Source organism: Geotrypetes seraphini, chromosome 6 (genome assembly GCF_902459505.1).
Source record: "Geotrypetes seraphini chromosome 6, aGeoSer1.1, whole genome shotgun sequence".
In the NCBI taxonomy this organism is placed as follows: Eukaryota; Metazoa; Chordata; class Amphibia; order Gymnophiona; family Dermophiidae; genus Geotrypetes; species Geotrypetes seraphini.
Genome location: NC_047089.1, coordinates 201493044 through 201781401, shown reverse-complemented (window position 1 = coordinate 201781401; position 288358 = coordinate 201493044). Strand labels below are relative to the sequence as shown.

General features: G+C 43.9%; 1 protein-coding gene across 1 annotated transcript; it reads left to right on the top strand.

Moving 5' to 3' along the window:
* The first annotated feature begins 184715 nt into the window (after positions 1–184715).
* ADRA1A (adrenoceptor alpha 1A) lies at positions 184716–287887 on the top strand. Its single transcript, XM_033950519.1, has 5 exons — positions 184716–184971; positions 185072–185233; positions 186418–186509; positions 187252–189034; positions 286206–287887. The coding sequence occupies exons 4-5, from the start codon at positions 188137–188139 to the stop codon at positions 286724–286726; spliced, it is 1419 nt and encodes a 472-aa protein (XP_033806410.1). The 5' UTR covers positions 184716–184971; positions 185072–185233; positions 186418–186509; positions 187252–188136; the 3' UTR covers positions 286727–287887.
* The last annotated feature ends 471 nt before the right edge of the window (positions 287888–288358 follow it).

Here is a 288358-nt window from a genome sequence, read left to right as displayed (position 1 = left end):
ATATAAAGAGGCTATGTGATTCTGAACAGTGTTGACACTGCACAGAGCAACAGAGATGTGCCTTTCTTTGAAATGTTCGGTTTCAGTGGAATGTTCGGTTTTATTTCGGAAATGAAATAAAAGAAAAACAAAAATTTGGTATCATAGGGAAACTGTAGGGTCTAGCTCTAGACATGGTGACAATAGCTAGTGGCGTATCTAGCATATGTGACACCCGGGGCCCATCATTTTTTTGGCAACCCCCATCTGTACGAAAAACATGATTTTTAGTAACAAGCCACACGTCACACGTGAGTACCTAGGAAAGAACAAGCTCCGATCCCGTATAGGGAGGAGCGAGGCCAAATCGGCCGAAGCCGGAGCGGAAAAAGGGGGGGGGAATGGGGGGGAGGGAGGAGGAGAGGGAACCAATCAGCGAGGGAAAGCCGGGGTGGGGGGTGGGGGGGGTTTAGGAGAAGAAGGGGAAGCGGAAAGGAAGTCGCCCCTTTTCAAACGGAGACACAGGGAGACAGCGCTATCACGGGTAGTGGCAGGTAAGCACAGCATATGGGGAGAAGGCTGACATCTTTACAGTGGTTAAGACATGGGGCACGTCGCCTTGCTTGGACAGCAGGGGGCCAGGCCATGATCTTCGTAACAAGGTACCGCTGATGAGGGGACACCTCCTTGAACGGGAAGGGTCCGGCGAGCTGGGGAAGCTTGTGACGGCGCCCCCCATTGTGCGGAATAGAGAGCCAGATGCTGTGCGCCTGACCAGCAGTTACTGATATGTTGCCTGGTGATGTACATTGTGTGTTATGCCATGTTCTGAAGTACGGTTACAGTGTACAGTTCATCACCGTTCATGCTTGACTATAATGTTACGTTGATAAGTTTGATAACAGTTTATGTAATAGTGCTGTATGGCTGCGGCCAAATAAATTCCACTTGAGTTGACAAAAGCCTGAGTGTCATCATTGTACCACGATAGACCATGAAAGGTAAGCGCAACAGTGCTGAGTGCACGATTTGAGAACAAGCTCCGATCCCGTATAGGGAGGAGCGAGGCCAAATCGGCCGAAGCCGGAGCGGAAAAAGGGGGGGGGAATGGGGGGGGGGAGGGAGGAGGAGAGGGAACCAATCAGCGAGGGAAAGCCGGGGGGGTGGGGGGGGTTTAGGAGAAGAAGGGGAAGCGGAAAGGAAGTCGCCCCTTTTCAAACGGAGACACAGGGAGACAGACGCGACTTCCCTCCCGCCTTCACTACAGTCGCAGCCAGTCAGGCAGGCAGGGCAGGTAAGCACAGCATATGGGGAGAAGGCTGACATCTTTACAGTGGTTAAGACATGGGGCACGTCGCCTTGCTTGGACGGCAGGGGGCCAGGCCATGATCTTCGCAACAAGGTACCGCTGATGAGGGGACACCTCCTTGAACGGGAAGGGTCCGGCGAGCTGGGGAAGCTTGTGACGGCGCCCCCCATTGTGCGGAATAGAGAGCCAGATGCTGTGCGCCTGACCAGCAGTTACTGATATGTTGCCTGGTGATGTACATTGTGTGTTATGCCATGTTCTGAAGTGCGGTTACAGTGTACAGTTCATCACCGTTCATGCTTGACTATAATGTTACGTTGATAAGTTTGATAACAGTTTATGTAATAGTGCTGTATGGCTGCGGCCAAATAAATTCCACTTGAGTTGACAAAAGCCTGAGTGTCATCATTGTACCACGATAGACCATGAAAGGTAAGCGCAACAGTGCTGAGTGCACGATTTGAAGGCAGCATCTTACATACTGCAGTGAGCAGTACAAAAGCAATACACCCATTGTAAAACTAAACAAGCCAGACTAGTACAGATCAATCCTACACTGTCAATCCTAACAGAAAACCATGTCTTTTGAACACACAAAACACCTTCGCCTAGTATGGAATATGCCATCACAAACTAACCCCTCCCCCTTTTACAAAACTGTAGTGTGGATTTTAGCCACGGTGGTAACAGCTCGGACGCTCATAGAATTCTGAGCATCAGAGCTGCTACCACCATGGCTGGCACTAAAAAACGTTCCACAGTTTTGTAAAAGGGGGGATAAAATAGAAATACATAGATAAAGGTTAAATTGAACCAACACCACAGAAACAGTGACACATGTCTCCTAAAGCAATAAATAAATAGAAAATTTTTGTTCTAACTTTGTCTTCTCTGGTTTCTGCTTTCCTCATCTTCTTGTTACTGTCTTCCTTCCATCCACTGTCTGCCATCTCTCTGCCCCTCCCTATATGGCATCTTCTCTCCTTCTATGCCTCTTCCAGAAACTGTATGACTCCCCCTTCCATCTCTCCTTTCACCCCCATTGGTCTGGCATCTCTCTCCTCTCCTTCCCTCTCCCACACCTCTCTTCTGCAATCCATTTCTTCCCTCATTTTCCTTTTCAATTTATTTTCTGTATCCATCTAGATTACGTTCTTACTACCCTCTCATCAATTTCCTTTTTTACTGTCTACCTACAGCTCGCCACCTCTTTCTCTCACCCCCTCCAATATTTCCCTAACTCAATCCTTTTCCCCCATCATCTGCCCTCTTCTCTCTCCCCACTTCCATCATCTGCCCCTTCTCCCTACTTCCATTATCTGCCCTCTTCTCTCTCCCCTTTCTCCCCACTTCCATCATCTGCCCCCTTCTCTCAATCTCTCCATCCACCACAGGCCCATTTTTCTCCCTTCCTCACCTTTCCGATTTTGGCAACAAGATCTGCAACCCCCCCAACCCCCGCGATGACACTTAAGATCGGCAACGGGCCTCCTTCTACCCCTGGCATCAACAGAACTTCAAATTGGCAATGCAGTGCTCAGTCAAAAGCGGAAACAGGAAGTTGAGTCAGAGGGAAGCTTTTGATGTGAGCACTAGAAAATGACATGGGGAAAAAATCTGTCCCCGTCACTGCACCGTCCCCTTCACTGCCCCGTCACCGCCATCCCATTCACCACCCCATCACCGTCCCCCACAGCATCCATACAAGCCTCAATACTGCAATATTTAGCTTATTCCTTCCTTTAAATCAAAGTTTTGGCTGATGAACTGGAGAAAGAGATGTTCAGCTGGCAAGGCTTTGTTTATAAATTTTTATCAACACAACTAATATACTATATACCACCCATCCCTGGCCTGATCTCTGATTAATAGGCCTTGGACCAATTAAAAGGCTAAAAAGTAATTAGCTAATCTCTATTAGCTAGTAATTAGCTCTTAAGAAATAGTCTAAGAAATCCTGGGAGGGTGACCTACCAATTACATTACAAAATAATACTAAAAATTAAACATTACCATAGCCTAACACACAACTAGCACTCTTAGGGGACCTTAGTATACATTTTCTAAATCCTGTAGCAACTTAACAAAGAAATGGAATGGAATAAGCTTCCTGAGTATATTCAATAGCAGCAGAATATATAGAACTTTTTTAAAAAACTGTTGAACTGGCACCTTTTCTACTAGACGAAGGATAAGGTTTGAGACTGTGTTATTAATGAAGAGGAGAAGAAGATAATAAGGTGCTGGTTGCCTACTTAGGTGCCTAACTTTTGGGCGCTTCTTATAGAATTTGCACTTATAAAATTTGCACTTTTTGTTCTGTATTGTTGATGGTGTATGTAATGTTTGATGTAATGTTATAGTTTTGTATGTAGGTTTGTAACCCGCCCTGGGTAAGGGCGAGATATAAATGAATAAACAAACAAATCACAAATATTAAGATGCAGGTAGCGGTCCAGCAGCATGATAAGAGCTATCTATGTTTGATAATCTCCCTGTTGCTGAGACAGGTCTTATGTGTGTGCTCAATGTAAAGTATCATGTTTATAGATGCCTAACTCCTCGTATTCTGTAACTTGCATGCCTAATTCCCTGGCATGACCCTGATCCTCCCACATCCATGGTCCCCTAGGAGCTGTGTATGATGGAATCAGCATGTATAACTTCTAGCACAGTGACTAAGGGCAGTTGGTTTAGAAATGCTAATCGGTGCCAATTAAGCCCATACTTGGCTGTTAACTCCAATTAATAGCCAATTATTAAATTAATTTGTGTGCACCACTGCCTTTATTCTATAAACTAAGTGCACAAATTTATTACTAATGCTACTACTACTTATAATTTCTACAAAACTGTTAAAAGTACGCAGCTCTGTATATTAAACATGTTACTTTTGTTACCTGGTTTCTGCTTTCCTCATGTTCTCATTCAATTCCTTCCATCCACTGTCTCTCTTCTCTCTGCGTCTTCCATTTGCTCTGTTACTGTGCCTCTCCCTTTCTCCCCCCTTCCAAATTGGTCTGGCACCCATCTTCTTCCCTCTGCTCCCCCCATAGTCTGGCATCTCTGTCTTCTTCCCTGCCAGCGTCTTCTTCCCACTCTCTCTTCCCCATTTCCCTTCAGCGTCTTCTCCCCACTCTCTCTTCCCCATTTCCCTTCAGTGTCTTCTCCCCACTCTCTCTTCCCCATTTCCCTTCAGCGTCTTCTCCCCACTCTCTCTTCCCCATTTCCCTTCAGCGTCTTCTCCCCACTCTCTCTTCCCCATTTCCCTTCAGCGTCTTCTCCCCACTCTCTCTTCCCAATTTCCTTTCAGCGTCCTTATCCCCCCGTCTTCCCCATGTCCTGTCAGCGTCCTTCCCCCCATCTTCCCCATGTGCTTTCAGCGTCCTTCTCCCCCCCACCCCGTCTTCCCCATGTGCTTTCAGCGTCCTTTTCCCCCTCTGTCTTCCCTATGTCCTGTTAGCGTCCTTCTCCCCCCGTCTTCCCATGTCCTGTCAGTGTCCTTCTCCCCCTTCTGTCTTTCCCTTGTGTTTTCAGCATCCTTCTCCCCCCTCTGTTTTGCCCATTTACCTTAAGCGTCTTTTCCTCTCCACTCCACCTTTCCTCCCTTTCTCCCTCCCTGCCCCTTACTTTCATGGCGCTTCCCCCCCACCCCCCGCTCGACCGACCGACAACAGGCCCGGTCCGACAAACCTCCCTGCCCTGTGGCCACGAGTCTAAATTACCTTCTTACAGCAACCGAGCGTTGTAGTTGCATATGGCTGCCATAAAGGTCATCTCTGATGCAACTTCCGGTTGCGTCAGAGATGACCTTTACGGCAGCCACACGCAGCTTCAATACTCCAGCTGCTGTAAGAAGGTAATTTAGACTCGGGCACTTAGACGTCCTAATCGCCAGGAAGTCCAAGTGTCGATAATCAAAACTGTCTTTCTGTATATCTAGCGAGGTGTTCCAGCCTCTGTATATTCAGAGCATGAGATAGGCATGGTGGAGGTGTGCTATGGGCGGGCTTTGGGCAGTCAAAAGGGTGGGTTAGACATGGTCATCTTGCAGTGATAATCAAACATTTTGCAAGACATCCAATACGAAACTTATATGTTTGAAACTAGATCTGTTTTAGAAGGGTCTAAGTGCCACAAAGGTACCCAAACTGACCAGATGATCACTGCATGCATCCAGATGACACCCCCACACTCCCCCCCAGTTTTCACTATCCCCTCACACCCACAAACATCAGAATACGAACGTACATACCTGTCTCCAGAACATCAGTACCTGGTATAGGAAATCCTAGTAGAATTACACACTGGTATTATAAGTAGCCTGGTGGATAGACTATTGAACCATAAAGAGGAGTAGCAAGTCCCATAAGCCACTTTAACCACTATATTTTTATTTTTTGACAAACCCTTAGCCAGAGCAGGAAAGGTATGAGCCTAAGAATATCCAGCAGAGAGTGCCATATCATAATAATTATACCAGAAAGTTTGATAGGACTTCTACTGAGAAGTGGAGTCCTAGACCTGCAAGGTATGCACATTATCAGCCCAGGAGAAACCTGAGTTATTTCCCTAGGGATTTCCTGCCCAACCCCCTTGCTCCTAGGAGAGAGGGTCGGGGCTATGACACACTTAAAAGCAGAGCCCTGAATCACAAACGGGAGAGCGGAAACGGAGGGGAAGCTGAGGAACCAAGGCAAAGGCACGACCAGCAGCAGTGCAAACAGGCAGATGAGGAGAGAAGACACCCTCCTCAACCCCACAGTAGTAAGGACGTGGAGATGGCAGAGGACTTCCCAAGCTTGAGCTCAGCTGCTCTAAAAAGAGGAGGCAATGGACACTGCTGAAGTGTGTCCAGAAGCTGTCTATAACCCAGAGGGAATGGAAGTTAGTCCATAAGCTGAAGGGAAGCCAAGTATCTGTCTCACTAAGCTGCGTTTAAGTGCTGGCTCTCTGCAACCAGAGCCCAGGTGTCACTGATTAGGGAGAGAAGGAAAACCTCTCCGTTTCTCTCTGGGACTGCCCGGAGGTTGTGGTTTGCTAAAGGGACTGTATCTATGATAGTGTGAAGCCTCTATTTTAAAGCCTTTGTAACCTAACAGCTTATCTGATGCCCTGCTATGCTCCGTGGGCTGAAAACCTCTTTTGAAAGCACGCTAAGGACTGTGGTTGTTGAGCCCTGGTCGGTAGCCAGACATAAAACCCGGCACCGGCAAGCTCACAGGATGGAGGATGGAGAATCTCTCTAGGTAAGAAGAGAGTTGGGTGGCGACTATGGCCTCTAGCAGTTTAGTTAGGAGAGGGATATTTGCTATGGGGCAGTAGTTAGATGGTAAGGAAGGGTCGAGATCGGCTTTTTTCAGAAAAGGGGACAAGGCAGAATTTATAAGCCTGGTAAGGGAGGAGATGGCCTGCGCGGGAATGTTTTCGTAAAGGTAGGAAGGGAAAGTTTCCAGGATGCAATTGCAGGATTTCAGTTTGAGACAGAGTTTAGAGATCTGGGATTTGGATACAAGTTCAAAGGCAGTCCAGGATCTATCAGCAGTTTAGTTAGGAGAGAGATATTTGCTATGGGGCGGTAGTTAGATGGTAAGGAAGGGTCGAGATCGGCTTTTTTCAGAAAAGGGGACAAGGCAGAATTTATAAGCCTGGTAAGGGAGGAGATGGCCTGCGCGGGAATGTTTTCGTAAAGGTAGGAAGGGAAAGGATCCAGGATGCAATTACAGGATTTCAGTTTGAGACAGAGTTTAGAGATCTGGGATTCGGATACAAGTTCAAAGGCAGTCCAGGATCTATCAGCAGGGATAGGGTTGGAGTCATTGGGAGGCAGAGAATTGTAAGAGACTGCTGGGGGAAAAAACTACGTAAGGTAGTAATCTTTTCATTGAAAAATTTAGCTAGGTTGTTTGCGGATGGGGGGGAAAGGGGAAAGGTGGAGTCGTTTTTTGAGGTTAGGTTGCGCCAGATGTTGAACAGTGTACTATTTTGGTTTTTTGATCTGGTGATTTTATCTCCATAGAAATTCTTCCTTGCTTTTTTTAGTACTGTGTTATAGAACTTGATGTTGTCTCTCCAGGATTGTCTGTCTGAAGGGAGCCTTGCGGGAGTGGGAGATAGGTTTAGTAGACAAAGGGGCAAGAGCACGGTAGGAAGTCCCGGAAAGGGTTACCCAATTATGCCAGTTATTAGTCCTTCACAAATGACCTCTTGACAACTCAATGTGCTGGTATATTTAATTAATAATCAATAACAGCTTACAGAAACAAGTCTTTCAGCCTGAGTTAACAGAGCATATACTTCAAGCCGGCATGAGCATACCAGGTGTCTGTTCTGACTAGGCCCCTAGCAAGCTGGCTTTTATACATTCTTAACAACTTGAAACCATGTTAGTACATATTATGTTCCTAATTTCTATTGGCTATTCATAATTGTCATTTCTCTTATCAGTTCATTGACTGGTTAATATTTATACTTTTCTGAATCATATTGAGTATGATGTCCTGTTTACCAAAAAGGCTTGCCTAATTTCCCAACATATGTCCTTTTAATATCAAGAATAATCAATTTCCGAGCAAGGGCTTATATTATTATTCTTCATTTCTCTGCATAGTTTGTCAATTTCATATCTTTGTGATTGATCTTATTTCTGGTAAATCAACTTAACCTAGGTTACAGAGATGTGTTAATTTCCTTCTGATGTCGGTTATTCTCCTTTTCTCACAAACTTCTTGTTTCCTATGGTCAACATGTCTGTTATGAAAGATGAGTTTCGCCTTGCTTATGTTAGCAGAGAGATATAACAGCTTGTTCAGGCCTGTAATGGTATTGTCATATTTCTGTTAATCTGGGGATCTCAGGGGTCTCTATCTTCACCTGTACACAACTGCACAGGCCTTTTCCTTCTCCTTCCTCAGGTCTGACAATTAAGTTTGCAAACTCATCCTTGAAAAACGCTACATACCTCATTGCTGAAAATCACTATGGTCACCTTCAAAGTACTCCTCTTGGGAAGCTATACACCGATGCCAGTACCTAGTCCACCCTTCAAAGCAATTTTGGAACTCTTTTTCTGGAATGCCCATCAGAGCTGTTGTCATATTATCCTTGATGTCCAAAATATCTTCCTTTCAATATTTCCTTTATCTTCAGGTAAAGAAAAAAATCATTGGGGGCCAGATCAGGTGAGAAGGGAGGATGTTTCAATACAGTTTTTTGTTTTCTGGCTAAAACCTCTCTCACAGACAGTGCTGTGTGAGCTGGTATATTGTCGTGATGCAAGAGCCATGAGTTGTTGACGAAAAGTTCAGGTCATTTTCATCGAACTTTTTCAAGCAGCCTTTTCAGCACTTCCAAATAGTAAACTTGGTTAACTGTTTGTCCCGTTGGTACAAATTCATAACGAACAATCCCTATGATATAAAAAAAAAAGTTTAGCAACATCATTTTGATTCTTGATTTGGACTGGTCGTGGAGAATTGGCTGACTTCCATTGTGCATTTTGACACTTTGTTTCAGGTTCATATTGGTACACCCATGTTTAATCACCAGTGATAACACTGCCCAAAACATCACCTTGCTTCAACAAAAGGTCATGGCAAACTTCAACTCTCCTTTGCTTTTGTTCATCAGTGAGATCCTTTGGGACCATTTTTGCACACCCCTTTCTCATGCCAAGATTTTCAGTTAAGATTTTCCTAACTGTTTCTCTATCAATGTTTACTTGGTCTGCTATGCTTCTCACAGTCAGCTGATGATTTTGATGCACAATTCAACAAATTTTTGCAATGTTTTTGCTAGTTCTGCTCCCCTGACCTTTCTTCATCAGTGACGCTTTCTCTCCCCTCGGAAAATGTTTAATCCATTTGTACACTGCTGTTTTCTTCATGACATGATCCCTTTAAATGTGGACTAACATGTCCCTAATTTCACATCTACTCTTTCCAAGTTTAACAAGTATGTTGCTCTAATTCAAGCTCTGACATTCTTTTGACAGCACACAAAAAACATGCAACAACAATAATGAATGCCACTCAGCAAGACACTACCACACATTGACACAAACACAGCTGTGAGACACTGATATACCAAAGTTATGAAACCTTACTGAGTTGTTTGTACAGTGCTGCCAACGTAAGCGCTACAAGGCAAATTTGCAAACGTAATTGTCAGACCTCGTATGATGGGCATTTGTCACTCAATGTTTGCTTCATACATTCATGGATTTCTTTTGGAATTTGCTTCTGCAGGAATAGGAACTTCATGACGGCTCGGAGTTCCACATTTGAAAACTCCACACTTTTCATTGACATGGTTCTATCAATGATCTGCAACAATGTTAATACATAGCATTATAATTCTCCAGACTGGCACTTTGCAAAATAAACTAACACTCTTTTCAGCTACAGTGGTAAAATAATGCTCAGAATTCAGGAAGTTGGTTGGGCTGAGAACTTTTCACCTCTACTATGTCTATTCCAGTTGTCTGACATTGTCTCTGTGAAAAAAGTATTACCTCACATTCCTTGAAAGCATAATAGATTTGTTGTCTCTTTATCCTGTAATCATTAGGCCCTCAGTGAGGCATTCTATTTCAAGTAAGTCCCAGTAGTGATAGCAGTTTTATTGTGATGACTTAACTAAATTGGTTGATTAACACATACTACTTTCCTTGACCCTTTTATGGCTTCCAGTATAAGTGTGCTATGCATCAACCTGTTGCAACAGCAGGTAAAATTAGACTGAATCTGCACATAAATAAGACCTGCATTCTGCATTCTGCATTCTATAGTGTGTTCTTGGGTTATAGTGGTAATACATCAAACAGTATTTAGGATACTACAACTATTTATTGCTACTATTTGTTATTTCTATAGCGCTAAAAGGCGTATGCCAGCATTTTGCTAGCCTACATTGTACGTGTCTCTTGCTGGCCTAGGGAGATGCGTACAGCCGCCTAGGTCCACCTTAGGCTACTTCCAGGCCAAACCACACCCGCGCCTAGCCTTAGGCAAGCTTAGGCGTGCTTGCGCACGTCCCTAGACTCCCGGAGGTGCTTCCAAAGTAGGTGACCTGCCTCAGGAGCGTGTCCCGATTGGTTGGTTCGACAGCGGTAGGACGCCTACCACTGCCTACAATCGGGACACCGTTTATAGAATCCTGGCCTCAGTGTATAGGGAAAGGAACCATTGCTGAGGTATTATTCCTCCTCTTTAATGTACTGTAGATGAGTGTCTATTCAGTTTGTATATTTCCGTCATTTTAAGTTGGTGGTTTTCCAAATATATGTTTATGAGGATATAATCCATCTGGGTAGTTTTGTAGTTAAGCAATTACTAGCATACCCTCCCCTCCTTTTTTTATTTTATTTTACAAAGTGATGCTAGTGGCTACCACATGGCAACAGCAACGAAGCCCATTAATTTCCAATGGGGTCTGGTGCGATTACCGTGGGCCCCTATGGTAATCGGCTTAGTAAAAGAAGGCCATAGTAACTTAATAGGAAGCATAAAAACAGAATAGGCAGAAAAAACAGCACTTGAAACTATGACAGCAAATGTTGCACAGTACAAGAACCCAATGGATGGATGCCCTGGTTGTATGTTCCCTTTGCAATTGTTAATAAAGACAATTAAAAAAAAACAACAAAAAAAAAAAACCCCTTAATAGATGGCAGATAAAGACCTGCATGGTCCATCCAGTCTGCCCAATAAAAAAAAAAAACTTATACTGTAGCATGTGTTGCAATATAATTCTTCATCTTTTTCTATCCTTGCCATATTTAGGACACAGACCATAGAAGTCTGTCTAGCAGTGAACACATTACTAGAATTGCTGTGGAAGCCCCACTCTAGGGTTACCAGATTTCATGAAGTAAAAACCCGGACACATGGCCTCTCCCCCCAGCAACACCCCATTCTGCCCCAGAGCCCCCCCCCCCCCCCACACACACACACACAAACCTCCTCTTAAACTCGCGGCTGTGTCTGGGGAGGGCCTCTGAGCCTGCACAGATGCGACACAATGATGTCAAATGCATGCACGTGACATCCTCGCATCACATCCGCGCACGCTCAGAGGCCCTCCCAGACACAGTCCCGAGCCGAAAACCCAGACAAACGGCTTACAGGTTAGAAAGACCTCTGGACACCTGGACAGTCCTCTAAAAAGAGGACATGTCTGAGTAAATCCATACGTCTGGTAACCCTACCCCACTCCAGCCCATCTAAATGTGTCTAGCCATAACCGGGAGACAGATATGGTCTTATTTCCCAATTACTGACGTTATCATCTAAGCATTAGTTCATTTTGTGTTGCTTCCATTCTTTTTCCATATATGAATCCTTTGTGCTTATCCAACACAATTTTGAATTTTGTGACTGTTTTTGTCTCTACAACCTCCCACAGAAGGGCATTCCAAATATCCACCACCCTTTTGTGATAATGTACTTCCTGACATTATGGTTACATTGACCCATCTGCAACCCCAAATCATGTCTTCTGGTTCTAGTTCTACTATGACCTATATACTCCTGGTTTACTACTTAACTGCATAGTATGCAGTCTGTAGAATTTCTGTGTTATAAGCTAAGGCTTAGGCTGGAAGCACTCTTCCCTAATTTATATAATCAGAGGTCTGAGAAGACAAAAAGGGGTAAAGGGTCATGGATTTGATATACTACCTTTCTGTGGATACAATGAAAGTGGTTTACACAGACATAAATGTAGTTGTCAACATGGGCTACCATTAAGAAGTGTCATTTTACCACTAACTCATGCTATATTATCCAATGAGAGCTGCTAATAATCAGGATCAATGCCAAAATGTTAATGGTTCAAATCAATGCACTATTTTTAGAAGTTTATCAAGGTGCCAGTATACTCAAATCAATCTTATAGCCAGAATATACACTTTCTTAAGGCTATGAAAACACCTTGTTCAAGTTTTCTCGACCCTCAGTGGCACCACTCAGGACTCAAACTTCTCATCGTCCTAAGCTTTATGTGTCGGTTCGTCATCGGGTCTATTACTTTTTAATAGAGCTTAATCTATATTAAATATAGATTATGCAAACAGAGAATATGCAAACAGAGAATTACTTTTAAGAGAAAAAAGTGACACTGAAGAAATGGATAAACTCATTTGTGTGCTCCCGTACTCTGAAGCAGCTAAGGCTCTGATTAACCAGATAAAACGTTACTGGCATGTATTACAATTACATAATATTTTTACGGAAATTCCAATGTTTGCTTTCAGGAAAGGAAAAACAATAGGTCAAACTTTAATTCAACAAAAATTAGGCTTTAGGTATAACAACGTAATAGGTAGCCATAGTAAGTGTGGGAGCTGTCAATGGTGCAGTAGCACCATTGAAGGCAATACATGGACAGATCCTCAAACTAAAAGAATTATTACAGCATCTACAATTACAAATTGTCGGTCAGAAAGAGTGATCTATATTTTGATTTGCCCATGCAATCTTGTATATGTAGGGCGGACATCCCGGTCTATCCATGTGCGATTAAATGAGCACAAGTCTAGGATAAAAACTAAAATACTGCAAGCTCCGATAGTGGAACATTGTTTAGATCAAAAACATGACTCAAGCCAGTTAAAATGGAGGGTTATAGATCAGTTAAATGAAGGGGGGGAGGGAATGGTGAATATAGAAGAAAAACTCAACTATAAAGAACAACGGTGGATTTACACATTAAATACAGTTATTCCACATGGGCTGAATACAGAGCTCGAATGGCTGTCTTTAGTTTGACACAGAGCTCGAATGGCTGTCTTTAGTTTGACCCAGTACGATAGATGAAATATGGGAGGAGTTTAAAGTTGAAAGAAAAAAGTACAGTAATGGGAGCTCCAGGACGTCGGATGATACGTCATTACGCTTCTTCCGGCTGATTGGACCTCACAAGATATTTAAACAAAAGAATGCTGTCGCTCCCGCTGTAAAGTATTGACTGTTACACCGGAGATAGATGGCTAAGGGTGAGTAACGTTTCAGTAACATGCTGGATAAGAAAGAGCTTGTTTTGAGTTCAATCTATGGTTATAAAAGCATTGGTTTAGTTATAAATGACTTGAAACAGGTTTTAATTTATGGTTATGTTGGTTATTTCTTTAGGGATTGAGCCTTGAAAAAGCAAGCTAGGCGAAACATGTCGGCTTTGATATCCCTTAATAGTGCTGACATCTCTAACCAAGAAGACTAAGCTAAGTATTCACCTTTATAAAAACTTATCAAATAACATAAATAAAATTAAGCTCTATTAAAAAGTAATAGACCCGATGACGAACCGACACATAAAGCTTAGGACGATGAGAAGTTTGAGTCCTGAGTGGTGCCACTGAGGGTCGAGAAAACTTGAACAAGGTGTTTTCCTAGCCTTAAGAAAGTGTATATTCTGGCTATAAGATTGAAAATGTTAATGGTAGCACTCATTGATAACAATCCCCCCCCCCCAAGGCAGTTATGCATCAGGCTTTTATAGTCAGAGGAGTTTCCTTCAAAGCTCAGATCCCTCCAGCTGATTATAATATTTCCTTCCTAGCTTCTCCCCTTTTCTGGAAGAGACCAGAATGTCCAATGGTCAGATATTGCTCTGCCTGTCTGCCTACTTGTAAGGTCAGAGAAAAGGTAGAAATCCAATCAGTTAAAATTATGACTCTAATCTAAGCAGGCACCCATTCTGCTAGATTACCATCTGTTTTACACAATAACTTAAAAAAAATTACTTATGTTATAGAAGCATAGAAACATGATGGCAGATAAAGGCCAAATAGCTAATTCATTATGCCCATCCATAGCATCTACTATTTCCTCCTCTCCCTAAGATATCCTACGTGCCTATCCCATGCTTTCTTGAATTCAGACACAGTCTTTGTCTCCACTACCCTTATTGGGAGACTGTTCCACGTATCTACCACCCTTTCTGTAAAAAAAGTATCTCCTTAGAATACTCCTGAGCCTGTCACCTCTTAACTTATGTAGCATAAATGTGCATGAGGTGAGTCTCTTTCATTTGAAAGGAAGCTCTGGAATGAGAGGGCATAGGATGCCAGGGGTTTAGAAGATAAGAATAGTCATACCGGGTCAGACTAATGGTCCATCTAGCTCAGTATCCTATTTCCACAGTGGCTAATCCAGGTCACAAGTACCTGGCAGAATCCATGTGTATCTTAATAACAGACTATGGACTTTTCCTTCAGGAACTTGTCCAAACCTTTTTTTTAAACCATTTATGTTAACCACCATTACCACATTAATAGTAGAATGTGTATTTTACCGGATGGGTACTGCCTTTCAGTGTAAAAAAAGAGCAGTGATAAATGGATGTTGAGCATCAAGTATAAGGAGGCTGCTTTCCCAAAGGTGGAGAGGGAAAGAGAGAGACTGTAGACTGTTTGCTTTCTGAGCCCATGATAGAAAATTTTGTTCTGCAAGGAGGAGAGCAAGGAATACCCAAAATGCTAGGGGTTGAAGAAATGACCAAAAGGATCAAAGGGGCTGAAGTCTGAACCTGGTAGTTCTCCTAGTGATTGGAGGAAAAGGACTGCTAGCAAAGTTTAGCCTATGAGAACAGAATTACAAGCTCTAGCAGGAAATCCCTGATAGCTTTGTTTACATTCCGCAAAAAAAAGTCCAAGAGCTAGTCTCACCAGGGGACTATAACAATGGTCTGGATGATCCAAGTTGGTCGCCCAGGCCGAGACGGCTTGCAGGTGCTTGGGGGAGGTAGTTGGGTTAAGAGAGGGGATGACAGAGGTAGATAAAGAGGGACTTTGCTCCCGCCAAGTGGCTGGGAATAGATTGGCTGCAAGAGGGGAAGCAGGGCATGATGAGTGGGGGTTATAGGTTTTATGACTCCGAGAAACAGTGCACTTCCCTGTTCCTCAGAGGCAACTTTCCCTCCCACCCTCCCCTTGGATATAGGGTTCGCTCGGGTGATATGGGGATTTAGGGTTGTCACAGCAACGGTAACCCGAGCTACAAGGTTTTGACTCATCAGAAGATGAGCGGATATTTGGGCAGTCGGCTCAGTTGAGTGGAGATGCTGTGGTCAGGTGACCCTGAAAGGGGGGCATGAAGATCCATTCCTACCCCTCCCCCAAGGCTCATCAGGGGATGAGCAGTTAAGGAGAAGCGAGCTCAAGGGAGCGAATATGCCTTGAAGCACGTGGCTTGGAATAGGGGCATGGAGGTCCATGCCACCCCCTAGGCTCTTGCTGATATGGCAGGATCAGGGGAATACAATTTTGAGTTTTTGTCAAATTGCATAACAGCGGAATCTGGATAGGCCCGCTACCTATGTATATATCACACCCTTACCCCCTCCCCTACATTATCCCACAAAATACTCAACACTAATTATGGTAAAAATTAGCCGCAGCCCAGTTTATTGGTCATAACAGGTTATTAAATAACATAACAATGTATAAACAGTATAAACATCATAAAACAATTATTTCGAGCTACTGTAATAAAACAGGTTATGCCCCCCGACCCCGCCATGAAGCAAGAATCTGGGGGGGTGGCATGTCCCCCACATGCCCCAGTAACCCGGGTCACCTGACCCACCAGGCACGGCTCCCAGCCGGCCCACCGCTCATCACCTGATGAGCCCAGCCAGTAGCTCGAGATACCGCCCAAACTATCCCAACGCACCCCTCTCTACCCAAAACCCAAGGGTGGGCGGGCGGGAAAGCCGCCTCGGAGGACCAGAAACGCCCTTAGTCCTCCGAGGCTCAACTTATAAACCCTCCCCCCTCCCGACGCCCTCCGCGGCCGCGGCTACCAATGGCAGGTCTTCCCAGCGGCGGGCAGACCTGCCGACCAATCCCCTGCCTCCTATTCCCCCCTTACGGTCCCGCGTCTCCGACGGGCTACCACGCGGGCCTCCCAGCTCCGCATTAGGTACGCCCGTCGAGACGAGCTCTCGGGCTGCCTATTGTTTATAGCTCGGCTGGTGAAGCAATTGTTCATTGCTTATTGGTTGTACCAATAAATAAAGCTGTGGCCTGATTATTACCATCAATAAAGAGTCTGTGGTTTATTTATCATTGACATTATTGCAGAGGATATATGTGCTGGATAAGCAAGTGCTGCGAGGGGCTTTATAATTATGGGGGTTGAGGAAGGGGTTAGATGGGGTGAGATGGAACGACAACTTGACCATTCCAGATTCATATGTTACAACAAATTTTTAAAAAATGTAAACATGCACATTCAACTGTGGTGGAAGAACATATAGAATTATTCTACAATACAGTATTCACATCCAAAATAGGACAGGAAAGAAATAGATGTTTTTTAACACAATATTTGGACCATTTCTGTAAGATTTATTATAATAGACTTAAGCAAAATACATAAACAGAAACATACCAATATTAACCCCAAGATTTATCTAATATGATCAAGAAGGAAAACATTCATTTTATAAAGATAAGTATTAGAGTATGCTCTACAGCTAAATAAGTAGATTCAATACTTTATCGCAGCAGAAAAGAAAAAAATTCAGCTTGTGAATGCAGACCTTGTCTTTCAAGATTTTTGAAGGAGTCTTAATTACTGGTTTTGTCTTAAGTCTCACATTTTCCTTGGACAACCATCACGAGAAATTAGCACACATGACAGCAAAAAAGCAGTGCAAGTGCAAATTAAAACTTTTACCTGTCACCTGAAATTCTATTCAGAAGTTGCTCCGATTCATGACGGTGCTTCTTGTTTTGGGAAGGAGGGGTAATTTCAACAATCATGAAATGCACAAAGGGAAAAGAAATTTGAATTTCTGTTCATGTTATGCCACTGCAGGAAACACATTCTAAAGTGATGTTATGTAAAAAGCCGTAACAATTGAGAAGTATACATATTAAAACGTTGCGACTCAGCCTGATGTGCAGGTTGAATGCCAGCGCTATAACACTTTCAAATTCTTCCTCAACAGAGTTTGCTTTGAGAATTCCATGAACTTCTCATGACATATTAAAAATATGTAACTTTATAGAAGCTCTTTATAAACCTGACTTGGATTCAACCTGGACCTTGAGGAGTATCAGGATTTTAATACTGGACATGCATGAGATCTATTTGCTTACACTGACACCAATGTATGAACTACCCTGTTTCCCCCAAAATAAGCCCTAGCATGATTTTTAAAGATGCTCCTAATATAAGCCCTACCCCCAAAATAATCCCTAGTTAAGATCGACCCCCGAATGTCCCTGACACTCCCCGACTCCATCCCTGACACTAGTGCTGCCCAATTTGCCCCCCCCCCCCACCCTGGTGAGACATGACATACCTCCGCTCCGAGGCCTCCTAAAGCAGCGCTGGTGGCAGCGGCAGCGCTCTGAATGGACTTCTTCATGGTCTTCCCCTCTTGGGCTTTCCCTCTGCCGAGTCACAGTGGGAGGGTCAGTGGGATTCTGCTGCACAGGGGGATGGGAGGGAGGGATAGAAAGATGCTGCAGAGGGAAGGCCCAGCCCTGGCGGGGAAGATCACAAAGCAGTCCGTTCAGAGCGCTGCCGCTACCACTGTTTTTGGAGGCCTCAGAGCGGAGGTATGTCAGTCTCAGGTGGGAGGGTTGGTTGGGTCTGCTGCACAGGGGGATGGGAGGGAGGGATAGAAAGATGCTGCACAAGGGGATGGATGAGAGGGGAGGAAAGATGCTGCACATGGAGGGGGGAGAAAGGAAAGAGGAAGAATTGGGGTGGAGAAGAGGAAGGGAGAGATGATTGTTGTACTTTAAAAAAAAAATAAGACATCCCCCGAAAATAAGCTCTAATGCATTTTTTGACCCAAAATTAATATGACTATCTTATTTTCGGGGAAACACGGTAGATTCCTGTGAATTCATGGTGGCAACCATGAATTCACCATTTTGGGAACTGCTCCTGCCTGAAGACTACTGAACTACCATGAACTGTGCCGGAAGGCCCAAGAAGATAGTGGAGGCCATTTGGGGAGTGAGAGAATATCATTGAGGGGAAAAGGGGGGGGGGAAATGGCATTAGCCCTTCAGTCTCCAGTCCAGCTTTGAGGCCCAATGCTCTCAGCATTGACTGGAGTTATTAAGATTGGACAGTTTGAATGTATAGCACTGAATGAAGGTATAGACAGGCATCTCAGAAACAGTGAAAGGAGGAGAACCAATGAGACACTGTGATACCAGGGTATAAATTATATCAAAATGATCCAGTGGACCAAAAATTAGTAGAATGTATTGAATATCCCTATTTTTAATCTACTGTCTCCTGAGATGTTGTTATGCAGATACTTGAAGGATGTATTGCTTTGGGATAAAGTTGACTAATTAATTGTTTCTGATTGTAGGTATGTTTCTGTGCCAAAAACTGAGGCTGTTGAAGGTATTGCAGAGGAGGGAGCAACAGATTCTATTAATCTCACAGATTTTCTTGAATCCTCATAAGAGGAAATTGTTACTAGAGCAACCCTTCTTGCAACTTTTTCAACAGAACAGGAAAAAAAAATGTTTTGAAAAAATATTTCCGACATAAAAATTCTCAATTTTGTGGCCAGCCCGTCTGGATTTTTCCGAATGTGGCTAGGTCCACACAACTACGTTGCAAGGAATTTTTGAAATTGAAGGATAGAGTTCTGTCCTTGGGAGGTAATTTTTTTTCTTTAATATCCTTGCAAATCCAATAGATTTAATCCAATAGATCCAATAGATTTAATTTCCTTGCAATCCAATAGATATATGTACTTTGATACCTCTCAGCTTGAGAGATTGTTGATTGAAAAAGTAGTTTCTTAGAGGGCTTATTAAATTTAGAAGGAAATTTTGGTGTGAAAGGATGAAAGGGTCCATATTCCTTGGTTGTTAGTAAATAATAGTTCAAATAATTGCTTGTTGCCTCCTCCCATTGATGTGAACTATATATTTCATTTATTGTATTTCATTTGAAATATGTAATAAATAATGATTAATAAAATAAAATAAAATTAGCGGAATGGTAGCTCTATATATGAAAAATAGCAGAGAGTCAAATAGGATAAATGTCCTGCAGGAAACAAAATGCAAAGTGAATTCTTTATAGATGAAAATTCCATGTGTTATGGAGAAGAGTATATCACTGGGGGTATACTATCATCCATTTAGAAAGAAAAAATAAACAGTGATTCGCTAGCAGCAAGAACATTACCCCTACCCCTTTATATATTGGCTCCCCTCTTTACAAAATTACCTCCAATATCCTAAAATATTGCCAAAATTATATAGAGGTAAAGGTTGTTTATGAATTTATAAACTTCTGTCATATCCCCTTTCAGTTGTCCTGTTTTCAAGCAGAAAAATCACTAACCTGTTTAAACTTTCTTCTTAATGGAGGCCTCTAGTTCCCCTATCACTTGTGATGCACTATTCTGAGCCTTTTTGAGAAAGGGCAGTCAAAACTGCACACAATACTCAAGGAGCAATTGTACCGTAGACCTTTAAAGGCATAATGATATTCTACACTTAGTCACTTCTCTGAGCAATGCTGCAATTTCTGTTTTATTTCCAGATGAATCCAAGACTGAGGGACCCCTACCTGGGCTGTCATTCTTAATCTCTTTAAAAGATCAATTAGACTAGCGCTCCACTGTGCCTTAGTCACTGAAAGCTATAAAAATGAATTAATCCCTTGGAATTTATGTATTCAAAAGGAACCCTTTTATTGACAATGAGGTGGGGGGGTTTAAATGGAATTGTATATTGAATAAATGCTCATTGGTTCCAATGTTGATCTATAAATTAGTTCATTTACAATGTTCATCAGTAGTAAGTCCCCAAATACTAAAATATCCGAATAAAATATTCCCCACCACTCCACCGCCAATCATAAGTTTATAGTGGGAAGCATTTTATGGACCATCATCATTGCCCAATAAATAGTCTTTTTATTATATAAATATTTTTTTCCTAATTTTCTCTTAATTTAAATCTTATATGAAATACTAATAATTTAAACTTTCACTTTAAAGCTACTTATCTTCATAGCTGAAATGACTTGGGAGAGGATGGCCCTACATGTTTCGCACGCCTGTGCTTTTTCAAGGGTCTTCCGCGGCTGCTTTTGTCATCAGAGGCCGTGAAATAAATTAATATTTTATTCAGATAGTTTAGTAATTGAGGAGTTGATATATATATTCCAGATATAAAGATAGAGTTTTATAAATCTTTATTGATTTTCCATTACTAACAAAAAAGTGCAACACAATATTCATATCAGTCACTTAAATTCAATCAGTATCAATGCAACAATATAAGCCCCCCCCACTCCACAATTACAGCAAGGAATCACACTAAAGATATAACCCTCCCCTTCTTCCCCCCCTGGATGTGCCTGAATTATACCAACAAAAAGAAGGATAAAAGAACTATAACATTTGTACAAAAGACATTAATGGACCCCAAATTAAGTTAAATATCTTAGAATGCCCTAGTATGTCGGCATTCATTTTCTCATACCTATAATTTAAACATAAGCTTGCCCACCAAAAATAAAAATTAAGATGATCACAGTTTTTCCAATTTTGAGTTATCATCTGTATGGCTACCCCAGTCATAATCTGAAAAAGCCGGCATTTATAATGATCCATGGGGGGGGCCTTAATATACAGTAGCGTTCCACATATAACTACCTCATATGACAGTGGATTTGTAGATTCCAGTATGAGATTAATCTGTACCCATATTAAAGATAGAGTTAAAGAGTTCTACATCATTATTTTGGAGCATCAGCAGTATGTGGCATCTTTACTGAATATCAACCGGTAAGGAATTTGCGAACAGTGGGTTAACTGTGTTTGGAAGTACCCTCTTTGAAACAGGTGAAATCTGGAGTTTGTCGACGAACAATGTCAGCAGTTCAGGGTGTAGTATTATGGAACAATCTAACCAGTTTCTGATCCATCTATGTACATCTCCTTCCACCCCATGGTTCTTCAGTTTTCGAAGTAGGCGTTCGTGGGGTACTTTGTCAAAGGCTTTTTGGAAGTCTAGATATATGATGTCTATGGGGTCACCTCTGTCCATCTGTTTGTTAATTCCTTCGAAGAAGTGCAATAAGTTAGTTAGGCATGATCTCCCCTTGCTGAAACCATGTTGACTGGTTGTCAGAAGTTTGTTTCTTTCAAAATGTTCATCAATGTTGTCTTTTATAAGTGCTTCCACCATTTTACCTGGAACTGAGGTCAGACTCACCGGTCTGTAGTTGCCCGGGTCACCTCTTGATCCCTTTTTAAAGATGGGCGTAACATTGGCTATCTTCCAGTCCTCTGGGATCACGCCTGTTTTCAGGGATAGATTGCAAATTTGCTGCAGTAGTTCCGCTATCTCCTCCTTTAGTTCCTTCAGAACCCTTGGATGGATTCCGTCCGGACCCGGGGATTTGTCAGTTTTTAGTTTTTCTAGCTGCCTGCGTACGTCTTCCAGGCTCACTTCCATGGATGTTAATTTTTCTGCTTGATCTCCCTTGAAGATTTGCTCAGGTTCCGGTATGTTGGATGTGTCTTCATTTGTAAACACAGACGAAAAGAACATGTTAAGTCTTTCTACTACTTCTTTCTCTTCCTTCACCACTCCCTTCCTGTCTCCATCGTCCAGCGGTCCCACCTCTTCCCTGGCTGGCTGCTTCCCTCTAACATATCTAAAGAAAGGTTTGAAATTTCGAGCTTCCCTGGCTAGCTTCTCTTCATACTCTCTTTTGGCTTTTCGAACCACACGGTGACATTCTTTTTGATACTTCCTGTGCTCTTTCCAGTTGTCCAGGAATAATAGAAGAACAAGAGGGCACTCGGAAAAGTTGAAAGGGGACAGATTCAGAACGAATGCTAGGAAGTTCTTCTTTACCCAACGTGTGGTGGACACCTGGAATGCGCTTCCAGAGGACGTAATAGGGCAGAGTACGGTACTGGGGTTCAAGAAAGGATTGGACAATTTCCTGTTGGAAAAGGGGATAGAGGGGTATAGATAGAGGATTACAGTTCAGGTCCTGGACCTGATGGGCCACCGCAGGTGCGGACTGCTGGGCATGATGGACCTCTGGTCTGACCCAGCGGAGGCACTGCTTATGTTCTTATGTTCTTATGTTTTGCATTAAAGAAAGCAGCAACTTTATTCAATTTTAGGAAGTTACTGAAGATGGAGTTATTCAGATGCAGCTTTTCTTCCTGATTTTTTTGGACCGTAAGGTTGTTGATGAGCAAGCATTTGTTTTATAGGGCTGTTGTACAATATGTGTGATATTTTGTTGTTTGTGTTTTAACTATGAACGTTATTCTGTAACTCGCGCAGAAGTAGAGGATGGCGTGAGCAGTACATTTTTTAAATAAATAATGTTATTATTAATTGAGACTTTGGGTGAAGTTCATCAATTAAAAATTTAACTGGATGTGAAAACTAATTCATCAAAAACAGATCTATGTGATGGGATATTAACACCAAATTGCATCAATATAATACATACAGGATGGAGACAGTCTAGAGCAGTGTTTTTTAACCTTTTTACACCTATGGACCGGCAGAAATAAAATAATTATTCTGTGGACACACTGGGCTAAGTAATGACCCTCCCATCTCTACCCAATCTCCAACCCCAGACCCTGCCCCCATAATAATACTGATTGTAACACCATTATTTCCATTCATTTTTCTAAGATACACAATTTAATCTTATTAACAACACATAATGGTTAACCACAACATTAAACTACACAAAGCACACTGACAGCAGATGTAAATTCTCAAAATTGACATAATTCAATCACTAAATTCAAAAATAAAATCATTCCCCCCCCCCTACCTTTGTTGTCTCTCTCCCTCCATGCTATGCCTTACCTTCTGGCCTGCTCCCACTTGGCCATTTTATGCCACCCCCGATGTTATCTTCATGCCAGCTCCCTCTTCCTTACTGATGCAGTGTACAAAGCTGTGGGCAGCGGCTCCTTGCACGTCCCGTGCCTCATCTGGAAGACTTCCCTCTGACATTGCAACGTCAGAGAGAAGGCTTCCTGTTTAGGCGTAGGACACGCGTAGGAGCCACTGCCCATGGCTTTGTGCACTGAATCAGTGAGGAAGAGGGAGCTGGCTCGAAGATAACGCCGCATTGATCGCACCGTGGACTGACGGTTGAAGAACACTGTTTTGGGCCTGATGCAAATGCTGGTCTTGTGAAATTTCTGTGGACCGGCATCGGTCCATGGACCGGTGGCTGAAGAACACTGGTCTAGAGGGCAGTTACTAAAATGGTCAGTGGTCTTTGTCATAAAGCAAATAAGTTGCTGCCTGAAAGAGTGACATCAGTTATCTGTTGCAATTTGAAAACACAACTTTTTGATGGGATGGTAAGACAATGTCAGGAGGCAGAGTAAAGAGATTCACAAGGGGTGTAAGGCAGGATTAGAGAAAATAGTTAGGGGGAGAACCTGAATCTTATAGCATAATATTAGAACTTTGTGTTGAATCCTTTAAGTTAAGGATAGCCAATATTGTTGAACTATGAGAGAGCATCCCTTTCATAGTGATGAATATGTGTAAGAAGTCTGATGGGGGAATTTTGAATAGAATGTAACCTTTTAGGAAGATAAGATAGGAGACCAGTATAAATTATATTACAATAGTCAAGACCCGATGTAACCAGAGCATATATACCACTTGCACACCTGACTGCTTCACCTTCTCTCCCAGAGCCATGAAGTCACTTTTCATACATTCACATACATACATTCACATACATACATACACATACATACATTCACATACATACATTCATAATGGTACCTGGCAGTATCATTAGTGCCAACATGGATGAGCAGCATCAGATAACAGTTATCAGGCTTGATGAGTCTTGGCAATCTCTCTGTAACATCTTGGATTTTGGCACCAGGCAGACAGCATACCTCCTGGGACATCATGTTTGGTCAGCAGATAGAGACTTCTGTACCCCTCAGAATGGAATCATCAACTACAACTACCTTATGACTCCTAGTGGTCATAGATCTGGCAATTTTGGGGATTTCAAGATTTGGTCCTTTCTCTCCCTGGCATGCTTTCATCTCCTTCACTTCTAAGGCAGCATACCGGTTCTTCAGTTCAAAGGCAGGTGGAGTCACAGTACCAATCTTGCAGGGTTCCATAATCTGAGTCCAGCTATCTTCCTTCAGCACAGCCTCTTCTTCCCCACTGCTGGAAATCTTTGCATTATGAACCATTTTATCAATGCACTAGTGTGCCGCCTAAGATTCCAGGTGGGCCGTGAGACGCCGAAGAGATGCCGGTGCCAGCTGAGTGTCTACAGGATGTGCCTCTCGTGCCTCTCCTTTCCATGCTTCTTCCCTTCCAGCATCCCCCCATTGGTGGCTCAGGGCCCCATCTGGAGGGCCTTCTTGCATGTATGGACATCAATATGATGGCATCATGCATGCACATGATGTCATCACGTTGACATCCTTGCACTTCCAGATGCCCTGAAACAGTGACCACCACATTTAGTATGCAGTGGCTTCGCAAAGTTTGCGAGACACTAAGATAGGTAATGCAGTTACCCTTTGCAAAAGCCTCCTATGGTAACATTTCTTTCTACAGTATGTTGCACTTTGCTTTTATTTACGGTCTATGCCTAATTCTTTGTCTGTGTAAAGAGATTTGTTTTACTGCTTTATACTTTAAGGCAGTGGTCTAAACATGCAGCCCCAGGGCCATATGCTGTCCCCAAAATCCTCCATTGCAGCCCTCAAACAATTGGATGAAATACTCTTCAAATCTTGTAACTCCATTAATTTCAATCTTGTCCACTTGATATAGTAACTGCAAACAATCTCTGTGTTACTCAGGTGTCTCATTTATAGAATTTACTACTGTTGACAATCCAAAATAAAATGAGTTTTTGAAATATATCCTGGAAGTGTTGTAGAATCAATATTATTATTAATGTTTAATACCTAGTCTGAACAAACAGATCAAGACAGTTTACAAGATTAGTAATATGTGTAAGCTCTCAGAGCTTTCTCATATTCACACTGTGGCCCTTTACATGAAAAGGGTTGGAGACCACTGCTTTAAGGTATTAAGTAGAGGCAGAAGATTACTGCTCTTTTTTTTTATTGTATACAGGAAACTTCTATTCTCCTGAGAAAAAACATAAATCCCATATTCACACTGCTAAAACTCATTAACTTCCCAAACTCCATTTGGCATTCACTCCCTAAACCCTGAATCCAGTCTTTGTACAGATTAGAGAATGACACGGGGACAAATTTTTCTCTTTCCCCGCAGGAACTCATTTTCCCATCCCGGCAAGTTATTTTCCTGTCCCTGCCCCATTCCTGCAAGCTCCGCCCTCATCTGCACAAGCTTCAAACACTTTAAAATCATAAGTGTTCGAGGCTTGTCGATTAAGGCAGAGCTTACAGGAATGGGACAGCGACAGCGACAAAACTTGCAGGGATGGGACAGGGAAATTGAGTTCCTGCGGGAACGGGGAAAAAATTGTCCCCATGTCATTCTCTAGTACAGATCCTAAGAGGGAGCTAGGGTCCTGAAGCTGCTCCCAGTGGAGTTCTGTAGACTGGCAGACTAGTGGTTAGGCAGATACCCATATAACTTTCTGTGTTTACCAGACTACTAAATATATACTTCAACATAAACTTTAAAGGAAATCAAGTGAAGGAAAATGAAAGGTCAGTACAAGTTAATTTGTGCTTGGGACAAATACAGAAGAACAATCTACAGATGGATTAATATTTAAAAACCACCTTACTGAGGCACTGTTAATAAAAACATCAATGGCCACGGATTTGGACTTGGAGGATGAGATGTACAGCTTCAGCACCTATGAGACAAACCTGGTTCTTCTTGTTAACATAGAGTTTTTTGGACCTCAGTTCGTTTGCAAAAGTTAGATAGTTCAAAGTCTAACAGATGCTGGCATTGAAATAGGGACACTGGATCATTTGTTGTTCTATTGTCCTTTGATACTCAACTTTTGTAAATCAATATGGGGACAAATTAATTTGATACTGGAGTCTTTGATTCCGTTGCCCTATGAGGTAGTAATCTGTGGGACTTTGTTGTCATCTAAACCTCGGTTAGAAAGGTATAAAAGCAGACTCTTTATTATTATGACTGGGATAGCCATGCAAATGGTTACCAAGAGCTGGAAAAATTGGGATAGACTTAATTTCTCCTTTTGGTGGGAAACTTTATGTTTATGTTATAAATATGAAAAAATGAATTCAGAAATATCATGTCATAATAAACTATTTAAATTAACATGGGGGTCCATTGACAAATTTTGTTAACTCTGATTAGTTGGATTATGCCTTTATTTTTCCTTATTGATTTGCAGATCCAGGAAGTGTGGGAGGGAAGGAGGGGGGAGGGTAATGTATTTTGTAATATTCATTGATCAAATACAAGTGCTGTTTATGATATTAATTGTATGTATATATTTAATGCACTGTTCTCAAATTGAAAATTAATAAAGATTTATTAAAAATAAAAACAATCTTTTTTTAAAAAAAACAAAACACCTTATTAGATCCATGTAGTGAACTGCGGTGCAAGATATTCTGGATGTCAGTTCTGGTAAGCTCTAAAATAGCTAACAGATTTCCTCTTCTCTATAGGTCAACAAGCCTCAACCACCAGGTGGGTAACACGTCAGTGTCACCACCTAGCAGGCAACCCACATACCTCACCAGAACTTGACATTTCACTATTTAATTAAGATCACTGAGCAAACATGCAAAGCAGCAGGTTTGAAGATGATTTATATTTTATAAAATCCAAAGATGTCACTTTAAAAAGGAACCTACATTTAATCAAGTATGCCTTTCAGTAGGTGAAAGGAAGAAGAAGAACCAGAGAAATATGAAAAGCAAGGAAAATAAGATATTTTTAATTGTATTTTTTTTTTATCTGAAAAGTATCGAGAAATCTCCTGTATTCACAGTCTTAAATTTTACACAGATGAGCTTCTTGTTTACAACCAATTCTCTGACCCCCTAAATATATTTTATGGGTTAAAACATTATTATTCTCAACAGTATAAAAATGTAGTTTGATGTGGACAATGCCAGGAGTCCTGGACTTTTATCTTGATAGATTAGTTTGTTTGTATAAAACTCTATAAGCACCCTGCTGCTTGCAAAATGTATTCCTCTTAAAGTGTTCCACTTGATTTTCCATTATATTTCTTGTTTGCCCATTATTGTGCCTTGTATCTTTACGGATTCTGTTCATGACACACAGTATGTTTCTAAACCATAGAAAAAGAGGTTTTTTTTTATTGCTGGGTGTTTAACATCTGGATGAGAAAAGGTCTCCATTAATAGCATTCGCTCTCAAGGGGATTTGTGCATGGTTTCAACCAAGAAATTATATTCCTGGTTATCTTATACAGACTATTATCACCATATTTTGCTTGTGAATTCCATAATGTGGTCAATAGCTAAAGAACTTCAGCATTTTCAACCCTCCCCCTCCTCACAACCTCCTCGTCCTATACCACTCCTATAGAACAAAAGGTAGTAAGGCTTTCAGATGTGGGCACATACCTTTCAGTAAATATTACACATACAACTAACATTTCTGCCCTGATTCTATAAACCAGGGGTGTCCAACCTGCAGCCCAAGGGCCGCATGCGGCCCCATGAAGAATTTTGTGTGGCCCCGGTCGAGGGTGATGCAGTGTTTTCCTCTGCTACCACTGGGTGTTTACCGTCTTAGCGGCTCCCTCCTCTGTCTTGCTGCAGTGTTTGCACATTTGTGCAGCCCCAGAAACATTTTTTTCTGTCAATGCGGCCCAGGGAAGCCAAAAGGTTGGACACCCCTGCTATAAACGGTGCCTAACTCCTAGGCACTGTTGAGTGTGATTGTCAATCATCTGCTAGGCACCATTTATAGCAGTGGTTCCCAACCCTGTGCTGGAAGACCACCAGGCCAATCAAGTTTTCAGGATAGCCCTAATGAATATATATGAAGCAGATTTGCATGCCTGTCACTTCCGATATATGCAAATCTCTCTCATGCATATTCATTAGGACTAGCCTGAAAACCCGATTGGCCTGGTGGTCCTCCAGGACAGGGTTGGGAACCACTGGTTTATAGAATTGCACCTAGCAGCGTCAGGGTTTTCCTGGCCTAAATGGGTGTGCCTAATTCAAACCACGCCTAAAATTCACCCAGAATCACACTTAGGGCTCTTTTTACAAAGCCGCACTAGCGGTTTTATCGCACGCACCGGATTAGCACACGCTATAGCGCGTGCTAGCCAGAAATCTACTGCCTGCTAAAAGGCGGTAGCGACTAGCACGTGTGGCAATTTAGCGTGACTATTCCGCGCGTTAAGGCCCTAGCGCGGCTTTGTAAAAGGAGCCCTTACTTACTGGTAGGCACCTCTGTATAGACGCCTACCTCGAAGTGGTAAGCACTTATCAAGTTAGGCGCCTACCAGCTAATTAATTTGTATTTATTTATTTATTTATTTAATGTATTCATTCATTCAATTTTCTATACCATTCCCCCCAGTTTTGTAATGGCTTTTTAAAATTGTTTTTAATGGCATGTTCAACTATTAGGGTTAATTAAGCCAATTAAGAAAATCTGGGTACCGGGGTCAAGATGGTGGTAGTATGAGAAGCTGCTAGCAACACGAGATCAATGGTCTCTGGAACTCTTTACTACCGTATTTTCGCGGATATAACGCGCACCCGTGTAAAACGCGCACACGGGTATAGCGCGCAGAAATCACGATGATATGTACAAAAACTTTTGTATACCGCGCTCACGGGTATACCGCGCATGATGCCCGACGCTCCTTTCGCCCCCCCTGACTTCCGTGCGCTGTCCCGACTCTCCGTTCACCCCCCTGACTTTCCGTGCACTGTCCCTCCTTGAAGTCCTGTCCCCCCTTGAAGGTCTGTCCCCATCCTGAAAGCCTGATGCCCCCCCCCGACGTCCGATACATTCCCCCCCCCGGCAGGACCACTCGCACCCCCACCCCGAAGGACCGCCGACTCCCCAACAATATCGGGCCAGGAGGGAGCCCAAACCCTCCTGGCCACGGCGACCTCCTAACCCCACCCCGCACTACATTACGGGCAGGAGGGATCCCAGGCCCTCCTGCCCTCGACGCAAACCCCCTCCCCCCAACGACCGCCCCCCCCCCAAGAACCTCCGCCCGTCCCCCAGCCGACCTGCGACCCCCCTGGCCGACCCCCACGACACCCCCACCCGCCTTCCCCGTACCTTTGTGTAGTTGGGCCAGAAGGGAGCCCAAACCCTCCTGGCCACGGCGACCCCCTAACCCCACCCCGCACTACATTACGGGCAGGAGGGATCCCAGGCCCTCCTGCCCTCGACGCAAAACCCCCCCCCCCCCCAACGACCGCCCCCCCCCAAGAACCTCCGACCCCCCCCAGCCGACCCGCGACCCCCCTGGCCGACCCCCACGACCCCCCCACCCCCCTTCCCCGTACCTTTGGTAGTTGGCCGGACAGACGGGAGCCAAACCCGCCTGTCCGGCAGGCAGCCAACGAAGGAATGAGGCCGGATTGGCCCATCCGTCCTACAGCTCCGCCTACTGGTGGGGCCTAAGGCGCGTGGGCCAATCAGAATAGGCCTTGGAGCCTTAGGTCCCACCTGGGGGCGCGGCCTGAGGCACATGGTCGGGTTGGGCCCATGTGCCTCAGGCCACGCCCCCAGGTGGGACCTAAGGCTCCAGGGCCTATTCTGATTGGCCCACGCGCCTTAGGCCCCACCAGTAGGCGGAGCTTTAGGACAGATGGGCCAATCCGGCCTCATTCCTTCGTTGGCTGCCTGCCGGACAGGCGGGTTTGGCTCCCGTCTGTCCGGCCAACTACCAAAGGTACGGGGAAGGGGGGTGGGGGGGTCGTGGGGGTCGGCCAGGGGGGTCGCGGGTCGGCTGGGGGGGCGGTCGGAGGTTCTTGGGGGGGGCGGTCGTTGGGGGGGGGGGGGGGGTTGCGTCGAGGGCAGGAGGGCCTGGGATCCCTCCTGCCCGTAATGTAGTGCGGGGTGGGGTTAGGGGGTCGCCGTGGCCAGGAGGGTTTGGGCTCCCTTCTGGCCCGATATTGTCGGGAAGTCGGCGGTCCTTCGGGGTGGGGGTGCGAGTGGTCCTGCCGGGGGGGATGTATCGGACGTCGGGGAGTCGGCTGGGCAAGAGGGCTTGGGCTCCCTCTTGCTCCGATCGTGGATGCGGGTGCGGGTGGGAGCGCGGGCGAGCGGTCGTTCGGGGTGGGGGTGAGAGCGGTCCTGCTGGGGGGGTGAATCGGGCGTCGGGCGGGGTGGGAACTATGTTTAAAAACTTTTGTATACCGCGCTCAGGCATATAACGCGCGGGGGGTATGCGCGGTAGGTAAAAACGCGTATAACGCGCGCGTTATATCCGCGAAAATACGGTAATTCCTCTACTGAATGGGTTTGTTCAATAGTGTACGGAGAGTACTGAATAATTTCCTGAATAGCATTATTACCTTTTGCTTTGTTCATCAATACGGCTCTTGGCAGCATCTTTTCCTCTTTTGGAATGCTGCACTCAAAGAGGAAGGGGGTGGTTAGAGCTGTGCCCTCACCAGCTCTAACCTATACAGCTCTAACCTGTGCAGCTCCACCAGGGCCGCCATCAGAAATTTCTGGGCCCCTTACTGAGCAATCCTATTGGGCCCCCCCACGCACCCCTTCCCCCCCACTTTTGTCCGGGGGGGTGCTATCAGGAAATCGGCAGGGGACAAAAAAAAGTATGACAGCAGTGTTTATTGTTGTGCACAGCAGAAGAATAATACAGGAATTTGTGCTATGGTGGCTTGGACCAATGTTCCCTCTAAGGATTGATGAGGTGTGTGCAAAAAAAAATATGCATGAGCAACAAGTTACATATTCCACAAATTTATGAGCAGGCGCGGAGGACGCATTTTTAAACAAATGTAGTTTATCCTTGTACTCCTTATGTAATTTTAATCATCTATGGATATGTTTGTATGTTTATTGTTCAAATGGTTTTATTTATTTCCCCAAATTTATTTTTGTTATATGCATTGAAAATATTTGATATTGCGTTTAAATCAAAATCTCAATAAACTTGAAACTTGAAATGAGTGCCCGTGAGATTGTGGGAGGGTTAAATACTCAAAAATTAGAAGAATAACAATTTACTTAAAGTTTTTGCTTCGCCAGCTTTCTGGTATCTTTACATACAGTGGCGTACCTAGCATATGTAACACCCGGGACCCATCATTTTTTGGCACCCCCCCATCTGTAAGAAAATCATGATTTTTAGAAACAAACCACACGTCACACATGAGTACCTAGGAAAAGGCAGCATCTTACATATTGCAGTGAGCAGTACATCAATACACCCATTGTAAAACTAAACAAGCCAGACCATTACAGATCAATCCTACATCGTCAATCCTAACAGAAAACCATGTCTTTCAAACACACAGAACACAGAAAACACCTTCGCCTAGTATGGAATATGTCATCACAAACTAACCCCTCCCCCCTTTACAAAACTGTAGTGTGGATTTTAGCCACGGTGGTAACAGCCCTGACGCTCATAGAATTCTGAGCATCAGAGCTGCTACCACCACGGCTGGCGCTAAAAAATGCTCCACAGTTTTGTAAAAGGGGGGATAAAATATTAATACACAGTTTCAACGCTCTAGCTCAGAGATGCCCAAACATTTTGGGCTTGCGAGCTACTTTAAAATGACCAAGTCAAAATGATCTACCAAAAATAAAATTAAAAAACACAAAGCACACTATACGCTGAGAAAATGTTAATTATCATTCCTATTCTGGGTTTTTTTCAAAGAGGTCAAGGCAGATGACTCTATGCATTGTCACCTCAGTAACAACCATAGAAAAATAGACAAATATACCCCCCATCCTTTTTATTAAACCACAATAGCAGTTTTTAGCGCAGGGAACTGCGCTAAATGCCCAGCGCTGCTCTCGACGCTCATAGGCTCCCTGCACTAAAAAACACTATTGCGATTTAGTAAAAGGGGGCCATAGTGCAAAATATAGACAGCATATATAAATTCAGACACATTTTGATCACTAAATTGAAAATAAAATCATTTTCCTACCTTTGTTTGGTAATTTCATCTGGTTGCACTTTATTCTTTTGACTGTGCATCCAATATTTCTTCCCTTCTTTCAGCCTCCTGTATGCTTCCTCTCCTCCAGACCTCATTCCCTCCCTCAACTTTTTCTTTCTTTCTCTATGTCTGTCTTTCTCTGATTCTGTGCCCCATTTTTTTGCTTTGTTTCTGGTTCCCTGTCCCTCCCGCATTCTTTCTTTCTTCCTTCCTTCCTCCGTGCCCCATTTTTTGCTTTTTTTTCTGGCTCCCTGCCCCCCCCCATCTTCCTTCTTTCTTCCTTCCTTCCTGCCTCCCCCATGCCACCACCGCCGCGGAATAGACTGCTGCCGCTGCCGCAATCTTCTGCACGGGCCGATCAACTCTCGCCGCCCGATGTCAATTCTAACGTCAGAAAGGACGTTCCGGGCAGCCAGGCAGCAATTGGCTAGCCAGAACGTCCTCTCGACGTCAGAATTGATGTCGGGCCGCCACGAGAGTTGGTCGGCCCCGCAGGGAAGAGAAGCAGGGAGATCAAAGACACGGTGCCGGCCTGATCCCGATGGCAGCAGTGAGAAGGGAAGGGAAGCAGGTTGGGCACCAGTGCTCTAGACCAGTGATTCCCAACCCTGTCCTGGAGGAACACCAGGTCAATCGGGTTTTCAGGCTAGCCCTAATGAATATGCATGAGAGAGATTTGCATATGATGGAAGTGATAGGCATGCAAATTTGCTTCATGCATATTCATTAGGGCTAGCCTGAAAACCCAATTGGCCTGGTGTTCCTCCAGGACAGGGTTGGGAACCACTGCTCTAGACGAGCAGCGAGCCGCACACTAAGGAGAACAGTGGACCGCCCCCCCCCCTTTGGTACGCCACTGGAGCAGCAGCGTGTCTGGCCGGCTCATTCGTTCAAAGCCGTGGGTGGCGGCTCCTTGTGAGATCCGCACCTGCGTCTGAAGCCTCTCTGATGGTGGACGTCAGAGAGGCTTCCGATGCAGGAGTGGATAGCGCAAGGAGCCGCCAACCCACGGCTTTGAACGAACGAGCCAGCTGCTGCTCCAAAAGGAAGAGAATGATCGCCTCCAGACCGCGGGCCGCAAATAAAACCTGGAGAGCCACACGTGGGCTGCGTGTTTGAGACCGCTGCCTTAGAGGGAACACTGCCTAGGACCTTGGGGGAGCCTGGGCCCCCTGTCACCTCCGGGCCCCTGAATGCAGGACTGGTAGTACTGCCCTGATGGCGGCCCTGAGCTCCACACCTGTGCAGCAGATCATTGATCACTTTTTTTGCGGCTTTGCCGATAGTTACACAAGCCATCGGAGGAGCTGACCTGGCGATGGGGAGAGGTATTGAAGAGCCTTCTTCCCTTTCAGGATTTGAGACATCTTTGTCCACTCTGACTACCCTTGATCCTCCGTGCCCAGCTTCTGCCGGTAATCTGATGCAGGAGGCACGCGACCCTGGAAATGGACCTTCGGAGTCTCCTAGTGAGGGAATAAATTCAGCGGCAGAAGAACTGAGTTAACCAACGAAGAGAGCGGATTACTCTCCAGCTCCCACGGAGGCCTCCTTGAAAGATATCTGGCAGCTTCTTCAGAGACTGGAGATTACATTTACCAAATCTACTGAAGAGGTGTCAAAAATTGCTTCAAACCTTGATTCTTTAACTAAATCTGTAGACTCTATGAAAAGTGACTTTTCAGAAAAAAAAACAGGCAAAAATCAGGAAGATATTCAACAATACAGCAATTTAAACTAGCAATGATTATGGAGAGTACTTTAATTCATAGAAAATTGAAATATTTTGAGAACGTTGGGGCTCCTTTTACGAAGGTGCTATAGCGCGCTAGCCAAAAAACTACCACCTTCTTTAAAGGAGGCGGTAGCGGCAGCGCATGTGGCATTTTAGCGTGTGCTAAGCGCGTGCTAAAACTACTAGCACACCTTTGTAAAAGAAGCCCTTAATCGTCGGTTAAACCTTCTCCTCCTGATCTTTCCTGTAGCCCCAGGGGTTTTGCCTATTGATTTTTTCAAGAAATATTTGATTGAGAACTTAAAGATTTCCCCTAATAATATAACTCCAATTAATAAGATTTATTATTTACCTAACAAAAAGAATTTGCAGGAAGAATTGGAGGAAAATAAGAAAGTTAGAGATAACCAGATTGATTTTGAAAATGTATCAGCTCTATTAGAACAAACCTTAACAGCTGACACTGAAAGATCTACTCTTTTGGTGTCCTTTGTTTTCAAGCAGGATGTAAATATGATACTAAAATTGTATTTCAGGTATTCTCAAAAATTATTTGGGGACCATAAAGTGTGGATTTATCCTGATGTATCTAAAACAGCTTAGGAGCGGAGAAAAGAATTTCTTTCTTTGCAACAGGATCTATCAAAATAGGTGCAACATTTTTACTTGCATATCCCTGTAAATACCTGGTTAGGTACCTGGGGGTGAAATATACCTTCTTTTCTCTGGTTCATTTGAAGAAGTTTCTAGATATCAAAAAGATCATTAAGGATTGATTAAGAAGGCTTTGAAAAGAAAAGATATAACTGTCTGCATCCTAGGCCTTTTCCTTTGGAAATTATTTCTTCTATTTATCTTCAATTGATTGATATGACCCCCCCCCCCCTTCCTATAATTGTGGTCTAAGAAGGGGCTAAAAATTTGCCTATAGGAAAGGTTTTGATTTCCTTTATTTTGCATTTTTTTTAATTGTTTGCTTGCCATGTATTTCATGTAACAAGATTTATTCTTGTGAATGTATATTGAAAAGTTATAAATCAATAAATAATAATAAAAAAGAAAATCTATGCACCTAACTTTAGGTGTCATTTATACAGTAGAATCTGGGCCATCTTTTGTGGCATTTTCTGTGGGGCTTCCGTATACTTTTCTAACATCTGGAGAGGAGGGGAGGGGATTGAACTTCAAAATACTACAGATCAGTGGAGTAGTAAGGGGATGGCGGTCCTCCCCGGGCACCATCCTGGTGAGGATGCAGGCATCTGTCCTCCTCTCTGCCCCCGCTCCTTCCCCCCTCCACCCCCACTGCCATAAGCGTGTGCTGTTTCTCTTCCCTGTACCTCTGTAACATTCCTGGTGTAAGCAGCAACCACCAACCTGCTGTTGCACCAGTGTCGGCTCTTCTTCTGACGTCACTTCCTGGACCCTCACCTAGGATGTGATTTCAAAGGAAGAGCCGACGCTGGCGCAACAGCAGGTTGGGGGTCGTTGCTCGTGCCAGGAATGTTATAGAGGTACAAGGGAAGGGAAGCAGCGCGCATGCAGCAGGAGGGGGCGGCGGCAAAGGAGCGTGTGGAGGTGGAGGGTGGAGAAGAGGGCCGGGGAAGGGCTACAGATATCCATCTCTAGACTCTCCCACTTCTTTACAGTACATATTTATGAATAAAATGCAGGGAAATTATAGACTGTATGTGGAGAATTCTACAGTATATTAGGCTGTCAAGGATAAGAGAGTAAGCAGGTCCCTATTTCACGCCTACGCTATCTTCTATACCAGGCCTGCACAACTCACCAGGCCAGGTTTTCAGGATTTCCCCAATGAATATGCATTGAAAGCAGTGCATGCAAATAGATCTCATGCATATTCACTGGGGAAATCCCGAAAACCCGACTGGATTCGGCCCTTGAGAACCGGAGTTGTGCAGGCCTGTCCTACACTAAAACCAGCAACAGTACAACAAAAAAAAAATCCGTATCTATTGATTTTTCTGGCTTTATTCCCCTCTCTTGCACTGTGAATATGTTGTTTCTTGGGAATGTTATCCTTTGTTTCAGTACAGCTTAGGTTCCGAGGCTTTGATTCCACCATCCCATCAGGATTCTTTTTGATCCTATCTTTATATTTTTGCTGTATTCTTCACAGGTTTCGATACCAGTGTCATATTTTTTTTTCTTTTATGTAGGACTTCCAGGGCTACCTTCGTTCAATTGGGAGAGGTCAAACTGTTATATCTGGCCTAATGCTTTGACTCATGAAAGAGAGAAACTCTTCAAAGGATCTGTGGGAACTGTATCTCTATATCCATGCTACACACATCAGAGGTTTTTGCAGATACAGATCAAGTATCTCAGATATATGTATGAGTGTGCCTGCACATCCCACACATGTTGATTGATCAATACACAAGTTTAGCAGTGCCTCAATAATAATCCTTTTACAAAGTCAGGGTAGAGGTTTCTACTGCAGGCCAACAAGGTAAATGCTCTGATGCTCATAGGAATTCTATGAGCTTTGGAGCATTTACCTTGATTTATTGAAATATTTATATACTTCTTTTAGCCTAAGGTGTTCATAATTTAAAAAAAAAGTCTAAAAAGTGTCCTCAGGCCAGCCGGGTCCAGAATGGGGCCGGATTGACCCAGGCGGCAGAAACCCCGCCCATAGGTAGGGCCTGAGGCACCTGGGCCAATCAGAATAGGCCCGGGAGCCTTAGGCCCAACCCGGCCCATGTGTCTAAGGCCCCACCCACAGGAGGGGCCTATGGCTCCTGGGCCTATTCTGATTGGCCCAGGCACCTTAGGCCCCACCTGTGGGCGGGGTTTCTGCCACCTGGGCCAATCCGGCCCCATTCTGGACCCGGCTGGCCTGCCGGACAGGCGGGCTTGGCACCCGTCCATCTGGCCAACTGAACAGGTATGGGAAGGGAGTGGGGGGGTCGTGGGGTCGGCCGGGGGGGGTCGAGGGTCGGCGGGGGGCTGATCGGGGGTTCTGCAGGAGGCGGTCATTGGGGGGAGGGGGGTTGTGTCAAGGGCAGGAGGGCCTGGGATCCCTCCTGCCCGTATTGTAGTGGGGAGTGGGGGGTAGGGGTTCGCCGGGGCCAGCAGGGCTTGGGCTCCCTCCTGGCCCAATCCAGTTGGGGGGTCACCGGGGCCAGGAGGGCTTGGGCTGCCTCCTAGCCCAATCCAGTTGAGGAAGTTGCGGGGGTTAGGAGGGCTTGGGCTCCCTCCTGGCCCCTTCATGTCGGAGAGGGGGGGTCGCTGTGTCGGGGGGCGCCATGTCGGAGGGGGGGTTGCTGTGTCGAAGGGGGAGTTGCCGGGGCCAGGAGGGCTTGGGCTCACTCCTGGCCTGCTCGTACTCGGTGGGGGGGGCACGATCGCCGGGGCAAGAGGGCTTGAGCTCCCTCTTGCCCCGATATCGTCGGGGGAGGCCGTGGTTCAACGGAGCAAGAGGGTTTGGGCTCCCTCTTGCCCCGATGTTGTCAGGGGGGCCGCGGTTCGACGGGGCAAGAGGGCTTGAGCTCCCTCTTGCCCCGATGTTGTCGGAGGGGGGGGGTTCACGGTTCGATATGGCAGGAGGGCTTGGGCACCCTTCTGCCTGGATCGTTGGGGGGGGGGATTCTGTAACTGGTGTTGTTTTTGACAGACACCGGTTACAGAATCCAGCTTTTAGGCGAAGGACTGTCTCCTCCTTCGCCTAAAAGCCCTTCTGTTGGACATTTGGGGCTTAGGCGTTTTTTTGGTTCATTATGGGCAAAAAGTGTAGACGTCATGGGGGTGTACTTGTAGAAGTATTGGTGATCTGGGCGTTTAGTAGAGGCAGGCCATAATCAAAACAAGGACATTTGTTTTGGTTATGGACACTTTCCTGTTTCTGCTTTGAACGTTTAAGGACTTAGGCCAAAAGGGGACTTAGATGGTTTTTTTGATTATGCCCCTCCAAGTGGTTTTTCAAATAATCAAGTATTTTTCTCTATCTGTCCAGATGGGCTTACACTCTATCTAATGTACCTGGGGTAATGGGGGATTAAAGGGCAAATTCTATAAGAAGCGCCCAAAAGTTAGGCACCTACTTAGGCACTGTTCAGCGAGATTCAAGTATAATTGGGTGCTGTTTAGTGAATCGCACTGAGTGGCACCTATTTGGGCACCTATTTTGGAGGTGTCCAATAAATAGGCCAGTTCTAGGCACAACTAAAAGTTAGGCACCCATGCAAGCGCTTAAGCGCGCTTAAGAGCAGCGATTCTGTAAGAAGGCGCCTAACACATAGCCATGCCCACGCCTAACATGCATAGCGCCTAATTTTTTGAAGGCTGCCTAAATTTTTAGAGGCGCTTTGTTACAGAATTACGCTTTCGTGATAGGCACCTATGTTTCAATCAGTACTGATTAAAAAGCCTAATTGAGCTTGTTATTCAATTTAGATAGGCGCCTATCTAGGTGGCGCCTCCTAAATAGGTGCCTAACTTTAGGCGCTGGTTACAGAATTTGGGACTAAGTGACTTGAGCAGAAAGCAAAAAACTGTGGAACTGATGATCTTGTTAAAAACTTTATTTGAAAATGGTGCAGAAGTGTACAAAATAAAATATACAATATATAATTTGTGACATAGACTGTTTTTGTATATTTTATTTTGTGCACTTCTGCATCACAGTTTTTTGCCTTCTGCTCTGCTCCTGTTTTTGTGGAACTATCTCACTGAACTTATTTTGTTTTTCCTTGCTCTGGATTAAGTGACTCACCCAGAGTCACAAAGAGCAGCATGGGATTTGAACCCACAACCTCAGGGTGCTGAGGCTGTAGTTCTAACCACTATGCCACATACTGCCTAGAAGTCGCAAGATTATGGCGGTATAGAAAAATAAAGTTATTATTATTATTACTCCCTTGATGGACTATGGTAGATACTTTTACCACAGCTTTGTGGAAGCCAGCGTAAATGTCTTGGCAAAATTGTCCAGTCTGAAAAATATTATCCCTCGCTCCAGATTAAAGTGCATTCAGAGATCCATAGCAAATATACATTTAGAAAGTAAGGGTTGCCATCACTTGTTTACATAGGGCAAAAAAAAATGAACCACCATATATTATATTTTCAAGTCTATGTACATTATTTTCCAATGAAATTTAATCTAAATTTAAAACAGGTGCAAAATCCCTGGATACTATGTACCTGTGGCCATCTTTCAAAGGAAAAATATACTGTACATATATTTTCCCTTTAAATATTTGCATAATGTCTTCAGGCACAGAGTATCTATTGACTTTTACACCTTGCTGGGAAATTTGTATTTGCTTTTATAGTATGCTATAGATATTCTTACAATAGTAATATGAACTATAAGCTAATTGAAAAGCTGTTGTGATGTTACCTTGTAAAGTTGAGAGCAATTGATACTAGGACTGGCATGTGATCTGAGTATTCAACATAGTCTACCTTCTGGATCAAAATGTCAAATCATTTTTCCATAGTACTAGGGCAGGGGTATGGGAAGAATATGAAAAAAACAAAAAAAATAAAAACACAACTAAAAATCTTCCAAGAGACAGAGAAATCATGCATCTTTACCACTGTTGCCTTCTAGATCAGTGGTCCCCAACCCTGTCCTGGAGGACCACTAGCCAGTCGGGTTTTTGAGACAGCCCTAATGAATATGCATGGAGCAAATCTGCATTCCTATCATCTTCATTACATGCAAATCTCTTTCATGCATATTCATTAGAGCTATCCTGAAAACCTGACTGGCTGGGAACCATTGTTCTAGATCTTTACAAGGGTATTTTCAGAAAGCAAATCTCTCGCTAATGCTATCATTGTGCTTTGAAAAAGACTTATAACGGGAGGCTAAGGCTAAAAGTAAAGCCATATTACTGACAGCCAGTAACACCGGTCTCCATAAATCTTCCTGTCCGGGTCCTATTAACTCATTATAGGATGGAAGAAACCACTGTTGACACACATGTTCATATGAATTTAAGAAAAACAACTGAATTTGACAATGTCTCCAACAGTAGCTAGTCCAGGCCGCAGGCATCTGACAGATCTCATAAAGTGGATCATCTGAGCAATTCAGGAAAATAAGGTAAAGAGACTAATACAAGCTATTTGATATTTTTATAATGCTGTTGGATTCATGTAGTGCTGCACAGTGCTGATAAATGATGTCCCTGTTCCAAAAATTTACAATCTACCTTACTACCTAAGACAACAGGAGATACAGTAACTGTCCTAAGGTCACAGAAATATTGGTGGGAGAGTGGGTCCATTGCTATTCCTGGAGGGCTCCCCAAAAATATAAGGGGGTTATGAGAAGATGTGTGCATGCAAACGTTTATGTGAAGTTCATTGCAGTGCCCCCTAGGCTGCCCCATTGGGATGTCGGAATGTCCAGTCTAATAAGACTGCTGGCCCCAGACATTCTAATGGCTTGTTTTTGTGTGCTTTTTCCCTTGGACATTTTTTTGTTTGAAAATGGTCCTTAAAGAAAGATACACTGAACATAAAAACATCTAAAATAGGACAATTTTCAAACCAACAAATAGACATTTTTCTGGTTCAAAAGTGACCATGTTTGGCATTTGATTTTTGGATGCTTTTTGCAAAACTTCCAAAATCTGATGTGGGCGTAGATTGAAAATACCCCTCCATGTTTCTAAGAGTCCTGAACTGTCCTGTAAAACGCTGGCCTTCATTTAAGGCATCTGTACAAAAAAATAGACGCAATTCTGGACATGGCGCCTACCAGTGACCGACACATGGTAGGCGCCCATTGTGCAGGCGGCCTACAGGCTCAATCTGCAAGTGTAATGGTTTCAATGGCAGCATTTCTCATAGAAAAAAGAAGTTCATGGACAGGCGCAGTAGTTAAAAGCTATAGCCTCAGCACCCTGAGGTTGTGGGTTCAAACCCACGCTGCTTCTTGTGACCCTGGGCAAGTCACTTAATCCCCCCATTGCCCCAGGTATGTTAAATAGATTGTGAGCCCGCCAGGACAGAGAAGGAAAACTGCTTGAGTACCTGAATAAATGCATATAAACCGTTCTGAGCTCCCCTGGGAGAACGGTGTAGAAAATTGAATTAATAAATAATAAATAAATATATTCAGCAGGAAGGAGAGAGGATGTGAGGACACCTGAGGATATACTTGGAGGGTAGTAGATATTTGAGAAGGCTTATCCACAGAAGTGAGAGTACCCACATCTGACAGAATTCAGCATGTAGAGAGGTCAGATATTGAGAGTGGAGGGAGATGGCCAGTAAGATCTGTAGTGACAAAGTAAGCAGATGAGGTCATGGACGGATCTGCAGATATAAAAACTAATTACATAGAGTCACCCCTTTGTACAGTACTAACTACTGAAATAAATCCTATTCCTGATGAAACCTACTCACTAGTGACAAGTCAAGAAAATCAAAGATGTCCTATCAAAACATGAGCACAATAAGGATTCATTATTCCCAATAGCGTAGTAAGGGGAGGCGGTCCGCCCTAGGCGCCTAGTTGGTAAGGGCACGGGCACCCCTCTTTCTCTCCACCCCACCTCTCCCCACTCCTCCCCTTCCCACGCACCCCCTTTCCTTCCCCCATAATTCCAGTTGTTCACCGCCAAGAGCAACAATTTCAACATGCTCCTCGCAACTGTGTCGCCTCTTCCGCTGATGTCACTTCTGGGTGCCACGCATAGGACGTGACATCGGAGGGGGAGCTGACAGGGTCATGAGGAGCACGTTGACGTTCTTGTTGCTCGCGGTGGTGAACTAGAGGTATGGAGGAAGGGAAGAGAAGGGGGCGCGAGCGCGTGGCAGGTGGTATCAGGGAAGGACCAGAGGACGGGGAAGGAGTACCACCGCCCTGGCCGCCTCTCACCTCTATTACACCACTGATTATTCCTATATCCTGCAGCCTCCTAGCTTTTCCACTGGTGTATTTGACTGGTACAGAGCACACACTATTTGGCTGAATAATGTAGTTATTTCAGTGTCTGAGAAATAGCTTTCTGCATGACAAAGTATCTTTTTCTATTAATGCACAAAGGTACAGTGTTTACATCTTTTTTTTTTTTTTAAACCATACATGAAAGAAAACCAGGGCTTGAAAATTTTAACAAGCACAATTTCAGCTAACACCTAACAGTGATGTCTTGCATAATGCTGGAGCATTGCTTGCATCAGGTAAATGCATTGGATTATTTCTTCCTGGAAAACAAATAGCCATTTTTTTCATCCACTGATCCATCCTTAAAGCTTAATCCACTGTACAGGTTTTGACAGCAGTATTTTTCACGAGAACTCTCTTTTATGTTTTGTATCTTAATCTTTACATTCCTGCAGATTCTGACAGTCAGAAAATTCCCACAGCACCTTCCAAAGGGAGAAGGGGTAGCTAGTGACTGAAACAGTGAGAAGAGAATGAGGGCTCTGGGATCTGCTAGTGCAGATCTGCTAGTGCAGATCTGCTAGATTCCATCCCCCCCCCCACACACACACACCTTTTTATCATTTTTGGTCCTGTGTGTCTGTCATAATTAGATTGTAAGCTCTTGCAAAAGGGACCATCTCTTGTGTGTTTAATGTACAGCGATGTGTGTGTCTGGTAGCACTATAGAAATAATAAATATTAGTAGTAATACTCCCTTTCGTAACATGACTAAGGCCCTCTTTTAATAAGGTGCGCTAACTGGTTAGCGCATGCTAATCAATTTAGCGCACGCTAAGCGCTAACACGGGCATGTTAGTCTATGGATACGTTAGCGTTTAACACGCGCTAATCGGTTAGCACACTTTAGCAAAAGAAGGGGTAAAGGTCTGACTTGGATCTGCCAGAAATACAGCCATACAAACCAGGGTTTGCAAACAAAAGGAAAGTATTTTATTGTTCTGAGTCAACATGTGCACCCCTGTTTCTTCACAGACTTCAGGTCAGAACAAGTACAGCTGGTTCTCCTCATGTCACTCTTAACACTCTCTAGGCCTGGTTCTCAGCCAGTAGTGTGGTAAGGGGGAGAGGTGAGGGGACGGGTCCACCCTGGGCACTGGCACACTTTCTCCTCTCCACCCCCCACCTCTTTCCAATTCTCCCCTCCACGCACAAGCCCCCCCCCCCTCCCTATACCTGTAGTTGAAGTTGACGTTCACGGCGGTCAACAACTTGCTCTTCGCAACTCCATCGGCTCTCCCGCTGATGTCACTTATGAGTGCTGCGCAAAGGAAGTGACATCAGAGGGAGAGCCGACGGGGTCATGAGGAGCAACAAATTAAACTAGAGGTACAAGGGAAGGGGGGGAACGCAAGCGGCAGGTGGGATCGGGAAAGGAGCGGGGGTGGAGGTAAGGGCGGAGGAGGGGCACCATCGCCCAGACCGCCTCCCACCCTCTCTACGCCACTGTTCTTGGCCTAGCCCAACACAGTGTCTTTTAACACCTTCTTGCATTTCCTCTGGGCATACATCAAAAGCAAGTGCAGTGCTTTCTAATACAGTTCATGGATAACTCCTGCCTTGATATTCTCACACAAAGATGTCTGAGCCACACTGCTTCACTAATCCCCTTCTCTAGTACAATAGCTTAGCCCCAACTCGAGACCTTTTGCCTCAGGGCCTCTTGCCTAGGAGCCCCTTGTCTCTTAAATCCCTTCTGGCCTCTGCCTCAGCAGACAGGCACCACCTGCTGTAACGTGGCTGAACTGCACCAACAGTAAAGGAATGCTCTTCATTATACCGTCCACTCACTCCCTTATACGCTCATATCAGATAATCAACTTGTAGGTTCTTTGGGACAAGAATTTATTGTATCTATAGGTGACTTGCCTATTTGAAGTAATAAAGGAGAAGACCACAGTCAATTATGATTGTGATAATACACTGGGGGAGGGGGGTTAATTTTATAAGCCTTTTCCATATTTAAAACCCTGTTTTCTGTGCACAAAAGGGAATTATTACTGGATTATACATTAAAATGCATGTATGATGCTAAAAAGGTACAAACTTTTATATGACCCACATGAAAGCATGTGGCGCTTGGGTCTTATTTTTTAAAAGACTAAAGAAAGGCACCTTCTTAACCTTATAACTTAGATGACCTGTTACAAAGTCACACTCAATAGATTGAGATCACCAAGTAGTCCTTTTCTGCCCAAAATCTATGTTGCTACATTAGTTTTAAAATACAGCAAAAATATTTCATTTTACATAAGAACATAAGAATAGCCTTACTGGGTCAGACCAATGGTCCATCAAGCCAAATAGCCCGTTCTGGCCAATCCGGATCCCTAGTACCTGGCCAAAACCCAAGGAAGTAGCAACATTCCATGCTACCGATCCAGGGCAAGCATTGGCTTCCCCCTTGTCTTTCTCAATAACAGACTATGGACTTTTCCTCCAGGAATTTGTTCAAACCTTTCTTAAAACCACAACCTCTGGCAACTTTTTGTATTCTGTAGCAGGCATGTCTATAGTTAAATATCTGTTTTATTTATTTACTTATTTTCTACATTTCTATTCTACACTATCCAAAGTTCTAGGTGGATTACAAAAGACATCATAGGGTTACCATATGGCTCCAGAAAAAAAGAGGATGGATTGAGACATCCAGGTTTTAATTCCATTACTTTCAATGGAAGTAAAACCTGGATATCTCAATCCATTCTCTTTTTTTCTGGAATCATTTAGTAACCCTAGGCATACAAAGCATCAAATGAAACAATAGACAATGAACAGTTAGTGATAATTAACAAAAACAACATAGAAACATGACAGCAGATAAAAGCCAAATGGCCCATCTAGTCTGCCCATCCGCAGTAACCATTATCTCTTTCTCTCTCCAAGTGATCCCATATGCCTATCCCAGGCCCTCTTGAATTTAGACACAGTCTGTTTCCACCACCTCTTCTGGGAGACAACGAACTAAGGACTAGATTCACTAAGCAAACCGATTGTGTACCTATCGGTTTGTGACCCCTTAGCGACCAGATTTCCTTCTGGGCTAATTCACAAACCTGTCCTGCGATCTGCTTCAAATCCATGCATGCAAATGAGGGGAAATGTATGAAAAGTTGGCAGGGATGCAATGCACCAAACAAATTTGGGACACCGACTGAGCTGGCCTATCAAGAATAGAAGTGTCTGCTGGGAACCAGTCGCACACGTCTCTGCCGACTCTCCTGTTCCATTGTCCTGCTCTCTGCCCCGATCTTGCTGTGTAGGAAGAAAGGTTTGCAGCACCGGGGGGAATAAACACTTTCAATCTCCCTCGTGAGGCTCCTGTCCCTGCTCTGCTCTCTGCCCTGAGCTCTGCTCCGATCTTCCAGCCAAGCCCTGCTCTCTGCCGCCTTCCCTGCAGTGTGAGCCCGCGGGTTTAAAGTGGGGCTGCACACTGCAGTACAGCCCTGCTTTAAACCCATGGGCTTGTACTGCAGGGAAGGCGGCAGAGAGCAGGGCTTGGCTGGAAGGGGAGAGCAGGAGAGTCGGTGTATGTAAAAAAAACCAAAACCCCAGCAATTTAAAAAAAAAAACCCGGACACGAAACGCATGCACAGACCATCTGCAGGGAAAGCAGATGGTCTGCGCATGCATCAGGATCGCATACTTCCTCCGATCACCCTAATTTGAATTTCTTTGTGTTGTGAATTCATCGGGCCTGCTGTAATCGGCAACGGATCGCCCCCAGGAAAAAAGGTTAGTGAATCTAGCCCCCTAAGACAGTTATACATTTGAAAGCTACTGATAAGGTAGGCTGCCAGACAGTTTTAGTGGATCCAAAAAGGAGGATGATATCTACACCTTACATACCCAGAGGCCTAAAAGAATAGTTGAGAGAGACTGCTTGTGAAGTTGCATTTTTGTGGATTGTCGACAGATATTTCTCTGTAAGTTTGAAAATATAACACATTGGAGCAGAGAGGGTGACAGCTACAAAAATAGAGAGAGTTTTATCTAGTAAAAGGATGACTAGCAAAGAAAATCAGGTATCTAAAAGCACCATAGTGCTTATCTAAATTCCACCATAGTGGGATTTAGATAAGCATAAAACTGGGTAATTGGGAAAAGAGCTGCAAAACAGTTTAACTTGCCAACTGGATACAATAATATCAGAAGAATCCTGGATTAGGACAAAGTAAGAGGAGAGTTTATGCTGCCAGAAAGCTACTCCTCTGTCTAGCTCTTTTCCAATACTTCCACAGAGCATCAGACCTTAGGAAGATAAAATAAATATTGCAGTGCTTTGATGATGGTGTACTTTGTCGGTGGCCATGCCCAAGGATGCAGTTTGTACAAAATGTATTTCTGTTTGTACCTTGTGTGTTTTCTAGCTAATATGTAAGCATGGACACTTACAACAGCTACAGACAGTGGCGTACCTAGGGGGGGGGGGGGCGGGGGGGCGGGCCGCCCCGGGTACCAGCCCTGAGGGGGTGTTCCCGGCCTTGCCGCTCAGTCCCCCCCCCACGCCCGAAGGACCGCTCGCCCCACTGACCTTCCAGCACACCTATGAAGCAGCCCGCAGCAGGATCGCGACGTCAGCAATCCCTCAGCTGCTTGGGCGCTGCTTCCTCTGACGTCAGAGGAGGGGGCGGGACCGCGACGCAGGAAGCAGCTCCTAAGTAGCGCAAATATAGCTGACGTCGCGATCCTGCTGCGGCTGCTTCATAGGTAGTGCGGGGAGGCCAGGGGGGCGAATGGTCCTTCGGGGTGGGTCGGGGATCTGACCCAGTTCTAATACCTCTCCGTCTCCGTGCCGACCGACCCCCTCAAGGACCGACCCTTGGAAACATGTTTTCAGGCTTGGAATCCAGTTAAAAGGCAATAGACGCTCTGTCTATACCTGGGACCAAACTGAAAGAAATTTGTCCAGCCCTGGCAAGTTCAAACCCAACTCAAACCAAATTCTGCACTCCTGGGGAAGGGGGAGGTTTTGCTTCTGAGAAAGTGCTCCTTAGTACATCAGAATCTCTGTCTGCTTCTTGGCACCAGCACTGGAGAAATAATGAGACGCCCTACTTTCTTTCTGCATGTGAAGCCATCTGGAGGGGGGGGGGTGTTTGTGAGTACCAGAAGGCACTGCGAGGAAGGAACGGGGTATATTAGTAGATCTGTGTGTGATGGAGGGCACTAGGGCCAGCAGGAGTGAGGTACATAGTTAGAGCTGTAGAGGGGGGGGGGGGGAGAAGGAGGGTGTCCCTATTGCAAGGGAGGAGTGAGGTTTTCCCTCGCCTTTTCTTCAGTCCTAAAGTTCACATTTTCTGGCTTTGGCTGCCTTCAGCAGTCATGCGACCGGGTAACAAAGCCCCCCTGACCCTGCACGCTGTCTGATTCGGCTGCTGTTGAACAGTTTGCGTGCCGGAACCCTTCTCAGGCTGAGTGGAATTTGGGTTATGAGCTGCAGGGAGTGGTTGTGAATTTCTCCGTGAGAACCTTGTGCATCCTCCTCCAGCTTGAGTCCGCACTAGACGCCCGCACTAGACGTCCCCACGTAGACGTCCGCACTAGACGTCCGCAATAGACGTCCGCACTAGACGCCCGCACTAGACGTCCCCACTAGACGCCCGCACTAGACGTCCCCACTAGACGTCCGCAATAGACGTCCCCACTAGACGTCCGCAATAGACGTCCCCACTAGACGCCCGCACTAGACGTCCCCACTAGACGTCCCCACTAGACGTCCGCACTAGACGTCCCCACTAGACGTCCGCACTAGACGTCCCCACTAGACGTCCCCAATAGACGTCCGCACTAGACGTCCCCACTAGACGTCCGCAATAGACGTCCGCAATAGACGTCCCCACTAGACGTCCGCAATAGACGTCCCCACTAGACGTCCGCAATAGACGTCCGCAATAGACGTCCCCACTAGACGTCCGCACTAGACGTCCGCACTAGACGCCCGCACTAGACGTCCCCACGTAGACGTCCCCACTAGACGTCCCCACTAGACGTCCCCACTAGACGTCCCCACGTAGACGCCCGCACTAGACGTCCCCACGTAGACGTCCGCACTAGACGCCCGCACTAGACGTCTAGTGCGGACGTCTACGTGGGGACGTCTAGTGCGGACGTCTAGTGCGGACGTCTACGTGGGGACGTCTACGTGGGGACGTCTAGTGCGGACGTCTAGTGCGAACGTCTACGTGGGGACGTCTAGTGCGGACGTCTACGTGGGGACGTCTAGTGCGGGCGTCTACGTGCGGACGTCTACGCGTGCGCGTCCTCGTGCGCGCGTCTTACATTCAGCACCAAGTGGCAGAAACCTAAACCCCAAACTCAGATAAATGCATTCCCAGGCCTTGTTCTCCCCTCCTCCAGGTCAGATTGCTGTTGAAAGCTGAGGCAACAGGAAATACGTCAGCCTCGGGGAGGATCGGAACTCAAGCTGGAGGAGGATGCACAAGGTTCTCACGGAGAAATTCACAACCACTCCCTGCAGCTCATAACCCAAATTCCACTCAGCCTGAGAAGGGTTCCGGCACGCAAACTGTTCAACAGCAGCCGAATCAGACAGCGTGCAGGGTCAGGGGGGCTTTGTTACCCGGTCGCATGACTGCTGAAGGCAGCCAAAGCCAGAAAATGTGAACTTTAGGACTGAAGAAAAGGCGAGGGAAAACCTCACTCCTCCCTTGCAATAGGGACACCCTCCTTCTCCCCCCCCCCCCCCCTCTACAGCTCTAACTATGTACCTCACTCCTGCTGGCCCTAGTGCCCTCCATCACACACAGATCTACTAATATACCCCGTTCCTTCCTCGCAGTGCCTTCTGGTACTCACAAACACCCCCCCCCCCTCCAGATGGCTTCACATGCAGAAAGAAAGTAGGGCGTCTCATTATTTCTCCAGTGCTGGTGCCAAGAAGCAGACAGAGATTCTGATGTACTAAGGAGCACTTTCTCAGAAGCAAAACCTCCCCCTTCCCCAGGAGTGCAGAATTTGGTTTGAGTTGGGTTTGAACTTGCCAGGGCTGGACAAATTTCTTTCAGTTTGGTCCCAGGTATAGACAGAGCGTCTATTGCCTTTTAACTGGATTCCAAGCCTGAAAACATGTTTCCAAGGGTCGGTCCTTGAGGGGGTCGGTCGGCACGGAGACGGAGAGGTATTAGAACTGGGTCAGATCCCTGAAGAAGCTCATTCTCCTTCTATCAGTTTGGTTCGGTGCAGTGGCGTACCTAGGGGGGTGCGGGGGGGGCGGGCCGCCCCGGGTACCAGCCCTGAGGGGGTGTTCCCGGCCTTGCCGCTCAGTCCCCCCCCACGCCCGAAGGACCGCTCGCCCCACTGACCTTCCAGCACACCTATGAAGCAGCCCGCAGCAGGATCGCGACGTCAGCAATCCCTCAGCTGCTTGGGCGCTGCTTCCTGCGCCGCGGTCCCGTCCCTCCTCTGACGTCAGAGGAGGGGGCGGGACCGCGACGCAGGAAGCAGCTCCTAAGTAGCGCAAATATAGCTGACGTCGCGATCCTGCTGCGGCTGCTTCATAGGTAGTGCGGGGAGGCCAGGGGGGCGAATGGTCCTTCGGGGTGGGTCGGGGCATCAGGCCTTCAGGGTGGGGCGGGCGGGCGGGCAGGCAGACTTTCAAGGGGGAGGGGGGTGACAGGCAGGCAGGCAGGCCTTCAAGGGGGGGTGCAGGTCTTCGGGGGGGGGTGCAGACCTTCAAGGGGGTGCAGGCCTTCAAGGGGGGGACAGGCAGGCAGGCCTTCAAGGGGGGGACAGGCCTACAAGGGGGGGGGACAGGCCTACAAGGGGGTGCAGGCCTACAAGGGGGGGGACAGGCCTTCAAGGGGGGACAGGCCTTCAGGGGGGGGTGCATGCCTTCAGGGGGGGTGCCGACCTTCAAGGGGGTGCAGGCCTTCAAGGGGGTGCAGGCCTTTGGGGGGGGGCCAACCTTCAAGGGGGGGGGCAGGCCTTCAAGGGGGGGGGACAGGCCTTCAAGGGGGGACAAGCAGGCAGGCCTTCAAGGGGGGGACAGGCCTACAAGGGGGTGCAGGCCTTTGGGGGGGTGCCAACCTTCAAGGGGGGGGACAGGCCTTCAAGGGGGGACAAGCAGGCAGGCCTTCAAGGGGGGGTCAGGCCTTCAAGGGGGGGACAGGCCTACAAGGGGGTGGGACAGGCAGACCTTTAAGGGGGGACAGGCCTACAAGGGGGTGGGACAGGCAGACCTTTAAGGGGGGATAGGCCTTCAAGGGGGGACAAGCAGGCAGGCCTTCAAGGGGGGGTCAGGCCTTCAAGGGGGGGGACAGGCCTTCGGGGGTGCAGGCCTTCGGGGTGGGTGCAGGCCTTCGGGGTGGGGGCAGGCATTCGGGGTGGGTGCAGGCCTTCGGGATGGGTGCAGGCCTTCAGGGAGGGACAGACCTTCGGGTGGGGGGTACAATCCTTCGGGGAGGGTGCAGGCCTTCAGGGGTGGGGTTTAGGCCTTCAGAGGGGGACAGACCTTCGGGTGGGAGGTAAAGTCCTTCGGGGGGTGCAGGTCTTCAGGGGTGGGGTGTAGCCCTTCGGAGGGGGGACAGACCTTCGGGGGAGGGGGGTCCTGGTGTAAAAGTACACAGAGGGAGAGAGGGAAGGGGGGGTTCAAAGATACGTGCATATGCCAGACTTTGGGGGTTAGAAATAATGGGTCTAAAAACAGAGGAGTGGGAGAGAGATGGTGCATAATGGGATTTAGGGAGGGAAGGAACAGAAAGGGAGAGAACTTGGAAACAGGGGATGGTGTGGAGGGGGGATAGAGATACTGGATAGGAGGATAGTTGGGAACAGAAAGGGAGAGATGGTGGATCCTGGGGTGGTGGGGAGTTGAGAAAAGGTGAATCTGTGGATGGAGACAAAAAAAAGGAAAGATGCCAGATCTCCGGGAGAGGGAAGGGAAACGGAAGGGGAGAACAGAGATGGCAGACGGATGGTTAGCACGGAGAAAGGAGACCCTGGCAAGCAAGACAACAAGAGCCTGGGACCAACAAGATTTGAATATTGATCAGAGAACAAAAGGTAGAAAAAATAATTTTATTTTCTGTTTTGTGATTACAATATGTTAGATTTGAAAAGTGTACATGAGACAGCTTGAAATGGGAACTTTTCTATTTTTGTGAATGGCAAGGCTGAGTTCAGTTAAAATATATGCTTTATAAGAAAATATAATAATGTGTTTTATAAAGTTTATAAGCATTGCTGGCATACTCGGTGAGGTGTTCCTAGTGTTGGTGGTGGTGGTAGCATGTCAGTGTGTTGAGAGGAAGAGGTAGTCTGGGAAATTCTGCTGAGCAAACTCTGGGCCCATTTCCACCCCCAGTTAGTCCACTCCACTCAACTGGTTCACACACTGAGTGGGTCTTTGGGTGTTATTTCTGGGTAGTTGTTTTAGAATCTCTTCCAGTGGTTTGTCAGTATCTCCTTCTGGTCCAAGGAAGGAAACTTTGTCAACCTTAGCATTGACCTTCAGAATATGTTTGTAACAGCGCTGCTTGTGTGGCATTAGGCTATGTAGTGATCGAAAGAAAAAAACAGACCTTTGCACATTTTTGCACTATATGGTGGGTGTATGAGGAGATTCATTTCCTGCACAGTTAAGTCCATGTGAAGTTAACTTGTGCTGTATTTGACATCTAGCAAGGTCTCTGTTTGGAAGGAAAGATCTAAGCTTAAAAATGAAGTGGCCAGAAGTTATGTTAAAAGTAGATAGCGTAGCTGGTTTTAAGAAAGGTTTGGACAAATTCCTGGAGGAAAAGTCCATTGTCTGTTATTAAGACATGGGGGAAGCGTCTGCTTGCCCTGGATTGGTGCACTCAGTTGTTCCCACTTGGAGAACCTATTGACTTTTACTGCTTTTCTGTGTGGCTTTAACATTTTTGCTATTCAGTATACCTAAACTATTATTCAGTAGAAAAAATTTGTTTGTTCAATCAAATCCTGTGTGGACATTGGACTTCTATGAGTGAATGTTCTGCTTGATTGAACAAACTAAATTTTTTCTACTGAATAATAGTCTAGGTACAATGAAAGTAAATAGCAAAAATGTTTTGAGTAGATAATTAAGGAAATCTTTTTCATATTGCTTGCTTATGGACTGGGAAAAAAGACTGTTCAAGCAAATGTCTCCAGAACTGCTTTAATGGAAAAATGTGATTTTTTTTTTTTAAAGTACTTTGTGAAATTTATTGTTGTTGTGAAATTTATTGTTATACTTTGTTTAAACTTAAAAAGCGGTGTCATTAACAGTGAATCTAATCGAAAAATCGATTCAACAGGGTGAATCGGATCGAATGAAATATTTTTCTCTGAATCAGGCAGCACTATTGGCTACCATGAGAATGGGCTACTGGGCATGATGGACCATTGGTGTGACCCAGTTAGGCTATTCTTATGTTATGTTCTCATCTGTAGGGGCCTTTGTTTTCACTTCTTATTTTAATGTATTTTTTTCCTGGGAACTTATCAGTGTTTTTTTATAATGGGAACAAAAATGGAAGAGAATTAATGTGTGTGGAATGGGGGGGGGGTAACTAATTTCTTCAGCTAAATAATTCAATCCACTTCAAACAGACATAGGAGAACTCACGCACCATTCACACACCCTCCAACCAAAAACGTCAAAAGAAAAAAACTGTTCGACAACCTCCTAGCCATTCCAGCTGCAACACTTGACCCCCAACTCTACAACCTATTGACCTCGACCACAAACTACAAACCTTAAAAAAAGAAATAAAAACCCTTCTATTAAAAAAACACATAAAACCAAACTAACATAATCAGAACTGTCCCAAGCATCACCTGCAACTACTCCATATGTACTTCTGATGTCATGACAATTCAGACATAATTTATGTTATGTTATGTTTGGAATAATGGTTACATAAATGAGGTTCAATAAAAGAAAATTTTCTGTGGGAGCATTTGTTGGAACTTCTGTTATCCTGATTTCTTCTATCTGTGGGCTTTCTTTAGCTAACCTACTTATCTGGGGCTTTCCACTTCTGCAGCTGCCCTTTTCACGGTCCACTTTGCGCTTGCACTCTCTGGGGAGGGGGGGTTGGGTCTGGGCTTGGTGGGGTAGGTGTGTCTGGTAGTTTTGTCTGGGTGGTGGCTGGGTGTTTCTTGGGTGCTTGTTGTGCGGATTGGTGTGTCTGGTGAGCGGTCTGGGTGTTGTTGCTTGTGGGGGTTTTTTTCATTATAAAATATGGCTGAGGGTCTAGTCCGGCTTATTATTCTTGTGGGTTCTGGGGTGGGATTTGTTTGCTTGCCCCAAGTTTTGGCCTTTTGTTGTGTATTGCTATGCCTCTCATTGGCAATTTTCTCTTGGGAGAGGCTTGTTCATGCTTGTTGTTGCTGTTACTCTCATTCTGTGTTCTTTTTGATAATGTATAAGTTTCTGTACAGACCATGGTTGCTTGTCTGGACCTTTTGCCATTCTCAATAAAAATACTTTGAAAAAAAAAAAAAAAAAGAAAATTTTCACTGCCTGTTTCTATTCTGACCATTTATTCCATTTCATGGTTATTGCAAAAAAAAAAAAAAAAAAAATTTTACATGAGGGGGGGGGGGGGGTCAAAAAATGATGGGCCCCGGGTGCCACATACCCTAGGTACGCCACTGGCTACAGAGCTGGTATAAGTGACCACATCATAAAATGGTCCAGTCTGTCATTCTGGCCCAGCTGGATTAAGTAACGGAAATGAGAAAAGACTTCAGTTGGTTCAAATATAAATCCTCAAGTGATTCAATTCTGTTTTTTGTACATGTATGTGCCTTTATATATATATAATGGCTGTTTCCATTCTCTGTGCCACTCTATACAAATAATTTTACCTTGGCCCTATACATAATACATATTTTCAAAAGGCTGCATGTTCAGCAAATGTGTTTTAAAAACATATTGAAAACTTTGAACATACTGGCCTAGATATTCTACACAAATTTCCACTGTGGATTGTTTATGTCATAATATAATTTTCCCTGATACCCTAGGTCAGAAATTGGCAATCATTTTGGTCCATGATTTGCAATGGAATTCATGCCTGGGCATGGATCCAGGGTAGTTTGAGGAGTGGGGTGCCCCCAACCCCAGCAGATGCCAAGGGATAAGCATAGTGTGCAATATTTAACTGTATGGCTGTTAATATGGAAAAAAACAAACCCCAAAAGTGGAACCGATGAGCTGGATGTCAAGCACTATATTTATAGTTTTCATTCTGATGAAAATCTACTAATGTTTTTATCTCTGGACCCTACATGGTTCATGTTTCAGCTAGAAGGCCTTCCTCAGGGGTCCTCAAACACAGAAATAAACATAAAAATTGGAGGCCAGAAGCTGGATTAGAGTTTAAAATATAATGAAATGTTTAGCAGGTGAAGGTAAAAAGCATGTGATTAGTGAATTGGGCCAAGTGACTAGAAATAGAGAAGAGAAAATATGTGAAGCAAATAAGGTGGGTGATTTCTAAATGAGAAAGAAGAGATACGATGGCTTGGAGTGTTTGTGAAACAAAAATAGAAAAAAATAGTGAGGTGAACTGTTTGAGAAGTCATCTTATTAGTGCCTTTAACCTTCCCTTTACATTTCACCATTATATAATAAAAGCAAACAGTACCTTAACAAAGAAATTAACAGATGATCACGGATCCAGGCTTCTCCAGCCCCACCAGGGATCCTCCTGAGCTACCAGAAGTCAGGCACACCGCAAAGGGCACAACCGATGGCCTCCTGCCCCAGGTTCATGCTGTTTTTATGGTAGATGTTCCGGAAGCTGATGATGTCAGATGCCACTACCAGCTCCACCTAAGTGCCTCAGTGCCCCACTCCAACAGAGGTCCAGCAAAGTAAGGTCAGCTGCTCCCACAACAAAACAGATTTGCACTGCTTTTATGGTAAATGTTCTGACAGCATTTTTAACACATACTTTGACCACATTTTTAAAAGGAAGAAACATGATGGCAGATAAAGGTCAAATGGCCCATCTAGTCTGCCCATCCACAGTAACCATTATCTCTTGCTCTCTCTGAGAGATCCCACATGCCTATCCCAGGCCCTCTTGAATTCAGACACAGTCTCTGTTGGCACCACCTCTTCCGGGAGACTGTTCCACGCATCTGCCACCCTTTCCATAAATAAGTATTTCCTCAGATTACTCCAGAGCCTATCACCTCTTAACTTCATCCTTTGCCCTATCATTACAGAGTTTCTTTCAAATGAAAGAGACTCGACTCATGCGCATTTACATTGCGTAGGTATTTAAACATTTCTTATCATATTTCCAGTCTCCCGCCTTTCCTCCAAAGTATACAGATTGAGATCTTTAAGTCTGTCCCCGTACGCCTTATGACAAAGACCACACACCATTTTAGTAGCCTTCCTCTGGACCTACTCCATCCTTTTTATATCTTTTTGAAGGTGCAGCCTCCAGAATTGTACACAATATTCTAAATGAGGTCTCACTAAAGTCTTATACAGGGGCATCAATACCTCCTTTTTCCTACTAGCCATACCTCTCCCTATGCAACCTAACATCCTTCTAGTTTTCACTGTCACCTTTTCAACCTGTTCTTCACCCCCTAAACTGTACCGTTCCCTCTGGTTTTTGCAGCCCAAATGCAGGACGCTGCATTTCATGTAACGTATAAATGTTAAAACTGGCAGCATAGCTTGCACCTGATCTTTTTTGCAGGCAGCTGAGAAGGAAAAATTTAGATGTGCATTTTTAGAAGGTCACATGCACTACTTTCCTCTCCCAACCTAATCACACCCAAAGGAGCACCTATATTTAATACATGCTGTGGACCCAATAAATGCTTTTTAGCTGTTCTGAGGAAGACAGTTTTCATGCAGACCAGTTTATCAAAGAAAAGTCTTATGTATATGAGTATATGACTACAAATTGTCCTCACAGTACTTTAAAACTTTGGTTGATTAATTCTATGTAAAATTAAAATGATTATGGTAATAAAAATGGCCCATTAAAACAAATTTGTTTCCTTCTATTCTGTAATCAGATTTACTGTTAAGTCCCTTAACATCTGACACTTATACTTACCAGTTATTAAGCAGATAGCCCAAGCAGACACATTAAAGAGGCAATATTTTTGCTTGGACAACCTATTTAATATTTTCTTAATGTTTCACGCTCAAGTGATTTTTTTGCTCACTGTAAGACATTCTTATCATCTGGTTCTGATTTACTGCATTGTTTAAAGCAACTCCATAAAAGTATGATTTAAAACTTTGCCTGACTAATCATAAGAACATAAGACTAGCCGTACTGAGTCAGATCAAAGGTCCATCTAGCCTAGTATCCTTTTTGCAACAATAGCCAATCCAGGTCACAAGTACCTGACAGAAACCCAAATAGTAGCAATGTTTCATGCTACCGATCCCAGGGCAAGAAGTAACTACCTCATGTCTGTCTCAATAGCAGACTAGGGACTTTTCCATTAACTTTTCCAAATCTTTTTAAATCCAGCTATGCTAACCACTGTTACCATATCCTCTGGCAATGAATTCCAGAGCTTAAATATTCTTTGAGCAACAATATATTTCCTCCTATTTGTTTTAAAAGGGTATTTCCATGTACTTTCATTGAGTGCCCCCTGGTCTTCGTACTTTTTGAAAGAGTAAAAAATCGATTCACTGTTACTCATTCTACACCACTCAGGATTTTAGTTACAGGATGAAAATAAGTACCATTGGCTGATTGTCTCAAGCATTTTTTCCCCATGGACACACAGTGGAACAAACTCCTGATTATTTCACCCATGTGAAAGCCAGCCAAAAAAGGTGATCCAGAGTCAGAGTCAAGGAAGATCTGGGAATTATGATGAAACTGGCAATATTCAGTGCCTGCTTAGCAAAATGGGCATATGAGACCACATAACTTTGCCCTGTTAGCTATGTGAGTGCTGGCACTGTATATACTGGCTGATAACTGCATAACTTCCAAGTACTGGCCTGCAGATGATTTTCCATCCTACCCAGCCCCATTGACTCTGATCCTCCCTCCCACCCAACCCCAACACCAGAAGGTTTCCATACATGCCCAATCCCCCTCCTGAACCCTTCACCATGAAAAGACCCCCTCCGCCACCCCATAAGTCACTGCACATAGAAACACAAGAGGGGAGGAAAGGGGACGAGAAGAAAAGAGAAGGAGAAAATGCTACACATAGATGGAGAAGGACAGGAGGGAAGAAGAGAAGAAAATAAAAGAGAAGGAGAAAATACTACACACAGATAGGAGGGGAGGGGAAGGGAAGGGAAAAAAGAGCAAGAAGATGTTGCACATGGATAGAGATAAGGGAAAGAGAAGAGAACAAGGTGCTCCATATGGATAGAAAGGAAGAAAGAGGAAGTAAATTCTATACATGAATAGAAAGAAGAAAGGGAAGAGAGAAGGATGAGATGCTGCAAGTATATAGAACAGAGAGGAATGAAATACTGCACATAAATGGAGGAAGAAGAAGGGGAAAAGATAAACTGCTTCACATAGATTGAGAGGAGAGCAAAGGAAAAGAGAAGGAAGAGATACTATACACGAATATATAGAGGAGGGGAAAGAAAGAGAAGGAAAATGTGTAGGCAGAAAGGAAGGGGAGAGTTAGAAAACTAGATAGATGTGAGGCAGAAAAATAGAAGAATGCTGAATGTGAAAGATCAGTGCCAAAGATGCACAGAGAGGTTTCATCTCAAGAACGACACTTTTTTGGAATTGTCTTATGGTTGTTACCCTTTTCAGCTTTAATCAGACGGGGTCTCCTGAAGCAGTTACTGAAACGGGGCCGCGTCGGGACCCTGATAAGTATCTTCATTTTTTCAACCTCATGATTGTAAAGTGTCCAGTGTCAACCTAAATGCAAGAATTGAAGTTGTTTGAAAGTTTTTGGAAGTTTTTGAAAGCATACATTACTATTAAGAACTTTATTCAGTTCAGTTTTTTTACTTATTCGCACCCTTGAGTGGGAATTGCTTTTGCATTTATTAAGCAATGATTGGAAGATAAAACTCTTTCGTCCAAGAGGGGGTTTCCTCTCCCTCTTTAGAGTTACAATTCTCTGAGCAAATTTTTGCATAGCAGTTTCTGCTCTGGAGGTGTGTTAATACATAGAGTCAGTTCTTTTCTTCTGCCAAAGATGGATATAGGGCAGGAAGTAAAGAAAAGAAATTGCAAATGGACAGGAGACCCTGAAAATAGAGTTAAGAACACAAACAGGGAAGTAGAACTAAAGTCTTGGAATAAGAGTTTTGAGGAAATAAAATTACCAGACAACAAAGGTTGGAAAAATTATTTTATTTTTTGTTTAATGATTAGACTATGTCAGACTTGAGAACTTGTTTCTACTGTTTTTATATTTTGCACTGTAAAGGAGGAAATGCATTTCTTTACATTTCATAGTATCTTAGTAAATGATGGCAGATAAAGACCTATATATCCTCCATCCAGTCTTCCCAACAATCTCACGCTCATTTTAATTATTCATTTTAATTTCTAAGTTCCTCTATAAGAAGCCCCCTTCTCTCCTCCCCCCCCCACACACACATACACACACAATAAGCAAGACCTGTACTCCGATGATATGAATGTGGTATAAAATATGCATACTTGCTCCTGGCCCATCTTGCCATATGGACACAGACTGTAGATGTCTGTCCAGCATTGGCCACATTGCCCCAGTGTTAGAGTCACCATCAAAGCTAACTCCAGTGCATCTTGATTTGTCTTGCTATGTACTGGACAAAGACCATGGAAGTCCATCCAGCATCAACTTCACTTCCCCACTACTGGGGTAACAAAGTTATAGTTGTTGATCTGATGATCTCTTGAGTTTTGCGTTAATACTATCCTCTTTCTCTTTAGGGATCTTTTGTGCCTATCCCACAGATTATTTTATCTCAGTCACTGTGTTTGCCTCCGCCACCTCTAGACATCAACCACTCTTTCCATGAAAAAGTATTTCCTAGTATTACTCCTAAGTCTACCAACTTGCAACCTCATATGTCCTCTACTTTTACTTCTTCTCTGTCTTTGGAAAAGATTTGTTTGTAGATTAATACCATTCATGTATTTAAACATCTGTATCATATCTCCTCTATCCCATATTTCCTCTAGGGTATACATATTCAGGTATTCAAGCCTCTTCTTATATGTCTCTCAGTGCAATCCTGATATCATTTTCACTGCCTTACTCTGGACCGCTTCAAGTCTTCTCACATCCTTAGCAAGATACAGCCTCCAGAAACGAACACAATATTCTAAGGGCGGCCTTACTGGTGACTTGTTCAGGGGCACTAGAACCTCTCTGGGGTTGTTCTGCATGTAGATTCTGGAACTTAGGGAGTCAGTTTAATTTTGTCTACATTAGTACTTTTAGTTTATGGTCACTTATTCTATATATGAAGAAAGGCTGTGTTCTGCATAGGTGACTAAGGCCAGGTGTTCTGCTGGGGATGGATACTGGCTCTCATTGGTTAGTATTGTGGCCTCATATTTATTTATTTAATTCATTTTCTATCCCGTTATTCCCAATGAGCTCAGAACGGGTTACAGGTTAACATACATATATACAGTTAACGGGTTTCAATTTTCCATAGTTACACCATATAGGAAAATATTTGTCAGCTCTTTTGTACCTAAAGTGGTCATGACTTAAAATTTAGCAAAAAACACTGGAGTATGGGGTCTAGAGTTAGTCATTGTGTGTTTCATAGATGAGTGAGGGATATGGGTACAAGTGGATTGATTTTTTTTTACTGCATCAAGATTTACAAAGACTAAGGGACACTCAAAGTTAAAGAGTAATACTTTTCAAAACCAATTGGAGGAAATATTTTTACACTCAGAGAATAGTTAAGCTCAGGAATGCATTGCCAGAGGATGTGGTAAGAGCAGTTAATGTAGCTGGTTTTAAAAAAGGTTTGGACAAGTTCCTGGAGGAAAAGTCCATAAACTGCTATTGAGACAGACTTGGAAGAAGCAACTGCTTACCCTGGATCTTAAGAACATAAGAATAGCCATACTGGGTAAGACCAATGGCCGATCAAGCCCAGTAGCCCATTCTCATGGTGGCCAATCCAGGTCACTAGTAGCTAGCCAAAACCCAAGCGGTAGAAATATTCTATGCTACCGACCCAGGGCAAGGAGTGACGTCCCCCATGTCTTTCTCAATAACCGACCATGCTCTTTTCCTCCAGGAAATTGTTCAAACCGTTCTTAAAACCAGCTATGCTATCCGCTCTTACCACAACCTCTGGCAACGCATTCCAGAGTTTAACTATTCTCTGAGTGAAAAAAAAAATTCCTCCTATTGGTTTTAAAAGTATTTCCCTGTAACTTCATTGAATGTCCCATAGTCTTTGTAATTTTTGAAAGAGTGAAAAATCAATCCACTTGTACCTGTTCTACTCTACTCAGGATTTTGTAGACTTCAATCATATCTCCACTCAGCCATCTCTTTTCCAAGCTGAAGAGCCCTAACCGTTTTAGTCTTTCTTCATATGAGAGGAGTTCCATCCCCTTTACCATCTTGATCACTCTTCTTTTAACCTTTTCTAGCACCACTATATCTTTCTTTTTTTTTAAGATAAGACCAGAATTAAACGCAATACTCCAGATGAAGTTGAACCATGGAGTGATACAGGAGCCTGGAATGCTGCTACTATTTGGGTTTTTGCCAGGTACTTGGATTGGCCTCTATGAAGACGGGATACTGGACTTGATGGACCATTGGTCTAATCCAGTAAGGGTATTCTTATGTTCTTATGGGTGTATGAGAATTGGGATATATGAAAGTAGGAGTGGTAATCATGAGGCAAAGTTGGTATGTGTGCATGTGAGTTTGGTAAATATGTTAGAAAGAAGTGTGTGAAGCAGTGGCGTACCTAGGGTATGTGGCACCCGGGGCCCATCATTTTTTGACACCCCCCCCCCCCCCATGTAAAATTTTTTTTTTTTTTTTTTTTTTGCAATAACCATGAAATGGAATAAATGGTCAGAATAGAAACAGGCAGTGAAAATTTTCTTTTTTTTTTTTTTTTTTTTTTCCAAAGTATTTTTATTGAGAATGGCAAAAGGTCCAGACAAGCAACCATGGTCTGTACAGAAACTTATACATTATCAAAAAGAACACAGAATGAGAGTAACAGCAACAACAAGCATGAACAAGCCTCTCCCAAGAGAAAATTGCCAATGAGAGGCATAGCAATACACAACAAAAGGCCAAAACTTGGGGCAAGCAAACAAATCCCACCCCAGAACCCACAAGAATAATAAGCCGGACTAGACCCTCAGCCATATTTTATAATGAAAAAAACCCCCACAAGCAACAACACCCAGACCGCTCACCAGACACACCAATCCGCACAACAAGCACCCAAGAAACACCCAGCCACCACCCAGACAAAACTACCAGACACACCTACCCCACCAAGCCCAGACCCAACCCCCCCTCCCCAGAGAGTGCAAGCGCAAAGTGGACCGTGAAAAGGGCAGCTGCAGAAGTGGAAAGCCCCAGATAAGTAGGTTAGCTAAAGAAAGCCCACAGATAGAAGAAATCAGGATAACAGAAGTTCCAACAAATGCTCCCACAGAAAATTTTCTTTTATTGAACCTCATTTATGTAACCATTATTCCAAACATAACATAACATAAATTATGTCTGAATTGTCATGACATCAGAAGTACATATGGAGTAGTTGCAGGTGATGCTTGGGACAGTTCTGATTATGTTAGTTTGGTTTTATGTGTTTTTTTAATAGAAGGGTTTTTATTTCTTTTTTTAAGGTTTTGTAGTTTGTGGTCGAGGTCAATAGGTTGTAGAGTTGGGGGTCAAGTGTTGCAGCTCGAATGGCTAGGAGGTTGTCGAACAGTTTTTTTCTTTTGACGTTTTTGGTTGGAGGGTGTGTGAATGGTGCGTGAGTTCTCCTATGTCTGTTTGAAGTGGATTGAATTATTTAGCTGAAGAAATTAGTTACCCCCCCCATTCCACACACATTAATTCTCTTCCATTTTTGTTCCCATTATAAAAAAACACTGATAAGTTCCCAGGAAAAAAATACATTAAAATAAGAAGTGAAAACAAAGGCCCCTACAGATGAGAACATAACATAAGAATAGCCTAACTGGGTCACACCAATGGTCCATCATGCCCAGTAGCCCATTCTCATGGTAGCCAATAGTGCTGCCCGATTCAGAGAAAAATATTTCATTCGATCCGATTCACCCTGTTGAATCGATTTTTCGATTAGATTCACTGTTAATGACACCGCTTTTTAAGTTTAAACAAAGTATAACAATAAATTTCACAACAACAATAAATTTCACAAAGTACTTAAAAAAAAAAAAATCACATTTTTCCATTAAAGCAGTTCTGGAGACATTTGCTTGAACAGTCTTTTTTCCCAGTCCATAAGCAAGCAATATGAAAAAGATTTCCTTAATTATCTACTCAAACATTTTTGCTATTTACTTTCATTGTACCTATACTATTATTCAGTAGAAAAAATGGACTTAACTGTGCAGGAAATGAATCTCCTCATACACCCACCATATAGTGCAAAAATGTGCAAAGGTCTGTTTTTTTCTTTCGATCACTACATAGCCTAATGCCACACAAGCAGCGCTGTTACAAACATATTCTGAAGGTCAATGCTAAGGTTGACAAAGTTTCCTTCCTTGGACCAGAAGGAGATACTGACAAACCACTGGAAGAGATTCTAAAACAACTACCCAGAAATAACACCCAAAGACCCACTCAGTGTGTGAACCAGTTGAGTGGAGTGGACTAACTGGGGGTGGAAATGGGCCCAGAGTTTGCTCAGCAGAATTTCCCAGACTACCTCTTCCTCTCAACACACTGACATGCTACCACCACCACCAACACTAGGAACACCTCACCGAGTATGCCAGCAATGCTTATAAACTTTATAAAACACATTATTATATTTTCTTATAAAGCATATATTTTAACTGAACTCAGCCTTGCCATTCACAAAAATAGAAAAGTTCCCATTTCAAGCTGTCTCATGTACACTTTTCAAATCTAACATATTGTAATCACAAAACAGAAAATAAAATTATTTTTTCTACCTTTTGTTCTCTGATCAATATTCAAATCTTGTTGGTCCCAGGCTCTTGTTGTCTTGCTTGCCAGGGTCTCCTTTCTCCGTGCTAACCATCCGTCTGCCATCTCTGTTCTCCCCTTCCGTTTCCCTTCCCTCTCCCGGAGATCTGGCATCTTTCCTTTTTTTTGTCTCCATCCACAGATTCACCTTTTCTCAACTCCCCACCACCCCAGGATCCACCATCTCTCCCTTTCTGTTCCCAACTATCCTCCTATCCAGTATCTCTATCCCCCCTCCACACCATCCCCTGTTTCCAAGTTCTCTCCCTTTCTGTTCCTTCCCTCCCTAAATCCCATTATGCACCATCTCTCTCCCACTCCTCTGTTTTTAGACCCATTATTTCTAACCCCCAAAGTCTGGCATATGCATGTATCTTTGAACCCCCCCTTCCCTCTCTCCCTCTGTGTACTTTTACACCAGGACCCCCCTCCCCCGAAGGTCTGTCCCCCCTCCGAAGGGCTACACCCCACCCCTGAAGACCTGCACCCCCCGAAGGACTTTACCTCCCACCCGAAGGTCTGTCCCCCTCTGAAGGCCTAAACCCCACCCCTGAAGGACTGCACCCCCCCCCCGAAGGCCTGCACTCCCTTGAAGGTCTGCACCCCCCCGAAGGCCTGTCCCCCCCCTTGTAGGCCTGTCCCCCCCCCCTTGTAGGCCTGTCCCCCCCTTGAAGGCCTGCCTGCCTTTCCCCCCTTGAAGGCCTGCACCCCCCTTGAAGGCCTGCACCCCCCCTTGAAGGCCTGCCTGCCTTTCCCCCCTTGAAGGCCTGCACCCCCTTGAAGGTCTGCACCCCCCCAAAGGCCTACACCCCCCCCCCGAAGGTCTGCACCCCCCTGAAGGCCTGCCTGCCCCCCTTGAAGGCCTGCACCCCTTGAATGTCTGCACCCCCCCCCCGAAGGCCTGTCCCCCCTTGAAGGCCTGCCTGCCTGCCTGTCACCCCCTCCCCCTTGAAAGCCTGCTTGCCTGCCCGCCCGCCCCACCCTGAAGGCCTGATGCCCCGACCCACCCCGAAGGACCGCTCGCCCCCCTGGCCTCCCCGCACCACCTATGAACAGCCGCAGCAGGCTCGCGAAGTCAGCGTCGGGTACCAGCCCTAAGGGGGTGTTCCCGGCCTTGCCGTTCAGTCCCCCGCCACCCCCGAAGGACCGCTCGCCCCCCTGGCCTCCCCGCACCACCTATGAACAGCCGCAGCAGGATCGCGAAGTCAGCGTCAGCGATCCCTGCTGCTTCCTGCGCCACGGTCCCGCCCCTCCTCTGACGTCAGAGGAGGGGCGGGATCGCGTCGTAGGAAGCAGCGCAGGGATGCTGACGCTGACTTCGCGATCCTGCTGCGGCTGTTCATAGGTGGTGCGGGGAGGCCAGGGGGGCGAGCGGTCCTTCGGGGGTGGCGGGGGACTGAACGGCAAGGCCGGGAACACCCCCTTAGGGCTGGTACCCGGGGCGGCCCGCCCCCCCCGCCCCCCCCCTAGGTACGCCACTGGTGTGAAGTTTGTAGGTGTATATGTGGATGTGTGGGGAGGGAGTGTGTCTGTGAGAAAGAGAGCATGTGACGGGTGTGGGAAACATGTAAATGGAAATGTTTTTGTTTGGAGTGCATGATGCGATGTACATTGTTTAAAAGAGAATTTGTGTTCCCAGTTAACAATTAATTCATTGATGTCTAATTTCATAAAAATGAAAACATGAAAAGCTAAGAGGCTCATAATCGAAACTGAAATACATCTAAAATCCTGCCTAAATCGGCACTTGGATGATCTTACAGACAGGTCTGGACAATCAAACGGCTGGACGTAGAAGTAGATGATTTTAAAAAAAAATTATATATATATATATATATATATATTGGATGTATTTTTCGAGAATGGACTTTTGGACATGTCCAACTTTAGGCGACTAGTGACTTAGGCCCAAAATGGATTTAGACGTATTTTTTTTATTATGCTCCTCTAAGTGGTTGTAGCCTTTTGTGAAACCTCTCTTTTGTAATTACAAAGTGGTACTTTGTGAACAAATTGAGATTTGTTGAGGAGTTGTGGGACCAACCATTAATATTAATGAGGAAAGAGGAATCCAATTTATAGGTTGCAGGGGGACATCAGAAATCCTTGCACAGGCCCTAGGTTAAAGATGTTTAATTATAGAACAATAAGATGAGCGTTTGAGTGCAAATCATTAGGAAAAAAAACTGATTGCAATCCCTCTGATGATCCAAAAAGTGTTGGAGTGACTAATTTTACTAACATTTAGGAGTATTATGATGAGTTTTGAAATCTGATCCTCTAAATCACTATAAAGTCTTAATAGGATGTAATGTGATATGCATCGAGTGACATAGCTGGTTTGATTCTGGAAAAGATCAAACCGGCTATGTCACTCAAAGCCCAAATGATGAAGTTATGACTGTCTTATTTTGGTCATACCATCAGAAGAGAGATATCACTGCAGAAAGACATCATGTTTGGGAAGATTGAAGGAACCAGGCAAAGAAGGTGACCTGCAATCAGATGGCTGGATACGTTGAAAACAACCATGGGTATGATGCTGGAGGACCTTTCCAGACTAGCACAAAACTGATTTCTTTTTAGATCCGCAATTCATCAAGTCGCTAGAACTCGAGCACGAGTCAATGGCATCTAAGAACAACAAATGTGATATGCAATACTGTTATATAAAAACAACATGCACTTTTATAAAATGGAGTCTTAGAATAATCTCCTGTAGGGCACAAATTCTCTCATACAAATTTATGCCTGCTTTGAGCAAGGTACAAATGTGTGCATGTGGTTTATGCATGTTTCTGTATAATTTATAAAATACTCATGTACATTCTAACTTCATCCTTCCCCTTGCAAACTACTCCTATGGGAAAACTTACATGCAGTTTGTAGAAAAATTGGTGTTTCTCTGTGCAGTTACTTGTTACAACCTCACATAATTTTATAAAAGCTATGTTCTGCATGCAAACCATTGCTTTATGTGCAGAAAATAACTAATTACCCCCAAAGTGCAGACAGAATATTTGTCAATTTTCATACTTTCCCAAAATGAGAGCCTTAGCCCCCATCCAAGCTGTGGGTATCTTTCTGACTGTATGTAACATTTCTTTTCCCCCCCCATGAAGTTTTACTGAATTTTCAGAAAAAGTATTTTTAAAAAAACAATAACTATAACAGGATATCAATGAGATTCATACTACATCAATACAGAGAAATCAATACATAGCATATTAATACATTTTCTGCATTTATGCTTACAGTCCCAGCAATAGGAACAGAAGAAATTATTACCGTATTTTTCACTCCATAAGACACACTTTTTTCTACTCTTAACCTTATCTCCCCCGGACCTTATCTCTGACATCAGAATTGACATCGGGGAAAGCTTGTGGGCCCGATTGCACACTGCCCTTCCCTTCGTGGAGTTGCGGCAGCAGTGGCGAGAGGATGACCAGGGAGGAGGAATTGGCACGGCAGGGAGGTAGACAGACAGGCTTCGGTGCGGGAGGGAGGCAGGATTCGGTGCAGGAGGGAGGAAGGACAAAGACTGAAAGGCAGTGAGGTGGAGTGGCAAGAACTCGGGACATAGGAAGGAAGGAGGGAGGGAGGGAATAGAAAGAGACAATTGTTGGGCCTGAGTAAGTAAGAAGGAAAGAAAGAAAAAGAAAGAAAGAACTATCTAGTGCAACCAGAAATCACCAGGTAGGATTTCAATTTAGTAATCAAAATCTATCTGCTGCAGTATATTTGCCTATTTTTCTAGGGGGCTGGGTTCAGAGGCACAATTTGGTTCAGAATATTTTTGCTTGGTTTTTCCTCCTCTAAATCTACGATGCGTCATATGGTCAGATGCGTCTTATGGAGCAAAAAAAATACAGTACATACTGAGACGTCTTCATAAGAACATAAGAATTATCACTGCTTGATCAGATCAGTGGTCCATCGTGCCCAGCAGTCCCCTCATGTGGCGGCCCTCTGGTCAAAGACCAGCGCCCTGAGACTAGCCCTACCTGCGTACATTCCTGTTCAGCAGGAACTTGTCGAACTTGGTCTTGAATCCCTGGAGGGTGTTTTCCCCTATGACAGACTCCGGAAGAGCGTTCCAGTTTTCTACCACTCTCTGGGTGAAGAGCTTCCTTACGTTCATATGGAATCTATCCCCTTTCAATTGTAGAGAGTGCCCTCTCATTCTCCCTACCTTGGAGAGGGTTAACAACCTGTCCTTTTCCACCAAGTCTATTCCCTTCAGTACCTTGAATGTTTCAATCATGGCCCCTCTCAATATCTTCTTTAATCTTTCACTGTACGGCAACTTCTCCAACCCCGTAACCATCTTAGTCGCTCTTCACTGGACCCTTTTGAGTAGTACCGTGTCCTTCTTCATGTACGGCAACCAGTGCTGGATGCAGTACTCCAGGTGAGGGCGCACCATGGCCCAGTTCAGCGGCATGATAACCTTCTCCGATCTGTTCTTGATCCCCTTCTTTATCATTCCTAGCATTTTGTTCACCCTTTTCGCCGCCTCCGCACATTGCACGGATGGCTTCATCGACTTGTCGATCAGAACTCCCAAGTCCCTTTCCTGGGAGGTCTCTCCAAATACCGCCCCGGACATCCTGTATTCATGCATGAGATTTTTATTACTGACATGCATCACTTTACACTTATCCACGTCGAACCTCATCTGCCATGTGGATGCCCATTCCTCGAGCCTGATTATGTCATGTTGCAGATGAGAGAATGACATGGGGAGTGATCCCCGCAGGGAGCCGCGGCGTGGCTGTGGTTTGGCTGCGGGTTATGGAGACTCCATAGCCAAATTTCCGCAGACACGGGGACAAAAGTTTTCACCGCCCGCAAAAACGGTGAAAAGATTTGTCCCCGCAGGCAAATGTACCCCCTTCTATGTACCGCTATTTACCTTGTCTTCACCGTGTGTCTTTGGTTCTGGACCGGGTGTCAGATTTTTTCCGGCGGCCATGTTTGTCTCCGCCATGTGGTCTGTCTCCTCCAACTCTCTCTACCCGACTTGCACGTTGCCGCATTGACTCCGCCCCCTAATATACAGGCTCTTCATTGGTCAGTTCTTTTTGCTGGATTGGATTCACTTTTCACTCATTTCACTGGGAGGAGCTGAAAGCCTGAAAACTTCGTCAGGTACAAGCAAGTGTTCTCCCCGGCTGATTTAGATGACCGCCCAGCTAATCCTGCTCCTTCCCGGGCTGACTCGCGCCGAAAATTTTGTTTGACGCCTGCCTATTTTTTTTTTTTTTGCCAGCATGCTTTTACTTGCTTCGGGCCTTCCTCGTTGCCGGGACCTGCCTACTTTCTGTTTCCGCGAAGGCAGGACCCGGCAGCGAGGAAGGCTCGAAGCAAGTAAAAGCAGCAAGTTGTAAGCTTCCCTCCGGGGCTCTATTGTGTGCGTGCCGGCTTCCCTTCTCTTCCCCCCCCACCCCCGGGACGCTACTTCTGGTTTCGGAGGGAAGAGAAGGGAAGCCAGCACGCACACAATAGAGCCCCGGAGGGAAGCTTACAACTTGCTGCTTTTACTTGCTTCGGGCCTTCCTCGCTGCCGGGTCCTGCCTTCGCGGAAACAGAAAGTAGGCAGGTCCCGGCAATGAGGAAGGCCCGAAGCAAGTAAAAGCAGCAAGTGTAGTGGTATACCATTTGAGAAAAAAAAAAACGCCCGGACATCGGACCTGATTCTGCTTGCTCTCGCCACGGACACGGACCAACACGGACCTCAGATTTTTAAGGCGGTACGGATTTAGATCCACGAGGTCCGTCAGGTCCGCGTTTTACCCTTTCCCCAACCTTGGTGCTTATTGTGGTCAGCCAGGAAGAATGAAATAAAAAAAGTTCAAGTTTAGTCAAGCTGTGATTTGAACTTTATAGGCTTTTTTTTTTTCATCCTTTAACTGGCAGGCAGAAGAATGCTCCATTTATTAATCTTGCAAAGTCTGATACAGGAAAAGCTAGAAGTGCATCAGGATTTAAGGAGCTTGGGGTGTGCAAATCTACTTAATGCAGAGATTACAGTAAAACAAAATCACTTTTCTATTTCACTGCAGCTCTATGAGTTCTTTTGCCCTTAGCTATAGTCAAATGATGGATAGGAATATGTTTATTTCATTTAAGTTAAGGGAAAACAATATTTTTTCTGAGTATCCTTTAAATAATGGTTCACAAATTAATTCAGCCTGTTTTAAGGCTGGGTTTTGTTTTTCACATTATTGCTTCTGTTTTTATAATCCTTAAAAAAAATAAGGGGCAATTCTCCAAGTGGGTTCTTCCTCGTAGGCACCCTGAGACTGTATAGGGAACGCCTATTCTATAGCAGTGAATGGGCTCCCAGGTTCCATTACAGAATGGTAGCATATAGCCTTAGATTCAGGCACCTTACAGTTAAAGCAGCCATAGAGCTGACGTAACTAAGCATGTCCACTTGTGGGAGAAATGATTTTATTTTCAGTTTAGTGATCAAAATGTGTCTGTTTTGAGAATTTATATCTGCTGTCTATATTTTGCACGATGGCCCCCTTTTACTAAATCACAATAGTGGTTTTTAGCACAGGGAGCCTATGAGCATCGAAAGCAGTGCAGGGCATTCAGCGCATCTCCCTGTGCTAAAAACCGCTATTGCGATTTAGTAAAAGAGGAGGGGGTATATTTGTCTATTTTTGTATAGTTGTTCCTGAGGTGACATTGCATAAAATCATCTGCCTTGACCTCTTTGAAAACCTGCGGAATATATATGGGGTGGGGGAAGATTAGTGATAGAAAAATTGTATGAAAAATTACTATTTTCAATTTAGTGATCAAAATGTGTCAGTTTTGAGAATTTATATCAGTTATCTATATTTTGCATTATATTTGTCTATTTTTCTATAGTTGTTTCTGAAGTGACATTGCATATTTTAGTCATCTGTCTTGACCTCTTTGAAAAATGAAACAAATATTAATTAATATTTTCTCTGCATACAGTGTGCTTTGTGTTTCTTTTAATTTTGTAGTTACCATAATGAATTAATATTATATACAGTAGTGTACATGAAAAATGAATGGAAGAAATTGCATTACAATTAGTACTATTTACTATTATGATGGGGATGGGGGTCAGGGGTGTGCATTCCAGCTACCAGCACATCTTCAGAGAGGGCATTCTCTATTGCAGGAAGGACTGTGGAAGAAAGGAGTACTAGACTGAATCCAAAGATTGTAGATGATTTGTTGTTCATCCACGGGTTAAAAAATAAGGACAATTAAAAGTACAGGTTGTGTTTTGTTTTTGTATAGTTAACTAAGTTGTAAAGTTGTAAAGAATGTTTCCTTTATACGTTAATAAAGATAAATATATAAAATCATACCTGTTTGAGGCTTTTATGCATGCTGCGGTGACGGTGGCGGGGCGGTGAATGGGATGGCAGTGGCGGTGACGGGGCGGTGAAAGGGATGGCGGTGACGGTGACGGGGCGGTGAAGGGAATGTCGGTGACGGGGCGGTGCAGAGGATACGGCTGGAGACGGGGACAAATTTTTTCCCCGTGTCATTCTCTATTGCAGATCTTCGCAATCCTCCTGCGTCTTCACTACTCTGAACAACTTCATATCGTCCACAAATTTAATCACCTCACTCGTCATACCTATGTCCAGATCATTTATAAAGATGTTGAAGAGCACGGGTCCAAACACCGAGCCCTGCGGCACTCCACTGGTGACGCTCTTCCAGTCCGAGTATTGTCCATTTACCCCCCACTCTCTGTTTCCTATGCTCCAGCCAGTTTTTAATCCACATGAGTATTTCACCCTCAATTCCATGGGAAGTGATTGCAAATATAGCTGCAAAGGAGACTGACGTTTGTTAAAAGAGATTGTGTTACCAATTTTTTTTTTTGCATGGACTGACTTGTATCTATAGTGTTGTAGAACTGATTGCCACCAGTGGTGAGAGGAAAAAAGGTCAGCCATTGAGAAAGAATGTTTTAAGTGCTACAGATAGAAGAATGTCAAAGAGTTTGACATAAGGCTCTATTAGAGATACTCCTAGAGCATGAGATTTAAATATTATTATGGAACGAGAAATGTCAACTTGTTTATTGAAGATTTTTAGTATAATATCCCAAATTTCTTGCCAGAATTGTTTTACATAAGAACATTCGTATATCATATGAAGTAGTGAGCCAACAGCCTGCCCACAGTTCCAGCAGCTGTTATTGGGTAGGAGGCCTGCCAGAGAGAGTTTGTGGGGTGTCTATAGAGCTTTTTGGTGTAGGAAGAACATGGACTGGGACATGTTGGCTGAAGCCAATTTGCTTGAAGGCCAACTTTAAACTCCCACTTTTCCAGTTTAGAGCACTTCTCTTTTGTGATTGTTGGTGTGTCGTGTGGGTGTGAGATGTTCAGAGCAGAAACTGTCCCATCTGTACAGTGCTGTTGCATATCTGGCTCTAGAGAAATAAGTAGCATGTACCTCAGAAAATGCTGTTGCCACATGACTGGCAAAGTGTGTCTGAGGAACAGACTTCTCCTGATAGGTGATTTGATTAACAGGTTTTTTGGAGAGTTTTACTAAGAGATTGCTCTCAGGCCATGCTGCTGGTTATGTTTGCTAATGAGAAGAATAACATTACCATAATGAGAGCTTATTTTAGAAATAATTTTTATAATGATCATTTATTTTGTGGTTAAAAGATACAAATGCTCCCAGGTCTCTCAGGCATGATGCAAATTATTTCTAAATGTCATGGGTGTATAATCCACAAGAAGCTGGGTATTTATTTTATTTTTGGCAGTGGCGTACCAAGGGGGGGTGAGGGGGCGGTCCGCCCCAGGTACATGCCCCAAAGGGGTGCATAGCTGGCTATCCTCCAGTGTTCTCCCTAGGCCGGCAAACTGCGGCTCTTTAGCCACTTGAGTGCCACCGCCGCCATTGGGAACAGGCCAGTGCCGAGTTCTCCCTGCTTTTCCCCGCGGGGCCGACCAACTCTCGCCACCCTGGCTGGCCTGCTTGGGCCGCTGCCTGGCTGGCCTGGAAAGTCCTCTATGACGTTAGAATTGACGTCATGCAGCAAGAGTTGGTCGGCCCCGTGGGGAAGAGAAGCAGGGCGAACTCGGCGCCGGCCTGTTACCGATGGCGGCAGTGGCTGCCTATTCCCCAGCGGCGGTGGCATCATTTTCCCAATGGCGGTGGCATGGGGGAGGGGAGGGAGAAAGAAAGAAAGAAAGAAAGGGGGGGGACAGGGAGCCAGAAAGAAAGAAAGGGGCAGGGTGAAACAAAGAAAAATATGGGGCACGGAGAGAGAGAAAGTCAGACATAGAGAAAGAAAGGGGGCATGGAGAGAGAAAGAAAGAAGGGGGCAGGGTGAAAAAAAGAAAGAAAGAAATGGGGCACAGAGAAAGAGAAAGACCTACAGAAAGAAAGGGGGCATGGAGAGAGAAAGAAAGAAGGGGGTAGGGTGAAAGAAAGAAAGAAATGGGGCACAGAGAGAGAGAAAAAGACATACACAAAGAAAGGGGGCATGGAGAGAGAAAGAAAGAAGGGGGCAGGGTGAAAGAAAGAAAGAAATGGGGCACAGAGAGAGAGAGAGAAAGACATACACAAAGAAAGGGGGCATGGAGAGAGAAAGAAAGAAGGGGGCACAGAGAGAGAAAGACAGACATACAGAAAGAAAAGGGGCATGGAGAGAGAAAGAAAGAATGGGGCAGGGTGAAACAAAGAAAAAGTTGGGGGAGGGAATGAAGTCTGAAGGAAAGGAAGCATACAGGAGGCTGAAAAAAGGAAAGAAATATTGGATGCACAGTCAGAAGAATAAAGTGCAACCAGAGACTGTTGAAATTACCAAACAAAGGTAAGAAAAATGATTTTATTTTCAATTTAGTGATCAAAATGTGTCCGTTTTGAGAATTTATATATGCTGTCTATATTTTGCACTATGGCCCCCTTTTACTAAACCGCAATAGCGGTTTTTAGCGCAGGGAGCCTATGAGCGTCGAGAGCAGCGTGGGGCATTCAGCGCAGCTCCCTGCGCTAAAAAACGCTATCGCGGTTTAGTAAAAAGGGAGGGGGTATATTTGTCTATTTTTGTATAGTTGTTACTGAGGTGACATTGCATAAAGTTATCTGCCTTGACCTCTTTGAAAACCCGATGAATATAAATGATAATTAACATTTTCTCTGTGTACAGGGTGCTTTGTGTTTTTAAAATTTTATTGTTGGTAGATCATTTTGAGGGAGGAAGGGAAACTGCTGAAAGACATCTAGTAATCCTTTTGCAGGCTTGACTGTGCAGGGAATTATTTTTGTAAAATCATGTTTTGTTATGTGATTGGCATTATTTAGACTTTAATTTCTATGAATGAATAGAATGAAAATGATATAAAATTACTTGCTTGTTTTTATGTGCGTGCGCTGAAGGAAAGTGGAGAGAGAGTGGGCTGAGGACGCTGAAGGGAAATGGGGAAGAGAGAGTGGGGAGAAGACGCTGATTTATAAATTGACATTTGTACAGAATATTGTTTCTTTTTATACTTTAAAATAACAAGTTCAATATAAAACAATTCAAGGCTTGTGTGGATGGAATCAGGTGGTTTGCGGGGATGGGGACCAAGCTGAATGGGAGGGGACGGAGACAAATTTCCCCCCCCCCCTGTCATTCTCTAGGCTCTGCCACGAATCGATTTCGACTACGTACGGACATGCGGGGTGTCAGTCGGGTTGACGTAGCCGTCGTAGCGCAAGCGGGCATGGGGTATGGCTCTCAAAAAAAAATCTTAATCGTTGTACTGCTGATTTTGGCTCTTTTCACTAATGAGTTTGCCTACCACTGCCCTAGGGCCTTTAAGCCGGGTGCTGCACCCAGCTAATTTAGATGATTGCCCGGCTGCCACCTATCGCAAATCCTGCCACTGCTCAACATTTTTTAAAAAAAACAACCCCCGCTTCTCACCGGCTTGGCGACTTCCCACCTTAGCACGTAGCAAACTCATGCTTCGGAGCTTTAAGGTGTGCATGCCAGCTTCCCTTCTCTTCCCTCTGAAACCGGAAGTTGCGTTCCAGGGGGTTGGGGGAGGAGAAGAGAAGTCGGCACTCACACGTTCGAGCCCCGGAGCATGAGTTCGCTAGGGCTAAGGTCAGCGACCGAGGGAAGCTAAGGGAGACAGGTCAGCGACGGAGGGAAGTTAAAACTTGTCTTGCTCCTCTTCCTTGCTTCGGGCCTTCCTGGCTGCCAGGTCCTGCCTACTTTCCATACAATGGAAGCAATGCAGGCAAATAGATTTCATGCAAATTCACTGGAGAAATCATGAAAACCCGACTGGATTCGGCCCTCGAGGACCGGAGTTGTGCAGGCCTGCTTTAAAGGGCTTTCCAGTAAGTGGGTGCCCAAATGTTTGAATGCTGATGAGAAACAACGTAGAGTAGACAATTCCAAGTTGATTTTGCAGCATTTTCAGTGAGCTGGTGCCAGTTTTTTGGAATGACTACTTACTGTTGCTAATACATAGTTACACCACTATGATCCTGAGACAAAACAACAGTCCCAAAAGTCAACAGGAAAGGTTATGGCCACAGAATTCCGGGATCAGGAAGGTGTAGTAATGACTGACTATCTTCCAAGGGGCCAAACAGTTAATGCAGAATACTACTGTAACTTGCTGTGCCGATTTAAAGGAGGCTTTGAAAGAAAAAAAGGAGAGAAAAGCTGCAGGAAGGAGTTCTCTTTTTGTAAGACAATGCGTCCGTTCACAAGGGTGGCAAAATGATGGATGTTTTGATGCAGTTGGGATTTCAGGGCATAAGGTCTCAAAGTCCCTCCTTGAGGGACGCAATCCAGTCGGGTTTTCAGGATTTCCTCAATGAATATGCATGAGATCTATGTGCATGCACTGCTTTCAATGCATATTCAATGGGGAAATCCTGAAAACCCGATTGGATTGCGGTCCCTCAAGGAGGGACTGAGATCCCTGATAGACCATCCACTCTACTCACCAGATCTTGCTCTATCTATTTTCTGTTTCCAAACCTTAAAAAGAGGGGGGGGGGGGGGGAAATACCTTTTTGGTTTGTTTCTTGATGAACTTGATGGAAGGGAGGGGAGGGATATTTTTCTTCTGTATTGTTATTTTTTTTTTTTTTTTTAAATAATTTTTATTAGAAGCAATTGCAACACAGATGACACAGATATCCAGCAGTACAAATACACCAGGGCCAAATACAGAGAATACAATCTCTAACTATAAAACGATCTGGCAAACTCAGAAAAAAAAAAAAAGAAAATGGAGGCGGCCAAGCTCTGAGCCATCCTACTCTATCTTGATAATCCCCTCGATGACTTGGAGCGAGCGCTCGGGGTGGTCCGAACTTTCGGTAATTTCTCGGGCCTGCGGGTTAATTGTGCCAAGTCCAAGCTGTTGCTTCTGGATTCCACTCATGGGGAGGCATGGCACTCCGCTCTTACTATCCCGCCTGTCCGTGTATTGTTATTGATGGAATTAAAGAACATAAGCAGTGCCTCTGCCAGATCAGACCATAGGTCCATCGTGCCCAGCAGTCTGCTCACGCGGCGGCCTATCAGATCCAGTCCCGGTATAGTGATCCTCTATCTATACCCCTCTATCCCCTATTCCTTCAGGAAGTTATCTAATCTCTTCTTGAACCCCAATACCGTACTCTGTCCTATCACACCCTCTGGAAGCGCATTCCAGGTGTCCACGTTGATTATTAATGTTTGTATAATTCATGGCACTTTGTATTAGTTTTGAAAATTAATAAAGTTAAAAAAAAAAAAAAAAAAGTTTGAAAGGGCGACAGTTTTCAAGTGATTCAGAGGTGATTGCAGCAGTGGAACAGTGTTTCAGTGACCAGACATCAGAGTATTTTTGGAAAGGTTATAGAAACTTCAGACACAATGTGCCAAGTGTGTTGAACTTAGGGATGAATATGTGGAATAATATGTAAGTTTCATTGTCCCATGTCATTCCTTTCTTGGTTGGGACAAGAAATTTTCAGGACTCATAGTAAAAACCCTCATAGTAAAAAAAGCAAAATTTAAAAAATTTAAATTGAATCAGGTTGGGCAGACTGGATGGACCATTCGGGTCTTTATCTGCCGTCATCTACTATGTTGCGATGTGCTTTTTGTGCCCTGTATACAGGTGTTCCAGGAAAAACCCAACATTTTTCAGCAACAGACTGCCTGCATCAGGGGTACATTTGATCAGTGGCATAGTAAGGGGAGCGCAGGGAGGGGAGGGGGGCCACCCCAGGCGCTGTCTTAGTGGAGGCACTGGCACCTCTCTGCCCCTCCACACCGTTCTCATGCCCTTCCTTCCCCACCCCCACCTACCTCTTTGAATCTTTGCTAGTGCAAGCAACTACTCTGGCCTTCTGTTCGCGCCGGTCTGGCTCCCTCTAAAATCACTACTGAGGCCAGAAAGTGACATCAAAGGGAAAGCCAAATCCAGTTTGCAGCAGGCTGGAGTAGCTGCTTATGCTGGTGAAGATTTAAAGGGGTACAGGGGTGGGAAGGGAGGGCGCAAGTGTGGTGTGGGGGCAGGGGCAGAGAGGAGGGTGTGCGGGCAGCACTACCCCAGGCATCTCCTACCCTCGCTATGCCACTGCATTTGATCCTTATAATGGGGACATGCAATACTTTAGAACAGAAAACTCACCCCCTCCCCAATATTCAGCACTATGTAATTGGCCAGAAGTGGTCCCTGACACAGCGTTTGACAGTTATCTCTGTTGAATATTCATGGTTAGCTTTTAGGGGCTAGCCACTAGTCATCTATGCCGCACAACTTAGCTGGCTAGCTATGAATATTTAAATTCTGGCCAGCTAAGTTTACTGGTGAAATCTAGCCATGTAAATAGCAGGCCTATCTTTGGCTGCTATTAACTTTAAAAGCCAGCACTGAATATTGACTTAACTGGTAGGGTTGCCAGATTTTATATTCATAAAATCCCAGGCCCGCCCATCCCCGCCCCATTATGCCCCAGTCCTGCCCCTAATCCCCCCCGTAGCCCCGCCCCCATTGCTTGCTCTGGTCGGGCAGGAGGGCATCCTTTTGCCCGACACAATTTTGGGGGAAGTTTTTCAAAACCCAGACAAAGTGATGGGTTTGATTCCCAATTGCTCCTGTCCAGCCAGTGCCACAGTTCAAAGTGTCACTGGCCCTAGGTTACCTGGGATCACTTTGAACTGTGAGACTGATGAGGAAGAAGGGCAAGGGAATCACTCCTGCCCCATTTGAACTCAAGCCATGGGTTGAGGTTCAGCAGGGGAATTCAGGACAAATCAGGGGGCTCCAGAAGTATAGAATGGATTTTTTTTAAAAAAATTTATTTTGCATTAGTCAGTGGGAAAGGAGGAGGTGAGCAGGGGCCCAATACAACACAGTTTTCACTTTATTGTGCTTTGTTTTAAAAACATAAGAATTGCCATACTGAGACAGACATCAAACCCAGTATCCTGTTTCCAACAGTGGCCAACTCAGGTCCCAAGCACCTGGCTACATCCCAAGTAGAAAAACAGGGATCCTAGATCATCCTAGGAACAAGCAGTGGATTTCCCCAAGCCATCTCAATAATGGCCTATGGACTTATCTTTTAGGAAATTATCCAAACATTTTTTAAACCCCGCTAAGCTAACTGATTTCACCACATTCTCTGGCAATGAATTCCAGAGTTTAATTACACGTTGTGTAAATAAATATTTTCTCTGGTTTGTTTTAAATCTACTACTTAGTAGCTTCATCTTCAAGGAAACAAATTAAACAATACATAAATTTTAAAAAATCTGAAACAAACCCCCCAAAAACCCCAAAGCACATGAAACATTTTCAGTGTATTCCCCTGCCATCTGATTTCTCAGAGTGTTCTTTCTATAAAGCATTATATTTTCTTTTGAGAGGGTACAATATAATGTACCTGAATACCATTGGAACACGTCTCCAATTCCCTCATCGAGAATAAATAGGGCATTTACTCTCCATAAGGATTTGAAAGAATGTGAAGGGATGGGTCAAGCGAAGCAGAAACAAACAAGATTTTTTTGAGGTTTTATCCTGGAAACTGTGCTACTTCTGGAGAAATCTCCTTTTTGCTGCCAGAAACATAGGCCAGATTTTAGAATTAATATACTTTTGCTCCCGCTGCTGCATTGCATCCTCTCCTATTGCAGTGAGAAAATGGACTGAGTAATGAAAGCAACAGCAGCCCCTCCGAGCTTGAAACATAATACAAGTAAACAAATGTGAAGCAATGACCAGCGATGATGGTGGGTCGCCAGTCAGTCTAATTGATTACTTTCATGACATTTCATTCCAGTTATTTCAATGTTGGGTTGTAATAATAAACAGCATGTGTTACTGTCTGCTTCTGAATAATTTTAAGCACACTTACAGCATTGCAAGATTCAGAGCACCACCGGGGTTAACAGAGAAATAGGGCGGGCCATTGTCATTTGACAATGTAGCGATGATTTGGGATCAATTGGACCAGAGTCAGAGTTTTTCCCAGTAACATTGCATGGAAATACATTTGAATTAAATAAGGCTACTAAATAATGATGGTTTTGTGAGGATGAAGGCAAATGATGGTCTTATATTTTTAGATGATTTTTTTTCAATATTATTATACTGTATTTCAAAAGACAAGTTTCATTGACTTTTGGCGTATTTTTATGTCATTGTTGGCAAAATGCATTTGTGCTGGTACAGATACAGAGCAGAATGTTAAAGGCATGTGGAGGGTAATTCTATAAAGGGGGATTTATTTTTAAGTACCTATTTGGAGCCTATTCAATAAAAAGAAATAAGCACCTATTTTCCTCTGCAGCAGTGTTTACCAAGGCAATCCTGTACCCCTTTGCCAGTCAGGTTTTCAGGATATCCACAATGAATATGCATGAGAATATGCATGAGATATCCACAATGAATATGCATGAGATTGATTTTCATACACTACCTCCGTCATATGCAATTTTTTTCTTTTTACTAGATCCACTAAACCCATGCAAACACAATAATAGCCCTCTGTTTCATGAATTTCTTATGAATATTTATTTTGATATCATATCAGACAAACAATTGTGTCCCATACTGCTATCTTAGGGGTAGTGTTCATAGTTTGGTTGGTAGTAGTCTGTATAGTTTTTGAACACAATTATAACAAAATGTTTCCAATATGAATGATAGATTGTAGAATTTCACCCTGGAAACAAACCACTTTTGTTCTTAATAGCCATTCACTTCTTATTCTGCAATATGATAAAAGTCTTCAGCCATTTAAAAAAACAAAATCTTTGTAACCACAGTATGGTTTTATGATCATTTTTAACTTTCTCTACATAGACTTCAGATATAGTCTTGGCTCACCATATAATTCCACAAATGCTCTTAGAAGAGTAACAGCTATTTTATCACTGACAGTCATCATATTAGAAGAGGAAGTGATTTCTATAGGTCATGGAAAAGTAATGGATGATTAATATGTTCATTAGGTGATAAAAAGAATCCCAATTCAATGAAGGTAGATGGTAGGAAGAAGGTATTAAGGAGGGGGAAGGATAGAAAGATAGAATGGGAGAGAATATTTGCTAATTACTCAGGGTGGTGGATATTTTTTGATGAATGTAAAAGTTAAAATAAATCTGACGATATGCATTTCTTTTGAAACATTTTTAGAATGCACCCATGTCATAATTAGATTTTATGAAACAGTATAAATATTATGCAATTTCAATTGTTGCTGGTTTTAATACAACAGTACTGTTGCATTTTCAATTTCCTCCCCAAAGTTCAAATAACTGATATGGATGTTTGTGAAACATGAAAGTCTTGTCTGTAATGAGAAAGCCATTATTTTTCCTTTCATCCAAACACATTAAGGCTATGATGTTTATCAACATCAAGGATTATAGTATGGTATGAGAATACCATTCGCATATTAGCATTATTAAGAATATGAGGAACTATGTGTGAACAATACATCATAAGTCTGCTAAGAGCATCAAACACTTTTTGAAAGGATGTATGGCCATAACCCATAGGATAAAAACAACAGACTGTGGATGTGGATGTTCTGAAAGATGATTTTAATCGCTCTTCACAATAAAAATACAAATAAAAGTCTGAATAAGTGATACATGTACATTTGTATGGAATAATAATAATAATTTTATTCTTATATACCGCCATACCGAAAAAGTTCTAGGCAGTTCTCAACAAGGTGAGCTAATACATGGGATACAGATAAAATACAAATTAGAATAATGGACTTAAGAACAGATAAAGACAGAAAGCATTTACAATATAATGCAGAAAATACCGGCATAGCAGGGAAAGAAGTAATACATAGAACAGATAAAATACATCAAGTTGAATATAAGGAACTTGATTGAAAAAATAAAGCAGAATGCATTAAGATACCAGCCTATCAAAGAGTTGAGTCTTTAACAATTTTCTAAAATCAAGATAGGAAGAGACCTCTGACATAATTTTTCCAAGCCATACATTCAAATTAGCAGCTTGAAATGAGGGTTCTCTCAAGGAACTTCTTATAATGACAGGATTTTATATGGAAGGATATGAAAACAAGTGCACTCTACATGTGGTCTTTTTGGCGTGACTCAAAGAAAAATGAACCATAAGTGGGGGTGGTACTATAGACCTCCCTTGAATGCCTTCTATTGGTTATCAATTTATATCTTGCTTTATCTCACGACCCTCAGAGATTCAACCAAGAGTTCAATAAAAGATCATGACCCTTGGCTTTATGCACCCAATCGTCACCGGGTCGATACTGGTGTGAAACTAGTTAAGTCTTAGAAAATTTTTTTTGAAAAGTTTACAACTTGAATTAAATGTGATAAATAATCTTTAAATAGTATTTGAATCAATACTTAGCTTAACTGGGGTGGTAGTGGTTGACAAGGGATGAGTACGCCAACATGTTTCACCCTTAGAGGGGGTTTCCTCAGGGCTACAATCCCTACGACAAAAGACTACCGTATTTTCACGCATATAACGCGCGCATTATACGCGTTTTTACCTACCGCGCATACCCCTCGCGCGTTATATGCGTGAGCGCGGTATACGAAAGTTTTCAAACATAGTTCCCACCCCGCCCGACGCCCGATTCACCCCCCCAGCAGGACCACTCGCACCCCCACCCCGAACGACCACTCGCACGCGCTCCCACCCGCACCCGCATCCACGATCGGAGCAAGAGGGAGCCCAAGCCCTCTTGCCCGGCCGACTCCCCGACGTCCGATACATCCCCCCCCCCCCGGCAGGACCACTCGCACCCCCACCCCGAAGGACCGCCGACTTCCCGACAATATCGGGCCAGAAGGGAGCCCAAACCCTCCTGGCCACGGCGACCCCCTAACCCCACCCCGCACTACATTACGGGCAGGAGGGATCCCAGGCCCTCCTGCCCTCGACGCAAACCCCCCTCCCCCCCAACGACTGTCCCCCCCCCAAGAACCTCCGACCGCCCCCCCAGCCGACCCGCGACCCCCCTGGCCGACCCCCACGACCCCCCCACCCCCCTTCCCCGTACCTTTGGAAGTTGGCCGGACAGACGGGAGCCAAACCCGCCTGTCCGGCAGGCAGCCAACGAAGGAATGAGGCCGGATTGGCCCATCCGTCCTAAAGCTCCGCCTACTGGTGGGGCCTAAGGCGCGTGGGCCAATCAGAATAGGCCCTGGAGCCTTAGGTCCCACCTGGGGGCGCGGCCTGAGGCACATGGGCCCAACCCGACCATGTGCCTCAGGCCGCGCCCCCAGGTGGGACCTAAGGCTCCAGGGCCTATTCTGATTGGCCCACGCGCCTTAGGCCCCACCAGTAGGCGGAGCTTTAGGACGGATGGGCCAATCCGGCCTCATTCCTTCGTTGGCTGCCTGCCGGACAGGCGGGTTTGGCTCCCGTCTGTCCGGCCAACTACCAAAGGTACGGGGAAGGGGGGTGGGGGGGTCGTGGGGGTCGCCAGGGGGGTCGCGGGTCGGCTGGGGGAGCGGTCGGAGGTTCTTGGGGGGGGCGGTCGTTGGGGGGGAGGGGGGTTTGCGTCGAGGGCAGGAGGGCCTGGGATCCCTCCTGCCCGTAATGTAGTGCGGGGTGGGGTTAGGGGGTCGCCGTGGCCAGGAGGGTTTGGGCTCCCTTCTGGCCCAACTACCAAAGGTACGGGGAAGGGGGGTGGGGGGGTCGTGGGGGTCGCCAGGGGGGGTCGCGGGTCGGCTGGGGGGGCGGTCGGAGGTTCTTGGGGGGGGCGGTCGTTGGGGGGAGGGGGGTTTGCGTCGAGGGCAGGAGGGCCTGGGATCCCTCCTGCCCGTAATGTAGTGCGGGGTGGGGTTAGGGGGTCGCCGTGGCCAGGAGGATTTGGGCTCCCTCCTGGCCCGATATTGTTGGGGAGTCGGCGGTCCTTCGGGGGGAGGGATGTATCGGACGTCGGGGGGGGGGCATCAGGCTTTCAGGATGGGGACAGACCTTCAAGGGGGGACAGTGCACGGAAGTCAGGGGGGGGTGAACGGAGAGTCGGGACAGCGCACGGAGAGGCGGGGCAGTGCACGGAAGTCAGGGGGGGGTGAACGGAGAGTCGGGACAGCGCACGGAAAGTCGGGGCAGTGCACGGAAGTCAGGGGGGGGTGAACGGAGAGTCGGGACAGCGCACGGAGAGGCGGGGCAGTGCACGGAAGTCAGGGGGGTGAACGGAGAGTCGGGCAGCATGCGCGGTATAATCGTGAGCGCGTTATACCAAAGTTTTTGTGCTTATCATCGTGATTTCTGCGCGCTATACACGTGTGCGCGTTTTATACGGGTGCGTGTTATTTGCGTGAAAATACGGTAACTTTAGTGTCGGGAAAATTAAGCAAAATATTGAAAAACATATACTGATTAAAACCCACTAGTTATAAAAGCTCAAACTCTTACCTTAATTAAACTGACTTCTCACGACGTGACCACCCAATATAAGTTCTCAAGATGGCCGCGGCGTGTCAACGTGTTCAACATGACATGCCGCGGTCATCTTGAGAACTTATATCGGGTGGTCACGTCGTGAGAAGTCATGTAAATCAACACCTCAAGCCACAATTTCTTTAAGAAACCACATTGCCATCTTGAAGCAAGGACTTTAGATCACTTGTTATTCTATTGTCCATATATACTAGAATTTTGAAAATCAATTTGGAACCAAATTAATTGCCTTTTAGAAAATCATGTGGCATTATCATATGACATAGTATTATTTGGCATGGAAATGAGGGCAAAGAAACAAATTTCCTCTAATTATAATAAATTATTGCTTATTTTAACTGGGGTTGCCATTCAACAGATCACGTACAACTGGAAAAACTGGAATAGACTCAATTACTGTTTCTGGTGGAACTCTGTGTGCCACATATTTAAAATGGAAAGGACATTAGCTGTCCAAAAAGGAAATTATAGCAAATTTCAGGATGTGTGGAGGCCATTGATAGATTATTGCAAAGATTAAAAATATTCTTCCCTGATTATAATATATGACACAGGAGTGAGGGTGGGGGGAGGGAAAATTTGATATATAATGAGGGGGTACAATATTTTAGGATGATACGATCAAAGTAAGAATTCAAGTGTTTTTAAATGTTCAATTGTTAAACATCATTTACTGTACTTGATTTTAAGATTAAAAAAAAAAAAGAAACCACATTCTTGCAAATGTCTGAGAAAGGACAATTTGCAGTGACATCTAGCTGCATTAATAATCCAGCTTGTTCATTTGATAATTCCCCGTTCCCACTCTGCTCCCTATGCATTTAGATAATAGCTCCTCTGCATACGTATACTTTCAACTACCTCAGAAAAAGGAAGCGCGGCAACAGAAAATACTTTCCCATATACTGTAGATTTTACACCTGCAAGAACACAGGTACAAAGTCCACAGATATGCTTTTTTTGCCCCTGGTCCCCTGTTGATTCATGGGGCAAGCTCCCCAGCCACCTTTGTGCTTATCCCTGGCATTTTGTCACAGTATTGATTGTCACCCCTTGTGCTAAAAATCAATTCAGGAATCTAACTTCCTCTCAGTATAGAAATATGTCCTCATATTTCCTCCAAGCCTCTCCACCTCTTCTGAAATAATCATCCAGGATCGAGACAGAAACTGGAAGCCAGGTTTTCCTTTATTTTACTATAAACATCCAAACAAAATATTTTTCCTGGATAGTTCATAAAGAAATTAATAAACTACCTCATCCCATTAGTACACAATCAGAACTCAAAATAGCTGGCCACATGATCACTGCCCTGAAGCAGAAGCATCCAAGTTAACTGCTTAATTTTTTACCCCCCCCCCCCCCCATTCAACTTAGACAACCAATATATCAGTAGTTAGAGGAGCACAGTCTCCATCTAAGGAAATAAAATCAGTCACTGCCAACAAAACATTTGTTCACATTGGCAGAGAAAAATCAACTGAAACAATAGATTCCCATTTTAGCAATGCAGGGTCTATTTTTAGACCATTATTGGTCCGATCACACCATCAACCTACTGAAAACATGATTGCAATTATTACACACATAAGTGCAAAATTAAATTAAGTGTATTGAGGAACTAGGGGCTGAATTTCAAAGAAGTCATAAGGAAATAGCTGATGAGTTCAGAACCCTAAATAAGTTCACTTGTAGCAAAAGTCCAACGTAGAGAGCTGCATGGAAATGGGGACGACGGGAATCCCGCGGGACCCGCAGGGATCCTGCGGGTTCCCCCTTTGGGTCGCGGGGATCCTGTGGGGACACCCTGTTGGGTCACGGGGATCCCGTGGGGACACCCCTCGTGGTCTCGGAAATCCCGCGGGGTTGGAGGCAGCTCGAGCCAAGAGGCTCAACTTCTTTTTTTCCTTCCTGCAGCACGCCACACGTAACTGACCCGGAAGTCTTCCTCTGACATTAGAGGAAAGGCTTCGCGTCAGTCACGTGCAGGGCCGAATGTGGACACTGTTAAGCTCTGCGACTTGCCAACCTGCAAAGCTTTTGTCTTTTAACGTAGCAGTTTGAAAGTTCCGGCAGCAGGTAAAAAAGGTAGGGACTGGGAGTAGAACCCTGAACACCCCCCCCCCACACACACACACACACATAGAATGCATTGATCGGAGTAGCATGTGATGCAATGGGAGGTTCTCTGTGAAAGAAACCTCATGAAAAGCCCTCTGCCGTGCAGGTTTTTAATGTCACTTCCTTCACAGAGTCGGCTGCTGTTACTACTAGAAAAGAGGGCATATACATTGAGAGAGCCTTCAAATGAATATTTTCTGATTTCACAAGGCTTGGACATAGGGGCCTAGCTACAACACAGCGAACCCGGCTAATTGTCCAGGGCCGTCTAACTTAGAAACTGCATTGAGTGGGCGGAGTTTTATGCTCGAGGAGAAAGCAAAGTGCTAGTACAGAGAAGGAGCGCTCCTCTCTGCTCTCTCCTTCAGTATGAATCTCCGCCCACTCAATGCTGCTCCATATGGGGTTGGGTAGAATTTCTATACATCAAGAACCAAAGAAATAAGTTACTGATAGCTGTGCTGTGCATTGATTGCACAGTTTTAGAATATGGTCTGACCCAGAAAAAGTTTTTGAAGTTTCATCTCTGGTGATCCCAAGTTTTGCTGCACGTGACTGACACGAAGCCTTCCCTCAGACGACGGGGGAAGACTTCCGGGTCAGCTACGTATGGCATGCTGAAGGCAGAAAAAGAAGACGAGCCTCTCAGTTCGAGCTGCCTTCAACCCCTGCTGTTATCTGGACTTGAATGTGGGAGGCCAGCACGGGACACAGAAGGGAGGGGTTGAAGAGGGAGTGCGTTTTTGGACACAGAAGGCATGAACTTGGGAGAAAGAAGGGAGGGAAAGAGATGCTGAGGTGGGGGAGGGAATAGAAAGGGAGAATTGGGCGTGGGTGTGTCAGTGAGAGGGAAAGAGATAGTTATGTACACAAGGAATGGAAGAAAGAGGAGAATTTTTGGTCATATGGAGGGAATGAGGCACAGATGAAAGGGAAGAGAAAGATGAGAGGGAGAAATGTGGTGGAAAGGAAACAGTGGGACAGATTGAAAGGGATGCAAGAGGGAGGAATGTTGGACATAGTGGTGAAGGGAATGGAGGGAGAGATGTAGCATGGTGCTGGAGAGGAGTGATAGAACAGAAGGAGAAATGTCAGGCATGGGGCTGGTGGGCAGGGGCGAAAGATGAGACAGGGATAAATGCTGGACCATGGTAGGAGGAACCAATGGACAGTAACAGAAGAATTTACAGAACATGGGATAGTGTGGAAAAAAAACTGTGACCAACTTGATGGAAAAATAAGTTTCCAGACAACAAAGGTAAAAAATTGAATTTATTGACTAAAATATATTAGCTTTGGGAAATGTATATAGCAGATGTCTTTGTATTGTGTTCAAAAGAAAAGGAAATGCATTTCTGGTTTTATTTCTACAGTGTTGAAGTAATTGCTGGCCCTTGCTGTGGCTGGGGATCCCCAAGCTCCGCCAGCAGAGGACCTCCTCTAGAGACGGCCAGAACTCCCCTCCACCAAGCGCAGCAGTCGCTGGCAGCATCCATGAGCCACTGAGGTGCCAGCATTGTGACTCGGACGCTACTGCTGCCTGCCAATCTTTGGCAAAAGGGACCCCCAGCCAACTGCAGAGGAAGTCCTCAGCTGACGGCTTAAGGGTCCTCTTCAGCTGAGTATTTATATTTTATATTTACATTAGAGGCTCTGGTAGAAACCCGTTTACAAAGTATATATTCTTCCCAATTAACATTTCCAAATTAATAAAGTGTCTTTGCTTATATGTAAATGGGTCTCTCCCAGAGCCTTTAATTCAATAGTATAATTAAATGAAATAACTACATCTGAAGTTTATAGGGACGGGTGGGGACGGATTTGATTCCAACGGGGATGGGTAGGGACAGGTTTGATTCTTCCGGGGACGCGCAACTCTCTAGTCCAACGTCACATAACTGATGATTTCTAGAATGAACTCCTGCAACAGGTACTTTCTCAATTAAATGAAACAGGCACCCATAGCATGCAAAATGTTTTTTTTCTCTTGGACTCATTTATGGATTTGAACTTCTGTAAATATGAAGATAATTTGCAGTCGATGCTTAATTTATTTGGCTAATGTTACATGATCTCAATTTTTTGGGCGTGTTTAGTGGCCATTTGTTCAGCCCATTTTGTGGTGTCTCTAGCAACTGGAATTGAGACATAAAACATGTCCCTTTGCCTCTTTTATCAATCATTATTGTTTCCAATTTACGCTGGGCTTTGCTCACCGGCCTGCAGTAGAAACCTCTACCGCCGTTTAGTAAAAGGAGCCCTTAATTTTTCAGATATCAACTTAGGCTTAAAATGGAATCTTTTCTTTGTGCCTTGATCCACCCTCCGCCTCCCGTTTGCCGTGTGTAGATGTACTCCAGAATCAAAGCAAGTTCTAAATCAAGAATAGGGAATATCAAGGTTATTATCATAACTCATTTTCAGTTCTTTGTTCTTCTATAACAGACATTCCTTGCTGAATGCGGCCTTAGACCAAAGAGAGATCACAATTAGCCTTCAGAATGTAAGAGAGAGAAAAAAAAAGACTTCATCTGAAGTATATTATTGTTAAGAATTTCTTTTGAAGGTAGAGAATGTGGAATGAAATTCAGAATTTTTTCTTTCCTCTGTTTGTGTACTTGCAACATGTGTTAATGGTACTTATCATTTAACAACACAATTAGAGTACCTCATATTCATCAACTTAAAAAAAATAATTAAATATCTACAGGAAAGATAAAGAAATTACAAAACCCCTTAGAATTGCATTTTTTTTTTCTCCCAGCAGTTCTCTATTGATTATATATTTTCCAACACAGTCAGAAGAAAGTTAGGATCTGGCATCACGAGCCTTTGTTTGTGCTATCTGGGGATTTTAAATTCCAACTCCTTCCCAGATGGGCGAGTATATAGCCTGGCTTCCTTTTGGACCTGACAAATATGAGCCTCTAATCAGCTCTATAACTGTTACGCCACAAAATAGCCACTAAGGGGTCCTTTTATTATGATGCGCTAATCGATTTAGCACACGCTAAATGCTAAGGCGCCCATAGAATATAATGGATGCCTTAGCATTTAGCACATGCTAATCTTTAGCATGCGCTAAATCAGTTAGCACACCTTAATAAAATGGCCACTAAGGGCTAGATTCACTAAGCAAACCGATCGTGTACCGATCAGTTTGCGACCCCTTAGCGACCAAATTTCCTTCCGGCCTGATTCACTTACCTCTCTGCCGACCATCTTCCTATCCGTGCATGCAAATGAGGGCAATGGCATACAAAGTAGGCAGGGACCTGATTCACAAACCAAAACCCTGCAACACCGACCGGGCTGGCCAATCACTCCCATGCGACTGCTGAGGACCAGTCACTCAAGCCCTTTCCGACTGACCTGCTTTCTGCCGCCCTGCTCTCTTCCCTGTCAGCCCCGATCTCCTGCAGCCCAGAACGCGCCTGCCTGCCCCAAACACGCCTGCCTTCCTGCCTCGAACGTGCCTGCCTGCCTGCCCCAAATACGCTTGCCTGCCCCGAACCCGCCTGTCTGCTTGCCCTGACTCTCCCACCCTTCCCCACAGTGTAAGCCTGTGGTTTTAACCCATGGGCTTAAGCGGGTTAAAATCACGGGCTCCAAAATGTAGTTAAAAAAGGAAAAAGAAAAAAAAACACCACCTGGTTCGGAGGTCCAGCGCATGCGTGCATGTGCTGGGATCGCTATAGAGCAATCTGGGCAGGCAGATGGGGGACTTCCTCCGATCGCCCCCATCTGCATATTGAAGTTTGCAGAATTCATCGGACCTGCCCGGATCAGGCCCAATTGGGCAGATTCGTGAATCTAGCCCTAAATCTCCTACCTTCTGTAGCAGCAAATGCTACCTTTGCAATATCTCCAACCCTGGCTGACATGGGGAGTGGAGTTAGAACTTGGGAATCAAACTAGGAAAAGAGTGGACATCCCAGAGTGAATGGAAAACATAACAAAGGATCTGCAGAAGTTAGAAGAATGGTCTAATGGCAACTAAAATTCAGTGCAAAGAAGTGCAGAGTGATGCATTTGAGAAGTAGAAATCAAAGGGAGCCATAGGGGCTGGAAGGTGAGAGTGATATGCATGAATGGGGAGAGGGATCTTGGGATAATAGTGATCTGAAAGTGAGGAAACAGTGTGCAAGGCAGTGACTTTAGCTAGAAGGATGCTATAGAGAGAGGCGTAACCATCAGAAAAAAATGAGGTGTTGATGCCTCTGTATAGGCCAGCAGTGGCCTACCTAAGGTATGTGGCACCCGGGGCCCATCATTTTTTGACACCGCCCATGTAAAAAAATATTTTTTGTAATAACCATGAAACAGAATAAATGGTCAGAATAGAAACAGGCAGTGAAAATTTTCTTTTATTGAACCTCATATATGTAACCCTTATTCCAAACATAACATAAATTATGTCTGAATTGTCATGGCATTAGAAGTGCATATAGAGTAGTTGCAGGTGATGCTTGGGACATTTCTGATTGAGTTAGTTCGGTTTTATATGTTTTTTGAATAGAAGGGTTTGTAGTCTGTGCTCGAAGTCAATAGGTTGTAGAGTTGGGGGTTGAGTGTTGCAGCTCGAGTGGCTAGGAGGTTGTCGTACAGTTTTTATCTTTTGACGTTTTTGGTAGGACGGTGTGTGGGTTCTTCTATGTCTGGTTGAGGTGGATTTGTCCAAACCTTTCTTAAAACCAGCTACGTTATCTGCTTTTACCATAACTTCTGGCCACTTCATTTTTAAGCTTAGATCTTTCCTTCCAAACAGAAACCTTGCTAGATGTCAAATACAGAACAAGGTAACTTCACACGGACTTAGCTGTGCAGGAAATGTGAATCTCCTCATATACCCACCATATAGTACAAAAATGTGCAAAGATCTGGTTTTTTCTTTCAATCACTACATAGCCTTATGCCACACAAGCAGCACTGTTACAAACATATTCTGAAGGTCAATGCTAAGGTTAACAAAGTTTCATTCCTTGGACCACAAGGAGATACTGACAAACCACTGGAAGAGATCCCAAAACAACTACCCAGGCACAATACCCAAAGACCCACTCAGTGTGTGAACCAGTTGAGTGGAGTGAACTAACTGAGGGGTGGAAATGGGCCCGGAGTTTGCTCAGCAGAATTTCCCAGACCACCTTTTCCTCTCAACACATTGACACGCTGCCACCACCACCACCAGTTAGGAACACCTCACCGGGTAGGCCAGCAATGCTTATAAACTTTATAAAACACATTATTATATTTTCTTATAAAGCACATATTTTAACTGAACTCTCTGACATCCTCAGCCTTGTCATTCACAAAAATAGAAGGAAGAAAAGTTCCCATTTCCTGCTGTCTCATGTCCCCGGCCTATACAATATTTTCCTTCTGCAGACCCTTCAAAAGTCTGACCAAATCCTTGTTTCACTTGCATTATAAATTACTGAGGATGCCATCTCTCCCCATTCCCAGATCCTAAATTCTAAGACAGTTGTGCAAACTAATGCTGCCCAATTCAGGAAAAAAAAAATTTCAATTCGATTCAGCCTATTGAATTGGTTTTTCGATTCGATTCGATTTTCCTGCCCAATTGGGTGTTTTTTTCAAACATCCTGGTGGGTTTATTTTATAGCTTTTTCACCCCCTTTGGCTTCTCCTAACCACACTGGTGCTGTGGTGTAAACAAAATAAAGAAACAAAAAGGACTTTTCCTCTCTCTGTTAAATCCTAGCTTATGTTTGTGGTCTAACATCAGATCTGGCAGGATACACTTTTCAAATCTGACATATTGTAATCACAAAACAAAAATAAAATTATTTTTTCTACCTTTTATTGTCTGGTCAATATTCAAATCTTGTTGGTCCCAGGCTCTGGTTGTCTTACTTGCCAGGGTCTCCTTCTTTCTTCTTTCTCCGTACTAACCATCCATCTGCCATCTCTGTCCTCCACTTCCATTTCCCTTCCCTCCCCCGGAGGTCTGGCATCTTTCCTTTTTTTTCATCTCCATCCACAGATTCACCTTTTCTCAACTACCTTTTTATCCAGCATCTCTCCCTCCTTCCCCACCACCCCAGGGTCCACCATCTCTCCCTTTCTCTTCCCAACTATCCTCCTGTATCTCTCTTTGGTATTTGCCAGCTACTTGTGTATTTCTATCCCCCCTCCACACCATCCCTTGTGTCCAACTTCTCTCCCTTTCTATTCCTTCCCTCCCTAAATCCCATTATCCACCATCTTTCTCCCACTCCTCTGTTTTTAGACCCATTATTTCTTCCCCCCCAAAGTCCGGCATATGCACGTATCTTTGAACCCCCCCTTCCCTCCCTCCCTCCGTGTACTTCTACACCAGGACCCCCTCCCCTGGAGGCCTGTCCCACCCCTGAAGGCCTGTCCCCCCTGAAGGACTGCACCTCCCCCCCAAAAGTCTGTCCCCTCTGAAGGTCTGCACCCACCCTGAAGGCCTACACCCCACCCCTGAAGGCCTGCACCCATGAAGGACTGTATCTTCCCCCCGAAGGTCTGTCCCCCCTGAAGGCCTATACTCGCCCTGAAGGCCTGCACCCCACCCATGGAGGCTTGCACCCCCCTGAAGGACTGTACCTTCCCCCAAAGGTCTGTCACTCCTGAAGGCCTGCACCCCCCTGAAGGCCTACACCCTACCCCTGACGGCCTGCATCCCCCCCCCCCGAAGGACTGCACCTCCTCCCCAAAAGTCTGTCCCCCCTGAAGGCCTGCACCTGCCCTGAAGGCCTGCATCCGAAGGACTGTACCTCCCCCCTCGAAGGACTGTCCCCCCCGTCCCTCCCCCCGGAAGGCCTGTGTGTTCCCCTCTGGCCTCCCGCGCCTCCCTTTACTTGATTGTGGCAGAGAGCAGCCTGCAGAAAGGATCGCAGGTACTTTAGCGATCCTTGCAGCTTGCCATAGGCCTCAGGAGCTGTCGTCCCTTTGCCGCAGTCCCGCCCCTCCTCTGACATCAGAGGCAGGATCGCGGCAGAGGATGACAACTCCGGAGGCCTATGGCAACCTGCAAGGGTCGTTAAAGTACTCACGATCCTTTCTGCAGGCTGCTCTCTGCCACAATCAAGTAAAGGGATGTGTGAAAGCCTTGGGGTCGGGCCATGAGAAGAGAAGTTCCCGGGCCATGACTCCAAGGCCGGGAGCACCACCCTCATGGCTTGCACCCAGGGCGGACTGCCCCCCCTTGGTACGCCACTGTAGGTCAGTGGTCTCAAACTCAAACCACATTTTGGATTTGTAGGTACTTGAAGGGCAGCAGAAAAAAAATAGTTAATGTCTTATTTTTAAAAATGACAATTTTGCATGAGGTAAAACTCTTTATAGTTTATAAACTTTCCTTACAGGAAATATTTATAAACTATAAAGAGTTTTACCTTATGCAAAATTGTCATTTCTTTAATAAGACATTAACTATTTTTTCTGCGGCCCTCACAGTTAAAGTTTAACATCTTTCCTTTCTCAGAACTGACACATTTCAATCACTATATTGAAAATAAAATCATTTTCCCTACCTTTGTTGTCTGGTGACTTTATTTTTATGTGCTTTTAACTATGTTTCCAGGGCTTTCTTGTCCATTGACTGTTTTTCTCTCCATCTTCACTTTCTGCCTTTGGCATTAACTTAACATTCAATTTTTTTTTTTTTGCTTTCTTCTCAAAATCTACTTTTCCATGTCTTACCTTCCCTTCCTATCTCTCTCTCTCCGTCCCTCCTTATTTCCATGGTCTGACATCTCTCTCCTTCCCTCCCTCCCCCCCCCCAGTGTAATATTTCTCTTTCCATTCCTCCTTTCTGCCCCTGCAGTCCATCTCCCTTCCTTCCTCCTTTCTGGTCCCCCTCCCAGTCCAACATTTCTCCCTCCTTTCCACCAGTCCAACATTTTTTTTCTCTCTTTCTCCTGCATGCTTCTCCTCTGGTCCTCCTTCCCTCAACCAAACAACATCTCTCTCTCTCTCCCGCCATGAGTCCAACTTTTCACTCTTTGCCCTCTCCCCCTTTCCCAGTATAACATTTCTCCTTCTCTTCTTTCTGTCCTCCTCACCTATCTTGCCCTCTCCATGAGTCCAACACTTTCTTCCTCCTCCACGCTTTCTCTCTCTGTCCTTGCCTCGTCCCACAGTGGCATCCCTCCTTCCCACTCCCCAACCTAACATGCTCTCTCCTCATGCACCATCTCACCCTCTCCCTCATTGTGTAGCACCTTTCCTTTTCTTCCCTTGCTGCCAGGTCCAGGAGCACCTCTTCTCCCTTCCTTTTACCTCCCCCCTGTCCAGCAGTACCCCTTCTCCCTTTCCCCCCTGTCCAGCAGTACCCCCTTTCCCTTCCTTCCTTCCTCCCCTCCCCAGCAATAACTCTATTTTGTGGCCTGCGGTCTGTACACAATCTCGCACACTGGGCAGAAGCAGAGGCTCCGGCACCAGAGTCAGCTGACTTGAAACTTCCTACTGCCATCACATATGCTGGGACTCCTGCCTTCGTGTATCTGCCGGGACTCCTGCCTTTATCTTGTCTTCGCACCCCCGGACCAGCAGCGGCAGGCTAGAAAAAGGAGGTAATGAGTCCCAGCAGATACGCGAAGGCAGGAGTCCGGGCATACGCAATGGCAGTAAGACGTTTTAGCTGATGCCAGTGCCAGAGCCTCTTTTCCTGTCCAGTGTGTGAGATCGCATACAGACCACGGGCCGTAAATTCCTGTTCCTGCCTAGGCGGGCAGCTGCTGAATTAAGACTTCCGGAGCAGGCCGACGGCAGAGGCTTATCTCCGGGACACTGCTCCATGGCTGCCGGAACATTTAAAATAAGAGCGACACGGGGGGGGGGGAGTCTGGAGCTGAAGAGATCGTGCCATAGGGTCCCGATGTGGGAAGGGAGGGAGATTTAAAGAAAAATTTTAAATTACAGCTGGATCGCCAATTTTGGGGGAGGCCATGACCCCTGTCTCCTCCCCCTCCCCCCATTCTGGTACTATAATTTGTCCTTTTATGCCCATCTCTTATGCAGTATGAGATATTGCTTGTTTAAAAGTATTAATTTTATCAGATTTTGCTAGACTTATTTCCTGCTAATACTCTTTGGAGTGGAGGCATGTCTTATACTAAAGATTACTGCATGCTATCTGCAGCGGGGCCTATAGGAATAAAATGGATCCTGTGGCAAATAACTTGTGATAACCTTTAGTAAAAGACTCCTTTATTTTGTACACTTTTTCACATCCTGTAAATCTAGCTTATTACAAGAAGTGGTGTACATGCATTCCTGCACCATTTCCATTCACCTCTGTTCGGCTTCTTTGTTCCATCTGAAAAGTCTTGTTGACTTAACACTAAGAGAGACGATATTTGCTCCAGTAAAACTCAGAGGAAATGCGTCATACAGCCTATGTTCTCCTGGTTTATTAGTGTCTCAGCCCGCTAGGTTGCAGTTCTATTCCGTCTTGGCCAGCTGCTCCCAGCCAGATACTGGCCAATCAATCAATAATGAACGACACTGAAAATGTAGTTACCCAGCATGTTTCTGGCCATGGGAGTCCATCTGTCTTATATGAATCGTGATAAAGACAGTAGAAAAGCAAAAGACAAACACAAGGAGAGGAGGGGTCATGTCATTCCTTTCAATCAGCCGTTTATTTATTTATTTTTTGCCATTTATAAAACTGGGTGTATCTTGTCTTTATCTGGACAAAAGACTTCCAAATTATTCCCAGTGTCAAACAGTACTGCTGTCAAGCTTCACACGCACGCACACGCACACATACACATAAACTGTAGAAATATTGGCAATCGAGTCAAGACAGTCCACATTAACAATTAGACATGTAAGGGGAAATTCTATATAGGACGCCGGTTTCAGCAGTTGCCTAAGAAGCGGCTGAGAATTGCAGACTTGAGTTCTACACAGAATCGTGTATGCCTTAACAGGCAGATGCCTAACCCCACCTAGCCTCTCTGATTCTCTAACCGGCATCCATGTCACAGGCGCCAGTTAGAGAATCGTGTTGCCATCAGCTGATTGGAGAAAGGGAATCTCCCTGCTGTGATCAGCTGAGTGGCTATGGCAGGAAACCCCTGAACCTCCCACAAAGTCCCCCGGCAGTAGGGATGCCATTCCCTCCTGCTGGAACCTCCCAAACCCCCCTGGGGATTCCCCTGGCAGGAGGGATGCCCACTCCCTCCCAACAGAACTCCCCCAGAAATTCTGAAATCCCCCAAATGGCAACACCCACCTCCAGATCCTTCTAACCAGAGATGTCCACCTCAGGATCCCCTCCCCCAAACTCCCCACAAGCTTCTAGACCCCCCAACCCCTATACCTCTTTGTAGAAAATCCAGCTGGAGAGATGCTTACACCCTTTGGCCGGCAGGCCCGCCATACCAAAATGGCAGGCCTTCCCCTTCCCGATGCACTGGGGAGAGACTTAAGGCTCTGAATGGCTCAAATGCCTAAGGCCTCTCCCACCTACAATTGGGATGCCATTTATAAAATGTGGATGGCTATTATGTAATACTGTTTCCTTTTTCCTGTCACTTCAATTCTGAGGTGATTGTAATCATGATAAGAGGGAAAAATAAAGATTCTTACAAAATAAGATATACTATAACTTCTTCCCCTTGTTAACTCCCAACTGATATAAAGAAACAGGAAGAGTCTGCAAAAGGCACTGGGATAAATGTGGTTTTCCACTCCTGTCAGCAACAATTGCTCATACTACCCCAAATTTTGTATATGGCATCTAAGGTTGGGCACGCACATTGGTGTGTATACAATTTAATTGATTAATTGGCCTGATCAGCACTGATAATTGAAGCTAATTGGTGCTAATTAAAATTAACACGCACAACTTGGAAAGCATGATTTTATATAACATATGCACCAGTTGCATTGCACAAATTTGAAAAGGGAGCATGGCCTGAGGTGACTATCGCAAACTATGTGCAACGGCACTCTAGTATGCCACCTGAGATTCCAGGTGTGCTGCGAGATGCTGGAAAGGAGGAGCGATAAGAGGCACATCCTGTGCAGACAGTCAGCCGGTGCCAGCACCTCTCCATGCCTCTTCCCTTCCAGCATCCCCCTCTGGTGGTACAGGGCCCATCTGGAGATCCTTCGTGCATGCACAGATGTCAATTTAATGACATCACACATGCGCATGATGCCATCGCATTGACAACTGCACACTTCCAGATGCCCCCAAGCCACGGCCACCAGTTTAGTGTGTTGCGGCTTTGCAAAGTTTGCGATCACTGGCATACAGTATCACATTCAATTTAAAATATTGACATTGGTTTACAAGGTACTACATTCAGGTATCCCTAGCTATTTGGCTTCTTTAATTATTCCTTATTCTCTTACTTGCACTCTCCACTCCTTATCAGATAATAGACTTGTTATCCCTCATCCATCAACAGCAAAATGGGAAACAACTAGACTGACAGCATTTCTTACAATTGCTCCAGTCTCCGATTAGATTAATTGTCTTGTAGCTTTGAAAACCTATCTTTTTGAACAAGCGTCTGTTCTTTACTGATCTACAGTATATGGAATAGAAGCTTTTGAGACTGTGGGCTTGTAGCATCAGGAAGTGACTGTTTATATTTCTTGCTTGATTCACTGTTACTGTTCTGTTTTTATCAGACAGAATGTAGCCTATTATCCCAGGACAAGCAGGCAGCATATTCTTAACGTATGGGTGACGTCACCGACGGAGCCCCGGTACGGACACTTTTTACTAGAAAGTTCTAGTTGGCCGCACCGCGCATGCGCGAGTGCCTTCCTGCCCAACGGAGGAGTGCGTGGTCCCCAGTTTCTTCGTTTCCGCGGAGCGAAGAAGTCGCATGTGTTTCAACGGCTGTTGAAATCATTTAGTTTGCCTTCCCGCTTGCGTATTTTTTCGATTTTCTTGTTTTCCCTTTGGATTCCTTCAATTTTCTTTTCAAAACTAAAAAAAAAAAACTCGTCGAGTTTACTTTATTTTTTCGAGCCGGTCCCAGCGGGGCATGTTGTCACCATCCAGGCCTCCGGCTTTGATTTTGCGGAGGCCGTATTCCCCTTCATGCCCCCTCAACCGGGCTTCAAGAAGTGCCAGCGGTGTGCATGCCCGATCTCTCTCACCGACCCACACAATTGGTGCCTGCAGTGCTTGGGTCCAGAGCATCGGGTGGACACCTGCACCCGCTGTGCTACGCTTAAAAAGCGCACATTAAAAAATAGGCAGATCCAGCAAAATATTCTATTCGGTACCGGATCTGCCATGGAATCTGCCGCGACGTCGACGGCACCGCAAGTCGACACCGACTACTTCGACTCCACCGGATCCTTCTTCAGGGTCGCTGGCCCCAGGTAAGCCAGCTAAGAAGCCTTCCACTTCCCTTGAGCGCCCTCCTGCCACGGTTGCGACACCGGCAATACCGGCACCGCATCGACCCCGCAAACGCTCCGCTCCGATATCGGTGAGTGCCTCGTCATCGGCCTCCTCATCGCCGGAGCGTAGAGCAGCACCTATGGTACCGAAAAAGAAAAAAGCGGTACCGGTGCCCCCCCTGGACGACCGCATTGCGGCCATACTCCAAACCCAGTTACAGGAGCAGCTGCAGCAACAACTGTTGCTGGCGCCGCACCTTCCGGTACAGGACCGGTCCGAGCCTCGCACTGTCCCATCGGTGTCGACCCCCTCGGTACCGATTAATACCTCCATGCCGGTGCTCTTGGCTGAAACACCTACAGCGCATACCCGTGCTGCTGCCGACCTTGCCCGGTCCCGGGAACGACATCGGTCTTCCTCACCCGGTACCGCCTCGGTGCGCTCAGGCAAATCTCTCTCAAAGACCCGCCATGCCGAGCCCTCGACACCAATGTCCAAAAGTGCACACCCCGACGTTAGAGACCCTGACTTGTGGGAAGATTCCCCGCACGGTACCGAAGAGGACGCTTCGTCCACCGACGAAGAACCCTCCATGACCGACACCGTCTCCAAACCAGATCAATCATCTTTCTCTAAATTCCTTAAGGAGATGTCAGCAGCTCTTTCCATCCCCTTAGAGTCTGACTCTAAAAAGTCTCAGGCTTTTCTTGATGCCCTAGACTTTGAGCAACCTCTCAAGGAATTTCTGAAGTTGCCCGTCCACGACATCTTACGGGAAACTTTTTATAAAAACTGGGAGACTCCCCTCACTGTTCCTGGGGCCCCTCGCAAATTGGATAGCTTGTACCGGGTTATTCCAATCCCAGGGTTTGACAAACCTCAATTGCCCCACGAATCCCTACTGGTGGAATCCACTTTGAAAAAATCTCAGGGTTCCAGTGTATATGCCTCCACCCCTCCTGGCAGAGAGGGAAAAACTATGGATAAATTTGGTAAGCGCCTTTTCCAAAATGCCATGCTAGCCAATAGAGTCAACAACTACACCTTCCACTTCTCCTTCTATATGAAGCATCTGGTGCAACAGCTCTCCTCCTTACAGAAATATCTTCCTGAACGTAAGGTCCCTCTCTTCCAGCAACAAATTTCCAGCCTCCTCCAACTCAGGAAATTCATGGTTCGCTCCATCTATGACTCGTTTGAGCTGACCTCTCGCGCATCTGCCATGGCGGTGGCTATGCGCCGTTTGGCATGGCTGAGAATCTCTGACCTAGACATTAACCACCAGGACCGCCTGGCTAATGCACCTTGTCTGGGTGATGAACTCTTCGGAGAATCCCTGGACTCGACCACCCAGAAGCTCTCAGCCCACGAGACCAGGTGGGATACTCTGATCAAACCCAAAAAGAAGACTCCACCTGCTCGCCCCTACAGGCCACAGTCTTCTTACCAACGCAGGTTCTCGGCAAGACCTCTCAATCCGCCTCCACAACAGTCTCGCCGTCCTCGCCACCAGCATCAGCCTCACGCTCGCCCACAGACTCAACCTGCCAAGCCTCTTCCTTCATCAAAACCGTCTCAACCCTTTTGACTCCTTTCTCCAGAGCATAGCCAGTCTCCCACCTTCATTGCCTCTTCCTCAGCCGATCGGAGGACGCCTTCAACTCTTCCTCAGCCGTTGGGAGGTCATCACATCAGACCAATGGGTCCTCAACATCATTCGCCACGGCTACTCTCTCAATTTCCAGACTCTTCCACCAGACCACCCTCCCGTAGAGTCTGCTTCTCACTCCTTCCAAACCCCCCTCCTCCTGAGGGAGGTCCAATCCCTCCTTCTTCTCAATGCCATCGAAGAGGTACCTCCGGACCAAAGGGGTCAGGGATTCTACTCCCGCTACTTCCTGGTTCCCAAGAAAACAGGAGACCTTCGTCCCATCCTCGATCTCCGGGACCTCAACAAGTGTCTGGTCAAAGAGAAGTTCAGAATGCTCTCCCTGGCCACGCTTTACCCTCTTCTCTCTCACCACGACTGGCTATGCTCCCTAGACCTCAAGGAGGCCTACACTCACATCCCAATCCATCCGACTTCACGTCGCTATCTACAGTTTCGGATACAGCACCATCACTATCAGTACAAAGTACTACCCTTTGGCCTCGCCTCATCACCCAGAGTGTTCACCAAATGCCTTATTGTGGTGGCGGCCTTCCTCAGGTCTCATGACCTTCAGGTGTTCCCCTACTTGGACGATTGGCTGGTGAAAGCACCTACGTCTCCGCTTGTGCTACAAGCCACTCATCACACCATCTCGTTCCTCCATCTCCTGGGTTTCGAGATCAACTACCCCAAGTCGCATCTGCTTCCCACACAGCGGCTTCAGTTCATTGGAGCAGTCCTCGACACCAATCTAATGAGGGCATTTCTCCCCTCCGACCGCCATCGAACTCTGCTCCACCTCTGCCGTCAGGTGCTCCTTCATCACTCCATTCCAGCTCGGCAGATGATGATCCTCCTGGGCCACATGGCCTCGACGGTCCATGTTCTTCCTCTGGCGCGACTCCACCTCAGGACACCTCAGTGGACTCTAGCCAACCAATGGTCACAGACCACCGATCCTCTTTTTCATCCCATCTTTGTGACATTGTCTCTTCAGCAATCTCTTCAATGGTGGTTGAACTCCTCCAATCTTTCCAGGGGTCTACTCTTTCATCTACCCCCTCACTCCATGATCATAACAACAGATGCCTCCCCTTATGCGTGGGGAGCTCACCTGGGAGATCTTCGCACCCAGGGACTCTGGACCCCTCAGGAGCGTCAACATCACATCAATTTCCTGGAACTCAGAGCCATGTTCTATGCTCTCAAAGCCTTCCAGCACTTTCTCTACCCTCAGGTCCTTCTCCTGTGCACAGACAACCAAGTCGCCATGTACTACATAAACAAGCAAGGCGGCACCGGATCTCCCCTCCTCTGTCAGGAGGCCATCCGCATCTGGACCTGTGCCACGGCCCACAGTCTCTTCCTCAAGGCTGTCTATATCCAGGGCGAACAGAACTCCCTGGCCGACAATCTCAGCCGCATCATTCAACCTCACGAGTGGACTCTGGATCCTCCCACGCTCCGCTCCATCTTTGCTCGCTAGGGCACTCCGCAGGTGGACCTCTTTGCAGCTCCTCACAACCATCAGCTGCCCCAGTTCTGTTCCAGACTCTTCTCTCCTCACCGTCTGGCCCCGGATGCATTCCTGCTCGACTGGACGGATCGGTTCCTCTATGCCTTTCCTCCACTACCTCTGATGTTGCGGACATTATCCAAACTCCGCAGGGACAGAGCCACCATGATTCTCATCGCTCCTCGGTGGCCTCGCCAACACTGGTTCTCCCTCCTGCTTCAGCTCAGCTCCAGGGAGCCCATTCCTCTTCCTGTATTTCCTACTCTACTTACACAGCAGCATCAGTCTCTACTACATCCCAATCTGTCCTCGCTCCACCTGACAGCTTGGTTTCTCTCGGGCTGACCTCTCCAGAGAATCTGTCTCAGCCTGTCCGTCGTATTTTGGATGCCTCCAGGAAACCGGCCACCCTCCAATGTTACCATCAGAAGTGGACCCAGTTCTCCTCTTGGTGCCTACTTCATCATCACGATCCCACCTCATTGGCGGTGGAAACTGTACTGGACTATTTGCTTTCTCTCTCCGACGCTGGCCTCAAGTCGACCTCGATCAGGGTCCACCTCAGTGCCATCACTGCGTTTCATGAGCCTATCCTCGGAAAACCTCTTACGGCTCATCCCCTGGTTTCCCGGTTCATGAGAGGCCTCTTCAACGTCAAACCACCTCTGAAGCCTCCTCCAGTCGTCTGGGACCTGAATGTGGTTCTCTCAGCCCTCATGAAACCTCCATTTGAGCCTCTTGCCACAACTTCACTCAAATTTCTTACATGGAAGGTGCTTTTCCTCATTGCCATCACCTCTGCCAGGAGGGTTAGTGAGCTGCATGCACTGGTTGCCGACCCACCTTTCACTGTTTTTCACCATGACAAGGTGGTTCTGCGTACCCATCCTAAATTCCTTCCCAAGGTGGTCTCGGAATTTCACCTCAACCAGTCCATTGTGTTGCCTGTCTTTTTCCCAAAACCCCATTCTCATCCTGGGGAACAGGCGTTGCACACGCTGGACTGTAAGCGTGCCCTTGCCTACTACCTTGACCGTACCAGGGCTCACCGCTCGTCCTCTCAGCTCTTTTTGTCCTTCGACCCTAACCGTCTAGGTCGTCCTGTCTCTAAACGGACGCTCTCCAACTGGCTTGCTGCCTGCATTGCGTTCTGCTATGCTCGGGCCGGTCTCTCACTGGAAGGTGCTGTCACGGCCCACAGGGTCAGAGCTATGGCTGCTTCTGTGGCTTTCCTCCGTTCCACGCCCATCGAGGAAATCTGCAAGGCTGCCACTTGGTCCTCAGTTCACACATTCACTACTCACTACTGTCTGGATACCTTCTCCAGACGGGATGGGCACTTCGGCCAATCTGTGTTACACAATTTATTTTCCTAATGGCCAACCATCCCTCCTCCCTCTCTGTTTGCTTGGAGGTCACCCATACGTTAAGAATATGCTGCCTGCTTGTCCTGGGATAAAGCACAGTTACTTACCGTAACAGGTGTTATCCAGGGACAGCAGGCAGATATTCTTACGTCCCACCCACCTCCCCAGGTTGGCTTCTTAGCTGGCTTATCTTAACTGGGGACCACGCACTCCTCCGTCGGGCGGGAAGGCATTCGCGCATGCGCGGTGCGGCCAACTAGAACTTTCTAGTAAAAAGTGTCCGTACCGGGGCTCCGTCGGTGACGTCACCCATACGTTAAGAATATCTGCCTGCTGTCCCTGGATAACACCTGTTACGGTAAGTAACTGTGCTTTTTGGACATGTGATAAGGGTGAATTCATTAGAAAGTAGGTGCTACTCGGAATGGTCAGTGGTAAAAGGAAGCAGGGGAGACCAAAAGCCCGTTGGCTGGATACCACCAAGAATGACAAGGGAATGAACATCAAGCAAATGAGGAGCACTAAACCCTATGCCCTCTTCGTTTGTCTCTCATTCTCCACAAGACGAAGGAAAGCTCTAGATACAGACTCATTTCTCCCTTGCTGTATCTATATCTGTACCGAGATCCAAACTCTGTTTATCTCTTGAGCTCTCCTTATATCGCCTGTATTGTATTTGACTCAGACCTGCCACGATCCTTTGTTATTTACACTCCTATGTTACTTGTCATTATACCCTCACCTCTTATGTACGATCCTCTATTTAACCCCTGTTAACCACATCGAACTTCACGGTGTATTGCAGTATACAAATAATATTTTATGTTATGTTATGAAAGAAATCATGGAAAACAGGAAAGCATGGTGAGAACTAGTCTACAGAGTATCCAAGGGTCGGACATGACAGAATGGATGGTAGTAATAGTTCTGCTTTTAATGGAGTTTTATTTATTTATTTATTTTTTAATTAAATTTATTGTGAATCTTTAATTTGCGCTGCAATAAAGGTGGTATATCAAGTTCAATAAACGATTCCTAAAAATTAGGCACACTGTAATAGAATACCCCTGATACATGCACAATTTAGGCGCAGGCATTTAGGCCTGGTTTTAGCTAGCCTAAATGGGTGCACCTGAGGTATACTGTACAATGAACACAGATGCTAAACTCCGTTCCTCATATAAGCTGCTCTTAGCTGTATCCTTCTCCTCTACTGCCAATTCCAGACTTCGCTCCTTTCATCTAGCTGCCCCCTATGCCTGGAATAAATTACCCAAATTTGCCTGCTAAGCCCCTTCCCTTGTTTAAAAACAGACTGAAAACCCATCTTTTTTATATAGCTTTCAATCCTTAACCCTACAGTCCAGCCAGCTGATTAACCAGTCCCCTTAACTGTATCCATGACATCCTGTTTGTCTATCTTGGCTGTTTAGATTGTAAGCTCTTTAGAGCAGGAACTGTTTTCTTCTTTGTGACTGTACAGGGCTGTGTATGGTCTGGTAGCGTTATAGAAATAATTAATAGTAGTAGTGTGAAGAGTTTCAGTCTTTGGGAAGCAGAGCTGAGAATGTGATGTGATAATGCCTCATTCCACCAATGAGACAACCTCATCAGTGATGTCACAATGGGTTGATTATCCAGTACTCTCCTCTGCCCTCCAACCTAGCCAGCTGGTTAACTGTTCCCCTTAACTGTATCCATGGCATCCTGTTTGTCTGTCTTGGCTGTTTAGATTGTAAGCTCTTTCGAGTAGGGACTGTTTTCTTTTTCTTTGTGACTCTGTGCAGCGCTGCGTGCATCTGGTAGCGCTATAGAAATAATTAACAGTAGTAGTAGTAAAATAAAAGGTGTGTGTGCCTTGTAAAATCACATTACGTGCCATTCTAGTTGGTGCTGATTTTTTAGGTGCCATATATAATATATGGCCCAATATATGTAAATGTAATAATGCATATACCTTTAGAGTTAAAATATTCACTATCAAGAAAGTTGCAGTATGGGAAGGAAAGGAAACTCCATGGTCTGACCTGACAAATTCAAAATGGGGAGGAGGGAGACTCATCTTAAATTTGGTGGCATATAAATAAACTAATATAGGGCCCCTTTTATCAAGCGCTAGAGGTTTGTAGAGCAAGCCAGCGCAGTAAATGCTCTAACACTCAGAGAATTCCTATGAGCATAGGAGCACTTATCTCACCAATCCACAGTAAAATCCTCTAGTGCAGCTTGATAAAAGGGGGGATAATTATTATGTCACATTTTAGCCATCAGATAGTCCCAGATGCCATTGCTGCTCAGCACATAAGTAGTGAATTATGAACTGTACTTACCGGAATTCTCATCCATGCTCATAAAACCATGTTTGTTTTCTCTTCCTCAGTCTTTTCTTGGATTCCAGGTTTTGTTTTATTTCAGGTTGTTGTTTTTTTTATTTTTGTCTTCTTACCCCCACCCCCCCTTTTACAAAACTGTAGCGCGGTTTTTAGCACCGGCCATGGTGGTAACAGCTCCAACGATCATGAGCAAAGTTCATACAATGAATATGTATGAAATAGATTGGCATATCAAGGAGGCAGTGCATGCATATTTACCTCATGCATATTCATTGTGGATATCCTGAAAATCTGGCTGGCTGTGTCTTGAGGACTGAGTTGAGAACCACTGTCTTAGAGGTATGGCATTGCATAGACTGGGAGAGAGTAATTCTTCCATTTTAATATCCATTCCAGCTCCAGTATTTCAACGCCAGTCTTCCATCCCATATTCAATTTGATCCTCCGTGAATAATGCCAGCATGCTCAACTTGTATTTAAATATTCTTCTCTCTTTTGCATAAAATAACTTCATGATTATTATTTATATAACACTAGTAGACTTGCACAGCACTGTTTGCAATCAAGCCGAGAGAAACAAACAAGACATAATATACAAACCATAACAAATCAGAGATTTTGATGCATAAAAATTCCACGATTAAAAATAAATAAAGGAGATGAGTTATAGGTGAGATTAACTGAGAAGAGGTAATTCTAATTGAGTAGACTGGATAAATTAACCACCTCTTCTACTGAACTGCGTTAGCGGTTTTAGTGCGGGGAGCCACGCTGCTCCCGATACTCATAGGAACTTAATGAGCATCATGATGAATGGCAGCGCGGGCCATGCATCATGATGAATGGCAGCGCGGGCCATTCATCATGGCTCTCCAAGCTAAAACTGCTAGTGCAGTTTAGTAGAAGAGGGGGTAAGTCTCAAGACTATGGGGTCCTTTTATTACGGCGTGCTAACCGATTTAGTGTGCGATAAAGATTAACGTGCGCTAAATGTCAAGGCATCCATTATATTTTATGGGCATGTTAGGCTTTTACGGTGCTCATAAATGGAGGTGCCCACTTATAGAATTGCCCCCCTTATTGTAAGGGCTTCCAGCAATGCAGAAGTATCTGAAAACGAGAAGTTTAGAAAGCAGAAAATGATAACCTAATAGCGCAAAGGATCCATAGTTAAAAGAAAAATTCTAGTGCAGTGAAAAAAAATCCATTACATAGTAAGTGAATAAGTTTTTTTTCTCCCTTTAAATGATATATATTCTGATCTGTACCTTGTCCTGATTCACATTGAGCAGAAGTCACCGCTGACTCTAAGAACACCCATTACACCTCAGCAGCCACAGTCTATAAATGCTATCTAAAAATACACCCAAATCACCATGTACAGAATGGAATTATTTTATCTTAACTGCAGTGCTGCTATGAATCTCCCCTCCCTTTCAAATACTCATAGCGACATGATGAATAAGGGCCATTCCATTAGCAGCAAATAGTGACTCTCTTGAATACCTGAATACTAGAAGAAAAGATTTTAGTTTTGACCCTTAGAAAAATAATCATTTTTTTCTCCAAGAATTGCTGAAAAATCGTAGAGATATGAACAGCCTGAAGCGCTGATAGAAAATATATTTTTACTGGGTGAGCCAACAGTATAGGCACTCTACAGCACATGACATCTGTCAGAGCAGTTCTGTTTTCTTAGACACTTTGGATGCATTTCAGGACTTGCAGCAAGAAATCGAGTGATATACAGGTTTAATCAAGGAAATAAATGACTTCCAGAAGAATGCCAAGTCTTAGAACCAAAAAGGCTGTGCCATTTACATCCCACGTAGACTTCACCATCTAAAGTTTTCTTGTCAAGAGACCAGAAAAACAATACCATCCATTAACTAAATGCATACCTTTTATCTGATGCTGTGACTAATTTCATTCCATAGTCTAATCGGAAAAAGAGATGGTGACATACTGTAGGTACAGTCATTCTGCATTGCAAAAGGGATGAAGCAAAATAACCATTCCATTTCACTTTAATACTAATTCTATAATTGATTGCATTTACACTTCCTTTCCTTGTATAAACTTATAGAGTGTGTGGCGCAGTGGTTAGAGCTACAGCCCCAGTACCCTGAGGTTGTGGATTCAAATTCCACACTGCTCCTAGTGACCCTGGGCAAGTTACCTAATCTCCCATTGCTCCAGGTACATTAGATAGAGTGTGAGCCCACCGGGACAGATAGGGAAAAATGTTTGAGTACCTGAATGTAAACCAGTTAGGCAATAAGTAGTATATACTGGTCTTTGTGACATTTGGAGCATTGAGATAAAGCATCAGATTACTGCGTCTCAATGGCCACAAATCTGGGCTTGGAGGTTGAGATGTACGGTGTTTGCATCTATGAGACAAACATGGTTTTTCTTATTACATAGAGTGTATTGGACCTCAGTTCGGTTACAGAAATTAGATAGTTCAAATTCTAATAGATGCTGGCACTGTCATCTCGAAGCCGGGATATTGGACCATTTACTGTACTATTGTCCCTTAATACTTAAATTTTGGAGATCCATATGGGATCAGGTGAACAAAATATTGGAAAATCCAGTGGCATTGACATATGATACCATCCTATTTGGTACGTTAATGAGAGCTAAAAGCCAAATATCTGCTAGGAAGAACAAACTTCTCTTTATAATGACAGGGGTTGCCATACAACTTATATTGAAGAATTGGAAGAATTGGGATAGGTTAAATTACACTTTCTGGTGGGAATCTCTTTGTTATACTTTTAAAATGGCTATACAGTAGGAAAGTTACAGGAAATTTCTGGATGTTTGGGAGCCATTGGCTAAATTTTGTAAGGAATGATAACTAACTTTATTTTACTGACCTTTAAACATACACGTTCAGGGTGGGAGGGAGGGGGAGAGGGGTTTGCATTGGAATTGATTTTGGGATTATTTTAGGTAGTTTCTTGTGGGTATTTATTTTCTTGATTATTAGGTGGGGGAAATAATTGCTTATTAACATCTGTAAGTTTATTGTGCTTTTCTTGTAATATTATATGTACATGAATTATTTGTATGCATAATTGTAGTTTGAAAATTTAAGAAAGATTTTTTTTTTAAAAAAGTATATAAATACTAAAAATAAATGAATAAACATACACATATAAGTATACAAGGGGGCGCTGTTTTTCTCAGCTCAGCCCAGAAAAGAATGGCATGGATATGGCTCAATCAATGATCTGAAACAATGTCAAAAAACATAGAATTTTATTTCTGTAAATTGGCACTTAACGCAATAAGATAGCACTCTTTTCAGTTACAATGGCAAAATAATGCTCAGAATTTAAGAAGTTGGTATCTTGGACTGAGAACCACATCCTATGTAATAAAATTGAGCCAAGTATAGGGCAACCAAACCATTGTGACATCATTGATGAGATTGGCTCTTATTGGTGGAATGAGGCATTATGACATCACAAATGTCAGCTCTGGTTACCAGACACTGAAACTCTTCACACTATGAGGCGATGCTGAAAAGTTCTCAGCTCAGCCAAGAAGAGAATGGCATGGATATGGCTCAATCAATGATCGGAAACAATGTCAAAAACATAGAATTTTGTTTCTACAAATTGGCACTTAACGAACTAGGAGAGATAACGTTCTTTTCAGCTACAGTGGCAAAATAACGCTCAGAATTTAGGAAGTTGTTGCTTGGGCTGAGAACCTTTCAGCACCCCTTCATATACTTGAGAGGAGCTGAGCTCCCATTTACATGCATAAATTACTACTACTAATAATAATTTCTATAGTGCTACTAGATGTATGCAACACTGTACAAATTGTATGCAGGTACTTTTTCTGTCCCTAGTGAGTTCACAGTTTAAGTTTTTTGTACCTAGGGCAATGGAGGGCTAAGGCCCAAATTCTGTAGCCGGCACCTAATGTTAGGCACCTAATTTGGAGGCCCCTATCTAAGTTGATTAACAAGCTGAATTGAGCTTTTTAATCTGCAATAACTGAAACTTAGGTGCCTATCAAGAAAGAGCGATTCTGCAATAAGGCACCTCTAAAAATTTAGGCGGCCTTCAAAAAAATAGGCGCTATGCACGTTAGGCGTGGTTACGTGTTTGGCGCCTTCTTGCAGAATCACTGTTCTTATGCGTTCACATAGGCGCCTAACTTTTAGTTTTGCCACTGGCGCTTCATCTTACGTCATGTATGTTATAATCTGTTTGAAAATGTATATTGGCCGGACTACGCGCCCTTTTAAAGTTAGAATAAGTGAACAAGGAGCAAGGAACGACTTCTATCTCCTCTATGATTGGGAATATGGTCAATAATGCTGTATTGCAGATCAGTAAACTCATGGTTGTGTTCTAAACAAGTGTTCTTCAACCTTTTGACACCTATGGACCAGCGGAAATAAAATAATTATTTTGTGGACTGGCACCGGTCCGCGGACCAGCAGTTGAAGAACACTGGGCTAAGTAGTGGGCCAGACCTTGCCCGTCTCCACCCAGTCTCCACCCTAGATCCCGCCTCCATAATAGTACTAATTGTAACACCATTTTCCATTCATTTTTCATATACACACACACACACAATATAATCGTATTAACAACACATAATGGTTAACCACAAAGCGCTGATTAAAGACTGCATCTGGGAACACATCGAAAACACTGGGCAGCTAAAGCCGAGCTGCAAGGGCAGGTCATGCCTCACGAACTTATACTTCTTTGAGGGGGTAAACAGCCAGGTGGATAAAGGGGAATCTATAGACATCATTTACCTTGACTTCCAAAAGCCTTCGACAAGGTACCACATGAAAGACTGCTAAAGAAGCTATGGAACCACGGGGTGTAAGGGGAGGTCCATCGATGGATCAAAAACTGGCTGGCGGACAGGAAACAGAGGGTTGGAATAAAGGGCCATTACTCAGACTGGCAATGGGTCACGAGCGGAGTTCCGCAGGGATCGGTGCTGGGACCGCTCCTGTTCAATATATTTATTAACGACCTGGAGGCAGGAACAAAATGTGAGGTTATTAAATTTGCAGATGACACCAAACTATACAGCAGGGTTGAAAGCAAGGAGGACTGCAAAAATCTCCCAAAAGATCTGACAGCGCCGGAAGAGTGGGCCAAAAAGTGGCAAATGAGCTTCAACATAGGGAAATGCAAGGTCATGCATGTAGGGAAAAAGAACCCGATGTTCACTTACAAAATGGGGGATCACCGCTAGGGGTGAGTAACCTTGAAAGAGACCTGGGAGTGATGGTAGACGCATCATTGAAGGCGTTGGCGCAGTGCGCCACAGCCTCAAGGAAGGCGAACAGAATGTTGGGCATCATTAAGAAGGGCATCACGACCAGGACGAAGGAAGTCATCCTGCCACTGTATTGTGCAATGGTGCGTCCACACCTGGAGTACTGTGTCCAGTACTGGTCGCCGTACCTCAAGAAGGACATGGCGGTACTTGAGAGAGTCCAGAGAAGAGCAACTAAGCTAATAAAGGGCATGGAAGACCTCTCATATACTGACAGACTGAAGAAGCTGGGGCTTTTCTCCCTGGAAAAGCGGAGACTTAGAGGAGACATGATAGAAACCTTCAAGATCATGAAGGGCATAGAAAAAATAGACAAATTACGGGGAACCACAAGTACAAGGGGGCACTCAGAGAAATTGAAAGGGGAAAGGTTTAGAACAAACGCCAGGAAGTTCTTTTTCACTCAGAGGGTGGTGGATACATGGAACGCGCTACCGGAGGATGTGATAAGCAGGAGCACGCTACAGGGCTTCAAAGAGGGTCTGGACAGGTACCTGGAGGACAAAGGGATCGAGAGGTACAGATAGGAGTAGAGGTAGGTATTAGGGAGAGGATTAGAGGCAGTTACAAAATTAGTCAGGGACACTGTTCAGGCAATTAGGCCTGATGGGACGCCGTGAGAGCGGACCGCTGGGCAGGATGGACCTCTGGTCTGACTCAGCGGAGGCAACTTCTTATGTTCTTATGTACCGTACACTGTATGCTTCTCAATATTCATTCCTATCAGAACACAGATAATCCCGTGCAAATGCAGGACCAAAAACTAAAAGTACTCATATATACAAACAAACCCTAAGATGCAAGGCTCTGCATGCAGTACAACCCCAGAGGAAAAGAAACAAATGCATTTCTTCCTGAACAGACAGCAGATGGAAATCAATCACTAAATTCAAAAATAAAATCATTCTCCTTACTGTTGTTGTCTCCCATCCTCCATGCTGTGCCTTGACTTCTGGCCTGCTCCCGCCTGGCCATTTTATGACACTCCCCCCCGGCATTGTCTTTGGGCTAGCTCCCTCTTCCACAGTGCTGCAGTGTACAAAGCCGTGGGCAGCAGCTCCTCTCGCATCCCGTAACTATGATTTGGATGATTCTTCCCAATGTGCATCACTTTGCACTCATCCACATTCAATTTCATCTGCCATTTGGACACCCAGTCTTCCAATTTCATAAGATCTTCCTGCAGTTTTACATAGTCCGCATGCGTTTTAACAACTTTGAACAGTTTAGCATCATCTACAAATTTAATCACCTCACTCATAGTTCCAGTTTCCAGATCTTTTATAAAGACCATATGGCCTATCAGTCTGCCCAGCCATACAGTCTATTATTCCTTCTTAACCCTTAGAGATCCTACATGTTTATCCCATGCTTTCTTGAATTCAGTTTTAGTTTTCATCTACATCATCTACATTGGGAGAACATTTCATGCATCAATGACAATTAAGACAGAAGTGGTATAAGGGCAGGCCAGTAAAACCTTTATACATTATCACTGTCTTCCATACTTTCCTTTGACAACTGTGGAATTCTCCAATAGAATAAACTTTACTCTCCAGTTTTACATCATAGAGGTCATCAGCAATAAGTTGCAATAAGAAATGAGTACACTTACAGAGGATTTGGCATGATATAAGACCACAACTAACATATGGTCTTTATGGAAGAAGATATAAGAGGTCTGTCCCTAATATATGGGTCTGGGTTTGGAAGGCTGAAGCCAACAGACAAAATTCAAAGCTAGGAACATTATATTTATGTTTATTTTTCTAACTTTTCCACCTGGCCTGAAACTCCTCCTAGCTTTCTAACTTTCACCAATTAGGTGCTGTCAAACTCCCACTTCCTCTTGTTACTGACATAATCTTCCTACTTGCCTAAGAGTGCCTTTCTGCATGCCAATCAGTGAAGAAAACAAAGAAAAACTGCAGACAAGCGTGCAAGATGCAGGCTATGTGTATTATATTAATTATAAAATGTGGTCAATGTTACCACCTTTTGACAAACCAAGGGACCCGACACGGTCCGTGTTTCGGTTAACCCTCCTTCATCAGGGATCCCAGGTTGGCAAGGTATCAAAATAAACTGCAAACAAAAATAAACATGAGCCTGTGCAAATTGAAGGTAATCGCTGATCAAGGGTCTCTGTATAAACTTGCTCCGAAGCAAAAAAAAAAAATCAGTGTGATCAACAACTTCTTTTTATACTTGTCGTTGGAAGTGCTTAGTAGAATTTTCTGTGCACAAATTCTGTTCAAAAAGTCCACAGGTTCCTGCACTTACCCCCTCTTTTACTAAGGTGTGCTATACTTTTTAGCGTGCAATAAATATTAGTATGCGCTAATCATGCGCTAAACACTAATGCATGCATGTTATCCTATAGACACGTTAGTGGTTAGTATATGTGTTGATTTAACACACGCTAAACACGCACTAAAACGCTTAGCATGCCTTAGTAAAAGAGGGCCTTAGAATCCAAAATACTGCTAATATTTCATGGACCCAAGCGAAATTACTAACCCCTTGATCTCTTATTGATAGAATTGTGTGTGTGTGTGTGGGGGGGGGGGTTAGGGGGTCATTTTTAAAATGTCATATGTCTTTAACTATTATGATTTAGTTTAAAACAGATTACTCTGTCATAGATAATGAATAATAGTTTATTTTTATATACCGCCAAACCAATAGAAATTACGGTTTACACAGTAGAAATTACAAGTAAGCAAAATACTGATCCAAATATCAGTGTCTTATAAAAGAAAATAACACAATTCAATAAAGATACTGATTAACAAAATGCGACCCTAAATTATTCAAAGTAAGATATACACAATACAAATTATTTATACTAAAATAAGTTTTAAAAAGCTGTAAACATTATTCCTTTAAAATAATAAAAATCCGCTTATCATGATAATTTTAAAATCGATTAAATTTTGTATTGTTTAAACAGGGCTGTCCAAGTCCGGTCCTCGAGATCTACTGGCAGGCCAGTTTTTCCAGGATATCCACAATGAATATGCATGAGAGAGATTTGCATACCAAGAAGGCAGTGCAGGCAAATCTCTCTCATGCATATTCATTGTGGATATCCTGAAAACCTGGCCTGCCAGTAGATCTCGAGAACTGGACTTGGCCAGCCCTGGTTTAAATAGATAAGTTTTAAGATCTTTCCAAAATTGATAATAAGTAAGCTCTTTTATAAAATTATGGCCATCGTGACAAGGAGGGGGCTGAAAATAGAAATAATTTAAGTATGAGCAATCCTCCGCTAAGTCTGGAAAGAGCTCTAAAGCCAACCAAGCTAGGTTCTTTGAGGCCAAATCTTATCAGATTGCTTGCTGGAGCCCAAAAGCAATTTTCAACATTTTTGACTCTAGTAAAAGTAATTACTTTGGTACTCAGACGGTGCTTCCGTTATCGAGTTCCAGTTAGTAGTCAAATGAATGAGTCATTGATCATATTCGACATATTTCAATATATTTTTCACAAGTAAAATTAATGAATAAAGTCTGCAGCTTTAAGTTAATTGGATTAAGCTGATCATTGCATTTCCTGTATCACTTCTGAATCACATAAAATGACATAAAAGTTATAATTACAGATAGAGAAATCTGTACCATATGGCAGAACTAGTCAAGCTGATGCTTCTGTCAGCATCAACAATGATAAATTCAGAAACCTTTGCAATGTAGACCAGTCAAATTGCACCATGGAACTGGAGAGATGTTAAATCTTAACTCAGTGCATTATAACACAACAGGAAGATCAATTAACACATTATGAAATACAAAGTTTGATTTTACAATAATCATCTAAGACTACCAGCAAGGGGCGTTCAACTCTGGGAATTCACAATTAACATGTTATTTTACAAAAGATTCACTGTATGTGAAGCCTTTGTAAAATAATTTTAAGGATGTTGGATGATGGATAGGGCACTATCAGGGCAATTCTATCATTGGGTACTTAAAATAATAGAACAGAAGCATCTATTATTCTTTCATAGACTACTAGCCAGGTATATAATAATAATAATTTATTTTCTTGTATACCGCCCAACTAGTAGTTCTGGGCGGTTCACAACAGGAGAATACTGAGACATTTCAGCACATGGTACAGTTTCATAGAACACACTATCTATGTACAATCTAAAATTATATAATAAAAGTAATAATAATTTTATTTTTATATACCGCCAAAGCCATAGTAGTTCGAGGCGGTTTACAACAAGAAGAGCTGGACAGTCAGCGAAAAAGAATAACAATGAAGTCTTTGGTTACATAGGCACTTAATTTCAAGGTAGGTGTCTATACTGAGGCACCTGCCAGCAAGTAGACATGGTTAGGGGCAGATTTGGGATGGATCTGAGGTGTGGTTTGACTTAGGTGCACTCATTTAAGCCACGAAACCCCTGCCTAAATGGGAGTACGCCTAAGGTTTGAATGCCTACTGGCATCTAAGACCGCTTAGGCACCCCTAGGCACAATTCTATAAGCAGCGACAGTAGTTTGGGGGTTGCTGCTCGTGCCAGGAACATTACAGAGGTATGGGGGAAGGGAAACAGGGTGTATGGGCGGCAGTGGAGGGGAAGGATAGGAGTGGGGGGAGATGGAGCAGAGAATAGGTGCCTGCGCTTTCACCATGATGGCACCCGAGGCAGCCTGCTCCCTGCTCCCCACCCTTACTATACCACTGGATGTGAATACAAGACTAAAGAATCATTCATGTCAGAATATACTGTGGTGCAGTGGCATAGTAAGGGGGTGGGGGCGGGGTGGACCACCTCGAGTGCCCTCTTGGTGAGGGTGTCGGCACCTCTCCACACCTTATGCCATGCTCACGTCCCCGTATCTCTTTAAATCTTCGCCAGTGCAACTACTCTGGCCTGCTGCTCACACCGGCCTGGCTCCCCCTGAAATCACTTCCGGGTACTGGGGCCAGGATGTGACATCAAAGGGAAAGCCAACATTGGCGTGAGCAGCAGGCCGAAGAAGGTGCTCACATTGGTGAAGATTTAAAGAGGTACCGAGTTGGGAAGGGTAGGTACGAGTGTGGCAAAAGGGGCATGGAATCGCTGAAGGAGCAGGGGGTGGAGAAGAGAGTATGGGGTGGTGCCACCTATCTGGGCACTCAGTTAGGGCACTGGTATTTGACCTAAGGGCTGGCGCGGGAGCGGACTGCTGGGCACGATGGATCACTGGTCTGACCCAGCAGCGGCAATTCTTATGTACCTTTGCTACGCCATTAATGTGGTGAGCATCATCTTTCTAAGACAGGGTTCAGGCTAATGGTATGAAGAAATTTGACATCCTGAGGCTTGCATACTGGTATTGTATCTGATTCAAGAGGATCCAATAGGAAAGGGAATGATGCCATATTGGAAGGCCTAGTTGGAGCCACATTTTTGCCATGGCTGGACAATGTTCCTATTTGCCATATGAACTAAAAAGGAAGCAGGAAACATGAAAAATATATAGAAGTGAATGGTTTTGGCCAAGGAAGACCAATTTTGATCAGAACCATACATTGAAGTGTCTTTTAGAAAAACTTCATTTTCAGCAAGAGATTAGAGAATATACTAAAAATAATTAGAAACTGGTACATCATTGATTTGGTCCCTATTAAATGTGAGCCTTAATTTTATTGCATCCATTTTAGTTGTCATAGAATTACAATTTAGTAACACTGCAAGACAACGAATGCCATTATTACATTTGCAATTGTTCACAGTCCTTTGCATCTGCACCGAGTACGGAACAAAACCACATTTCAATCTCCGTGATGCTTAATTTTAAAGGGGCTCTTCATTGTTTAAATCTGAGACACGCCACTGAGCTACATGATCAATGAGAAACAATCAGCTGCAAATGTTATGGTAGGATTATAACAAATGCATTTGTGAGGAAAGCAGATGGGTTAATTTCCTCTGAGCTTATCCTAATATATTTACTTGTGCAGTAACAGTGAGCATACAGAATATAGAAATGTGCTGCCCTCCTCCCTCCACTAAGAAGAGAGAAAGAGTTGTGATATAAGAATGCTAACCCCCCAGATTCTGTAAAGGTATCCCAAATTTGGGTGCAGATCTCAGATCAACACGTAAACTAATTAGTCAATTAGGCACCAACAATCCATTATTTCTTTTTCTTTCTTTGTTTCATTTTCTATCCCGTTCTCCCTAGTGAGCTCAGAATGGGTTACAGGTTGGGGTAAACAAAAACATAATTAGCAGTAATTAGGAGCTAGGCCCCAATCTGCCCTACACCCCATTCAATAAAATGAATGTCTAAATTTCAGTGTTCATGGCAAACAACAAGAGGAAAAAAATCCAACACAATCTGCAGTGAATAGAACACAAACCAAAACAAAGAAAACTGCAGACAGACGTACAAAGATGCAGGCTAAATTTATTAACCCCAAAAACATGAATGCGGTTAATGTTACCACCTTGAACCAAACCAAAGGACCCGACACGGTCCGTATTTCGGTAAACACGCCTTCACCAGGGGTTCCAGGTGGATAAGGTATCAAAACATACTGCAAACAAAAACTTAGGGCTCCTTTGATCAAGGTGCGCTACGGGGGTTAGCGCATCGGACATTTCATCACGCGCTAACCCCTGCGGCAGCACCACTTGCAAAATTACAGTTCCCCTTGCCTTTCTTACCCGCGTTGCTCGTTTGTATTATTTTCCATCGATGGGGGGGGCCCACATTGCCGATTAGCGGGGGCCGTGTTGCCAATCGGGGGGGGGGGGGGCCGCGTTGCCGATTGGGATGGCCCATAGCCATTTGGAAAAAACAATGTTGATGCCCTCTTTCATCAGGCCATCCCTGACCATTTTAGGCCCTAGGCACGTGCCTACTAGGCCTATTGGTTAATCTGGCCCTGCCTGCTGCTCGTGCTGGCCTGGCTCCCTCTGATATCACTTCCAGGTGGTGGGGTCAGGAAGTGATATCAAAGGGAAAGCCAATGCTGGCGCGAGCAGCAAGCCAGAGAAGCTACTCGCTCTGGCAAAGATTTAAAGAGGTACAGGGGTGGAAATTGAAGGCATGAGTGTGGTGTGGGGAGTGCAGAAGGAATAGGGAGTGGAGAGGAGAACATGGGGGGGGGGGCACTGATCCGGGTGCCTCCTACCCTCGCTACTCTACTGTCTTTGCGGTGTCTTTTAAAGAATATTAGCCTAGATCATAACAGCAACTAACTTTGGGTGCCGTTTATTGAATCCAGCCCTTAGAGTATAGTTAAGTGCTTGGCAGTAGCACAGAATCATGCATGGAAAGGGCAGTTCTTGTCGTCCGCACCCTTAGGCAAGAGGCCCAGGAATGCCGGGACGATAATTATGCCTTTGTGACCTAAGGTAGGATACACAAGGAATGTCAGGATATACACTTAGTGGTTCAGGATTTTCACCAACACAAAAACCAGAGGAGTCAAGATGAAAATCCGGACTGGATTTATTCAATTCCACCATAGGAAGGGGCCAACACCCTTGGTCCCGAATCCTTCAAATAAATCAAGGAGCTTTTCCAAACAAGAAAGAAAACAGCATAATGTTCTTAGTCACATATTGCCAAAATCATAAATCCAAACAGCTCCAAAAGAAAGGCAAAGAAAAGACTCTGTACTCTGGAGTCCTAACTTTAAAGTACTTGGCTGCACTACGCAGGAAAATACAAACAGTCTTCTTGGTTTTTCCAAAACACAAAATTTGTCCAAAAAGGAGCAGTGTCCCAGCACTGCTCTATGTCAGCCGGTAGTAAGGCTGGCCAGGTGGTGTGCTCCACGTGCTGATATATGCTACATAAAAGAGCCCTCAATCCCACCTCAAACGTGGGGCAAAATTCCCCCCACCACACTGGCAAAACAAACAAAAAGCCAGAAAGTTCCAAAACAACTCAGTATCCCAAAGTTCATTGAAATAGCTGTACCTCTTAGTCAGGTCGACCGGGAACTGCTTTGGCAACGGTTATGTCCATCGGTTGTCCTTCCAGGATTGGTTCCACTCCCAATTCCATAGCCTGGGGATCCTCAGAGCAACTGGGAGACAGCACCGCATCGGCTTCTCCAAGCTCCATGCCTTCAGGCCATTCAGGGTTCTGCAGAGCTCCTAGTCCTGAGCTAGCCAGAGGGAACTGTTCCTGGGACTGGTTTCCTCTCCTACAACCCTCCTTCTCCCTTACTAACTGCTCAGACTTTAGGTTCAGGAGTTTACAGCCCCGCCCAACCTCCCCAGCTGGAACACATTTCCGGTTGGAAGCCTTGGGCAGGAAAGGGGGAGGGGAAGCCTGTAATTCTACTCCCCGGCTCCCTCTGCTGGAATTGGAAAAAATGTCAGGAAAATAACCCCCTTGAGGTTTAAACTGCTGAGACAGAGGGTCATATGTTCTAGCCCCTGGCTTAGGGCTAGGATCAACCCTAGCTGGCATAGCCTGCATATCACATACCCCCCCCCTTAAATGCCTGCTAGGGGAGGGCCTATGTCTAAGTGTCTCTTTCTCTCCAATTCGTGAGAGAGCGTCTGCATTGTTGTGTAACCGCCCTGGCCTATGTATGGTCTTATAACGGAAGGTTTGCAGAGCCAGATACCATCTAGTGAGCCTAGCATTGGTGTTCCGCATACGATTAAGCCAACTCAAAGCGGCGTGATCCGTCACTAATGTGAACTCCTGCCCCTCTAAATAGTGTTCCAGACTCTGTATGGCCCATTTGGCCGCTAAGCATTCCAGTTCTACCGTCGCGTAGTGTTTCTCATTATCATGTAACTTTCGACTTAAATATAGAACTGGATGCTCTAGCCCTTCCACCTCTTGGCTCAATACCGCTCCCAGCCCGGTTTGAGAAGCATCCGTTTGTAGTATAAACGGTCTTTTAAAGTCGACCGAAGCTAAGATGGGCTCTGAACACAGACAGGACTTTAGCTGTTCTACGGCTACCTGACCCTCCTCCTGCCACTGCAATTTGTCAGGTTTATTCTTTCTCAACATTTCTGTCAACGGAGTAGCCTTGGTGGCAAAATGAGGAATGAAACGTCAATAATATCCTATCAATCCAAGGAACCCCCTAAGCTGTTTTTTTGTTTCCGGTATCGGATATTCCCGAATGCATTGGACCTTATCCAGTAGGGGCTTCACTACGCCCCGCCCTACCTGGTACCCCAAATATTTGACCTCTCTTTTCCCGATACTGCATTTCTTTGGATTGACTGTAAGGCCGGCCTCCCTCAGCGCCTGGAGCACCGCCCGCACTTGTTTTATATGCTCTGCCCAATCCCGGGAATGAATGATAATGTCATCCAAATAGGCGGACGCATACTGCTGGTGCCCTCTCAGCACCTGTTCCATCAGGCGCTGGCATGAAGCCGCAGCATTATGGAGTCCAAAAGGCATTCTAGTGAATTGAAACAGCCCTTGAGGGGAAGTAAAAGCTGTTTTAGCTCGGGCAGCCTTCGTTAACGGGATCTGCCAGTACCCTTTGGTGAGATCTAACGTAGTCAGGTATTGGGCTTGTCCCAGTCTATCCAACAGCTCCTCCACCCGGGGCATGGGAAAAGCGTCAAACTGTGAGATAGTATTTAGCTGGCGAAAATCGATACAAAACCGGGGTGACCCGTCAGCCTTGGGAACAATTACGATCGGGCTGGCCCAGGGACTCTGTGATGGCTCTATGACTCCCAGTGCCAGCATCTCCTCCACTAATTCCTGCACTAACATCTTCTTCTCCTCCGACAGGCGATAGGGTTTAACCCTCACTATCTTCCCGGGTGGGGTTACGATGTCGTGGGACGTGACTGTCGTGCTGCCCGGAATGGGAGAAAATACATCCCCGAATTCCCCTACTAGTCTTTCTATGTCCCCCTGTTGAGGTGGGGAAAGATCTTCGCCCATATTGACCGCCTCCTTTACGGTAAATTCCCTTATTTGAGGCCCGAACTCATCGTCCTCATACCTCTGAGCGATGAGTGCCAGTACCTGGCGATCCTTCCATGGCTTCAACAGGTTAATGTGATAGACTTGTTCCTTGCCCTTACCATCACGGACCTTATAGTCTACTTCATTAATCTGCTGTACCACTGTACCAGGCCCTTTCCACTGGGCGAGGAACTTGTGCGGATCAGTGGGCACTAACACCAAGACTTGCTCTCCGACTCTCAAATGCCTTTCCTGCACTTTCCTATCATAGTAAGCCTTCTGCTTACCCTGACTTTTCTCAATACCGGTGCGTCCCTTCTCTACCAGATCCCTAAATTTTTGCTTCAGGTCCTTTAAATAAGAAATGATGTTGGTCTTACATTCCGAAGGGGGGTCCCATTGGTCCTTCAAAATGTCGAGTAAACCCCTAGGTTTCCGCCCGAATAGCATTTCGAAAGGGCTGACCCCCAATGAGACCTGCACTTTCTCCCGACTTGCATACAGGACCCAAGGTATCATAAGATCCCAATCGGACAGTTCAGGCCCGGAGACCTTTTTAAGCATCAACTTAAGGGTCTGATTGAACCTTTCTACTAACCCGTTCCCCTGGGGGTGGTAGGCAGCCGTCTTTATATGGCGGATACCGAACCTCTGCCAGAAGGACTCCATCTCACGGGAAACGAAGTTACTACCTTGATCCGTGAGGACCTCCTTGGGAAACCCCACCGAGCAGAATAACTCCACTAATTCCCTAGTTATGTTGTGGGACGTGGTCCTCCTCATCGGAAAGGCCCACGGGAAACGAGTCGCGACGTCAATCACCACCAATATGTATTGATGGCCCCGAGGGGTTTTTTCCAGGGGTCCTACTATATCCATAGCCCACCTTCCTAGGGGTTCCTCCACCCAGGGAATAGGAATTAGGGGCGCCCTTAAAGGTTTCTGAATCGACAGCTTTTGGCACACCGGACAGGAGGCACAGAATTGAATTAACTCCTGCCGTAGCCCCGGCCAAAAAAACCTCTGTAGTACCTGTGTCTCCGTGGCATCTACCCCCTTATGACCGGCCAAAGGGTGGTCATGGGCCATCTGCAAGATTAATGTCCTGAAACCTTGCGGGACTACTAATTGTTCGCCCCGATCCCCCTTTCCACCCTCGGACTTAACCCGGTATAGTAACCCTCGCCTCACCTTCATATTGCCACCCCCCTTATGGGTAGTCCCTACCTGTTGCCAGGCGGCTCGTAAAGTGGGGTCTGCCCTCTGTTCTACCCGAAAGGAAGGGAAAGTTTGGATCACCTCTTCGGGTATAGAGGGTACCTCTCTTTGACGAGCAGTGTGGGTGAGGGCTTGCCTTCTTTGCCACTTTTGCCATTTTACCTGCGCCTTAGATGGCCGTGGCCCTCGGGAGTTACCGGCCTGGAAGATTTCCCCCGTGAAGGGGAATGTCTGCCCTAAATTCTCCCCTGCCGCTCTGGCCTTCTGACTCTGGGCACGAGTACTCACTAGGGCCTGTTCTGTGTTCCACACGCCAGTCCAGCCCTCCCAGTCCCGGCCTAGGATCAAGTCATAGGGAGCCCCCGGGACCACCGCCACCAGAAGAGGGTCCTCCCGGGCTTCACACCGCACCTGAATCCAGTGCGTAGCATAGTCATGAATATCCCCGTGAACACAACGGATAGAGACCTTAGGTCCCTCTAAGCTCTCCTCTCCTCTACCTTTCCGGAGGGTGTCCCAGACTTGAGTTTTTATCATGGACTGGGAAGCCCCACTATCCAGAAAAGCGACCACCGGCTGTCCCTCTACCAGTACTCCTACCCGATATCCCCTCTGGGTATGGTCAGTGAGGCCGTGGTCTCCCAAGAGACCTATCTGCCCACCTTCCTTCCCACCCGAAGTGGTAAGCGTCGGTTTTACGTTACACTGATACTGCCGATGCCCCGCCTTCCCACATCCAAAACAGGTGATGGGGCTCTTCCCGGGCATTGGAGTATCCGGTACCTTCCTCAGGGACATCGGGCTACTTTCCCAGGCTTTATTTAAAGGCCTCCCTTGCTCTCCCTGGCCCCTACGTGGCCCCCTGCTTCCCTGGGCCTCTCCCCCAGGTATAGAGGTGTGTAGGGAATCCAAATAAGCCTCAGCTAGGTCAATTACCTGAGACAACGATCGCTGGCCCTGTCTCTGGATCCAGGCCTTTAAACCCTTAGGTACCGCCTCAAGGAACTGCTCATGCAGAATTTCGGTAAGCAAGGCCTGGGCGTCCCCGAGACAGGGTTGCAGCCACCTCTCAGCTAATTTCCGCAACCTATGAAAAAGAGCCTTGGGCCTCTCTTTTTCTCCCATTATGGAACCCCTAAATTGTTGGCGATAGTGTTCCCGGGTAAAGCCTAGGTAATCCAACACATGATTTTTTATGGCTCTATAGTTACTGGCCAGCTCAGGACTAAGGGTCTGATAGGCAGCCAAGGCTGCACCAGCCAGGCATGGTACCAGCCTCGTAGCCCATTGGTGCTCAGGCCAGCCTGCGGCCACAGCCATTCGCTCAAATGCATGTAAAAAATCATCAGGAGCATCTGTAGGCCCCATTTTACATACTTGCATGGAGTGGAGGCCTTGCGCTGCCATCGAAGCTCCCATAGTTGCGGGTGCTCCCGCTGCAGTCCCTCCAATAACTCCCTGGAATAGCTGTGCCATGGTCCTTGTTTGGTCCTCCATAGCCTTGACCAACTCCTCATGTCGCCGTCCAGTCTCGGCTTGGCTGGCCCGCCAGAGGTCTTGGTTGCTTTGCAACACAACTTTTAAATCTTCCGTTTGCTTCTGCCTCTCCGAAGCCAAGAGGGTGAATAGTTGTTGCAGATCCATCGTGAGGCTGAAAAAGAAGCACAAAGAAAAGAAACCCAAGTGCGGAACCCCAGAACAGACTGGCCAATGTTGCAGTTCCCCCTCACCCTTGAGCTTAGGTACTCTTACCCGCAGTTTGGGTGAGTCTGCGCCTTTGGTTGTTAGGCCTCCCTGGCCTCCAGTCGTTCTCCGCACGGCTTGTTCCTCCGGACCTCGGGTCTGGTTCTTATCGGCCACCTTCCGGCACAGGTCCAGCACAGGTAAGTTCCGGTCCCCACAGCTTCGTCCTCCGACGGCTTCCCTCTGGGTGTCCGGCTCTCCAACCCGGAAGACTCGTCCCTTCCAGCAGCCACCCGAAGAGTCCTCTTAAATAAACAACTCTTAATGCAGGAACAACAAAACAAACTAACAAAAAAAAATTCAAAACGTTTTTTTTTTTTTCCAATAGCTAAAGTTCACCAATATGTCCAGCAGGAGGCAGTAAAGATCCCACTCCTGATACCAAGTTGTCGTCCGCACCCTTAGGCAAGAGGCCCAGGAATGCCGGGACGATAATTATGCCTTTGTGACCTAAGGTAGGATACACAAGGAATGTCAGGATATACACTTAGTGGTTCAGGATTTTCACCAACACAAAAACCAGAGGAGTCAAGATGAAAATCCGGACTGGATTTATTCAATTCCACCATAGGAAGGGGCCAACACCCTTGGTCCCGAATCCTTCAAATAAATCAAGGAGCTTTTCCAAACAAGAAAGAAAACAGCATAATGTTCTTAGTCACATATTGCCAAAATCATAAATCCAAACAGCTCCAAAAGAAAGGCAAAGAAAAGACTCTGTACTCTGGAGTCCTAACTTTAAAGTACTTGGCTGCACTACGCAGGAAAATACAAACAGTCTTCTTGGTTTTTCCAAAACACAAAATTTGTCCAAAAAGGAGCAGTGTCCCAGCACTGCTCTATGTCAGCCGGTAGTAAGGCTGGCCAGGTGGTGTGCTCCACGTGCTGATATATGCTACATAAAAGAGCCCTCAATCCCACCTCAAACGTGGGGCAAAATTCCCCCCACCACACTGGCAAAACAAACAAAAAGCCAGAAAGTTCCAAAACAACTCAGTATCCCAAAGTTCATTGAAATAGCTGTACCTCTTAGTCAGGTCGACCGGGAACTGCTTTGGCAACGGTTATGTCCATCGGTTGTCCTTCCAGGATTGGTTCCACTCCCAATTCCATAGCCTGGGGATCCTCAGAGCAACTGGGAGACAGCACCGCATCGGCTTCTCCAAGCTCCATGCCTTCAGGCCATTCAGGGTTCTGCAGAGCTCCTAGTCCTGAGCTAGCCAGAGGGAACTGTTCCTGGGACTGGTTTCCTCTCCTACAACCCTCCTTCTCCCTTACTAACTGCTCAGACTTTAGGTTCAGGAGTTTACAGCCCCGCCCAACCTCCCCAGCTGGAACACATTTCCGGTTGGAAGCCTTGGGCAGGAAAGGGGGAGGGGAAGCCTGTAATTCTACTCCCCGGCTCCCTCTGCTAGAATTGGAAAAAATGTCAGGAAAATAACCCCCTTGAGGTTTAAACTGCTGAGACAGAGGGTCATATGTTCTAGCCCCTGGCTTAGGGCTAGGATCAACCCTAGCTGGCATAGCCTGCATATCACATTCTTTAAAAAGGTGCCTATTCTACTTAAGTAAGCACTGACTTTCCATGGTTAAACATTAGTATACATAAAATATAAAGGAACTTCTTTCTTCAAAGGTGATAACCATATATCATTCACAAAATAATCACCTTATCCCCATATATATAAATAAATAAATACTTTCATAATCACTGAAGTGACTCTAGACTTCTAAGTGAACGCTCAGACCCATAACCAAACTAATGTGAAAAATCACGGAGTCAGTTATATTAGAGACCATCATAGCAAGTTCACTGTCTCTGCCGCCTGCTTGTAAACACCACTATTTACTTCAAATCTTGATTTAACATACAAGATATAATGGGTGACTTATCTGAATTCAGGATGGCACTGCTGCTGCTCTTTAACTGCTCCGGGTACATATTAGAAAGTAGCTAAACCAATCATAATGCTGGTGTAAAAGCTTGCACTTAGATACCCATGTATATTATACTATTTTAAAATGTAGATGTGTAAAAGTGCACCCTGCCCATACTCAGCCAGGACTCAACCTATGTGAATATCCACTTGAAAAGTATACACTATCAAAGATGCAAAAAAACCATATGACGAACTACTAGCCACCAGAGCAGCGAAAATAGACTGCCACCTCTCCAAGCTACTGACCAAGACGACCAACTACAAAACATTCAGGAAAGAACTGAAAACTATACTTTTCAAAAAATTTGTCAAATGAGCTAATCAAAAACTTTATAAACCCTTTCCCAAAACCCCATCGCTCATGCAAGTCTTCAATTTGTGTAAGCTCACTCTATCTATCAACTCTGTAAGCTCCCTGGGAATGCCCAAGCCAGCTCTTTTTGTAAACCGCCTAGAACTGGCGGGATAGAAAACACCAATGTAATGTAATACCTACTATTAAGCCCCCAATAGGGTATGCATGTCTTATACCTATTTTTATATTACAGCTTTAAAATGTGTTTAATGTTGTTCCCACTTCTTAGGATTTTCAGTGCTGCAGATACTTCCTGAAGTATGTAATGTAGTCTCCTACATACTGCAGCCATCCCCGCTTAATGTATAAACTTTTCTCCCAGTGGTCTTTCTTCTGCTAAACCACCTTTCTCTCAGCCAAGTTTGAGTTCTTTGTCTACCTGCTATTTTCTGATTATCCTATCTTTGCTCTGATGGGTCAGCCAGGGTATAACCTCCCTCCCCAATCAATGCCCTCGGTGACCTGGTCTCAGACTCTGTTCCTATTGGTCCTATTGTCAAGCCCAGGGGTGCCCACACTTTTTGGGCTAGTGAGCTACTTTTAAAATGACCAAATCAAAATGATCTACCAACAATAAAATTTGAAAAAAAACACAAAGCACACTATATGCAGAGAAAATGTTAATTATCATTTACATTCTGCGGGTTTTCAAAGAGGTCAGGGCAGCTGACTTTACGTAATGTCACCTCAGGAACAACTATACAAAATAGACAAATATACCCCCTCCCTTTTTACTAAACCATGATAGCGGGGTTTTTTTTTGTCAAGGTATTTTTATTGAAAGATTTTATAAAAGAAAATAGAAATGCAAACCAGTGGAAAATACTAGTACATTAACCAGTGAATATGAGATGAATATAACAATAGCATGGTACATAATGTAGCAAACATAAAAGTTATGAACATGATAGCGGTTTTTAACGCAGGGAACTGCGCTGAATGCCCTGCACTGCTCTCGATGCTTATAGGCTCACTGCGCTAAAAACCGCTATTGCGGTTTAGTAAAAGCGGGCCATAGTGCAAAATATAGACAGCAGATATAAATTCTCAAAACAGACACATTTTGGTCACTAAATTGAAAATAAAATCATTTTTCCTACCTTTGTTGTCTGGTGATTTCATGAGTCTCTGGTTGTACTTTATTCTTCTGACTGTGCATCCAATATTTCTTCCCTTCTCTCAGTCTGTTGTATGCTTCCAGATCTCATTCCCTCTGCCAACTTTTTCTTCCAATCTCCCTGCCCCCTCCCCTTTCTTTCTTTCTGTCTCCCTGCTCCCCTTTCTTTCTGTCTGTCTTTCTTTCGTTCTGTCTCCCTGCCCCTCCATTCTGTCTGTCTTTCTCTCTCCATGTCCCCCCTTTCTTTGTTTTTCCCTTCTTTCTGTCTGTCTCCCTGCCTGCTCCCAAGCCACTGCCACTGCCATCGGGAAACAGGCCTCCAAACTGCCACCACCACTGGGGAACAGGCCTCCAAATCACCGCCGCCCCATGCTTTCCCTGCTTCCCCACACAGAAGCAAGTAAAACATGGATGGCTCAATCCATCCTCATTTATCTGGAGCCATATGGTAACCCTATTCTGGTGGAATACAAAAAAATCAGCTCTTAAGTGGTAAAAGATAAAATCCAGAAAGACATATCACACACCTCCCAGTTTTTCTTCTAACAGAATTCAATGTTTGTATGAAAATGGACTGAAGAGACAGCCCTTAATCACCTTAAACACCAGCGCATTTCATAAATAAAGATAGAATGATAAAACAAAAATGATTTTAGGAACAACTGGTAGCCTTCAGGTACCAATTCTAGAATATACATTTTCAGGTCATTGCATTTTATGTTTCTCTAGTGTAAACATGAATACATTTTTATGTCCACATTTTAAAGCTATTACTCAAAATACAAATATGTGGCTATATCACAAAATGTTTCTATCTCACACTGTGCCTCAAGTCATTTCACATTGCGTTTCTCAATTTAATAAGTTTATAATAAATAAGATTTTTTTTTAACAAACTTATAGCACTGGGGAGTTGGCTAAAATGACTTCTGCGGTGTGAAACAATCAAGCCAAACCCCAAAACTTGTAACCTTTAGATCCAAAGCCTATTAATATGGAAGTTTGTTGTAAAACCTCACGCACTCCTTTTTATTAAGGCATGATAGAGGCATCTACCGTGACTCAGACCCAGATGCACTAAAGTCAGCGATCGTCGCTAAAGCTGTTTTAACAGCTTTAGCGACGATCACAACTGCCGACCCGATGCAGAAAATGGCTCACTGCCTGGTTTTCTGCATGATCGCTCATTCCTCAATCCAACCGTGCAAATAAGCTGATTAATTTGAAAATGTCATGTAAACTAGTAGAGCTATTGATGCTCTAACTTGGCTCCCCAATGCACTAAAAAAAAGTTATCGCTTTTAGCAATCCAAAAAGAGCTCTATGGGCACATATGATGCGCATATTATACATGCATAATATCTGCCCCATTAGAAAAAAAAGAACCCCCCCCTAATGATGGACCTCTCCGAAGAACCAGCACCAGGAACCGACCTCGCCCCCACACCAGCGAATATGGCAGGAGGAATGTCTTCTTCCTCCTGCCATGCCGACCCCATCTCCCCAGCGTGAGAAAAAATGGCAGAAGGCATGCCCACTCCCTCCTACCATGGCAGCTCCTTCCCCCTCCTGAGATACAAAGGGGAGGAGTCTAAGACCCTAATTGGCTCAGAGGAGGGGCCTTAGGCCCTTCCCTGTGCATCACATGATGCACCGGAGAGGAAAAGGCCTGTCATTTTGATTTGGCAGGTCTACAAGTGGGACAGACTGAGCTTCCCTCCCACTCCAACTTCTCTAAAAAGGTACGGGGGGAGGTCGGATGGGGTGGGGTTTTGGGGGATCTCCAGTGTCAAGAGGGAGTGGGCATCCCTCCTGCCCTTTTTGGTGGGGAAAGGGAGAGGGATGTTTAAAGGGGCACATGGCGCGGACATGAGCCTTTGGTGGCAGGAGGGAGAGGGCATCCCTCCTGCCTTCTTTTTAGGGGGGAAAGGGGGAAGGGGAAGTTTATGGTACTGGTTCTTGGTGCCAGTTCTTCAGGGAGAGCCATCATCGGTGGGGGTACTTTTTTTTCTTCTTTTTTTTTTATGGGACAGATATTGTGCGTGTGTAACAAGCACAGCATCTGTGCCTATAAAAAAAACAAAGGAAAAATTGGTTTCCTTCCGCAAACAGTTGAGTGGCAGGAGTTTGCTTTTTGGGACTTCCCCTACCTCTCAGCTGTTCAGGCTTCCCCTCCCGGCTCTCACAGCGATCATCGGACGGCAGAGTCAGGGATTACAATGAACATCCTACATGAATCATTTGCATGCAGACTTTTTAGTGCAGCAATAGCTCTTTCTGAATCAGCCCAAAAATCAGATTTATGCAGGGGAGGGGGGGACTGAGAAGAAATGTTTGGCCCCCTCAGTCTACCCTCACCCCCCCCCCACCCCCATCAACTTCTGGCTATGCCCCTGCTTTAGCTTCCCTATCTTTATAAAAGTTTTGTTTGCTCATTAATACATTTCAAGCATTTAATCATCTATATCACAGTTCTTCAACCGCCGGTCCGCGGACCGTTGCCGGTCCGCAGAACATTTCTGCCGGTCCGCGCAGGGCCGGCGAGATCAAGTCGGCAGTTAAATTTCCTGCCGACTGCGGTTCCTCCCAGCCTCAGGTGATCAAGATAGGCTGCCAACGTCTGGACCTTCCCTCTCTGAGTCTCGCCTGTTCGGAAACAGGAAGTTGAAACAAAATAGGCGGGACTCAGAGAGTGAAAGTCCCGACGTCGGCAGTGTGTCTTGATCGCCACCCCTGCCGAGTTGCTGAAGAGGGCCGCGGGGAAGTTGCGATTAGACCGGAGGGAGCTGCAGATTCAGGTGCAGGTGGAGGGAGATGGTCAGCCTGTGCAAACAAGATCCTGGGGAGCCTTCACAGTGGCTGTCTCCCCTCCCACCAGCTCTCCAATTTGCCAGGGAAGTGATTTACCTGCAACTTCCTGCAGGCAAGTACCAAGAGCTGCTGGAAGGGGAGGAAGCCACTGTAGGAGGCTAGGAAGGTCTGGAAAAGGGAGAGCTGTTACTGGACTTGAAGGGAGTTAGGAGAGATGCTGCTGGGAGGGGAGGAGGGAAAGGTATGGGAAGAGAGTTAATGTTGGATAGACGGAGGAGGGAAGGGAAAAGAAGGAGAGATGCTGCTGGGAGAGGAGGAGGGAAAGGGATGGGAAGAGAGTTACTGTTGGATAGAGGGAGGAGGGAAGGGAGAAGAAGGAGAGATGCTGCTGGGAGGGGAAGAGGGAAAGGGATGGGAAGAGAGTTAATGTTGGATAGAGGGAGGAGGGAAGGGAGAAGAAGGAGAGATGCTGCTGGGAGGGGAAGAGGGAAAGGGATGGGAAGAGAGTTAATATTGGATAGAGGGAGGAGGGAAGGGAGAAGGAAAAAAAGGAAGGAGGGTAGGGAGAAAGAAAAAAGGAAGGAAACAGCTGGCAGGGAGATTACAGGAGGGGAAGGGGGTCAGGGTGGAATGGAGAGATCAGATGAGAGAAAGGGGAGAGAGAGGAATGAGAAAGTAGAGAGACATTGATGCTGGAAAGGGGGTCAGCAGAGAAATGAGAGAGGGATAAAGATGCTAGATCTGGTGTAGGAGAGATAAAAATGAAGAAGGCAGTGAAGCTGGAATGAATGATGTAAAAAGGAGAGGAGGATGGACAAGGAAGAGGGGCATAGAAAGAAGTCAGATACATATGGAAGGGGGAGAGGGCAGACATTGGATGGAACGGGCAGATGCTGGAAGGAAAAGAGTGAAAAGAAGATGAAAGCAGAAACCAGAGACAACAAAAGGTAGAAAAAAAATAATTTTATTTCTATTTTGTCATTAGAATATATCAGATTCGAATTATATATCCTGCTAGAGACATAACTGGGGACTGCAGTATTCTGTTAGCATGATATTCCTATGTAGCATTCTATAATAACTTGGCTTGTTCAGTTTTCTTGATAGTAGAGGGGATATATGTGAAGGGGAGGGGAGACAGGGGTTTTGTTGGTCCGTGCTCTGTATATTTGTATTTATAAAATCACAATTGTTCAGAATATTGTTTCTTTTTATACTTTAATAAAATACGTTCAATATAAAATCATAATTGCGGCTTGTGCAGATGGCATCAGATGGTTTGCGGGGACCGAGCTCGCGGAGATGGGGCGTAAACGGGGTTTTTAAATTTTAGTCCTAGTAGTTTGCCGGTCCACAAAATAATTCTTTTATTCCTGCCGGTCCACGGGTATAAAAAGGTTGAAGAACACTGATCTATATGATATCTCTCCTGTCTCTCTTCTCCTCCACAGATAACCATAGGAAACCACCTCATGTCATTCTATAGTGTCTATCTCAATTTAAGTCTTTCTACACCAGCATTCTTCAATGCAAGGCTTGATGGTCAGTGGTTGTGCCCATTCATACTCTGATTCTTATGTGAGCCAAATATAGGATAATGAACCCATTGTGACATCACTGATAAGATTGGCTCTTTGGTATTGATGGAATGAGGGACTATGACATCAAAATATCTGCTCTGGATACCAGAGACTGTCATTCTTTAATGTCTTTCTCAACCTCAGTCCTTCTACACCAGCATTCTTCAATGCAATGTTCTTAATTATTTATTTTTTTATTCATTTATTCAATTTTCTATACTGTTCTCCCAGAGGAGCGCAGAACGGTTTACATGAATTTATTTAGGTACTCAAGCATTTTTCCCTGTCTGTCCCGGCGGGCTGACAATCTATCTAATGTACCTGGGGCAGTGGGGGATTAACCCCTCTCCCCCGCTTTTTACAAAACCTTTGTGCATTTTTTTAGCCCCAGCCACAGCAGTAACAGCTCCGACGATCATAGGAATTCTATGAGCATAAGAGCTGTTAGCGCCGTGGTCAGCGTTAAAAACTGCACTAAGGTTTATAAAAGGGGGGGGGGGGTAGTAATTGACTTGCCCAGGCTTACAAGGCGCAGTGTGGGTTTGAACCCACAACTTCATAACCTCTCTCCCATATCTTCCAAAGCTCAACAAATACTGTTAAAGAAAAAGAAACAGTAAAGATTATTTTAATGAACACCTCCTACTTCTGTTCCCCTCATTGCCTGTATCAGAGCCAGCATAGATATGCCTGAACTTTGGATCTGTATCACAATTAACTTTCCAACTAGGCCCAGAGGAAGCCTTTCTTTAATAAAATTGTTTTAATTCCATTAATACATTTTATTGCCAATTAAATATTATACACCTTGAGCAAAAGTGCTATATGAGCATAGAAGTAGTAATTTAAAAAAATTTATAGTTAGGTATCTCTTCATTAAACAGTTATGAGCCCAAGCTAATCAAATTTTATGTAACTCAAAGTTGATGGCCATAATAGCATTCAGTAAGAAGATTCTTGCTTTTTTAGGATAACCCCTTTAGATTTTTGGTTTATGGAATATCATAAAAATTTCCCAAACACAAGAAAGGATGTCAATATAATATCTTCAGCAAAAAAACATCCAAACATCCACCCAGCACTACAAACAATCATACATAAAATTGGAGAAAAGACCTCAGTGTCTAATAGGGATGCCAAAAACAACTTCCCATTTAGACAAACCTATCTCAAAGTACTGACATTGAGACAGGCAGACACATCCTCGGTCAAAAAACTAAGATAAGTGGAAAAATACATTTCTTATTACAACTGTCATCTAAGTATATCAAAATAACATCACACTTATCTGAAAAGAATTCACAGTAGTCTTCGTAGTATTGGGCTGCAGAAGCAGGAAAATCCTGCACAGTGGAGCATGAGCAAAAAAGCAAAAACGTTGGCTATTCATTCTTCACCGTTTGCACGCTATCGCCACAGTTTCCAACAGGGCTCCCTGTTTCGCAAACAAGCTTTATCAGGGAATTGTTTGCAAAGCAGGGAGCCCTGTTGGAAATTGTGGCGGTAGCGTGCAAGCGGTAAAGAGTGAATAGCCATTGTTTTTGCTTTTTTGCTCATGCTCCACTGTGCAGGTTTTTCTTGCTTCTACAGCCCAGTACTACGTAGACTACTATGAATTCTTTTCAGATAAGTGTGATGTTATTTTGATATACTTAGATGACAGTTGTAATAAGAAATGTATTTTCCCACTTATCTTGGAATTTTTTGACCGAAGATGTGTCTGCCTGTCTCAATGTCAGGACTTTGAGATAGGTTTGTCTAAATGGGAAGTTGTTTTTGGCATCCCTATTAGACACTGAGGTCTTTTCTCCAATTTTATGTATGATTGTTGGTAGTGCTGAGTGGATGTTTGGATGATTTTTGCTGAAGATATTATGGAATATCATACCAGAGGTACTTGTCTTTACAGTTTCATTTGCTAGTATGCTATTTCAAAGACACCCCTAAGATGAATAGTTTAAAAGACATGTTTTTTCCAATTATATGCTCTGGTTTGCAATTGACATATATTAGGCTGTTACTAGAAAGGTCTCCTGTGTTTTATTTCATTGACTTTGAAAAAATTTTCAGTTTAGAACCAGGGCACTAAATCTGAACTTACATTTTCCAATGAAGAATGTCAGAGGTGGGTTTCACTGGAAAGATATGTAAAACTCAAATGCCCCGATTTCTTATTCATTTTTAGCTAGCGTAAGCACACAGTGGGAATGGGGGAGGAAAGCTTCATTGAAGCTCTGAGTAATTTTTTTTATATATAATTTTCCAGCTATTTCCTCTATTATTTTGTGAAATGCTTTCCTTCATATAACAGTGAAAATATATTGATATGCTCTTAAAACTTGTTTTATAACTTTCTGTCATAAGACGCGCTTTGCTGAATCAGGGCCAAACTCTCTGGAGAAGGGAATTTTTTTTTTTTTTTTAAATTCTTTATTTATCATTTTAAATTTTAACAAAATCAAAACATTTTGTACAGAAAGATTGTCTAATCGTTCATAATAATAGAAGAAATTAATTTCCATAATACTAAAAATCTCTAAATCTAACAATCTCAAGTCCTCAAATAATGATCCAAGAATTTATGAGTGAACTTTAAGGAAATCCATTAATAAACCTATACAAGAAAAAGGTATCTAGTGACTGGTTTAAGGAGCTTATTCTATTTATCGAGTCCATTAGTTGTTACTATTACATTGTTGTTGTCGTTCTACCTTCTTTCTCCAAACGTTTCTGCGTCAAGAAAGCTGTAAGTTGAGCCGGTTCAAAAAACACATATTTATTATCTCGATACCTTATAATACATTTACATGGAAAGCGTAAAAAGAAAATACCACCCAGCTGTACAACTCCTGCTTTCATCAAAAGGAATTGACGTCTACGACTCTGGGTTTCTCTACTAACATCTGGAAATATTTGAATTTTCAAGCCCAGAAATTCCTTGTTTTTGTTCTTAAAGAACATTTTTAGTATCCAGCAATAATTACAAAATGATAAGTATCATTATTATCAAGTTCCAAGTGTTATTAAAATTTGTTATACTTCTAGGAGGTTTACAAGGTAAAAACCATACAAAGGTAAATCCATCCATATAAACATAGTAAATTAAAAAAACAAAAACAATTATACAAAGTACAAAACACAAAGATACACAAAATACAATGAGGAAACAGACACAACTGGCTAAGGGGCAGAACTACATTTTAAATAGATAAGAAGGTAGAAGGAAAGAACGTAAGAGGGGGGGTCGTGAGACAGAAGGTTATGCAGTTGTACAGGAATTAAGATGCATCAAGATACATCTAAGACACCCTTAAGATGGTTATAGACCAAAGGCATCTTTGAACAAGAAGGTTTCTAGACTGATCTTAAAGGTCTTTAGAGATGTCTCTTCTCATAGGTGAATAGGAGCTGAATTCCAAAGTGTTGGGGCTGCTACAGAAAAAAATATTAGAACGCATTGTATTGATATATTTTAGAGAGAGAACTGAGAGCAAATTGTGACTGATCGAGCGAAGAGATCGTTGAGGACAGTAAGGAATCAGGAGCCTGTTAATGAAATCTGACTGGCCACTAGTTCTGGTTCTGAAGGTCAATAACATTATTTTATATGCAATTCGGTGTTCTACTGGTAACCAGTGGGCGTTAATCAAAAGGGGAGTGACATGGTCAAATTTTTGTATGTGGGTGATAATTTTTATTGAAGTATTTGGGATAATTTGTAATCTACAAGTTTCATTTTTGTTAATTCCCTTATATAAGGTGTTACTATAGTCAATGCAAGAGATTACATTACATTAATGATTTCTATTACGCCATTACCTTGCGGTTCAAGGCGGATTACAAAAGGAGTTATCTGGCCATTTCCAGAGGAATTGAGGAGTAGAACGGGTTGCTTCGGAGAATTGAGACGAGTCTTGCAGTGTTAGTTTGTCTTCAAGGATTTCTGGAATAGCATGGTTTTCATTTCTTTTCTGAATGATTTGTAGTCTGCGGTCATTATCAGTAAATTGGAGAGCTGGTCATCTAGTTTTGCTGCTTGTGTGTCTAGAAGGCCATCATACAGTTTTTTTCGTTTGACAATGACAAGTGAGTGAATGAGAATATTTAATGCTGTAGAATCTAATAGTTTTGAGAGTGAGCAAATCAAATGTAAACGGTAAAAACATTTTTGGGTGACTGCGCTGATTTGGTCTTGGTATGATAGTTTTCCACTGGATATTCTTATTCTGCCTCAATATATGATATCACCACTCACAAAACAATTCATGCATCTATATTCAAAGGCCACAGAGTTTTGGGGCCCCACTATAAATTATATGGTGAGACATACATGTGGCACCCTTTTTGTGAAGTTCACAGCAGTGCCCTATGTATCTGTCTTACCTCCCTTATACAAAACTGTAGCGCAGTTTGTAGTGCCGGCCGTGGCGGTAATAGCTCCGACGCGCATAGAATTGCTATGAGCCTAACATGGCCTGCGCTAGAAACCATGCTACAGTTTTGTAAAAGGGGGGAGGGGGGTTAATTACATAGTAAGCTCTATTGAGCAGGGACCATCTCTTGTGTGTTTAATGTCTAGCACTACATGCATCTGGTAGAGCTATAGAAATAATAAATGGTAGTAGTAGTACTATTGTATGAGATGCTGAAGGTTTGTGAAAACATTGAATTTACTCACATCAGTAATCAAAGACTCCCATGCAGGCACATGCAGAAACACAGCTGTTTTGGGTTAACAATACATGTTATACCCTGAATATGGCTCCAGTGACATCATTATCTCCTGGTCGTCTCCGCTTTTTGCTTTTTCTCTTCTCTGCAGAACATTTTTTGTTTCTTTTCCACTTTCTTAAAGCCTCCCTTCCCCTCTATTCTCCAGTCCTGCATATGGGTGCCAACATCATAAATCTAGCCTACTGCTAGTTGCAGGGGTTCCTAAGGTAGATAAAACAAGCCCTTAGGCCACCAGAAAGAATCCTCTTTTCCTGTGGTTTCATGGCATATCTGCAACTGCTTAACCTATTACTAATAAAGGGAAATGTCTGTTTGAAGCACTGATCTAATCTCTTCACTGCAAGCAAGTAATTTCAGACTTTTTGGCTTGAGGGAAATCATTTCAGCATCCCTGTAAGTTCCACATGATAATACCATTATAGCACTGCTGGATGCACAACCTATTCCATTAATTACAATTCCTCCCACCCACACCTCTATAAGCATCCAGCAAAATCAAATTGTGATATTTGACAAGTAAGTTAGAAAAAAAAGTGCTTTAGCTGCAGTCCATTGTGTTACAGTGTTTCAATCTGGAAAACTGAATATTTAACTCATCAACATACCTCCATGCTTTAAAATAAAAATACACCTAGGGGATAAACTTATTTTTTTGGGAGGGTCAGCTTTTTCAGATTCTTTCACAGAACAGCAGAAGACTGTTAAACTCAACCCATCGTTCTGGATTTCCAATCTCGCAGCACTTTCTCTCCTTGCTGATGCTCAGAGTCAGCTGACCAGGTTTGCAATTCAGCAAGACGACTTCTTCCAAAGAAATAATTAGACTGACATGGTGAATAGAAAGACCAGGGCTCCTCCGGCTGCTAATTAACTGGAAAGAGAGCACAGTAAAGTGGCAGCAAGCACGGAGTTCAGCCAGTGTCAAACAGAAAAACTATTAGACACGGTGTCTGCTTATTGCATGCAAAAACGTCCTGGACGTGAAAACATAAGATTCTGTTGCTTCCTTTCTGCCTGGAAAGACAAGAAATATTCCCCTTATTAAATATTATTTCTCATTAGGTCAGTAAACAGAGCTACCTTTCACTTAGTCTGAATATCTGTGCATTTTTCTGACAGTGGGAATAACATGTACGCTTTGAAAATAATTCATTTAAAATGATTGTCTGCTGCTTCTCAATTTAGGTATCATAACTTGTGGAGAGATTACACAAACTTGAAGCATCCCATTTTCACCAATAGAAACATTAAAAAGAAGATAGAACAGGTAATAATAAATATACATTTGTGGATCCAGCCAATGGAAGAAAAGATAACCAATATGGTAAAACTGGGGGACAAAACATTTTTTAGATATGTAAGTGATAGGAAGAAGTGTCAAACTGACATACTGAGGCTCAAGGGTGAAGGGGCAAATATGCAGAAACTGAAAAGGATAAGGCTGTACTGCTTAACAATTATTTCTGCTCTGTGTTCATGGACGAAAGACATGCAGAAACAACATGCAGAAACAAACACAAATGGGAATAGTGGTGTGGTAGATCCGGAATGATTTTCAAAGGACTGTGTTTGTGAGGAGCTAGATAAATTAAAAATAGACAAAGTAATGGGACATGACGGGATACATCCCAGGGTACTCAAGGTACTGGTGGCTCCATTGCCTTATCCCAAGGTACTCGGTGATACATCCCAGAGAGGTTCTGGTGGCTCCATTGTCTCATCTTGTTGATGCTTCCCTAGAGTCTTGAGTGGAAATAAGGAGGAGGTTGTTGAATTACAGGCCAGTTATGCTGCCCTCGGTAATGAGTAAACTAATGGAAATGCTTCTTAAGTGGAGGATAGTGAGATTTCTAGAATCGAACAGACTAAAGCAGGAGTCTCCAACCTCCAGTCCATGGTCCACTAGCGGACTGCGGCCATTTAACAGCCGGGCCATGAGAGAACTGCTTCCCTTCCCAGCCCGCCTTGTGATCGTGACACTCGCTCCATCGCACCGGTGGCAAAAAAAAAAAAACAACCTCTCCAGGTATCTCTTCCCTATGCCTAGCCAAATCCCTCCCTTCCCTTTGCCTAGCCATCTCCCTCCCTTCAGCATCTGCTTCCCTCTCTCTCCCCTCCTCATGTCCCTTCGGCATCTGTTACCCTTCCCCCCTCTTCCTCCTCTTCCCTTCAGCGCCACTCAACCTTTTCCCCTCATCGGGCCACCTTCCTCCCTTCCCCTCACCTTGGCAGGCACTCTTCATGGTTTTCTCTTTCTGAGGTGTCCGAACACGGCAATGTTCCCACCAAGTCCCGCACGACTGCCCCAAAGCTTCTCCTCTGACGCAAGCTACCCAGGCGGAAACAGGATGTGCGTTAGAGGAGGTTGCTTCTGAATGTGATTCTACACATTGTGTCATCATAGAGAAATGCTGGCTAGCCGAAAAATATCACCTGAACTTAACAACGTTTTGCAGGATGTGATCAAAATGATCGACCACATTAAAATACATGCCCTAAACTCATGTCTCTTCGCGCAGCTCTATTAGGAGATGGATGCAGAGCACACACATCTTCTCTTATACACAGAAGTGAGATCGCTTTCTAAAGGTAGATCACTGACCAGAGTTTTTGAGTTACGAGAGCCACTCCAGAGATTTTTTTCAGAAACACACTCACCACTGGCAGCACATTTTAGTGATGCAGAATGGGTCACAAAACTTGCCTACTTATGTGACATATTCAGCCTGCTCAACGAACTTAATCTGTCACTTCAGGGAAGCACGACCACTGTGTTTAAGTTGGCAGATAAAGTGGCTGCATTCAAAGCCAAACTTGATTTATAGGGCTGACGAGTGAACATTGGAATTTTTGACATGTTTCAAATGTTAGCAGAGGTTATTAAAGATGCCAAGCCAGGGCCTTCTTCTTCCAGCTGGTGCGTGATCACCTATCTTAGCTTTCAATTGAGTTTGAACATTATTTCCCAACCACAAAAGACCCCTGAAATGGGAAGAAATGGATCTGTGGCCCATTTGTGAATAAGCCAGGTGAATCAACTTTGTTTGTGCTTGAAAAGGATCATACGCTCGAGGTTTCAAATGATGGTGACCTTAAAAATATGTTTGAGACAACTTCAAATCTCCATACATTTTGGATTAACGTCAGGATGAAATATCCTGAGATTGCCACAAAAGCAGTGAAAAGTCTGCTTCCGTTTCCAACATCCTATCTTTGTGAGGCAGTGTTTTCTGCAGTGACAGCAACCAAAATGAGATTACAGAGTAGACTAAACATAAGCAACACACTTCGCATGTCACTGTCTTCCATCATCCCAAGATGGGATCATCTGGTTGCAGGAAAACAAGCTCAGGGCTCCCACCGATTCTGCATTATGGTGAGTTGTATAATTTCTATTACGATATTATAACTTAATAATAATAGAAATATAATATATATTGTCTATAAAACTGCCTTACGAACCCGCCCCGAATCCTCCTTCCCCCCCCACCGAAAAATTTGCTTCTATAAAAGCGGTCCTTGGTTTCAAAAAGGTTGGGGACCACTGGACCACTGTGTGTGGGCGGAAGCTTCTCTGACACAACCGGAAGTTGCATCAGAGGAGAAGCTTCCGCCCACACACATGCGACTGTAGGCATGCAGGCTTCAGTAAGTTTCTTTAGTAAAACGCCTTGGCATCCCTTTCTTCCCCCTCCCCAGGGCAGGATTAATTCATCGAGGGCCCCTAGGCACAAAAGTACACTGGGCCCCCTGCCCGCCCCACCCCACCATGTGCCCAGATGGAAACAGGAAGCTGCGTCAGAGGGAAGCTTTGGGCAAGCAGCACGACTTGCAAAATTACAGTTCCCGTTACCTTACTTACCCGCGTTGCTTGCTTGTCTTACTTTCTGTTGATGGGGGGGGGGGGAGCCGCGTTGCCGATCGATGCTGGAGGGGACTCATCGCCGTTTGGAAAAAACAATGTTAATGCCCTCCTTCATCGGGCCCCCGTGACCATTTTGGGCCCTAGGCACATGCCTACTGGGCCTATTGGTTAATTTTTCCCTGCCCCTCCCCCTCCTTTAAACTTGTCTGGGCCAATAACAGCAACGTTAAAGACACGGTTGCAACATCTCACCTCCTCAAACGCAACGTCTTGTTTCTATTGGGTCAGGATATGTCAGAGGGAACGCCCCAGGCCTGCCAGAGGAGGTGTCTTTAGCACTGCAAAGGTAAGGGGGAAGGAGGGAGGGAGGGAGATCGATTTGGCCGGAGGGAGGGAGGGAGGGGGCCGCGTGCAATCGGTGATCGCATGCCTTCCCTCCCTTAACTGTGGGGATAAGGTCATTCACCGATCCACGGGGCGGTGGATGGCCTTGTCCCCGTGCTCGCAGTGAGCACTTTTTCCCCCACCGTTTTGGCAGTTTACCAATGGCTAGCCGCAGGTAACTGCCACCATATCATTCTCTACTCTGGCACTCAACTAACAACATCCTTTTCCTCTGAGCAAACTCCATTTACCACCACCCTTTGTCTCCTTTTAATCAAGTTTGTTACTTTAGGGTCCATACTGCATACATTCAGTTTATTTATCAAGAGTCAAGTTTATTTGGGATTTGATAAAATTGCTTTTTCATATTTTACAAAGCGATGAACAATAAAAAAAAATGGGGGGGGGAGAGACAAACAATTTTGGGAGGAATCACAGACATACTTTCCACGAGAGGGAAATAGAGCAAGGAGCTACAAATTAGTATAGGAAAGAGAACAAAAAAAGAGAAAAAACAGAAGGGCATGACTGGACAGTTGCAAGTCAGTGGTTATTCAGAAAGTGCGGTCAGTGTCTCTAGTGCTGTACTGAACGATGGCATTGTCACTTTCATTAGACGGACAGGCAACCAGGAAACATCAGGTCTGACAATTGTTTACCTGTGTGCCAAGATCGTTTACAGTAAGGGGGTTGGAACTTGCAGTGTTCCCGCTAAGCTGCGCTGGGGTGCGCTGGCGCTCAAAATATTACCTCGCAGCGCACAAGTTTCTCGTCACAGCGCACACAGTGTAGAGCACAGTTCTTCAACCGCCGGTCCGCAAACAAAATCTTGCCGGTCCGCGAAGGATTCGGTCCCCGCCGCAACGAAAGGCCGGCGTCAGCTGACTTGCAACTTCCTGTTGCAGTCGCTGTGCCGGGACTCCTGCCTTCGCCGGGACTCCTGCCTTCCACCGCGTTTGCCTCCTGCCTTGTCTCCGCACCTCCAGACCAGCAGCGGCAGCTGTGTATGCTTTTAACTTCGGCACAGAGCTGCCCCTAATCAATAGTTTAGCGCGGTTTCATAAGGCAGCCTCGGGGCCTTTGCTAGGCCGGCCCACATCGCATCATCGAAGCGGGCCGGCTATCAAAGGCCCCGAGGCTGCCTCATGAAACCGCGCTAAACTATTGATTAGGGGCAGCTCTGTGCCGAAGTTAAAAGCATACACAGCTGCCGCTGCTGGTCTGAACTCTTGGGCCGCTGAAGGAGGGCAAAAAGCAGCTGTCCTGGAGGTTTCCCTTCCTCTCGCCTTTACAGGTTCCTTTTTTCCACCTTTTTTTTTTTTCCTTCAAACGGCAACGGGCCCCAGCATCGACATCAATCAAGTAAGTTCCACTGTCAATCAAGCGGTTCTGCTCGGCCAAAGCTTCCCCTGTGACATGAGCCACCCTCAGGGGAAAGAAAGTGACCCACAAAGGTGAGGGGAAGGGGGGCAGATGATGGAAGTTGGGGGGGGGGGGGAGAGAGAGAGAGAGAGAGAAGGGGCAGATGATGGAATGGAGGAGATGAGAGAGAGAGAGAAGGGGACAGATGATGGAAGTGAGAAGAAGGGAGAGAGAGCAGAAGGCAGATGGATGTCAGTTGAGAAGGGAGAGCAGATGCTGAATGGAAGTGGGGAAAGAACACATACTGGATGGAAGGAGGAGATAAATAAAGGGGGAAGAAAATAGTAAGATAATGGAGGGGTGAGGGAAAGGGGTGACAAGCTGTGTGTAGACACAGTGAAAAGAGGGAAACGGGACTAAATAGTAAGAAAGAATTTAATTTAGATGGAGGCAGAAAATAGAGAAGGAAGACAGAGAAGAAAAGGGAAGAGAGAGCAGAGAATGATCAGATCTGAGTGGAGGAAATGAGAAGAGAGATATGCTAAAAACCACAGGGGGGAGGGAAGGATAGAGATGCCAGACCATGAGGGGAACAGAAGGAAGATGATGGATGCTAGACCAAATTGGGGGGTGGGGGGGGGCAGGAGGAGAGATGGCAGGGAAAGACAGACAGTGAATGGAAGGGGCAGATGCTGGACTGAAGAGACAGAGAAGGTTATCATGCTGCTGTACCGGGCCATGGTACGCCCTCACCTGGAGTACTGCGTCCAGCACTGGTACTTTAAGAAGGACACGGTACTACTCGAAAGGATCCAGAGAAGAGCAACTAAAATGGTTAAGGGGCTGGAGGAGTTGCCGTACAGCGAAAGATTAGAGAAACTGGGCCTCTTCTCCCTTGAGCAGAGGAGATTGAGAGGGGACATGATAGAAACATTCAAGGTACTGAAGGGAATAGACTTAGTAGCTAAGGCAGGGAGAACGAGAGGGCACTCTCTAAAGTTGAAAGGGGATAGATTCCATACAAACGTAAGGAAGTTCTGTGGTAGAAAGCAACATATTTATTTGGCTCATAACTTGCTGGCGCCCGATATTTTTAGCTCACAGTGAAAAAAGTTTGCTCACAACACCCGCCCGCTTAGAGGGAACACTGGTTGGAAGACGACATGAGTTTAGCAGCAACCAGTACCAGATTCCTCGGGGAGAACTTGGGATCAAAGAGGGGAAGCAGTTCACATTGATAACCGCTCTCCTGCAGCACTGTGTCAAAAGCTTTGCTAAAGTCCAAGAACACTACATCTAGCGCCCCTCCCATATCCAACTGTTTGGTCACCCAGTCTAAGAAATCAATCCGATTCAACTGACAAGACCTCTGGTAAAACCATGCTGCTTCGGGTCCTTTAGTCCAGTGTCTACCTTATTACAGAGCTTGGTATCATCTGCAAAAAGGCAAACTTTGTGAGACAGTCTTTCCACAATATCACTCACAAAGATGCTAAATAGAACTGGCCCAAGGACAGATTCCTCTGGAATAGAGAATGACATGGGGAAAAAATCTGTCCCCGTCACTGCCCTGTCCCCGGACCACCATCCCCTTCACCACCCCATCCCCTCCGTCCCCTTGATCACCCCGACCCTGCTGACCCTTCACTGCCCCGTCCCCATCCCCGCAGCATCCACCCTTCCCTCTCGCCACCTCACCACCCTTCAGCGGCCCGAGAATCTCCCTCCCTCCCCCTTACCTTTGTGGCACTTTAGTAAAGAAACTTACTGAAGCCAGCGAAGCCTGCCTGCCTGCAGTCGTGTGTGTGTGGGCCAGCTCTATTTAGCATCTTTGTGAGTGATATTGTGGAAAGACTGTCTCGCAAAGTTTGCCTTTTTGTACATGATACCAAGCTCTGTAATAAAGTAGACACTCTGGAAGGTTTGTATAACATGAGAAGGGATTTGGTGAAGCTTGAAGAATGGTCAAGCAATTGGCAACTAAGATCTAATGCTAAAAATTCCAGGGTCATGCACTTGGGCTTCAAAAATCCAGGAGACATGTATAGTATAGGAGGTGAGGAACTGTGTGCAGAAGAGCAGGACTTGGGGGTGATTGCATCTGATGATCTCAAGGTGGCAAAACAGGTAGAAAAGGTGACGGTCAAAGCCAGAAAGATGCTTGGCTGCATAAAGAGAAGAATGGCCAGTAGAAAAAGGGAGGTGAGGTCCCATTTGGCATACTGTGTTTAATTTTGGAGACCGTACCTTTAAAAAGATATAAATAGAATAGAGTAGGTCCAGAGGGCTGCTACAAAATTGGTTAGTGACCTTTGTCATAAATCTTATGGGGAGAGACTTAGAGAACTTAATATGTATACTCTAGAAGAAAGACGGGAGAAAGGGGATATGATAGAGACGTTTAAATATCTCCATGGCACAGGAGATGAGTCTTTTTCAAATTAAGGAAAATTCCGGAAAGAGAGGGTATAGAATGAAATTAAGAGGTGATAGGCTCAGGAGTAATGTAAGAAAATAGATCTTTCTAGAAAGGGTGGTAGATGCATTGAATGGTCTCCCATGGAGATAGTGGAGACGAAAACTGTATCTGAATTCAAGATAGCATGGGACAGGCATGTGGGATCTCTTAGGTAAAAGAGAAGATAATGAATGGTGGTAAAGGGCAGACTGAATGGGCTGTTAGGCCTTTATCTGCCATCATGTTTCTATGTTCTGTTTCCTTTGCAGCTTATTGGTTGGCTAAGGAATGCCTGACCAATGGGCTGCAGAGAGAGGCAGGAGCAATAGCTGAAAAGAGACAGCATTTCTTCCTGCTTTTCCCTGCAGCTCTATGTGGGGAAGATTTTAGCTCTGATGTTTTGGCAGAGCTGGAAAGAATATTGGGGGTTCTTGATCCTCCAATAACAGCAGCCTATCACTTACCTGATGTTAGCTCTCTGTTAACTTCCAATCAAATCAGCCTAACCCTTCATCTGATGTTATTCTCTCTCTGAACCTCCAATTAGAGAACGACACAGGGAACAATTTGTCCCCGGCCTTATGGAATCTACTTCCATCCCCATTCCATCCCTGTGAGTTCTGTCCTAGACCTGCAAGCTCTATCCTCATCTGAACAGGCCTCAAACACTTTAAAATCATAAGTATTCGAGGTTTGTGCAGATGAGGACAGAGCTTGAAAGCATGGGGTAGGGCAGGGACAGAACTCATAGGGACAGGATGAGGATGGAGATAGATTTTGCAGGGTGTGGGGACAAATTTGTCCCTATCATTCTTTACCTCCAATCAGATCATCCAGTTCCTTCATCTAATGCTATGCTATTTCTGAGCTTTCAGCAACTCATTACTGACCTGATGCTACACTCACAGTAGGTCATCATGCCATGGTCTCCACAAGCCTCCAATCACAAGAGCTGTTCCTGCAGCATAGCTTCTCTCTTGTCCTCTGAAAGCATTTTTCTAATGCAAATTCAAAGACCACAGCTTCACACAAACGTATCCTGCAGGGACAGAAACAATACATTAAATGGATTTTTTACTTCAGTCTTGCAAGTATATAATTCCAAACACGTTCTGTGTTCCAATTTGAGGGCATTAGCAAATCTGACTTAAGTACCAAGATTTTCACTGAACTGTGCAGTTGTTGTGAGGCCAGTGAATGAGGTCATTGATATCAACTGACCCTGCCAATCCTGAAGATTCAGAGTATAGATTTTTTTAAAAAAATTTAGAACATAAGAGTTGCCACATAGACCAAAGATCCATCAAGCCCAGTATCCTTATTCAAACAATGGCCAAATCCAGGTCACAAGTATCTGACAAAATCCTAAGGAGTAAAACAGATTTTATGCTGCTTATCCTGGAAATAAGCAGTGGATTTCCCCAAGTCCATTTCAATAATAGCTTATGGACTTTTGTTTTAGGAAATTATCCAAACCTTTTTAAAAACCTGCTAAGCTAACTGTTTTCACTACATTCTTCTGCAACAAATTCTAGAGTTTAATTACACATTGAGTGAAGAAATATTTTCTCCAGTTTGTTTTAAATCTACTATTTTGTAGCTCCATTGCACGCCCTTTAGTCCTAGTACGAGGCAAAGCAAAAATTAAAAGCAATTGTTAATTTACACGATAACTGGAACAGAGCTAGTGACATGCAACATATGTGCTCGTACATTGCCTGTTGGATAGTTTGTCTAGGTGTCAGGTCAAAAGCGCGCCAGGACTAAGGCGCGCCCAGACAATTGAGCACAGAGCGCGCCGCTCTAAATTACTGCTTTTAGCGCTCCGACGGGGGGCTCCGACAGGGGGTTTTGTTGGGGAACCCCCCCACTTTACTTAATAGACATCGCGGCGCATTGTGGGGGCGTTGTGGGGGGTGGGGGGGTTGTAACCCCCCACATTTTACTGAAAACTTCACTTTTTCCCTGTTTTTAGGGAAAAAGTTCAGTTTACAGTAAAATGTGGAGGGTTACAACCCCCCAAACCCCCCATAACGCCGGCGCGATGTCTATTAAGTAAACTGGGGGGTTCCCCAACAAAACCCCCCGTCGGAGCCCATAAAAACTATAATTTAGAGCGGCGCGCCGGCGCGCGCTGCGCTCAATTGTCAGCGCGCGCTTTTGTCTTTCGCGCCGTTGTCTATGAACCGTTTGTCTACACACAGTGCAGCACTCAGCCTTTGGTCATTTGGCAGCCATGAGGTCAGAAACATGGACATTCCATTACAAGATTGCACTACTGAAGAACAACTGCAGTAATGCCCTCCTCCAAGAAAATCATTTTAGCCTTCTTTTGGTGCGTTTCCAAGCGCACAGGCAAACCGTGAACAGTGAAAATTATTGTGCATTGCTGCAAAATGAAAAACCTGCAATTCACAGCAAAACAGGAAAGTTGTCTAAAACAGTCTTGCTGTACCATGGCCATGCATATCCTCATACAGCAGAAGTGACAGAAGAGACAGTGCAACAGCTTGGGTTCAAACATCTTCCACATCCTCCTTACTAGGATTACCAGACACCCGGATTTTCCTAGATATGTCCTCCTTTTCGAGGACATGTCCGGAGGTCCGGATGGCTTTTTAAAACCTGGCACTTTGTCCGGGTTTTGAAAAGCTTCCAGCTAGCAGCTACATCGGAACAGCATCTGTGCATGTGCAGATGCAATGCGGTGACACCATCGTATCACACCAGTGCATGTGCATAAAGGGGGGGGGCAGGACTGAGTCGAATGGGACGGGTCTATGTGTCTGGATTTTCATTCCCAAAAATCTGGTAACCCTACTCCTTACAGCCTGAATATGGTACCTCGTGATTATCACATCTTCAGTCCACTGAAGGAGACGCTGTGAGGTCGCAGATTCACCTCTGATGATAAAGTAAAGGAAGTGGAGCTAACCAGGCTTCAGGAGAAGCCAACAAAACTTCTCTGCAGGAATACAGAAGCTAGTTGAACGATACAACAAATACGCCATCTTGCAAGGGGACTATGTGGAAAAATGGCATGTTCTAAGGCGTTGGAGACGGACCCGATGATGTCAGGGGGTCCGTCTCTGTAGGTGCCTACCAGCAAAGAGAAATCAACAGCAAACCGCTGCTGCAGGAGGCCAGGAACCGGCTTGAAATTCCCTCGGGTAGTATCCTCCACTCCAGATGAACAAGGCTCCCGGTTCAGCTGCGGCAGCAGCTTTGTTTTAAGGCGTTGGAGACGGACCCGATGACGTCAGGGGGTCCGTCTCTGTAGGTGCCTTCCAGCAAAGAGAAATTAACAGCAAACCGCTGCTGCAGGAGGCCAGGAACCGGCTTGAAATTCCCTCGGGTAGTATCCTCCACTCCAGATGAACAAGGCTCCCCAAAATGGCATGTTCAATTGCTCACAGTTACTTCTATTAAAGCCATTAAATGTATTTTGCCTTAACTTTTTGATTTACTCTCATATTTTTGGAAAGAGTAAACAAGTGATTCACAATCATCTGCCTGCTCCACTCCTCTCATGATTTTATAGACCTCTATCATATCTCCCTTGAGATCTATTCTCCATGCTGAAGAGCCCTAGCTGTTTTAGCTTTTCCTCTTAGGGAAGTTGTCTCAACCCTTTGATCCTTTTCATCACCCTTTCCACCTTTTCTAATTCTGCTATATCTTTTTTGAGATGCAGCGACCAGAACTGTATATAGTATTTGAGGTGTGCCTGCACCAAAGGCATTTTTATCTATGTTTTAAAACACCCACACAAGCTATTATAATTGCATAACAAAAAAAAAACCGCACTCATTTAAAGGACTTGTAAGGTGAAGTCACTGTGGGGAAGTAACACAATTTTCTCACAATATTGCATTGTTCTGTCTCATAGCGAGAGATCAGTCATTTTATTCCACAGAGTCTACATTAATCTTCAGAAAATGCCCAAATCAACACGATTAAAAGAATGTAGCAATGCCAATGGGGAAACCGTCATATTCTCCGATTACTGAGATGATCTGTCTTGGATCTCCCCCTTGGTCCTTGCTGTCTAAGGATGCAGGCAGAAAGAGTGATGGCATATCAGTGCCTTCTGCCACACCACACATCTGACTGAACAAATCAAGAATAGCTTTGTGATTCTCTAGTACCTAAGAGGATTAAGCCAGCAGCATCTCCACAGATGAATGGTTTGCTGTGTTTGGTGACTATCTTGCTGTAATAGTGCCACATTCTCAATAAGCTTTACACTAGAGAATGACACGGTAACAAAATTCATCACTGTTCCTGTCCCTGCGGATAACCGCGGGAAACCATCTTCATGTCATTCTTTAAGGAGAGAGGGAAGAATCAGAGTATGAATGGCCACAACCACTGACCCACAAGCTCTGCTTTGAAGAATGCTGGTGGGTGTAGAAGGACTGAGGTTGAAACAGACACTACAGAATGACAGTCTCTGGTATCCAGAGCAGATATTGTGATGTCATAATGCCTCATTCCACCAGTGCCTAAGAGCCAATCACATCAGTGATGTCACAATGGCTTCATTATCCTTGGCTCACATAAGAATCAGAGTATGAATGGCCACAACCACTGACCCGCAAGCTTTGCTTTGAAGAATGCTGGTGTAGAAGGACTGAGGTTGAAATAGACACTAGAAAATGACATGGGATTATTTCCCGCGGTTATCCGCGGGGACGGGAACGGTGACAAATTTTGTCACCGTGTCATTCTCTACTTTACACCTTTTCATGATGTGATTCACCCAAAGCAGTTTACAATACATTGAATAGTAATCAGGTACTCTTAGGTATTTTTCCCTAGCTTCCCGACCGGTTTACAATCTAACTGTGGTACCTGGGACAATGGTGAGTTAAGTGACTTGCCCAGAGACACAAGGCACAGGCTAGGATCAAACTCACAACCTCAGGGTGCTGAGGCAGTCGCTCTAACCACTAGGCTACACTCCTGCTCTTTACTTGAAGGGATGTTTCCATCTACATCAAAGGCTTGGTGTTGATAGTGCTGCAAGAGAAATTCTAGTTATTGTTTTGTAAATCTGTCCACGTGCAAAAAATGGGGCCCATTTCTTTCATAGGAAGTGCTAGGGTTACCAAGCACCCGGATTTACCCAGACATGTCCTCTGTTTAGAGGACTGTCCGGGTGGCCGGACGGTTTCCTGGACTGGAGGAGTTTGTCTGGGTTTTGGACTCACTCTCTCCAATCCAGCTCCACCCCAGAGTCGTGAGACTCCCCTGTCCCCAGTATCTCCTCCGGTGTTGCAATTTCAAAACTTCAGACAGTTTCTTCTCAATTAGTTGCCTTATGATTTTAATAATGAATCATCATTTCTATTCGGGAAAAAGGGACCTCAGACAGGTTTTTTATTGCATACAAGTCAGCTGAAACAGCCATTCAGCTAAATAAAACTATATTTTAATAACTGGTCCACCGCCTCCTCCTAAACGTATCTAGTGTGCAAAATTCAGCAATCCTTAAAAATTCATACTCTCTATTGAATTTATTCAGTGTATCTAGGCCACTTATCTAATCGATTTAGCACTGATCCTGATGGGCCCGTTTCGCCCACTCACTTCTTCTGAGAATCAGTTCCAAAATCAAGACTGGAAAACATCAGTCTGCTTAGTAGATTACAGTCGTAAGTGCAAATCAACGGGACTCCAGCCATTTTTTACTGTATGGCAGTAGCGGTCGTATGAAGCTTGGTGCTTTGTGAGACCTAAAAGGAATCTATGTGGTTTAGAATTAAATCAAGTTCTTGATGTCACATTTTTAAGCCTGATCTTGTGGTTATTAGAGGGAAGAGGTGAAGGATAAGAGGTTGGTTATAGAGAGAAGAGATATGTCTTAAGTTTTTTCCAGAAGTCAAGGCAAGTGGTGGAGAAAGCTGCATCCAAGGCTAGACAAATGGTGGGATGCATCCGTAGAGGTTTCGTCAGCCGGAGGCCCGAAGTCATAATGCCCCTGTACAGATCCATGGTGAGACCTCATCTTGAATATTGTGTTCAATTCTGGAGACCACATTATCAAAAAGATGTGCGGAGAATCGAGTCGGTTCAGCGAATTACCACTAGGATGGTCTCGGGACTCAAGAGCCTCCCATATGAGGAAAGACTGAATAAACTGCAACTATACTCGCTCGAGGAACGTAGAGAGAGGGGGGACATGATTGAGACTTTTAAATATATCACGGGCCGCAACGAGGTGGAAGATGATATCTTCTTTCTTAAAGGACCTTCAACCACAAGAGGTCATCCGCTGAAAATCAAAGGTGGGCAATTTCATGGCGACACCAGGAAGTATTTCTTCACCGAAAGGGTAGTCGATCATTGGAATGAACTTCCATTGCAGGTGATTAACGCCAGCAGCGTGCTCGATTTAAAAAAAAAATGGGATATGTATGTGTGATCTCTAGCCGGGTGAAGTCTGGGGGTGGATCATTAGCGTGGGCAGACTTGATGGGTTATAGCCCTTTTCTGCCGTCATATTCTATGTTTCTATGTTTAATTTAGTACCATCACCACTCCTGGGAAGCTATTCCACCAGCCCACCAACCTTTCCATGAGGAAATATGTTCTAATATTGCCCCTCCCCCTTTACCCTTCATAACTTGAACCCGTCTTAGATAGTCCTTCTTAACCACTGAAATATGTTTGTCTCTTGGTGCATTATTTATGGCTCAGAACCATTTGCATGCATCTGTCCTCTCTCTCCATCTCTCTTCTCATCTAAGAAGTCACAGATATAAGACAGTAAAGAGCAGTTCAATTGTGCATTGCCATGAAATATAATTATTTTCAGTTTCCTCAGTCACCTCCCTCTGGTATCGCTAGTCCATTTCCATTTCCACTGACTAATACAGCTCTAGGAAAAAGCCGAGATCCTCTGCTGTGGTCTGCATTAGCATTTAAATGATAAAAGGAGCCTATTTCAATAACTACATTTTGTTACAATATTTATTTACTATTATAGTATTTTATGATCTGTCACAATTCTGGCTCTTCCCGCTGGCAAGTCACAAAAGCACAAAGCAGGGGTGGGGGAGGTTTATCTAGAGAGGTACTGGATGTCATTCAGTAACAGTACAAGAAGAAATCCCTCTGTATGCAGTAATCCCACCAAATAAATATCTCAATTGAGGGGCATCAATGACCTCCTCACAGGACTCAAAATAAGCACAATCTAATGCCATTTGAAACTCTCAGTGTTTCATGCCCTTACAGTTCAGCTGAGCTGTATGAATCACAAGGGCAGCTTCTCTCGCTGGATTCTCTGTCTCATCCTAGCTTTGTCACACATCAATGACCAGCTCTTCACGATGCAGCAGAATTCACAGATTTACAGGTGTCTGACAGGAAGTGCACAGTAGGTGTTCCTCTGGAAATTCAGGACTAGAGTTAAAAGTTTGACGCTCATGGGGCAAAAATAAGGGCCACCCTTCTGGAAAGGATCCTCCCCCCCTCACCCCCACCCAGCGATCAGGAGGGGGCGGATCGCCTGTAAATTTAACAGCACAGCATTCTCTATCTGACTCTCTCCAGTGCAATACTCGGAGAGACCCCCCCAGTAAAGAGACTTGGGAGTACTGGTCGACAAGTCGATGAAGCCGTGCAGCGGCGGCAAAAAAAGCAAACAGAATGCTAGGAATGATTAAGAAGGGGATCACGAACAGATCAGAAAAGGTTATCATGCCGCTGTACCGGGCCATGGTATGCCCCCACCTGGAGAACTGCGTCCAGCACTGGGTCACCATACTTAAAGAAGGATATGGTACTACTCGAAAGGGTCCAGAGAAGAGCAACTAAAATGGTTAAGGGGCTGGAGGAGTACAGTGAGAGATTAAAGAAACTGGGCTTCTTCTCCCTTGAAAAGAGGAGACTGAGAGGGGACATGTTTGAAACATTCAAGACAATGAAGGGAATAGACTTAGTAGATAAAGACAGGTTGTTCACCCTCTCCAAGGTAAGGAGAATGAGAGGGCACTCTCTAAAATTGAAAGGGGATAGATTCCGTATGAACATAAGGAAGTTCTTCTTCACTCAGAGAGTGGTAGAAAACTGGAACGCTCTTCCGGAGGCTGTTATAGGGGAAAACACCTTTCAGGGATTCAAGACAAAGTTAGACAAGTTCCTGCTGAACCAGAAAGTACGCAGGTAAGGCTAGACTCAGTCAGGACACTGGTCTTTGACCTACGGGCCACCGCGTGAGCGGACTGCTGAGCACGATGGACCACTGGTATGACCCAGCAGCGCCAATTCTTATGTTTTATCTCTGTTCAGCATCCCTTCAGCCTACTGCACAGCAATATACCCCTCTTTCCCATCCCTTTCACTAAACATCCTCTTCTCTTTATACCTATCCACTGCTCAGCATCCCTCTCCCCCCACCACCACTATCAACCAACATCTGTGCCCCTACTTTCTCTTTCCATGTTCTATAAAGCATTCCTCTTTCTCATGTCCTTTCTCAGCAGTTGTCTCTACATTCCTAGTAACATGTGTTGTGTTCTCCTCTCCTTATCCCTTGCTCAGCATCCTTTTTCTCTCTCCATTCTGTACCCCTCTTTTCTCTCTCCTCCCACTACATATCCTGTCTTTGTCTTCCCCACCCCTGCCCTGCAGCCTCCTTCTCCTCTCTGTCCATGTCATCCCTATCCATTCTCTTACTGGTGGCAATTCTGGTTTCCCGAATAGTTTTCCCTCACAGAATTCAATTTCCCTGTCCCATCCCCGTGAGCTTTGTCGCTGTTTCTGTCCCTGCCCCATTCCTGTAAGTGCTGCCTTAACCACACAAGCCTCAAACACTTATGATTTTAAAGTGTTTGAGGCTTGTGCATATGCAGATGAGGAATGGGGCAGGGGCAGGGACAGGAAAAGAACTCATGGGGATGGGACGGGAAAATGAGTTCCTGTGTCATTCTCTAACTTCTAATTCCTGAATCCTTCAGCAGCAGAACTGGTGCATAGACTCTTCTGCAAGGTCTGGCTTTTGCACACTGCAGCTGTCTGCCTTCTGAGCCTACACCAAGCAACAGCTACCAGTGCCTAAAAGCACATCAGGTTCGGTTTGAATAGGGTTACCTGACGTCCGGGAAAACCCGGACATGTCCTCTTTTTTGGAGGACTGTCCGGGCTCCTGGACGGATTTTCTAAAATCTGGCATTTGTCCAGATTTTGGAAAGTCCCAAATGAACTCCAGCCGCATCTGGAGGGCAACTGAGCATGCATGGATGATGTCACACGCATGTTCCAGGTCCTCCAGATGCAGCCTTAACTTGGGGAAGAAGAGAGGAGGTTTGTGGGGGCGAGGCTGGCGGCTGTACTGGGAAGGGCTGGGGAGGAACAGGGCAGAGTTGAAGGCAGAACTGGGCAGGGTCGGGGTAGGACCGGAGGCAGAACAGGGCAGGGCTATGTATCCGGACTTTTGCGGCCCCAGAAATGGTAATGGATGATATGCTGACACGGATGCTCAACATATTACAGCCAGAACAAATGTTCTATTCAGCCCACTGTCACATCACAAAACCTCTTGATGCCCTGATGTTTCCCTCCCTTCCCCCTCACCTTCCGGGCCGTAAAATCTGGTAACCCTAGGTCAGGGGTAGGCAATTCCGGTCCTCGAGAGCCGGAGCCAGGTCAGGTTTTCAGGATAGCCACAATAAATATGCATGAGATAGATTTGCATCTCAAGGAGGCAGATCATGCAAATCCATCTCATACATATTCATTGTGGATATCCTGAAAACCTGACCTGGCTCCGGCTCTCGAGGACCGGAATTGCCTACCCCTGCCCTAGGTTAACTATAAAAGAGCAATTGGCTGCATCAGGCTAAAAAGAAGCCTGTGAGGCCCTGGCAGTGATCGGACCAAAATATCTCTAGGTAAAAATGGCTCCACATAAATGATAAGCTGTTTGGGACAGGGAAGCTCCATTTTACAGTGTGCCTGCTTGGGTGTGTTAACCATTCTCTGTCTCACCATTGTGAAGATTTATATTCCTCCCATTCAAAAGCTGCATAATCTATCAGCACCTTGTAAAAATACAGCAGAGTAATGTTCCTGTTTTTAAGAGCATATCTGAAGTTTCGCTTTTTGCCTATCTTGGCAATATCTTCCACTACTCCGTCCGCATTGTTATTGGATGGATGACAGCAATAACTGCAGTGGAGAAACAGGACAGGTACTGAACAATGGCTCCCAGGCAAGGTATAGGGTTGATAGATTACGTATCCTCACTCCAAAACCTGAGCCAGGGGCATCACACAGAAGGATTTTCCTCCATCTTCTCAGCATGAAGTATGGATTAAAGGAAGAGAAAATGGAGCACTGGAATGATAACTAGGGTTACCATATGACTTCAGAAATAGGAGGACAGATTGAAACAACCAGGTTTTACTTCTATTGAAAGCAATGGAAGTAAAATCTGGATGTCTCAATCCGTCCTCCTTTTTCTGTAACTATATGGTAACCCTAATGATAACTAATATATTAAGGGCAATTCTGTAAACTAAGCACCCAGTTTTTATATGCACATTATCCCCCAGATTTTATATAATGCACCAAAGATTATGCACTGAATTTGGGGCACATGTCTAAGATATGCATCATGCAACTGAATTGATCAAGCCCTTAAGTAACAACCAATTATTGCAGTTAATTGGCTTTGATTGACAGTTGTACATGCATTTTGCTGCATGTTATTCTATGAAGATCCAAATACAATGTTTATATGAGGGTTAATTCATAAGTAACAGCGACTATTTTTTTTCTCTTGAAAATGTGTCAACACTGGAAATCTAATATATATGTTTGAAAGTGTATGACATGTACTTCTTAATGTTGCCACCAGATGAGAGATGAATGCAGCAGACTGTGGTATGGGAGAAGCAAAAAACATGACATTTGAAATCGTTTTATTGTGGTATACATTGTGCAAAATGAACAAAAAAGTACAAGTATAAACTTTTTAACTTTTAACATCCTTCAAAGTAGCCTCCCAGGTTGTCTTGTGTGTCATCCAGTTCGTGAGGGACACACTGTGAATGCACAGTATTACAAGTAATTTCTGCTGTCCACATTATGGCAGAAACATCCAGAACTGTTGCATAATGTCATAATCCTATGTAGCCCTGGGTGAATATTATGCACCAGAGGGAGTAGTGCATTTATTCCCCATGACTGCAAGTACTGAATATACTTGAATATAAACCAAGGTAACCTTCCCCCCCCAAGAAAAAAGGAGGAAAAAAGGTTGACACGAATATAAACTGGGGGGAGGGGAGAGGGGTAATATTTAAGTGCAGTGCGTTGCCTTGCCAGGTACATGGGGAAAGTGAGATGCAAATAAAAATAATTAGAATTGGGTTGAGACAGGAGGCAGGAGGGATCCCTCCTGTCCTGGCCACCACTGGACCACCAGGGATACTTAAGGAATGGCAGGGGTAATGGTGGAGGGGTGGGAGGGAGATAAAAATAATTAGAATTGAGCTAAGACAGGAGGTGGGAAGGATCCCTAATGTCCCAGCCATCACTGGACCATCGCTTGGCAGAGGCCTGCAAAAAGGTTCGGGAGGGAGGCGAGTCTGTGCTGACCCGAATATAAAGCCCTACACATGCCTTGTTTCGCCCACATTAAGGCCTCCATCAGGGGTAAATTAAACTAGAAAAAATAACAAAACAGAAAATTATCATAATGAGACAGATAGTATATGTTAAAACAAATCATATGTATCAATATAGAAGCTACTTATCTATAAAGGACATAGGGACTGCAAGAAAAACCTATAGGTAAAAAATGCACATTAATACAGGTGATTGCAATGTTGACAAAGGTAAGAATCCATATTATAGGGAGCAAATATGAAACCAGTTTTTGAAAAAATGCAAGACCAAACCAGCCTTATCTAGTTCCTCACAAATCTTTTGCTCTTTTCTTTGCATGTTCTAATGATCAAAACCACGAGGTCCAGGGAATATTTATTAAGAATTACCTCCCACTGGCACATAAACGCACCATCATGAGTAAACATTGTAGAAGGTTTGCTCCCCACCAGGCCTTAGGCATCTGGGCCAACTGAAATCTTAGGCCCGTCTACAAGTGCATTTTGGGATACGCTGAGAGTGGCCTATGATTCTGATTGGCCAGATCCCCTAGGCCCCTCCTATGGGAGGCCTACAGGAGGGGTCTTAAATGCCTGGGCCAAACAGGGCCATAAGGCCTACCCTGGTGCATGGTAAGATGCACCGGGAAGGGGCAGGACCACCATTCCAGCAAAGGTGGACCTACCGGCTGGATGCAGGAAGAACCCATCCGGCTGGCCATCTAAAAAAGATTAGGGGGTGTCTGGGTGGGATTAGGAGTATCCTGGATGTGTTAGAAGGGTCCGGTGGGGATGGCCTTGGGGGATCTGGGTAGGCTACCTTTGGAGGGGGGTTTCTAGCAGGAAAGTCTGGGCATCCTTCCTGCCAGCGAACTTATGGGGGGTGTTTGACAGGAGAGATTGAGATCCCTCCTGCCACGATCATTCGGGGGGGATCACGGTGGGTGTCAGCAGGAGAGATTGGGCATCTCTCCTGCCACGATCGTTTTGGGGGGGGGGGAGAATGGGTTGCCTGGGCCGCTGAACTGATCGCGGCAGCTGCGATCAGCTTAGTGGCCTGATCCGGAACTTATATCTGTTTTGACTTGGTCTAAATCAAAACGTATAAGTTCCGGCCAGGCAACCTGTTAAACTTTTCAATTATGGCTGCTGGACAACTAAGTCTAGGTTAGCCCACATCTCGCCTACCTCCTGCCCTACCCACTCCTCCAAAATGCCCTTTTTTGTTCCAAGCAAACAAAGGCAGTGAAAAGGCCTAAGCTGGTTTTAGATAAGTCTAAAACCCTGATCAATTATCGGTACTTGAATGACCTGTCTTTTTGATCATCCAAGTGCCGATTTAGGCGGGTTTTTAGACATATTTTCTTTTTGATTATGTACCTCTTAATGTTGTATGGCTGTTTTTGTAATAGTTGGTTTGGTTAATAGTACTAATTGTAATACCATTGTTTCCATTCATTTTTCACATATACACACAATATAATTCACAGGAGCCAGTCAACAAGCTGCTCAGCGCCGAACAGGTGCGCCAAAGCGCGCTCCTGCTCATTGCCGCTGAGTGGCAAAAGAAAGCCGTTCCCACGGGTGAAGATCCTGATAGGGGAGGGAGGGAAGGGGGTTGAGGCAGTGCCAATTGTTGGGGAGGCCACGGCCCCTGTGCCCTCCCGTGCCCCCCCATTCCGACGCCTATGCCCACAGAGACACATTTTCGAGTGTTGTTATCCAGTGCTGTTATTTTGTTTCTTATTTTAGAGGTTTTATTGGTGTTTTAGAGACATTTCTTTCCAACTTTTACCTGTTGGTGATTCATTTTTCATAGCTGGTCTAGCTCTAATTAATTTTTGTAATAGCTGGTTTAGTTTTGTAATTGTTTTATGTGCTGTTTTTTTATTTATATACCCTCATTTTTCCATGGCTGGTTTTGGCCTTGCATTTTTTCAATAGCTGGTTTCCTGTTTGCTCCCTATAATATGGATTCTTGCCTTTGTCAGCATTTTTTACACATAGGTTTTTCTTGCCGTCTTTGTGTCCATCACATCAATATCCATGCATGTGCAAAGGCCCTATAGACTGGCCCTGAGCTGCAAGTGAGGGGTGCCATATGGTAATCCTATACCTACCAAACAGTAAAATCTGGTAACCCTAACCTATACCATTATGGAGGGATATTGATAGATCAGGAAGACCTTGGAGTCGGGTGCAGGAGTGTAGGATACACTTCCAGGAGATCTAGGCAGAATTGTAGTGTTGAATGAGTAGCAAGCATGTGGATTCCATGCAGTGGTGAGAGGTGCCCTTCACCCGCCCTTGTCTCTGCCCCTCCCCACTCCTTCCCCATCCCCGCCTGCCGCGCAAGCACCCCCTTCCCTTCCCCTGTACTTCTAGTTGTTCACCGCCGCAAACACTTATTGTAAAAATACAACGTGCTCCTTGCAAACCCCATTGGCTCTCCCTCTTCCTATGCGCGGCACCCAGTAGTGACGTCAGTGGGAGAGATAATGCGGTTGCGAGGAGCACATTGAAGTTGTTGCCCCTAGCGGTGAACAACTAGAGCAGGGGTGTCAAACTCAAATATACAGTGGGCCAAAATTAAAGACTTGGTCATGGGCTAACCTTAGCATTTATTGAGAAAATGTGTACAACTCCAAAAGAAAACTGTAGACAATACTGTATGCTTAAAAACAAGATATTTTTTTAATGCTATGTTTAAAAAACAATGATGCAAGGTACAGCTAGACCACGATTGATGTAAAATAGCTGAGCCAAACTTAAAATGGAAAAACTACAAAGGGATTAAAGCCAAAATGGGACGAAATCAAATACCATGTGAATTAGCAACATATGTTTGAAAAAGCGTAAAAATATAATCATAATAAAAAATATATACCGTGAAGCAGAGAAAACGAATAGGAATATGGAAAAACACTGGCACTGGAAAAGAACGAGTACTAGAAAACAAAACACCAAAATTATAACGTAATCAAAAGGCTATATACAACAAGGGATTAAAAATGATGAAAAAAATCCATGCTTACCAAAAAAGCAATTGTAGAAGAGTCCAGTACTACTGCGATGCAGTGTGAGACTGTGAAGGGAGCTGGAGAACGCCACAGGAACTTGTTAAAACGTCAAACGTGATGATGTGCCTAATGGGGACGTGAGCCGATGGGATCAAAAAACTGTCTACTGGTGGGCCAGCTCTAGTAGACATTTGATATTTTCTCTGTGGGCCAGATTTTGACATCCCTGAACTAGAGGTATGAGGAAGGGAAAGGGGGTGCATGAGGCAAGGGGAAGAATGGGAAGAGGCGGGGCCTCCCCTCCCCCCTTATTACGCCATTGATCCTATACACGTTTGTTGTTGTCCTGAGGACAGTAAGCAAGCAGTATATAGATGGCTTTTTTTACTGGAATAGTTGCCAAAAAAATAAACACAGTGGCCCTGTGAAGCAGAGTGGACATGGTAGCCTTTTGCCTACCACAATCCTATCCCAGTATCATTAATTTTCTCACAATTGGATAGCTGAGAGGAAGTTAACATGTAGAGAAATATAAGCTTAGAAGCTCATTTTTACTTTAATAATTAGCATGTGCTTAATTTGTTTCCAAACCACATAGTAGCAGCAAATTTCTTACTCCCTTGGGCACAGCAAGGAGAAAGCAGGAGATTGTGTGAGTTTGGAAATATTTGGCTAGAAGGGATTGAAGGAAAAGAGAAATTCTGTGCAGTCTGGAGTTGCTACACCCCCTCCCCCTCAGTCTGTGCCATCTATGAGTAAGAATTATTTCAATTGCTCTGCTGCAAACTATATGTAATTGTGTTCTTTATTAACCCTTAGTCAAAACATTCTAGGGCATCATTCTAACAAATAAGACTATTAGGAACATAGGCTGTCTGTATTTATTAAATGAACACCCACTGCTATGGCAAATGTCATGTAAAATAATTCTCAGTGGTAAACCTCCACACAGAATGATCAGTACCTGCCAACCACAGTCATGGTGGGAAAAGGCTTAATGCTTGGGGCCTGTAATTCATCACAGAATCAACCTTCCCTGTGGTCCTAAGGCTGCCAAAGTCCTTGAGTGAAGGAGGCAAATGGATGTCTGGCTGGATATGAAAAGAAATAATGTTTATTTTTGTCAGCGCCACTGTAAAGTGGTTTCATCTAACATGCAGAGTTTAGCAAAGATACCTGCATTAAGCATTGGCAAAGAACATTTGGTAGCCTATATGGATTTTTTCTCTAGAGTAGTGGCCCACAAACCTAATCTGAAGGACCCCTATCCAGTCAGCTTTTCAGGATATCTGCAATGAATATGCATGAGATAGACCTACAAGCACTGCCTCCAATGCATGCAAATTTCTCATGCATATTCATTTTGGATATCTTGAAAACCCAACTGGCTGGGGAGACCCTAGGACAGGTTTGGGAAGCACTATTTTAGTGCAGTGTTTTTCTAGCATTTCTCAGAGTGCCCCATAGATAGTCTGTTTTTTCAGGATATCCATGATGAATATGCATGAGATAAATTTGCATGTAATGGAAAAGAGCTATGACCACTGCAAAACAATAAGACATATAAATCTTCCAAAATTTGTAACATCTGAAAAAACTTTATCTTCATCCTTCAAAACATAACATAACATAAATTGTTATTTATTTACCGCAAAAGCCTTTCAGTTCTAAGCAGTTTACAAAAGAGAGGGCTGACTATTGTCAGTAAGCTAACAATAGTTTCGCATCAGTATGCTGCTTTGAAGGGATTACAAGAATTTTGAGAACAGATGGGTTTTTAATAGCTTTCTAAAATGTATATATGATGTTGAGATTTTAACCATTTGGCCCAGTTCAGGATCCCTGGAAGCGGCTTGATATGATAAGAGTCGGTTAATGAATCTTTTCTGAATACAGTCTTTGACTGAAGGGTAGGTAAAAAATGATCGGGACATGTAGAGCAGCTTGGCGATGAGAACAAGAATTGAGCAATTAGGTAGTTGGGCAGTAGGCCATGTAGGGCTTTGTAGACAAGGCATCCAAATTTGAAGAGAACTCTTTCCTCGACAGGAAGCCAATGTGGTTTTTGGTAGAATGGAGTTATGTGGTCAAATTTTTTCAGGTTAAAATTTAGTCTCACTACTATATTTTGGATGATACTCAGTTTCCGGAAATGCCTACATTGTCCTGCTAGGTATGAAATGTTGCAGTAGTCCAGGAAGCTTAACACTAGCGATTGGACTAGTAATCAGAAAGGTGCAAATTCAAATAATTTTCTTATGGATTTTAGTTTCCAAAGTGTGATGAAGCCTTTGTGTACAACATGGTCCACCTGAGTGGTCTTAGATAGCTGTCTATCAAGGTGAACTCCCAGAATTCTAATTGAAGAGGTGATGGGAAAGGTATTTCCTGTCAGTTAGGATATCCAAGGTGCAGTTGGTAGAGGTGACTAGAAAAAACTTAGTTTTTTCAGTGTTTAGTTTTAATTTGAAGTGTGACATCCACCCTTCTATAGTGGATAAAACTGAATCTATTCTTTGAATCTCTGCAGGTGATAGGCAGGTGACAGGGAGGACAATAGTAATGTCGTCAGCATAACTGTAGTGGGTAACATTTAAGCTTTTTAGATGAGCTCCCAGGGAGAATAGATAGACATTGAAGAGAAGGGGTGATAGAAGGGAGCTTTGATGAACACCACATTTGCTGTCAGATAGGGTCTCTCCAGACTGTACTTGGTAGCTGTGACATTTGAATAAGCCTTGGAACCATTGGAGGACATTTCCCTATAGTCCAAAGGAGTCTAGGCAAAGCAGCAGTAAGTCGTACCACTAGTTCAAATGCACTACTGAGATCTAGTTGTATCACTAGTGCATTTAGACCTTTACTCAGTATGTCATACATGTCATTCAAGAGGGAGGCAATTACAGTTTCTGTACTGAATGATGGCTTAAAGCCTGATTGGGAATCATGGAGTAGGTGAAACTTTTCTATGTGGTTCATTAGTTGGGACTGAACTAGTCCTTCCATTAGTTTTATGAAGAGGGGAGTTAGGGCAATGGATTTGTAGTTCTCAATCTGAACAGTTGGTTTCTTCATGTCTTTCAGGTAGGTCTCACTCTGAGTTGGTAAATCTCACTCTTTGTGATGCTCACCTTTGGCATCTCAATCCCCTCCAAAGGATAGGAAGCTATACCTTCTGACACTGATGGATACACAGGCCTATCCTATCACTTTAAACACATATAACAAATTAGGAACATTTTGATGCCTGCTAAGCAGATGACAGAAATGTTCAGCCTCTTTCTGGATAGATTTAACCATGCCTTTTCATGAAGAGATTCACCCAAAGCGGTTTACAATACATTGAATAGTAATTAGGTATTCTTAAGTATTTTCCCTATCTGTCTCAGCAGGTTCAACAATCTAACTGTGGTACCTGGGGTAATGGAGGGTTAAGTGACTTGCCCAGAGTCACAGCGCTGAGTACGCCTTTCAGCGTTATAGAAATGATACATAGAAGTATGGAGCAGGCTGGAATCAAACTCACAAACTCAGGGTGCTGAGGCAACAGTTCTAACCACTAGGCCACTCCTAGAACTAGATTCAGTAAATGACACATAAATTTGGGTGCCGAGAAAAATAAATGCCGAGTGGTATTCTCTAAATGGTGTTCCGAATTCAGTCAGCAACAAAATTAACCACTCCAATATTATTTATTTATTTGTTCAGTTTTCTATAATGTTCTCCCCAGGGAGCTCAGAACAGTTGACATGAATTTATTCAGGTACTCAAGCATTATTAAACAAATGTATACTGTACATCAAGCAGCTTACTCATTGTGAAGGGAAAAAAAAAAGCCTCAGGTGGCCAAATGGAAGATTTCTAGGTACACAAAGCAGAATGGCTATCCTACTAAAGCAGGGATTTCAAAGTCCCTCCTTGAGGCCCACAATCCAGTCGGGTTTTCAGGATTTCCCCAATGAATATGCATGAGATCTATGTGCATGCACTGCTTTCAATGCATATTCATTGGGGAAATCCTGAAAACCCGACTGGATTGCGGCCCTCAAGGAGGGACTTTGAGACCCCTGTATTAAAGAGTTGTTGGGGCTGGATGATCAAAGTCCCCAGGCAAGTATAAGCCCTCAGGTAAGTGAAGCATTAAATACCTCTATACAAATAGGAAAAAGGAGCAAAGTCTGGAAAGCAGTATACAATATACTAATGCCCATAGTGTGGGAAATAAGGTTCTAGATCTAAGGCTGTGATGGAAGAAGCTGAGTTGGATTTAGTGGCAATTGTTTAAACATGACTGGGATATAGCTATCCTGGGCTATATAATTTGTTCAGAAAAGACAGGGTAGGAATAAAAGGAAGGGAGTGGCATTATATGTTAAAGATCATATTAAAACTGCACAATTACAGGATCTCTAGAGTATGGAAGAGGCACAATGGGTCAATCTGGAAAGAGAGAATGGAAAATGTATTTACATTGGTGATGTACAGGCCTCCACAGACAGAAGAAGTGGACAAAGATTTAATTGAAGACATTCAGAATACAGCTTCAAAAGCGGAAGTATTACTAATAGTTGATTTTATATGCCAGATGTTGATTGGGGTATCCCTATTACAGGCTCTTCTAGAAGTAGGGTGATCCTGGATTCTCTATAGCAGGGGTAGGGAACTCCGGTCCTCGAGAGCCATATTCCAGTCGGGTTTTCAGGATTTCCCCAATGAATATGCATGAGATCTATTTGCATGCACTGCTTTCAATGCATATTCATCGGGGAAATCCTGAACATCCGACTGGAATATGGCTCTCGAGGACTGGAGTTCCCTACCCCTGCTCTATAGGGAGAACTAATCCAGAAGTTGGAAATAAAATCTACATGGGATGAGGCCATATTGGATTTAGTGCTTACGAATGGGGAGAGTGTTTCTGATATTTAAGTGGGAGAACGTCTGGCAGGGGAAAACATCTGGCATCCAGTGATCACAGGATGGGGTGGTTTAATATTAATACAGGTATAGAAAGGGCTCATTCAAAAGTAAAGGTTCTAGACTTCATGCAAAATAACTTTGTTCAGATGGGGGATTACATCAAGTTGTCTGGATGAGAACATCTAGAAAAAGTAGGACAGCAGTGGGCAAAATTGAAAGAAGCTATTGTAAGGGTAACAAACCATTTTGTAATGAAAGTAAGTAAAAGTAAGAGTAAAAAAAAGGCTGCTTTGGTTCTTAAAAGTAGTAGCTGGAAAAAAAAGAGGTTAACCTTCATAAACTACAAAAGATTGCAGAAAGAAGAAGACAGGCAAAATATCTGGAAAAGTTAAGAGAAGCTGATATAGTAGTCAGGAAAACAAAGATGCAAATGGAAGAAAAAAATAGCCTAAAATGGGGAGACAAAATATCTTTTAGATATGTTAGTGACAGAAGGAAGTGCAAAAGTAGCATTGTGAGACTCAAAGGTAAAGGGAAGGAATATATAGAAACTGATAAAGTTAGGACTTAATTCCTTGACAACTGTTTCTGTTTTGTGTTCACAGCTGAAGGGCCAGGAGCAAGACTGCAGAAGACAAACACAAATAGGAATGGAAGTGTTGTAATTCCTGAATCTCCTGCTCTCATCGATCTCTCTTTCCCTCTCTTCCCCACCCATTAGTCTCTTTATGTGACCTCCCCTTACTGCTACACCATTAATCATCAATGTGAGCCACTGCTGTTCCTAGATTTCCCCGACCATATGGATTTCTGCTATCTCTTGCTGCTGCTCATCTCCCAGTCCATGTGGGCTGCAGCTGCTAATTCCTGTTGCATCTCATCTCAGAATCTGTTGCTTATCAAGTTCCCTATTGTTCTCCATTTTGTGGACCACTGCAAATAGGGTATATTTAGTGGTGTAGTAAGGGTGAGTGGCGTCCATACCCCACCCTCTTCTCCATTCCCACCCTCCCACTCCTGCTGCGCACATACCCCCTTCCCTTTCCCTGTACCTTTTAAACTTCTCTGGCGTGAGCAGCATGCTGCCCACATCAGTGTTGGCTCCCTTTGACATCACTTCCTAGGTGTTGGTCCCAGAAGTGACATCAGAGAGAGAGCGCCAAAAAGGTACGGGGAAAAGCAAGGGATGCATGTGGCAAGGAGAGGAGCGGGGAATGAATGGGCGAGCGGGCAGGCAAGCAGGGGAGCAGAGAGGAGGAGGGGTGCCACTGCGCCCTTAGGAAGGCTGTGCCTGGGGCAAACTGTGCTCCCCGCACCCCACTTACTATGCCACTGGGTATATTGTTGTTATTTTCTCAAATAATTTTTATTGAGGGTGGCAAAGAGAATGCACACACAAAAAAGCAATACAAACCACCTCCCTACGTATCTCTGGCACAAAGTAAAACTGGCTTTGTCTACTGTATATACTTCCAAAGTCTATTCATCATTTGTACACAGATATTTATGAAAAAAGTGATGGATGAATAGGATGGAATGGCATCCCAGAGGAGGTGTGAAGGCAAAAACAGCAACAGAATTGAAAACTGGGAACAAGACAGAAGATTAATGAGAAGGTAAGGGGTAAAACCAAGCAGGATCTGTGTCTTTGTAATAAGAGGGGACAATTAGCAAACTGGAGAGGTCTGGGGATCCATTTTTGCATTGATTGAAATTTGTGAAGGATTTGCACAGAGGGTCGTAGTGGATTGCCTTTGATGCAGGAAGTTTTTCACCCCTGACGCAGCAAGAGCGAAACGGAGATTTCCCCGTCGGGTGAGCTGCTTATCCATGAGGCCTGGTTAGTGGGGCTTGTGAATAAGCCTGATTGGAAACAACTGGGACTTCGTGGACAGCTAAGTTTTTCTTTTTTCCTTGCTCAAGTTGCAATATTTCTGACTGTGCCTCTGGACTGCAATCTTTTTTCACACAATGTTTGTATGTGAGATTTTGCGTGCTGGATGTGAGGTGTTTTTTGGGTGACTGCTACTGTGCCTCATTTTTTCACCACTGTTTTTAATAATAATAGCAGTTTATATACCGCAGGACCGTGAAGTTCTATGCGGTTTACATTTATTAAAAAGAATGCTACAATTGAGTAGAACTTACATAGTTGGAGATTAGTGACTAACAGTTTATGAGAGCAGTTGTGGGAGAGATTGTGTGGATCAGCTACCTAGGTAATTCAAGAACAGGTATGTTTTTAGGTGTTTCCTAAATTCACCATAGTTGTTTGTATGCCTAAGTAATTTTTTCAGGTCTTTGCCCCATAATGCTGCTTGATAAAAGAGAAGACGTTGACGGTGTCTTTTAAATTTACATCCTCTAACCGGTGGGGAGACGAACTTCGGGTGTGAGCTTCTCTTATGTTTGTTGGTTGAGAAGGAGAAGAGGTCAGTTATATATGTAAGGGCTAAACCGTATAGTGCCTTAAAGCAGAAACATCCCAGCTTAAACTTTTGCACGTGCCTCCATTGGCAACCAGTGCAGGAGTCGGTAGGAAGGGGTTATGTGATTGGACTTCTTCAACCCAAAAATCAGTCTAACCGCTGCGTCTGCACCAGTTGTAGTCTCTGCAAGTTCTTCTGGGAGATTGCCAGGTGGGTGATATTACAGTAGTCAAGATGGCTTAGTATAAGGGATTGTACCAGAATTCTGAACGATGAAGTGTCAAAGTATGCTCTGATGGACCAAAGCTTCCAGAGAGTAAAGAAACCCTTCTAACCAATGAGTCCACTTGGTCTTTCATGGTTAGGCCTTGATCAAGTATTACTCCCAGAACCTTCATTGTAGGTTGAATAGGGTAACTGAGTTTGTTGATGCATAGTGATGTTTTAGTGACAAGTGGGTGTGGCGAAGCTACAAAGAATTTTGTTTTTTCTGAATTAAGCTTCAGTCTAAATTCAGTCATCCATTGTTCCATCAAGTTTAGTACTTCTGTTGCCATGGGGGTAGCTTCAGAGAGAGAAGTGGCAAATGGGATAATAATTGTAAAGTTGTCTGTGTAACTAAATAATTTTATTCCCCGCTGGGCCAGTTGTGCACCTAATGATGACATGCAAACATTAAAGAGCAGTGGGGATAGTGGTGACCCCTGAGGAACTCCAGATGGGTTGCTCCAGGTATTAGAGAGGCTGTAATTGAAACGTACTTGATAGGTACGGGATATAAGGAAACCTCGGAACCAATCCAATACCTCTCCTCTGATGCCAATTGTGTCATAGCTACTACATTTAAATGATGGCCTTTTTCATGTGTTTGTGTGGGTAAAGGGAGATTAAATTGAGTGAAGATAGAAAGTTATTAAAATCTTTCACATCTGCGTTGTCTTCGTCTTCTAAATGTAGGTTTATGTCTCCTGCAATAATATTGTAAGAAGGAGTAATAGTATTATGTAGAACGAATTCGTAGAAGTCCTTTGTGACTTTTGTCCAACTTTTCGGTGGTACATAAAATAAAATAAAAGAGTGGGATTCTTCTAGTTCCTTATTGCTAATTTTACAGGCTAATATTTCTAGCTGATTGGTTATTTTAGAATCTAGTGATTCAAGTTCGAGTCTTTCCATGAGAATAACTGCTAATCCTCCCCCTCTTCTGTCCTCGTGATTTAGCATGTGAATTTTAAAGTTAGCTGGTAGAAGGTCATTTAATATTGGATCCTCTTCAGACAATAGCCATGTTTCCGTAAGAAAGAGACAGGCTATTTGTTTGCTGATGATCCAATCTTTGATTAAGAAAGCTTTGTTCCTTACCGATCTAGTATTGAGGTAAGCACAGGGAACTGAAGTGGATGTGATAGGTCTGGTGAGTGTGGTGGTTCGGATAGGTTTTACTTCCCTTACCCTATTTTTAAGGGTACATTGTTGTCTTCTGTTACTTGTGATTACTTTAATATGATTTACTCTTTCTTCCTGTTGGTTAATTAGAAGCCTAATCGGTACATCAGGGTTATGGGCAGAGTGAAGTTGTGGATAGAGTGAGTTAACGTCCATAATGTTAGTGCTTATTAAATAGATCAATAGAAACACTAGGAAATTCATGTTTGCAGGTTGTTGTGACTCCTTCCTATAACTATAGTTATGTTGATTTCCCTGTCTCTTCCTATTTTAAGTTGGTTCAAAACTGCGGGGGGGGGGGGGAGGGACGTCAGGAGGCGAAGCTGGTTTCCCACGCCGACCCAATCTCTCTCCTCTGCCACAGGAAGCAGTTTTTCCATTGGGGCAGCTCCCGATAGTTGGGGCAGCTCCCGATAGTTTTTGATATAGTGAAGACACATAAGTGGAGTTTTTGTAGCCATAGGAAACTTAACTGAGGCTTTTTCTCCACTTTTTTTCTGTGTCTTCTTTTTTTTCAGACTGTGGGTGTATGTGTGATGTATGAGTAGCTTTGCAGTGTCCCATAAGACCCTTGAATGTTCTATTTAGGGCACATTTTGAGGTACATGGTGATCCAGAATTATCCCAGCTACATATAGGGGTCCTTTTATCAAGCCGCGCTAGCGGGGTTAGCGCGTCGGACATTTCATCACGCACTAACCCCCGTGGTTGGCTAAAAAACTAACGCCTACTCAATGCAGGCATTAGCGGCTAGCGCGGCAGGCAGTGTAATGTGTGGTATTACGCGCGTTAAACCCCTACTGCAGCTTGATAAAAGGACCCCATAGTATTGCAAAAAGTTCTTAGTTACATTTTGTTTTGAAGAAAAAGTAGTGCAAGAGAATCTTGATTGTTATGAAGGATTTTGTGCTACTCAGGGAGAGGAAAAAAAAATCAATCTAATGTCCCACTATTTCTACTCAATCCAGCATTGGGTAAATCCTGCTGCTCTATGTTTCCTGAACTTGAAAGACAGGGAAATCCTCCACCCAGGCCAGAACTTTGAATGTGGGTAAAGTGTGTCAAAGTCTAAGAGAGAGGTACAAGAGAATGTTCTGATTAATTCTGGGCACAAGCATAATTGAAAATTAATAATGAAACAGAATTTTCTTCACTGACTTTCCTTTTGGTTCTGTCTCATAGTTTGACATTTACATTATTTCCAAGAAGATGAATTATTGGTGTAGACTAGAGAGTGACATAAAATGAAAATAGCCCCCAACCCCAACCATCCTTACTCCATCTTCATACATTTTGCCTCCATCCTCACCTCATCCTCACACAGTCTCTTCCCTGTTCTCACCCCATCCCCACTAATTTCTGACGTACGGAACCGCAGCAGAGGGAATGTGCTGCTGAGGCTACAGCAGCCTGCTAGGATCGCTACAGTTGACTAGCGAATATCTGCAGGATGCTTTAATGTGAGACCAGGAAGCCACGTGAACCTACAGTGGGCCAGCTTAAGTGCAAATTTGTAATTGTTTGGTGGGCCAAATTTTATGTTCAAATCTATTTTATTAAGCAACAGTAAATACAACAGCAATAACAAACATGGTATGCATTTTCATCAAACACCCGCGGAGGACTGGACTCTTATGTCCTCCCCGGACCCACCATACCCCCACCCCCCTACCAAGAAGCCCCTACCCCCCCCCACCCCACCCCATCCCCCCACGGACACCAAAAAACTCGTAAGCAGGGAACAGCAGAGACACATAGAAGCACAGGTTCAGAGGTGGAGTCTATTCAAGACCCGACTACGACTCTCAGGAGCCAAAATGTTCAAATATGGAGTCCAAGTGCGAACAAAGTCTCTGCTCCGGCGTCGAGAAGAATGAGCCAAACGGGCCTCCCAACCCATAAGTTCATGGAGACGATTCCTCCAGCACCAGAATGAAGGTGGTTCAGAAGACAGCCAGCAACACAAGATACATTTCTTCCCCAAAATAAAACATTTACTAAGAAATAATTTTTCATAAGAATTATACATATACAAGAATGAAAAATGGGCAAACAGCATAGACTGACCAAATTTTATTACACCACAGGCCAGAGTTTGACATGTCTGGCTTAAACAGATCCCATGGTGTTACATATGGTAACCTAGGAAAATTTAATATTCAAAGTTTGAAAGCCTAACTGCAGTCTCCAAATTTTCCGTTTTAGAATCATATAGTCCTTCATTAAGTCTGAGTTAGTCCTTTGAACATTTTATAATTGTACTGTGTGCTATGATCTTCCAAAGTCTGATTAGTCTGTATCATTTGCATTTGAAAAAAAAATATTTCTGTTATTTGTGGTAGCAAATTGAAATGGTAAAGCTTTGCCAATTTCATAAACAGTGATCCAGATTGATTCCAGTGTAAAAACTGAAGGCTTCTTTAGCACAATCTCCAAAAGTAGCATACTCTTAGAAATCATTGAGCTAGCCAAACCTCCATCAGCAGTGGTTTATGCCTCCAACCTTGGACAGACTCTGCTTCCTTTTCCAAATGTCATTGAGCTCTGCTGACCCACAGATGAAAGAATCACTTCCTCTCCAGTGCTGGAGTTCATCCTTCAGTCTGGTTGAGGCTCCAGCGACATGCACTGAGCTAAATCAGACATGTCCAATAGGCTCATTAAAGATGGCAGAGGTGGAAGAGAGCACAGATCAGGGCTCAAGGATATCTTCAAGCCAAAATCCAATGATACACCTCCTGGCAACAGCATTGAAACAGTTGGTCAATCCCCAGATACTGAAGGTATGGATCTTCATCTCCCTGCACATAGCCACTCACTTTTTATGTCCCTAAATTAAAGAGTTTAGTGACATTTTGAGTATAAATTTAGGCACACAACTCAAGTAAATTTTCAAAGAAGCCAATTTGGAAGGAGCATCAAATCTTTTGAATATTGGGCCCACTGATTCTGAGGAATTGGTATTATAGATTAGGACTTAATAGCAAAAGTTCTGGCATAGGTTGACAACCAACCAGATGTACAAACTCTGTACGGTAAATCCAGTAAAGTGCTATAGGGCGGATAGTCAATGTGAATAGCTGTCAAACTAAGAATTAGGCAGTCAAATTACTTTGGTGGGTGAGGGAGGGGGATATTTTTCTCTCAGCTGCTAAATTTAGCACCTGGAAGAATGGGTTGTTGTTGCCACAAGGGCGAGTTTAGATTAGAGGACAAATTGCCTAAACGGCAATTCTGTAAGCTGGTGTTTAAATGATAGATGCCAAATACACATGTAGGTTATAGAATTCCAACACAGATGTATATCATTGGTGCCAAAAGTGGCATGTAGACACATAAGTGTTAAGTGCTATTCTATAAAGTATGTACCAATATCTCTTAGCCTATAACTGCAAGGGGGTGTACACAAGGGTGGAATATAAGCAGGCCATGGGCGTGTTGCCATTCAACACACAAAACTTATAAATTACTATCACATGCTTCATAGCACAGTCAGGAACACCAACTTACGCCAGCCATATACCTGCTGTAAGTTAATGTGCTAAAGTTTCAGCACACCAACAAGCTTTTACACTAGTATTCTATAATAGTTTTGCTATGCCTAAGTACTATTATAGACTTGATAGTCCATGATGGTACCTATAACAAGGCACAAAAGATATAGAATTGCCGAAGTGCTCATTTTCAATGCTAGGATTCCAAATCTAGGTACTGCAATATCATTTCTGAATATAGGTAGTCCAATTTAGCCACTTAGGCCCAAATTCTGTAATTAGCGCCTATGGATAGGCACCTATTTTGGAAGCGCCCAACTAGATAGGCGCATATCTAAATCGAAGAACAAGCTCAATTAAAAGGCAAATTCTATAAGAAGCGCCCAAAAGTTAGGCGCCATACGTAGGCACTGTTCAGCGCAATTCAAGTAAAATTAGGAGCTGTTTAGTGAATCACGCTGGAAGCGCCCAATAAATAGGCCAGCTCTAGGCACAACCATGTGAGCGCTTAAGCATGCTTAAGAGCAGGGATTCTGTAAGAAGTTGCCTAACGTAGCCACGCCCATGCATAATGCCTATTTTCTTGAAGGCCGCCTATATTTTTAGAGATGCCTTGTTAAAGAATTGCACTTTCCTGATAGGCACCTATGTTTCAATCAGCGCAATTCTGTAACAAGGCATCTCTAAAAATTTAGGCGGCCTTCAAAAAAATAGGCATTATGCATGTTAGGCATGGGCGTGGCTACATGTTAGGCACCTTCTTACAGAATCCCTGCTCTTAAGCATGCTTAAGCGCTCACATGGTTGTGCCTAGAGCTGGCCTATTTATTGGGCGCTTCCAAAATAGGTGCCCAAATAGGTGCCGCTCAGCGCGATTCACTAAACAGCTCCTAATTTTATTTGAATCGCACTGAACAGTGTCTACTTAGGTGCCTAACTTGTGGGCGCTTCTTATAGAATTTGCCCTTTAAGGCCTAGATATTTGACAAATTGCTGAATATCGTTATGTGTATAATCCTAAATGGTCACAAAGGGCTAAAATTTTCTTAAGATCAGAAAGATATCTATATATTCCCAAATATACGTGCAAAGGTATAAACACATGTCTGCGCAAAAATGACCTTAACTACCTTGGCTCAAAATTGCAATAAGCACATTGCTGAGCTGCATGAGATTCAATATCATCAGCCAGGTCTGCATGCTTTATATATATGCATTTAAGGGTAGATTCAAGAAAAAGTGCCCAAATTAAGGAACCAAGATGCTGGCATTCAAACTTGGGAAAAAGTAAAACTTGGGCTTCAATAGATTATTTCATTGTCCTTCTCTTTTACTTTTTGGTTCAGTACTCTGCTTTTTCAGCAAAGTCAGTTTAAGCAATAGAGTCTCTGTTATGGTTTTTAGTCTAGATTAGTATTTTAGGTTGCAGATTAGGGCACAGATGCCAGCTGAGGAAAGTCTTTGGGCTCCTTTTACTAAGCCGCGCTAGCGGTTTAACGCGCGGATTAGCGCATGCTAAACCATGGGACGCACTAGCCGCTACCGCCTCCTCTTGAGCAGGCGGTAGTTTTTGGCCAGCGCCGGGGTTAGCGTGTGATGAAAATTCGCACACGTTAACCCCACTAGCACGGCTTTGTAAAATGAGCCCTTTATGTAATGTTTAACATTAGTTTTAAATATAGCTAGAAAAAAAAATAGTTTAAATACAGCTTAAAAAAAAATAGCCCTACAGAGCATGTTGTTTTGCAAAGGTTTTTCAGTTAGGCAGTTAGAAACTGCTCTTTTGTTTAGTTGCCTTTCATTTAAACAATAGTGCCTAATTAAAGGGAAAAATCAAAAGGTCAGGATCAGCGCAGTGTGACTCATCCAGGATGTGTAGCTGACATCATTTTCACATTAGAAACACAGTGAATAAAAAGGTAACCCAGGCCCGGATACACTAAAATCATCATTAAAACCCTGTGGGTCACTGTGGGACTGACAAATTATCTGATTTCAAAATGGCAATCGATGTTCAAATGACTTCTCATGCAGTTGAGTGGCTGAGGAAAATTTTTGTTTACTGTTTAATTCATATCCGCCCCACCCCAGTTTCCACCCATCCCTGGCCTGATCTCTGATTAATAGGCCTTGGACCAATTAAAAGGCTAAAAAGTAATTAGCTAATCTCTATTAGCTAGTAATTAGCTCTTAAGAAATAGTCTAAGAAATCCTGGGAGGGTGACCTACCAATTACAACATTACAAAATAATACTAAAAATTAAACATTACCATAGCCTAACACACAATTAGCACTCTTAGGGGACCTTAGTATACATTTTCTAAATCCTGTAGCAACTTAACAAAGAAATGGAATGGAATAAGCTTCCTGAGTATATTCAATAGCAGCAGAATATATAGAACTTTTTTAAAAAACTGTTGAACTGGCACCTTTTCTACTAGACGAAGGATAAGGTTTGAGACTGTGTTATTAATGAAGAGGAGAAGAAGATAATAAGGTGCAGGTTGCCTACTTAGGTGCCTAACTTTTGGGCGCTTCTTATAGAATTTGCACATATAAAATTTGCACTTTTTGTTCTGTATTGTTGATGGTGTATGTAATGTTTGATGTAATGTTATAGTTTTGTATGTAGGTTTGTAACCCGCCCTGGGTAAGGGCGAGATATAAATGAATAAACAAACAAATCACCAATATTAAGATGCAGGCAGCGGTCCAGCAGCATGATAAGAGCTATCTATGTTTGATAATCTCCCTGTTGCTGAGACAGGTCTTATGTGTGTGCTCAGTGTAAGTGTAAAGCATCATGTTTCTAGATGCCTAACTCCTCGTATTCTGTAACTTGCATTCCTAATTCCCTGGCATGACCCTGATCCTCCCACATCCATGGTCCCCTAGGAGCTGTGTATGATGGAATCAGCATGTATAACTTCTAGCACAGTGACTAAGGGCAGTTGGTTTAGAAATGCTAATCGGTGCCAATTAAGCCCATACTTGGCTGTGAGCTCCAATTACCGGTAATAGCCAATTATTAAATTAATTTGTGTGCACCACTTCCTTTATTCTATAAACTGAGTGCACAAATTTATTACTAATGCTACTACTACTTATAATTTCTACAGAACTGTTAAAAGTACGCAGCTCTGTATATTAAACATGTAAGAGACAATCCCTGCTCAATAGAGCTTACAATGTAATTACAACAAACAGGACAAGTAGGGGTCAAGGAATTTCTCACAGAGGGCATAATAAAACATACAAAATGTATGCGCTAAGCATAAATGTGGGCACACAAGTTTATAGAATATGGTGATTGAGAGTAATTTTATAAAAAGACACCCATTTTTAGGCACCAAGAGGATTGTCTCACAACATTCTAGCTCTGTCTTAACTGTCTTCGTGTTTTTCTGCCTCTTCTTGTCAGGTTCAAGGAGACTTCAGCAGCCATGACAGTTAGTATATGATAATGCAAGCGTTGTTTATGCCCAATCTTTGCCTATAATTAACCCAATTAATGCCCCATAATTCAGCATGCAGTTAGCATTGGATGTGGGGAACAGCATTTTAAAAAGATGTCCATATCAAAATAAGGACATCCAAGTCAGTACATTACTAAAGTCAGTATTTCTGAACAGGATCTGCCCACGTACAAAGGAGGGGGGTTGAAATGTTCTCAGCCCAACAAAGAAGAGAATGACGTGGATAAGGTTTATGATTCAATCAATGATCTGAAACAATGTCAAAACATAGATTTTTGTTTCTACAGATTGGCATTTAAGGAAAATAAGATAACACTCTTTTCAGCTACAAAATAATGCTCAGAATTTGGTTGGTTGGGCTGAGAACTTTCCAGCACTCCCTCGAACAGCCTTTTCCAAAATACATAAGAACATAAGAATTGCCGCTGCTGGGTCAGACCAGTGGTCCATCATGCCCAGCAGTCCGCTCACGCGACGGCCTTCTGGTCAAAGACCAGTGCCCTAACTGAGACTAGCCCTATCGGCATACGTCCTTGTTCAGCAGGAACTTGTCCAACTTTGTCTTGAATCTCTGGAGGGTGTTTTCCCCTATGACAGCTCCGGGAGAGCGTTCCAGTTTTCTACCACTCTCTGGGTGAAGAAGAATTTCCTTACGTTTGTACAGAATCTATCCCCTTTCAACTTTAGAGAGTGTCCTCTCGTTCTCCCTACCTTGGAGAGGGTGAACAACCTGTCCTTATCTACTAAGTCTATCTCCTTCAGTACCTTGAATGTTTCGATCATGTCCCCTCTCAATCTCCTCTGTTCGAGGGAGAAGAGGCCCAGTTTCTCTAATCTTTCGCTGTACGCCAGCTCCTCCAACCCCTTTACCATCTTAGTTGCTCTTCTCTGGACCCTTTCGAGTAGTACCGTGTCTTTCTTCATGTACGGTGACCAGTGCTGTACGCAGTACTCCAGGTGAGGGCGCACCATGGCCCGGTACAGTGGCATGATAACCTTCTCTGATCTGTTCGTGTTCCCCTTCTTTATCATTCCTAGCATTCTGTTTGCCCTTTTCGCTGCCGCCACACATTGTGTGGACGACTTCATCGACTTGTTGATCAGAACTCCTAAGTCCCTTTCCTGGGAGTTTTCTCCAAGTACCGTCCCGGATATCCTGTATTTGTGCATGAGATTTTTGTTACTGACATGCATCACTTTACACTTGTCCACATTGAACCTCATCTGCCATGTCGACGCCCATTCCTCGAGCCTGATTATGTCACATGAGAAATAGACGTTCATGTGCTGGTTGCATCCAACATGAGCATCTATTTTACAAATTGAAATCTCCAAAACTATGAAAGAGGCGAGACAAGGGGCATGGATGTCTCTGTAGCAGCATAAGAATCTCCATGTTGCAAAATGACTGCATAGATGCCCCCATGGAGGAGTAGCCTAATGGTTAGAGCAGCAGGCTGATAACACAAGGATTCTGGTTCAAATTTCACAAAAACCAATCTACAACTGAAATTCACTGCTTGGTCTCAGCCAGAACAGAAGCTGAAACTGAAATCATCATACCCACCCTGCCCATCTCCCACAGAAGAAGACATGCCATCTTCCACCCCTCTCCTGAAAAAGACAAGTCCCTCTGGGCCACCAATAGCCTCTCTCCTCCAGCAGAGAGCTTGCTCCCCAGACTACACAAACACCCATAGGTCTTCCCCAGGCTTGCCTTATGGTGGTCTACTGGTCTCTTCAGGGGCAGGAATGAAAGGTCAACTGAGCAGTGGGACTGGAACACGTGAGTTTCATTCTTGCCCTCAAAGATGCCACTAGACCATCACAGCTTCTTAAAATAGCTTGAAGAGGGCCTTTGGGTGGTCAGGCAGCCCGAGGGGTAAAGCAGAGAGTTTTGATGTCAGTCAAAAATGCACTGGCATTTTCAGTCAAAACCCAAACCCAGATTTTCAGGCCAGTTTCAGCGCTAAATCCAAAACTAAAAACTGAAATTTGGTTGGCTTCTATTCTGGCCCTTCCCTAGCCACACCTAAAACATGTTCAGGCCACACCCCTTGCCATAAGGACAATTGTGCAGTTTTAGATGACCATGCCCCAGCTTTATAAAATCAGGATTTGGACGTACATTCAATATGTATATTTAAATGCCAGTTTTCGGACATCCAGAACTTGAAGAGAGCTTCTAAAATAGGGACCATAATGTGCTAGCTCAGGGGTAGGGAACTCCGGTCCTCGAGAGCCATATTCCAGTTGGGTTTTCAGGATTTCCCCAATGAATATGCATGAGATCTATTTGCATGCACTGCTTTCAATGCATATTCATTGGGGAAATCCTGAAAACCCGACTGGAATATGGCTCTCGAGGACTGGAGTTCCCTACCCCTGTGCTAGCTGCTTTTAGTATGTCATTTCCACAGCCCTGTGCTAACAGTTTAACACACACTTTAGTAAACATTCCCCTGAATAAAGCTGCTGTGTTGAGACCATGGGCTGATGAGTTTGCTTAGTGCAGGGGTGTCCAATGTCGGTCCTAGAGGGCCGCAATTCAGTCGGGTTTTCAGGATTTCCCCAATGAATATGTATGAGATCTATTAGCATACAATGAAAGCAGTGCATGCAAATAGATCTCATGCATATTCATTGGGGAAATCCTGAAAACCCGATTGGATTGCGGCCCTCGAGGACCGACATTGGACACCCCTGGCTTAGTGTTTTTGCTCTGGAAAAATTTCTGACCCCCCCTCTTTTGTATAATTTTTCTATTGGTCTGAAATGAAAGATTTTACAACATCGCATGCATCATGACACAGGTTTCAAGAAAGAAGTGGCATTTTATCAGGCACTTTAAACATAATACCAGGGCAAATAAGCCTTTAGATAGAACAAAGGGCAGTCCTAAGAAAAGCATCGTTGAGGTTTACAATACGTTAGTTTCACATTAAATTATTAGAACTATAATGTGCTTTTGTAGCCCGTGTATCTCACTTTTTTGTTTACTAGCTAATTTTTGGCAGCTTAAATTGTACTTTCTTTTAACCTCGTGCTTGCAAATCTTCTAATCCCATGCCAAGTCTCACAAAGTTTGCCCTCCAACCTCCTACCTGCCTGTAATAAAATGTCATTCAATGCGTAAACAATGAGATAGGGGAACTGATTATTAGTGGTAAGAGGGCTGGATGACTCAGGGAACTGACACAGGATTACAGAGAGGCCTCCCCCTGTAGGTCATCGGCTCAAATCTGGCAGAAGTTAGTATTAACTGCAAGTTATCACAATCTGAAAATCGTTGGCAATGGTGACCTGTATGATGTTAATTGGCACATTCTGATCAGTTCCCACTGCACAAATGAACACACAGTTTAGCATTAATTGGTTTCATTCTTTAGAGGCTCAGTACAGAAGCCAAAGATTGTATAGATATAGAAAATTAATTACCCTCTTCCCTGTTTTGCTCTTTGGTATGTGTGTGTGTGTGTGTGTGTGAGACCTATTTTGCTCTTTGTGTGTGTGTGTTTGTGAGAGAGACCTATTTTGCTCTTTGTGTGTGTGTGAGTGAGTGTGTGAGATCTATTTTGCTCTTCGTGTGTGTGAGATCTATTTTGCTCTTCGTGTGTGTGTGAGACCTATTTTGCTCTTCGTGTGTGTGTGTGAGAGAGATCTATTTTGCTCTTTTTGTGTGTGTGTGTGTGTGTGAGAGAGAGAGATCTATTTTGCTCTGTGTGTGTGTGAGAGACCTATTTTGCTCTTTGTGTGTGTGTATGTGTGTGAGACCTATTTTGCTCTTTGTGTGTGTGTGAGTGTGTGTGTGTGAGACCGATTTTGTTCTTCGTGTGTGTATGAGAGAGACCTATTTTGCTCTTTTTTTGTGTGTGTGTGTGTTTGTGAGACCTATTTTGCTCTTCATGTGTGTGTGAGAGAGAGACCTATTTTGCTCTTTTTTTGTGTGTGTGTATATGTGTGTGAGACCTATTTTGCTCTTTGTATGTGTGTGTGTGAGGGAGAGAGAGATCTATTTTGCTCTTTGTGTGTGTGTGAGAGAGAGATTTATTTTGCTTTTCGAGTGTGTATGTATGTGAGACCTATTTTGCTCTTTGTGTGTGTGTGACCTATTTTGCTCTTTGTGTGTCTGTAGTAGGTGGGTGTGTGAGAGAGAATTATTTTTCATAAGCAGTAAAGTCATTAGGAAAAAGATAAATAAGAAAGGTAAATCAGAGCAGAATTACCCCCCCCCCCAATCATAATATAAAACTCCCACAAATGGAGACTCCAGTGGTTCTAGTTGTAAAATAAAGCAAACAGAGGAGAAAGCAGCAGCTAAGAAGTGGTTCTTACTGACCGGAAGACAATGCACAGGGTTTAGGGAGGATAGAGACCTTTGTAGGCAGCAGCAACTCTGGTCTCCCTCTATCCCTACTCTTTTTTCTGCCAGCAGCTGACTTTATTAAGACTCCGACTAGTTCAGAATAATATGACCATGTTAGTCCTTTCTATGCTAAATTGCATTGGGTTCCATTTGGGGCTTGAGTGTTTTTTAACTTTGGGTATATTTGTTATAAGGCACTTTTTTGGATTATTGCCATCCTATTTGGTTTCTTATTTGAAATTGTCTTGTTCGACAAAAGGTACCAAAAATTCGGGAATGTTTGTCTTCCCTGCCCCAAGAGCCTGCTGTTTCAAAACTTTTTTGGACAGGACATTGGAGTATCAGGCTGGGAAGATGAACTCCTGGTTAAATCCGCTGATTGCTCAAACCTACTCTTACTTTACATTTAGGAAATCATTAAAAACTTATCTATTTGATAAACAAGAATGCTGATTTGAATTATGATGGGGTTTTCTATTGTTATTCTTTTAAACTTTTTTAGTAATATTGGAAACTGTATTTTATTAATGCTGTATCTGACTGCTGTATGAAGTATTGTTTTTTATGAAATTGTATTTATTTGCGGAAATGTTTCAGTTTTTTTCTGTTGTGAACCGCCTAGAACTGTTAGTGGGGTGGTATATAAGAAAATAAATTATTATTGTTATTATTATTAAGGCAAAAATCTACCTTCAGAGCTACTGAAATACACATCTGAGAGGCCCCCCCTCTGAAACATTTGGGTCCTAAGCATCTGTCTAGCTTGCCTATGTCTTAATCTTGCTCTGGGTACCTGTTGCTTTAAAAAAAAAAAAAAAAAAATGTATTTGGAAAAAGTGAAGTAGCTGTTATGTTGGCAGTTTCTATAAGCTGTTTGCTATTATTGTCTTGAAAAGGTTTGATACACTATCAGCACATTTCAGGGTTTGGCATACATATTTGCCACATACAATTACAATTTAAATTTCTATAGCACTGATAGGTGTACGCAGTGCTGTACAATGACATATTTAAGAGATGATCCCTGCTTAGTAGAGCTTATAACCTAAATTAACAGACAACGGGACAAGTAGGGAGTTTTTCAGGGTGCTAAGGGTGAGGGGGTTTAGTTAAATGCATTCTCAAAAAGGTAGGCTTTTACTCTGGGTTTGAATAGTTTCAGGGATGGAGCTTGGCATATTGACTCAGGCAGTTTGTTCCAGGCATAAGGTGAAGCAAGAGAGAAAGGGTGCAGTCTGGAGTTGGCAGTAGAAGAGAAGGGTACAGATAAGAGAGATTTGCCTGATGAACAAAGTTTTTAGGGAGGAATGTATGGAGTGACAAGAGAGGACAGATATTGAGGAGCTAAAGAGTGAATATACTGTATTTTTCGCTCCATTAGATGTACTTCCCCCCCACCCCCCAAAAAAGTGGGTAGAAATATAGGTGCATCTAATGGAGTGAATACCCAAAGCCCCCTCCCCATCCCTCACTCGCCCGGTCCCCGCCAAGAACAGCAGACACGGTTGCCTCCTCTTCTGCTCTCTCGTGGCATAGCGTCACACCAGGCTGCCTCCCTGGTTCTGCGCCGCTTCCCGCAAGAACTCAACCCAATCCCCTTGACACACCTAGTTAGTAGTATAGTAAGGGAGTGCAGGGGGGGTGGTCCTCCCCAGGTGCCCTCTTGGTGGGAGCGCCGGCACCTGTCTTCCTCTCCACCGCCCCCGCTCCTTCCTGAGCCCCACTGCCGCGTGCGTGTGTCCCTTCCTTCGTACCTCTTTAATTTTCCCGGCAAGAGCAGCATCACGAACTCGCTGCCCGCATTGGTGTTGGCTCTCTCTGATGTCACTTCTGGATTTCACACCTAGTAAGTGACATCAGAGGGAGAGCAGACATGACGCCGGCAGATCTTGCCTGTCCCTCACTATTAGAAATGTGACAGTGGAACAGCATCTCCCTCTCCCCCCACTGACAGGAATGTAGGTAGAGGAGTCCCGCTCAGCTTAGAGGCAATAGGGAATGAGAATCTCTGGTCTATGAGCTGCAGTGTGCCCTAGGTGCCTATTTCAACTATGCTCCATCAAAGGCATTCATGGCTGAAAGGCATGGTGGCTGAAACATTGGTTTCTACCTGAAATGTCGGTTTCTACCTGACAAGACACAGCGATACCTGGAAACCTGCAACAACCATAATGCCCGCTGCAGAAACCCTGAGAGAACACCTAACCCAGCTCCACGGGAAGAACACCTTTAAACTTACCAGAGACATTTCCATTCTATGGACTTTCACAACAAAATTCAAATTTCTGACCAACTGACTTTCCTGCCAAAATTCAAAGTGGAGGACAGCAGTGGGCGGAGACAGAAGAAGGGATATGGGTCGGGTTGTGTCGGGTCGGGGGTCGGCTTGGGTCAGGGGTCGGGTCAGAGAGATGTACCTATTAAGTCAGTGGAACGAATCATCCAAGTTGCCATTAAGGTCTATGGGGAACTTTGCTTTGATATACGAGCACTTTGGATTATGAGCATGCTTCTGGAACGAATTATGCTCGCAAACCAAGGTACCACTGTACAATGATTTATTTTAAAGGCTAGACTGGTGAGATCTGAATCAATCTGAATCAATATAAAGATATCATCCGTATAAGTGAACTTGTAAAGGTTCAATGTAGGCATATAGAGGTTAAACAGAATTGAGGAAAGCGGAGAGCCCTGAGGGACCCCGCAAGGAGGCCGCCAAGATTTTGAGATGTCACCTTTAATGTTGACTGAATAGGAACAAGATGATAAGAATCTGGAAAACCAGTCGAGAACAGTTTGGTTGAGACCAATGTCTGAGAGTAAGTAGAGCAGAATGTCATGGTGCACTATGTCAAACGCCGCAGATAGATCAAACTGAAGCATAATAGCATATTTATTTTGTAATCGTAATTGTTGAGTTTCTGAAAGTAGGGAGATCAGCAAGATTTCGGTGCTGAAATTCGAACGAAATCCATGTTGAAATGGTTGAAGTATCGAAAATTTCTCAAGGCAGTTAGTAAGTTGACTAGCGACGATTGATTCTATCATTTTTGTCAACAAAGGTATGTTGGCGATTAGTCAATAATGAGAGGAAATGGTAGGATCTAGATCTACTTTTTTTAAGAAGAGGGGTGAGAGTTATTTGCCCCATGGAATGCAAAAAATATTATTTATTCAACTATTGATTTTAACCAGACATCACAAAGTAATTTTTCTGGGTGATTACTGCTGTGTCATGAACAGCTGTTCTGGATATCCTACAAGCTGAAACTAACCCCCCTCCCTATTGTATAAAACCGTAGTGCGCAGCAGTAATAGCTATCAGTATCGGAGCTGTTACCGCTGTGGCCGGCTCTAAAAACCACACTGTGGTTTTGTAAAATGGGAGGGAGGAAGGGTTAATGTTGTTTGGGCTTTTTACTGCCCACTTTGGTCACATTGAAAACAAGACTGACTAAAGCTGGTATAGACCGTAAATATGCCTTGTCTCTAACTCATGCACAGTGGTTAGAGCTACAGCCTCAGCACCCTGAGGTTGTGGATTCAAATCCTGTGCTGCTCCTTCTGACCCTAGGCAAGTCACTTAATCCCCCATTGCCTCAGGTACATTATCTAATGTGAGCCCACCAGGACAGACAGGGAAAATGCTTGAGTACCTGAATGTAAACCACTTAGACCAGGGGTAGGGAACTCCGGTCCTCGAGAGCCGTATTCCAGTCGGGTTTTCAGGGTATGCATGAGATCTATTTGCATGCACTTGCTTTCAATGCATATTCATTGGGGAAATCCTGAAAACCCGACTGGAATATGACTCTCGAGGACCGGAGTTCCCTACCCCTGACTTAGACTATAAGTGGCATATAAATGCTTAAATATATAAATAAGTAACCAGTAACTGTAATACAGGGTGCCCACAAAAAGACTCCTTGATTTTAAATGGTTACACACCCAAAATTTATTGGAATATTCTTTCACCTTTGAGACTACAGTTTGATCAGCTCATAACGTTTCATATGGTATCTGTTGATTACACGCAAAACTATCTAAAACTCCAGTTATACATATGCTGTTTACTATGTGCCAAGTATATACCTTGACTTGAAATACCAGTGAAATAACCTCCAAAGTTATGATGAGAACTTATTCAAAGAGGGAAAAGGCCTCAAAAGCTACAGGGCAGACACCACACCGGAGCTATGAGAGAGAGCACAACAGTTCAACTGCTCTCCCCCATGCTTCTATCATTGGCCAAAAACCCACTAAGGTCGCAGAAAAGTTTAAAGTTCAAGTGCACTGGTTAATAATATAGCAGTGTCTAAACACAGTACATTCAGTGAAAAGATTCAAAACAAATATAATTTATCTGCTAAACGCTGCTCTCGATTGCTGTTCACTTCTCTGTCAGTGTGCAGAAAAAAAAAATAACTACAGGAGTAAATCCCAGCTATAAATAGCCGATTGATGGCCAACGTTTCACGATTTCACAGATCGTTTCTTCAGGGCAAGCATTTTTTGCCACTTCGGGGAGGGGGGCAGCTTGGCAATGGTGCTGCTAGACACCAGAGATTTATTCTCTCTCTTTTTTTTTAATAACGGGATCAGGGGGTTGGGGTAAAATGCAGACCTCGTGGATCTAAAAGTGCACGTCCTTAAAAATCTGAGGTCTGTGCCACTTGTAGTTTCTGGCTCTGACATTCCTCTATGACAATTTAGCTCTGACGGATCCTAATGCTTTTCCCTCCATATGTTGAGACTAGTGGTAAAACTTTTGCCCTGAGGTCTGTGCTACTTTTAGGCTCAGCACAGGGAGGGAAAAGCATTAGGATGTCATAGAGGTCTGTCATAGCCAGAGACTTAAAGTGGCACAGACCTCAGATTTTTAAGGATGTGCAGTTCAGATCCATGAGGTCCGCGAGGTCAGATGCACTACAGACCTTTGCACACATTTTTAACCCCCCCCCCAACCCCAACACAGCTATTTGCCGTCCAGTGTCATATTGCGGGGGCTCTCGGAATCAGCACGGAGGGAGAGATCTGGCTAATTAGAAAAAGCCACGGTGCGCCTCCTCCCTCCTTAGCCATTAGGGAAGGCAGAGCTGGGAGCCTTAGCTGAGCGTGCAGGGAAAGCAGTGGAATAAGCTAAAAGGCGGACTTGTCAATGCATGGACCTCAGATTTTTAAGGATGTGCTGTTTTAGATCCGTGAGGTCCACATTGTACCCCTTCCCGGAGGCCACTAGATTACCTTAATCTTGCTCTGGGTACCTGTTGCTTAAAAAAAAAAAAAAATTTCTTTGGAAAAAGTGAAGTAGCTGTTATGTTGGCATTTTCTATAAGCTGTTTCCTATTATTGTCTTTGTTTTGAAAAGGTTTGATACACTATCAGCACATTTCAGGGTTTGGCATAGATATTTGCCACATACAATTACAATTTAAATTTCTATAGCACTGATAGGCTGTACAATGACATATTTAAGAGATGGTCCCTGCTCAGTAGAGCTTATAACCTAAATTAACAGACAACGGGACAATAGGGAGTTTTTCAGGGTGCTAAGGGTGAGGGGGTTTAGTTAAATGCATTCTCAAAAAGGTGGGCTTTTACTCTAGTTCCCCATAGACCATAATGGCAACTTGGATGATTTTGGTTTTATTTTGGTTTATTTAATCTAGGGGCAGTGGTATTGGGTCAGGGGAAAGGGCTCACTAGATTATTGTGGATTTTTTTTTTTTAAATTTAGGGGTAGTAGGGTGGGGAGGAGGGAGGCCCACTACTGGGGATTTTAAAAAAAAAAAATAGGAGTAATGGTGTTGGGCTGGAGGAAGTGCACTTCAGGGCCATTGCAGAAAGCTGGTTGGGGGTTATTTCCTAGGGGAGAAGGACTTGTTAGTTATTCTGCCCTCATGCAGAGGAGCAGCTAACCATTTTAGCTACCTCAGACCTGTGATTTTCTCTCATTGTGTTTGCTTCAAAACTTTTCTGCATCAGGGTGGAATAGCTAATTGCCTCTTTAACATACTGTATTTATATGGACTGTGTGCTGGTGACTAACCCCCAGGTTTTGCTTCCCCGCAAAACCATTTTCATCATGGGCAGTTCTTAAAATGGTTAGTTAACCTCTTTCTAGCTCCCCTCGTCCCCGATGTGGAAAGAAATTGCAGCAATCTGGACTCTGTTCAAAGTTTGTGATCCTCTCAGGATGGGAGCTATAAATAATTTCTTGCTGGAGTCTAATCTCTGCTCTGCCACCATCAGAACCAGCCAACCCCATCTCCCAGATAAACGATTTATCCAGCTTTTAAGTAACATTTTCCTACCTCCCTTCATACCTTCTTAAAAGGAACCCCTTGAACCACCTGCAGCTCTGTGCATGTGTTGGGGGGGAGGGGGAGATTATACATTCTACCGGTGTTAATCTGAGTGATCCTGTAAAATCATTTGATCACACTCTCGCCCTTTCCTGAAAGGCAGAAGAGATACTTTGTTCACAGACACTGAAAATAGATAGCCGCTGCATGCCTGTGCATAAACAGGAATTTGCCATTACCGTGCTATGCTCGGAATATTCATATTTTCTTTTTTAAATTGTGCTAAACAATTTCCCCCTACTCTTTGTGAAGAGAATGATATTCTGAACAGAAGGTGGGCGGGTTCAGTAGCAGTACAAACGAGGAGACCCTGCGTCTGAAAAAGGTTGCAGAATATCCCCCTCCCTCCCCCCGTCATCAGCACAGCGTGAGCCGGCATTGGCGGAGGGCTGAGATTCTGCCCGGGGAAAACCTTGCGCGCTCCTTTTGGGGGAATTACGGTACCTGGCAGCCTTCACCCTCTCGGTACTGTACACTAGCTGCTAATTGTTGCCTGATGTGAAGCAGAGCGCGAGTTATACACAGTTTTATTTAATTTTTTTTTTTTTTCTATGCTGGGAGGAAGACAACTAGTCCCACTCCATGCGCGGGGCAGGACTGGAGTCTGCAGGTACCAAGGGAAGGACAAGAATGAGAGGACCTGAGAGCTGCCCTGCTTTGAAAGATCCGCGTGATGCAGCCTGTCCAGTCGCTTCCTGGGGAGCTCTGAAGCAGGGTATGGAGCAAGGTAAGCAAGCAAAAAGTTCGCTTCTTTCATGCAGTACTTCCTCCGAGCAGCTTGGAGAGGGAAGGTGTGATGTTGCTTTCTGCTTTTCCCAACTTTCCTGCGCATTTGTGAAAGTTGACTTTCCAAACCTGGAGGCTGAGGTAAGAGCTAATAGCTAATGCCACACCCCAGGATTAATTTGAAATTAAGGGGACTGATTTGAAAGAAGCCCTTTTTGTATCTATTTTCCACTTTTTTCTTTTCCTGAAACTTGGGTTGTTTTGGTTTGGTTTTTTGTGGGGGGTTTTTTTGTTGTTGTTTTTTGGAACGCAGTGTAAACAGATTTACACTGCTTAAGAGCAAACACTGAAAATTGAAATTTAGGATGCCAGGGTTTGAAATTACCCAGCAATGAGGTTTAATCCCCATTTTCCCCACAGACCAACGAGACGAGTTTGTAGGGGGGAGGGTCATGTCATGTTGTAGGGTCTTTTTACATTTCCCCTTCAAATTAATCTATTCGGTTTTCATATAGCTCCACTTAAAGGACCCTTATTAAGATTCTGTACACGGAGGCTGCAAATAATAAAGATTCATTGCTGTCTCCACTAGGAAAATGTGTCCAGGGTCTAAACAAAGCATTACGTTTTCTATTTTTTTATTTATGTTAGACTAGGAAAATATAAGTGTTATAGTGTGGGTTGCTGGGTAAGATAAACCTCCTTCTTTTTAGCTTTCAATCGGATTTCTAGGCTATCCTAAATAAAGAAATGTGGGTACATGTCAGATTTGCTTTGAATGGATTTTCTGAGAGAGAATTCACAATAGCACAAAGAATCCTATTTGCTGATCTGTCTGCAATCAGATGACATCAATTTTGACCTGCATATCCAAATTTGGCAATTTTGTGTGGGGTGCATTGCATCAGCTCCCTCAAATCTGTAGAACAAAGGTGCCTGCCCCCCCCCCCTTTAAACAAAATGTCTCCAGAAAACATGAATACAGAGAAATCTAAAAAAAAAAAAAAAAAAAGGGGGGGTCTGGTAGATTTCAGCTGAAAGAGTTTTTTAGGTGAAGATCCCCACCATTCACAGTTCTTTATTTACCCAGGAATGGAGGAGTATCCTAATGGTTAGAAGCCCTTTCAAATTCCACCCATGCTCCTTCTGGTCTTGAGTAAATCAATTAACCCTTCATTGTTTCAGGGACAGAGAAATACCTACTGTGGGTGAATCTACAGTAACTTCCTTTGAGCTACTTGCTGCACACCACTGATTGGATGAATCTCTTTACAAAGGTGGGCTAATCAATCCTGATAGATAAATGAATACTGGAAAAGCATGAGCTAAAAGCCTGTCCCCCTTTTCTCAGACTCAGATATTTTTCTGGGATGGAGGTTGGGGAATGACTTTCCTGCTGGAAATTAGGATATGACAAGCAAGAGTCACTTTCCGGGGAGGAGGTAAAACAAGGAATTCTAGAACAAAATAAATTAACAGTAGAGGTCAGGATACACGTAGTGAGGTGGACTGAGGGATCAGTGTTGGCTAGGGAGAAAGACATCTAGGCTTGACCTTGGCAGAGATTTTATTTATTCAATTTTCTATACTGTTCTCCCAAGGGAGCTCCGAACACTTTACATGAATTTATTCAGGTACTCAAGCATTTTTCCCTATCTGTCCCGGCGGGCTCACAAACTATCTCATGTACCTGAGGCAATGGGGAATTAAGTGACTTGCCCAGGGTCACAATGAGCAGCGTAGGTTTGAACCCACAACCTCAGTGTGCTGAGGCTGTAGCTTTAACCACTACACCACACTCTCCCCATACCACATTGTTCATCCCTTTCCCCATGTTTTTAATTGTTTTCCTTTACATTTTGTCTTCTTTCTGTTACTCTATTTAATTTGGGGGGGGTCAATTTTTAATTGTAAACCGCTTAGATTTGCCTTCTGGTTTTATATTTGTGGTATATTAAATAAATTGAACATGAACTTGAACTAAACCTTTCGTGTCTTTCTTCTGTTTGGTTCATTTAGGAGGGCAGACTCACTAGGACCCCTGGAGTTCCTGTAAGACCCCTGGAGTACCTAAAAATGAAGAAAACTTCAGATACACCTACAGCCATCTCCTAGTTATATTCTGAAATGTGAACAGTCAGACCCTTTCAAGCTCTCAAAGCCTGATTCACCCTTCAAAACCTCAAACAACTAGGAAATGGAGCTTCTTCCACCTTGTCACCTGTTGTGCATTTTACAAAACTATGTTTGCTTTACCCTGGAAAGTGACCCAATCAAATGATTTAAAAAATGAATTATACCCTTTGTCCGAAATCTGCGGCTGCTGCAAGTAAAGACAAGAAAAAAGATTGTGTCCGAAAGGCTGCAGACTCCCAAGTTTCCCCTTTGCAGGGGTGAGAATGTCTCTTTCAGAGGCAAAATGTCTTGTGTTGACACAGAAGAGATGTGATCTGCATTTTAAAAGAGAGATTACATCTACGACAGTCTCCCCACTGCAACCTGTATCATGCCAGCCACAGCTGGAAATCTGAGGAGGGAAGCAGAAGCGTCAACATCTGCAATCCATTTCTTCCCAGCTGGGCTGCAGCCAAGACACATTATACTGAAAATGATTTTGTAAATTCTAAGAAGCGGAGAGGAAAAAAAAAAACCCTACAAGTATGCTCCAGTGCACCAATCTTTATTCCTAGGACTGTCTTTAAATTTTTCTGCCCTAGGGTATATATATAGATATATAGATATATATTTTAAAGAAATTAATGTTTCTAAGAAACGTTCAATTGCCTTGAAACTAGCTGTTATACATTTTCTCTGCAATGTCTCTACGGGTTTGCTTTTAAAAGTATACACATAAAGCTAAATATTTCAGCGAGCAGAAGAGCTGGACAGTGAGTTCCTATTACAATGGTTCTGATTCTTGATAATAAGACAGTTCAAGTTCCATTTGACTGTCCCAACTGTACCCACAGTGCAGTAACCATTAATGTTTCTAAAACAATTGCAGTTGGGGTTATACTGGGTGGGTTTATTATTTTTGGAGTTCTGGGTAATGTTCTGGTCATTCTTTCAGTGGCTTTCCACAGGCACCTTCAGACAGTGACTCATTATTTCATAGCCAATCTGGCTGTGGCTGATCTTCTTTTGACTTCCATGGTCCTTCCCTTTTCGGCCACGTCTGAGATCTTAGGCTACTGGCTGTTTGGAAGGGTCATCTGCAACATCTGGGCAGCTGTTGATGTACTGTGTTGTACAGCGTCCATTATGAGTCTTTGCGCCATATCCATTGACCGGTACATTGGGGTGAGCTATCCACTAAGATACCCAACCATTATGACAGAAAAGAGGGGACTCCTCGCGTTGCTCTGTGTTTGGGCTTTATCTCTTGTGATATCAATTGGACCTTTGTTTGGCTGGAAAGAACCAGCCCCAGAAGATGACACTGTCTGTAAAATAACAGAAGAGCCAGGCTATGCTATCTTTTCGGCACTGGGCTCCTTCTACCTCCCACTGACTATCATCTTGGTAATGTACTGCCGGGTGTATATTGTGGCCAAGAGAGAAACGAAAGGCTTAACATCTGGAATGAAAACGGAGAAGTCCGATTCCGAAGAAGTGACTCTCAGAATCCATCGCAGGAATACCCCGGAGACCAATTCACCTTCACCCACCTCCAGGAGCAAAACCCACTTCTCAGTAAGACTCCTAAAGTTTTCCAGGGAAAAGAAAGCAGCCAAAACCCTGGGGATAGTAGTGGGCTGCTTTGTCCTGTGCTGGCTTCCCTTCTTTTTAGTCCTGCCTATTGGTAAGTGGCGTTTGTATAAAATCATAATATCAGCCTTCTTGGGAATATCCTAATAATGCAAATTTCTTTGGGCAGATCATATCTCACCCTTCTTTATTAGATCCTTTTGTAGATGTATTCAGCCAACATCAAACTTCCTCTAAGAGCCTACAAAGGTTTAACATTCTGTCCTGTATGTACCATATATTTAGGGCTCCTTTTTCTAAGCCGCGTTAGGGCATTGACACACGGAATAGTGCGTGCTAAATTGCCCCGCGTGCTAGATGCTAATGCCAGCATTGAGCTGGCATTAGTTCTAGCTGCGTAGCATGGGTTTAGCGCATGCTAAAATGTTGCATGCGCTAAAAGCGCGAATGCAGCTTAATAAAAGGGACCCTTAGTACAGATGAATTTAAAATGTAGGTTTGTACCACGTGTTCATGGATCTCTTTACATAAACCTTCCTTCTCTTTTATGCATTGAAAGTCTTCCTTTAGCTGAAAGGTTACACTAGAATATTTAGCACCGGTTTCCAGAAGGGCAATATCTAGAAAAACAATAGCATTTTGGTGTTAAAATGTACTATACACATATATAAATAAAATGTAACATAAGGCTATGTAGAATGCAAGGGAAGAAGGATCCTACCTACAATCCTAGAGCTTTATTGTGCTGTCCAGCTGATGGGAATAGACCTTTCCTTCACCCCCACCCCCCCTTACATCACATTCTGTAGTATCCATCATGTCTGTCCATTCATTAATCAGTTGTATGCCCATCGACCTCTATTCTACCAAATTACAGGACACATTTACTAAAGGGTATTAAGCCCTAACTTGTGCAAAGCATGGTTTTTAAACTTTTTTAATTATGATTTTATAAGACAGTACATAGCAGGTATATGTGGTTCTTCAGTGTAACCGCCTTCTCAAACAATGCAAAAAAAATAAAAATAGAAGCAGCCCCCTCCCTCCGCAAAACATGTTAAACATAATATCACTTTTCTACATGTTAACCATACATTTTTTGTATTATTTTATATTTTGGAGGGCAAGGAGAATGGGCATGGAAGCTTTAACCAGCTATTGCATTTGCATTAGCACTCACTCACTGCCTAATGCTAAATAATGTTTCCATTATTATTTTATTTTATTTGCAAATCCCCTGTGCTAACAGAAAAATTAATGCAGGACTTACAAAAAATTAAAAAGTCCTAAATATTGCTGCATTGAATTTGGGCTTAGCATGCAGGAATGCCCCACATTAATCTAAACTAATCTTCTATTTGTGGGTTACTCATACCTATACAGGCTCAAGGCGACTTTAAAGAGAGGGGAGAGAATGGAGAAGGAGGGAAATCGAGGAGGAAGAAAGGTAGGAGGGGAGGGAGAAATAAGAGGGGGAGTGGAGGTGGGAGGGGAAGGGGAGGAGAAGAAGAGAGGATGCAGGATATTAAATGTCGAATAGATGGGTTTTCAGTTTTCTTCAGAAGATGATGTGGCAAAGTTCAGTTCTGGTCATTTCTGTAAGGCCATTCCAAATTTTTACTCATAGAAAGATAAGCATGGAGTGGAAAACTCGTTTGTACTGAAGATCTTTTGTGGATGGGAGATTTAGTAGCATCCGGTTGAGGGTTCTGCGAGAAGTAGACCATACCATTGAGAAGAGCTGGATGAGTGGGGCTGCAGAGTTTCCATAAAGTATGCAGTGATATTTTGAATGTTATACGTTATGGGATGGGTAGCCAGTGCAATTGTTTGATGAAGGTTGTGGCTGAGTCGTATTTTCTCAGGTTGAAGATTAGTCTTACGGCAGTGTTTTGGATGAGTTGCATTTTGTGAATTAGAGCAGTGTTGATTCCCATGTAGATGGAGTTGCAGTAGTCCAGTTGTTGTAGTACGATTAAGGCAAAGTGCAGTTGTGGTTGTGGCAGTAGTCCAGTTGTGGTTGTACGATTAAGGCAAAGTAGTGTTGGTGAAAGTACGATCTGATTAGTCTTAGTTGTCTCAGGGTGAAGAGGGATTTCTTTCGGAGACTAGATATTTGAGGTTCCATGGTAAGAGTGGAGTCCAGTATACAACCTAGGATGTACTAAGCCCAGATTCTAACCCCTTTGATAAAAGGATCCCTACCAGAGATGCACTAAATGAATTTATGAATATAGCCAGGGGGCCCATGCTACTATTTATACCTGCAATTTCAAACCAGGTACTGTGGGACTACCCAGACCTCAACAACTTTGCATAATTCAGTCTGCACAACATAAACATTGTATCACTTTGCTGTTGTCAACAGAATTATTTAACCCAACAACTCTATTCCAATATCACGTTTCCCCATGTTTCTAACTTTTCTTATCCCGGATAGAGTATGTGTCATGCATGCACATCTAGAAACTGGGGAGACAGAGCCCCACTGAGCATCCTCAACATTGCTGATGTCACTACAGGATGATGGCATGAAGCCACAAATAGATATTTGTATCCTTCAATTAAAAAAAGAGCTGTGAGAGGGAGATGGAGGAATGACTTAATGGCCGCTCAGGAGGTCCAATAGATTTAAATGGTGCTGTGGTGATTTCCTTCCCCTTTGGGCAGGAGTAAATTTGTCTAAAAGGCACTTATATGACTAGTTGCATGTTTCATTGAGCATTGACTTTATTTCCCATGGCAAAGAGTGGAACTGTTGGGGAATATGTAACATTGTTAATGGGGATTCATGTTGCCCTATGTCTGAAGATATATTTGGCAGAAGGTGAACAATGTTCTGAGCCAAATATCAATTGCTTACTTGGCTCTTAATTTTGTATAAGTAGATAATTCTGTATAAGTAGATAATTTCTTTTCTTTTTTTATTTTAATCGAAAAATTAAATTATATCATACAAGATAAATCAAATCCTGAGATGATGATAACTTGAAACAAACAAAAGAAACATCCAAACACATCTAAATATTGGCAACAGAAAAGAAATTAGAGCTTCAGCTTGGAAAAGAGACGGCTAAGGGGAGATATGATTGACATCTACAAAATCCTGAGTGGAGTAGAACGGGTACAAGTGGATTGATTTTTTTACTCTGTCAAAAATTACAAAGACTAGGGGACACTCGATGAAGTTACAGGGAAATACTTTTAAAACCAATAGGAGGAAATATTTTTTCACTACGAGAATAGTTAAGCTCTGGAATGCATTGCCAGAGGTTGTGATAAGAGTGGATAGTGTAGCTGCAAGGTTTCGACAATTTCCTGGAGAAAAAGTCCATAGTCTATTATTGAGAAAGACATGGAGGAAGCCACTGCTTGCCCTAGATCAGAGCATGGAATGTTGCTACTCTTTATGTTTTGGCCAGGTACTAGTGACCTGGATTGACCATCATGAGGACGGGCTTTGGGCTAGATGGACCATTGGTCTGACCCAGTAAGGCTATTCTTATGTTCTTATGTAAACAAAAGAAATCTTGGACTAGTGTCCTACAAATACCCTATTCAAAATGTACGAGAAGGAGATAATTTGTCACGCATGAGTGGGTTTGTGTCCATCCATTGCTCAATGTCAATAAAACAAGATATAGCTGCTAATGTAAAGCTTATTAGTCAGACAAAATTAGCAGCAAACTTTTCTGACTTCATGCCACCTGTTTTTTCTGTCATAAATTAGGGCCAGATCTATGAAGCATTTTCTCGGTTCATAGACAACCCCGCGAAAGACAAAGGCGCGCGCCGAAGAAAATTACAGTTTTTAGGGGCTCCGAGGGGGGGTTTGTTGGGGAGCCCCCCCCCCAGTTTACTTAATAGAGATTGCGCCGGCGTTGTGGGAGTTTGGGGGGTTGTAACCCTCCACATTTTACTGTAAACTTAACTTTTTCCCTAAAAACAGGGAAAAAGTGAAGTTTTCAGTAAAATGTGGGGGGTTACAACCCCCCAAACCCCCCACAACGCCCCCACAACGTGGCACGATCTCTATTAAGTAAAGTGGGGGTGTTCCCCCCCACCCCCACCCCCGTCAGAGCCCTAAAAACAGTAATTTTCTGCAGCACGCACCTCCGCGCTGCGCTCAATTGTCTGCGTGCGCCTTTGTCCCGGCGCGCTTTTGACCTGACACCCATTTTCTCATAGACACAGAGGGAGGGCTACTTGCAAAACTATGGTAAGAGCTGCAGTTACTACATGATCATTGCAACAATTAACATGCATCTCCAAGCATCTTGCCATACAGTTAACACAGAGAAATATTAATTACTGCAGGTTAACTGCATTGCAGAGAATAAAGTACAGTTTGACACATCTTATGAGACGCTGTCTGCCACATTAACAGTTAACACCCATTCTCTACCCCTTTCTAGATTAGCTGTTAACATGGAACTTACAGCCGGTTAACTGCTCGGCACTGCGGTCACTGCTCCGACGCTCATAGGAATTCTATGAGCATCAGAGCCGTTACCGCCGCTGCTGGTGCTAAAACCCATTCTATGCATTCGTGAAAGCGGGGAACAGTTTAGTAAATTGGCCATAAAGTGAAAAAGCCACAATGCCTTGAGCTAAGATTCTTTTACAATTCTTTGCAAATGTCTATGTAGGTCTGGGATAGTTTGAGTTGCATATTTAAACAATGTTCTCTGTCTAATAATATTTATGACAAAGTCGCAGAAAATCATGAGGTCATCACGTGACAATTTATTTCTGGTGCAATAAATATGCACCAGATTAAAAAAATTTATTGATTTGTTTATCTACAAAGATATTTTTCCATCTAGTCTAACTTTGAGAAATTACTTGAAGTCTTTCAGTAATGAAAAGAAAATACTATAAATCAATGTTCATGGGGTTCTTAAAAATAACTTTTTTTTTAGCTGGCTTTAACTCATCCCTTTTCCTGACCTGTACATCATTTTAACGACTTTAATCAGATTCTGCTGTGCTTTTTTGCACTACAAACAAATCCTTTTAATAAAAAAAGAGAACTCTATACAGGTTTTTCTTCATAGACATGTATTATAATTACTACTATTATTGTAAGCTCTTCTGAGTAGGGACTATATTGTGTGTTGATTATACAGTGCTGTGTATGCTTTCAACACTTTAGAAAGGATAAGTACCGGTAGTTCTAGTAGTATTTATTATTTCTAAAGCCCTACTAAACTGTACTGCTGTACAAAGACTATCCTTGTTCAATGGAGCATGCAATCAGCTGGAGATAAACATAAAGGATCAATAAGGGGCTACAAAGTTTATAGTTTTGTATATATAAAAAAAAAAGGTTGAAATCAGAAAGACTAATATTAGTTATTAACTAGCTCTTGTCAAAATGAATTTGATGCCACCAGCTAGCATCAGGTGAAGAGTACAATACTGGCCAACAAAGAGAAACTTGAGACATCTAGAATGTAAGATGCTTACACTGCACTGGACCAACTATCAGACAAATTACCATATTTTTCACACCATAAGACGCACTCTAGATTTAGAGGAGGAAATCAAGAAAAAAAACATTCTGAACCAAACTGTGTACTAATATATACTGGGCTCTGCACCCAGCCCCCATCACTCCCTGACAGGCTCTGCACCCTGTCCCCCTGCCCTGCCCTTTCCCTTGTCCCCCCTCTGACGGTCTAGTAGTAGGCCAGGACAGGGTACGGGGCAGGTCTAAGTGATGGGCAGGTCTACGTGATAGGCAGTCCCAGCCCCCTCCCCCCTCCCCCCTCCCGTACCTTTAAATTCTGGTGGTCCAGTGGTGTATTGGCAGGAGCGAGCTTTCCGCACTCCTGCCCCTCCCTCGCTGGACGGCTGCCTCATTATCTCGGGACCAGTGGTGCACAAGGCAGGAGCGAGCTTTTTGTGCTCCAGCCTGGGCCCGCGCCGCTCCCTGAATGGGACGTCTGGTAACCCTGCCTTGGGCAGCAGCTTTGAGGGGGGAAGGGGATGAAAAGAACAGCTGTTGTCATGCAAAACAATAGGGGCTCCTTTTACAAAGCCGCGCTAGGGCCTTAACACGTGGAATAGCGCACGCTAAATTGCTGCACACGCTAGCCGCTACCGCCTCCTATGGAGCAGGTGGTAGGTTTCCAGCTAGCGTGCGCTATAGCGTGCGATAATCCAGTGCGTTCATTAAAACCACTAGTGCGGCTTTGTAAAAGGAGCCCTAGGTTTTCACAGCCGCACAAACTCAAAGAATCTGCATCTACTTGTACTATATCTGCAGGATGAATGGGCAGTTTTCAGATAGCCAATTTGCCCTTGTAAATGGCTTTTGGAAATTGATCTCATTATGTATATACTCAAAAAAAAAAGTTTAATAACTAATAATTAATCTGGTGCCAGCTTTTATAGACCACATTTATCCCCAATAGTTAGGGTCCAAAGTGGTTTACAACAGTAAACAGTACATAGATTAACAATTAGCAATATATATCATAGCTATTAACCATTATCTGGATTAATTAAAAATTTCTGAAACAAGGACTGGGGATATGATGGAATAAGGTTGAATTTTCTGCTGTTGAGTTGGCTTGTTTCTGTTTTGTGGAAAAATTCTAATAAACAGATTTAAACATAAAAAAAATTTCTGAAACAAATACATTTTTAAAAGTCTTTGAAATATGAAAAAAGAAGATGCTTGTTTAATCGTGATTCGCTACCGGTAGGTTTCTCCAGGCTTGCACAGCTTGATAGGAAAAGGATGATTTTAAATGTTTTTCTATAATGAAAAAACTGACTCCAGGATCCCGAAGAACCTCTACCACAAGGGAAAGAAATCGATAGAATTATGTCCTCAGGAGCTATACCATTCAGCACGTTAAAAATAAAACGTACAGTACAAGCAGGGCAGGATTAATTCATCGAGGGCCCCTAGGCACACAAGTACACTGGGCCCCCTGCCTCATCCCACCATGCGCCAACAGGAATCTGCTTCAGAGGGAAGCTTTGGGCAAGCAGCACTGCTTGCACAATTACAGTTCCCATTGCCTTTCTTACCCGCGTTGCTTGCTTGCCTTACTTTCCATCGATTGGGGGGGGGCACATTGCCGATCGGGGTGGGGCCCGCGTTGCCGATCGATGCTGGAGGGGCCCATCGCTATTTGGAAAAAACAATGTTGATGCCTTCCTTCATCGGGCCCCCCTAATCGTTTCGGGCCCTAGGCACGTGCCTACTTGTCCTATTGGTTAATCCTGCCCTGCGTACAAGTTTACAAACATGGGAAGCCAATATTGTGGAGACACTCAGTCAAACGTCTTTCTTTTAAAAATCAAACTGGCCACTGTTTTGTTGCAGCTGAAGCTTTTACAGAGAATACCAGAAATGCCTACATAAATGGAATTACAACAATCTAAGAAAATATAGCCCATTGTATTAATATCAGTGGTGTACCTAGCATATGTGACACCCGGGGCCCATCATTTTTTGGCATCCCCCCCATCTTTACGAAAAACATGATTTCTAGTAAAAAGCCCCACATCACACATGAGTACCTAGGAAAAGGCATCATCTTACATACTGCAGTGAGCAGTACAACAGCAATACACCCATTGTAAAACTAAACAAGCCAGACTAGTACAGATCAATCCTACACCGTCAATCCTAACAGAAAACCATGTCTTTCGAACACACGGAACACAGAAAACACCTTCGCCTAGTATGGAATGTCATCACAAACTACCCCCTCCCCCTTTTACAAAACTGTAGTGTGGATTTTAGACACGGTGGTAACAGCTCTGACGCTCATGGAATTCTGAGCATCAGAGCTGCTACCACCACGGCTGGCGTCGAAAAACGCTCCACAGTTTTGTAAAACGGGGGGATAAAATATAAATACATAGACAAAGGTTAAATTGAACCAGCAAGAAGCTGGACTCTGCATAAAATGCAACGCCACAGAAACAGTGACACGTCTCCTAAAGCAATAAATAAATGGAAAATTTTTGTTCTACCTTTGTCTTCTCTGGTTTCTGCTTTTCTCATCTTCTTGTTACTCTCTTCCTTCCATCCACTGTCTGCCATCTCTCTGCCCCTATATGGCATCTTCTCTCCTTCTATGCCCCTTCCAGAAACTGTATGCCTCCCCCTTCCATCTCTCCTTTCACCCCCATTTGTCTGGCATCTCTCTCCTCTCCTTCCATCTCCCACACTTCTCTTCTGCAATCACTTTCTTCCCTCATTTTCCTTTTCAATTTATGTTCTGCATACATCTACATTACGTTCTTACTACCCTCTCATCAATTTCCTTTTTTACTGTCTACCTACAGCTCACCACCAGTGTTCCCGCTAAGCTGCGTTGGCCTGCGCTCGCGCACAAAATATTACATCGCAGCGCAAAGTTTCTCTTCACAGCGCACACACGCGTCGGTAAGGTAAGGGGACGCATTGGGGGGATTGCACTTCCCCACAATTGCCATGCTTCGGTTCCTCTTCTTCCTTCCTTCCTCCCCCCCCCCCGCGGGACCCTGCGGCACCATCAACTCTTACTCCCTCTAATGTCGGCCCTGCAGCTCCAGACTTCCTCGCACCTTCTCCCCTCCCCCTTTGGATCGCTATTATTTTAAATGTTATAGCCGCGGAGCTGTATCCATCAGTGGAGATGTCTAACCTCGGCCTGCCCCGGAACTCTTACTGCAACAGTGACTTCCTGTTCCTGCCTAGACGGGCGTCTGCTGCAGTAAGAGTTCCGGGGCAGGCCGAGGTTAGACATCTCCACTGATGGATACAGCTCCGCGGCTATAACATTTAAAATAATAGCGATCCAAAGGGGGAGGGGAGAAGGTGCGAGGAAGTCTGGAGCTGCAGGGCCGACATTAGAGGGAGTAAGAGTTGATGGTGCCGCAGGGTCCCGCGGGGGGGGGGGGAGGAAGGAAGGAAGAAGAGGAACCGAAGCATGGCAATTGTGGGGAAGTGCAGAGCTGCAGGGAAGAGTGTTGCGGTACCCAGCTGGAGGGAGAAGGAAGATGAGGGAGGGAATTAAAGGAGATGCCAGGGCTTGGAGCGTAGGAGGAAGGTATGCCAGTCTAAGGGAAAAGGAAGGGGGAGATGTGAGAGCATGGAGGGGGAGCGAAAGATGGAAGAAAAGGAAAGGAGAGAGATGCCAGAGAATCAGGGAAGGGGAGATACCAAACTATGAGGAGAGGTGTGGGAGAGGGAAGGCGAGGAGAGAGATGCCAGACCAATGGGGTGAAAGGAGAGATGGAAGGGGGAGGCATACAGTTTCTGGAAGGGGCATAGAAGGAGAGAAGATGCCATATAGGGGAAGAGAGACGGCAGACAGTGGATGGAAGGAAGAGAGTTACAAGAAGATGAGGAAAGGAGAAACCACAGAAGACAAAGGTAGAAAAAAATTTCTATTTATTTATTGCTTTAGGAGACATGTGTCACTGTTTCTGTGAAGCATTGTATGCAGAGTCCAGCTTCTTGCTGGTTCAATTTAACCTTTGTCTATGTATTTTTATTTTATCCCCCCTTTTACAAAACTGTGAAGCGTTTTTAGCACCAGCCTTGGTGGTAGCAGCTCTGATGCTCAGAATTTTATGAGCATCAGAGCTGTTACCTCTGTAGCTAAAATCCACACTACAGTTTTGTAAAAGAGGGAGGGGTTAGTTTGTGATTACATATTCCTTACTAGGCGAAGGTGTTTTCTGTGTTCTGTGTGTTCGAAAGACATGGTTTTCTGTTAGGATTGACGGTGTAGGTTTGATCTGTGCTGGTCTGGCTTGTTTAGTTTTACAATGGGTGTATTGATGTACTGCTCACTGCAATATGTAAGATGCTGCCTTTTCCTAGGTACTCATGTGTGACGTGTGGTTTGTTACTAAAAATCATGTTTTTCTTACAGATGGGGGGGGGTGCCAAAAAATGATGGGCCCCGGATGTTACATATGCTAGGTACGCCACTGTATGTAAAGATACCAGAAAGCTGGCGTAGCAAAAACTTCTAAGTTTTGAGTATTTAACCCTCCCACAATCTCACGGGCACTCGTTTCAAGTTTATTGAGATTTTGATTTAAACACAATATCAAATATTTTCAATGCGTATAACAAAAATAAATTTGGGGAAATAAATAAAACCATTTGAACCAGTGTTCCCGCTAAGCTGCGCTGGCGTGCGCTGGCGCACAAAATATTACATCGCAGCGCACACGTTTCTCGTCACAGCGCACGATCGGAAGAGGCGTACGGCAGATGGCAGGGCGGCGAGAGGAGAATCGGGCGAGTTGGCTCATAACTTGCTGGCGCCCGATATTTTTGGCTCACGGTGAAAAAAGTTTGCTCACAACACCCGCCCGCTTAGAGGGAACACTGCTCACCACCTCTTTCCTTCACCCCCTCCAGTATTTCCCTAACCCAATCCTTTTCCCCCATCATGTGCCCTCCTTTTATTTATCCCCTCCTTCCATCATGTGCCCTCTTTCTCTACCCCTTCCATCTAGTACCTTCTACTCTCTCTGTCCACTTCCATCGTCTGCTCCCCTCTTTCTCTCCTCCCATTTCCTTCCTGCATTTGATCCCTTATCTCTCCCATCTGCACTTCCATCCAGCATAGGCTCCCCCTCTACCTGCCACACTACCATCCAAAGTCTGGCCTTTCTCTCTCCATCCACCCCTCTTCAATCAGCATCTGCCCCCTTTCTTTCCCTCCAATCCAATTCCATCCAGTATCCTTCCCCCTTATGTCTCTCTCCCCTTTCCCTGTACATCAATTCCATCAGCACCACCCTTCCATACCACCCTGTCCCCTTTCTCTCCCTGCACCACTCTTTCACTGCTCCTTTCTCGCGATGACAGTAGCTGCCGGCTGCCGGTCCACCCCACTCCGACGTACTAGCTCTGGAGCAGAGTCGGCAGCCACGTGCTGGAAGGTCCCGCGATAATTCCAGGCTTTGCTCCAGAAGAAGTAAGTTACATCGGAGGGGGTTGACCTGGCAGACGCAGGGAGTTGCAGCAAGGACCTGTGATGACTGCGTCTGCTGGATCCATCCCCTCCAACATAACTTACTTCTTCTGGAGCAATGCCAGCAGACGAGTCATCGGGGGATCTTCCTGCACCTCAGCGCAGCTGCCGACTCTGCTCTAGAGCAGTGTTTTTCAACCTTTTTACACCCATGGTCCGGCAGAACTAAAAGAATTATTTTGTGGACCGGCAAACTACTAAGACTGAAATTTAAAAAACACATTTCCGCCCCGACACCGCAAGCTCAGTCCCCGCAAACCATCTGATCCCATCCGCATAAGTCTCAGTTATGATTTTATATTGGACATATTTTATTAAAGTATAAAAAGAAACAATATTCTGTACAATTGTCATTTTATAAATATAAATATACAGAGCAAGGACCAGCAAAACCCCTGTCTCCCCTCCCCTTCACATATATCCCCTCTACTATCAAGAAAACTGAACAAGCCAAATTATTATAGAATGCTACACAGAAATATCATGCTAACAGAATACTGCAGTCACACATGACAGGAATAGTGTTAGGGGAGTGCAACTAGGGCAACTGCCCCCTGGTCCAAGAGAGCCCTAAGCCAGCTAGAAGCTAAAGAAGCACTTCCTGGGCTTTGCAGTCCCCAGTTATGTCTCTAGCAGGATATATATTTCAAATCTGATATATTCTAATCACAAAATAGAAATAAAATGATTTTTTTCTACCTTTTGTTGTCTCTGGTTTCTGCTATTATCTTCTTTGCACTCTTTTCCTTCCAGCATCTGCCCTGTCTCTTCAATCCAGCATCTGCCCGTTCCATCCACTGTCTGCCCCTTCCAGAAACTGTCTGTCTCCCCCTGCCATCTCTCCTCTAGACCCCCCCCTTTGGTCTGGCATCCATCATCTTCCCTCTGTTCCCTCATGGTCTGGCATTTTTCTTCTTTCATCTCTCTTTCCCTCCCCCCTGTGGTTTTTAGCATCTCTCTCTTCTCATTTCCTCCGCTCAGATCTGATATCTCTGTCTCCTTCCCCATTCTCTGGCATCTCTCTCTCTTCCCTTCTCTGGTCTTCCTTCTTTATTTTCTGCCTCTGTCTAAATTAAATTCTTTCTTACTATGCAGTCCTCAGTTTCCCTCTTTTCACTATGTCTACCCACAGCATGCCTCCCCTTTCCTTCACCCCTCCATTATCTCATTAACTCTATCTTCTTCCCCCATCCAGCATATGTCCTTTTTCTTTATCCCTCCTTCCATTCAGTATGTGTTCTCTTTCTCCACTTCCATTCAGCATTTGCTCTCCCTTCTCCCCACTTCCATCATCTGCCCTCTTCTCTCTCCCCACTTCCATCATCTTCCCCATCTCCCCACTTCCATCATCTGCCCTCTTCTCTCTCCCCTTTCTCTCCACTTCCATCATCTGCCCCCTTCTCTCAATCTCTCCATCCACCACAGGCCCATCTTTCTCCCTTCCTCACCTTTCCGATTTTGGCAACAAGATTGGCAACGGGCCTCCTTCTACCCCTGGCATCAACAGAACTTCAAATCGGCAACGTGGTACTCAGTCAAAAGTGGAAATAGGAAGCTGAGTCAGAGGGAAGCTTTTGACGTGAGCACTAGAGAATGACACAGGGAAAAAATCTGTCCTCATCACTGCACCGTCCCCTTCACTGCCCCGTCACCATCCCAGCAGCATCCATATAAGCCTCAGTATTGCAATATTTAGCTTATTCCTTCCTTATAAATTAAAGTTCTGGCTGCTGAACTGGAGAAAGAGATGTTCAGCTGGCAGGGCTTTGTTTATAAATTTTTATCAACACAACTAATATACTGAAGCAAAAAAAGAAATAGAATTTTTTTTCTACCTTTGTTGTCTGGTTTCTGTTTTTCTCATCTCCTCATTCAATTCCTTCCATCCACTGTCTCTCTTCTCTCTGCGTCTTCCATTTGCTCTGTTATTGTGCCTCTCCCTTTCTCCCCCCTTCCAAATTGGTCTGGCACCCATCTTCTTCCCTCCTCTCCCCCCCATAGTCTGGCATCTCTGTCTTCTTCCCTTCCAGCGTCTTCTCCCCACTCTCTCTTCCCCATTTCCCTTCATTGTCCTTCTCCCCCGCTGTCTTCCCCATGTGCTTTCAGCGTCCTTCTCCCCCCCTCTGTTTTACTCATTTCCCTTCAGCGTCTTTTCCTCTCCACCCCACCTTTCCTCCCTTTCTCCCTCCCTGCCCCTTACCTTTATGGCGCTTCCCCCCCCCCTTACCTTCGTGGTGCTTTCACACCTACCCTCCCAACAGGCCCGGTTCGACAAACCTCCCTGCCCTGTGGCTGGTGATGTCTAAACTGCCTTTGTACGGCAGCCGTAGCGTTGTAGTTGCATATGGCTGCCGTAAAGGTCGTTTCTGATGCAACTTCCGGTTGCATCAGAGACGACCTTTAAGTCAGCCACATGCAATTACAATGATCCGGCTGCCATAAGAAGGCAGTTTAGACATCGCCGGCCACAGGGCAGGGAGGTTTGTTGGACTAGGCCTGTTGGGGGAGGTGACAGCGCCACGAAGGTAAGGGGCAGGGAGGGAGAAAGGGAGCTGATTCAACTCGGCGGCAACAGTAAGGAGGGCGGGAGCGCGATAGGGACCTTAGGGCTGTGCAACCCCCCTAAGGCTGCACTCGGGACGAACCGCCCCTCCCCCCTTGGTACATCACTGATTAATATGTGAAAATATGGGCAAATAGACTTTAGTTGTTTCAGTCTGTAAAAGCATTATTAATTTGAGATTCAAAAGATAAAGGGGAATTCAAGGTGATCTCTCTGACTTTGGATATTATGTAGATACATTGATGCAGGAATTTGGAGCTGATAATTGCTTAGCCATAATATTTTGATCTTTGAGGCATTCGATTTTAACATATTAGAGAAAGGTATTTGTATACCACCTTTTTGTAGTTTTACGACCACATTCATACAGGTACTTCAAGTATTTTTCCTGTCTGTCCCAGTGGGCTCACAATCTATCTAATGTACTGGAGGCAGCGGAAGATTAGGGGCTCCTTTTACTAAGGTGCACTAGTGTTTTTAGCTCGCACTGAAGATTAGCGTACGTAAACCCCACGCTAAATTAAAAATACTAGCGCAAGCTCTATGGAGGCGTTAGCGTCTAGCGCGCACGGCATTGTAGCGCGCGCTTAAAACCGCTAGTGGACCTTAGTAAAAGGAGCCCTAAGTGACTTGCCCAGGATCACAAGGACCAGTAGGGAGTTTGAACCCACAATTTCAGGGTGCTGAGGCTGTTTCTCTAACCACTACACTCCTCCATTTTTTAAAATTTGTTGATAACTGTTTATAGCGCACCAGAGACTATAAACAAGATGAAAATATTATTTGCATTAGAAAAAAACTTGTCCTTTTCTAATGCAACTGATGTCAGAGTGCACCTGAAAACACTAAATAATATAGGGGATAAGGGTGAATAATGGGGGGGGGGGCACCAATTGAGACAATTTCCCATCTCTTCTAAATATGTATGTTCTATGTCCAAAATGTTTTAAACTAATCATGCACAGTCCCTTTTAAACCAAGCTCATTCAGTTGCTTTAATATGAGACCACAATCAATGGTGAGAAAGGCAGCCAATAAGTTAAACTATAAAAGAATTGCTTGTCTGCCTTGACTTATAATATTTCTTGCCTTGGAGATCAATGTGATTTAAAGGGTTTCAGTGCTGTGTAAACTCCTAAAATCAAGCTGAAAAGGAATAAAATGGAAAATTTATCCAAAACTCTCTCAATTGTTCTACCACTAAAGACTATAAAAGCCGGTATGCAATGGTGTATTTAAAAGTATGATGGCCAAATAGTGATGGTTCTTGAGTTTAATTATCAAAATTTTGGGGGTGTTGCTAGATGTATAAAATTTAATTAAGGGGCTGCCAGGCTAAAGCTTCACCTAAGGCATCTAATACCCCTTCACTAGCTCCTACTCTTGAGAATCACAGACCTTCAAGAGTGATCTCATGGTTTCAAATATATCTAAATAATTTTTTAATGTAATTTGTGGGGTGTTATCCCCACCTCTGTTTCCTTTCCCCCACATTACAAATGATAGATGCATAACAAATTTCTCCTTAAAAAGAAAGTGGCTTCTACATAATTTTAAAGCTGTTTCTTTTTTTTCTTTTTTTGAGGTCGTATAGCTCTAAGGTTGATGCCGATAAACCCATGGGGCATTTCTACTAAGTCAGCATTGAGAATCAAGCAGGGCTGCAAATTCAGTGTGCAAGAAGTAGTATTTATTGAATTCCTTTTCCATATAAATCCTCGATTTGCATGTTCATATTAATATCAAGATAGCATCATTATAATGAATTAACAAGTGAAGTCTCCAGGTGCAAAAACTTCCCTCAATACATAAGGGATTCTAAATGAATTCACATTTTAAAGGATAAGACCAAGGCTTTTTTTGAGGAGGTGCTTGGGGGGAGGGGGGTACTGAATACTGGTACCATTGGTCAGGCTCTGCACACTCCGTGCTGCCTTTCAATGGGTTCTGGGGCTGGTTGCAGGGGGCCTGGCAATTCTAAGGCGAGTCCCACAGTGATTACTCCACTCCTGAAGAATGGCTTGATATTTGAGTACCAGCACCCTTTTTGCACTGGATAAGACTGCAATGTGGTAATATGGGTTGGCAATTGTGGCCCGGCCAGGAGCTGTGAGCAGCAGCTGAGTCACTTTTGTAACCATTCTATACAGCCGGAAGCTGCTAACACTACCATAACGGCAGCACCTAAAAGCTAAGTATTACAGGCTTGGCCTTGATAAATACTAACTTAGTTAATGAGTGGATAACAGCAGGTCTGTCATAAGTAGTAGTTGATAGACTATCATTATTATATGAATTAGTCAATATGATATAAAAGAAGATAAGAAAAATAAAAATAACAATAAAAAGAATAACAAAAGAAAGGCAATTGAGAATAATGATAGTTCATGATAGGTTGTTCTGGCAGGACTAGTTCAAAATCCAGACAGCTTTGAACACTTGAGGTCTTTTAGCCTTTAAAAATATAAAAACCTAATTTTTTTTTTTTAAAAAAGGGGTTTTCTAAATAAGAATTCTCTTTTATACATCATAATTTAAGGGATATTGGTCATAGACTTAACACACTGAGGATTAATTTGTTGGCAATATTAGGAAACAGCATGTCTGAGGGGAAAAAGAATGGGCAACTATGCTAAAGAACAAAATACAGTGAACTTTGGAGTCCAAGACTAGTATAGAACAAGGTAGTTTTTACTTATTAGCAAAGATTCCTATAAGCAAAGTGCCCACTCCAGCTCAGTGCCTTCCTCCCCTCCTCAGATCCAGCTGTTTCCTAAAGAGAAAAGCAACAAAAAGAGCAAATAATGCAGGTGCTTAAGTGTAGTTTTTTCCCCAAATGAGACTTTTGAGAAAATTAAAAGCAATATTATTTCATCTCATTATAGTACGTGGTCCAGGCTTTAGTGATCTCACATCTGGACTACTTGCAACTCCCTGTACCTCGGGATTACTGCTTCAAGGTGCAGGGCATCGCAGTTGTTCCAGAATGCGGTGGCGAGATTAGTTACAGGAATTTCAAGGAGAGAACATCATTGGCTGCCGAATACATTTTGGATTGAATCTAAAATATTGGCATTGGTGCAGCAAGTTGTGTATGATGATGCTCTGGATGTTTTGAAACCGCTCCTGTCTTTGTGTTACCCCAGTCGCAAGTTAATATCTGAGTCAGGAAAGAAGTTTTCATTAGTAGAATAATAATACAGTATATTACCAGAAAGCCAGAATGGGTTCATTTGCATGAGTGGCTCCTCTATGGTGGAATAATCTTCTAGGATGGTTTCAGCAGTGTGTATCTAAGGGCTCCTTTTACGAAGGCACTTTAGGGCCTTAACGCGCGGAATAGCGCGTGCTAAAATGCTGCGCGCACTAGCCGCTACCGCCTCCTCTTGAGCGGGCAGTAGTTTTTTGGCTAGCGCATGCTAATCCGGTGCGTGCGCACCTTCGGAAAAGAAGCCCTAAAGGCAGTTTCGAGAATTTATTGAAAACATACCTGTTTGAGCTTTTTGAGTGTGGGTGATTACCTTATGGAACATTCAGTGGTTTTATATTGTGGGAATTTTAATTGTTAAGATTTTATGTGTTCTATTGTTAGTGTTGTAATCTTCATAGGTATATGTGGACTATAAATTCTTAAAATAAATAAATAATAAAGATGTACTAACATCAGTCTTTGCCGGTGATGGCTCTGCCAGCTCCATCTCTCAAAAAGAAAGGGTGGAGCCAGCAGTGTCATCATAGATGTGGACTGATGGCAGCTCTGCTTCTTTGCACTATTTTTTTCTCCCAGGAAAGAGCTGGCCCAGGAGAAGGGAAGAGAGAGAACAAAGATGCTGGGCTGAGGGGTGGCTAATGCAACCCTGGTACAGGCTAGGAAGAAATGGCCAAGAATTAAGATGAAAGTTTATGGATAAAGGTCTGCTGACAGAGAAGGGACCAATTTTTCCTTTGAGAGCAATTCCAAATTTGAATTGCCTAACCATTCCTGGATTCTAAATTCTCTTGTTCTGTTTATTGCTGAGTAGAAGTAAGAACTATGATAAGGGGATAAAACAGGAATAGGCAAACGTAATATTATTCTCTCCAATGCAGAAGAGAAATAATGATGCATAATAAGCACCTAAAAATTGGGCGGGAAGATTATTCTAAGCTGTAATTCTCAGGAGAGCCAAAGAGCATAAAGGTTAATAGAGAGGAGCATGCTGAAAGTGAAGAGCTCCAATGAGGCCAGGGTAGATATAATCCCTAATTTTTCCTGTGGTGATGAATTGAATGCCATCATAGTTTCACTATTGAAGTCATATTGCGGTTACATAAAATTCTGAAAAGAATCACACTGTCAGTGCACAATCCACAATGATGACATGGATACAATAAATACATTGAAAGGACACCATAATGGTCTAAATTAATATGGTCATTTCACAGCAGATGCAGTAAATTGGCACCAGCTGTCATATTTCATGCATAATAAATTTTACTGGTGTCACACTACATGTGTGCTAAATGCACAATGAATGCACACTAAGGGCCTGATTCTCATAACAGCGTCCCGATTGTAGGAGGCGGTAGGTGTCCTATTGCTGTCTAACGGACAAATTGGGATGCACTTTTTTATAAAAATCGATGCAGCGAATGACGCCTACAATGTAGCTGTCCTACTCGTACCTACAGAAGTGCCTGTGCATGCCTAATAATAATTATTTTATTTTTATATACCGCTTAACCAGCAGTTCATAGCGATTTACACAATAGGTACGCAGCATACAATATAATAATAACATCATACATAGTAAAATTCTAAGTAACTAATACAAGCATTAAAATTAATGAATAAGACCGGTGTAGGCATGGTTTATGCCAGAAGTGGCCTTAGGCGTCCATAGGCATGCCTAGACGTTCCCATAGGCACAAATCAGATGCTTTAAATGTAGGCCTGTAAAACGCTGGCCCTACATTTAAGGCATCTGGACAAAAAATAGACGTGATTCTGGATGCGGCTCTTACCAGTGATCGACATGCAGTAGGTACCCGTTTTGCAGGCACCTACCACAGCAGCCTCCATTTCCAGAATCAGGGCCTAAAATTACACTAAGAGATAAAGGAGCCGTGGAGAGTCAGGCACAAGTGCACATGTAAACGCCAGTACTGTAATCATTTATGCAAGTATATGAACACAGACTTAAACAACATCAATCCAACTTTGAACTATTCTGTAACATAACATAACTATTTGTTTATATACCGCAATTAACTCCAGTTATTAATAACTAGGTCTCATTACATAAAATGAAACCTGTGCTAAAATAACATGAGTTAGTGGCATTTTAATGGTGACACTCTTAAATAGTACATTTAGGCCCAGATAAACTAAAGATAGCGACTCAATCGCTGTTGGCCGATTCTCTGGCCGATTTTGAAACAGGGATTAATTCACTATCAAGTCTGCATGCAAATGATTTGCAGGGAAGGATGCCCACCCCTCCTGCCATCAGCCCCATTGGCATTGACACCCCTCGCCGAACACCCCCCACCCACCCCCAATGAACACCCCCTTGTGCCGAACACCCCCATGCCAAAATAGCATTCCCTCCTGCCACCGCAATGCTCCCTACCCTCCATGCCCTGCCCTGTGTCCATATCTTTGGCTTTGGGAACAGGAGGAACTGCAAATACCTCCTGCTCCTGCTCCTCCGCCTGGCCTGCTATGCCACTGGGCACCTGCCCCTCCCCTGTGGTATAGCAGGCCGGGTGGAGGGGCAGGAGCAGGAGATGTTTGCGGTTCCTTCTGTTCCCAACGCCAAAGGTATGGACACATAGGAGGGGAGGGGCATTGCGGTGGCAGGAGGGAGTGGGCATCTGCATGGGTCGCTGCGTGCCGGGGGGCACATTTGTCGGGGGTGGAGCTGTTACGAGTGGTGGGGGATTTTTTTTTTTTTCTTTATTTTTTATAAGACTGATATTTTGCATGTGTAATACACACAAAATATTTGTGCCATGGAAAAAAAATGAAAATAAAAACAGGCAGACCTGTCAGTAATAAAATTACTGACAGGTCTACAGCAGTTGGGTTTTAGGATCGTAAAACCCGATGCAAAATAGCCAAGCAAATGTTAGTGAATCAGTCGCTTGGCTATTTTGCAATGGGTTTTACAAATTTGCATGGCCGGATCAGAAAATGGGTGATCAAGGGGAAAAACACGCGGTGGTCCGTTTTGTGAATTAGGTCGGTTAGTAGTGATCGTCACTAAGCCTGTGAAAACAGGTATAGCGACGATCGCTGACTTTATTGAATTGGGTTCTTAGTCCTGTGTAGATACCAAAACTATAGTACAAGGAGCAAAAGAATACAAGCAAAAGGCCATCAAGCCCAGCGGGCCCTGAGGATGGCCAGTCTGGGTTACAGGTACCCAGCGGATCCCTAAAAGCAGATCTGGAGTTTAGAGCTCACAGGGATTAAAAATAGCATTCCCAAGCTACCTGACTAATAATTTCTTATGGATTTTCTTCCTCAATACTTGAAATGTTAAATGCTATTTGTTGCAGCTCTCTTTTCATTCACTGTAACAGATATTATGTACTTTCAATCACAAGTTAAAAGGTCATTTAATCAATATATCAAAGGCAGAATTACCAGTTGTCATCTTTGATCCCATAAAAGGAATCAGTTTGGACACACACTCTACCATTCTAACCAGGGACAACTGGAAACTGCTGGCATGATTTCATCCCTTAGAACTTGGATTGAGCATAATAGGAAGAAATTCTGTTGATGGGTTGCCTAAATACTTTCAGATCCCTAGAGGTAGCTATAAATCAAGATGCAGGAAATAGCTAGAAACATGCACCTGGGATATCTGTTTCCCTCCACACAGGTTTATCCTGTATGCTTCAAGCCATGGGACTCTCTGAAGCTGTTTCGGGCATCTGCCTGCCTCTGCCATCCACAGACATGAAATTCAGAGGGCTAGGTCACCAGATGCTTCCTTCACCCTTTCATCTTTCTGCGACAGATAAAATTATAACTGGGTATTTAGTAATGCATCATGTCTGGATTGAGCATCAGGGACAGAAAGCACTAAAAGCGACTTTTCCAGGTCATAGTATTAAAGAATCTTGCTTTCATAGCTGAAATCATTTCTTTTCTCTGGAATAAACACTTTGATATTATCCTGGATAATTTCTGAGTTTTACAGGTTGCTCAAAAACACATTGTTTGTGAAGGAACTGCAGTGAAAGAAGATAATATATGATCTCACAGTAAGAGCTAAGTAGAAATATCTCAGCATGTTCTTCTTTTTGTGCTGTGCTACAGTCTCTCTTTCTCTCACACACAAGTCTGCCCTTTATATGTATCTCCAGCTTATTAGCTTTGCTGAAGTATGCTAATGTTGAAACAGAGGAGTGGCCTAGTGATTAGAGCAGCTGCCTCAGCACCCTCAGGTTGTGATTTTGAACATAAGAACATAAGAATTGCCGCTGCCAGGTCAGACCAGAGGTCCATCATGCCCAGCAGTCCACTCCCGCGATGGCCCTTAGGTCAAAGATCAGTGTCCTAACTGAGTCTAGCCTTATCTGCGTACGTTCTGGTTCAGCAGGAACTTATCTAACTTTGTCTTGAATCCCTGGAGGATGTTTTCCCCTATAACAGCCTCCGGAAGGGCGTTCCAGTTTTCTACCACTTTCTGGGTGAAGAAGAACTTCCTTATGTTTTACGGAATCTATCCCCTTTCAACTTTAGAGAGTGCCCTCTGGTTCTCCCTACCTTGGAGAGGGTGAACAGTCTGTCTTTCTCTACTAATTCTATTCCCTTCAGTATTTTGAATGTTTTGATCATGTCCCATCTCAGTCTCCTCTTTTCAAGGGAGAGGAGGCCCAGTTTCTCTAATCTCTCACTATACGGCAACTCCTCCAGCCCTTTAACCATTTTAGTCACTGTTCTCTGGACCCTTTCAAGTAGTACCATGTCCTTCTTCAAGTATGGCGACCAGTGCTGGACGCAGTATTCCAGGTGGGGCCGTACCATGGCCTGGTACAGCGGCATGATAACCTTCTCCAATCTGTTCGTGATCCCCTTCTTAATAATTCCGAGTATTATATTCGCCCTTTTTGTCGCCGCCGCACATTGCGCGGATGTCTTCATCGACTTGTCGATCAATACTCCCAAGTCTCTTTCCTGGGGGGTCTCTCCGAGTACTGCACCAGACATCCTGAATTCATGTATAAGATTTTTGCTACCGACATGCATCACCTTGTGACTCTGGCTAAGCCACATAACACTTCATTGCCCCATATAAATCACATAGTGGTATATTAAGTCCCATTCCCCTTTACTAGTACATTGGTCTCATTGCATAAAATGGGACCCATAATACATAATGCATGGTGCCACCTTTTTGTAAATGAAGCCCTTTTCACATAAGAAAAATATTAACCCATGAAATAGTAGCCCATGAAACATTTCTAAAGAGACTGATAGGTGCCTACTGAAGATGATTGGACCCCCTATAAAGATAGTACTTGGGATCTTCCTAGGTACTTGGGACCTGGATTAGCCACTACTGGAAACAGGATAAGGGGCTTGATGGACCCTTGGTCTGTCCCAGTATGGCAATTCTTATGTTCTTATGTTCTCCCATCAGACTGAGGCATTCCAGCCTTGCCCTGTTACCACGTCTTGCTAGCCAGGGCGCAAACCCTGACATAATCCTGAAAACTCCCACCCCTCTTTCGTGACCCTTTGGCTTTTCATGCATCACACTGTGGATCTTTCAAGGGCTTTTGTAGTGCTTTTGGTGAGCTGATGAATAAACATTTATAAGCTTACAACATTTTTTATTGTGTGGCAAGACAATGGGAAGATGCCCAGTCTCTTTTTTTGTGATATAACAATTTCCACGCTCTTTAGAATATGCAGTGATGAGTATAAGTGGGCTACTGATTGAGTGCCAGTCTACATGATACTCATTACCATCTCTTGCAATAGCTTGTAGCTCTTATTTATTCTTAGAATGCAGAATAAGTAACAATTATGTCTCTTTTCCATCAGTAAAGAGGGGGAGACACTGGGACCCTTTTACTGAAGTGCAGTAAAATTTTGGCTTAATACATTCTAACATCTAGATTTACAGCTGCATATTTTCAAGGGTTTTTTTTTTGGGGGGGGGGGAATCATGTAGTTAAAGCAACAGCTTCAGCATATTGAGGTTGTGGGTTCAAACCCACGCTGCTCCTTGTAAGCCTGGGCAAGTCACTTAATCCCCCCTCCCCCATTGCCCCAGGCACGTTAGATAGATTGTGAGCCCATGGGACAGACAGGGAAAAATGCTTGACTACCCGAATAAATTCATGTAAACCATTCTGAGCTTCCTTGGGAGAATGGTATAGAAAATTCAATAAATAAATAAATACATTTTACCACCTCCTAAATAGGAGGCACACACTAATCTTAATGTGCTAACTGGATAACACTTCCACACCCACTCTCTGCCCATAACACACCTCCTCCAAAAGGCCTATACCAGGGGTGTCAAAGTCCCTCCTCGAGAGCCGCAATCCAGTCGGGTTTTCAGGATTTCCCCAATGAATATGCATGAGATCTATTTGCATGTACTGCTTTCATTGTATGCTAATAGATCTCATGCATATTCATTGGGGAAATCCTGAAAACCCGACTGGATTGTGGCCCTCGAGGAGGGACTTTGACACCCCTGGTCTATACCATACAGGGTGGAGTGGAATGGGTAGATGCGAATACTAGGACTAGAGGGCATGCAATGAAGCTGCTAAGCAGTAAATTTATAGCAAACCGGAGAAAATATTTCTTCACTCAATGTGTTATTAAACTCTGTAATTTGCTGTCAGAGAATGTGGTGAAAGCAGTTAGCTTAGCAAGGTTTAGATAATTTCCTAAAAGAAAAGTCCATAAGCCATTAATATGATGGACTTGGGAAAATCCACTGCTATTTCTAGGATACGCATCATAAAATTAGGCCTTTAACATCTAAGTACAAGCATTTACGATGCCTATACAGCTAGTCTTTCATAAAATTACCCCCACGTGGCATGCTGGGACAGATAGGGAAAATACTTAAGAGTACCTGACTAATGTATTTTAAACCGCTTTGGGTGAACTACTTCATGAAAAGGCAATCAATAAAATCTAAAGACCTTCACAACCACCATTAGTACTCCAACAAAAGCCACTACGAGGGGGTGCTGAAAGGTTCTCAGCCCAATCAACCAACTTCCTAAATTCTGAGCATTATTTTGCCACTGTAGCTGAAAAAAGTGTTAACTTATTTCATTAAGGCCCTCTTTTGCTAAGGTGTGCTAACTGATTTAGCGCGTGCTAAACGCTAACGCGTGCATGTTAGTCCATGGACGCGTTAGCGTTTAGCGTGCGCTAATTCGATTAGCGCACCTTAGTAAAAGAGGGGGCAATTGTCAATCTACAGAAACAAAATTCTCTGTTTTGACATTGTTTCAGATCATTGATTGAACCATATCCACGTCATTCTCTTCTTGGTTGGGCTCAGGGCCGCCATCAGGGCAGTACTACCAGTCCTGCATTCAGGGGCCCGGAGGTGACAGGGGGCCCGGGCTCCCCCAGGGTCCTAGGCAGTGTTCCCTCTAAGGCAGCAGTCTCAAACACGCGGCCCGCGTGTGGCTCTCCAGGTTTTATTTGTGGCCCGCGGTCTGGAGGCGATCATTCTCTTCCTTTTGGAGCAGCAGCCGGCTCGTTCGTTCAAAGCCGCGGGTTGGCGGCTCCTTGCGCTATCCACTCCTGCATCGGAAGCCTCTCTGATGTCACACCATCAGAGAGGCTTCAGACGCAGGCGCGGATCTCGCAAGGAGCCGCCACCCGCGGCTTTGAATGAATGAGCCGTCCAGACACGCTGCTGCTCCAGTGGCGTACCAAGGGGGGGGCGGTCAACTGTTCTCCTTAGAGTGCGGCTCGCGGCTCATCTAGAGCAGTGGTGCCCAACATGCTTCCCTTCCCTTCTCACTGCTGCCATTGGGGATCAGGCCAGCACCGTGTCTTTGATCTCCCTGCTTCTCTTCCCTGCGGGGCCGACCAACTCTCGTGGCGGCCCGACGTCAATTCTGACGTTGAGAGGACGTTCTGGCTAGCCAATCGCTGCCTGGCTGCCCGGAACGTCCTTTCCGATGTTAGAATTGACGTCGGGCGGCGAGAGTTGGTCGGCCCCGTGCAGAAGAGAAGCAGGGAGATCTCGGCCTGTTCCCGATTGCGGCAGCGGCAGCAGCCTATTCCGCGGCGGTGGTGGCATGGGGGAGGCAGGAAGGAAGAAAGAAAGAAGGTGTGTGTGTGGGGGGGGGACAGGGATCCAGAAAAAAAGCAAAAAATGGGGCACGGAGGAAGGAAGGAAGAAAGAAAGAAAGGGGGGGGACAGGGAACCAGAAACAAAGCAAAAAAAAATGGGGCACAGAATCAGAGAAAGACAGACATAGAGAAAGAAAGAAAAAGTTGGGGGAGGGAATGAGGTCTGGAGGAGAGGAAGCATACAGGAGGCTGAAAGAAGGGAAGAAATATTGGATGCACAGTCAGAAGAATAAAGTGCAACCAGAGACTGATGAAATTACCAAACAAAGATAGGAAAATGATTTTATTTTCAATTTAGTGATCAAAATGTGTCTGAATTTATATATGCTGTCTATATTTTGCACTATGGCTCCCTTTTACTAAATCGCAATAGTGTTTTTTAGTGCAGGGAGCCTATGAGCGTCGAGAGCAGCGCTGGGCATTTAGCACAGTTCCCTGCGCTAAAAACTGCTATTGTGGTTTAATAAAAAGGATGAGGGGTATATTTGTCTATTTATGTATGGTTGTTACTGAGGTGACAATGCATAGAGTCATCTGCCTTGACCTCTTTGAAAAAACCCCAGAATAGGAAAGATAATTAACATTTTCTCAGCGTATAGTGTGCTTTGTGTTTTTTAATTTTATTTTTGGTAGATCATTTTGACTTGGTCATTTTAAAGTAGCTCGCAAGCCCAAAAAGTTTGGGCACCTCTGAGCTAGAGCATTGAAGCTGTGTATTTCTATTTTATCCCCCCTTTTACAAAACTGTGGAGCGTTTTTTAGCGCCAGCCGTGGAGGTAGCAGCTCTGATGCTCAGAATTCTATGAGCGTCAGGGCTGTTACCACCGTGGCTAAAATCCACACTACAGTTTTGTAAAAGGGGGAGGGGTTAGTTTGTGATGACATATTCCATACTAGGCGAAGGTGTTTTCTGTGTTCTGTGTGTTTGAAAGACATGGTTTTCTGTTAGGATTGACGGTGTAGGATTGATCTGAGCTGGTCTGGCTTGTTTAGTTTTACAATGGGTGTATTGATGTAGTGCTCACTGCAATATGTAAGATGCTGCCTTTTCCTAGGTACTCATGTGTGACGTGTGGTTTGTTACTAAAAATCATGTTTTTCTTACAGATGGGGGGTGCCAAAAAATGATGGGCCCCGGGTGTTACATATGCTAGGTACGCCACTGTATGTAAAGATACCAGAAAGCTGGCATAGCAAAAACTTTAAGTAAACTGTTATTCTTCTAAGTTTTGAGTATTTAACCCTCCCACAATCTCACGGGCACTCATTTCAAGTTTCAAGTTTATTGAGATTTTAATTTAAACGCAATATCAAATATTTTCAATGCGTATAACAAAAATAAATTTAGGGAAATAAATAAAACCATTTGAACAATAAACATACAAACATATCCATAGATGATTAAAATTACATAAGGAGTACAAGGATAAACTACATTTGTTTAAAAATGTGTCCTCCACGCCTGCTCATAAATTTGTGGAGTATGTAACTTGTCGCTCATGCATATTTTTTTTTGCACACACCTCATCAATCCTTAGAGGGAACATTGGTCCTAGGCCACCATAGCACAAATTCCTGTATTATGCTTTTGCTGTGCACAACAATAAACAATAAACACTGCTGTCATACTTTTTTTTGTCCCCTGCTGATTTCCTGATAGCACCCCCCCCCGGACAAAAGTGGGGGAGAAGGGGTGCGTGGGGGGGCCCTAGGTGCCAATAGGATTGCTCAGTAAGGGGCCCAGAAATTTCTGATGGCGGCCCTGGTTGGGCTGAGAACTTTCCAGCACCCCCTTGTACATTAGACGCCTTAACTACTATCACCCCATTGCCACAAACCTCGACCTGGTCTTCTTTGGCTAACTTGACCATGAACTCCCTTCTTATGGCATTAACACATTTAAAACCCAAATTCTGTTCCCTTGATCTCCCTGCTGCTTAGTTAAAATCACCTTCACAAGATCTCAGTTCAGTCTTTGCCATTATCTCTCACAGTCTCATGTATGAAACCATTCCATCTGTTTGGAAGAAGTTATAATCTGCCTTCTGTTGAAAAAAGTCACTTTAGATTTGACATCTGCCACTAACTATAGACCAGTGTCTAACCTCACCTTTCTTTCAAAATTGTTAGAAAAGATTGTGCTCCAGCGACTTTCTTTCATGTAGAACGTTCACTTATACTTCATCCTTGCCAAGCCAGCTTTTGTCCATCACATAGCACCGAGACCATCTTAGCTGCCTTACTCAGTGACCTGCATGCTACTCGATTCTGATAGGATTGATCTGGTGGTTTTGTTAGACTTATCTGCTGCATTTGACTTAATAGATTATCAACTATTACTCTCCCATCAGTCTGAAATAGGTCTCTCCTGTTTTGTCTGGTCTTGGTTTTCTTCCTTTTTTCCCAGCAGAACTTTCATAGTAAAACTACCTTTCCACATCATCCTCCAGTCACCCAATTACCTGTGGCATCCCTATCATTACTATCTCCAGTTCTTTCCAAAAATTTCCTTAATCTTCTAGTCACCCTTATACATTCTTTCAATATCAAATGTTATCCTGGGTTTTCCCTGTTCTCTATATTTTGATTTGTCTCCCTTTCAATCATGCCTTTCTGCTCTTGCCCTATGGTTACATGACTATCAACTTGTTCTAAATCCAGATAAGATTGTAACATGCTGGATTACCGGTTCCCTCCCTCAACCAACCTTCACTCCAGTTGGTTTTGTTTTTTTTTTTATTTTATTAAACAATTTAAAGTTACAGTCACCACAACAGCAATTGAAAGAGACATCGTGTATACTAATAACAGAAAAAGAAGAAAGGAAATCTAATTTTAAACATTCATCCACAAGTATTACAAAGAAAATTCTTAGAGGATCCAGAAAGGAAATAAAGCTATTTATAACAAAAAAATAATAATATTCTAGATCATATAAATAAGACATAATTCCAATGATTTCACAATAGCCTGCTACTTTTTCCCAATGTATAATATTTTAGTTCACCTATAACTGAACTTGAACCCTTATTTCTTCTTTAGCAACAATAAAATCTTCTAGGTGCTTAGAATAAAAAAATTAGATACTTTTTACCCTCAAAATCAATTACACAGTTACAAGGCAAGCATAACGCAAAACTGGCCCCTAGGGTGCAAGGCCCAAAACACCTGACGCCAGGTCTGTGTGGCTCTAGACAGATCAGGAAATATACAAAATTTTGATCCAAAAAAACAGCTGGTCCATATTTCTGGTGTAAACACAGTATATCGTGGTCACTTTCCAGGGCAAAGGTTGCTACCAAAGTCACCTCCAATGAGGTTTCTAGAAACTCTGTAAGATTCATTCCTGCCAAATTGTCTCTATCCTTTTCCATAGTATTAACACCCCCTACAGATAGATAGTATGCTTTCATCAAGGGTGGCAAAGTGTGCTCTGGAATCTTTAATACTTGCATAAAGTATCTTCTTGCCATATCTATACGAGATATTGGGGGGGACCTATGGAAGTTCAAAATCTTAAATTATGTCTTCTAAGTTGATTTTCCAAATGCAAAGTTTTTCTCTTTAATAAATGTGGTATTCAATACTTGAACTTCACCTATTTTAGTTTCGAAGATCTCAGTTTTGGTAGCTTACTAATCCAGTCTTTGACCTTGTCCCACAACTGAATCTTTAACAAACTTAGAATCAAATACAAACATATTAGAAATCTTTAGAAGAGACAGATTAAGCTCATGTATGGCTTTCAAAGCACCTCCAAGGTAATGGTGGCTTGTTTCTGGATTTCTCTCAGCTGTAAATCCTGGACTCCGTTGACTCACAGCAGATTGAAATGCTGAAGCAGTAGAACTTTCTACCATTCTTGATGGTTCTGTTCCATAAAGGGAGGAAATGCAAGAGTGGATACCACCACCAAAGCAGAGCTAAATGAGCTTCCACCCTGCTCCTCCACCGCAGAAGTTGTTCTGGGTTGCTAAGGTGACACCCTATCAATGGGACTCAGTGAAGCCCTCTCTGCACTATTATCGACGAACTCTTCCACCAGACTAGCAGAAAGTGCAAAAGCACTGGAAACCTTAGGACCCCAAAAATCCTCAAGAGTGGTCTGTTTCATGACAGGGGTCAATCCAGCTGTGGTGGGAACAGCTTGGATTTTCCCTTTCTTTTTGCCCTTACTTCCATTGAGCAAAATGGGCCAAAACAACTCAACACACAAACAAGTTCCTCAGAGAAGATATGTCTTAATGAAACACCATCTTGAATACTTTCTCACCCCAGTTTTTTTAATATATAATTTCTTCCTGTCAAAAGTTTCCGGTATCTTGGAGTCATCCTAGACTCACAACTCTCTTTCCATGAACATATCTCTCGAATTATTCAATTCAGTTTTTTTCATTCTCCATCAACTCCATTACATTCATTCTTTTTTTGGATTTTGATTCATTTCATATTCTCATCCATGCCCTGATTACTTCAAAATTAGACTACTGTAATTCTATTCTTTCTGGTATTACAACTATACAACTCAAACGTTTACAAACACTACAAAATACAGCTATTTGTATATTATGTCGCACCCACCACTTTGATTATATAACCCCTCTCTTCTTAAGACTCCACTGGCTTCCTGTTCAGTTTCATATTATCTTCAAAATCCTCACAATGACTTACAAGATTCTCCACTCAGAACAGCTGCCCTATCTCTTTTCTTTAGTCATCCCTTACATCCAGAGCTCTCTGCTTTCTGGATATAAACCACCTAGTCCTCCCAGGCCTCAAACAGGCAAAATTTGAATCCTCCAGAACCTCAGCATTCTACTTCATCACCCCAAAACTCTGGAATGATCTTCCCCCCTCCTCTATATCTGGAATCTACCTTTCTAAAATTCAGGTCTCTGCCAAAAGCACATCTCTTTCATGTAGCCTTTAATTTAAACACAGATGCTATAGGATTATTTTATTCTGTTTTACCAGAATGAATGTGGCCTTTTCCTATTTGATTTTAATGGCATTCTTTTATTATTGGTTAAATTTTAAAATGTAAACTGCATTGACCTATTCACAGAAAAAGTGGTATATCAAACCCAAATAAACAATAAATAAATATAATAAAAAATGTAGAGGGGCATAATCAAAAGAAACATCTAAGTCCGTTTTGGCCTAAGTCACAAGTCGCCCAAAGTCAGACAAGGGAAAAGGTCCATTTTCGAAAAATACGTCCAGCATATTTTTTTTTTAATGAAAATCGTCTAACTGTATGTACGGCCGTCTGATCGCCCAGACTGCTAAGTCGTCCATTTTTATACCCCATTTTCATCCAAAAATTCGTCCAAGTCACAAACATCTAGAAAAAGACCTTTTGGGCATGGGAAGGGGCCAGAAATGAGATGGACTGAACACCCAGACATCGCACCAGAGTAGTGGGGTACCTTACAGGGCACTACTGTGAACTTCACAAAAAGGATGCCACAGAAATATCTCACTACAGCTCCCTTATTGGTCATGGTGAGCCCCCCCACAAACACCCCAGAACATAATAGACCCACCTACCTACCACCCCAATAGCCTTTATGGCTGTAAGAGTCACTTATATGGCAGTACAAAAGGGTTTGGGGGGTTTTAGGGAGGGTGCACATTTTTCACCATGAATGCAGTGATTAGAGTGGTTTATGGGCCTGGGTCCTCCTCTCCATGGTTCACTAACCCATCTCCAAGACCACTTAAGCCACCTTTGGCAAGCTCTATTAGGCTTCCCTATGTCAGGCTGCCAGGTGCTGATGTTCTGGAGGCAGATATGTAAAGTTGTTATTATGATTTTTAGGGGGGGGTCAGTGATCACTGGAGTCTGTACTTTGTGTCTGCAGTGGTTATCTGGTCACATTGGATACCTTCTGTGGACTTAGACCTGGTTTTAGATAGCCTAAGTCACAACGTCCAAGTTCCGTCTAGGCAGTGTTGTAAAACTTTTGGTTATACATGCAGTACAACTAAGTCTAGGTTGGCCCACATCTCGCCCAAATTCCGCCCTCACCACTCCTCCTAAAACGCCCCTTTTAGCTCTGGTCATTCAGCAGCACTGTGAAGGCCTAAGTCATTTTTAAATACGTCTAAAACCCAGTTCGATTATCGGCACTTGGACGACTTTTGTTACTGATCGTCCAAGTGCCGATCTAGGCCGATTTTTAGACGTTTTTCTGTTTCGATTATGAGCCCCATAATGTAGACTCATTGTGGCCCTGGATGAAGAATTGATTCAATTTAAGCAGTTAAGACAACTTGGGAACTGGATGTAAAAATTTTATACCCCAAAATATCTTCATCAAATGCTTCCTCTGCCTCTTGTTGGAGATATGGAAAAGTCTCAGACCTGAAGCTGCAGCGTACCAGCTGGAAATACTATATTTTTCATTTGTTTCTAATACAGGCTGGGTAGGACAAAATACATTATTATTTCACTTAGCAATATAGCTCTCTAGCCCAAACTGACCACTCAGTATTTTCTATTTAAAGATAGACTCTCAGCTTCCCACTTGAGATAAAAACCTTTCAAAAATCAGGTCATGTGGATTTACGCCAGTCACATATACCAGATCTGCAGCAGGATGCTAAAATGCAGACTGCTCCATCTGAAATGTTCTATCCAGAAATGCTTAAAATAGTTTCTTGCTACTGTGTAAAAATCTGAAGATGATCTTGACTAAAGAACATTTCCTCTGTTCCCAAGGACATCTGGGATGGACGCAGTGCTAATCGAGAGTGGGGTTGTGCGGTAATGATTTCTACCGTGTGCCACAGATGAGGCTGGGAAGCATATTATACTTTCCTCCTGTCTCATCTCTGGCAGATCACTTCACCACATAAACTCTTTAGTGGCATGAATGTTGATATTCAAGTCATGTACACATGTTGGAAACAAGGATATTGGCTTCTTATGTTCTTATGTACTATGAGGTACGTGGGTTCCTTAGGGTGCATAGGGAGAGGTATGGCCAGTAGGAAAAAGGAGATATAGATGCTGCTGTATAAGACTCTGGTGAAACTTCATTAGAATATTGTATACAATTCTGGAGACCACACTTTCAAAAAGATATAAACAGGATGGAGTCGGTTCAGAGGAAGGCTACTAAAATGGTTAGTGGTCTTCATCATAAGGCATATAGGGACAGACTTAATATGTATCTCAATATGTATACCTTGGAGGAAAGGCATGAGAGGGGAGATATGATAGAGACGTTTAAGTACTTTCTTGGCATAAATGCGCATTAGGTGAGTCTTTTTCATTTGAAAGGAAGCTCCAGAGTGAGAGGGCATAGGATAAAGTTAAGAGGTGATAGGCTCAGAAGTAATCTAAGAAAATACTTTTTTACAGAAAGGGTGGTAGATGCTTAGAATATTCCTGGTAGAGATGGTGGAGACAAAGACTGTATCTGAATTCAAGAAAGCATGGGACAGGCATGTGGGAGAGTAGGATATAGTGGATACTGCAGATGGTCAGACTGGATGGGCCCTTTGGCCTTTATCTGCTGTCATATTTCTCAGTTTCTAGCAGGGCCCAACATTAGCATGGGAGGCATGGGAATGGAATTCTGAATCACTGTTGTTATATCCATTTTCACTGCCTGCCCCACTCAAACCCTTGTCTCAGCCTCCCTTGTGCCCTCACCCTTCCAGCTGACTTTCTCACTTTCTCATCCTTATTTCAAATACCCACCACCACCAATTTCTTCTCTGGCCTTCTCTTGCTCCCTGTGTTTCCCAGACGTAGTAGTCATGTTTTGCTGCCCATCCAGGACCCTTCGCTAATCCTTCTCTCATCTCCAGCCACCCTACCCTCACTGAGTTGGCTTAGCAAGAAGCAGGAGTTACGCACATCAAGTTCACCAAGCCAAAGGAGGGGTAAGGCGGTGATTATAGAGAAGTTCTGCTGTTGCGTGACTCTTGCCATGAGAGTTATTGGCAAAGGTATACTGGAGGGGCCTGTCCCCCACTCTTGACTACAGCCTAAGTGTGCACATTTTTACCAGCCCAATGGCTGTTGTACGTGGTCATGCCTAAAACATATTGTAGGTGTGTTTTTGACCTATTAAGTGGTTGATCATTATGTGTTGTTAATATAATTATATTGTGTGTATATATGAAAAATGAATGGAAAAAATGGTATTACAATTAGTACTAGTATTATTATGGGGTGGGGTCAGGGGCAAAGTTTGGGTGGGGTCTGGGATCGAACTTAAAAGCCTTCCGCTGCCTATAACTGTAACTATAGTACACTGTATGTAACCTGTTAACTGTATATTATGTTTGTTAGCCTGTAACCCGTTATGAGCTTTTTGAGGAGGACGGAATAGAAAACAAAATAAATAAATGAATAGCTACTATTCTATACAGAAAATTAACTGCATATTTTGCCTTATAAAATAGGCTCCTAATAAGAGTGTTCTTGGCACCTAAAATATGGATGCATGTATGTGATGTCAAAAAGGACAGTTTTCAGAAGAATCTAAGTAGTTCAGTGAGTGAAAATCTGTACCCCACCTGGCTACTAAGAAGTATATTGTAACAGAGGCTATGAAACCCTGCCCCTTCCTCGGGTTAATTCAGCTCCTCAGGCAGAAGGCTTCCTGGAGGAACCTCCAGCACTCCCCCTGCTGGCCGGCTGGAAGAAAGGCAAAGACAGCTCAGAAAGGGAAGCAGCTTCAGGAGAAGGGGAGGGTAGGAAAGTGCCAAACCAGGAAGTAGAGGCAGAGAGTTTAAAAGGAAGAGCCAGGATCAGAACCAGATGTCCCAGAGTGAAGGAAGGACACGTAGGATCAAGAGAGAACAGTAATTTTTTCCCAACTGAGGTAGGAACCCGCTGAACTGGAACACTCTTCCAGATGCTGTTATAGAGGAAAGCACCCTCCAGGGATTCAAGAAAGGGTTCGATAAGTTCCTGCTGAACCAGAACGTATGCAGGTAAGGCTATACTCAAATAGGGCACTGGTCTTTGACCTAAGGGCCGCCGCGTGAGCGGACTGCTGGGCACGATGGACCACTGGTTTGACCCAGCAGAGGCAATTATTATGCTCTTATGTTTTTACAGAGGAATAAATAAAAAGACTGCATTTTAAAACTCTCTCTCAGTGGCAGGGTTGCATGAACTATGCTCTTGGCTGGACACGAAGGACTGTCACTCAAACTCTGGCCTAAACTAAACTGAGAGGGGCAGTGTATTTTGGGAAAGCAGCGGGTTTCTGTGAAGGGAGATCTGTGAGGAAAACAGACCCCTGATTCTGTGCAAATAAAAGCTTATTCTCCTACCTCCCCAGACTGCTTGTTAGCGCTTGTGTGACTCTTGTTTAAGTAACTGGGCTATGGCTGTTACATACACATATTTCACAACACAAGCATTCCCAGGAGCAGTGGTGTTTGGGCTGGAGGTAAACTGCATGCATTTAATTGAAATGTCAAATCTGTTTGCAGAACTCCTTCCCCAGCCCCCATTACTCCAAATGTTGAGAAATAGCAGGAACAATAGTCAGGTGCGTTTGTTCCCACAGAACTGTGAGCAAATTCTTAAAGAAAGAATATAATTTCTCCTTGAAAAATTGACTTTATTGACACAAGGTACTAAGGCACCCAATACCTTGACATTAGGAGGCTTACTAAAAAGCGATAGCAATGTACCACCATTTTCCAAATGCCACAAAGGCATCTATGCTTGTTTGTTGGCTTTGTGTCATTTCCAGTCCAAAGAAAACACAAAAGCAGTGAAATGTTTTATCATTTTATCAGGTGTTATAAGGATTTAGGGCCAGATTATGTAAATGGTGTTCAAAACTCAGCCCTCAAACGCTAGCCTATAATGGACATTCAAAGACGGGCACCCAATTTCAGCGCCCAGATTTAGGAGCTTAAACCTATACCATGAGAAGGTTCCAATGCGCAATTTGGGACACACATCCCCATTGTGTGCAGATCTTAGGAACACCCCTAATCTGCCCATGTACCTCCTATGGCCACACACCTTTGGGCACAGATTGTTAGAGAATAGTGCGTAGCAAGATATGCGTGGAAATCCAAATTGGTGGCAATGAGCAGGGCCGCCATCAGGGCAGTACTACCAGTCCTGAATTCAGGGGCCTGGAGCTGACAGGGGGCCGGGCTCCCCCAGGGTCCTAGGCCACAGTCTAGGGAGGGGGCGGGCCGCCCCAGGTGCACAGGAGAGAGCTGGACGGTGAACCCGCGGAGTTCAATACATCTCGAGCCGCGAGGCTCGTCTTCTGACCCTACCTGCCCTGCCGCTCACATATAGCCGATCGGAAGTGTTCCCCGATGTCAGCGCTGACGTCGGAGGGAGGGCTTAAGCAAAGCCTGCCCTCCGACGTCAGCGCTGACGTCGAGAATACTTCCGGTCGGCTATTTGTGCGCGGTAGGGCAGGCAGGAAACAGAAGACAAGCCTCGCGGCTCGAGCTCCGTTTTGCTGAGAAAATTGCAAAGATGGGCTGGGAGGCAAACACGGAACACAAAAGGGGGGAGGGAGTGCATTTTGCACACAAGGCATGAACTTGGGAGAGAGGAAGGGAGGGAAAGAGACGGTAGTGTACACGGGGAATAGAAGAAAGGAAAATTTTTGGTCATAGGGAGGGAGTGAGGTACAGATAGTGGCATACCAAGGTGGGGGAGGGTGTCCACCCTGCCCCGCCCCGGGTTTATGTCCCAAGGGGGTGCACAGCTGGCCACCCTCCAGTGTTCTCCCTAGGCCGGCAAACTGCGGCTCTTTAGCCACTTGAGTGCCACCGCCGCCATCGGGAACAGGCTGGCGCCGAGTTCTCCCTGCTTTTCCCTGTGGGGCCGACCAACTCTCGCCACTCGCGTCAATTCTGACGTTGGAGAGGACGTTCTGGGCCAGCCAATCGCTGCCTGGATGGCCTAGAACGTCCTCTCCGACGTTAGAATTGATGTCGGGTGGCGAGAGTTGGTCAGCCCCGCGGGGAAGAGAAGCAGGGCAAACTCGGCGCCGGCCTGTTTCTGATGGCGGCAGTGGTAACCTATTCCCCAGTGGCGGTGGCAGCATTTTCCCAATGGTGGTGGCATAGGGGAGGGCAGGGAGAAAGAAAGAAAGGGGGGGGGACAGGAAGCCAGAAAGAAAGAAAAATGGGGCACGGAGAGAGAAAGACAGACATACAGAACGAAAGAGGGTGTGGAGAGAGAAAGAAAGGGGGCAGGGTGAGAGAGAGAGAAAAACAGACATACAGAAAGAAAGGGGGTATGGAGAGAGAGAAAAAGAAAGAAGGGGCAGGGTGAAACAAATAAAAAGTTTGGGGAGGGAATGAGGTCTGGAGGAGAGGAAGCATACAGGAGGCTGAAAGAAGGGAAGAAATATTGGATGCACAATCAGAAGAATAAAGTGCAACCAGAGACTGATGAAATTACCAAAGGTAGAAAAAATGATTTTATTTTCAATTTAGTGATGAAAATGTGTCTGCTTTGAGAATTTATATATGCTGTCTATATTTTGCACTATGGCCCCCTTTTACTAAACCGCAATAGCATTTTTTAGCACAGGGAGCCTATGAGCGTTGAGAGCAGCGTGGGGCATTCAGCACAGCTCCCTATGCTAAAAACCGCTATCGCGTTTTAGTAAAAAGGGAGGGGAAAAATTTGTCTATTTTTGTATAGTTGTTACTGAGGTGACATTTTAATAAAGTCATCTGCCTTGACCTCTTTGAAAACCCGCGGAATATAAATGATAATTAACATTTTCTCTGCGTACAGCGTGCTTTGTGTTTTTAAAATTTTATTGTTGGTAGATCATTTTGACTTGGCCACAAAGGTAAGGGGGAGGGAGGGGAGCTGCTGAAAGAGTCTACCTTGACATGGTTGCAGGCTTACAAATCTTTTGGTCAAAGAGTGCGGCGACAGAGAAAAGTATGTGTGTATTCGGCCCATGGAAGAAGGGGGGAGGGTCGGGGGGTGAAGGGGTGCGTGGGGGGCCCAATAGGATTGCTCAGTAAGGGGCCCAGAAATTTCTGATGGCGGCCCTGGCAATGAGTGCTGATTAGCGTCCAATTATTGGCAGTAATTAACTTGTGAGCCAATTTAATTGGCCACACATCTTGAATTGGTGCCCAAATATTTTTTTTTAAACCATTTTTATTATTTTATTTAGTTACAATAGTGTAATACGTTTAGATTGAAAATAACAAAATATAACAAAGAATACACTCTCAAACAATAATATTATAGAATCATAGCTATACCCAACCCCTTCCATCAATTATTAATATTGACAATATTAAACATCTTTAATATGAAGAATTAATGTCCATATTTTCTGTACCTTTCCCTACCCTACCCCCCCTCCCCATCCCATCCCAGATGTGTAATGAAAAAACTCAGAAGGGAACATATTATCTTTTAATGTGAAACAGCAAATAAAGCCAATGGACTCCATATTTTGTTAACTAAACCCTAAACATTCTGCGTTCATTCTCTCATATTGATATGTATTACATACATTTATCTACCAAAATGTATAATTTAACCTGTCATGATTTTTCCAGTTTGTTGTGATCATTTGAACCACAATTCCAGTTAAAATCAAGAAAAGATGGCCCAAATATTGATTCCCTCCCCCCCTAATTTTGAACACCATATATAGAATCTGGGGAATTAATGCATGCTAAATCATATTAGCATTAAAATGGAAAATAAAAAGTAAACAGAAAAAAAGCCCCAAAATGGAAATACTGTTCAAGCACACCCCCTAAACATTGCCTCCCCCCCCCCAAACGATGTGTTGCAGTATACTGCCACTGTGTCTACAGTGGGTTGATGGGGATAGAAAGAAGGAGAAGCCATACTTCACTGGGTATCTTTAACCCATCTGGGAACTCAGCATTAATTTTGTCTCTCAGCAGATGAGAAAGCAACATAGCTTTTATCTCTGTATACTTACAACCAGACAGAGATGAAGAAAGTTAATTAAGGCCAAATTAAATATAATAGACCAATGTTATTACAGTCGACCCCACCTAAGTGCACGTCAGTTAAGCGCACGCTTCGGTTATCTGCACCCTACCACCATGGTCCTGGTTTTTCTTATATTAAAGTCAATGGACATAAACGCTGGATATTTGCAATTCGGATAAGCACAATCCACTTATGCGAACTGATGTCATAGGTTCAACCTCTATTATTTCAAGTTACGTTCACTCCTGTTAAATGCAATCATGTTCTGACTAGGAATGGCTAGGCTTCACACAGCAGCTTAAGAACATAAGAACAAAAGCAGCGCCTCTGCTGGGTCAGACCAGAGGTCCATCATGCCCAGCAGTCCGCTCACGCGGCGGCCCATCAGGTCCAGGACCTGTATAGTAATCCTCTATCTATCCCCTTCTATCCCACTTTTCCTTCAGGAAATTGTCTAATCCCTTCTTGAACCCCAGTACCGTATTCTGGGAAAGTGAGTGCTGGGATAGCTGGGAAAGTGAGTGTTCCGCTTCCACTCAAGCTGTAGGGCATAGCTTTCCTGTACTTTAGGCTCCAGCAACCCAAGCGCCATATTTAAACTGAGTCGGCTTAACTACAGCCTCCCCCTCCACTCCCCCCACTCCCCCCACCCCCACTTCTATTAAGCGCACACTCCGCTTAAGCTCACGTGGTTACCTGGTATGTAGGGCGTGCAGTTAAGCGAAGTCGACTGTAAATAAATGACAGAAATATCTGGAAGACGAAATGGAACTCAGTCCTTGTGCAAAATTAATTTCTAAAAGTGCAAAAGAATGATGACTAAAACAGCCTCATTGCAGAATTTGGCTATGTTCACATAGTGGAGTGTTGTCCAATGCAAGGCCTGGAGGTCAGTGGTGGACCTTGAAGACCTCTGGGGCAACCTTCCTCATCATTCTGGCTTTTTCTCTGCTACTCTCTGCCTCTTTACCCAAGCTCATGAAAGAAAGGGAGGCGTAGATGGGAGGAAGAACCATATTCTTGAAGGAGAATGTATTTCTCAATAGACCAACAAAATGTATTTGGAAATGCCCATCTCTTTGAGAATGCACAATAAAAAAAAACATTTAAGGCAGGCTGGTGGAGCGGAAGTCAGTGATAAATACATGCTAATCAGCAATGTTGAGACCTTGGATGCAAAGATATTTGGTGGCTCATAAGAACATAAGAATTGCCACTGCTGGGTAAGACCAGTGGTCCATCGTGCTCAGCAATCTGCCTCCGCGGTGGTCCTTAGGTCAAAGACCAGTGCGCTAACTGAGTCTAGCCTTACCTGCGTACGTTCTAGTTCAGCAGGAACTTGTCTAACTGTGTCTTGAATCCCTGGAGGGTGTTTTCCCCTATAATAGCCTCCGGAAGAGCATTCCAGTTTTCTACCACTCTCTGGTACATTTGTACGGAATCTATCCTCTTTTAACTTTAGAGAGTGCCCTCTCGTTCTCTATCTCTGTGCTTTATCATATATGGATTTCAGAAGATGATAAGTAAGACTTTTTAGAATGATGACCATGCATGCTGACATTACCCAAAAGAGAAGGGAAGACATAACTTCCTAAATAAAGAGAAAGTCACCCCTACAGATATGAAACATGCGGAGCCAATATTTAAATTAACAGAAATGTTTTGGTGTCAACTGTTGCGGGAATGAAACAATAACTTATTTGCACTCACCTGGTCCAACTCTAGTTACTCTAAGGGTTAGCGGGCTTAACGCGCGCGACGTTTCATCACACGCTAACCCCCACGTTGGCCAAAAACTACCGCCTGCTCAAGAGGAGGCGGTAGCGGCTAGCGCAGCCGGTGGTTTAACGCGCGCTATTACGCACGTTAAACCGCTAGCGCGGCTTGATAAAAGGAGCCCTAAATGTAATTAAGGGCTGCAAAAACATTTTCACAGAACAAATAACAGTAGAGTCTTGCTTATCCAACCTCCGCTTCTTGAACATTCAGGATTATCTGACATACCTAGGTGATGTCACAGCTTCATTCATGAGATGTGTGTGGGTTTCTCTCTCTTTCTTGGCATTGCATTTAGCTAAAAAGCGGCAGTGCTAGGTAAGACTTATGCATATCTATTCACATAGAATCAGTCAGAATTCATACACCACGGTGCCTTTTAAATTATCAATTTGATCTTTTTTTTCTTCTTTTCTTATATTCATTTCATGAATTTATTGTTTATTAATCAATTTCTGTTTATATCCTTGGATTGTCAGATGGCTGACAGGGTATATACTACTCCTGTTATCCAGCCCTTATCTTCATTGATCCTTTGTTTTTAACTTTTTAGCTTTCAACTCTTATATCTCAGAAAATTTTCTCATTTATAATAAAAATCCCCAACATATCTGTTGAACTCAGAACTTCACCCCCACCCACTGGAATTAATGTTTCAAGACGTCTTCAGGGTATAAGGTGATTAACTAAAGCTCCCAAGCATTCCTTTCAACTTCATCTCAGATCCCCTCTGGGCCTCCTTCACCTAGCTCTGGCCTGGACTTTTATACTTCCTTTTGGGCTTCCTTCACCTAGCTCTGGCCTGGCCTTTTATACTTCCCTTTGGGCTTCCTTCACCTAGCTCTGGCCTGGCCTTTTATACTTCCCTTTGGGCTTCCTTCAACTAGCTCTGGCCTGGCCTTTTATACTTCCCTTTGGGCTTCCTTCACCTAGCTCTGGCCTGGCCTTTTATACTTCCCTTTGGGCTTCCTTCACCTAGCTCTGGCCTGGCCTTTTATACTTCCCTTTGGGCTTCCTTAACCTAGCTCTGGCCTGGCCTTTTATACTTCCCTTTGGGCTTCCTTCACCTAGCTCTGGCCTGGACTTTTATACTTCCCTTTGGGCTTCCTTAACCTAGCTCTGGCCTGGCCTTTTATACTTACTGGACAATGCCCTTAAGGCTCTACTCCTCCCATGTCACCTCCCCCTTGGGTGGGACTAGGAGTTTTAAGATTGCCTAACACTGTGAGAGATTGTATTTAAGAGGAAGTGGCTGCATCCTATAGACTTCATCAATTAATAATAATCTAAATGGTTAGATAAATATTTCTTGAATAAACATGTCTTAAACTTCCAAAATGGTAAATAGTTATTAACAACCAGTGTGCAACAATCCATTTTTTTTTTGCACAGAGTAAATATGTGTTTACATTTACAATATGTGACCCTTGCACATGTAAATGCAGGGAAAAATAGAACTCATACCAATAAGTTTCCTAAACCCTATTCTATAATAGTAACTGCATGAGAGGCATACACATGAGAGGAGCATGAGCAGAACATGGACGTAACTTCTGAGTATGCACATAACGTACAGAATATTAAAGTGACACAAGTCCTTGCTGCATTTATGTGTACACAGTTACACCAAATCTGTGGCTGGTATAACTGTGGGTGTATAAATTTTAGGAAAACCAGTGTCAACTTATGCAAATATTCTATAGCATAGCATAAAACTGTAATAACATATCATAATAATTTATTTATATACTGCAAAACCTTGCAGTTCAATGCAGTTAACAAATAAAAGAACTGAACATCCTCAATGAATAACAAAGCATCAATCTAGCCCAAACTTTGTGTACAAATAAGTTTAGTAGTCTTCTGAAATGCACACAAGTCCATACTTTTTCTTATGCAGATGATCTCTGTCTCCTCTGTATAGCCAATGACTCATTCATGGATACATTGCAACACATATCTATTCTGATTGAAGATCTAAGCACATGGTTACAGCGGAACTTCCTTAAATTAAACAAGCAGAAGACGAAGGTGCTATGGTTTGGTGATCACAACTCAATACCTCACTCAGAGTTAACCCTTTCCCCAGGTGAGAAGCTTATGATTAATAAAACGTCAAAAGTATTAGGACTAATTCTAGATTCCAATCTCACCATGGGCGAGCAGATTACCTTACTGTTCAAAAGATTTTTCTTCAGATTGAGGCAGTTGAAGACAATAAGATTAATCCTGACTCCAGTGACTCAAGCAATTCTACTTCCATATCTAGATTATTGCAACTCTTTATATTGCAACATCACAAAGAAAGGACTTATGAGATTGCAGCTACTCCAGAACACAGTGACTAGACTGATTTTCCGTAAGACCCGATTTGAGAAGGCCACTCCGCTGTAGATAGAACTACACTAGCTGTCAGTCAAGTATCAAATTAAATTTAAAATTGCCTGTATGGTCCACAGGGCTATATATGGAGAAAGCTCGACTGGGCCAACTTCAGCCATCCAAGTTTCACATTCCTTCTATAACTCAAGAATGACTCAACGCTATACATAAATTACCTCTTCCCTCTCTACATCAAGTTCGGAGGAAATCACTCTTCAAATTCACCTTTGAGTTTCAAGGCCCCAAAATTTGGAACTGCCTCCCGGCCTGCATGTATCAGACCTCCTCCTATCTTCAATTTAGGAAGGTGCTAAAAATGCATCTGTTTTCAATAGTCTTGCTGTGATTCATAATGTCTATGTTGCTAATCTTATTACTATTTTGTAAGCCAGAATGATTCCCAGTTGACATTTACAGGGTATAAGAAACAATATAGTATGGTATAAGAAGTCAAAGTCAATAGTAAGGGATGAAAATCAGGCTCCAAATGTGCAGCCTGAAAAAAAATCAGTTGTTCTACAAATTTCTTTTGCAAAGGACTTTTCATAGAGGGGTAAGCCAAAAAAGTAACAGTATGGGTGAAGCAACCAGGCATAGCAAAATGAAACTTGATCCACAAGATAATTAGGAACCAGGCCATGTAAGGCCTTATATAAAATACAACCAAATTTAATCACCCTGGCTTAGGAAGTCAGTGCAGTTTTCGATAATAAGGTGTCACATAGGCTGATTTTCATAGATTGAAAATTAAATGGGCAGCTCTATTCTGAAATACACGGAGTCGGCATATGTTTTTGCGGACTCGCAAAGTAGACAATAGTGCAAAAATCCCAAATACTTAGTACTAAGGATTGTCTCAGCAGCTGAAAAGGAAGATGATCAAAATAAAAACGGATAGAACAGAGCTTCTATAGGATGGTAAATCCCTTAAGGACCACTGTATCTACCTAGGCATTCATGGTCAAGCCTTGATCCAACTGCACACCTAAAATGGTAATTAGCTGCCCAGACATCATTATAGACACACCCTGCACTCCATCAGTATCTCTAAAAGGAGTCGCCCACTTATATAATTATTATCTTAGGCTCCTGAGTTTGGTTGAAAATAGAGCACAAATTTATGAACCTAATTTAAGAGCTCAGCTTTTTCTGAATATCAGGCTTACCAAATCATTGAGTTTTCTTTCCTTGGTTGAAGTAGTCTGTGAAGAGGATGGCCTTCATCCCTTTCTTGAACTTTCTGGCAAGTGCTGCTTGCTGTGGGACTCAAGCAAATCTTGCAGGCAGCTAATGGCAAAACCTGGATTAAATTCATTCATAATCATCTAAGTATTGTAGTCTGAAAGACTATTCTCACACAAAATGTATGTACTCATTGCAGTATCCTATAAATATTTTGCAGAAATTTTCTTGTGAGTGAGAAAAAGACGTTAAATGCCCACGGGTGCTGCATGTTAGAATGAAAATAAGTGTGAGAATAACAACAGAATTTAAATAAGTAAGCAAATTGGGGGGTTTATTAAGACTAGTGATAGCTCACTAATGGGTGACTGCACTAGTTCATTCTAACATGCAGCACCCATGGGCACTTGAAGTCTTTTTCCCACCAGCAAGAAAATTTCTGCAAAATATTTATAGGATACTGCAATGAGTAAATACATTTTGTGTGTTAAATTCATTCATACCATGCTAGGGGAACACACATGAAATTGCTGGACTCACTCTGTCCTTACCAACAGTAACAGGGTTAACTAGGGGCAGCAGAATCCAAGCTCTGCACCAACCCAACCCAAGCTCCACTCCCAATTCTAGCATCTCCTATTCCCTTACCTACCATGCCATAGTCCCCCCTCACACACACACACACACACACACACACACACACTCCCCCTCCTTTCAACCCTCCCCTCCTCTATGTTATCCAGCATTTTTCCCTCTCTTCTCCTTCCCTTCCTCTCATTTTGTCTAACATGTCCCTCCACTAACCCTTCCCTTCCATGGTCTCCAGCATGTTCCTTCTACTTCCCTCACAACATGTTTATTATCTTAACTCCCTTCTTTAGGGCACTGTCACTCTAACTTGTATAACACCAAAAGCATGGAGCTGGAAAGCATGGGCTTTTGAGCACCTGTGAATTCAGAGGGGATATATGCCATCAGTCTTTGAGCCTGCATAGGTGCTCAAGAACTTATGCCTGCCAGTCCCCATGATTATGGTGTTATGATGGTTAGAGCATCACCACCCCTAGGGGAGGGAGGTAAAGAAGAAAACACCTCATGGGGGGAGGGGAAGTTGATGGAAGGAAAATTGGGGTCCCCCTATTCCAACCCTATGGGATTAACTTCTATATGCTGTTAGACCTCTTGAATGCCTCTGATGCAGCTAATGAGAGAGGGAGTTGAGAGTAGAGGTCTGCATGGGAACGGGGATCGCGGGAATTTCACGGGTCCCACGGAAGTCCCACAGGAATCCCCGCTAACCCACGGGACTCCCACGGGGACCCCCCTCTGGCCCACGGGACTCCCACGGGGACCCCCCCTCTAGCCAAAGGGACTCCCACAGGGATGGAAGGCTTTGGAAGCAGGGTTCGTCCATATAATATAATGGACACATCAGCCTTAGTAAAAGAGGGGGTTTATAAGTTAATTACCTGAACAGAAAACAAAAAAAGGGTTCCACCAAAGAGATTCCACAAGGAAAACAGCAGCGCAAACACAAAAGAAACTGTGTAATTGATGATCCTGTCAGGAGTAATTGCTGCTTTTTATGGGGACAGGCGGGGATGGAGGTAATTCCTTGCGGGGATGGGTGGGGACGGAGAGGATCCTGACGGGGACGGGTGGCGATGGAGAGGATCCTGACGGGGATGGGTGGGGACGGAGAGGATCCTGGCAGGGACGGGCGGGGATGGGTGGGATTTCTGTCCCCACGCAACTCTCTAGTTGAGAGTTGAGAGGGAGCCAAGACACAGACTGAATGTGGTGCAGGAAAGTTCGACCTCAGTAATCTACAGCAGGATCCCAATTCCCAAGCTAACTGGAGAACTTCCAGAACAGAAAGGGCAGCAAGTCTTTATCAGAAAAGAAATAAAAGGTATTTACTTGCCCTGCAGACAAAAGCTCCTCTGGGATTAGAGTTAAGTTTTGCCCTGCTGAGATTAAAGAACAGACACATAGGGACATCCAAAGGAAAAATCTCAAACACCAATGAAAGGTAATCTGTATAGATTTCACTCCATGAGTGGGACCAGAGAATTAACTGAGGTCCAGATGCACTAAAGTCAGCGATCATCTAACAATTGTCGCTAAACCGGTTTTGACTGGCTTAGCGACAATTGGATTTACCAACCTGATGCACAAATGGCTCACCGCTTAGTTTTCAGCATAATCACTCATTCTCCGATCTGGCCATGCAAATAAGGTCATTAACATTGAAATGCAATGTAAACTAGCCGAGCGATTAATGCTCTAACATGGCTTCATGATGCACAAAAAAAGTGATCGATTTTAGCGATCCGAAAAAAGCAATGGTTCAAGACCAGTCGCTTATCTGTCCTATCGATAGTTCAGCTCTGAAATTAATATATTTATAACATTTACCATACTTTTTTTTTTAATGGGACAGATGCTGTACGTGTGTTACACCCGCACAATATCTGCCCCATAAAGAAAAGTGAGCCGAGGTACGCTCCCCCAATGATGAGCCACCGCACCCCTCCCCCGATGACAACCGCGTGCCTCCAAACCCACTGACGATGACGGCTGCCCTGACAGCAATGCACACTGAGAGACAAAAGGGAAGCCAGCTCTCCCCCGGCACTCCCCCCATTCTCCCCCCAACAACCCACCCTACACGAAGGTTCCCCTTCCCACCACCCCACCAACAAGACCCCAAAAGACAGCCCTGGTGGGCTGGGAGGGTCATCTCAGAAACCCCCAGCTCAAGCAACCCCCCCCAGCCCCTCCCCATACCTCGTTGCACACTCCCTCTTGCCAGCAGGCCCGCCTCTTCAAAATGGCAGGCCTTCCCCTTCCCGGTGCATCTGGCAGTAACGTTGCTGACTAGTCTTAACTGGATAACTTTAAAATGATTCTGCACTATGTGGTTAAAACATGGCTATGCAACTGGCATACCATAGACCCTACCTATATAAACTGAATGTTTGAAAATTTTCCTCATTCAGTGTAGTAAAACCATTCAGAAATTGCAATCTATTCAGAACACTTGCAGTGAGATTAGTCTTTTCTCTAATGGTGCGTTAGGGTCTTAACGCACGGAATAGCATGCACTAGCCGCTACCGCCTCCTCTTGAGCAGGCGGTAGTTTTTCAGGTAGCACATGCTATAGCGCGCGTGAATCCGATGCGTGCACTAAAACACTAGCGCACCTTCGTAAAAGGAGCCCTAAGTAAATAGGATAGAATTTTGATATATTACATAGAGTTTACTGCTTGTCTATGGAGGCAAGAATTTTCTTCAAATTTTTCTCTGCTCTATATAAAATTTTATCTGACTATTATCCTGAATATCTTTTGTCACATTAGAGTTTGATGCTTCTATCGAGAATAGAAGATACTGTAACAGTTATCCTTTTCTATTTCAATCAGCTAAAGGGTTAAAAAGATCTACATTTCATGAAAAGCTTTTAGCTTTGCAAACTCCAAAGAACTGGAAGATTTTTGTTCCTTGTTTATTCAATTCACATAGTTATTAATTTATTAGAAAAAAAAATTGAAATGCTATTTAAGAAATTTATAGTATGTTTGTTTTATTATTTATAACTCACGTTTCCCAAAGTGGCTCACAATAAAAACATACATAATAAAAATACATATTAAAACATAAACAATAATAAGCGGCCAGCGCTTACCCAAAGCAACTGCCTTAATGTCCATATTTCAAATTGCAAAATAAATGTCTCTTCAATAAGTTCTGGAACCCTTCAAGATTACATTGCTTTCTAATATACAAGGGTAATAGATTCCATGTCTGGGGTCCTCTACAGGAAAACATAGTTTCACATGAGGTATTCAGGCTCAATTCCCTTACAGATGGCACAGACAAATTGCTGTGATGGACAGAGCGCAGATTTGATAAAGAGACATAAGCCTGAATAGAACCCACCAAACTTGCAGGAGCCAATACACCCCTAACCGCCCCCTCCGCTCCAAAGCGGAACAAAGACTCAGCATTCCCGCAGGGAGATCCCTCCGAATGATTACGGCGTACAAAAGATCCTACAGCCATTTCCTAGCTCAGCTATGGAACCAACTACCCACACAGATCAGGTCGCTAGACTCACTGATGACCTTCCGCAGAGCAGTAAAGACCTTCCTCTTCCGCCAGTCGGGCCATTGAAAACTGCCTCCTCAATATACTTCTCCTAGTACTCTTCACTATGACCAGTCTGGTCTCTAGAATAAGCTCTGTTATTGTCTACTGTAACCTATTTGTTGTCATGACTAGTCTGTTTTCAAACGATTGTGAATATCTACTTGTAACCTGTTCTGAGCTTCTGGGAGAACGGGATAGAAATCGCAATAAATAAATATACCATCACAAGCAGTATGTTGATATTGTTAACGCTACCTCAGTGTACTATTTGATGTAGTTCCCAAGTACATGTTCTTGCCCTCTTTGAAATGTAAGCGCAATTGTCCATAGTGCAAGCAATTGTAGCTGGGTATGGAGGAAGCATTCCCAGGGTGTACTTTGGGTGGAATTGGAAAATAATGCATGCAAATTTCATTTTCCAATCCCCACATGATGTATTTTTTCCTTAAGTAACAGTCATGTGTGGAATGAGACGAGCTTCAATTTAAGGATGCCATAGGGCCTCATAGAGGTTCAATGCTGTTCCATCTTTCTCCTGTATGAATTCTCTCAAACAGAACACCACATAGAAGCTGCAGGTTTTTGTAGAAAAAGCAAGTGCAAAGGCCACGTCTCCTGTGTAGCCGTGCACAGTTTTCAAAGGGGATGTGTGCATGTAGAAACATTTAAGTGGATAATATGAAAATTGCCTTCCAATATTATCTATGATAATATTATTTATGATCTGAAAACAGCAAATATTACTCATTTGTAACTTAAATGACCAACAGAATAGCCATTGTTATTTGCAAATGGGTAGTATTACTGCCCTATCCATAGTGAGTCAAGGAAAACCAGGCCATTTTAAGCCATGTTGGCTATTTGTGGAAAAACTTGGCATATTCTCCAAAATATGAGAGCCATTTCAAAAGAGCACCTCTGATAACTGGGAAAATAATTTCAATCAACAAATTGAACTGGCTGGCCCACTATAATCATTCTTTGATTAAATAATTACATCTATATAGTGGGTATAAACTGCACAATAAGCACACCACTTTTTTAATGAAATTTCTAGAATGTCAGAAGAAAATTGACATATTATATATCATATATCTGGACAGTCTGCTACACAGTTTATGGTCACAATGAACTGGTGTGGGGTACAGCTGGAATTAATTTATAGCAGATACTGTATTTTCTTATTCTATGCCATTCTTACACATTTTCCAGGGGACTTTAATAAAGGAAATATTTAAGAAGTTATACAAAGCCATGCTAGTGGCTGCCGCTGCAGTAACTGCCCTGAAGCCCATAAGGATTTAAAGGGCTTCGGGGAGGATAGTTAGCAGAGGATGAGACTGTCTCAGTTCTTATAATCATATCTATTTTTCAAGCTCATTTTTGTAGGAAATTCGTTTTCTCCATTTTGCACATACCTGGTAGAATCAGCTCTTACTCTCTTATATGTTTATCTCCTTTATGTTCTTCTTCACCCCATCCCTATCTCTTCTAAATTGTTAAAATGGTTTAAAGCACCAGGGCTGGCTCAAGGGATTAGATGCCCTAGGCCAGTGTTTCTCAACTCGATCCAGGAGTACCTGATTTGCATACACTGCCTCCATTAGATGCATATTTCTTTCATGCATATTCATTGTGGATATCCTGAAAACCTGACTGGCAAAGAGGTATCCCAGAACCGAGTTGAGAAACACTGCTCTAGGCCAACCTTCAGTAGTGCACCCCTCCAATAGCTCAGCATCTCCCCTTCTCCTTATCTCCTCTCCTCCTATGGTCAGAGTCTCCCCTTCCTTTCTCTACCTTCCCTTCCACTCCTCTAAGACCAGTATATCCCCTTCCTCTCTCTACCACACCCCTATGGCTATCTCCCCTTCTCCTCTCTAGCTCCCACTTTATGACTAGCATATCCATTCCTCTACCTCCCTCTCCCTCAAGCCAGCATCTTTACTTCCCATCCCTATCCTAACCACCAAAGTGGTCAGCAACTTCTCTTCCCTTTGCTACCCCCACCACATATCCTGCATTTTCCCTCTCTGCTGCCAAGCCACTGCCACACCAGCTCCACCTCCTCCCACACCGGTCCAAAACTGAAGAACGTTAAGCATTTCATGGGCCCTGTAAGTACAATACTGTTCTGAAGTGTTGCCTTATACCACCCCACTCCAGCAATTTACCTTGGAGGGGTAAAGGACAGGCAGAGTTTGACTGTAGGCCTATGCTTAAAAGGCTGGTGCAACCTTTGCTCTTCTTTAAGCTCTGGAGCCTGCATAGGAGGAAGAAGTGATGCAGCAGCAACAAAGTGAAAGTCTCACACACGCCAAAGCCATCTGCCAAATATTGCTAAGCAGACCTCTAGTTTTCCTAACAGCTGGGCCAGTCCAGTATGGCACAAAACAGTAGCCTCTTCCTGTGTCCCTTAGGGGCTACATTTCCTCATTCTGCTATTTCTTTCTGAAATTTTTTTTTTTTTTTTTTAAAGGCACTCCATAACAATCTTCTACCATTTAAAGAATAAAGAAATAACATATACATTAAAAGCTAACACAGAAGGCCATATATTAGCTTCAAAGTGGTTTTGCTAGGGTTTTTTTGCTTGCATAGCAGAGTAGAAGCTATGTTCCAGAGTGATAATCCCATTTTCAAGGATGCCAGCTATAAATATACTGGGTTTAAATCATAGCTAAGATGGCTGATGCAGTCTTTTCTTTTCCAGGGCAGTTAAAATTATTACCAGCCCAGTGACCCACACTATACTCTGCCACATGAAAGACTCAGAAGTCAAGTTCCAGACTGAACTTGTGCTCCTCGGCCTGACAGGGGCTAGGGAGAGTTATCAAGATATCTCCCTCAGGCACGGAGTGCATAATTTTGCTGCAGTTTTGTGTGAGAGTTTCGCCATGGTTTACGTCCTGTGATTTTCTCAGTGTCACAAACATCTGTTTGCTGAAACAAGTCACTCCGTAAAATTTAGATCGTGATACTGCATAAATCTGGTCCATCCGTGTCTTTCAGCTTCATGTGTAAAATGAAGCACTAGCTTGGAATCAAATTGCATAAAAACCCTGAACACAAACGTTTCAAAAAGAAAATAGTGAAAAATCAGCAGTTGTTCTCATCAATTCTACCGCAAAAAGAAGAGGGCAAGCATTTTCAGCCCAAACATTTAGATAGGCTATTATCTTCTTTTCTCTTTCTTTTTTTTTTTTTTTTATATAATTGAGGTCTTAAGCAAAATACTAATGAAATAGTGGATTGGATTGACCAAAAGCCCACAAGAGATTCCTCTGCTTAGAGACCAACCCAATGTATAAAGTGACCTCTCAATAAAAACTTTTTGAACTGAAAAAAAAGAATCTACCTCTATTGTAATACCTACCAAGGAGGCCTACAAAAACTTGCAGCTTTTATGTGGTCTGCACCCCACGAAGAAGAAGATCACTTCCCAGTCATAATTGTAAAGAATCAGGACTTTAAGAACATAAAAATAGCCTTATTGGGTTAGACCAATGGTCCATCAAGCCCAGTAACCCGTTCTCAGGGTGGCCAATCCAGGTCACTAGTACCTGCCCAAAACCCAAATAGTAGGAACATTCCATGCTACCGAACCAGGACAAGCAGTGGCTTGCCACGTGTCTTTCTCAATAACAGATTATGTACCTTTCCTCCAGGAACTTGTCCAAACTTTGCTTAAAACCAGCTATATTATCCGTTCTTACCACAACCTCTGGCAATGCTTTCCAGAGCTTAACTATTATCTGAGTGAAAAAAAATTTCCTCCTATTGGTTTAAAAAAAAATCCCTGTAACTTCGAGTGTCCCTTAATCTTTGTAATTTTTGACAGTGAAAAATCGATCCACTCGTAACCGTTCTACTTCACTCAGGATTTTGTAGACTTCAATCATATCTCCCCTCCTTCGACTCTTTTCCAACCTGAAGAGCCCTAAACATTTTAGTCTTTCCTCATACAAGAGGAGTTCCATCCCCTTTATCATCTTGGTCACTCTTCTTTGAACCTTTTCTAGCACCATTATATCTTTCTTGAGATAAGGAGACCAGAATTGAATGCAATACTCCAGGTGAGGTGGCACCATGGAGCGATATAGGGGCATTATAACATTCTTTGTCTTGTTAACCATTCGTTTTTTAATAATTCCTAGCATCCTATTTGCTTTTTTGGCCACCTCCGCACATTGGGTGGAAGGTTCCATCATGTTGTCTACGATAACACCCAGATCCTTTTCTTGGGTGCTAACCCCCAAGGTGGACCTTAGCATCCAGCAACTGTGATTTGGGTTATTCTTCCCAATGTGCATCACTTTGCATTTGTCCACATTAAATTTCATCTGCCACTTGGACGCCCAATCTTCCAGTTTCCTAAGATCTGCCTGTAATTTATCACAATCCGTATGTGTTTTAACAACTTTGAACAGTTCATATTGCTGGACATCGTACAAATATACTTAAACTAAAAAGAGTTCAAAATGTTGCAGTACAATTGATCTTTGATTTGAAAAATTCTGATCAAATCACATTTTATTATAGAGAACTTCATTGGCTTCCTTTTGAGGCTCATGTGTTATTTAAACTGGGCACCAAACCGTTCATTACACAACTCTACTTATTTGTCTTCCCCCCAGCTCAAGGTTGTACTCAAAAGAGGTTCCAGCAGCTCCTGCTTGCTTATCAGGCAGCAAGCTGAGACAGGGAGTTACATTCTCAATTCAAGAAGTCTTGTTCCTACTTACATTTTAGAAAACTACTAAAATCAGTATTATTTACAAAATTCCTAGAGCCACTAATATGATCTTATGATAATTTTGGTAGATCGCTGGGAATGTCCAGTTTTTATCTTTTTGTGAACCTCATCAATCCGCAAGGTTTTGCAGTCTAGAAATGTAAATGTAATGTGATGTAATGTATTGTTTAATGTCATCTGCAAATTTAATCACCTCACTTGTCGTTCCGATTTCCAGATCATTTATAAATAAGTTAAATAGCAATGGTCCCAGTACAGACCCCTGTGGCACTCCACTGTTTACTCTCCTCCATTGAGAAAATGACCATTTAACCCTACCCTCTGTTTTCTTTCCGATAACCAATTCCTAATCCACAACTGAACTTTGCCACCTTTGCTCTTTAATTTTCGCAGGAGCCTCTCATGAGGAACTTTATCAAAAACTTTCTGAAAATCTAGATACACTACATCAACCGGCTCACCTTTAGCCACATGTTTATTCACACCTTTAAAGAAGTCAAGAAAATTGGTGAGGCAAGATCTCCCTTGGCTGAACCCTTGCTGACTCATTAAATCATGTTTGTCTACGTGTTCCACAATTTTATTTTTTATAATTGTTTCCACCATTTTGTCTGGCACTGATGTGAGGCTTACCGATCTATAATTTCCCAGATCTCCCCTGGAACCCTTTTTAAAAATTGGCATAACATTGACCGCCCTCCAATCTTCAGGACTACAGATGATTTAGCGCAGGTTACAGATCACTAACAGCAGGTCAGTAATTTCATGTTTGAGTTCTTTTAGTACCCTGGGATGTATACCATCCAGTCCTGACAATTTATCACTTTTTAACTTGTCGATTTGGCTCAGTATATCTTCCAGATTCACCGAGATTTCTTTCAGTTCCTCTGCACCATCACCCTTGAAAACCATTTTCGGTTCAGGTAGGTCTCTTACATCTTCTTCCGTAAAGACCAAAGCAAAGAATTCATTCAGTCTCTCCGCTATGGCCTTATCCTCCCTGAGCGCCCCTTTTGCTCTTTGATCATCCAACGGTCTCACGGATTCCCTCACAGGTTTTCTGCTTCTGATGTACCTAAAAAAATTGTTAGGAGTTTTTGCCTCTTTTGCAAGTTCCTCTTCATATTCTTTCTTAGCAGTCTTTATCAATGCTCGCCAGTGCTTGTGTTATTTGAACAAACAAACAAATTGTTGCACACAAACAGGCCACCTTTTTACAGATCATAGGACTTGACATGGTCCATGTTTCAATCAACTCATCTTCATCAGGGGTCCCTAAGTATGGTGGTTGAAAAACAATTTGCAACAAATTTTGCCCGATTCTCTAAAGTCCGTGAAAACTTTGCATTGCTGCAAATGTTGTATCTGCTGTGCCCTTTCTGCAGATCTGTTGGATTTTGGTTTTTGTTCAACCCTTGCATGCACTGTAAGTCAATGTAGTCTTGGGTTTAGTACAAACAACATGTTATAAATTCCAGCAGCAAGAGGAATAGCATGGTATGAAAAGAGCACAGAAGTACAGTAAAGAATATCATCATTTTGGTGGAGGCTGGGGATAAAGGAGGATGGACAAGATAACCCCACAGAAACAAAGAATATGGTAACAAATAAAGGGGCCCTTTTACCAGTGGCATACCTGGTAGGATGGGAACCCTGGGTGGAACAACCTTTCTCTGGTCATAGCACTCCTCTCCTCCAGCCAGTGGGAAGATCTATGGATCAGTCCATGGGATTGCAGGCTGCCTATACGCAGCCATTGGCTTTTCTTGGCCCCTGTCCCAGAACAGGAAATTAACGTCAGAGGGGGTGGGGCTAGCAGATCGCTCCAACACCCCTGAGCTCCAAATACCCAGGGAGGACTACCCCCCTCACTCTGCCCTTGGCACTCCACTGACTGTTACTAAAAAGTGGATCAGGCTTAGTACTTCTTCATGTGGGGCTTTCCTGCACACTAAGCCCATTTCTGACACAGCCTTTCATGTTTTCCTAGTGCTTTACACTAGAGAATGACACGGGAAAAATATTTATCACCATTCCTGTCCCATCTCCGTGAGCACATCCCTGTCCCTGCCCTGTCCCCACGAGCTCAGTCCCCGTACTGCAAGCTTCCCCGTCCCCACCCTGCAAACTGTCAGATCCCATCCGCACAAGCCTCAAATAGTTATGATTTTATACTGAACTTATTTTATTAAAGTATAAAAAAAGACAATATTCTGTACAATTGTCATTTTATAAACACAAATAATACAGAGCAAGGATCAACAAAACCCCTGTCTCCCCTCCCTTTCACAAATATCCCCTCCACTATTGTGAAAACTGAACAAACCAAATTACTACAGAAAGCTACATAGAAAAATCAAGTTAACAGAATACTTCAGTCACACATGGCAGGAATAGTGTTAGGGGAGAGCAACTAGGGCAATTGCCCCCTGCTCAGAGAGAGAGCTCTAAGCCAGCTGGAAGCTAAAGAAGCACAGCCTGGACTTTGCAGTCCCCAGTTATGTCTAATACCAGCTCTAGCAGGATACATATTTCAAATCTGAAATATTCTAATCACAAAATATAAAATAAATTTATTTTTTTCTACCTTTTGTTGTCTGGTAATTTTATTCTTCAAATCACATTGGTCGCAGGGTTCCTTCTTTCTTCATCGTGGCATGGCTGCTCCTGAAGGTAAAATAGGTGCAAGAGGAGCTGGGGAGAAGATGCCGAGTCTAACATGGGTGCAATTTTTTTACCACAGGAGCAAGACTTTTCACCGCTTCCACAGGGCGGTAAATGGTCTTGTTCCCATTCCTGCGGTAAACCAGTTGCAAATATCTCCAATACTGCAGATTTACTGCAGTGACCACGGTTGTCACCAATGACCAATGACCACCAATGTCATTCTCTACTTTACATCTCAAGAAATCAGTTCTTAGAAGCAACCTGAAGGTCCAGTTTCAACATTGCCATACATGCGGCTCATATGAAATTCATGGACCCATTTTATGCTTCTCAAGCTAGTAGGAGGTTGGAATTCTGCTAAAGTCTTTCCCCCTCACTCTGTAAACTGGCATCTAAATATAGACACCAGTAGCATGCCAAATTTATAAAATACTGGCATGATTGGCACTGATGATTTATAGTTACATGCGTAAATGCTAGATGCCATTCTATAAACAGTGGGCCTAATTCGCATAACAAACATCTGCAAAGTTGGGGGGGGGGGGGCTGTACCGTGGGCATGTCATTAAGCGATGCACACAGCTTCTAGAATACTTTCAATTGCTCATATTTTTTGCCACATTTTGGTTTGCCAACTTACCCCAATCATTGACAAGTTGGTGCACTTAATTTGTGGTGTGCCAAGCAGTTACGCACTAATCTTCTCTAATGGTTTTGATGGCTTTTAAGGCTGTCAAAGCAGGGCCAGTGTTAGACATGCTTGGGCTCAGGGCAGAAATTAAGGAGGGGGCCCCCCAATTCCTCTCCTCCCCTCCTTATCCCCAATCTCCCATCAAATGCCCTCCCATTCAGCATCACTCTCCCTTCCTCCTCCTTCCCTCCCTCCCCCCCACCACCCATGAGTCCAGAACACGTTCTCCCAACCAGCATCCTTCCCTTCATTTAAAAATCAGCTGCTTCAGGGGCCCCCCATGGGCCAGGATATCTTTCCCATCTCCCCACCCCATTCCAAAGCCCCCCTTTTAAAATGTGGAGGGGTAGCTGGCACAGCAGCGATTCTCTAGTGTTGCTTGCGGCTTCCTCGATGCTGTTTCTCTGCCACAGTCCACCCTCTCTGACACAACTTCCTATTTCCACTTGGGTGGACCGCAGCAGAGAAATAGCACCGGGAAAGCCACAAGCAGTGCTAGAGAATCGCTACCGCACTGGTGACCCCTTTGCATTTTAAAAGGTAAGGGAAGCTTTGGAAAGGGAGGGGGAGAGAAGAGCAGGACATCCTGGCCCTCAAGAGCCCCCTAGAGCTGTGGGGCCCAGGTCAACTGCCCTATTTGCCATCACCCACCCCTCTTAAGGCTGGCCCTGGTGTTAAGTGTGCCCCTTTGTCATTCTTAAAAGGAGCTGCCAATTTATAGAATTGCCCCTTTTGGTTGTATCTCTAGGAGAGTCACAGCCTTCACTGGAGAACAAAACCTAAAGATTGGTTCAGGGGATACAGAAAGAGCTGTGGTCTATATCTCCCAGCTAGAAGCCTGTCAGTATTTGGGTTACATGAGGAAAAGAGGAATAATGGTTTGAAAAACCTCCAGGTACCTGCAAAATGAAAATTCCTAGCACTGTGGTCCCAGTGGGAACAGATTCTGAATGAACTGAAAGAAACATAGAAAGAAAGAAAGCAATCTGCTCTGCTTCTCCAAGCCTCAGATTGATTTGGCTCTTTCAAGAAAACAAATCTTTGGCAGGGCTTGAGTAAAATGACCCTTATGGTTCAGTGCATGATCTCTCTGCAGGATCCTGACATGCAAAAATGCCTAGGGAAGATGATATAAATGTGTTTACAATGAAGAGAAACCACTGCCGGGCAGGTTATTGTTTTCCAGCACCAAGTCCTGGAACAGGAGATATTCCTATGTTTATTCATGCCACATTGATAAATTACTGTGCAATCCCCAATATAGAATCAGTGGCCACTGCTTCTGAAATATTTCTATTTTTGAAAAAGTTAGTCAGACAATTTAAACTCTATTCCAATTGAACCAAAAGTACCGGGCCGAGTGCAGGCGGGGGGATTAGCTGAGCCAGGGCATCCTGGAGGCTCCTTGCCGCTGTAGCTTGTGGATCCCCCGCTGCTGCATTCCGATGAAGATGGCTGCTGGAGGAAGATTCTCGGGCCTCACTTCTCTTCATGAAGTCTCTCAGTGCCCTCTTCCTTAGCTCTCGTGCACGTGGTGACATGTGCGCACAATGCAAGCAACATGGAAACCTCGAGCGCCGGATCCAATCTGTGGGCGCACAATTCATGAGGATCCAATGTATTCATCCTTCTCCTGCATCCCAGTCGTTTCTTTAGATGGTTCAGGCATCTTCAAGGTGATGAGTAGAAAAGTTGTAATGGAGAGCTGTAGAAAATCCGACCGATGGGAACGGGCGGAAACTAAAGACTGGAGATTAGGGAGAAGCAGGGGGAAATGGGTAGGGCTCGGGCATGCCCAGTGGGGCCCGGGCACTGCACGTGCTCAGAGAGTGGAAAAAAAAATCTCTCTGAGCTATTGAAGAGCTTATCCGCAAATTGGGAGCTGTTGGGACAACACCCATATGTGGCTGACTCATCCTGCTTGTCCTAGGAGAATCCTATGTTTATTCATGCCACATTGATAAATTACTGTGCAATCTCCAATATAGAATCAGTGACCACTGCTTCTGAAATATTTCTATTTTTGAAAAAGTTGGTCAGACAATTTAAACTCTATTCCAATTGAACCAAAAGTCACAGCAAACTAGTATAATTTACCATGCATTCTGAAAGCTGTTCTGTATCAGATTATTAGCAGATTGCTAAATTACTTTTGGACTAGAAATGATTCTTCATGGACTGGATGTGAAGACTAAGAGGGGAGGACTAAAGGAATGGCAATCACATAATTTTTGGCACTGAATGGTAAAGGATTCCAGGACATGGTGATTTTCAAAAGTATTTACTCAGGTAAGATGGCCTGCCTGATAGGTGACCTCCTCATATGCAGCTTACATTCTGGCTGCATCCATACTAAATATGCTTCTAGCTGCTTTAAGAAGAGAAGTTCCTATGGAGGTGTATAGAGCAGCAAAAATAGCATATGTGTTTTCAATTTTTAAATAAACACATTATTGTGCCAGCCATCCTCTCCCCTGATCACACCAGTAGCAGACGTAAAATACACACAGTGTTGGGCAAATAATATATTACTAAGTAATATCTTATAGTTCATCATTATAAGTACCTGGAAGACCAAGCTTTGCTCAGAGAAGTATTGTTAACTATGGCTTGAAATCATGGCTTTATCAGTTTAACCGCCCAGGTTGTGTACTGAAATCATTGTTTTATCAGCCTAACTTCCCTCCTGTGTGTTTGTGAAATGCCCAGGCTGTGTCTTGAAATCATGCTTTTATCAGCCTAACTTCCCTCCTGTGTGTTTGTGAATTGCCCAGATTGTGTCTTGAAATCATGCTTTTATAAGCATAACTGCCCTCTTTTGTGTTTCTGAAATGCCAATCTGTTTAATTTCCCTTAGGTTGTGTGCTGAAATCATAGTTTCATCAGCATAACTTCCCTCCTGTGTGTTTGTGAACTGTGTGCTTTGTGTGAAGTACTCAACCTCATATTGTTTTGTGGGAAGGTGCCAATGTCTTTTACTGGAAAACCAAAAGGTGTCTATAGTGCCTTGATTCTTCATATTTGATTTGCAGCATATCCCTGGGATAATTTCTCTGCAGGGTCAATAGAAGGTGCCTTGACTGGCAAGGGATCCAGTTTTCAACAGAACCAATATAGCTGCTAGAATTCTAAGCTATAGGATGGAGAAACAAAGGGGAGAGGGTCATTTGAATGTACTGTATATACTCGAATATAAGTCGATCCGAATATAAGTCAAGACCCCCCTTTTCCCCCCAAAAAGGAGGAAAAATGGTTGATTTCAATATAAATTGAGATTAGAAACAGAGGAGGGAGAGAGACCTGGACCCAAAGGGAATGGAGCTGGATTGTGAAAGAAATGTTGGATGCATGGTCAGAAGGAAGTCCAACCAGAAACTACTTAAATCACCAGACAACAAAGGTAGGAAAAATGATTTTATTTTCAATTTATTGATTGAAATGTGTCAGTTTTGAGAATGTATGTCTGCTGTGTGTATTGTGTATATATGAAAAATGAAAGGAAAAAATTGCATTACAATTAGTAAAGGGGACAGGATCTGGGGCAGAGCTTGGGTGGGTTTAGGGCGGAGCTTGGGAGGTCTTGAAGTAGTTGAGAAACACTGCTGTGGGCAATCATCCGGCACCAGTGCCTCTCCTTCTCTCCCACCCTCTTCCCTGCTGGCACCCCCTACTGGCATCTTGAAGGAGAATTCCTGTTGGACCCCTTCCTGAGGACCTTCAGGATATGACTACAGGACTTAAAAAATAAAACAAGTCAAGCTTCATTTCAGCTTAATTTCATCTTTACAAGACAGTTGAAACAGAAGCTGTTTTCTTATGTGGCAATTTCCCACCTTCCTCTGTTGTTCAAGATAAGGAACAACACAGCACAGATGAGTATTATACCGCACAGACCAGTGCTTGCTGTATGGGAAGAAAATTAGCTGGAAGACAGACAGGGATGCAGGTGTAAGGCCAGCAGCAATGATTCCTGTTTTCAGCAATGAGTCTTATTTTTCCTATATTCTGTGACCAGAGGTGAAACAATGGACAGCAGGCCAGGCATGAGGCCCATGCATGGTATGCACAGAATGCAAGGGTGGACAAGTGACAAGGTTGTCCTTCTGACGGTTGCCACCACAGATGGAGTAACAGCCTTTTTGGAACATCGGATAAAGATAACACAGAACTACAGTTGCCCTGGTCCAAGGAACCAGAAAAGAACGAGATGACCTGCACGTATGCAAAACCACAGCACCTTGAGCAGTGGTTCCCAACCCTGTCCTGGAGGACCACCAGCCAGTCAGGTTTTCAGGATAGCCCTAATGAATATGCATGAAAGAGATGTGCATGTAATGAAGCTGATAGGAATGCAGATCTGCCCCATGCATATTCATCAGGGCTATCCCAAAATCCTGACTAGCTAGTGCTCCTCCAGGACAGGGTTGGGGATCACTGACCTAGAATTGGGTGGAGGTCATGCATAGATAACCTCTGAAAAAAGCCCCAAGCAGAAGGGTGGCAAGGGCAGATAATCTTTGGTCTTTTTTTTACATACATAAGTGGGAAATTGCTTTAAGGACATACGCAGATGTTAATGGCTCTTGCGTCAATTAGGGATATAGCCAATTATGTGTATTTGTAACCACTGAATTAATTCTGCTAATGATGCTAACAAATCAGATTAGCAACCGATCACTTGTGATAATGCTAATAGCCAATCAGAAACTTTACAATAGATTGTAATGCATGGTTAATAATATATCAATCCATGTAAGATGAGAAAGAGACACAGATAGGGAATTTTTCTTCATACCTGCAGGGTGTGGAACTTTACCTTCTCTGTGACACTTCTGAATGCTGGTATCTGTTCTTTTTATATGTTGCTGCTTATTTGATAATAAATCTGTACTTTTATGCAACAGCATTCCTGGTGTGGCCTGAGTTAGTTTTTATGGAAAGGGTCTAAGCAGCCTGCCTTTTCCAATCTCAGGGCCCGTCTGGAAGGCCTCTGCACATGCACGGATGTTGACGTGATGATGTCACGCATGCAAATGATGTCATCAAGGCAACGTCCGCGCACTTCTGGGTGCCTCGAGCCATGGCCACTTCCTACGGCCCTCGTTACATTTTCCGACTTCGTTGCGGCTCCAGATCATTTTTGAGTTGTGCAGTTCTGATTCACACGATTCTAGAATCATTCCCTACAGGATAATCGATACCCTCTGCATTGCTTAAACAATTTTCTTATATTTGTAACTTTGCATTTCTGTAATTTTGTATAGTCATTTTGCCAAGAAAGATAAGCTGCCTCTCCATGCATTGTTCAAGAACAAACTTATGTGATGGTGCACTATAATGCCAGGACTGTGAAATTGTAACCCATTCTGAACTCTTTGGGGAGGACAGGATATAAAACTAAATAAATAAACAGCACTCGACTCAAGACACCTTTTATTTATTCCTTTATTTAACACATTTAAATACCGCCTGAAATCTAGGCAGTTTCCAATGCCAAAAACAATCATAAAATTCCATAACAAGCAACAAACACAGCCAACAAAGTTCCATATAATCAACAAACACAGACAGGTTTCAAGTTTATTAGGTTTTTATATACCGCTTATCAAAGTTTATCTAAGCGGTTTGTACAATCAGGTACTCAAGCATTTTCCCTATCTGTCCCGGCAGGCTCACAATCTATCTAACGTACCTGTGGCTATGGAGGACTGAGTGACTTACCCAGGGTCACAAGGAGCAGTGCGGGGTTTGAACCCACAACCCCAGGGTGCTGAGGCTGTAGCTATAAAATACATGAACAACATCCTTTACTATTTGCGAAATGGGAATTATGTCTACATTTTACATGTAGGCCTCAACAAACAGTTGAGTCTTTAATAATTTCTTGAAGTTACCACATTCTGTGCACAATCTCAGATGTCCAGGTAGATTGTTCCACAAATGTACACCAGTGATACAGAACATTTTCAGTTTTGAAGTCACATATCACACTCCCATTTCCTTTATTGATGTTAACTTCATCCCCCCCCCCCCTTTTGATCTCAGTGTCCTTCTGGGTTTATATGTCTCCCACAATGCACCAAAACATGCCGGAGCCGACCTATATAAAACCTAGTGGACTATTGTAAGGACTTTGTGTGTACACTCTGTCTTATTGGAAGCCAGTGACGCTATTTCAAGGCAGGTGAAATGTGTGTCATTCTAGGTACATTTGTAATCATTAATAACTGCAAGGCTTTATTCTTTACATGTCAGTCCAGTCCAAGATAGTGAATTACAGTAATCCAATTATGGCTTGATTAAACCCTGGACTACCATCCTAAAATCCAACAGCTAAATGTTCAAACTTTTCAATCCCATCACTAAAAGATATTGAATCCCTCTTCTCCCAAGTTAACACAAAAAACTCCCGATCAGAAATAATCCCTCCTTTCTATTTGAAAAAATACTTTTCACACTTTGGCCCTTTTATTTTGTCCATTATCCAAAATAGTTTACTTACATCAACAGTACCACCGCAATGGAAGTCTTCATCAATCACTCCTATCGTTAAAAACTATAAATCCAGCATCAATGAATTATCTAACTATCGACCGATTGCGAATATTCCATTTTTGGCTAAACTTATTGAAAAACTAATATTTAACCAGCTTTCCGATTTTTTTGAAAAAACAAATGCATTACATCCACATCAAACTGGATTTAGAAAACATCATAGCACAGAATACTCTTTAATAGGTCTAACCTCCAACATCCAATACTATCTAGACCATCACAAATCTGTAATCCTTTTTTCCTTAGACATTTCAGCTGCCTTCGACACCATCGATCACGACTTGCTTTTAAATAGGCTAGAAGAAAAAGGTATAAGCGGCACAGTTCTAGATTGGTTTAAATCTTATCTTAACAATCGTACTACATCTGTGAAATTTAACAACGAAGACTCCACTACTTTCTCCTCAACATTCGGAATCCCACAAGGATCCATTTTATCTCCATTATTATTTAATATTTTTTTATCGCCATTATTAGAAACTTGTCAGGCCATAGGTTTTATTCCATACGCATACGCGGATGATATTCAACTAATCCATCCTTTAGATCCCGAAAGTATCACAGACATTGCCTCCATAAACCATAAACTAGAACAAGTACATAATTGGTTGAATTTAAATAAATTATCATTAAATATCAATAAGACCAAATCCATTCTATTCAACTGGAAAAAAGACATTTGTCTTGGAAAACCATTTTTTCTTAATAACTTTCCTATCAGTACTGAAGCTTCAATTAAAATTCTCGGGGTTATATTTGATGATAGTCTATCTTATCATGAACATATCTCTTCTATCGTCAAAAACTGTTTCTTCAAACTACGTCAGATAAGAGCCATTTCCAAATTTCTTAACCCTTCCTCTTTAAAAATCCTAATACATTCATTTATCATAGCAAAAATCGACTACTGCAATGCCCTATTTTTAAACATCACTCAGAAGGAAAGAAGGAGACTCCAAATTATCCAGAATACGGCTATCAAACTTATCTACAACGCCAAAAAATTTGACCATGTATCTCCACTGATGATAGATGCGCATTGGTTACCAATTAACCATAGGATAATGTACAAAATAATGTTTTTAATCTTTAAGACTCTAATATCTAGCGAACCACAATTCATATCAAAATCACTGATCCCTTACAAACCACAACGATCTTTACGTTCATCTGAATTAAACTTACTATCTATCCCATCTCTAAAAATCATCGGTACAAGAAGAGCAGATATTTTTACTGTCGCAGGTCCACAATGGTGGAACTCCCTTCCCCAGTACATTAGAATGGAACAAGATTTCTCAGCTTTTAAAAATTTTTTAAAAACTTATCTGTTTAGGGATGCCTATGACCTTTAAAAATTCTAAATTATCTACTTTGTTTAATTAATATTCACAAAGAGTGCCTTGTAATTATTTACCTAACCTTTTGTTTTTCCCTTTTTTCCTATGCCTTTATGTAACTTTTCCCCATTCCCCTCGCTTTCTTGTTAGTTAATATTGAAAATTGATGTTTTTAAGTTTATATTAATGTTTTTATGTTTTATTATATTATGTACATCGCTTAGAATATTCAAAATAGGCGATACATCAAGAGTTAAATAAACTTGAACTTGATGATAACATCGGCTGTAATCTATACAAGGTATGCAATTGAGCGTATCCCCCTTGAATAGTTTTCAAAAATCTGTTTGCCCAGTGTATGTGCCAAATCTATGCAAACTCCCAAAATTGTCAATTCCTGTTTTATTTTCACTTGTATCCCCAACACATCCAGAGAATCTACTTGCAAATCCTCCAAATTATATCCCACGAACATGACTTCAGTTTTGTTAACATTCAATTGCAATCCATGTGATGACATCCCCAAATCTACCCGTTTCATGCAATGATTCAGTCTTTGCTCAATATCCTGTCTATATTTTCAAATGGAGAATACCATCAGTGTATATTCAGTATTCAAAGATCTTTTCAAGATCTGCCATATAGATGTTAAACGGCAGTGCCGACAGTGCTAACCCCTGTGGTACGCCCTTCTTGCCCAACATCCTTTTTGATACCCTCTGATCACCTTTTACAGAATAGTGCTCGTTTCTTTTTTGTGACCACATTTGGGCACCATTTACAAATCTAGTGCATGATAATACAATAAGACAGTGACATCCTGAAACCCAACTAGAAATGTGCTCATCATAACAAGCATAGGAAGCCCTACTCTAATACCTTGGCTTGCACTCCTTGAGAGTCAGGTCAGATTTTCAGGATACTCCTAATGAATATGTATGAGAAAGATTTGCATTCAGTGCGGGTATTATTCACAAGGGATAGCCTTGAAATATAGTCCATTGACACAGTGCTCTCTCTAAGGACTGGCCGGGTGCGTGCAAATGTTTTCTCATGTGAGCGACAAGTTCTAAACTATGGGCTCCTTTTACTAAGCGGCATTAGGGTTTTAACGCATGGAATAGCGCAAGCTACATTGCCCCGCGCGCTAGACCTTAACGCCAGCATTGAGCTGGTGTTAGTTCTAGAAGCGTAGCGGGCTGTGTAGCGTGCAGTAATTTCCTGCGTGCGCTAAAAATGCTAGCGCACCTTAGTAAAAGGAGCCCTAAGTTTTTGTGTGAGCAACAAATTCTAAAAAAAAAACAACAACAATTTTCCAGATTAGCAAGTATTTTTGTGAACGACCATTTAAAATCTGTGATCAATCCTCATGTGGGAACATAGCATTGGTAGAGGGAACATAGCATTGGTAGCCCTTGAGGACTGAAAGTGAAGACCCAAATTCTATTATGTCTTCATCTATTCACTTAACCAGCACAATGAGTGATAAAAGGATATACAGGGATTGGTTTACTTTTCTCTGTCTTCATTACTATACCCATCCACTTTGATAGGAAGATCAAGTTGCCAATCATGTCTTTCAGTGAAATCACTGGATATGAAAATTTGCAAGAATTTGCTATTTTGTTTCATAAGAATATGTTGCTTAAGAACTTAAGAATAGCCTTACTGGGTCAGTCAATGATCCATCAAGCCCAGAAGCCCATTCTTATGGTGGCCAATCCAGGTCACTAGTACCTGGCCAAAACCCAAAGAGTAGCAACATTCCATGCTACCGATCCAGGGCAAGCAAAGACTTCCCCCAGGTCTTTCTCAATAACAGACTATGGACTTTTCCAACAGGAAATTGTCCAAACCTTTCTTAAAACCAGCTACGCTATCTGCTTTTACCACAATCTCTGGCAATGCGTTCCAGAGTTTAACTATTCTCTGAGTGGAAAAAAAATTCCTCCTATTGGTTTTAAAAGCATTTGCTTGACTTCTGGTTCAGTTCATATCTCAAACCTAATCTATCCTTTAAACATCTGGCTGTCATTCTTGATGTTGAAGTTTGATGTCCAAGTTTCTGCCACAATTTGGGCTTTCTAGTGGGGAGGGGTTCTCTTTATTTAATCAGCACTGCACACAAGCAAAACAAAGCACAGTAACCACTGCTGAGTTCAGCATAGTTGAGACAGTTGCGTACCATTAGTTACAAGTACTTTCTTGAGCCTCATGTACAGCACACTTTGATTCATGCCTTAGTTACTTCATGCCTCATTTACTATAATTCTGTCTTTGTGAGACTTTGAGCAACTGACCTCACACCTCTACAAAATATTTATACTACTGCTGTCAACCTGCTCTATCATGCCTCAGTATGTCAGTGAAAGAGTACGAAAGGGCAAATGCAGAATCAAAGAGAAGAAGAGGTAGAGTGGAATACCTGAATAGAATGCTTTATATGTAAAGAAAATAATTTTGAAATTTGCCCTAAAAAGAAAAGGGAACCAGTGGTCCATTTACATCTAGAATCCGCCAGGCAATCTGCCTTCTGTTACCTGGCTTCTACTTTCTGGAACTCTTTGCTTCCCTCTCTCTGGGCTGAGTCCTCCTCTATGAAATGTAATATTGCTCTCAAGACTCGTTTCTCTAGGGCAGAGGTGTCAAACTCAATTACATAAGGGACCAAAATCTAAACCACAGGCTAAGTCGTGGGCCGACTTTTTTATTAAGATACTTAGGGCTCCTTTTACTAAAGTGCACTAGTGTTTTTAGCACATGCAGCAGATTAGCGCGTGCTAACTCCACCCTAAGCGGCTAGAACTAACGCCAGCTCAATGCTGGCATTAGCGTCTAGCGCACGGCATTGTAGCACATGCTATTCCACACCTTAATGCCCTAATGCAGCTCAGTAAAAGGAGCCCTAAGGGGTCCTTTTATTAAGGTACGCTAACCGATTTAGCGCACACTAAATGCGCACCTTAATAAAAGCACCCCTTAGTCTTAGTAGAAGTATAGGTTTACAACCTCTCCAACCCCACGCTGGCTCTGTGATGGGCCCAAATTAAAAACTTGGACCAATCAGCTTTTGTTCTCTCAAAAGAGACCTTGCTTTTTTAGATCCAAAATATACTAAGATGGCATCTAAGGTCACATTGGTGGGTTTGGACTGCAAACAACCTGGAACCATCAATTCTTTCATCACTAACTTTTGTGCCCCTGCTGTAGCTTCTGTAGTGTCTTAGGGGCAACTGAGTGAAGGCTTCCATTGGTTCAGCCCTCTCACCTCCTTTGTTTATATTCAATATGTTATCCGCCATGGGATCTAAGCTACCAGTAAAATCACAGATGAACCCCTGTGTGACAGGCACATCAGCATCTCCCATCTGAAGTATCATAACTGGCAAGCTCTGAGCCCTCAACTGTAATGGAGAAGCTCTCAAACTAGGGCTGTGTGTCACATCTGGCCCAACAATGTGCAAATGGTTTGGGAACTCACCTCTTCGATAGCTTTCTTTTAAAAATTTTCCAGCAGGCAGCCGGAAGGACTAGGCGGACCCGAACACTTTCCTTTTAAAATTTTCAGGCAGGTAGCCGGAAGAATGCAGGCAGCCGGGAGGACTAGGCGGACCCGAACGGTGACGGCAGCCAGGAGGGTGCAGGCAACCACAAGTGTGAAGAGCGGTGGCAATAGAAAGCATCAGGAGCACAGCGTCACACAGCGTGGTGGCCGCGAGACTTGAAAGCATCAGCTGTAGATTAACGCGCCTCAAGTCTCGCAGCAGAGTAGTAAAGACTTGAGGCCTGTGAATCTACAGCTGATGCCTTCCGGCGGGCCAGCTTAATTGCAAATTTTTCATTGTCTGACGGGCCAGAACCCGCTGCAGTGAGACAACTTCAGGCACATTTTTTCACTCATTCAAGTTAAGTTTAAAACCTTCTTTAATCCTCACGATATTTGAAATGGACTTTAGAGTAATTAAGATTTTTTGAAATCACATGAAAAACCTTCTAACTGACTAAAGATGGAGCAATGATAGACATTATGGAAGTACATCGAAGGGTTCGTCCCTGTTTGTGACTTCTACACCATCTATGGTTCTGAGCTCCGCCTGTCAGTTTAATGGTTTATTAAATTGCAAGTGTTCCCATTTTGTTTTGGTTGAGTTATAATAATAATAATAATAACTTTATTTTTGTATACCGCCATACCCAGGGAGTTCTAGGCGGTTCACATCAATTAAACAAAACTTAATAAGAAATTACAATAAACTATCTTTACAAGTAAAGAAGGTATTGGAACAAAATTAACAAGAAATTACAATTGATCATGGTTACAGTTGATCATAATTACAGGCAATGAGGTGATAAAGATGGGCATGCGAGGGGGGGGAATGAGTAGGTCATTGGAGTTAGTGAGATGGGGGAGATCTAAAAGAGGGGGGAGGGGACCGGGCGAGTTGGGTCGTTTGAGGGAGGGGAAAGAGAAATGGAAGAGATGGGATTAGGGATATTGAGCGTGGAATAAATGCATTTTGAGTGTTTTTCGGAAATCACCCCTTCGGGACTCTTCCCATAACTAGATGCAAGTTGGCTTGCAATTGAATAGCCTAATCCCTCACTGTCTCTCCCACCTTTTGTCTTCTTTCGAAGAACTCCTTGACTCTTACCCCTAGATGCACTTTGTATTAAATAACATTTCCAACGTGCAGCCAATTTTTGGAAGGGAGAATCTAACAGTATCCTTTGCCTGTCCCTTTACATGGCACTTCACCAATTCCAACTGATCTTCTGGTGCTGTATGAGAAAAACGTAACATTGACTTGGTACTCTCAATCCATTCTTCTACCTTCAGGTCATCCTGATGGGAAGGAAAACCGTAAAAATCTTGTAGATTCCTTTCAATTAATGGTACTGCTGCATGAACTACTTGTGGGATTATTGCCTGTTGCATCTGTGGTTGAAATTGAGCTTGTTGTTGTTGCACAAATTGTTGCTGCGCCATTTCTTCCTTCCTTCTTTGCAATTCTGCCATTTGTTTCTGCATTTCTTCCATCTTCTTTTGGAACAATGAGTTTTGATTTGAAAGCAAGAAAGAAAAAAAAAAACTAGAGAATACACTACTAACACCAAGTATTATTGAAACCTCCAACTTCTTAAATTTTTCTAAAATAAGCGTTCGTATAGGCATATTTTTAAAATCAGCTTACGCTTTTCAAATTCAGGATAACTAACAATCTCTCAAATCCCCATGCCAGGTTCTTATTCAGGATTTTGGAACTCAGACTTTTCCAAGATTCCAAAATTCTGCGTTAAGGGCCAAATTTTATGACATCTGTCCCGCGGGCCAGAGTTTGACACGTCTGCTCTAGGGGCTGCTGAAATGTTCTCAGCTACACTTTTCTTGACACTTTTCATTTCATTTCATTAAAATGAAGTGTCAAGAAAAGTGTGGAATAGATTTCCCAGCAGGCAGCCGGGAGGACTAGGCGGACCCGAACAGCGATGGTAGCCAGGAGGGTGCAGGCAACCACAAGTGTGAAGAGCGGTGGCAATAGAAAGCATCAGGAGCACAGCGTCACACAGCGTGGTGGCCGCAAGACTTGAAAGCATCAGCTGTAGATTAACGCGCCTCAAGTCTCGCAGCAGAGTAGTAAAGACTTGAGGCCTGTGAATCTACAGCTGATGCCTTCCGGCGGGCCAGCTTAATTGCAAATTTTTCATTGTCTGACGGGCCAGAACCCGCTGCAGTGAGACAACTTCAGACACATTTTTTCACTCATTCAAGTTAAGTTTCAAACCTTTTTTAATCCTCACGATATTTGAAATGGACTTTAGAGTAATTTAGATTTTTTGAAATCACATGAAAAACCTTCTAACTGACTAAAGATGGAGCAATGATAGACATTATGGAAGCACATCGAAGGGTTCGTCCCTGTTTGTGACTTCTACGCCATCTATGGTTCTGAGCTCCGCCTGTCAGTTTAATGGTTTATTAAATTGCAAGTGACTGTCTCTTCTATGTTTTGATGTAGAGTGCTGCTTATGTCTAGTAGCACTATAGAAATGATAAGCAGTCCTACTCATACTACCTACCATGCCTCTGGAACCAACTAATGTACTTCCATGCTCTATTATGTACTGCCTTACCACGCTTCGTACTGTTGGGCATTATAATGTATTGTCATGCTCATAACATCACCACTCCATGCTGTATGAGGTCTTGTCCTATTATATCCTATTAAGTATTGCCATGCTTTTTGACTACTATCATGCTCCCCTATGTATTATCCTATCATGTCATGACCTAAAATGTACTGTCATGCTCTACATTACTGTACCCTGTTCTACTTTATTATGTAACCCGTTAGCCCATTATGCCTTATTATGTATACCCTGTTATGCTTTATTATGCACGTAAAATTGTAACCCATTCTGAACTCTTCTGGGAGGATGGGATATAAATCCAATCAATCAATCAATCAATAACTTGGAATGAGAGATTGTAAGTTTTATGGCTCCACATCATTCTTTTCTTGGCTGTAGTGAGAACTTTTCAGCAGCCCCTTGTAACTTGTCATTTGGCACATACAGCAGCTTAACTCTACCTATGGTGGGTAATAATAGCATAGCATATCATATATTGTTGAATGAATGTGATACGTACATCTCAATCTTAACTGTTTCTTTCTTTTCTATCCTGGTTGTTTGAAGTTCTTGTTCTCTCTAATTTTCGTTTTATAAACTGGTAGTCTCAAAAGGTGGTATAATAAGTCTCAATAATCTTAAACACTGGAAAACTTTGTGGTATTACTGGCATTTGTATAGACAGCAGGACATGGACATGTTGGGGCTATAGCCTCACATACCATGTTTCCCCGAAAATAAGACCTACCCTGAAAATAAGCCCTAGCTTGATTTTCGGGGTAGGTCTTAATATAAGCCCTATCCAAAAAATTAGCCCTAGTCCCTGGATTCACCGTGAGCAGTGCTTCCCCCCACCCACCCCTTGCCTCCATCCCCGCCTCCACCGTACAGCTGAAACCCCGCTGACCCTCCCATCTTTTCATCTCTCCCTCGCATCCGAACCCTGCCGACCCTCCGACCACGAGACCTACAAAGAGCAGCATCGGCAGCATTCTAAATAGGCTGCTTCACGGCCTTCTCCCGCCGGGACATTCCCTTTGCTGCATCACTGATGATATCATCAGCAATGCGGCACAAGGAAGGTCCCAGCAGGAGAATGCTGCGAGCAGCCTGTTTAGAGTGCTGCAGACGCTGCTCTTTGCAGAGAGGTATGTAGGTCTCGCAGTCGGCGGGGTTCGGATGGGAGGGAGAGATGGAAGGATGGGAGGGTTAGCAGGGGTTCAGCTGCATGGCGGGGACGGGGTGGCTGCTCAAGGGTTCTGCTGCATGGAAGGGAGGGATGGAAGCTGGGCAAAGGTTCTGCTGCACGAGGGATGGGAGGGAGGGATAGAAAGATGCTGTGCACAGTGCAAGTGTTCTGCTGCACAGGGGGATTGGAGGGAGGGATAGAAAGATGCTGCAGAGGGAAGGCACAAGAGGTTGGATGAGAGGAGAGGAAAAATGCTACATATGTGGGGGAGAGAAAGGAAAGAGGAAGGGAGAGATGATCATTGTACATGAAAAAAAATAAGACCTACCCCGAAAATAAGACCTAATGCATTTTTGGGGCCCAAAATTAATATAAGACACTGTCTTATTTTCGGGGAAACACGGTATATATGTTAGCTCTATTTATTTGGCAGCAGTCAACTATTCTGACATCGTTAAGCCCACAGCTTGGAAAGATTCTATAATATACCCTACGAAAAAAATAACAAAGAAAGCAATCAAGACTGTTCCAATTACAGACCAATGTCAACCCTTCCATTTCTTGCTAAAGTAATGGAAAAAAATCATATTTAACCAAATTTCAGACTATTTTGACAAAACTCAAGCTCTTCACCCTAATCATAGAAACATAGAAAGGTGACGGCAGAAAAGGGCTACAGCCCATCAAGTCTGCCCACTCTACTGACCCACCCCATTAAGTCTGAGTGCTGCTCGACCCACGTAGGGATCCCACGTGGATGTCCCATTTATTCTTAAAGTCGAGCACGCTTGTGGCCTTGATTACCTGCGTCGGAAGTTTGTTCCAGTGATCCACCACTCTTTCTGTGAAGAAATACTTCCTGATGTCACCTCTAAATTTCCCTCCCCTGAGTTTGAGCGGGTGCCCCCTTGTGACCGAGGGTCCCTTGGGAAGGAATATATCGTTTTCTACCTCGACACGACCTGTGACGTACTTAAAAGTCTCAATCATGTCACCCCTTTCCCTGCGCTCTTCTAGAGAGTACAGCTGCAATTTGCCCAGTCTTTCCTCGTATGAGAGACCCTTGAGTCCAGAGACCTTCCTAGTGGCCATTCGCTGGACCGACTCAGCTCGAAGCACATCTTTACGGTAATGTGGCCTCCAGAATTGCACACAGTACTCCAGATGAGGTCTCACCATGGTTCTATACAGTGGCATTATGACTTCAGGTTTGCGGCTGACGAAGCTTCTATTGATACATCCCATCATTTGCCTCGCCTTGGATGAGGCCTTCTCCACCTGTTTGGCAGCCTTCATGTCTGCACTGATGATCACTCCCAAGTCCCGTTCCTCTGAAGTCTTAGCTAGTGTTTCTCCATTCAAGGTGTATGTTCTGCATGGATTTCTGCTGCCGAGATGCATGACCTTACACTTTTTAGCGTTGAAGCCCAGCTGCCATGTCGTGGACCATTTTTCCAACTTGATCAGATCCTGCGTCATACCATCCGTGGGATTGCTTCCACCCACTATATTACACAGTTTGGCGTCGTCGGCGAACAGCGCTACTTTACCCTGAAGCCCTCGGGTCAAGTCCCTTATGAATATGTTAAAAAGGGATGGTCCCAGGACTGAGCCCTGCGGCACACCGCTAGTCACCTCCGATGTCTCAGAGAGGGTGCCATTGACCACCACTTTCTGAAGTCTTCCACTCAGCCAATCGTTGACCCACGCCGTTAGTTTCTCACCTAACCCCATCGATTTCATCTTGTTTAATAGTCTACGGTGTGGGACACTGTCAAAAGCTTTACTGAAATCCAAGTATACTATGTCCAGAGACTCTCCCGAGTCCAGCTTTCCTGTCACCCAATCAAAGAAGCTGATGAGATTGGACTGGCATGACCTGCCCTTAGTGAATCCATGTTGACAGGGATCCCTCAGATTCCCATCATCCAATATTGCGTCTAATTTCTCTTTAAGTAGAGTTTCCATGAGTTTACACACTATCGATGTGAGACTTACTGGTCTGTAATTTGCGGCCTCCGCTCTGCAACCCTTTTTGTGCAGAGGAACCACGTTGGCAGTTTTCCAGTCCAGGGGGACTCTCCCCATGCTTAGGGAGAGATTGAAGAGTATTGCTAATGGTTCCGCCAAAATATCGCATAGCTCTCTGAGCACTCTTGGGTGCAGATTGTCCGGTCCCATGGCTTTGTTCACCTTGAGTCTTGACAGTTCTTTGTAAACATCAGCTGGTGTGAACTCAAACTTCTGAAATGGGTCTTCCATGCCTTGCTTTGCTGCTAGCCGAGGCCCGTGCCCTGGTGCTTCGCAGGTAAAGACTGAACAGAAGTAATCATTCAGTAGTTTGGCTTTATCGGAGTCTGTTTCTACATAATTCCCGTCTGGTGTTCTAAGGCGTACTATCCCGTTTGCGTTCTTTTTCCTGTCGCTAATGTATCTGAAGAAGGATTTGTCCCCTTTCTTGATGTTCTTTGCTAGAGTTTCTTCCATACGAATTTTGGCCTCCCTGACTGCTGTTTTGACTGCTTCAGACTTTTTCCTGTATTCAATGTTTGCTTCTTTTTCCCCCGTGCGTTTGTATGAGAGAAATGCTCTTTTCTTCTCCTTGACGAGGCACGATACCTCATTTGTGAACCATTGGGGTTTCTTTTTTCTTTGTTGTTTGGTTACCGATTTTATGTAGCGGATAGTTGCCTCGTGAAGGATCGATTTCAAGGTTGACCACATAGCCTCCACATTAGTAGTTACTTCTTGAACCTGCAGCGTCTGATAGACGAAATCTCCCATGCGTGCGAAGTCAGTGCCCCGGAAATTGAGTACCCTTGTTTTTGTTTGTGATCTAGGGAAGCCTTTCTTAAGGTTAAACCATACCGTGTTATGGTCACTGGTGGCTAGCGTCTCTCCCACCGAGACCTCTGAGACGCTTTCCCCATTCGTAAGTACCAGGTCCAGGATGGCCTGGGTCCTAGTGGGCTCTAGTACCATTTGTTTGAGCCGTACTCCCTTCATGGACGTTAATATCCTCCTGCTATCACAAGTTGTCGCTGATAGTGTGTTCCAGTCTACATCAGGCATGTTGAAGTCTCCTAATAGTACAGCCTCCCCCCGTAAGGTGATATTCTCAATGTCTTCAATTAGTTCTGCGTCCTTGTCCTCTGATTGTCTTGGAGGTCTGTATATCACACCAAGGTACAGGCATTTTTCTCCGCCTCTGGCCAGGTTTACCCAGATAGATTCCCCAGTATACTTGACATCCGTGATCCTGGTTGTCTTAATGTTTTCTTTGATGTATAGTGCTACCCCACCTCCTAACTTACCCTCTCTGTCTTGTCGAATCAGGTTGTACCCTGGTATAGTTATATCCCACCCATGAGAGTCTGTGAACCATGTTTCGGATATTGCTACTATGTCTAGATCTGCATTAACTATTTCTGTTTCTAGTTGTAGAAATTTATTCCCTAGGCTGTGTGCGTTAACATACATAGCTCTCCACTCTTTCTGTTTACTAACCTCCTGTAGTGAGCCCCCCATTTGAGTCAAGGTGTCTCCTAACGATTCTTTTGCAATAAGGGTACTTACCTCAGACTTAGAAGCGTAGTGTTGGTTCTCCACATCAGGATAGTTACTTACTGCTCCGGTGTAAAAGTGGGTACCCACCCCCGACTTACCTAGTTTAAAGCCCTTCGAAGTAGGCGGGCTAGTCTGTGTCCGAAGACATTCTTACCTCTGTTGGTCAGGTGGAGTCCGTCTGGTCCCTGTAGTCCCTGCAGTGTCTCTCCGTGATTCAGGAATCCGAAGTTCATCTCCCGGCACCATCGTTGTAGCCACTCATTCGTCTTCAGGATGCGTTCGTCCCTGTCCCTTCCTCTGCCCCTAACAGGAAGAATGGAAGAGAATACTACCTGTGCTCCTGTCTGTTTCAGCCTCTTTCCCAGAGCTCCGAAGTCTCTAGCTATGTCCTCCAGGGTGTTTTTGGCAGTGTCATTCGTTCCGACGTGGATGAGCAGCATGGGGAAGTGGTCCTGGGGCCTGAGAAGTCTATCGAGACAGGTGGTCACATCTTTTATTCTGGCTCCGGGTAGACAGCAGACCTCCCTCGACTGCATATCCGGTCTGCATATTGGTCCCTCAGTGCCTCTCAACATGGAGTCCCCAATGGTTATTACTCTACGCTTCTTTTGGGGGTGTCGATCCATCGTCCCTGGAGATGGAGATATGCGTTGATCCTGGTCCATCTCCCCGTCGCTAGTCTCTTCCTGCAAAACCTGGAATCTGTTCTTTAGGCTCAGCTGTGGAGTTGATGTGGAGCTGCCCTGTTGAGAGAAAGAGAGAGAAGGTGAGTATATTGTAAATTGGGGTGGGGGTCTCCTACGTTTACCTGTGGAGGAGGTCACTAACTGCCAGGAGTCAGTGTCTCCATCCATCTCCTGAACTGCAACAGTTGGTTTCTTTGTCGGCAGCCCTGGAGTCATCATGGGAGATCCGTCACGGGTCCGTTCTGTGACTTGAGATAGTTCCTGCACTATCCCATCGATGTAGGCCTCATCCTCTCTAATGCCTCTCAGACGTTTCACCTCCTCCCTGAGGTTTCTTAGTTCCTGCATGATGTCTTCGTCCCTCTGATCGACCTCCTCCGTCTGTGTAGAGGCCGTAATGTACTGCTGTGGGATGGCCTCGGTCTGCACGGAGACGTCCATTCCCGGAGCTGTGTTCTCCTCTGTCTGCGCGTAGGCTGAGTTCAACTCCCGGATCACCTCTGGGCAGGGGTTGCCACTTTTGCTTGTAGGCTTCACACTCCTTGTCCGCCCTGCCATAACAAAATGAGAGAGAGTAAATGTAAGAGAGAGTAAATGAGAGAGAGTAAATGAGAGAGAGTAAATGTAAGAGTATGAGAGATAGTATGAGAGTATAAGAGAATATAAGAGAAGAATGAGAAGAGGAGAAAGTACTTTTTTTATTTTTTTTTTGTTTTTAGTTAGGTTTTTTGTTTTTGTTTTTTTTTTTAAAAGAAAGAAAAAGAAAAAAAAAAAAAAAACAAAGTTGAAAATTTAAAAAGAATTTGAAACTTAGGTTTGCTGCTGGGCTGCCTGGTCTCCTTCTCAAGGCTCCTTCGCAAAGGCGCTTTCGCTAAGGCGAGCGCCTTCGTCGCGCGCCGAACGGCTGAGCGCCGTTGGCTCCCTTCCTCTTAAGGGGGAGCCCGGGCGATGACGCTACGCTGACGCGGTGGGGTGGGCGGAGCCTCCTCGCCGCGACCCGCCGCTGGAATCGCCAGTTCTCCCTCCTGCACTGGTTCTCCTGCTCCTTTCGCCGGCTCCCCTGCCTCCGCTGCTACACGGCTCAAACTGGCTTCCGGAAAAAACACTCTACAAAACATGAACTCATAGGTTTAACCACATCTATACAATATTTCCTGGACCATCATACATCAGTTATTCTCATCTCTTTAGATTGTTCAGCTGCGTTCGATACAGTAGATCATCAACTCCTGCTTCAAAGGCTAACAGCGGCAGTTATCTCTGAACAAATCCTTCAGTGGTTTACCTCTTACTTCACAAATCGCACTGCTGTTGTCTCCTTCAATAATACCACTTCTTCTTCCATCCAAAACAGTTTTGGTATCCAGCAAGGCTCTATACTGTCCCCCCAACACTTTAATATCTACCTGGCTCCTTTATTAACACTTTGCCAATCTATTGGTCTTACTGCTTATGCTTACGCAGATGACATTCAGATCATTTATCCTATCGATGCCTCAAGTTCTGACATTAGTCTTTTCAACTCTAAATTAGAAAAAATTTGTCAGCGGCTCCATGAAAATATGCTGTCACTCAGTACACTTCCCCCTCCCTATTTGTGGTTTCGGGGTTTGCGGTTTTGATTATCCGCAATTTTTTTTTTTTTTTGGGGGGGAAGTATAGTTTAGGGCCTTCCCACCTCCCTACAGGACTTAAAATGTCTAGTAGCACTATAGATTACTCCTTACCTGGTGGTCTAGCGGGCTTTCGGGGCAGGAGCAATCTTCCTACGCTCCTGTGTAGATCGCCAATAGGAAATGGCTGCTGTGAGCTCCCGTCGTAGTCTCGAGAGACTATGGGAACTCACGGCAGTCATTTCTTATTGGCGATCTGCACGGGGCAGGAGCGTAGGAAGTTCGCTCCTGCCCCGAAAGCCCGCTAGACTACCAGGTAAGGCCGGGATGCCGGGGGAAAGCGGGACAAGAAGTTATTTGTGGTTTTTCACACTTCGCGGTCCGGCTCTGCCCCTATCCCTCGCAAATACCGAGGGAGAAGTGTATATCAAAATCCAAATGTCTTCTTTTTCCATGGAAAGATAACATACAGCTTACATCTCCTATCACAATAAATGATATCCCTATTGTTTCTGTGTCTGCCACTAAAATCTTGGGTGTAATAATAGATAACAAATTGACTTACCGCCCACAAATCAGCGCCGTTGTAAAGAATTGCTTCATTAGACTAAGGATGATTCGATCTCTTGTGAACATTCTAGACCCTCAATCTCTTAACATTTCAATACATTCTCTTATCATATCTTAGCTTGATTACTGTAATGCACTGTACAAGGGTATCTGTCAAAAAGATTTCCGTCGTCTACAACTGATATAAAATACTGCCATAAAAATGATCACAAACAGGAAAAAATTTGACCATGTCACTCCCCTATTAAAAACTGCTCCCTGGTTACCAATTCCACACTGTATCGTATATAAAATAGCTATCCTCTCTTTCAAGGCTCAAAACACTAAAGAACCGGCGTTTATCCACAAACTTCTTATTCCACATGAACCTACAAGAGTCCTAAGATCCTCCTCTCAGCACCTCCGTCATACACCATCCTTAAAATTCAGCACACGTCGGGCCACCTCATTGGCAATTACGGCCTCTGCGATATGGAATTCCTAACCTCTTTATAATCAGGGCAGAAAAAAAGTTAGACAAATTTAAGGGAAATCTAAAGAGTTACCTTTTCCAAGATGCATATGACTGTTAAACAGATTTGGTTACTGCCAGAGTTGTTCAATAATCCTTATTCCTTAACTTTCTTATTGTGGTTTACCTTTTATATACTCTCCCAACTTTCCTATTATTTTACGTTGGTCAAGTATTGTTTAGTGGGTAGTTATTTGTTTACTGTCTCCCCCTTTTTAATACAACTTGTAAAACGCTTAGAAGTCTTGATTTGCGTTTTAGCAAAATTTTAATAAACTTGAAACAAGAGAAGAAACTGCTTGGTAAAGAAATATACAAAATAGAAGAAACAAAACTAACCCCCTCCCCCCACCTTTTACAAAACCACACTAGCATTTTTATAGCACTGGTCACGGTGGTAACAGCTCTGACGCTCATAGGAATTCTGTACGCGTTGGAGCTGTTACTGCCACAACCAGCGATTAAAAAAATGCTAACATAGTTTTGTAAAAGGGGGGTATGTTAGTTTTTTAAAAATTAAAGTTCACATCATAAGATTAAAAGAATAACCTTTGGTGTTCAGCATAGAGTACAGAAATCTGGGGGCTACCGAATATGAATTTTGGGTTTATTTTGTATTTGGTTTCTGTCCCTGAGATGATGAGAATCATGTAAGCTCATTCTGTACATACTTCAAATGATAACCTTACTCAATAAAATATTTTCTTCATTTCCAAACCTCCCAAAGTACACTTCCACTAATTAAAGAGACATCCGGTAATCACTGGCACAGGAAGGGAAAATGAAGAGAAAGTTAGCAATGAGCTGAAAGACTGAAAAGGCAAATAATGATGAGCAGCAAATATTTAGGAAGACACCTGGGAACAGTACTGATACCAAACAGGCACAGGAATTAAGGAGTCACGGATTCACCCTTCCTCTGCCGCAAAGGCTTTTAAGCCTTGTGTGATGGCTGTAGGGCGTGATTGTGCAGGCAAAAAAAATGTGTCATACAGTTTTGTTTCATTATTTTCTTTTTTTCCTTTCACTTGCATTTAGTTGGCGGCCGCTTTTAAGATGGCCACCGACAACAGTGCCGTTTAGAGAATTTGGGCCTTGGTGCCTATATCAGTGTCTAACTTTAGGTGGAACATAAGAACATAAGCATTGCCTCTGCCGGGTCAGACCAGGGGTCCATCGTGCCCGGCAGTCCGCTCCCGCGGCGGCCCTCCAGGTCCATGACCTGAAAGTGTTCCCTACCTAACCTAAAATGTCCATACCCTATTTGCTCAGTGTTCTGTAAGGTAAACCTCTATCTGTACCCTGTTATTCCCTTCGCTTCCAGGAAGTCATCCAGTCCCTTTTTGAACCCCAGAATTGTACTCTGGCTTATCACCTCTCCGGGAAGCGCGTTCCAGGTGTCTACCACCCGCTGAGTGAAGAAGAACTTCCTTGCATTCGTTATGAATCTGTCTCCTCTCAGTTTTTCTGAGTAACCTCTTGTTTTAGTTGTCCCTGCTAGTCTAAAGAATCTGCCCCTCTCCACCTTTATAGAATCAGGGCCTAATTGGCTTGTTGCTTGACTAAATTGTGCACTCAAACTGGGCATGTGTCCAAATTTGTGCACGCAATTTTGAGCACTATACATACTGTAGAATCGAGGGGATTTTGTAGGTGTGGTTGTAATCAGCTTTGAACTTTGGAAAGAGCAGGCTATAAGCCTTTTTTTAAAAATAATAATAATAATCATCCACAATGAATATGCATCAGATAGATCTGCATCCATTGGGGATTCAGTACATAAATGCAGATTTATCTCTTCATGTATATTCATTCTGGATTTTTTGAAAATCTGACCTACTACAGATAATAGAGGAAACTGTGGATTAGCGAGCTGGTTAGTTAGTTATGAGCATTGGGAGCAGTGCAGAGCATTCAGTGCGCCAGCCTGCACTAAAAACCGAAATTGCGGTTTTGTTAAAAAAAAAAAAAAAAAGGGGGGGGGGTTTGCTTAATGTATGGACAGATAAATCAGTTTTTAAAAATGGAACATGCACTTATAAAATAAATAGGCATTGGGAAAAAAAAACCAGAATTATGGAAAATTTTCCCTTATAATCAACAATTCAGTTCTGAAAAACATTTGATTTTCTTCACATCACTACGAGATTCCTCTTAAAAAGAACCAATTAGGTTCTCTCCAGGACATCCTGCAAGATCAGTGTTCCGCAAACTTTGTCGAGCCATGGCATACTAAATGTAGTGGCCGCGGCTCGAGGCATCCCGAAAGTGCGCGATATGGACACAATGACATCACATGCATGCGTGACATTATCATGTTGATGTCTGTGCATGTTCAAAAGCCATCAAGACGGGCCCTGGACGGGCCCTGGTGCCGGCAGGGAAGACGTGCGGAGAGGCACTGGCACCAACTGATTGCCTACAGAATGTGCCTTTCACAGCGAGAGGCACGTCCTGTAGGCAGTCAGCCAGCGCTGGCACCTCTCCTCCCCAGCATCTCGCGGCACACCTGAAATTTCTACACTGTGCTCAATGCACCATAAAAACAAAAAATTGCAATATAATTTTCTCCTATGTTACCGCATCATTTGCTGTGTGATAATATGTTAAACAAAGATACTTAAATGTAACCTTTGTGGATTGACATGACAAAGAAACAGCTTGTACTATTGAGCAAAAAATCTTTAAGTCCTAATGCAAAGCCTGACCTGATTGTGAAGCAGTCGGGGTTCCCGTTACCAACATGTTTCCAGCCTCCTGTCTCTCCCAAGAAGCAAAATGTACCCTTCTGACTGTTAATGGAGATTCAATGGGGTAGATTAGCTAATGTGCACATAGGATGCATTTTAACTAGAGACGAATCCAATTTTTCCAATAACATCAAACCCTCTTTAATTACGGGATATTAGCAGATCACAGGTTGGAGACAGCAGGCCAGAAATTCAGTCCATGAATCACAAACTTTGATCATAATCACTGCACTAAAGTCTCATAAATAAAACCAACAGGGATTTTAAATTGTAAAATGTCAGCTGTTGAGGTGCCTTGCTGCTTATATCCTATACCAGTGTCCTTTCTCTACCCAGGGGTTCTTCACCAATGGTGCCCGCACCCACAAGGTATGTGGGAAGAGGTCAAATAAGGTGCTGAGAAGAGTCTTGAAATCTGAAGCAATTTATTGAAACTTTCTAGACAGAGTAAAGGCAAATATTAGGCACTATCGTAATTTTAGTGACATTAGCAGTTAGCACTGTTAGTGTCTTATAGCGACATATAGTGGGCACATGGCTTTAGGAAGGGGATTTGGGTTTTTTATTGATCAGTTAAAGGGGTATGGGAACCAATAAAAGTTAAGAAACTCTGCTCCACCAGCACCCAGATGACCAGAGCTCCATGCTCTGGAGAAGTCATCCGGGTATTTTCATGTGCTTTGGACCTCTAATAGCCATGTTAGTAGCCCTAGGCAGCAAAAACCCTGGAGGCACCTGTACCTCTTGCCCAACATAAGAATAAACCAGAAATGGTGATGTGCACATGGCTGGACGTACGTTTAATCCAGGGACAGTCCTGTCTACAGCATTTTACCTGAATGTAAATTGGGCAGAGACTAGAGCAAACTCATGATCCTTATCTGTTGTCCTAATCTGGGGAAATTTTTCAAACTGTCCACAATGGGGACTCGAGCAATTTTTAAAGTGAAAGTACAAAGTTGGTGCTTTAATGTTGAAAACTGGTGCATATAATATGTCCCTACAGGGATTTGGTATCTGCTTTTTTTTTTTCTGTGGCACTTTTTCTCCTGAAAATAATGCACACAGGGTCATTTTTACCTACACCTACAGGGAAAAAGGGCAGCTGCCCCAGGCCATGCATGAGGGACCCATAAGTAAGAGCAGCCATCTGGTAAATGCTGCCTCATCAGAAAAAGAAAATAGTTACAATAGGTAGAACCCCATCATATTAGACCCAGGGTAGACAAACAGGACAAATAAGGGATTAGGGAATAATTATTGTGGGAATGCATAAAACGATGCTGGTAGAGCCCACGAAAGTCCACTCACATCTTATCAATATTTTAAACTCAGTCATAAAATACTTCTCTCTGGGGAGATTAGTTGGGGGGGGGTTGTCGGGCTTTCCGGCAGGAGGAGTTGGGCATCCTCCTGTCGGCGATTATGATTTTGGGGGGGAGGGGGGGTCCGGGGTTCGGGGTTCCGACAGGAGGAGTTGGGCATCCTCCTGTTGACGATTACCAGTTTGGGGGGGGGGGGGTTCGGGGTTCCGACAGGAGGAGTTGGGCATCCTCCTGTCGGCGATTACGAGTTTGAGTGGGAGGGGGAGGGGGGTTAGGGGTTAAGGGTTCCGACAGGAGGAGTTGGGCATCCTCCTGTTGACGATTACCAGTTTGGGGGGAGGGGGGTTCGGGGTTCCGACAGGAGGAGTTGGGCATCCTCCTGTCGGCGATTACGAGTTTGAGTGGGAGGGGGAGGGGGGTTAGGGGTTAAGGGTTCCGACAGGAGGAGTTGGGCATCCTCCTGTCGGCGATTACCAGTTTGGGGGGGAGGGGGGGTTCGGGGTTCCGACAGGAGGAGTTGGGCATCCTCCTGCCGGTGATGGGACAGGCGGCTGCGGCCGCTATACTTATTGCAGCAGGGAGAGATCCCTTGCAGCGATAAGTGTAGTGACTGTGTCTAATTTAACCCGATTCTCTAACCGGCGTCTGTACCATGGACGCCGGTTACAGAATCGGGGTTTAGTGTAGGACCAATTCTGTATAGGACACCTCTCCTGGGCGTCCTATACAGAATCAGGGCCAAAATGTCTTCACATTCTGAGCTCCAAAACACCTCCTATTCCATAAGATCTCGTTTCGCTGTCTTCCTCAGGAACTGTGGTGGAAACATTATCACAGCATTAAAGAATGACGTGCAAAGGGTAACCAGGGTTGGGGTAGCCGGTGTTGTTTAAAGTACCAGGTCAAAGTCAAAGTAATATTTTGATACTTAAGTAAAAGTATAAAATAAAGGGCTCCTTTTACAAAGCTGTGTTAAGGCTTTAACGTGCGGAATAGCGTACGCTGAATTGCTGCGCACGCTAAACCTTAAGGTCAGCATTGAGCTGGTGTTAGTTCTAGCCACGTAGCGCGGGTTTAGGGTGCGCTAAAAACGTTAGCGCACCTTAGTAAAAGGAGCCCATAATTAAAAACAAATTAAAAATTTACTCCAGTAAAAGTCAAAAAGCAAGTGCCTAAAATAATAAGTAAAAAAGTACCTCAGCTGCAGTGTCTGTTCATCAAGAATTGCCACCAGCTTCAGCTTCGTCTCTGCTTTAAAGGGACCCAACTCATCTAACCATTTCAAACACAGGCAACTCCACTGTTCTGATAAGCTATAGTCGCTGACCAGCAAAATTGACGATGAAATGATCCACTGTTTGCATTATTTGCATGACGAAGTTTGTAACAGAAAAATCCTGTTCCCAGTTGTGCTGTTTCACTTGGTATACTGAAGAATTGTTATTTATATCTACCAAGTTTACTTTATACTTTTAATTTCAAGCATCAAATGTAACTAGGTAAAAGTAGAAAAATGATTACTTCAGTAAGTAACAAATGTTATCTTTTACGACTTTACAAGTAAAAGTATCAAAACTTTTACTTGAGTGCAGTAATTAGCTACATTTACATACGCTGGGTTTTACTAAGCGCTAGAGGTTTTTATTGCGGACCGGCGAGGTAAAAGTTCCAACGTTCATAGGAATTCTATCAGTATTGGAGCATTTACCTAATTGTCCTGCGCTAAAAAACCCTAGTTCTGTTTAGTGAAAGGACACCTTAATTACTATACAACGCTGGGGGTAACCTAATTTATATTGGGCATTTTATTAACAATTGTATGAGAGGAGCTGAGGTTGTCAATGGTGAGTTATGTCTTTGGATTAGTTGATTATCCTGGATAGCTCAACAGACATTTGGAAGGTTGATGAGAGGTGAGCAGGCTTTCTGACCAATTGAGATAAGGAAAATTGGAAAGGTCATTGTCTGAGAGATGCCTGTTTCATTGAGGAAGTGGGATTGATTTATCATAGATGTTTGTGCGATGCTGTTTAGTAACTGAGTAAATATACTTAATTACTATACTTAAGTAAAAGTTTTGATATTTTTACTGGTAAAGAAGTGCAGGATAACATTTTGTCAAAAATTACAAAGACTAGGGGACACTCAATGAAGTTACAGGGAAATACTTTTAAAACCAATAGGAGGAAATTTTATTTCACTCAAAGAATATTTAAGCTCTGGAACGCGTTGCCAGAGGATGTGGTAAGAGTGGATAGCGTAGCTGGTTTTAAGAAAGGTTTGGACAAATTCCTGGAGGAAAAGTCCATAGTCTGTTATTGAGAAAGACATGGGGGAAGCCACTGCTTGCCCTGTATCGGTAGCATGGAATATTGTTACACCTTGGGTTTTGGCCAGGTACTAGTGACCTGGATTGGCTACTGTGAGAACGGGCTACTGGACCCAGTAAGGCTATTCTTTTTTTTTCTTTTTTTTTTTTAATCTTTATTAATTTTCCAAACTTACCAAAAAGTGCATACAAATAAGCATACAGGTCTAAACAATTAACAGCACTTATATTTGTACAAATATTAAAACCAAAATACCCTACCCCTCTTCCTTCCCTACCCTTCCTCCCTATCTGGATGTGTGTGGGAAATTAAGAAATTCTGTGAATTAAGGATCTTATCAATTAATCACTCTACAACTTGTTTCCAACGGACCCCAGACTTCTTTAAACTTTTTATTTTTTCCTACCTGTTCCGCATTCATTCCCTCATACCTGTAATATAAGCACTATGTTTCCCACCAAAAGGAAAGGTTTAACCTGTCATAATTTTTCCGGTTCCTGGTTATCATTTGCATAGCAACCCCCGTCATAATCAAAAGAAGTCTGCTTTTATGTTTGTCGATTGGATTCTTAGGTCTTAATAATGTTCCAAATAAAACCACCTCGTATGTCAATGGCATAGAGACACCGAGTATCATATTAATCTTTCCCCATATTGATTTTCACAAATTGAGTATCAAGGGACAATAAATCAACAAATGATCCAGTGTCCCTACTTCAAGATGACAATGCCAGCATCTACTAGATTTTGAATTATCCAACTTTTGTAAACAAACTGGGGTCCAATCAATAGAATTTTGTCTCTGCAAATTGGCACTTAATAAAATAAGATTGCACTCTTTTCAGCTATGGTGGCAAAATAACGTTCAGAATTAGTAGTAGTAGAATTTAGGAAGTTGGTTGGCTGGGTTGAGAACTTTTCAGCATCCCTCGTACTTTTACCTAGTTACATTTAATGCTTGCGGTTAAAAGCAAATGAAGCAGCAAAACTGGGAACAGGATTTTGCTAAACCTCATCAAACAAACAATGGATCATTTCATCTTTAATGTTGCTGTTCAGTGAATATAGCCTATAAGAACAGTGGAGTTGCCTATGCTTGAACTGGTTAGATGAATTGGGTCACTTTAAAGCAGAGAAGAAGCTGAAGCTGGTGGCAGTTTTTGATGAACCTGCATTGCAGTTATAGTAATTTAAGTTTTAACTCAGGGAAGGGCAGGTGCCACGAGTCAAATACCCCCCTCCCCCCAATGAGGCAAAACCAGCATCTCAAGTCAGCACTGGGGCTCACCGCAGAGGACAAGGGGGAATCCTGAGGATCCTGAAAGCCGTCCATTACCTGTTTCCCTTATTTCGGTTTAGTACACAAAGCCGGAGACCCAGTTTTACTAAACCCAAGACCTCCACCCTCAGTAGTAAGCTTGAGCCTAGATCTCTGCAGCCACTTTCCATTTCTGAGAGGGAAAAAAAATCAAAAAGCACATGGGAGGAAGAACTTGCCTAATAAAATCAGACAGTTCTGCCAAAAATCACTGAGGTGTCTGGAGCGACATCTGTTCTCAAGCTCCAGTCATTTCGGCGGCAGTAGGAAGGCAGAGTCGGCAGACTGGGATCCGGAGAGGCTTAAGAGCAGCGACCTTTTTTTAAAAAAAAACTTTTTTTAAACTTTACTTTTGTTTCTTTTTTTCTTTGCAAGCCCATGGTTTTAACCCGCTTTAAACCCATGGGTTAAAACCATGGGCTCATAGTGCGGGGAAGGGCAAGAGAGATTCGGGGCACGTAGGAGAAGAGATTCGGGACAGGCAGGAGAAGAGATTTGGGGCAGGCAGGAGAACAGGGCTGAGAGCAGAGAGCGGGGCGGCAGAAGGCAGGGCAGTCAGAAAGGACCTCAGCGACTGGTCCTCAGCAGTCGCTTAGTTTTGGATCAGCCAGCCTAGTCGGTGTTGCTTTTTTATTTTAGTGAATCGCTTCCTGCCTGCATTTGAATGTCGTTCCCCCTCATTTGCATGCACAGATCGGAGGATGATCGGGACAGAGGTTAGTGAATTGGGTCGGAGGGAAATCGGGTCGTAAAGGGGTCGCTAAGTGGTCAGAAGTAGAGAGCTGCACGGGAACGGGGACGACGGGAATCCCGCGGGACCCGCGGGCATCCCGCGGGTTCCCCCTTTGGGTCACGGGGATCCCGTGGGGACGCCCCTAGGGTCACGGGGATCCCGTGGGGACGCCCCCTAGGGTCGCGGGGATCCCGTGGGGACGCCTCCGAGGGTCGCGGGGTTCCTGCGGGGCTGGATGTACTCAGTCGCGCGGCTCTTCTCCCTACCTTCTCTGCATGCAGCACAGAGCCGAACGGAAGTCTTCCCGACGTCAGCGCTGACGTCGGAGGGGAGGGAGGGCTTAAACAAAGCTGGATGTACTCAGTCGCGCGGCTCTTCTCCCTACCTTCTCTGCTTGCAGCACAGAGCCGAACGGAAGTCTTCCCGACGTCAGCGCTGACGTCAGAGGGGAGGGAGGGCTTAAACAAAGCCCTCCCTCCCTCCGACGTCAGCGCTGACGTCGGGAAGACTTCCGTTTGGCTCTGTGCTGCAGGCAGTGCAGTTAAGGAGGAGAGTAGCCTCGCGGTTCGAGTGGCTACCAAGGGAGGGGGCGGTCCGCCCCGCCACACCCCGCCCCGATTGCAGCACAGCCGGCCAGGTCCCCTTACTTTTGTGGCACTTCCCCGACCGACCGACCGACCGACCGACAACAGCCCCGGTCCGACAATCCTCCCTGCCCTGTAGCCGCGAATCTAAATTATCTTCTTACAGCAGCTGTAATAAGGTAATTTAGATTCGCAGTTAAGGGCAGGGAGGTTTGTCGGACCGGGGCTGTTGTCAGTCGGTCGGGGAAGTGCCACAAAAGTAAGGGGACCTGGCCGGCTGTACTGCACCCGGGGCGGTAGAGAAGGAGTGGGGAGAAGGACGCTGAAAGGCCATGGGGAAGACGGGAGGAGGGGGGGAAGGACTCTGAAAGCACTTGAAGACAGAGGAGGGAGAAGGACGCTGAAAGCACATGGGGAATACAAAGGGGTGGAGAAGGACGCTGAAAGGCCATGGGAAGGGCGGGGGGGGTGAAGGAATCTGAAAGCACTTGTGGAAGACAGAGGGGGGAGAAGGATGCTGAAAGCACATGGGGAAGACAAAGGGGTGGAGAAGGACGCTGAAAGGACATGGGGAAGACAAAGGGGTGGAGAAGGACACTGAAAGGCCATGGGAAGGGCGGGGGGGGGGGGAAGGACTCTGAAAGCACTTGTGGAAGACAGAGGGGGGAGAAGGATGCTGAAAGCACATGGGGAAGACAAAGGGGTGGAAAAGGACGCTGAAAGGACATGGGGAAGACGGGAGGAGGGGGGGAAGGACTCTGAAAGCACTTGAAGACAGAGGAGGGAGAAGGACGCTGAAAGCACATGGGGAATACAAAGGGGTGGAGAAGGACGCTGAAAGGCCATGGGAAGGGCGGGGGGGTGAAGGAATCTGAAAGCACTTGTGGAAGACAGAGGGGGGAGAAGGATGCTGAAAGCACATGGGGAAGACAAAGGGGTGGAGAAGGACGCTGAAAGGACATGGGGAAGACAAAGGGGTGGAGAAGGACACTGAAAGGCCATGGGAAGGGCGGGGGGGGGGGGAAGGACTCTGAAAGCACTTGTGGAAGACAGAGGGGGGAGAAGGATGCTGAAAGCACATGGGGAAGACAAAGGGGTGGAAAAGGACGCTGAAAGGACATGGGGAAGACGGGGGGTGGGTGGAGAAGGACGCTGAAAGGCCATGGGGAAGACAGAGAGGGAGAAGGACGCTGAAAGGACATGGGGAAGCAGAGGGGGGAGAAGGACACTGAAAGCACATGTGGAAGACAGAGGGGGGAGAAGGACGCTGACAGGACATGGGGAAGATGGGGGGGAGCAGGACGCTGAAAGGAAATGGGGAAGAGAGAGTAGGGAGAAGACACTGGCAGGGAAGAAGACAGATGCCAGACTATGGGGGAGCGGAGAGAAGAAGATGGGTGCCAGACCAATTTGGAAGGGGGAAGAAAGGGAGAGGCACAGTAACAGAGCAAATGGAAGATGCAGAAGGAAGAGAGACAGTGGATGGAAGGAATTGAATGAGAACATGAGGAAAGCAGAAACCAGGCAACAAAGGTAGGAAAAGAATTATATTTCTTTTTTTTTATTTTGCTTCAGGATAAAGTAGTATATTAGTTGTGTTGATAAAAATTTATAAACATTAGAGGCTCTGGTAGAAACCCATTTGCAAAGTATGTATTCTTCCCAATTAATATTTTCAAATTAATAAAGTCTTTTTGCTTATTTGTAAATGGGTTTCTACCAGAGCCTTTAATTCAGTAGCATAATTAAATGAAATAACTATTTCTGAAGTTTATATGGACGGGCGGGGACGGAGGGGATTCCTCGCGGGGACGGGTGGGGACGGAGGGGATTCCTCGCGGGGACGGGTGGGGACAGAGGGATTCCTCACGGGGACGGGTGGGGACGGAGGGATTCCTCACGGGGACGGGTGGGGACGGGTGGGACTTTGGCGGGGACGGGTGGGATTTCTGTCCCCGCGCAACTCTCTAGTCAGAAGTTGATCTATGGGCTTAGTGAATCTAGCCCCTAGTACTTTAAGCAACAATGTGTGCAGAGAAGGAATTTTGCAAGGGTGAGTAGGGTCCTGACGGTCTGCGAATTAGAGTGCTCAGATGATGTGTTGATTTATATGATACTTGTTTTATTAATCTTCTTTCCAAATGGAATTTGATTTATAGTGGATCTCTATGATTTAAGAATAGGTATCCATTGTATCTTGATTTATAGTGATGAATTAATGGACTGTGTTTATATTGATGCTGTCCTGTTTTTACAGGTGTATTATTTATTGGATTCTTTCTGTTATATATTTTATTTACCATTTATGAATTAGTTTATGATGTCAGTGTTATTGACCATGTTTTATTTATTTATGATGTCTTTATGATATTATTCTATTAACTGTATTAGAGCTCCATTTGCAGAAGGGAAAATATAAATATGAAAACATTTTGGGCAATCAATTAACATTTTGAAAATTGTCATCCCTATATTTCTGTCTCTCTGTGATCATGCCTTTTGCAGCTCATGCAAAGTACTAATGGCTGAAGTGCTAGAAATAACTTCTAAACTGTGCCACAGTGAGCCCAGAGAAGGACATATGAAATGTTCCAATGGCCCATCTAGCCCTGTATCCTGTTTCTAGCAGTGGCCAAAGCCGGATGGTGATGGCAAGAGTGCCAAATCCTGACATACCAGACCAGTGGTTGTCAAGCCAGTCCTTGGGATACTTCTAGCTAGTCAGTGTTTCAAGATACTCACAGTAATTATGCATAAGATAGATTTACATCAATGGCAGTAGTGCAAGCAAATTTATCTCATGCATATTCATTGTGAATGTCCTGAGAATATGATAGGCTGGGTGTGTCCTAAGGATTGACTTGAGAACCCCTGCATTAGGCCACCAGGGTCTGTCATAACACTTTTAATATGGCAAGTGATTTAAACAGACTTTGCATGGTCCTTATCAGTGAGATTATGGAGGGAGTCACCACTTTATGAACAAGAAGGAGCTGGGTCATCTGAGGTCCTGGCTTTCTAACCTCGCCCCGTGATTTGCACTGCGCCTTGAGCACTAATTTTAAAGTCCATTGTCTGGAATATCCCGCCAGTCCCCTACTCCAACAGACCCCCCCCCACCCCCACCCATCCACACACACACACACACATCCCGCCCTTAGTTACTTGCTTGATGGGCAACAATGCAGGCCTCCCATCCCCGCGTTACCTTCGCCCATCAAGACAAGCTCTCATGCTTCCCTTTTTATAAACAAAATGAACTCGATGCCAAGAAATATGATCACATCACCTTGTGTTGTAAAAAGCCCATTGGCTTCCCATCCCCCACAGAATCTATATATATAAAATCGGCGGTATATATGTGTGTATGTGTGTGTGTATGTGTGTATGTGCCGCGATCACGCAAAAACGGCTTGACCGATTTGAACGAAACTTGGTATGAAGATCCCTCACTACCTGGGATGATATGTTCTGGGGGTCTCGCGGCCCACCTGCACACGTGGGCAGAGTTACAAACAGAAAATCAGATTTCACCCATTCATGTCAATAGAAAAAATGTAAAAAGCTGCCAACGCAAAAACGGCTTGCCCGATTTGAACGAAACTTGGTATGCAGATCCCTCACTACCTGGGGTGATATGTTCTGGGGGTCTCGCAGCCCACCTGCACATGTGGGCGGAGCTACAAACAGAAAATCATATTTCACCCATTCAAGTCAATGGAAAAAATGTAAAAAGCTGTGGGACCGATTTGAACGCAAATTGGTATGCAGATCCCTCACTACCTGGGGTGATATGTTCTGGGGGTCTCGCGGCCCACCTGCACACGTGGGCGGAGCTACAAACAGAAAATCAGATTTCACCCATTCAAGTCAATGGAAAAAATGTAAAAAGCTGTGGGACCGATTTGAACGAAACTTGGTATGCAGATCCCTCACTACCTGGGGTGATATGTTCTGGGGGTCTCGCGGCCCACCTGCACATGTGGGCGGAGCTACAAACAGAAAATCAGATTTCACCCATTCATGTCAATGGAAAAAATGTAAAGGGCTGCCATTCTCACAGTAATTCAAAAACGGCTTGACCGATTTGACCGAAACTTGGTATGCAGATCCCTCACTACCTGGGGTGATATGTTCTGGGGGTCTCGCGGCCCACCTGAACACGTGGGCGGAGCTACAAACAGAAAATCAGATTTCACCCATTCATGTCAATGGAAAAAATGTAAAAAGCTGCCATTCTCACAGTAATTCCAACTACCTGGGGTGATATGTTCTGGGGGTCTCGCAGCCCACCTGCACACGTGGGCGGAGCTACAAACAGAACATCAGATTTCACCCATTCATGTCAATGGAAAAAAAGTAAAAAGCTGCCATTCTCACAGTAATTCAAAATCGGCTTGTACGATTTGAACGAAACTTGGTATGCAGATCCCTCACTACCTGGGGTGATATGTTCTGGGGGTCTCGCGGCCCACCTGCACACGTGGGCGGAGCTACAAACAGAAAATCAGATTTCACCCATTCATGTCAATGGAAAAAATGTAAAAAGCTGCCATTCTCACAGTAATTCCAACTACCTGGGGTGATATGTCCTGGGGGTCTTGCGGCCCACCTGCACACGTGGGCGGAGCTACAAACAGAACATCAGATTTCACCCATTCATGTCAATGGAAAAAATGTAAACAGCTGCCATTCTCACAGTAAATCTAAAACGGCTTGACCGATTTGAACGAAACTTGGTATGCAGATCCCTCACTAACTGGGGTGATATGTTCTGGGGGTTTCTTCACCCAAGAATTTATATGTTCTTGCTCCTAGAGGTAAAACTAAAAATGTTGTTTATAATCAAGTTTTGTGTTAGTTGTATTGTATTCATTTTGTCAAATATTTCACATTATAATTTGAATATTGTACTTTTTATAAAGCTGTAAAAAAATAATTTCATTCACCACTATAAAGTATCTTTATTTGAATCCATTTACAGTGTTATTGCTATAATTAAATACCCGTGCAACGCCGGGGCATCAGCTAGTAACTTATAAAATTGCTTTGTTGACTTTCAAAACTAAGGAACCTGCCTTCATTGACAAACTTCTCATCCCTCATGTTCCCCCCAGGGCTCTCAGATCTACTATCCAAAACTTATTATTCGCGCCCTCGCTAAAACTTATTAGCAGTCACCGCACAACAATATTTCATTAACAGCACCCCCCCCCCCCCCCCCCCCCCCGTCATCTGGAATTCTTTACCAATTCACATTAGGGAAGAAAAAATATTTGGACAAATTTAAAGGGGCATTGAAATGTTTCCTCTTTAAAGACGCCTTTGAGCATTAATATCTCCCCATCTCATCCAAATTAATAATCTGCAGCTATAAATAAGTACAACCTGCTTCTCCTCTCTTCCTCCTGTATTACCTCTTTATGTTCCCTTTTCTTGAATTTCTTGTAGTTCTACCCTTTCTCCCTACTATTTAATAGTAAGTCTGTCTCTGTCCATGTAATTTGTTTTATATTTTGTTGTTTTTATTTTTTGTATACCCCAATATTTTATTGTACATCGCTTAAAATCCATGATAGACGATTAATCAAATTCTTTTTTCAAAATTTACAAGTAAAACTACTTATTACAGAAATACAGAAATCAAACCCATTTCAACAGAATTCAAATTAAAAAAAAAAAAAAAACCCCAAGAGAAAACCACATATCAATATTAATTCTTTCATAGACCTCCATAATTTCCTGGAGGAAAGACTTTAGAAATTAAGGGAGAGTTTACAGCACCAAAAATACAAAAAGAAATTGGCTTAAATGGCCATTAATTCCCCGCCCTCCCCCCGGTTATTAATTTGAGCTTCTAGCCAAGCCATTGGTCAGTCCTTTAAGATCCAAAAAAAGATCTTAAATGTTCTGGAACGCCGTAGAGAGTTCCTTGCTGTGCAAGATGAAGCTAAGAAATTAGGAGTCACCTATTTTCTTGTGTATCCTTGCAAATGCATTATTAAATATTTGGATATACAATATGTTGTTTTTTTCTCCCTTAATCAAATTCTTCATAAAACATGAAACTAGATCAGTTTTTCCTTTGTTGATGCCTCATCCTGCATTTGATTCTTCAGTCGGTATATAAAAAGCTAATAAACTTGAAACTTTAGAACCAGTACTTTGGTTAAAATTTGTCTTTGAGACAGCAATTACATTTTCTGGTTTGCTAAGAAAAATGAGTTTTTCTAGCATCACTAATCCAGTTATGATTATTGATTTTCACCTGTGTGCTTCACCATCCACCTCCAACCCCTGCCCCCTCACCCTCTATAGCAATTTATCTATGAAGGTGCAACACAGAACAGAGTGTTCGAAAGCAATTAATAAAATGAAAGGCTGTCCTGGTGTTGTTTTTGCAGAAGCAGATTTTCTAATAAATCCTATTGCAGCATGCACACACACCACTTTCAAGGCAAAAATAGTATCTCTCACACAAAAGAGTGAACTAACATTGGATTCACAGATAAAATGGAACCATTAAAAAAATCAGTATATCAACTAACCATGTCACTGGTGGAAAACTAGTGTTCCAAGATCTGTGATAAGATAGTTAATAATATTAGGGGCAAAGCGAAAGAGAATGGAGACTTGTATACCGCCTTTTTGTCGCTTTGGCATTTCAAAGCTGACATTCAAAGCAGTGGGCACTGGAGGATTAAGGGCTAAATGCACTAAAGCAGGGGTGTCCAATGTCGGTCATCGAGGGCCGCAGTCCAGTCGGATTTTCAGGATTTCCCCAATGAATATACTTGAGGTCTATTTGCATGCACTGCTTTCATTGTATGCTAATAGATCTCATGCATATTCATTGGGGAAATCCTGAAAACCTGACTGGATTGCGGCCCTCGAGGACCGACATTGGACACCCCTGCACTAAAGATAGCGACTCGATCACTGTTGGCTGATTCCCTGGCCGATTCTCCAGCAGTGATTGATGCGCTATCGAGTTTGCATTCAAATGATTTGCACGGAGGTGCAAATTATTTGCATGCAAACGCAACCGATCAATTGCTCAGTGAGCAATCGACACATGCACAGAGCCCTAACAACAGTGACAGGGGAAGCAGCCTCCTGTCACTGCTGTTAGGACTTCTTCTTTTTTTATGACACAGATGTATATGTGATATATATGCACAATCTGTCCCATTAAAAAAAGAATCTCCCCCCATGCCAGGCACCCCAGCCACCATCCCCACCCCCCACGAACCCCAAAAAATGGCAGTTGGATGCCAAATCCTTCCTGCCATGCAGAACACCACCGAACCATGCCCCCCCCCCTGCTCCAGGCACTGCCCCCCAAGCCCCCCAAAACTGGCAGGACCAGCCACTGGATGCCACACACCCCTGAACCTCCCCTGTACATTTTTAAACATTGGAAGCAGGAAGCCCGCGTTCAGGCTCCTGCTTCAGGCCCACCTATCTAAATGATGGGTCTTCTCCTCCCTGGTGCATCATCTGATGCATGGGGAGGGACCAAAGGCCCTGATTGGTTCAGATGCTTAAGGCTTCTCCCAAGGGGTGGGCCATAGGTGTCTGTCAATCAGACCTTAGGCATCTCCCTCTGTGTCCAGGTTACTGAGGGAGGAGCCTAAGGCCCTGATTGGATTGACCAATTGGCTTCAAGTTTCAAGTTTTTATTAAAATTTGATTTGATCACTTATCCAATTTCTAAGCAAGTTTACAATGTAAAATATAAAAAGGAAAACAAAAACATAATAAAAAATAAAAACAATGCCATTAACAATACCGTTAACATAAACAGAGGAAGTACAATTTAAAAGAAACATCAACTAGTGCATGGCATATTAAAAGGGGACAAATGTGACAGAGAAACGAGAGACAAAAGGAAATTGGGTTAGAACTACAAATTGGATAGGAACGAAAGCCAAATAAGGAAAAAACAAAGGGAAAGTGAACATTGCTTCTTGAGGGAACATTGCTCCTTGAGGGAATTAGAAAGATACTATTAACAATTAAATCAAATGTTGAAAGCTTCTTTGAATAGATGACTCTTGAGTAGGCCTTTGAAACATTCAAGGTTAGTCTCCTCCCTTATTGAAGCTGGTAGGGTATTCCAAAGTTGTGGAGCCACAACTGAGAAAATGTTGTGCCTTTTGGTTCCAATCAGGGCCAATCAGGGGGAAGATCAGGGAGGTGCCCGGTGGCATTCCTCCTGCCATGTTTTGGGTGTTTGGGAGGGCAGTGGCTCTGGGGTGCCTGGCGCAGGGAGGGGCATGGTATGGAGGCGTTCTGCATGGCAGGAGGGATTGGGCATCCTTCCTGCCATTTGTTTTAGGTTTGGAGGGAGAATGGTTCAGGGGTGCCTGGCTCAGGGGGGCGGGGCCATGTTTGTTGGCTGGTCATTGAAGAGGGCCATCATCGGTGGTGGGGAACTTTTTTCATTTTTTTTATGGGACAGATATTATGCGTGGGGAATAGCCAAGCAATGTTAGTGCATCAATCGCCTGGCTATTTTGCATGCTGTTTTAGCTCATTTGCATGGCCAGATCGGAAAATGAGCAATCGAGGGCTGTTTTGTGCATCGGGTTGGTAACTGCAATCATTGATAAAGCTGTGAAAACAGGTTTAGCGGCGATCGCTGACTTTAGTACATCTAGTGCAGAGGCAGCAATTTAACCAGTAAGGGGATGCTTTTCGGATAGCCAGTGTACTGTAACAAATGGGTGCTTTTAATCTGTGGCTTTTATGCTAATTTCAGAAAAATTTGATGGATTCAGTTTAAACTTTCACCAAAGTGATCTATGTACTTTGCATCTGCTGTTTTCTCACACAGCCAAACAGGACTAAAGCAGGTTGCATACATTTACAAACTGAGCATAACATACTCATTCGTACATGTGGTGGTGTTTTCCTCCCTCAGCCTCTTTTCCTGTGCAGATAGCACCTGTACTGTGGAAGCCCACGCATACTTTTATCCAGGAAGGAGACTGTTTTCTACCAAGTCATTTGTCCATACAAATTTCTTTGAAAGTTATCCTTTCTTTCACTGCTTCAGATGTATAATACCACTTTAATTAGTATTGCCATAACTATTATTTGCAATTTCTTTGGATTGTAACATTGCTAAAGAGCTTAATAGCTAATCTTATTCTTGTCACATGCGACAAATATCTGTTTCTAAGCTGCCATCTGACCCATGTCCAAGAGAGAGACATTTGACTATACCTGTGTTTCTAATTTGTATTCCAAGGTATTGAAGGATTTGTAGATCCTGCTTGTGTCAAGGTCACTCATAAAGGAGGACCAAATGGAATGGTGCACAACTTTTTAGACAGATCTCCGTAGCCTTTAAGCATGAGAACGTTCCAGAAAATGGAAGACTTTCAAGCCAATCTCTGAGAAAAGGTGACTAATGTCACCAGAAACAAAAAATGAGGTTATAATGAATTCTGATAGATCAAACAATTTGTAATACAACAGTCCAAAGCCCATCTTTTTATGTGAAAAAAATAGAAAAGTTGCAGTTCAGACTGCTTATAGACCCAAGACGTGAAAAACAGTGGCATAGCCACAGGTGGGCCTGGGCCCACCCACTTTAGCTTCGGACCCACACAAAATTCTCATACCCTTGCTATGGCTGGTGGGGATCCTCAAGCTCCACCAGCTGTGAGACTCCTCTGGCAGCAAGAACTCCTCTCTCTCCCACTTGCTCTAACTTGTGGTGCTGTCCAAGCACTGGTGTCATGCAGGCCTCTCCCTGCCACACACATTTAGTTTCATGCATGCACAAAAACTATGTGTGTGCAGGGAGGACAAGGCAGCGGCAAAGGTAGCGGCAGCGCATGGATAGAGCTGCAGACTGGAGATGGTGGGGGAGGGAGGAGTTCTTGCCACCAGAGGAGTCTCACAGCTGGTTGGGCTTGGGGAAACCCGCCAGCTCAGGTATTTTTAATGCTTTGAGTTGACCTGTATCAAAGTATGGGTGAGCGGTGCCCCTCCCCCCCCTTTCCTCCCCCCCTGCTGTGCGCACACACCCTTCCTTTTCCCCTTACCTTTTTAACTTCTGTAGCATGAGCAGCATGTCCACGTCGGTGTCAGCTCGCCCTTTGACATCACTTCCTAGTCTTGGGTCCTGGAAATGACTTCAGAGAGCGCCGATGCCGACGCAGGCAGCAACCTCATGCCGGGGAAGCAAAAATGGTACAGGGAAGGCAAATGGCGTGTGTGCGGCAAGGAGAGGAGCGGAGGGTGGCGAGGAGGAGGGGATGAATACAGCGCCCGAGGTAGACCGCCCCCTCGCCCTCACTACACCACTGGGCCCGGAGGAAGGGGAGGGGGATATGGAGACCACATGTGGTTATCTGGTTTCCCAGTGGCCCAGCCAAAAATTAGGCCTGGTGGAAAAATCAGCCACTCTCGACATTTTGGATCCACTACTTTACTCACATTTTCCCAGAGATTCGTCACAAATAGCTTTGTTTTATTTAGAATGGTTATACAATGCACTGTTTATAACTCTCATGGTCTGTGCTTGCCTCTCAAATAATGCTGTGTATCTGTACCGCATATTTCCTCTTCCTTTCCCCAGGTTCCATCTTCCCTGCAATCAAGCCCTCTGACACAGTTTTTAAAATAGTATTTTGGCTCGGATACTTCAACAGCTGCATCAACCCAATCATCTACCCATGTTCAAGTCAAGAGTTCAAAAGAGCATTCCAAAATGTTTTAAAAGCCCAGTGTCCCCAAAGGAAACAATCGTCCAAAAAACATTCTTCTAGCTACAGTCTGAATAGCCCAGCTAGTCACAGCTTGGAGGAGCACAGGGCGGTGGTCCGGATCCCTGTAGGATCAGGAGAAACCTTCTACAAAATCTCCAAGTCTGACGGAGTCTATGAATGGAAATATTTCTCTCCAGTGCCAAGCGCTTCTACAAAAAGTACAGTCCCTAAAGAGAAATCAAACTGTGTCGGTGCCAAAGCAAAAAGTAAGACCTTCCTACGGGCCTGCTGCTCCATTGGCTCCTCAAGCAGCGATGCCCAGGCCAAGTACACCGTGCCAACAATCAAAATTCACACCATCTCCCTAAGTGAGGATGGAGATGCCGTGTAATCTCAGCTCTCTGTGCCCACGATGCTTTTGCTTGCAGATGAGAGGGGATGTGGTTTCTGGAGTAAGAGCTACAGTCAGCTGAAAGCTAACGTAGAACAGCTAGAAATGATAGAAGCTGCTATTTCTCTGCTGAAAGATACTTATTTCTCCCTTTTCCCTATCCTTGAAAGCCCTTAATGTTACCTCCACAGTTTTAAAATCTTTAAACTCCTTTCTGAAAAACTGATAAATTAGTAGACAACAGAGACAGATGACGTACGTATATAAGACAATTTTGGAACAAACTCAAAATCTAAAAATGCACAACAGATTGAGAGTTTAGATAAAGAAGACCTACCAAGTGTAAAAAAAAAAAAAAAATCCGATCCACTCATACCTCTTTTCTAAATTTAAAACTATTTTATAATGTCAAATTTCAGCTTGGAGTTAGTAAAATCAAAGTGGTAATTTGCAAAACTAATTGGGAACAATTTTCATGACAGAAGGGCCAAGATCGTCACAGGACTTGCTTTCTGATGCCTGCAGGTTGGGATTAAGGACTATAAACTTTTTTCTGAGCTGACCCTTAAGCGGACTGTTCAGGGGGGTCAAAAAGCAACCAAGCAAGAAGATTCTGTCCCGCTGGAACCCTGGAGGTCTTCGTGTTTTTATTTCTCAGGCTCAGGCTCAGAAAGGCTTAGGCTCACTTCCAGGCCAACCTCCAAGAGACACTGGGGTTAGCAGAAGAAATGACGAGATGCAGGAGTTCCAGCAATGAATTGTATCAGATGAATGAGTTGGCACTGATCTTCTCAAAGGAGAAGGGAGGAAGAAAGAAGCCCCTTCCTCTAGCACACAAGAACTCATGTTTTGTCATATAAAGCAGGAATGTTTTACTAGACTGGTTAGGTCTAATGTTCTCATCTGCATTAGTCTAGCTGCTGCTTGCCCCTCTGCAAGAGATAATCCCTTGATATTCAGGCTTTTTTTTCTTCCAAGACAAGCATATGATTTCTTGTCTCTGAAAGGAGCAGCTTTGGTATTTGTTTGGCATTCAGTGTTCTTTTGCTCTGAAAGAAGCTGTATTGTCTGCTTACTGGTGTTTCAAGGTCATGTCTTCGCCTTTGTGCAACAGATCTCAGAAAACCATGACTCATACCCTGGCATAGATATACCAACAGATATCACTGTGAATGCCAAAGGATACTAACACACTATAGAAAATGCATAGGAAATGATTACAAAACAAATCCACTATACATCTGTGGAATACTAAAATGAATGCAGTTTTGAATTTTAAGTCTTGGAATGGGGTCTTTGATTGCAAAGGCCCTAAATGCAAGTCAGACCCTCTTCCTTGCTCTTAAACGTGAGATAATAAAATTATTCATTTCTCAGAATTTTTGTGGTGCACTGAGGCTGCCTATTTTTCTTCCACCAAAGTACAAATGTACTGTCATTTGGAAATGCCCCAGGGGTCCAGGACGATTCAGTGCGGCCATTTCATTGCCGCCAGTTCAGCACAGCCATTTCAGCACTGAATCGTCCCATGATGAATCGTCCTGGACCCTGTGGCCAGCACTTCCCAGGACCTCAGTGTTCTGGGTTTTGTGAAATAAAGGGTGACAGCAGTGCCGGACTGGTGTGGTTGTG

Excerpts from the sequence above, each read along its gene's own strand:
- ADRA1A (XM_033950519.1), top strand. The coding sequence starts at position 188,137 with ATGGTTCTGATTCTTGATAATAAGACAGTTCAAGTTCCATTTGACTGT. Across the intron at positions 189,035-286,205 it reads CTTTTTAGTCCTGCCTATTG|GTTCCATCTTCCCTGCAATC; the intron begins GTAAGTGGCGTT and ends TCCTTTCCCCAG.